Source organism: Ursus arctos, unplaced genomic scaffold, assembly GCF_023065955.2.
Source record: "Ursus arctos isolate Adak ecotype North America unplaced genomic scaffold, UrsArc2.0 scaffold_36, whole genome shotgun sequence".
Taxonomy (NCBI): Eukaryota; Metazoa; Chordata; class Mammalia; order Carnivora; family Ursidae; genus Ursus; species Ursus arctos.
Genome location: NW_026623050.1, coordinates 9,871,474 through 10,095,518, shown reverse-complemented (window position 1 = coordinate 10,095,518; position 224,045 = coordinate 9,871,474). Strand labels below are relative to the sequence as shown.

General features: G+C 37.0%; 2 protein-coding genes and 1 pseudogene across 5 annotated transcripts; all 3 read right to left on the bottom strand.

The window, feature by feature from the left end:
• Window positions 1-8,907: 8,907 nt before the first annotated feature.
• On the bottom strand, window positions 8,908-89,762 carry CTDSPL2 (CTD small phosphatase like 2). 3 transcript variants are annotated; one of them, XM_026479835.4, is made up of 13 exons: window positions 89,188-89,762; window positions 63,663-63,872; window positions 43,141-43,279; window positions 41,252-41,398; window positions 36,545-36,760; window positions 32,598-32,676; window positions 32,184-32,295; window positions 29,810-29,896; window positions 19,456-19,518; window positions 19,272-19,351; window positions 16,137-16,263; window positions 14,501-14,596; window positions 8,908-13,867 (listed from the first exon to the last, which is right to left on the bottom strand). In XM_026479835.4, exons 2-13 carry the CDS (start codon window positions 63,846-63,848, stop codon window positions 13,802-13,804), a joined length of 1,398 nt encoding a protein of 465 aa, XP_026335620.1. In that variant the 5' UTR covers window positions 63,849-63,872; window positions 89,188-89,762; the 3' UTR covers window positions 8,908-13,801. The 3 variants fall into 3 exon arrangements, with proteins under 3 accessions (XP_026335620.1, XP_026335619.1, XP_044233464.1); XM_026479834.4 differs by having other exon boundaries at window positions 41,252-41,401; window positions 89,188-89,754; XM_044377529.3 differs by having other exon boundaries at window positions 41,252-41,401; window positions 89,193-89,754.
• A 7,444-nt stretch (window positions 89,763-97,206) lies between these two features.
• Window positions 97,207-205,512, bottom strand: GOLM2 (golgi membrane protein 2). 2 transcript variants are annotated; one of them, XM_026479836.4, is made up of 10 exons: window positions 204,859-205,512; window positions 171,037-171,091; window positions 165,501-165,603; window positions 163,679-163,769; window positions 159,747-159,891; window positions 159,139-159,219; window positions 142,993-143,091; window positions 141,741-141,911; window positions 106,148-106,315; window positions 97,207-99,272 (listed from the first exon to the last, which is right to left on the bottom strand). In XM_026479836.4, exons 1-10 carry the CDS (start codon window positions 205,183-205,185, stop codon window positions 99,202-99,204), a joined length of 1,311 nt encoding a protein of 436 aa, XP_026335621.1. In that variant the 5' UTR covers window positions 205,186-205,512; the 3' UTR covers window positions 97,207-99,201. The 2 variants fall into 2 exon arrangements, with proteins under 2 accessions (XP_026335621.1, XP_026335622.1); XM_026479837.4 differs by lacking the exon at window positions 106,148-106,315.
• Window positions 108,713-117,104, bottom strand: LOC130542520 (elongation factor 1-alpha 1-like; annotated as a pseudogene).
• Window positions 205,513-224,045: the final 18,533 nt, after the last annotated feature.

The following is a 224,045-nucleotide window of genomic DNA, read 5'->3' as shown; positions in this document are numbered from 1 at the left end:
CTGGCGGCGGGGAGCTCTCTCTGGAAGCCAGCGTGGGCCCGGCGCCCGAGAAGGAGCCAGTGGACAGGGCCGCATTCTTGGCCGCCTTCCCAGCCAGGGTGCTCAAATTCAGCTCTTGGCACGTTTGCCTCGAGTTAGTCACGAAGGGATCGAAGAGAGCCCCAAAACTCGAGGATTTTCCCTTCCTGTGGGCCCCTTGAGGCTAGTACATGCTTCCTTCTCAGAATAATTTCGGAACTCAGGCTGCGGTAGGCCTAATGTCTAGCCTTGTCCTCAAGGAGCGCACAATCAAGTAGCAAAGATAGACATGTAAACAAAATTTGGACAGTGTGATGACCCCAACAAAAAGAAGCATTATGAGGTTAAATGTAAAAAGGCAACTTTAACGGCAGGGGGAGTGGGAGGATGCATGAAAGGCTTCCTGGGGTAAGTGCTGCGGTATCTGGAGTTTGAAAGACCACGTGAAATTTGCTCAAGTGCATTTCCGGTGGAAGGGATGCTTGTGGTGCCAGACCTGACTGGCACAATTAGAGATGAGCTGAATAGGTAAATTGATCATAATAATGCGTTTAAGATGGGCTAAACTGCACTCTGCCCTTGGGGCACTGGGTTCCATTGCAGGGTATTAAGAGGGGAGCAGTTTCAGATATTTTTACTTTGCTTTTGTTGTTAATTTATTTTCGAATATGTACTACACGTACTTGGTATAAAATCCAAGTTTTAAAAGAGTATATACAATGATCAGCCAGTCGATTCTTTCTACGAGCAACGGTTCTGTTCTTGTGTATCCTTTCTGGGAGTCTACAAATACACATTTTTTTTTTTAAGTTTATATTTACTTAAGCAATCTCTGCACCCAGGGTGGGGCTCGAACTCAGGACCCCGAAACTAAGAGTCGCAGGCTCTTCTGACTGAGCCAGCCCGGTGTTCCTACAAAAACACCTTTTATAATCATGGTCTTACAAGAGATTTTCTATAGCCCGGTTACTCATAGTTTATTCTTGACCTACAGCAGTACTTGGGGAGCTTGTTGGCAATATGGATTCTCAGGCCCCATCCCAGAACTACTGAATCAGAATCTGCCTTTTAACAAGATTCTCAGGTGACTCTGCACTTCAAAGTGTGAGAGGCAATGATATACAGTCATCCATTATAAAGATAGATTAGAAGTAGGCAAGCAGAAGGCAGGGAAAGGCTGGAAGCAAGTTCCCTAGTACACAATCTTTTATTCACATTTTTTTATCTCTGGCATTTGGCACAGTATCTAATACCATAAAGCAAATATTTTATGAATTAATTAGAGGAGAACACAAGCCTAAAGTAAAGGAATGGTAACAGGAAAGAACTAATCTGAGAAATACTTAAGGGTCAAAACAATTCATTGACTGTGATGGTTAATTTTATGTGTCAACTTGGCTAGGCCATGATAACCAGTTTTTGGCCAAACGCTAGTTGTTGCTGTGAATATACTTGTTGTATGTGATCAACATTTAAATCAGTAAGCTCTGAGTAAAGCAGAGTAGTCTCCAAAATTTGGATGGGTCTTATCCAATCAGGTGAAGGCCTTAAGAAAACCACACTGAGGAAAAAGGAATTCTGCCTCCAGACTGCCTTTGAACTCTGCAGCAGCAGCAGCCCTTGCCTGGGTCTCCAGCCTGCTGGCCTGCTCTGCAGATTTCAGAATTGCCAGCTTCTACAATCTGTGAATTGATTCCTTAAAAGAAGTCTCTCTGTGTCTCTTTCTCTTTCTCCACACACACATGCTATTGGTTCTGTTTCTCTGGATAACCCCAACTAATAACAGTGACTGATTGGATGTGGAAGAGAAGGAGATGGCAGAAGCAGAGGGTAATGCTTTTGGAGATTGAATGAGTGGTGACACCAATATATGGGTGCTGAAATAAAAAATCTGAGAGCTATCCTTGCTTCCTCTCACCCCCTAAATTCAGTCACTAAGTTCTGTGATTTACTTTCACTATTAATCTTGAATCCATTTACCCGGTATCTCTTGTTACCACCTTCGTCCAAGCTTTCTCTAGGCTCTTCTATGATGACCTCCCGATTGGTTTTCCTTCTCCCCCACTTGCCCCACCACAATCCATTCACTACACACCAGGCAGTTTGCTTACATTTAAAAATGTAAATCAGAGGCCCCTGAATGGCTCAGTCGGTTGAGCGGTTGAGCATCTGCCTTTGGCTCAGGTTGTGATCCCATGGTCCTGGAATTGAGCCCAGGGAGCCCACTTCTTCCTCCCTCCTGCTCCTGCTCTCTTTCTCTCAAATAAAATCTTTAAAAAATAATAATAAATAAAAATGTAAATCAGATCGTGACACCCCTTTCTTCCAGTTGAAAACCATTTAGTGGCTTATTTTTAAATTCCAACTCCTTACTATGACGTACAAGGTCCTACATGGTCTGACTCCTACCTCCCATCAATCCCCTATGTCATTCTCGCTCATTAACTTCATTGCTACTAGCCCTCTAAGGCTACTAAGCCCTTTCCTATTTTTGGACTTTGTACTTGCTATTTTTTTGCCCACAATGTTCTTTCCACACCTCTTTCCATGGTTGTTTTTTCTTTCAAATCAAAGTTCAAATGTTACCTTTGCAGAAAGCTCTTCCCTGATCTACCTCCTACAAGAGGCCTCCCCCAGTTACTCTATCTCATCACTCTGTTTTTGTCATAACATTTTTCACAATCTTTAATGACCCTGTTTACATATTTATGTCTCTTTGGAGTACAGGGACTTTGTGTTCTTTACTACTGTACTCCCAGTGCCTGGCATATAGTAAATGGTCAATAAATGTTTTTGAAAATGACTGAATGGTGCCTCTCATCATAATAAGGAATAAGGATAAATTAACTTTTGGCCACACAGATCTTGACATTCTTGTGGGATATCCAAATAGAAATGTGTAGTACATATTTGGAACCAGAGAAGTCTGGGCTGTAGATAGAGGATTAGGAGTCATCTGATTACGGTGGTGGATGGAATCATGTGAAACTAGAGACTCTGATGATAGGACAGAAGGAGAAGAATCTTTGAAGCCATCAACATTTAAGGAGCATCCAGAGAAAAAAGGTATAGAAAGGATAGTAAGTTAAAAAAAAAAATCCTTCCAGTTCTATCAGGTTTTTTGTTCTTTCGTTTGTAAAAGATTTAATTTTAAATTTTTTTAAAGATTTTATTTTTATTTATTTGACAGAGAGAGAGACAGCCAGAGAGAGAGGGAGCACAAGCAGGGGGAGTAGGAGAGGAAGAAGCAGGCTCCCAGCGGAGGAGCCTGATGTGGGGCTCGATCCCATAACGCCGGGATCACGCCCTGAGCCGAAGGCAGACGCTTAACGACTGAGCCACCCAGGCGCCCTGTAAAAGATTTAATTTTAAAACACTGGAATATACTTGAAAATTCATTTTTGGAAGTCAGGAGACCTGGGTTTTAGTCATTCAGATACCAGATTATATTGAACTGAACACTGGACACTTCCAGTGAGGACTGGAAAAAGCTCACAATGATTCCTCCTTTTCTGGAAATTGTCCTAGTACACAGAGTAGGTAGGCTTCCAAAAGCTGTGTTTGCTTTCTTACCATAGCTGGTTTGGGAAGGTCAAAAGCAAATTAACTGTGAAGCTAATGAAGCTTTAGCTTCAGGGCCCCTAGTTGCATGGATGGACCCCGTCCACTCTTCAAAGAAAGCCCTCCAAATTGTATATGCTTCAAACTCTATAAATCTGGAACTACCTCTAGGTGGGATGTAAGTAACCCAGTGGAACTATCAATTCTCTTTGTAGCTAGTCTCCAAAGATGGCCCTTCAATGAATAGTATTCAAGCCCTTATGCAGTCTATTCCCCTTGAGTCTGGGCTAGCCCTATGGTTAATTTTTAACCAGTAGGATAGGGCAGATGTGACATGGAATGCTAGGCCATAACAAGCCTTGTAGCTTCCACCTGCGCCTTTCGGAATGCTCACTCTGGTGGAAGCCAGCAGCCACGTAAGAAGTCTTACTACTCTAAGATCTCCGTGCTGTTTCAAGCTAACTATATGGAGAGGCTGTTTAGGGAAAGAGCCAGACATGGGAGAGAAGCCATCTAGGACATCCAGCCTAGTTGAGCCTTCAGGCGATTCCATCCCAAACATTTGAATGCAGCTGCAGAAGACCGAAAGCAAGAGTTGCTCAACTGAGCCCCATCAACCCACAGATGAGTGAGGGAGAAGTTATCTTAAGCCTTTTAACTTTTGAGGTGAATTGTATGCAGTGATAACAGAAAGATTCTTTCTCAAGACTTTATAATTTGGTGACTGATGACAGCACCCTGAAAGGAAGACCACAAACTCCTGATGAAGTGATGATTTTCCAGGCCACCTTACTTCCTTCTGTTACCCTTGAGGTCCAGTTGTCCAGCTCTTCTTTAAATGTCATGAGGTACCCCAGCATCTTTCCAGTACATTTCATTCTTGGCCTCAGCAGAAAGTTTAACAAATACATCCTAGTAATCTAATTAGAGATAACAAATCTTTAGAGGCTAAGCTCTGCTATAAAATCTGTTTTTGGCACATAGTAGGCACTTAGTAACTGTTGAATGACTGCGTGAATAAATTTCTATGCAGAACTGGGTTTTCTTTTAAGATTTTATTTATTTGAGAGAGAGAACGAGCAGAGAGGAGGTGCAGAGGGTGGGGGAGAGAGAGAGACGCAGACTCCCTGCTGAGCAGGAAGCCCACCATGGGGCTCAGTCTCAGGACCTGGAGATCATGACCAGAGCTGAAAGCAGATGCTAAACCGGCTGAGCCACCCAGGGGCCGCCAGAACTGGGTTTTCTTTACCAAGAAAAACCTACCCATTAGGTCATTGTTTGTCCTCATGAAAGGTGGTCTGAAAATTAAATTGGGTCCTAAAGACACTTTTTTATTATATTACTAGTACACCCATTGCATTATAGCAGTAACCTGAACTAGGAAATAGTAAATAAGTGGTTAAGGAGGTGCCAGATCCAATCAACTACCCCAAGGTGGAGTTACAGGAAAGCAAGACTGTATATTTCTCTAATGATAGTTGTAATTAATCATCTGTCGTTAGTAATGTAGTCATCTGTATTAACTTGCCTGAAGATGTTCTAAGACAATGTATCTTAAGATGAACAAAAAAATGTTAACAGAAAGAAGGTGAAACATAGGGAAGGTAATACCAAAAAACAAGATTTTGAGTCTCTAGAGAAAAGGGTAAGCTGAGGGGCACCTGGGGTGGGCAGCGGCTCAGTCGGTTAAGCGTCTGCCTTTGGCTCAGGTCATGATCTCAGGGTCCTGGGACTGAGCACCACATCACATTGGGCTCCCTGCTCAGCGGGAAGTCTGCTTCCTTCTCTTCCCTCTGCAGCTCCCCCTGCCTGTGCTCACTCTCTCAAATAAATAACATCTTAAAAAAAAAAAAAAAAAAAAGGTAAGCTGACCTACAGACTTTTGATAGATGGATACCTAGTAGAGATGAGAGGTGTCCTGTTGAATTGATATTACCCATTATGATTCATTTTCAGATTTTCTCTCTTGTTCCACCCGTACCAAGCAGACATCTGATTGTTATTTAGCTTCATAGGGAGAAAACTTGCTGCCAGTGAATGAAGGAAACTGAAATCTGGCTTAAAAACTAGTGTGTTGTGAGTTTAATTGGTATGAAGCAATTCCCCTGAATCTCATCAACTGGGTTGAACTGAATAAATCAATTTTCTGGACATAAATAGAAGTCCAAACTATGAAGTGTGAGCTCATTCATTGATTTATTCAACAAATAATTATTGAGTGCCTACCTTGTACCAAGTACTGTTCTAGGTTCTGAGGATATTAACTTGAAGGTATTAATCTATATGCAACTGAAAATGGGTTTTGGGGGTTGGAGATGCTATGGAAAAATACATGGGCTATATGTATGTAGCACTGAATTTAAAAATTTTAAAAATTTTTAAGCAGAAATTGAGAATTTATTCACAGTGTTGTGCATGCTGCTTTTTGAAATGAGGAAGCAGGGAAATAATTGTCTAGAATTATGTGCTAGAAAATTCATTTAGTCCTTACAAATAATCTGTGATTCACGTTAGTCTCAAGGGGAGCCCTGTAATCACACATAACAGTATTATTTTACAGATGACTAGAGTAATTGATCAATGTTGGTTTAACAAATTAATATTAAAACCTCTGTAAGAACTTCATCATTAAAACCATAAGGTAGTAAATGACAGCAGAAATGAAGCAGAGCTGCCAATGGCTTCTTTTTAAGTGAAGTCCCTTAAGTACCAGACTCAAAATCTCAGAGATTAAATAAATTAAGACTGAAGAAGTTTTAATTGCAAATAGGACCAAGTTAAGACATTTATAAAGTACCAAAATCACTGAGTCAGTACATATTTAAAAAGATTGGATTTATATTTGATATAGAAACAACTAGGGGCGCCTGGGTGGCTCAGTCATTAAGCGTCTGCCTTCGGCTTGGGTCATGATCCCTGGGTCCTGGGATTGAGCCCCGCATTGGGCTCCCTGCCCAGCGGGAAGCCTGCTTCTCTCCCCCTATTTGTGCTCCCTCTCTTTCTGTGTCTCTGTCAAATAAATAAATAAATAAAATCTTAAAAAAACAAAACAAAGAAAACCCCAACTAATTGGTGGCACCTGGGTGGCTCAGTTGGTTAAGTGTCTGACTCTTGATCTCAGCTAAGGTCTTGATTTCAGGGTGGTGAGTTGAAGCCTCACACGGGGCTCCATGCTGGGCATGGAGCCTACATTAAAAACAACAACAAAAAAATGAACTAATTGAAAGACTTTTTCCTTTTAGCCTCCCACCCCTCCCAAAAAAGCCTACCCAAGAATTTTATAAGACATGAAATGACAGCATCTGTCTCTGTTCAACTATTATACATTTTCCCTTACTTACTTTTATATGGTACCATAAAATCCTGGAGTATCTTCCTGTCAGTAAACTGGACAAGCCATACTCTTCCTAGGACTTTACCAATCTCCTGGCCTCACATTGTCCATTACAAGTGTAGCACCCAATGCATTAACCATTTGTTGTCTTAGAGGAAGAGAATACACTGTGTGGTCAATTAGGTCAGCTTCTACGTAACTCTTAACTGGTTTTCCACCCACCCACCCACTCTATTCCCTATGTCAGCCAAAGTGATCTTTTCAAGACAAATCTGATCATATACTGCCTTGCTTGATTTTACGTCCCCTCCTCCCACAACCAAGCCTGGCTTTACATACATTCAATAAATGTTTTACACATCTCCACTTAATAAGCTTCTCAAAGCCATTCCATTGTCAGTCTTCCCTACTAGGCTGTAAGCTTGAGGGCAGTGTCAGGTTTGCTTTCTTCTGCCATTTGTAGAGCCTGAAATAGTGACTAACACATAGGCAGTGTTTTAAAATGACTTCCTGTCATTAGGAAGACTGCTTGTAATTACTTTCAACAAATATTACCTTATATTGAATATAACATTAAAGCTCATTATGTGGTAGCTACTAAAAGCTCTATCTAGTTTATTTGGTTCATCCACTAAGAAACTTCTAACTTGGCAAATCATTTATATCACCCCACTACCCCAACTACTTACCAGATCTCTCAAGCCATTCAGTACTGTTAACTCATCACCCACTTTTTCCTTAATACTCAGCATATTTCATCAAATGCGTTAACATAGGTGACCTCTCCATTATTCCTTCCAGTCTTCATTTGAACGTACCCTACTGCCCATGTTTTCCTTAGGGGGGAAAAAGAAAGACATGTGGTATTACAATACTGTGATTTTGCACTGCCCTTTCCTGCCGCTTCTAGCTTCAGACATCTCCCCAGTGTGCATATGTATGTCCTGCGTATCCTCGAGAAAATTAGCCACTTTAACATTTCCATTGTGGTAGTTATTTGTATATTGCCTTACAGTTTGTAACGTCTTGACATGTTTCATCTTTGTAATTATGAAAGGTAGATCTTGATGTACCTTTTGCACAGAGAACAGGCCAAGGCTCAGAAAACTTTGGTAAGTTAATGAGTACTTATGGACTTGGATTCAGGTCCTTTGACTCTGAATGACCCTTTCATTAACCAAACTCCCAAGTCAACTATTCACCTGAAGTCCAGTCATTTATTTCTAAAGGTGGTAGGGATACTGCAGTGACTCTCACACGTGTATGTGCATTAAACTCCATTGGAGGTTAGGGAAAATAGTTATCAAATATCCCATCACAGCCGGGGGCTGAGGAAAATGAAGAGATGCTGGTCAAAAGACATATATCCAGTTGTATGAGGATCTATGTTTTGGGGACCTGGTTTATAGCACAGTGACTGTAGTTAGCAGTGCGGTAAATGTGTACTTGAAAGTTGCTATCTGAGTAGACTTTAAATGTTCTCATCTCACCTTAACAAAAATGGTAATTAGGTGAAGGATGTGTCAACTAACTTTGTGGTAAACATCTCACAATGTATGTATCAAGTCATCACACTGTACACCTTAAACTTACACAATGTCCATTTTACTCAAGATGGAAAAAAAGTCTAACCACAGAGATTGGGGTGGAACCAGAGTGCTATTTTGTATTTATGTTGGTTCATGTTATTTTGCCCATTACATCAAGTATAAATTCCTCATCTTAGGCTCACCATAATCTGGTTCTTTGCCATTGTATCTCCTTTTCAGAATTCGCCCCTTTATTCAGATTTTATTCTACTTCCTCAAACAGTAGTTCCAGAAATTGTGATTCCTCCCATCTGAAACCTACTGTGTACCTTACCCATAAGTCCTGAAGATATTGAGGAAAGTAATGTGAAAAAAATCGTGTAATTGTTAACAAAAAAACCACTATACAGATATAAGCTGTTAGATACTGTTTCTAATGGCTGATAAAATATCATCAAAGAAAAGTGCTTCCATAAAAGTTTTATTTATCCCCACAACAACCCTGTGAGGTAGGGTGATCAGGGCATTTGAAGATGAGAAAACTAAGTCTACATTACTTGTTCACGGCTATACTGCATAGTAAATATGTAGAAATTAAACTGAGATTTTTAAATATCCATGACTTTTATATTGATTCACATGGAAAAAGGCAGAGAGAATATTAACTTCTCCCTACCTTAATGCCAAAAGGACACTGCCTTGAAAAATCCCATTTCAAAAGATGAAAGTAGTATTTCATTGCTTATTTCTACAAAGATTTATAAAATAAAAAAATAGTGAAATATTTTACAGTTAATATATATAATGGTCTCATTCAGGGATGTCCTTCAGCTGTATATATGATCAACTATTCCAAGTGCTAGAAATGCAAACTCTTAAAAAGTATGAGACAAGAATGATAATGAGCAGTAGCCTGAATCTTCTTTATTATTCCTCCATGTATCTTGAATAAGTTCTGTGAAATCTGGTCCCAGTTTAAAAAAACAAACAAACCCAACAAAAAACTACCACAGAGACATCTGGTAAACTTTTATTTAGTTGCCTACTCTCAAACCACTGTCACATTATTTAAAACAGTGACTTCCCAAAGCTTGCTATTAGAATCACTTGGAGAGCTTTTAGAAAATTACAGAACGCTCAGGCCCCACTCTAGATCCATTGAGTCAATTCTGTAGGGCCTAGGCCTTGGGAATCTATTTCATAAGCTCTTCAGAGTAATTCTAATGGTGAGGTTTGGGAACTGCTGATATATTTTAAAATACTAACTAATAGCAAGACCAAAAAGTAACTAAGTATAAACTTGCTGCTCTCTTATCCCCTTTCTAAAAATGTCTCAAAACACATTATATCCCCAGAACTCTTGCCTCTGGGCAAGTAATTTTAATTCAAGATAAAGAGAAACATTTTATAAAAATGTATCCTAGTTGAGTGAGACTTGGATTCCAATAAGAATTTAAGTGGCATTTAAATATAAGATACTGAGTTTTGTGGTTCTTAATCTGAAATTTTAAAATGTGTTTTATACAGGTTCCTAGCAGGCTTTCACCTTGGGAAGATATGAAAAGTAATGACATAATCAAGCATATCAGCACTGAAAAAATACTATACTCAAATATAGCTCATGAGAGGAATAAGAAAGTGAATGAATGACAACCTAAGGCCTTTTGGCCCATACATTTTTGTTCCCAGTCCACTCTTCCCCTATAAGGGGAAATAAAATAAACATTCTTTCCTAGTTGCTTGGCATAGTTATTCAGTGGGTAACTATTAACTAAGTTAATTTAGATACACAAGATTAAAAGAGATAACAAATAAATACCTAGGAAGACAAAGAGAAGTCAGTTCAGAAAACCTTAACTAGCTAAGGATGTGGTATATAACACCATCATGTTAGTACAATTAAATGAAGGCTTCAGTGTCCTTTACATTTCAGCTTTATGTGATTGACACAAGATGTGGAAGAGATCTGGTCCTTAATGAAGAATTCTGTGCTCGCTGTAACGATTTGTAGGAATAATGAAATGCTTTCTTCATTGATGAGATGAAATCTCTCTGTTTTTCAGGCAAGTTGACTGAACAAAACAATGAAAACGAACTTCTTTAGAAGGTTGAATGAAAGTAATATCTAGCTGAAAAAGTCATTGGCCAAAGATAACTTTTTTTAAACCATTCTATGTTTAACACTAAAAACAAAAACAAAAAAAACCAACAATAACAACAACCAAACAAACCAGAAAACCCAGAGAAATATAAAAAAACAATGTACACATCCATTTCACTGACAGGTACAAGAAAATAGCCATTTATAGAAGTTACAATGCTTTCAACAACCCCCCCTCCCAATTTTGGGAAACAAGATAAAGCCATCGGGTAAATAAATATACATACTAGCTAATATAAAACAATTATGGTTTCAAATCGTTATCAACTTTTAAGACTCAAAGAGAAATATGGTGATATAAATCTGATTAGGGCTACATATATTACACAGACTTAAAAAACACAACTGATTTAAACATCCTAACAATAATACAAATATTTAAAAGAATGTCTTAAAAGCCAGACATTTATCACTGGAAATATCACAATTATAATATGTACTTCAGATATGTAATGTGTATATAGGTCACTTTTGCTGTGTCTTATCAGGTATCCATCTCTCCTGCATTTCCTATAGTTAGTTTTTAAAGAGTTCATGTTTCCTGCGTGAACTAAAGCAGTTGGGCACATCTCAATTCACAAAATAGACACCTCCACTTAACTAAATGGAAGTGTTTAAGATAACATTTACCAACAGCTAAAGAAAAGAAGGGGTAATGAGAAGGTAAAACGTATTAAAGTGGAAGGAAACTGGCTAACTGTCTCTTCATACATTATTTTAAATTTTGTATTAACAACAAATTTGAAATGACTCAAATCAAGTAATGAAGAAAAATAAATTGGTCTCAAGAAATTTTCTCAGGCCATATAAAATTTCTCTTTATTTCTTTACAGATTCTTGTTATGCTAGATTCCTTTGTCAGCTGACTTAAAGAACTCTCTTAGCATGGGACTGAAAACAGCTTTACCATTAATAAAAGATGATTAAACGTTGTTTATTTTAAAGTGCCCACAGGCACAACAGTACAGGTGCTTACATTTCCCTTTCAGTTATGGGAAAGCCCTTTGAGACTGTGTTTACTTAATCAGAAAAGCTTTTAGCAATTATAATGCATGCTGAAAGCTCAGATCTTGTATAGGTTTTGGGTTTTACTGTTTGAGCATAAAAGGGGAGTAGGGAGAAATGTAACTAGGTTCAGAATTTTGAGCAAGAGCGTATGTAAAGGTAACGTATGTACATTTTATTTCAAGAAAGACAGAAGACAAACAGCGTAAAGATGCCCAGATGCCCTAAAGATAAATACATTTCAAAGATTCTCATTAAAATGAATCTGTGGAGTATTTTTTCCTGCAAGCAAAATACCTTTCTTTAAATTAAAACAAAAACAACCAAAACAAATAAAAAAAAAAAACCAGTATTCTGAATTGCAAATGCTTTTGCTTTTTTTTTTTTTTGCAGAAAATCTGCCATGATTATTTTTTTAATGAATAAGGATTTTCCACAAAACAGGCTTGCTCTACATGCTAGATTTTTTAAACAGTTCAGTGACACAATATGCTAACTACATACACAACAGATAATATAGTAAGAAAACACTCAACCTGATGAAAAGTTAAAATCTTCATTAATACACTGAAAATTGACATAACTCATGCCTTTAAAATCAAAAATACAAAAATTAAATGTTTTCCTAAAAAGATTTCCTTATTTTAAGGATTCATTTGAAAATGAAGCTGCATGTAATTTGTACAATAAGTTGTACAAGTAAACAGGTAATATACATAAAAAATTAAGTGACATACTCCTCAATTATCAGTTGTCCACCTTTAATTTCCAATACTGTACTTTCTTAACAAGCATACAAAATATCAAACTTCTCTTTAGAAAAAGTGCCGTTCTTTGACATCCTTTACACAAAAACAGTCTGAGCCTGTGGCATGTTAATGCAGTCGAGAGGCAAAGCATACTAACTTTTACAAATTCTACCTTCCATAAAAAGCCTCCCGAAAAGGAGATTACACGCCACTATAAAAATATCAACCTCTTGTGGTAGCTGCATTAGAGAACCAAGGCTTGAAGACTATTTTCATATAGCATAGAAAACCACTATGAGAGCATATTAACTGCATTGGTGGCTTGGGAGTTTACTGTGCCACAGGATTATGCATAGCTACTGTAAGGTACCAAGACTGTTACACAGAGTTTTAAATTGATTGTAACCAAGAGCATAACAGAGGTACTACCAGCCCATGCAAAATAACTAAAAATACTGAGTCACTGTGCTGAATACTTCATTCCTGGAGAAAACCAAAGGCAGCAGTAACCAAATCAAGCCCAACAGGTGACCAAACTCATTCTCCTCAAAGATTGGTGAGCACAGTGAAGTCTGAGGTATACCTTTATCCATTAAATCTGTGTGCCATTGCAAGATATTACCATCTGGGAACACATGCCATCACAATGGTTTAAATCTTTTGAATATTAGTCATTCATATATTCTTATCTACCCAGTCCTCTGATTTTTTTTTAAAGATTTCACCTACAGTAGAATATTACAGAAACAAAATATAAATGCATGTCTTTCTAAATGAAACTTACATGGACTAAAAGTAGAGAATATTTTTAAACAAATATACAATATGCAGGCAGACAAAGCAGGAAAACGGCCATTCAAATGTATAATAAAAAACTAAAAATTGACTATTTCCAGAAAACTATGAAGCGCCTCAACTAAAAGGAATGCATAATGAAAATCTAATCTAATACAGGTCAAAAATGTAAAAAGGTTATAAACCTTAACAGGAAAAATAAAACAACTTTTACTGGCCATTCCTGTTGAAATGAGAATCTTAAAGTAACAGAAAAGTGGCTACAAACCCACTTAGAGCACCGAACAGAGAGAAAATAAAAGTCCATTTTCATCTCTGTTATTATCATAAAATCCTGTGTGACTACAGGTCAAACTGCTGGTGGCAGAAACAGAATTCTTTATAAACTGCAGATGTCCTGTACATAAAAAAATTTCACTGGAGTTGCACTAGTTCTAAAGACTCTTCTGTTTTAGCCTACCTACTGTATGTATTCAATCTGAGATAAAGTCTCTTTCTGTAACCCTTGATTATTATTGGGCACCAAAGATAAGAAAAGCAAGACGGGGTACAAAAATGCAAAATTTCAACAGTAATGGCAATGTTTTTGTCTTAGTCCAAAAGGGTCCTGCATTCTCTCCCCCTTCAGTGATTTGACAAGTCTTTGAACTTAATCTGGGGGCAGCAAATCATGCAAGCGAAATCTGTCTCTGATGTGAGGTCGAACATCTTCATTCTGTGTGGAGAAAAAGACATTTTAAAAGCCATGTAATTTCAAAAATATGATGCTCATAGTATGTGAACATTTTTCCTTTGCAGTGAAAATATACCACATGTATTTTACAACTTATATTGTTTGCCGAATATAAAGAAAGATACTATGCAGAAGCAGTTAACTAAGAGATAAATTTAGATTAAAACAACAACCACCACCACCTGTCATTCAAGTTTTAATTCTGTAAAGAACCATTATGCACTAAGAGGCAAGACCAAAAAACAGGCAGAAGTGTTAAGCCACTGAACTCTACTTTATATATTAGGAAAAAATAACCCCAGAATAAAGTTTCAGTAGCATAAGCATGAATTCTAGACCTGAACTATGAAAGCAAAGTGAAATCAACTTACTACTACTAGTTAGTAACTTGCAAGAAGAATCCCAGTGAAATAAAAACACCCAACTACAAATTTTTAAATACTGATAAGCATGTTTTTAATATAAGAAGATGCCTGTAATCCTTTTCAACTATTGCCCTAATTTCACACCAAGTTGACTTCAAATGTTATACACATCAAGCATTTAAAAAGGTTTATTTCAATAGAGTTGAGGCAACAAAAGCAAAACAGAAAAAGAAAATTAAGATATACTTACCAGTTCTACAAGCTTCTCCAGAAATGGAATCAATTTTAGAAGTTCATTGTCATTTTTATCCATAAACCAGCTTTCTATAGGGATTCCATTAGATAGCTAAAATGATAAATAAGTAATTAAATCCTCTTTTTATTTACATTTTACCTACTTTGTAAAAGCTTGAAAGAGAAATAACAGATACTTAAGAAACACTGATCTATATAAGTTCCTCTGAAAAGGAATGCCATCAGTTTATGCTTGTCATATTCCAACAACTCAACAGTGCAAGAGACAGATGTTAAGGAATACATCAAAGCCTAATTGGTTTTCTGCATAATGTCTTCCTAGTGTATATGAAACTAAACAAGAAAGATCCATTGAAACAAGTTTTGCATTAACATAACTAAAAATATTACTTGACTGATTCAAGAAATAGCTACTATTAGTCAATGCAAGGTACTGTGAATGAAGGGATACTGCCAATGTAAACAGAACACTACCAGAAAGTCTAAACTTTTACACACGGACTGTGTCACATTCATTGTTTTATTCCCAACAAGTATCAGGATAACCTGAAATAGCAGGAATGTAACAAACATACGCAATGGTATTTCACTGAAAAGGAGTCTAGAAACAAGAATGCAAACCATATTTGTTTTATAGTAAATCATCTCTAGGTTGTCTTTAACATTTATGCAGAATACTGTGTTTAAGATGGAGGACAACTGAAATGATTTTATGCAGGAACCAGTAGGAAATTCTTAAAAACACATTTCAAAATGTGAGCAATGACCTAAATTGAACATATTTCAATACATATGCAGCTTTTCCCCTTTCTCCCTTTTCATCTTTTTACTTTTTTACTTGTTCTAGCTACACCCAACCCAATTTCCACCATCCCTATTCTGCACAGATTTATTGTGAAGGAAATCTCAGAACTATCACACGAACATATTCATAATGTAAAACATGATCTTGCAAGGATGCCTCATTTCTAGTCCAAATTCTATTTCTTTTAAAGGCCTTTTTATTTTTTTAAAGACTTTACTTTATTTGACAGAGAGAGAGAGAGAGAGACAGACAGCACAAGCAGGGGGAGCATCAGGCTGAGGGAGAGGGAGAAGCAGGCTCCCCGCAGAGCAGGGAGCTGGATGGATGCAGGGCTCAATCCCAGGACCCTGAGATCATGACCTAAGCTGAAGGCAGATGCTTAACTGACTGAGCCACCCAGGTGCCCCCAAGTTATATTTCAAAGAAACACTGACACAGGGTATAAATATACTGACAGAATAGTCTAAGAAATTATTTCAGAATGTCAAAGCAAACATACCAGAATATGGTTAAGCTATTTATAATTCTCAAACATGTTTACAATTATTTAACAACTGCTAAGAATACTATTAACTGATGTATACTTTATAGTCCCTTCTTATTTAGACTTATTACCCAGATTTTTATCTGTTGTACTTCATTTAAAAGAAAAATTTCCACAAGGAATACAGCAGTTTGGCATTTCTAATTCTAACAGATAACACCAAACAGGGAAATTGCACCAGTGAAAATTCTGTTCTCCCGTCATTTTCTGTTTGGCAGCATTTGTTCTCATTATATATATTTTTTCCCAATCTGAATTTGTTTAGCAACCCTCCCTTCCTACCTGATATGCAAAGGCTTGTGGTGAGTTGTCAATTATTATAGTCTTTGAAAGATCTCTTCCAAGGATATTTAAGTCCTTTATATAGTTTCCTTGTACACAAACACAATGTTCACGGAAAAGCCGATGCCTAAACATAAAAATAAAAACAAATTAACTAAAAAAAAAAACCAAAAAACAAAAAACACCTCTAAAAATTACAACATATACTGAAACACATACACATACCACAGGCTTTACAGTTTAAGCCTTATTATTTTCTCTCACAAAGGAAATTCAAATACAAATGTGAGCCTAAGCTTTGGGCTACAGTTTTACTTTTAAAAATGTTAGCAATTACTGAAACCTTACAACCAAATATTACCATGCCTTTAAGAACTTCGGCTTATCCCAAAATGTTATATTAAATTATAAAGAGGGATTAAAAACTCTGTAAATTGTTTTTGTAATTTATTTACCCAGGAAAGCTCAGTTCAGATGCAGCATCTCGTTGTCAGCGAGGTCCTGCTTTTTAACCAATTTTCCAGATGGTTGACTGAGGCACAAGGAGGTCAAGTGACTTGCCCAAGGTCACACAGTAAGTCAGTGGTTAGCCCCGCATTGGAACCCAGGATCCTCCTGGCTCCCAGTCCTTTGCTCTAACCAGAAGACCACACAGCCTCCCTATCCCTGTACATGCCAGAATAGAAAATATAAGAAGGAATGTTTCTGTGTTGGCATTTTAAAAAATGTTTTTAGTTTCCCTTATAGTTTTTGAGAAAAGGTGTGGAGGCCAAAACATTCCATCATTTCAACTTTTCCCAAACACCCATCTTTCTTTTAATTTAGTGTGAGTGTGTGTATGATCATTTGAAAAAACAAGGGTTGAATGAAATGATGAATTCAGAATTAAGTATTACAAATGTAAACTGATGTTTCACCAATGATACTTAACTGAACAATGCTGTTATCATTTTAAAAAGCTTTTTAAAGGCTTTATAATAATACTTATAAACTGTTATATCATCTCATTTAGCACTCAAAATGTTAGTCTCTGAATATTACTAATAATTAATACAAATCACCTTGAAATGCTCCATTTGCATACATTAATAATTTGGTAGTTTGGCTTCCTTGTGTCTTAATCCCACTAAACAATTTCTCAGCAGCTAGGGCCAACTCATACCTATATTTTTAATTATGGAATTTCAAGAAAGGGGCACTTTCTACCAACAAAATCTGCTACAGCTCTAACAACAAAAAAATTCAACCTTAAAAACACCAGTGCCAGTGATGAGTTTTCCAACCAGACAAAATGTAGTAAAAATAGTTCTCTTCCTCCCTTTTTATAAAGAATACTTTTAATTAAATGATCATCTACCTCATATGGTTTAAAGACCATCCTACTTTGAAAAGGTTAAGACCAGACAAAAGAATTTAAGTCCTGGTTGGGCCTATAAAAGATTCCATTTTTATCTGCATAAACATTTATGTTACGTATGAGGAAACTGGAGAGGCAGGTGCAGCACAAAATGCAAGTTACTACTACTGTTTCTTCCCCAATAGCAGCAAACTCATCCAAGACAGGAAACAAATGAATATGTATGTGGATACTAATGATTACTTCAATTAAATTACACTAAAACCCCTCAGGTTATTCAGGAGTCTGAGGGTCAGTTTTATTTGCAGTTTTAGAAAGAAACCACTTTTGCCAGTCATCAGATTTGCATTTGGACTCATGAGATTCAGAAATCATAGGAATTTCTGAGTCTACCTTGTCTTCCACATAATTCCCTTTAGCACTCTATAATGAATTCAATATACTGTTCAAAAAGTTCTTCCTGTTTTAAATTATTCAAATACCACTACATAAAACAAATTTAAACTCCCAAATGTGTAGATTGTATAAAACTGGTTTAAAAGAGGGGTGTTAATCTGTAACATCATAATTCTATGACTATGACTTGCCCCCCAGTAAAATGAAAGCTCTAAGAGGGAAAGGCTTGTATTGCTCACCACTGTTCCATGGAACACTGGAGGTGCTGAATAGAAATCTTCAGAATGAATGAAGTCATCAAAGCAAAATCATTTGTGTACTTTTGTTAAAGTTAGGTAAAATGAGCATGTATTATACTTTCATGAATAGAATACACACCATTTTCATTTTTGTGTCTGATGCTTATACGGAAGATAAAATGGAAAGTGAAAAGGACAAATTTTGACCCTTTAGATAAAAAAAAAATCACAGCTCTATTTACAAGAAAGAAAATCTAAGTGTGGACATCAGAAAATGTCTTTTAGCATAGCTGCACCACTCAATAACAAAGGTACTATTAACAGCAGAAATTAGGATTTTCCACTAAAAAAATATGGAAGAAAGTATTCAAGAAAATGAATTCCCAGATATTAAAGCTTTTATGAGCCTTTTCTGGCATCTTTCACAGCTCTCGGTCAAAAAAATCAAAGATTAACTCTGGCATCTTAAAGGATGCAGTAAGACTGCTGACAGTCTTAATATCTCACTTCAGTTGACAAAAATAATGGAACTGATTTTCAAACTATTTTAAAATTACCCAAAGCACTTCCACCTAACCAGGAACACACTGCATCTGCTGGCTCAGGACATACACAAGGAACTGAGTCCAGATCAGGATAACTTGAGTGACTAAACCAACTGCAATTTCCCATTAGAGTCATGTAATGTTTTCTTTCCATGGAGAACAAATTTGCTCTTGAAAAAAGCAAGAGAGTTTAATTTATCCTTTCTGTTAAAAATAACCTTTATTTTTCTATGCCATTAAAAAGATGACATAACATGCATTATCTCAGAGACATAAGGAAGTGAAAATATCATGCACACAGTGAAAAATTCCATATACCCCCAATCTCCCCCAGTCCCAAAAGAAGTGAGGATACAGATGGAACCGTGAATGAATAAACACATTTGATCTTTGTATCCTGTAAAGAACGTCTGTCTGGAGTTATATCATTAGGAACTCTTAAAGAGTTTGGGGGCTTAAAAAAATTCATTTCACCATTCAACACAACCAATCTCTATATATGCAGCCACCTGAAAATGGCCATCGAAATTAAATAGAATCATAGTAATTTCATAGATCAGTGTGACAGACATTTCCACTATTTCTTAATTAAATTTACCTGACCAGTTGCTTTTTAGGGTCTAGTATGTTCAGTAACTTGTCTGCATACACCTTCTTAGAAGCAGTAAAAAGAATGATCTACAAATTCAGGGGAAAAGAAGTAATCATTATACATGATCTAAATATGGGTACTATATTGAATAAAATAAAAATACTTATGTAATTAGCTTAAGCATGTTTACCTCATACATCTGAGACATTCGTTCCAGGAATTCCCTGAAGAACGGTCTTAATCTCACGTAAACCTGAAGAAATAACAAAGACAGGCTTTAGTAAATAAACATATAGAATAGAAACAACTTATTTATGAAATGTTGTGTTCTAACTTTGAATATATTATAATTAAGAAGTTCATATTTTAAAGTAATAGAGAAGTACACTAAGTACCACTCAACCAAATATATTTCATAAACCAAAAATCACTTAAAACAATCTTTTGGTAGGGTATTAATAATCATTGGTGATGTCACTTTTAATATTTAAATGGCAGCATACGATATAATAGAACTTTGTGGAATATATTTTAGTAAACATTTAAACTAAAAATGGGAAGTTTCCCTTTGAGATTTTGATCCACCAACCAGCTCCATCTTCCAGCCAGGTAGCATCCATCCAATTATTAGGCAGGCTGTGTGTCCACTTCTAGCTGGCCTGTCTCAATGACCTTCCTCTAGACTCAGAATTTCTTCTCAACAATCACCTGCTAAGAATACCTTTATTTTAAATCTCTATTAAGATAAATAATGTTCAAGAAAGATATGTCTGGATTGGTGGGTTTTAATAACTGGAATTTTTCAGAATTCAATACTGATTCAGACGTGGCATCTAAATTAGCACTACTGGGCTACTTGAGATTGAAAATGTAACAAATACCAGTTATGAAAACCTACTGGCAATATCAGGAAAAACTACAGTACTCAAAAAACTGCCTTATCTACATTGTTTCCTTATTTCTGTGTGTCTTCTTGTCTACTTTTAATGTAGCTCTTGTAATACACTCTAGAATTCAAAAAGCACAGAATTATAAGCCATGAGCAACCACTAAAATAGATTTCCGAAAGATTTTAAATTATATTCGTTTTGTGACACAATTTTATAAAAGGAAAACTTTATACTTTGCACTCAATGGTGATTATTAACTTCGAACACCATGAACAACAAATATTTATAGAAGACCTATGCACCAGATTCACTGGATGCAGATAAAAAAAAAAAAAAAAACCCTAATGACAACAAATTCAAAAATCTAGGCTTCATGAAATTCAATTCTGTCAGTAATACACATCCACACAAAAATGATAAAAATCCTGTTCTGGGAATGTTTTAGGGAAGAACAGGGAAATCATGCAAAGGATTCTAAGAAGTAGTGACCACTGTACTACCAATCTTTATAGTTTCCAGAGCCCTTTGGGCATAAGACAATGCCAAATATACAGTAAATACTTGATTTAAAAAAAAACAACTGTTGAGTAAATGAAATAGAATTACCCAAAGTTAAGCAATACAGACAAAACAGAGAAAGAGAAGCAAGCCTGTATGATTACACAAGGACAACTACTGAGTCTCCTTAAAAATGAATCATTTGTAGAAGACAAATTCTCAACAACTGTAAATACCCTAATAATATCACTATCCCTACCTCCAGGCTAGAATGATAAAGTATACTTGTTTTGAATCCTATTAGTCAGGCATTTTATTTCAATTTCTTGACTAATCAAAAACAAAGTAAAGCCCTAGAGCAAATAAAAATAACCAAATCCTCAGTATCCAATCACTATCATTTAGGATGAGGCACAAGAAATTTAACTAGAGCTGCTCTTCTAATTAATTTTAACATTTTTCATCCTAAAAACATTTGGTATACTTTGTGGCCAACCCAAGTAACTGACAGATTTCAGATATTTTACTGCCTTAACTGGAAATAACATTTTTTATTAACTATGGGTCTTTTCAAAAATAGATTTGTGATGATGAAGAAAAAAAAAACCCATCAATTTAGTCAATACTTTTTTCCAATGACCTCATCTCAAGGATGATAAATTATGAACCATCAGAACCTTTTGTTTGTTCCTAAGAAAGGTTACCATTTACATGCATTTAATAACCAAAATACTTTATCTTTGCATTTGTATAAATTCTTTCATTTGTTCTCAGTATCTCTGTTATCACTTGCTCCATACTATAAACTAAGCTAAGTAAGGTCTCTGTAATTTGGGATATGTTTCCTCTGAACCCTAACATACTTCCATTTTAGAAAATACTTCTATGTAAAAATGTTATCCAAGCATAGGAAGTGGAACGCCATACAAAGGTAACATTTCCAACTTCTTATACATGACTTCCAGATTAAGTCAAAACTATAACTCATTATACATTCTACTACTTTGACCATTCTTAATACAAAAATACATCTTAAAATTTGACATTACTTTCAAAATGTACTTGTTTAGAGGGGATGAAAGGTGGCACTAAAGATGGGGGAATAATATATTGCTAGACTGTTCCCTTACCATGAGAATAGAATTAATTGTTAGCTACAGAAGTTCCTATCCTCAAAACAGATTCACCATTTGAACAGGAAGGTGTTTCAGTATTAAAATATATACACAGGAACGACGGTGGTTAATGAAAAAAAAAAATATAGAAAGGTACAAGGTAACAGTGAGCAGGGGTGGAAGTTTTGCTATGTGCTGCAAAGGCAAAATCTCAGAAAGAAAAATAGAAATTGAGACACAAGGCCAGCAGGGTCTAAGTCATTTGGATGGATATATGAAAGCAGAAATATATAAATGTCAAACACTAAGTACTGTCTAGTAGAAAACAGAAAACAACTGTAAGATATGTATAATACAAAGAGACAACAATCACTTATTTTGTGAGGTCACAGAGATACAGAAATATACAAATGCACAGAGGCATTCCAGAATGCTTCCAAATCTATTCCACAGTGCTCTTAACTACATTTATCTTCTAACTTTCTCATCACAAAGATTCCTGTCCTGAGCTGCCTATTTCCTATATTCCACATTCTTTCTCCACTTGCTATTTCACTAACCATCCTTCTTCAAAACTTGTAACTCTTTACAAAGTTTTTATCTTCCATCACTGAACATACCTTTTGAAAAAGCCAAAAGTTTAAAAGTAATACAGAATGCTATAAAGAAACAATTATATAAAAATACCATACCCAAAGATATATCTTAAATAGGACTGAGTACTATGCAAAGATAGGGATTTATGAAAATGTTCAAAATACAAAACTTTAAAAATAAAATCTACTAGAATAATAACTGCAAAATAGTGATAATGGAACTAATCTTGTATAATCTGTAGTGGACTGATTTTACTAAAATTTAAATTTTATATAGAAAAGTAATGAATATATGTAACAAAACATTACATTAACAGTACATCAACATCCCTTCATATGAACAATACCTGACAGCCTGTACGGTGGTATTAAGACAATAAGAACATCCTATAATTGTGTATATATATAGTCCAACCAGGCCATAAATGGTAAACAAAACTAGATTTAATAAAAATAGTCACCAAAATAACAATCTAGTTATAAACTGATTATAAATATTTCATGATAGTCTAAGTTCAAATTCATGACTAAGTATGCAATGTCAATTTATATAAACTGAATAATTTCTATTAGTTTACCAAACCTTATCTAATTTCATAGATAACTTTAACACCATGACCAAAAAAAGAAGAAAAAGGAGGAGGAGGCGAGGGAGAAGAAGAAGAAAACACCCAAAGCGGCCATCACTCTGTGGGCAAGTGAAGAAGAAAAAAAATTTCTTACATGTAAATCTTTTAAGGGAAAATCTGTCTTACTAAAAAAAAAAATTTTTTAAATTTTATTTTAAAGAGAGAACTTGAGCAAGAGAAGGAGCAGAGAGAGAGAGAGGGAGAGAATCTCAAGCAGACTCTGTGCTCAGCATGGAGCCTGATGCGTGGCTCCATCCCAGGACCCTGAGATCATGACCTGAGCCGAAACCAAGAGTTGGATGCTTAAGCAGACAGTTAACAACTGAGCCACCCAGGTGCAGGTGCCCTAAGGGAAAATCTTTCTAAATGGTTTTAAGCACAGATAATATAACTGTAACATATTCAAAAAGAAATGTCTTATTAAAAGTTTTTCCATGATATCCTTTGAATTTATTGCTATACTAATAAAGTTTTTTAAATTGTTTTAATTTTTAATTTTTTTAAAGTAATCTCTATGCCGAACATGGGACTCAAATTCATGACCCCAAGATCAAGAGTGGCATGCTCCACCAACTGAGCCAGCCAGGTGCCCCACACTTAGGTTTAAAACAAAACAAAAAACCAGTCAATTCAGTGGGACTCACCTACTTAAGAATATGGCACCTTTAAATAAAAAGATGATTGGTAAATGCTATTTATTTAATCAGCAGAAAGACTTTAAAGCAGTAGAAAACCAACAAAGCTGGGGAATCTGAAGAATGAGATGCTACAAATAACTGAAAAATCTAACCATTAGTAGACACCATAGGTGTACAAGTGACTGCCAATTTGTTAACCCTTCTATATATCTCTGTCTCTTCGTTTATGTGTAAATAACAGTACCTACCTCATAGGGTTGTTGTGAGTATTAAATAAGTTAATACATGTAAAGCACCCTAGAAGAGTGCCTGGCACACTGAGACTGACAACAACTATTATTACTATCCACCTTATTATTTAAAAGTAATCAGTCTAAGGAGAACAGCTGGAATCAGTATGATTCTATGGGGCAGAACTGGGTAACCTCAACTCAAAGAGAAAGCTGTATAGAAGCAATCTATACTTTTAAATCATGACTTGCATCTGTTGACAGCTTAACTATTTAACTTAGTTAACATTTTCTTAGCATCAATACTAGAGCACAGAGATAGAATCTAAATCTTCTTCATAGAAGAGGGTTGCTCAGGTAGGCCCTGTAGAGACCTTAACTTCATAACCCACTGGGTGACATTATAGTCATCCTTTGCTTAACATAGTTCCAACAAGAAGTAGATGGCTGCTGGGGACAGTATTTGTAGGCAGATCAATCTGGAAATGAATAGGTAAACACCGAAACACCAAAATAAAAATAATAAAAACAAAAACCCCCAAACTAAAAGATTCTGCAAAACATTATACTAAATAGAAATAAATTCGAGGGGCGCCTGGGTGGCACAGTGGTTAAGCATCTGCCTTCGGCTCAGGGCGTGATCCCGGCGTTATGGGATCGAGCCCCACATCAGGCTCCTCCGCTAGGAGCCTGCTTCTTCCTCTCCCACTCCCCCTGCTTGTGTTCCCTCTCTCGCTGGCTGTCTCTATCTCTGTCAAATAAATAAATAAAATCTTTAAAAAAAAAAAAAAAAGAAATTTGAGAAGAGATTTATGGATAAGTTGGCAACGAAGCAAAGTTTTCAAGTAAAAACTGACCATTATATATATATTTATTTAAATATGTGTGCATATACACTTGTGTATATATAAATTACTGTCTATATTTACATAAAATTTAGTCATTTTAAAAGCAAAAAAAGGTCATTTTAGTAAAACAAAAAATGCTGCCTTTAAAAACAAATTCTAAACTGTCTAAACAATTTAATATGCTTAGTAATCAACTGTCACCTCTCCAAAATTTGCAGAACGTTTTTAGCTGCTGAACAAGAATTTTCCATGCATTTTTAAAATGAACTGCCTCTAATTTTAAGATACATTTACAAAGAATAGAAAGAATTCCTCATGAAATAAATTTTTTCATCTTTGAGAAGGAGGTAACTATAGGTTTCATCACTTTCTTTTTTTAACTTTAAAAATCAATAATGAATAATTACAATGAAAAAATTAGTACCAGTGACTGACTATACTTACTAATATGGATAGGAAAGTCCCTTTAAAATTACTTTTTAATATTAACCTAAAACTAATTATAAAAGTATTGTTCTCTACCAGTTAAAATGTTACTTTAATCCTCAAAACTAAGTGTCCACAATCCCAAATGTTTTATTTAAAGCACAATTATACATACTACTTTTGTACAACAAAAATTATGCTTTATGAGGTTCAAAACAAAATGCCTCTTGGTTAGTATCAATTTAAGTCAGAGCCTGAGAGAAGGAAAAACTTGATTAGATATTTACTATAAAACTCTTCCTTTACATGATTGCTTTTTCTTCATAAAGCAAAAATAATGCTGACTTTTCTAAGAACGCCTATAGAGAGGAGAAAGAAGCCACTGACCCTCTATTCCTCTTGTTCTGTAGTACAAAAAATTTGCAATCCTTGTGAAAATTATCCTAGGCTATAAGGTTCCCAGAAAACAAACAAACTATAGTAATGGGGAAGAGGTGGAGCTTTGCTAAACATGGGATTTCCCACCCACCTCTCCCCCCAGCTTTTCCCATAAAAGCAACCTCTACTAATAAAACAAAGCATCCTTTAGCAAGTAGCTCCCTACGGAACCTATCTCTCCTTGAGTGCTTACCACAATCTGATTTCTGGACAGCTGACCCAAAGTTTGATGATTTTACTGATCTTCAGAAAGCCACTGACTGGCTAAAGTCTTATTGGTGAACAGAGTCAAAAATCAGATGCCCCTGCCATACTTTACAGAATGAGGAGTTGGACAGCACAGTTACGTTTGGCTGTACTGTGGTGAAACATATGAGGCATCTTCTTTTTGTCTTCAATTAGCCACGTTTGGGCTGAGTAGCTCTATTACATCTTCAAAAAACTGAGCTCCAGTTCTTGATGGAGATAGAGGAAGGTCATTGAGGAGGTGGTTCAGCTCAAGAGCTAAGTGAAAAATCTGTCTTTTGATTCAGTCCTGCTTGTGGATAGAAGTCATCTTCTGGATGGAAGAGGGAGTGAGATGACCTAGAGTCTTGAATTGGTGGATCTGCAGGAACAGAAACTAAATACAGTGGAGACCTCTTAACTGAGAAACACCACGAGATGGATTTCCTGACAATGTGTCAATATAAGCTAAATATAAAGATCAAATATGTGCATTGGAACTGATCATGCACTTGTTTTTCCAGATATCAAACGCATTTGCACCATTCTATGCATAAATAAGTTTTCCCAATAACTAATTGTAAAATAATTTATGGAAAAATAACCAATTTAAAGGGGAAAAAAAGACCCATTCAAACAAAAATCCATATACTTTTGTCTTTGTGAGTGCATACCCTCACTTCAAAAACTCAGTTCTTTCGAATGACTTTTTCTCTCCATCTACACAAACTACAATCTCTCTATCCATATAATGTCAGTAGTAACATGTATCAAATTTTTAATTTGAGTTGTATCTTTTAGGATTTCTTATCCCCCAGAGAAATGGAATTCAAATACACTCAATGTACTAAACTAAGGCTTGAATAATCAACCTGCTCAAAAATTCTGAGACCTGCATTAAATAAGTTGAGTCCTACTTATCAATCAAAAGGAGAGTATATACCATTAAGTCAGGCAATCTTTAAATATGAGTAGTGGTCACCTTAAATTTTCCTTAAACTTTCATCTGAAAAAACTAAGAAAGCCCACAACCAGATTATAGTGGATCTAGTTTTAAATTTCTCTACATATTAGTAAGAATTTTGATGAACATTTGATTACTTACTTCCACTTACAATTTGACTATGTAAATTTACTGTATATACTCTCATAGTTATTAGACCAAGGGTCAGCAAACTATGGCTTGTGGGCCAAATACAAACCGTCACTTATTTTTGTAAATAAAGTTTTACTGGGACACAGCCACGCTTATTTGATTATGTACTTCCTGTCTATGACTACTTTCATGCTACAATGGCAGAAAAAGTATTTGGAACAGAGACTACAGAACCTAAAACACTAAAAACTGGCCCGTTTCAGGAAAAAGTTTGCCATCCTCTAACACAGATGATTATTAAAACATACGTAAAACAATTTACACTTTAAATTGTTTTGAAAGAAAGAAAAATAACAAGTAGAATTAAAATTAGATATAGGTCAACCATAACAAACTTACCACAAAAAGAAATCAAAAGTAAAATAAGTCCCAAGAGGACACTTTATTTGGTGTTGATTCAGATGAAGAATTTGATCCTACCTTAACATTACCAGTTTATTTTTAAGAGTATATACTTGCTATGTAAATGCTATGGAACTGACATATTCAAGAGTATATAGATAAATGCCATGGAACTGTTCACTTAAAAATGGTTTATTTTATGTTGTGAATTTCACCTCAATAAATTATTTTTTAAGAGTATATACAGTATTTTACAGGTTTCTACCTTTAAGTGGGCCACATTATATTGCAGTGGTTAAATATGTAAGTTACATCTTACCTAATAATGTGGTTTCTCCAAAATCTCTTAGATCATCTCAGACCCTTGTGTATATTTCTTCTTTGCCAGTAGATGGAGACAACACCACTGAAAGTTTAAAAGACATCATTCCCTGTTTAAAGGGAGCTTGCTGGTCTGAAAACTAGGGGAACCCTAACCCAAGATTTCTTCAAGGTTATTTTTAAAAAAGCAGACAGAATGGCTATGCTGAAACCAGAAATCCAAGGGATTATACCCAATATTAACTATGGACATCCTCAAAAATTTACTGAAGGGGGACTAAACTGTACATGATGTAGTAACTAATAAATCATAATAATAAAATGCAATCATCTCTGTAACTTATAAGATTCAAACTTCCTGCTCACTGCTCCTAATTTAGGCTAGATCATTTATTTTTCAGTTTCAGAAAGTATAACTCAGAATATATAAGAAAAAGAGTTGTTTGAATTTCACAGAGATAGATGCAGTACATATATGGTTTTTATAAGTATTAGTTGTATGCACCGCTAGAAGACTTTTATTCAAAATAAGACAACTATCCAGATCCACATAAAAATAATAAGAACTTTATTTAAAAAAAGAGAGAATTAAGGTAGAAATGGTGGAAGCAGCAAGAAAAAATTCAATTTTATGGTCACAATAAAAAGAAATACTTATGAAAGGGAAGAATCAAACTCATCTACTTTCCAAGTTTCTTTCTTCACTATTAAAAATTACATAAACAAACCAAAACTATCTGCAAGAAATAAATTTCAAATCTGAAAGCTTAAGAAGTCATCCCCAAATAATCATTTAATACTTTTCAAATCACGACTTTCCTTTCCAAATTCAAAGCCTGAATGCAATTTTGAACAAAAAACAAGGTTATCAAGCTAAAAAGAAAGAACTAAGATATTGCTATACTATTTATATTTGCCACAAGACTCCGGTCCTTATGTGAACTAAACAAGAACGACCCATTTGGCAGAAAATGTCCTATTAAGAAAAAAGATTACCTTAAGCCAAATAATATCCAGTAAAAAGAAATACAAAAATCTTAAAATCCTTTATTTTTATGTATATTTTGCTCATTCTCTAATCAAAAGCCAGAACTAAAATAAGCTTCCATAGAAGAGAAATGAATATAGTACTCAAATATTAACATGCCTACAACGCCTACCTAGGCTAAACCAGAACTGACAATAATTGCTAAAATAAATTCTCTTACGACTCATTACAAGATAGAGTAGGTAAAGCAGATCCTGAACCACAAACTTCTATTTAACTCTGAAGTTTTATGATCATATCCCAAGAAAACTATACCCATATTCTAACTGCCTATTAAGAGCACAAACTACCATGAACACCTTTCCATCATTCACATAGTAAATGTTCTGTGGCTTTATTTAATCCTTGGGTTGGCTTTCTCTTGACAAAGAACAAACTTTTTGACCCTTTCCCAACCCTCCAACAACAGGTATGTATGAAGATAATGCTAATTATGTAACAACCACCACCATAGAAAGGCACTTTGCAATTTTCAAAGTGTATTCATATGTATGAATTAACTGAAATTTTATGACAGGAAAATCTCAAACATAAAGAAAAAACTATGGCCAACACACAAAATTCACAGTGAAATGTAAATGATATTTGCATTTTGCATGGTTACCTGTCCATCAACACAGATGAGGGAGAAATGCTTTTACCCAGATTTTTAAAGCAGTAACTGGAAGAGTGTCCTGGAATTCTGTGGTTAATATAAAGTAGATATACCAAACTGCAATCTACAGACCATATTACTACAAAAGGAAATAAAAATGACCAACAAGGAATGAGTTTTCTTTATACTAACTGGATTTTTTTTGGGGAAAAAAAACACACAAAAACAAAACACCAGGTGTTAACCTGGCAAATTCTTCTTGGGGATCTATGATGTCAGTGCTCCTGCCTCCACCTGCTGGCAAACAGATTATGAAACTAGCAGAGATCACTGGGTTAAAAAAGTCGACATTTTTGGGTAACATTTAATGTTTTATGTAATTATTTAGCATGATGCTACTTTGTGTTAATAAATCAGTAATATATTGATGAAATCAATTAGAAAAAAATACATTAAACTTTACACACACAAATAAAATTACAAAAGATTTCTTGGTTCAGAACATTATCTAACAGGCCAAAAATCAAGTTAAAAATTGTTTTTAATTACCTGATAAATGACATCTTGGAAAAGGACTGGAAAAGTAAGTGCTGCATCTTCTAGCTCATTTAGACTACAGTGTACTAGTGTTTCATCCTTAAAATAAAAAGCACATACCGAATGAACCAAGATATTAAAAGAAATTTCAAATGATAATTTTATGTACCCATGACCACCAAAAACATTTATGAAAGCACTCATTCATATGTGGAATTTTATATTTATCATACATTCCTGTGTGTGGCATAGCAATTTGGGATAGAATTTTCTAAGACACTGGTTCTCGGTATGGTCCCTGGACCAGCAAGTAGTATCAGCATCATCTGGGTTAGAAATGCAAATAAGTAACTACTTAGAAATACAAAATTCTAACTAGTTAGAAATGCAAATTCTCCAGCTCCACTTGTGATAATTCAAAAACTCAGAAGGGGATAAAGAAAAGAGGGGCTCAGGAATTTGTATTTTAATAAGCCCTTTAGGTAATCCTGATGCATGCTCAAGTTTGAGAACCAGTGTTCTGAGTTCTGCAGTTGCCAAGTTTCTGGTAAGTAAAATAAATATATACTCCTTTTATTTAACAATTAGCAAATGGAAGTTTAGAATCTAACTATTTTTAAAAATACATGTATTCTATTTACACAGCTCCTTATCCTTTAACCTTTTATAAAGATTTTTATTTTATAAAATGGATGCCTTAGTATCTGTTGAATATGTTTCAGACATAAACATTATTTAACTAAATTAGCAGTCAATGAAGACTTGTCATTTTTGATTACCAAACCCTGTTTTCTATTAAAAGGATAAGAAGGTGAGCATCATTCCATCTAATATATGTGCAAATATTTATATTTCTTAAATACTGAATGATTAAAAAACAGTTCTATTTGTAGTGACAAAACACTTAAAAAAAAAAAAAAAAAGCTGCCAATGACTACCCCCCAATTTTTCCAATGTATTTACAATGAATTAAAATGAAACACAAATGTTCATACCTTGTGATTCCACATTTTATTAGCTGGAGTGTTTCTTTTAACCTAAAGTTAACTCTGGGGAGGCAAAGAGCAAAAAATACTCTAGATATGCCTCATTTTCTTTGAATAGCGTATCAGTCTACACATTTCAAGGTACTGTCTTAGCATCTTAAAAAAAGGTATCCTCTTTCCTTCAACTGAATCATAAGTAATTCAACTACTTCATCTATAGACTATCTAAATTTTGCTCATTCTTCATTTACTTCTATAAAATTACTCATTTATGCTCAGCCAAGACCTACCTTTTCTATCTGGATTAAAAATTATATGGTCAAGCTTGCTATCATGACCACATCAACTCCTAACACAAAAATCGAGAAAAATCTTTTTTCAGTTTCTCCACTAACTTGCACATCAAATCTACACTATTCATAATCATTTTCAAAATTTTTCTCTTGCTACTTATCCTCTAATAAATACCTAATACTTAGGACTTCTGGAGACCTCTCTTACATCTCTTTGGCTAGACAAAGGCTAAGGTGCTGAACTCTCAAAAAAGAACTATACTTGCTAGTTAAGATTTAAAATAATAAACTTTTCCTCAAGAAAAAAATTTTGAGAAATAAACCACATTTCCAATTATAGGCTAAAGAATAAAATCCTCCAACAAAGGCTAAATAATAGAATGCTTTCCAATATTATATAATAGGTAGGCGGTGTTGAGTTCTTAAAGCTCTTCTGGTACCCTAAAACATAAATTTTTAACACACCAAGAGAGCATATTGAAGGTTTTATTAGCATTAAGAGATCATGTTTTTGGGAGTCTATTAATAAAGTTATTGGTATCAGATACTGCACAAAAATAAGAAGAGGAAAAGGGTTATAATCTTGCATGAGGTTAATTCATTGGGACCCAGATAATATTTGGTTCTTCAAGGAAACATAATCCTGACACCCCACTCCCAAAAGGTGAAATCTAAGCATGAAATGAAACAGAATTTATTAGGAAATGAAAAAAAAAAAATCACAAGGATCTCAGAAACATTGGGGGAAGAACTAATTTAAAACAAAAATGAAAGCCTAATTTATTTTCAAAGAGTACCTGATACCAACCAAACTGAGGACTTTAGCATTAGACTCTGCTTCAAATAAAAACACATGAGAACATCCAAGACATGTTTAGTAAATATGTGTAAGACTATTCACATTCACTTTTATCCTTTTAGGTATTTTGGGCTAGTGTTTTAAAAAAGAAATTTAATTCCTTTATTTTCTCTTATATATATAATATAATATACATATAATATACTTACCAGGTCTAAAACCAGGCTAGTGTTTTAAAAAAGAAATTTAATTCCTTTATTTTCTCTTATATATATAATATACATATAATATACATATAATATACTTACCAGATCTAAAACTAGGGAGAATTCTGGTGTGCTTCTTGTTTTCAAAGGAAGAGCAGGTTTCCTATTTAGTTGTTCTTCTGTCAGTGGTGGAACATGTTTGATGAAATAATACCTGTAAACCGAATTTTAAGAAAATCTCAACATTTGTACATTTTATAAGTATAAAATATATTACTAAATTCAGCTCAAATTTAAATATTTAATTAAATAATACACCTTTAATCTAGTAAACCAAACCTATGAAATGTAAATAAAACCAAAAATATATTAGTATTTCAGTAACTCCAATAAGAGTATTAATACCTACAAGTTATATGTTCTTTGCAATATATATTCAGCCACCCCTTCACACATGTCTTTCATTCTGCTCCAAGAGAGAAAGGAAAACAAAAAACAAAAAACAAAAAAACTCACGGGTCAAATACTTCCCAGTCTTCTTCATAGGTGGCCTCTGCGTGAGTCGATGAATAACCACTATCTGGAGTTACTGGTGCTATTTAATAAAATGAAAAACAAAATGTTACTTTTACTCACTATGAAGTATACATTTTTACTGTTTTTATATAAGATTTTCCTGAAGCTCTGTGTATTTAAGGTTCAAGAAATGACAGAAATAACTTACGAACAGCATTGCAAAGCAAATTTATTAACACAAAGACCTAACTTCAGATCCAAAGGAAAAAATTGCCATTACAGATAAAATGGCAAGCTAGATCATGGCTAGTGGAATTAAAATACCTCAACAGCAAAGAGAAAATTTACTACTCATCACCAGAAAAATACACTCCATGAAATTTCAATTTCTAACTGTATGATGTTACAGGTATAGCCATAAAAATTTCACGGGGCTCTTATAAGCAGTGACACGCTTTGCAAAGTACCTTGTACATACACAAAAGCAGTCAATATATATTTGTGCTGACGTTAGACCCAGAGGTAGTTTTTAACATGAGATCTATGAACACTCTTTAAGAGGTTCATGAAACCCCTTGAAGACTTATGAGAAAATGTTGTATGTACATTTTTTTTTAAAGATTTTATTTATTTGAAAAAGAGAGCAAGAGCACAAGCAGGGAGTGGGGCAGAAGGAGGGAAAAGCGCTCCCCCACTGAGCATGTACATTTTTACAGGAATCTCAAGGCTGTCTAAAATCTTTTAAAAAGTTAAAAAATGCTGCTCTATATAGAAACCATTGCTTTAGAAGAAGCTTTATTTTACTTCTAATTTACAAGCAACCTAAAAATAATCATGAAGTAATTCTATATTCCATGACAAATGGTCCATTCTACATTTAAGCTAAAATTCTATCAAATGATAGAGCATTAGAAATTATATTGGGAGGGGAGCCTGACTGGCTCAGTCAGAAGAGCATGTGACTCTGGATCTCAGTGTCAGGAGTTCAAGCCTCACAGTGGGTGCAGAGATTACTTAAATAAACAAAAAACTTAAAAAAAATTATGCCGGGAATTTTCTAAGACAATATACCTTAAATTCAGGGAGAGGACAAAAGATAGATTTAAAGTTAGAGGTTATGTCTCAGAGATAAAAGTTCAAGATGGATGCTAGAGACTGAATGTTTGTGTCCCCACGAAATGGTATTTGGAGGTGGAGACTTTAGTATGTCATGAGGTCATTAGGTCATGAGGGCCCTTATAAAAGAGACTCCAGAGAGTTCACATAGCTTCTGCCATGTAAGGATGCATGAGACGACAACTGTTTATGAACCAGAAAGCAAGCCCTCACCAAGTAATGAATCTGCTTGGTGCTTTGATCTTGGATTACCCAGCCTCCTAAATTGTGAGGAATAAGTTTCTGCTGTGTTTACGCCACCCAGTCTGTGGTAATTTGTTATTGCAGTCCAAAAGGACTAAGACAGTGGAACTCAATAAAAACTGCTATAATCTGTCTACAGGACTGGAATATTGATGGATAATAGAAGGACAAAAACAAATCTTTTTTGCTATTACCATGGATTAATCTTTTTTAATGATTTTATTTCTTTGAGAAAAAGAGAGAGAGAGAGACTGCATGCACGAGTGGGGGGAGAGGTAGAGGGGGAGGGAGAAGAAAAGGGAGAGAATCTCAAGCAGACTCCTCGATGAGTGTAGAGCCTGACAAGGGGCTCCATCTCAAGACCCTGAGATCATGACCTGAGCTGAAACCAAGAGTGGGACACTTAACTGACTGAGCCACACATGCGCCCCATTATGTATTAATTATTTGTTTATGTATTACCTTGTAACACAGTATGTCTGTTCAGTGAATGACAACAGACATAAAGCATAATTTTGTCTATCTGTAACAACTTTATGCCAATTAACAGTTCATTAGCACAAGGGGTAATGGAAAAATATATCTTCTAACCACTTCTGTTTCAAATTCCTATTAACTTCAGAGAAAGGGGGAAAGGAAGCAATATTTGAGCACCTTCATGCTAAGCATTTTTCTTATTTCATCCCATTTAGCTTTCAAAACCCTGATGTACTTCCCTTTTAAAGGTCAGAAAACTATCTCAGAGAGCTTAAGTAAGTTGTCTAAAGTCACAAAGCTAAGTAAATGACAGAGCCAGCTTCCTTCCTTCTTATTCTCTTCGGCTAGGTTCTTGAAGTTAAGGAAAATAACCTTTGTCACTCATGCTCATCTTTTAAGATCAGCAAAAATTTTACTTCTATCCTGTCATGATCCAGAGTAAATGCAATGTGCCACGTCATCATTTTGTGCATTTATTTCTACTGGCACTCAGCACACTGTACAGTAATTTTTGTGATTACCTAGCTCATCAATTAGATTATGTACTCTTCAGAGTCAAGGAGCATTTATCTTATTCATCTTTATAAATAACGCCCATCACAGAAAATAGGTGTTCAATAAATGTTAGGGGAATAAATGAATGAATGAGATAACTGGAGTAAATTTTACTCCCTTTCCCCCTCCACCCCTGGAACCTCTAATGTTATAGAAATCCCTTCTCCATCTTCACAGTTGTCAGAAAAAAATAAATACACAGGATTATGCAGCAGCACAAAAATACACAACAATCGAACAAGGGGCCTAAATCCTTGGACTTAGTCTGTATTCAGTCTATACGCCCAAATACTGGCAAAGGAATGAGCATAAAATGACAGGTGAACAGTAGTACGTTCCTTTGTAAATCTTATCCACCCAAGAATGACCTATGTACATAATCCATATTGATTTGATAGATTCAGTATTATTCTTAAAATATAACATTATAGGGAGCCTGGGTGGCTCAGCCGGTTAAGCCTCTGCCTTTGGCTCAGGTCATGATCCCAGGGTCCTGGGACTGAGTCCCTGCTCAGCGTGGAATCTGCTTCTCCCTCTGCCTGCTGCTCCCCCTGCTTGTGCTCTATCAAATAAATAAATAAAATCTTAAAAAATATATATAACATTACAACATTAGAATTTATCATTATAGATAGTAACATTATAGGTATTACATTTAACATTACAGAAATTAATCTTTTATTTGACCAATTTGAAATAAATCTTTCCTGTTATGTCACTCTTCTCTTCATATTGGTATTACTGGGTTGTGCTATATAGACGTTTCATAATTGTATGCATTTTTTCTTTAAATGTTTTCTGCTGCTCCGATTACATTTTTTCAAGTTTCCCCTTTATATTCAAGGGAAGAACATCATTCTACTTCCTTACACCAAACTACATTTCTGAACGAATACATATGTGCTGGGGTCTCTCAAATGCCTGGCAGTATAGGAGATAAAAAGACAAATCTAAAAGAAAAGCCTGAGATCTTGTCCCTCTGGGAAAAGATGACCATCCTCAATTTTACTTCTGCTTTTAAGCATGAAGGAACAGTTTCATCTTTTAGCTTTATACGTCTGTATACCACAACCCTCAGAGGTAATAAATTCTGATCTCATATGTTCTACATTTCCATGACAACTGGCTCAGGGACCCAACAATTATGTTAGGCCTTTATAAGGATCCAGAATTAGGCTGCAAAGTTTGGATGTAGGGAAAGATCTAGGAAAAGAAGCTCTTTTGGAGGGATGTCATCTATATATGCAACAAATCTGAAGGTATAAGGCTGCCTTTAGGTGGGAGCTTCAGACGGAAGGGTCTTAGACTGGTGCAATTATAATAAGTGTCTTCATAAACATGAGTATATGTTTTGCTATTTGTGCTAAATTTCTCTAAGTAGTAAGATTAGTACAAATAAACTCTAAAATGACAGGGGAGAGAGTTTTATTTCCAATTTTAATTGTTTTATGTTCAAGAAAGAAAAACATATGCATTTGCCTATTAAGGAAAAAAAGGAATACTTCATTTTTATATATTATTCATGACGATGCATTAAGAAAAGGAATTTTCTTCACCTGTAAGGGGTGGGATATCACGATTAACTGTTTCTTCTGCTTCTTCTAAACCATTATTTATTGATGGCCTCACTTGAACTGCTTGATTTGAGTAAGCTGCTCCATTTGTTGACGTAGTAGTACTGGTAGTGATCTCATCCACCTGTTCCATATCAAGTTGTTTTACTATCTCTTCAGCTTCCACAGCCTGTCCTGGGGAATCGGATCCTGATGTTCCTATAATCAAGATTCAGTATGCTCACAACCATCATTTAAAAACTCAAAAGGGGGTGGGGGGGGGGAGAGGCATAGATGTTTTTAAGGATACAAACTTATAGCAAGCAAACATAAGCCCTAGAGACCTAATGCACCATAGAGTGAATATGACAAATATTGTATTATAATCACCAAATTTGCTAAGATACTAGAACTTAATTGTTCTAACCACTAAAAAGAAAATTATGTAATGCTAATTACTGTTATATGGCAATCATATTATAATATATAAATGTATCAAATCAACTTGTTTACCCTTAAATTTACATAATGTTATATGTGAAATATATTTTAATAAAAGTGAAATTCAATAATGAAAAATAAACTCATAAATATTTGGAAAAACTAAATGCAACAGAAATAGAGCTGAGGATACCACTGTTCAGTGAGTCTTTTCTAGACATTTCAAATAATCAGGAATAAAGACTATTATAAGCTAGAGTGATATTGGTGAACAAAATTTTCTTAAGAGTGTTGAAATAGTTTAGAAACACCTACTTATAGTCAAACCACAGTCATAATTTAGAACATTTAAAAATTTCTGAGCTATAACTGACAATATAACCTTGTGTAAGTTTCAGGTATATGTGTTGATTTAATACATTTATATATTGCATTATGATTACCAACCTAGCATTAGGCTAACATCCCTATCCTGCAACTCTGAAATATACAATACAGTACTACTGACTATAGAACTTCTTTTCAATAAAGCAAATATCATTTATTAAATGCCTACTATGAGCTAGGCATTATATATATATATTTTCCCATTATCATTTCCATTATTTATTTTCATTAAACAGCTCCTGATCCTTCTAGTACCAAACATCCTAGCCACTGTAGGCAGCTGTAAATTTTAAACCAGAGGTATTTATGCAAGAAGGAGCTAACTATTCCCCTAATCATCAGAACATTTTTATTCAGAGACACAAGAACAATTTCCTAACAGGATTCCATCTCAGAACAATTTCCTAACAGGATTCCATCTCAGTAACAAAGACTAGTTTCCTAATCATACTCAGCCACCACCTAGATGACCCTGTTGCCCAGTTCTTCCTCCACTATGAGATAAACCCAACTCTATTTCTTTACGGAATCCTCCAAATGTCACTTTCAACAACAAAATCAACCTCCCATACTCTCAACTTTATCACAGAATGTTCCTTCTCCATCACAGCTTTAAATGTAACCCCTTTGCAAAAAACCCTTTTACTGACATCTTTCCCATAAAGCTCTTTATTCTTCCATATTCAACATACTAACTGAATCAGAATTCATTTATCTCCATTGCTGCTACCAGATCAATGGTTTTCCACTGAATGTGCAAAAAATGCCTGTTCCTTTGAGACTGATATCACCTAGCTATATAATTCTTCTCTTGTCCCCACTGCTGACATCTACCAACTGCTGCCAGCATCCTCTCTCAATCAGAGGAATTTAACATCTCACTATCAGTTTAAAGCTGTATTAAACACCTCCTAGTTGTTATTATAGGTGACGTCAATGACTCATCGTAAGACTAATCCTCAAAGGTCTTGCCCTCTTTAGCTCCTTCTTCATTCACACTGCTTTTTTAAGCAACTACCATGACCATAACCTGGATACTCACACTAAGAAAAGGTTCATCTCTGAAAGCTAAAGCTCAAATATATCAATCCCCTATCAAAACCTCCTAATCTTTTAATTATCTATCTTATATTCCTATTACATGTGATCTTCATGTTTGATAAAAGCCAGTCTCTTTCATTCTAAACAATCCCTCAACAGCTCCTTCCCCACCCTTCTCACCTAGTTAGATTTCATGGTATATCACTTAAACCACTCTCAAACCAGCAGCTTCAGGGTCCTTGCTCCCTTGTCTTTCCACTGTCATACATCACAGAAATCCCTCTTGAATCAGTGTAACTTACAAGCTTACTAGTGTGTGTGTGTTTCTTTTAATTGTAAGAGCAAACATTCTAAACCTTCACTGTCATCTTCAATCCCCTGCCACCAGGAATCTCAGCAAATGGCACCATCGCCTCCTTCAAAGAAAAAGTTGTAACTATCAAACATCAACTTCTTCTGTCTATTCCCCCAAGATCTTAGTTCACTGAACCATATAGACCATTTACTCCACTAGTTTTAACTAATACCTATAAGCTAATACAATACACTAATGCTTAAACTCAGATTTCTAAGCTCCACACCACACCAGAAGGACAAATGGCTACCAGACATTTTATTTGGTTGTCTCATGGCATCTCAAAATCAGCATGGCCCAAGTTAAACTCAATTATCTATCTCCCGAAATGTAACTTCTTGCTCTTGAAAAAAAACCTTGTATCCTCTTAATCTCTTGTCTCTTTCATCTTCAATCTGTGCCCAAAATGTGTCCACACTGTATCTCTGATCCTTCTTTTCTCTATCATCACAATTAAGGTTGCATAAAGTTTCCCAAGGACTACATGTCTGTTTTCCTCACATCCAACCTTTTTAGAATGTAGCCAACACACTACTGCCAAAGAGCTTTTTAGAAAGCACAAATCTGTTCATATTACTCACCAGTTCAAAACCTTTCAATCATCCTCCACTAAGGATAACATTAAAATTCAAATATCTTACCATGTTAGCTTTAATTTGCCAACTTCATAACTCTATCTTAACCCATCCTATACACTCCTCAAATCCAATGCTCCATCTGTAACAAACTAATTTGTTTCTCAAACATTCTATGCCTTTGCTCATGCTGTTCATTCTACCTGGAATGCCCTTTATCATCTTTCAAGATTCAGCTTTTCTATAAAAACTATTGTTAGATGCCACCAAGAACACAGAATCATTCCATTCTTTGAATACCCCACTGCCCCATACCTCTATCAATGCACTTATAAAAATTTATTATACCTATTTATAGATCTCTCTCCCTCTTGTAAAAAAGCAAGCTCCTTGAGGGCAGGACCATGTGTTAATCATCCTTGAATCTCCAGGGACTAGTACAATGGCTGGGACATGGCAATTATTGAACTGAATGAACTGAAATCTTCAAATCACCCCTGTCCCATACATAAGTATAATTATTCTCTCTCACAAGTTAAGAGGCTCAATTTAAAGAACTAGACCAAGATAACACGGTTAAAGAGTGGCAGAGCTGGAATTTTAAAACAAGTTTCTCTAATTCCAATGCCCATTCTTTTTCCACCACACCAGCTATTTCCCAAGATGTTCTAAGGGGCACTAGTTTTACAAGATGTTAATAGATGTTTCATAAAAAAGGGTTCTTGGGGTCAAATATATCTAGGAAGTACAGGGTTAAACAAAGTTAAAGGTAGTTTTTTGTTTTATTTCTACTATAGGACTTCACAAGTCCTTTCATGTGCAATATGTATTATGTATATGTATATTTCCCCAAAGCATCTAGATTTTATAGTGCACCATTCTGTCTTTTAAAAATTGTATTATCATCCAGAAACATAATTCAAACTAGAATTTAAATAATCAGTCAACAAGCATTTAATGGCTATTTTCCATATGCAAGACATGATCTCTTGCCCTCACAAAATCTAGAGACTAAATTATCATTTATGAAGAATTAAACATCAAGAAAGATAAGACACTAGCTAAATCTTTAAAAAATATATATATGTTGGGTGGGACACCTGGGTAGCTTAGTCCATTAGGAATCCAACTCTTGCTTTTGGCTTGGGTCATGATCTCAGGGTTGTAGGACTGAGCCCCACACTGGGTTCCACGGTCTGCATGGAGTCTGCCTGGGATTCTCTCCCTTTCTCTTCCTCTCCTAGCACGCATGTGCGTACACGCTCTAATAAAAGGTCTTTAAAAAAAAATATGTTGGGAAACAATCCAAGTTTGATTCTTTCGCAAAGGCATGAAAACCTTCAATTCATTTACATTAGAGTAGTTTACTAATTATCCAAATTAAATATCCCTAGGGGGTCTTTGATGATAAATGATGAATGATAAATAAAAAGTATTACAAATGATATATAAAAATGTGTTACAAAAAATGACCTAGTTTCGACTCACTTATAATATTTAATAAGTTCTACCTTATTGATCTAGAATATTGAAAATGTTTCTGGATTCTCTCCTTGTACATACTAAGGATCACAGAAGTCATTCCAACATAAAAGAAATTACTTTCCCTCCTGCCCAAAGTTTATCATTTAGCTTTTCAGATAGTGAAAGTGGAGTTCATGTACTTCAACAGAATTAAACATGACCTAAATTTATTTCAGTCACCAAAAAAAAAAAAAAAAAAAAAAAAGTCTTTTAGGAGCTGTGTATTTTTTTTCTTTTTTTTCTTCAGGAACTGTGTGTTTTCAATGAGGTTGAAAACAAACATAAGATGCTGACAAATTATGCCAGTAAAATCAAACAGATCTTTTAAAAAACTAGGAAAACTATTAATTTTTTAAACCCAAATTATGGGTAATAGTTTATACTTACCATTTTTATTTGCTGGTGAAAAAAAGTTGAAGACAGGAGAAAATATGGTCCCCAACAACGTAGTCCTTGGAGGACTGCCAGAGGAAGGATTATCTTCTAATTTTCCATTTTGTTTTACATGTTGATTTGTCATTTCATAACTACCAGCTTCTAAGAAAGAAACAAGAAAAAAGTTGCAATCTAGAAAACATGACTTTAAGAAACGTTTTAAACAATTCACTATGAAAAAAATTTTTTGCCTCAAAATACTTCATAAAAACGGATTAACATTTAATGTTAAGAAAGCTGATTACTTAAAAATATCCTGAAGTAAATAAATTGTAAATCAAATGATTTTTATAACAAGTTTATTTAAATGTTTTATAATTATTACAAAGCACATTTACATCTAGAAGTATACAGACTGAAAGGCTTCAAAATCCACAGTGTAAAAGAAAATGAAACAAACTCTTCATAAGTAAAGCAAGTTACAACATCAAAAACATAAATGCAAGATCCTGTCCTTATTTACATTTTGGGAGGCTGTCTACTTCACAAAACCTACCCTCCAATCTATCAGTAATGAATAACAGCTAAATAAATAGAGGCAACATAGATCTACTGAAGCAGAAGACTGTGTACAGCAGTGTCGATTACTTATGTATGCCCAGGCATCATTTCAGAGTGGTTAAGAAGAACGAACAGGTTTTTTTGTCATTTGTTTTTTTAGTTTCTTATGAATAAAAAAATGGGTTTTTGGAAAATATACAATAAAAACAAATTCAAACAAATGTGTTTTGATTAATCATCCTTAACCTTCCACAACTTTACTTGGTATCTATCACATTCTTTCATTCTTTGCAATAGGTCTTTTGTTTCTTTTTCCCTAATAGTCAATTCTAACAATAGAGATACAGCAATGAATTGAGGGGAAGGGGGCAAGGAATTATTCTTGCTGTCGTGTTTAAAACAGCAACGGTTTAAAAGCAGTAATCCACACTCTAAAGTGTTGTTTTTTATAGCTTTCTCTGCTTGTCCTTCTTGTTCTTCTTTTTGACTTTGAGGAGCTTCCCACCAATATTATACTGACCTAGAACAAGGTTTATCAACAGCAGCACTATTGATTTGGGGGCTGGATAATTCTTTATTGAGGGAGGATATACTGTACATTGTAGGATGTTTAGCAGCAGCCCTAACCTCTACCGGTTAGATGCAAGTAGTAACCCCCCAACAGGCTGTGACCAAAAAAAAAAAGGTCTCCAGATATTAACAAATGTCCCCTGGGGACAAAACCGCCCCCTGGTTAAGAACCACTGTCCCATGGGGTGCCTGGGTGCCTCAGTTGTTAAGTGTCAGGCTTCAGCTCCGATCATAATCCCAGGGTCCTGGGATCAAGCCCCGCATTGGGCTCCCTGCTCAGCGGGAGGCCTCTTTCTTCCTCTCCCACTCCCCCTGCTTGTGTTCCCTCTCTCGCTGCCTCTCTCTCTGTCAAATAAATAAAATCTTTAAGGAAAAAAAAAAAAAAGAACCACTGTCCCAAGTGATACAAGTGCCCTCTGAGCTCTGAAATTCCATGATCCAAAAATGAATTCTTTGTACATATTTCAATAAATTAAGTCACTGCTATTACTGCCTTAAGAACTGAGTTTATTAGAGGTTGAAAATGTTCCATATACATTTTTATGATAAATAGTATAAAGCTAGTTGCTCTGCCTTTACTTATTTTAACTCATCAAAGTAGATTTATATTAGATAAATTCTTATTTTATTTCATGCTAATACTTAATACAAAGAAGATTACAAAAATAAGGGGAAAACTGCACAGAGTCAATTTTCAAAAACAGAAAATAAACATGACAAGTAAGATCTCTGTTTACACCTAATAGAACAATATCTAAATATTAACAAACCTCCATTTACTTGACTTTTCCGTCTTACTCGAGATATCTGTTTGTTAGGCTTTTCTCCTGCTCTTGGTGTTGATGTGATCAAATTATTATCTATATCACGTTCAATCCTACTCCGTTTCGAAGGATTTTCTCTCTCTTCCTTAAGATATGAGGAAAAAAACATGCATTGAGCGTAGGCATTCTGCCTTATAGATTACACTTACAAAATATAGTATGTACCCCCATGTTCACTGCAGCATTATTTATACAACAGCCAACAGAAACAAGTGTTCATCTGTTGATGAACTGATAAAGAATATATGGGGTATGTATACACACACAGACACACACACAATGGAGTATTATTCGGCCGTTAAAAAAGAATGAAATCTTGTCACTTGTGACAACATGGATGCACAACACGGATGTGCTAAGTAAAGATAGTGAAAATACCATATGACCTCACTTTTATGTGGAATCTAAATAAATGAAAGAAAGACTCCGCTTGTAGATACAGAGAACAGACTGGTGGTTGCCAGACGTGGGGGAGGAGGGCTGGCAAAATGGGTGAAGTCAAAAGGTACATATTCCAGTTCTAAGATAAATAAGTCATGGAAATGACTTGGCAACCACAGTTAATACAATACTGCATATCTGAAAGTTGCTAAGAGTAAATTAGTTCTCACCACAAAAAAGTTCTAACTATGGTGATGGATGTTAGCTAGGCTTATTGTGACGATCATTTTACAACACATATATATAGATACCAAATCATTATGTTTACACTGAAACTTATACAATGCTATGTTATCAATTATACCTCAATTTTTAAAAATAGAAACAGTATGTGTAATATATTTTCCATTTTTCACATCCGGGAGAAACAAAATAGAATAACATAATATCCAACACTGCTAAAAAACAAAGAAAAAAATCTGACAATGTTGTAAGAGGTTTATTATTAATGCACTTATAATACACAAATATAACTACAGCATTCTCACAATTCAGATCCTATCCCCAGGGTCCATTAAACTGTCTGTGCTGGGCGCCTGGGTGGCTCAGTGGGTTAAGCATCTGCCTTCGCCTCAGGTCATAATCCCAAAGTCCCAGGATCATGTCCCACATCAGGCTCCCTGCTCAGTGGGGAGTTTGCTTCTCCCTCTGACCCTCCCCCCACTTGTGCTCTCTCTCAAATAAAAAATAAAATCTTTTTTTAAAATTTTTTTAAAAATAAACTGTGCTATTGAAATATTCAATTGTACAATATCCTCTGAGTTTTCAGCAATTTTCCCCTATTCTTAGACTTGTCCAAAAGAACAGTGGTTGTTTCCTTGAGCACTCAGGGTATGAGACAGAACCCCATTGGAATTTGCTGGCGTATCACATATTACCAAAAATAACAGGGCCTGCCAATACCACACCCCAATGCCAATCTCAATTCTTTAAATGCCCAAATTAACATCAAGGAGTCTACTCCCTAATAAAGCTCTATATTCCTTTCCTTTTTATGGGGCAAATCCACATCACCAGATTATACTGTTTTTGTAGTATTGACTAAAAGACTACACGCCAAGTACACTCTTGGAGTATACTGACTTTTCTTCATTAGTACATCTATTTTTCTCATTTGTAAAATTTTTCTAGAGTCATCTACCACATGAATGATTTTCTTACATTACTGTAATACTGGCATATAATTCCTTGGTTTTTTTGTTTGTTTTTTTAGTAATCACTACACCCAACATGGGACCCTAACTCACAACCCCAACATCAAGAATTGCATGCTCTACCAACTGAGGAATCCCGGTGCCCCAACTCCTTGCTGTTTTAATGAGACTACCTGGTATCTCCTGGTAAGGATTAGATTTTTAAATCTATATTAAACATAATCTATATGTATAATCACCATTCTTATTCAACAGGAATAACTTCTTTATTTGTACTGAATATTTGTATCCAATGCTTTTATACCAGAGCAAATAAGATGCTGCTGTGCATTTTTTTTTTTTAAAGATTTTATTTATTTATTCGACAGAGATAGAGACAGCCAGCGAGAGAGGGAACACAAGCAGGGGGAGTGGGAGAGAAAGAAGCAGGCTCATAGCGGAAGAGCCTGATGTGGGGCTCGATCCCATAACGCCGGGATCACGCCCTGAGCCGAAGGCAGACGCTTAACCGCTGTGCCACCCAGGCGCCCCGTGCTGTGCATTTTCTAAAGGTTTAATACTATTTTGTTATTTCTAAAACAAACCTTGGTATTGTAAATGGCCACAATTACAATTCCCTATCTGGATCAATTCTACTCCTGAAACCAATACTACACTATATGTTAACTAACTTGAATTTAAATAAAGTCTTGGAAGAAAAAAAAAAGATATTTAAAGGTTATTAAGAAACTAAACTTTCCAGGGCGCCTGGGTGGCTTAGTCGTTAAGTGTCTGCCTTCGGCTCAGGGCGTGATCCTGGCATTATGGGATCGAGCCCCCCCACATCAGGCTCCTCTGCTGGGAGCCTGCTTCTTCCTCTCCCTCTCCCCCTGCTTGTGTTCCCTGTCTCTCTGGCTGTCTCTCTCTCTGTCAAATAAAAAAAAAAAAAAAAAGAAAGAAACTAAACTTTCCTAAAAAATAATTCCCTATTTGGATTAAAACAAAGATGGTATCAAAATACATCATTCCATATCATACCACACAGAATTTTACTTTTACTCAGTAGTTTCTCTAATTTTAAATACCTCTGTTAAAACAATGTCATTATACCACAAAACAACGCTTCAGTGATCCAGAACAAAATTCTTCAAATGGTTACTATTTATCATTCCCCTGCATTTTAAAATGAATAGTAAGCCTCATATCCCAAACACTGATCTCCACTGCCAGCAAACAGGACTCTCTTTATAAAGTCCTTCAAGAACAGAAATGCCACAAAGCCAACAACATTAAGCTCCAGCATCTTCTTGAAGAAATCTCTTAGTACATCTGCTATAACACAAATACTTACATTCCTAAAAATCCAGCATTCTGCAACACTAAAAATAAAAGGCTTAAGGAAAAAATAATTGGTCCAGGATGGTAGAGAGGGGTACACAAGGCAGATCAGTCAATGCCCCGTTAACTCTGTAACCATAGCACTAACAAAAACAATGATTGGGACACCTCCAGAGATAACTTGGACACCCCAGTGAGGCAGCTAACAGCAGCTGAAATGCTACCTCAGGGCTTAATAAAAGGTAATAAAAACGGAGAAAGAGAAACAAGGGCTTATGGGAACTGAGAAGTGGAGCTGTAAGACAGTAGAGCTAAAAGATGGACACAAAAGGAAATGCAGACTGCCACATGAGAAAAGTCTCTGCTAGACCAGAGTGTACTTCTCTAGGAGGGAAACCCTCCCTCCCTGCCACTGCTAATTATCACTTCTAATTAAAACCTGTGTGTGTGCGTGTGCGTGGGGGGGGGGGGGCTTTTGTTTCTGTAGCAGCTGAATTTAAAGTTTTTTACTTTCCTGATGAAATATAAAATTCAGCTCCCTGGGGCACCTGGATGACACAGTGGGTTAAATGTCTGATTCTTGGTTTCAGCTCAGATCGTGATCTCAGGGTCACTGAGACCGTGCTGAGCCCATTCAGCATGGAGTCTGCCTAAAAGACTCTCTCTCCCTCTGCACCCCCTTCCCTCTGTGCTTGTGCTATCTCTGCTCTCTCTCAAATAAATAAGTAAATCTTAAAAAAATAAATCAACTCCCTTTATTCAGGATCCCCTTGTTTAGTTTAGGAAAAAGTCATGTATAAAGCAATGCACTACTCATGTTATACTGACACTATTCCCCATTGCAGAAGTACCACATATTTATTGTAGCAGAACAGACTGTTCTGTGGTCAATTAAAAATATGTATAATATTTGGGGCGCCTGTGTGGCTCAGTCACTTAAGCCTTCAACTCTTGATTTCAGTTCAGGTCATGCATGATCTCAGGGTCCTAGGATTGAGCCCTGTGGTGTCAGGCTCCGCGCTCAGAGGGAGTCTGTTCGAGGAATCACTGTCTCTTTTCGTCTGCCCCTCCCCATGCTCATGCTCTCTTTTAAAAAATACATAGTATGTAAATACACACATAAAGTAAAAATATTTTAGCTTTCATCTCTAAGTAGGAAGAGGAAGCTATTAATATCAAGGTTAAAGGTCTGCAGTCATTGACAATAAAATCCTATTCTTCAGAATAATGTATTCAGATGTCTAATGATGCTCCAATTCTGAAAGACAATTCATCACCCAATCCTAGTCTTTCTTGAACATTCAACTATATAATTTGGAGACTTTATGAATGTGGCATGATTTTTAAAAGAACTAGGAAAAACAAGATTCCTATATTACTGTACAGGATGCTTTAATAAATTTATTAACCCTGCAATGTCTTCTCTGAAATTTATATTTTTCAAAATTGTCCCTAAAATAGGCCCTATGGGAAAATCTTGGGAAGGTAGTGTTCTTATGTCTCTGAATCCCAAGGAAAACACAGAGACCTAAAGAGGCAAAAAAAAAAGAAACAAAAACAAGAACAAAACAAAACAACCCAATGGCAAATTCGCAACAAAACCAGGAGACAAGGTTTTGTCTCCCCTAAATTCCAAGCAGATGAGGACAAACCAACAGCCACCACACCTGAGTGCTCACACGCAGAAGTGCAGAAGAAAGCAAAGGGATCAACAAGGTGTGTGATACACATGAGAACAAGAGAAGCCCGAAACAGCTTAAAAGGTAGGTACTCAACAGAAAGCATGGCGGACCAATTTTATGACAGGAGAGAAAGCTGCTGTCCAATGCAACAGCAAAGGGGTCCATGGTGAGAATGAAACAATAGCTCCTATGAACTTTTGAAAATGATCAACTATGGCTCTCTTTTAGAATAAGCCTACATACTAAGGGGAAACTGCTGGGAATGGAATCAAAACTGAGTAGCAAAGGCACAACAGAAAAGAAGGAAAGAGGGTGCCTAGGTAGCTCAGTTGGTTAAGCATCTGACTCTTAATTTTGGCTCAGTCTTGATCTCAAGGTGGTGAATTCAAGCCCCACACTGGACTCCACCACACTGGGTGTGGAGCTACTTAAAAATACAAAATGGGAAAAAAAAAAAGGAAAGGAAAGTGAAGTTTCAGATAAACATCAGGTAGTAATAGAGATAGGAAAAACTCAAGACGCAATGACTGTATTTCTTAACATTACACAAAAACAACAAAAACAGAAAAGATACCTTAAACCATACAACCTTCTAAAACTCAGAAAAACTAATCTCATACAAAAATGAGCAACAAGAAAGTATAGATGTTAAATCCACACAAAAATTATTTTAATAAAATATACAAGGAGTAAAATAACCTCTACAGATAAAGAATGCATGTTAGAAAAATATGCATATAGAATAGACAAAAATTATATTTCAAAACACAAAACTTAAGAAAATGATGAGACATACATCGAGTTAGAAAAATTCAAATCATAAAGACAGAACAAAATAATTAGAAATAACAAAAAAAGTCATATCAGAAATAAAGACTGAACAGAATGGACATAAAAGTGAGTAAACAATAGATTATGCCTTTTAAAAGAAATAGAAGATAAAACGGGGAAAATTTTTAAAAGACATCAAAATATTACAAATACTAAAGATACACAAAGATCCAACAGACAGAAAATAGTAGTCCCTGAAGAAGGAAACCAGATCAAAAGCATGGCAGAAAAATGAATATTAGAAAATTTTCCTCAAGGAAAGATTTTAGGGGCATCTGTGTGGCTTAATCAGTTGAGTGTTCAACTCTTGGTTTTGACTCAGGTCAGGATCTCATGGTTTTGAGACTAAGCCCTATATCAGGCTCTGTGCTCAGCATGGCGTCTGCTTCAGATTCTCTCTCCCTCTTCCCCCTGCTCACACTCTCTGTCTCTGTGCCTCTCTTTCAAATAAACAAATCTTTAAAAGATTTTAAATTACATATCGAAAGATATGTCTAACTAAAACTATCAACCCAGAAAACAAGATATATCCTAAACTTCATTGAATTTAAAGAAAAAAAATCCTTTGGAGATCAAGGAAAAATCATTTATATAAAGTAAAAAAACCCAACATTATCATCAAACTTCAACCACAATGCTTTTTATGTCAGAAGAAATGGAGTAATGGTTAAAAAAATCAAGAAGAGAAAAGCCCAGCCAAGTATTTTATAGGCAGCAAGACTGGATTTTCAACCTTAAAGAGCACTGTCATCAACGTGCAAGAATACTGTTCCCATGAGTGCTTTCTGTGGCATCTACTAGAAAATGAGTTTCAGACAACAAAAATGACTGCAGACAATGACATGAGGACTGAGGATAAACATTAAACACAATGAACACAGGTAGACCCTGTAAAACTAAGATAAATGAGGACTGATAGTGTCTAATGACTACAGGCTCAGTATGTATAGATATAAAACTGTAAGAAAATCATTAAGAGATATATCAAGTTTTTTTTTAATTGTTCACTTTATTTAATTTTTTTTAAAGATTTTATTTATTTATTTGACAGAGAGAGATAGCCAGTGAGAGAAAATACAAGCAGGAGGGGTGGGAGAGGAAGAAGCAGGCTCCCAGCAGAGGAGCCCGATGCGGGGCTCGATCCCAGAACGCCCGCATCACGCCCTGAGCCAAACGCAGACGCTTAACGACTGAGCCACCAAGGCACCCCTCACTGTTCACTTTAAAGTCATTCTGAGACAGAAAATTTAACAGAATTCATTCCCAGCTGATCTACACAAGAAATACTAAATGAAGTTCTTTAGGCATAGAATAAATAATACCAGATGGGATCCTAAACCTGCAGTAAGGAATGAACACCACTAAGGCAAATATGAGGAAATATAAAAGATCTTGGGGCGCCTGGGTGGCTCAGTCGTTAAGCGTCTGCCTTTGGCTCAGGGCGTGATCCCGGCGTTCTGGGATCGAGCCCCACATCAGGCGCCTCTGCTGGGAGCCTGCTTCTTCCTCTCCCACTCCCCCTGCTTGTGTTCCCTCTCTCACTGGCTGTCTCTATCTCTGTCAAATAAATAAATAAAATCTTAAAAAAAAAAAAGGAAATATAAAAGATCTTGGTGTTCAGTACTACTGTGCTCTTACCAGCTATCTCCAACAGTCATACTTGTTATAATCTCTGTAGCCTAATTATGATCCAGTAAATTATTATTTTGAAGTCTTAAAGTTGTTAATATATATATTTGTGGAAATATAAGAGTACTCTTAATGTTCTGCTTTGCAATAATATCAAATTCGGTTTTTAAAACTATGTCTCAACAGCTATTTTGAAATTCAGTACTATTTTAAGATAAAAGAAAATTTATAAGTTTATAATTAAGAATGGATCATTGGATTTAAAAAGGGAGATTAGGGATGCGTGGGTGGGTAGTCAGTTTAGTGTCCACCTTTGGCTCAGCTCATGATCCCAGGGTCCTGAGACAGAATTCCGCAACAGGTAGGGGGGAGGGTCCTTGCTCAGAGGGCAACCTGATTCTCCCTCTGCCTGCTGCTCCCCCTGCTTGTGCTCTTTCTCTGACAAATAAATAAAATCTTTTAAAAATAATAAAAATAAAATAAAAAAGGGAGATCAGACAATTTGTGGTTTCAATCCATTATCACACTGAAGAAGAAACTGACATACCCAAATTCTCTGACTCACAAAAGGGGGTAAACTACTCCAAAGAATCTGAATCAATCTGCAAATTACAAATGAGAAGATGATAAAGCTGTTTTCCCTTTAGGCTGCATAAATACCACTAAGTTGTCTTCTCATGCCTTATCTAATAGAACACATTCAAATAAAGTTATGGTGCCAATCCAGGTGCACTATCATTTGAGAACACTCATTCGGTATTTAAAAAAGTGGAAATTTAAATGCACTTTAAATGTACACATGATGAGCTCTTTAAAAGCCAAAAATCATTACAGCTTTTCAAATTAAAAATAAAAAAGCCAATGAAATATCTTAAAGAGTAAGTTATCATACTGCATTGGTTGAAGAAGTGTACATAATATCTGAAAGACTTATGAACTCTTGCACAATAGATATTGCTGGAAGCCTGCTGGGTAAAGTCAATAAAATTTAAAATTTAAAAAAAAATTTAAAAAATTTAAAAAAACCAGGCTCTTCCACTTCCCTAAGAAAATAACTCACTGAATTGAAGACTTATTTGCAAATACAGGAAATGAGTTAATATCTGGTCTATAGAATTGTACTTCTGCCTTACGGATATGGACAACTTTCTGTTTTGACCATATCTGATACTAGCATCAACTAATCATCAAAGATCTTCTTTACTGTGAATGGTAACAAACACAGGTGGTGAATAATTTTTTTGCATCTCAGTTTATCCTGAAATAACTTGTGCTGAATATTAGTGCTGACTATACAAAAGCATAGACAGATATAACTACTGTCACTTAGCACAAATTAAGGCAATGACACCCAATAGTCACTGTATTATTTACTGCCATGCCCTAGCAGGGAGGAAAAAGCCAGTTTGACTTAAGAATGTTCCTGATGAGGCTGTAAAATTAATTAAATCTCAACTCTTAAATATGTCTTAACATTCTGTATGATGGGATGGTTAGTATAATAAAACACTACTGCTGCAAACTTGTGCTTTCACAATTGTCTTGAGAAAAAGCATCTGAGTTGGAGCACCTGTGTGGCTCAGTCCATTAAGCATCCAACTCTTAACCACAGCTCAGGTCATGATCTCAGGATCATGAGATCAAGCCCCGCTCAGGGCTTGTGCTGGGCCCAGAGCCTGCTTAAGAGTCTCTCTCCCTCTCCCTCTGCCCCTCACTCCCTAAGGAAAAAAAAAAAAAAAGGAAAAATAAAATAAAATAAAAGAAAAGAAAAGAAAAAGAAAAAGCATCTGAGTGATTGAGTTATTATAAGCTGACTTAGACCACTTTTGCAATGGAAAACTATTTCTACTTGAAGTAGATGTTTTCTGAAAAGTGAACAAAGCAAGTTATCACTCCAAGAAAAACTTTCTGTTGCCAACAATAAAATGTCAGCGCTTTCAAGCAAAAATCGTAATTTTAGAAAAGTCAGACCCAGGAGCGCCTGGGTGGCTCAGTCGGTTGGGCGGCTGCCTTGGGCTCAGGTCATGATCTCTGGGTTCTGGGATTAAGCCCCGCATTGGGCTCCCTGCTCAGTGGGGAGTATGCATCTCCCTCCTCCTCTGCCACTCCCCTGCTTGTGCTCTCTCTGTCAAATAAACGAAATCAAAAAAAAAAAGAAAAAGAAAAGAAAAGTTGGACCCAGCACCATGAGCTTGACAGCTTCCCAGTACTTAAAAACTATCCTGTTGCAGGGCACCTGGGTGCGTGAGTCGGTTGAGAGCCAGACTCTTGGTTTCAGCTCAGGTCATGATCTCAGGGTTGTGACATCAAACTCCGCATTGGGCTCTGCACGCAGCAATGAGATTCTTTCCCCTCCCCCTCCCTTCCCCTGCTCAGCTCCCTCACACACTCTATCAAATAAATAAATAAATAAATAAATAAATAAATAAATACATACAAACTATCCTACTGAGATCAATGGGGATGTTCACAAATGTGATTTTTAAATACTAAATGACAAAATATATCAGTATGTCGAAGATCTACATAATTCAGTGAACCAGTATCTTCTAAATAACCAGTGCATAGTGTTAGAAAACCACACATACTGCAACATTTATTCCAGGTGCAAGACAAACTAACAAAAACATCACTGCAGCACTTTCAAATTCCACCTTGGAATAAGAACCTAAGAAACTACATTTGTCAAGTTTCAGTATAGCATCAATAGACTACCACAATTATTTGAAAAGGATATTAAAATAATCCTCCCTTTAACAAATACATGTGAGTATGGTTTTCTTTAAATGCTTTCGTAATAACAAACTATGTATGAAGCCATCATTAAAGACATCTGCAAAATTATAAATAATGTCATGCTTCCTACTAATTTTCTTTTTGTTTTTAGGAAATAGTTAAAATGTTATCTGTATTGACAAATGGATTAAGAAGACGTGGTCCATATATACAATAGAATATTACTCAGCCATCAGAAAGAACGATTACCCAACATTTCCAGCAACATGGACGGGACTGGAGGAGATTACGCTAAGTGAAATAAGTCAAGCAGAGAAAAACAATTATCATATGGTTTCACTCATTTATGGAACATAAGAAATAGCAGGGAGGGGGCGCCTGGGTGGCACAGCGGTTAAGCGTCTGCCTTCGGCTCAGGGCATGATCCCGGTGTTATGGGATCGAGCCCCACATCAGGCTCCTCCGCTATGAGCCTGCTTCTTCCTCTCCCACTCCCCCTGCCTGTGTTCCCTCTCTCGCTGGCTGTCTCTATCTCTGTCGAATAAATAAATAAAATCTTTAAAAAAAAAAAAAAGAAATAGCAGGGAGATCAGTAGGAGAAGGAAGGGAAGAATGAAGAGGGGGTAAACAGAAGCGGGAATGAACCACGAGAGACTATGGACTCTGGGAAACAAACAGGGCTTCAGAGGGAGGCAGGTGGGGGACTGGGATAGGCCGGTGATGTGTATTAAGGAGGGCACATATTGCATGGAGCACTGGGTGTTATATGCAAACAATGAGTCATGGAACACTACATCAAAAACTAAGGATGTACTGTATGGTGACTAACATAACATAATAAAAAATTATTATTAAAAAATAAAAAATAAATAAAAAAATAAAATGTTATCTGTATCAACATTCAGTGAGTTTATAATTACAATTATAAATATTTTCAAAATTCCTCCATTTTAATATCTAATGAGATATATTTTGATAGATATAACCCACATAAACAAATGTTCTTTAGGGTTTCCAATCATGTGTAAGAAGGTAAAGGAACCTGAAATCAAAAAGTTTAAGAATCACTTGTTCAAGAGGGATTACTAATGAAATCACAAGAAAAAAGTTAAGAAGTCACCCCCCACAAATGAGGAAAATATCTGAACTGTCAGTTCACAAAAGAAAATCCCTGTATGGTCAATAAGCACTTGAGAGGATATTCAACCTCATCAATCATCAGGGAAATGCAAAATAAAAACACAATGAGATAACCACCCCACCCCTGTAGAAAGACTAAAATTAAAAAGACTGACAATACCAAATATTGCTGGGGATGTGGGCAACTGAACTGCCACACATTGCTGGATAGAATGTACAATGGTACAAATATTCTGAAAAACAACTAGGCAGTTTCTTAAAAGTTAAACAGTCTTTCAACAAATGGTGCTAGGACCAAAAGATATTATTAATATGTAAAAAATACAGCTGGACGCTTACCTCACACCACCTACAAACAGTCTTTCAACAAATGATGCTAGGATCAAAAGATATTATTAATATGTAAAAAAATACAGTGAGACGCCTACCTCACACCACCTACAAAAATTATTTCAAAATGGATGAAAGAGCTGAACATAAGAACTAAAACTGTAAAACTTATAAGAAAAAAACTTAGAAGCTTATAAGAAAAAAGTTCTAGAGAAAACTCAGGGCTAAAACTTTATCAAACCTTGATTTTGGCAACAGCTTCTTGGATATGACACCAAAAATATAAGCAACAACAACCAAAAATAAGCAAACAGAACTTGGTCAAAATTTAAAACTTTTGTGCTTCAAACGGGTCTGAAAGAATGGGAGAGAATATCTACAAATCATATATCAAATAAAGGACTTGTGTCGAAAAGAGAAGTCTTAGAATTCAATTACAAAAAGCCAAAACCCAATTTAAAATGGGCAAAGGATTTAAAAGACATTTCTCTGAAGAAGTTATAATGACCAACAAGTTCATGAAAAGGTGCTCAGTGTCACTGGTCATTAGGAAAATGTATTATCAGAACCACAGTAAGATACCATTTCACACTCACCAAGATGGCTAAAACTAAAAAGACAATAAACAAGTATTGTTGAGGATGTGGAGAAACTGGAACCCTCAACTTTGTTGGTGGGACTGTAATGTGCAGCCATTTTGGAAAACAATCTATAATTCCTTAAAAAGCAAAACACAGAATTATCATATCATCCTGTAACTCTCCTCAGTATATGCTCAAGAGAAATGAAAATAGATTTCCACAAAAAACCTTGTATGTGAATTTTCACACCAGTCATTTTCACAAGAGCCAAAATGTGGAAACAACCTACATGTCCATCAACTGTTAACATGGAGTATATCCATGCAATGGAATATTACTTCACAATAAGAAGGAATGATGAAATGATATATGCTACAACACAAATGCACACTGAAAACATGCTAAATGAAAGAAGCTAGACATAAAAGACTATATGTTGTAGAATTCCATTTATATGAAATGTTCAGAATAGGCAAATCTATAGACAGAAAGTCAACTACTGGTTGCTCAGAGTGAGGGAGGAAGGGACAGTTGATGGGTGAAAGCCACTGAAGATGATTTAAGTGGTGTAAAACTCATTGTGGTAACGGCTGCAGAACTCTGTGCATATATGAAAAGCTACTGGATTTTATACCTTAAAGGGGTGAGTTTTATGGTATGCTAATTATGTCTCAATAAAGCTACCACAAAAAAATAAACATACATTATATGACCCAGCAATACCAATCTTAGTGATTTATCCGACTTTAACTTATATATATGTCCACACATGGACTCAACACAAATGTTCATAGCACCTTTATTCACGATAGCCAAAAAACATATACTATCCAAACGGATAGACAGATTATGTTATGCAGTATACTCATACAATAGAATTCTGGGCAGGGGGTGAATAAATAAATACATGCAGTAACACAAGTGATTTTAAAAGCTTTACGCTAAGTGAAAAATGCAAGAAATGCTGTATGACTACAATCATATGAAACTCTAATTTACGTGATCTATAACAATAGATTGATGGTTGTCTAGGATGATGCTGTGAAATTGTCTGCAAAGACTGAAAGGATACTTTTTGGGCATGAGTATACAAATGTGTTAAAATTCGTGACAATATACACCTTAAATAGGTGTGTTTTGTTGTGTATAATTATAACTCAAGAAGTTAATTTTTAAAGTCAATATAGGAGATAGAATGAAATTCTAAAAGGTAATTAGTTTGCCAAAAAGAAGGCAGGATAAGAAAAACCTAACTAAACATGTCAATTTAAATATAAATACACGGGGTATATTTATACATGGGAGGGAAAGAACTATGATCATGAAAATGCTAGGAAAGTTATGCAGCTATATTACTATTAAGCAAAGTAAACCTCAACGCAAATATTACGAGCGATAATGACAGACATTTCACAGTGTTAACAAGAACAATTTATACTCATCACAAATGTGTATACACCTAACAAGAGAACTTCAAAATAAAGGAAAAAACTGGCAGAACTAAAAGGCAAAGTCACAATAGTTGGAGATTTTAACATCCCTCTCTTAGTAACTGATAAACAAGTTTAAGAGATAGAAGACTGAAATCTTATCAACCAACTTGATCTAATTAATAGTTATAGAACACTGCACTAAATCTAGAATATGCACATTTTCTTCAAATACACATGGGACACTCACCAAGATACACTATATGCTAGAAAATATCAAAAAATACCAAAGAAATGAAATCATACAGAGTATATTCCTAGATCACAATGATATTAAATTATAAAACAATTTTAATATCTAAAAAATGCCCAAATATCTGGAAATTAAATAACACATTTCTAAATAATCCATGAGTCAGAGAATAAATCATACACACCCACAAAAAAGGCAATAAAAACATATTCAGATAAGCACCAGGTGATGTATGTATGGAATTGGTGAATCACTATATTGTACACTTGAAACTAATATAACAGTGTACGTTAACTAACTGAAATTAAAATAAAAACTTAAAAAATATATATCAGAATGTGTGGGAAAACAGTACTTTGAAATTCACAGCTTTAGAACTTATACTGGGGGAGGGGGAAGTGTAATATCAATGATCTAAGCAAGGGGCTGGCAAACTACAGTCCAGAAGCCAACTCCAGCGAGCTGTTTTTGTATATCCAGCAAGCTAGGAATGGGTTTTTTTTTGTTTTTGTTTTCAAAGATTTTCCTTTTTTTAAGTAAGCTCTACACCCAACACAGGGCTCAAACTCATGAACCCAGGACCAAGAGTCATGTGCTCTACTGACTACTGAGCCAGGCAGGAGCTCCAGGAATGGTTTTATATATTTGTAAACGGGGATGGAGGGGAAGGGAAGGAGGATCAAAAGAACAATGTAATTTGATGATATATGAAAACTGTATGAAATTCAAATCAGTGTCCAAAGTTATGCTCACTCATTTATGTATTATCTGAAGAGTTGAGTAGTAGCTATAACACAATATAGTCCACAAAGCCTAAAATGTTTCTTATCTGAAACAGTTACAGAAAAAGTTTACTAGGGGCGCCTGGGTGGCTCAGTCATTAAGAGTCTGCCTTTGGCTCAGGGTGTGATGGGATCGAACCCCACATCGGGCTCCCTTCTCCGCTGGGAGCCTGCTTCTTCCTTTCCCACTCCCCCTGCTTGTGTTCCCTCTCTCGCTGGCTGTCTCTCTGTCAAATAAATAAATAAGATCTTTAAAAAAAAAAAAAGGAAAAGAAAAACTTTACTAACCCCTGATCTAAGCTCTCCCTTCTAGAAACTAATAAAAAAAAAAATAAAGTATAAGAAAATATTAAAAATAACAAGTAAAAATCAAACAGAAAATGGAAAAAGAAAATTAAAGACAGATGTTGGTTCTTTGAAAGAGTAAAGAATTTGATGAAGCTCTAACAAGACAGATTAAAACAAAGATAAATCAAAAATATCCATATCAGAAATGAAAAGAGATACATCACTATAGATCCATTAGACATTGATATTTATGTAAATATCACAAGACTTTACACCAAATAATTGAACAATTTGGATGAATGGACCAATTCCTTGAAAAACACTATGACCAAAACTGAAATAAAAAATACAAAAGCAAAACAGCCCTGTATATATATATATTACAGAAATCAAATTTATAATAAAAGCTACCTCACAAAGACTTCTACTACTTATTTAAGGATAAAATAATACACCAATATAATAATAAGCCAATATAAGTTCTTTCAGAAGTAAGAAGCAGAGGGAACAATTCTTCACTTGCCTTATGATCCAAGCATAATCTTGGTCCCAAAATCTGAAAATATGACAAATCAAGGCAACTACAGACCAAAGCCCTCATGAACACAGATGTAAAAATCCCTTAAAAAAAAAAACACACAGTAAAGCAATTCCAGCAACACAAGTTTGGTTTTCCATTAAAAAATATTTCTGCACTACCCCACATTAAAAGAATAAAAGAAAATTTGAAGAACATCTCAAGGGATGGAGGAAAGTCTTTGACAAAACTCAACATGTTAAGAATTTTTGGCAAAAGTAGGACTAAAGGGGAACTTCCTCAAACAAGTAAAAGATAATTATGAAAAACATTTAGTTAACATCATATCTAATGGTAAACAAACTCTTTTCCTCTAAGATCAGCAACAAGAGAAGGTGTTTCCTCTCACCACTTCTATGGAACATTGTACTAGAGGCCCTAACTAATGCAGTAAGTAAAGAAAAATAAATAGAAGGCCTAGAGATCAGGAAAAAATAAGTAAATTGGCAGTTATCTGGTATACGTTATGATTATGTATGTACAACCATCCCATCTGAACTTCCAATTTTTTATGCCATAATAAATGATAAAGTACTTATTAATCTAATCGTTAAAGAACACATCTAGAGAGACTGACTTATACTAACTTTGGAATGAAGGAAGAAAATTCCCAATAAAACCATGAAGCCTGGTAGTAGTACAGAGGTTAGAGTTACAACAAAGTTTTCATCTAACCATGTTTTTCAAACCAAGGGGTACAACCCATCAGTCGATCGTGAGATTAATTAAAAGTATTAAAAATCACCTTTATCTTTTTTTAAAGATTTATTTATTTGAGAGAGAGAGTGAGCGAGCACACAGTGGGAGAGGAAGAAGCAAGCCCGACCCCGGGCTCAATCCCAGGACCCTGGGTTCATGACTTGAGCCAAAGGCAGACACTTAACCAACTGAGCCACCCAGGCACCCCTAAAATCACCTTTAAAAGGAGAATAAGAAACAACAGAAAAGAAAAATCAAACACATCAAATATATTAAGGGTGAGTTTTGTTTCACATGTATAAATATAGTAGAAGATATCTTTCTAAGGGTTATACTTAAAAGATCTTAAAACACTGATTTAATATAACAGGTACGGGGGCGCCTGGAGGGCTCAGCTGGTTAAGACTCTGCCTTTGCTCAGGTCATGATCTTAGGGTCCTAGGATCAAGCCCTGCATCCGGCTCCTCACTCAGTGGGGAGTTTGCTTCTCCCTCCACACCCCCATGCTCACTCCGCTCTCACTCACTCTCTCTCAAATAAATAACAGGTAGGATTTTATTATTTCATTAGAATTATAACCATATGTAAATTGACGACTCTCAACAACAAGAGCATAACAGTATTTAGAAAAGAACTAAGGAAAAGATCATTTTGTTATGGGAAAACTCTAGTAACCACCTATTTGGAAAGGTGTAGAGAGATTTTCTGATATAAAGCAAATATATTTTAACTGTGAGGCCTTCACTTCAAATATATATCAGAAATCTCATTATGCTAGGGCGCCTGGCTGGCATAGTCAGTTAAGTGTCTGCCTCTTGGTTTCACTCAGGTGGTGATCTCAGGGTCATGAGATCCAGCACTACCCCCCCAACCCCCGCTGGGCCCGGAGCTCAACAAAGAGTCTGCTCGAGTTTCTCTCTTCCTCTCCCTCTGTCCCACTCATTCTCTCTCTCTCAAATAAATAAATACATCTTTAAAAAAAAAACAACTCATTATGCTAAAAGCAGAAAGACTGTACGTCCACAATTCCTAAGTGCTCTTGCTGACAATTTCATAATTCTGAAATCAGAGAAGTGGTAAATGTTTGAATCATAAAATCTTGATTTAAAAGAGACCAGAGATTTTATTCACCCTGTTATGGGGTGAATTTGTGTCATAACCCCCCCATTCCCAAATTCTTACGTTGAAGCCCTAACCCACAGAATATAACCATATTTAGAATATGGTTTTTAAGCAGTAATTAAGTTCAAATGGGGTCATTAGGGTAGGCCTTAATCCAATTATGAGTGGTATCTTTTCAAGAAGAGATTACAACACAGACAACACAGAGGACTGACGGGCAACTACAGGAGGACACAGCAAGAAAGCAGCCATCCAAATCAAGGAGAGAGGCTTCAGAAAAAACCAACCTGCTGTCACCCTGATCTTGGACTTCTAGATTCTGTAAAAAAATTTGTTGTTTAAGCCACACAGTCTTTGGTATTTTCTTATGGCAGTCCTAGCAAACTAATACACATCCTTATATTCATAAATTAACAAACTATCTTTGGTTTACCTAAATACTTTCATGGCTAATTTATACAAAATTAAGACCAGAATACAGATTAAAACTTGTTAGCAGTATAAAAATATAAAAATGGGTCAGTGATGGTAAAATGGCAGGCACCAAGAGCCAATGATCCTAGAAATCATAACAGTAACAGAAGAGCAAAAAAGTAGGGTGATACGAGAAGAGCAAGTTTCAAAAGTCAGACTCCTGAAACAGGCATGAAAGCAATGTCAGATACCTTAGAAAGGACCATAGCTCAAAAGAGAGAGCAAGAAGGTTTGTCTAAAAAATTCAATTCTAGCCACATAACTTTAAAAGTCCAAAAGCAGACAAAAAGGAAGGGTACCAAAGAAACAAAAAAGGCAGCACAGGGAGTTGTCTAACTGACTTGGTTTTTAAAAGGACACTTGTAGAGATAAGAAATGTAGTTCATCATCCAGTCAGACTAAAGACGATGAAGATATATGCAAAAAGTACTAGGGGGGAAATCTTCCTATAAAAAGAATAAGCTTCAGGAAGTTTGGAAATGATGATAGAATATAAATATATGACAAAGTGGGAAGGCAGTATAAGAGATGCAACTCTTACTTGCTTTCATCAAGAAGAAATTTCAATCCTTACACGAGATAGGTGATGCTATTAAGACAGTATCTAGCTACTTTGAGACAAAATGGTATAGGAAAAAGAGCACAGGTATCAGAGTCAAATGTACCTGGGTTTAAATCTCAGCATTGTCACTTACTGTAGAGGCAAAAGTGCACAGTGGGTTAGAAGTGTAGGCTCTGAAGCCAGGGTATTTGGATTTCAATTGCAGCGCTGCCACTTAAAGCTAAGTAACCCTGCACAAGTTATTTAACCTTCCTGTGTCTTAGTTTCCTTATCTGTAATATAGAGATGACAGAACCAACCTCATATGGTTCGTACAGCTTAAAGAAGTTATTACACTTAAAGCACTGAGAACAGTGTAGGACACATACTAATTGCTCAATAATGGATAGTAATTACTGTTCAATTTGTTCTTTATTGTTTGTTTCTATCCTGGACATTTATTACAATTACTGTTGTTATTGACATGTGCAAGTTACCTAAATTCACTTAGCCTAAATTTTTCTCTTCTATTAACTATCAAAAGATAGTCATATGAATTAAGGAGATACAAAATACAAGGCACCTAATAAATATACTCAATAAACATTACCTGCCAACCCCTACCCAAATTTTGAAAAAGACAACACTGTACTTAAGATACTACACATAAGCAATCATTGTACAGATTCTCAATAAAACTTTAGAATATATTATCAAAGAGATGATTTAATGACAAAGAGATAAGAAAGAAATAACAACCAGAAGCCAGTATAAGCTTGTAGGAATAATACATGACAAGCTGATCATTTAATTTACTTCTAACATAGGGTTAGTATGGTGGGGTAAAAAACAGTATACCTTGATTTTAGCAAGACGTTACAATACTAATTTTCATAATAACCTTATAGAATACAATAAAAAAAATCTGGATGATTAATAATACAATTAAATGAATCTGAAGCTGCAGGAAAACTCTCGTCCCCCAAAATTAGTGAATAAGACGTTAGTTTGCAAACAGGTTTTTAGTAGCCCTATCTTATTTAACATATTTAAGTAGACATTAATGAAAAATGCAAGATTCTGGTTTAAAAAAAAATAAAAAGGGGGCGCCTGGATGGCTCAGTCGGTTAAGCATCTGCCTTCAGCTTGGGTCGTGATCCCGGGGTCCTGGGATGGAGCCCTGTATCGGGCTCCCTGCTCCCTCTGAGCCTACTTCTCCCTCTCCCTCTGCTTCTCCCCCTGCTTGTGCTCTGTCTCTCTCTCAAACGAATAAATAAAATCTTTAAAAATATAAATAAGTAAATAAAAAAATAAAAAGAAAATAAAAAGAAAGAAACTTGACAGACATTTCTATAGGAAAACCCTGAATGTGTAGCTGACATGGGCAAAAATCTGCTAACCAACAAAGATACATCTTACTACTAAAGGAGAAAAAAATCATGATATGCTATGCGATGGTGCCACATTAACAGAAGAATGCCCAGATCAAAAGAATATGAACAGAAGTCAGAAGACATAGGAAAAACCCATCTATTAAGTTTCTTTTTTTTTAACCAAAATCTTGTATTTTTCATTAATGTCTACATTAAATATATACACTAAATGACAATAACACTATTTATAGAGTTACATTAAAATTTCTCAAACTGCTTGTTCTGTTTGCCATCTAGTGTAAAAACAACTCTGAGACAGATAAACCAGTTAGAATTAGTCCCATTTTATTGTCTTCTTGAGGTTCAGAGGGGTAACTGAGCTTCCTGAGATCAAGCTGGTCCAAAGTATAATGTGGAGCATGTGACTCCTAGTCAGTGTCTATTTTTTCTTTAATAACTTTTTTCCCTTTTGAATAAAGTAATATATTGTCATTGTAAAGTGTTAGGATTCAGAGAGAGAAATCATCTCCCTAATCAGACACTGTATTAATAATATTAACAAGAAAATTTAACTTTTCTTTGAAATGAAAAAAAATGGAAGTGAGAGAAACAGCTCATGTAAAATAAGGAAAAATTTCTTTTACTTTTCATAATACTATGCTGAAAAAAAAGAAGGCTAAATGGATCAGTTAAAAGTAGAATGTTTTCTGGGGCGCCTGGGTGGCACAGCGGTTAAGCGTCTGCCTTCGGCTCAGGGCGTGATCCCGGCGTTACGGGATCGAGCCCCACATCAGGCTCCTCTGCTGTGAGTCTGCTTCTTCCTTTCCCACTCCCCTGCTGTGTTCCCTCTCTCGCTGGCTATCTCTGTCTCTGTCAAATAAATAAATAAAATCTTAAAAAAAAAAAAAAAGTAGAATGTTTTCTTGAATGGCCATTAAGTATTTTTCATGTTATTACTCTTAAAATAATACCAAAATGTAGACATTTCCTTAATATACTAGCAATATTAGATTTCTCATCTTTGCATGCTTAAAGAAAACAACCTAAACTTTAATTTCAATGATCTAAGTACAAGGTAAAACCATTACCTTGGGTGTGCTTCCTTTAATGAATTTTTTAATTGAAGACAATAAGCCGGTTTCATTTTTCGTTGTTTTTTCTCCCCCTGAAGGCAGGCTATCATCAACCTCTGAATATTTCCTCTTTGCTCTAGCAGTGCGTTGTGTTTGGATTTGATTTGATTGCTGAGAAGCTTTCCGTGTTCTCAGCCTCATCTTTTATGAGTGCCACATATAAAACTATGAGAGAAAAATAACAAGGGTTATTACAATTAAACCTAGCATACCAAAATGTGCCCAGCTTATACAAGAAAAATCTCTTGGTCCAAGTCTCTAGGGGATTAAAATAAGAAACCAACATTTTAAGCGAAAGGTTGCTTTGACTTTTACACATTATCCCAAGTAATCTTCCCACCAACTTCTAAAATATCATACCCTACGATCTAATAAAAATATAAGTAACACCAGGGTGCCCGGGGTGACTCAGTTTAAAGGTTAAGCGTCCAACTCTTGATTCTGGTTCAGGTCATGATCACAGGGTTGTGAGATTGAGTCCCGTGTCAGGCTCCGTGCTGGGTGTGGAGTCCGCTTAAGATTCTCTCTCTCCATATCCAAAAAAAAAAAAAATAGTAACACCAAGAGTGTGCATACTCTTTTCAAAACACTATGCTGCCTCCACCCATGCTGACATTATCATTCATTTAATCATTCATTCAACAAGTATTTATCGAGCACTTAACCACATTCAAGGCACTGGGCTAGGTTGAGCACCCAGTAAACACTAAACAACATATGGAAGGTTTTTGACTTCTGGAGCTCACAGTGTGGTGGAAAAACCCTCAATGAACGAATTAATTACATGAGCATGATTCTAATCATCGACAATCATACAAGTGTAAGAAGAGCAGTTGGATCATTCAGTTTAATTTATAAGATCATTCAATCTTACCACAGATAATGATACTTTAAAAACTGAATTCACATTAGAAAGAAAATATAAGGCAATCTACTTAGAACTCTCTCACTTTATGGATGAGAAAATTAATGGCTGGCGAGACTGTACCAAGACACAGAAGTGGTTAAGTACATACCATAAATTAGAATCTAAAGTAGAATATAAAAATTACCAAACTAAGAATTAAGAAATGTGAATTCTAATCCTATTTCAATCATAGCTAAACTATAGTCACTTGTTTTTTCACCTGTATAAAGAATACATTCATCTTACCATCCTGAGCCTCAAAATGAAAAAGGAATGAGAAAAGGCTATGAAGTGCAGGAACAATAACGCTACTCATAACAGTGAATGCATTCATAGAAAAGTTTAACTCCCTTTAAGCATTCCAAGCTCCTAAAGATGCAGAAATTCCTGGCAAAGGATAGGGTCTTCACTGACCAGTTAAGCTTAAGACACTGTGTCTTTACTAATTCAACGTTAACAGTCACAGAAAAAAAGTTAGAAACTTTTAGAAAGTATATATATATCTATATATAATATAGATATATAGAAAGTATATATCTATATTATATATATATACAATCTACTCCCAACAAAAAACCCCAAACTCAAAGGATTCACCAGAGGAGTCCCTAAATATCTTTACAACTATTTTTTTCCTAGCAGCAAATGGTGCTCAGTTTTAAGTTGCCATCCCAAAATAAAAAATACTGCCTTTCTCCTAAAGAGTCCATGTTAACTTCTAAAGTGATTTATCATTCAAGGCATGTATTATTTACTTTAAAACCCTATTTAGAGTGCATAAATGTTGCCTTAATTCCTTAGTTATTGAACAGCATACCTTAGAAAAGGAAAATTCCCATAGAGAAAATGCAAGGGGGAATTTCTCAGAACTATTTTTAATCACTTTCTGTAATTTTTAAAGTTTTTAAAAAAATACCCAAGAATGACTCTATCTTAAGCCCAGAATCATTAAATGGAAATTATAAAACCTTATGAAATAATACACTGATGTAAAGTGGGTCTTAAAAGACTAAAGGCATATAGGTAAATCCAGTCTTATTAAGTTTGGCTGATTAAAATTTAAATACTTATTGGTTACCTGCTACTGGAACGTTAAGGATGAAAACTAAAACCTCTGTCCATGAGAATCAAAAAGTCTGGCAGGTAAGTATACATATCATAATGTATATATAAAATGCTAGATCACTCCGCATGAAAAGAGTGAAGACGGTACTGGGAAAGCTTATGAGAAAGGTCCTATGAACTCAAAAATAACCAGGGGGCATTTACTGGAAAGAAAGACAAAAGCATTTAAAGAAGGAGCTGAAAAGTAGGTTTTTGTCCATTCCAATAATGAATTGTAAAAAGTGTACTTGATAGGTCCAAAATAGCTCCGGGAGGCAAAATGGCAGCAACAGGGACAGCCCCAGAGGTGACGCGATGCCAGAGGTGACGCGATGCCAGAGCATACGCCTTTCCCGAGGGCCTCGCGGGTGCGAACAAGTGAGTTCATAGCCCAATCCAACAAATGCGTGTTGGCTTTTCTCGCCATGGCCATGGGGACATAAGGCCTTTGCCCTGATAGGCAATTCCTGCATTCCACAGGCCTGACCTGGGGCTGCCAGAGGCACGAGGCCAGTCGCGCAGGTCCCTCGGTCCTGACCGGTGCAACACTGAGCACTCCATGCCTACAGGCGCAGCCTCCCAGGGCAGCCACCTCTGCTGGTTGCTCTGCGCTTTCACCTTGAAGGTCTGCCAAGCATAGGCCCTCGTGTGGCAGAGAAGCTGTCAGTGAGCACCGTGCTGACTGGTGGAAGAGTTTGTGGCGGCACAAGAAGTGCTCCGTGTTCTAATATCCAGGCTAAAACCACCCAAATGTGGTTCCACGGTATGTGAAGAAAATCGCATGCAGCTCATCTAAGAGGAATGAATTCAAAAGGGGCCGCTCAGCTCTGACGGAACACTTATTCTGGAACTCTGAAGAGGCTGTCATGGTGTGGCCTTGGTCTTTGCTTGCCTTGTTCATCAGCGACAGCTGGACAGAAAAGTTCTGGAAAAAGTCGGGGAGCAAAATCAGTCTATATAGCTACCTTCTACTCTTTGATAGTGCTCTTAGGGACTGTACCTCAGACAGAGACAGTAGAATGAATGGATTTGTGCCCCTCGTTCTTGGGCACTTGTAGTGGCATTTCCCCCTCCATCTCTTGTCTAGATCATTAACAAGCAAAATATAGAATAGTTCCCTTCGCTGCTATAATTTGGTTTACCACAGGAAGTCATGGTGGCAGAAACAGGATAGCAACTTTATGCTCCAGTTTACCAACTACCTATCTTCCCCTTCTTCTGCTACTTATTTAAAACTTTCAGGATGTAATTTCAGCAAAGAAGTTTATTTCTCAGCCAAAATCTGTTTCCCCTCAACCCTAATGCCAAAAAATAAAAAAAAAATTTTTAAATTTTTAAAAATTGCGGATGTATAAAGAAAAAGGACTATAAGGGCTAGGGCAGTCAAGGTCTCATGAACTTTCAAAACAGACTACTCACACAAGAGATGAAGAAAACATATACTTTTCAATTTCTCATGGAATACTTACCAAGTATGCAGAGATGTAAAACAAGTCTAAATAAATTTAAAGACTAAAATCTTACAAAGTATGTTCTCTGACCACAATTACAGATCAAAAACAAAAAATCTTAAAAAGTACCAAGTATTTGAAAAATTTAAAATATATTTATAAATAAATCATAAGTCAAAGGAAGGAAGGAAGGAAAGAAGGAAGGAAGGAAGGAAGGGGAAAAAGAAAGAAAAGAAAGAATGAACCACAAGGGAAATATAAAATATTTTGGACTAAAAAATAACAAAAACACAGCAGCACATCAAAGTATGTGAGATGTAATAAGCAACAGAGGGAAATTATAAACATATATGCACCTCATACCAGAGTCTCAAAATATATGAAGTAAAAACTGTCGAACAAAAGTGAAAAACAGACAATTCAACAATAATAGCTAGATATTTCAATACCCTATTTTCAATAATGAAAAAAGACAAAAGATCAATAAGGAAATCAAAGTCATGAACAATTCTCTTGACCTAAGAGACACATACGGAACATTCCACTCAACAACAGCAGAATATATAACAATGTCCAGGAAAGACTACATGTTAGGACACAAAACAAGCCTCAATAAACTTAAAAGGACTGAAATCATGTAAGTATATGGTCTCCAACCACACTGGAATGAAATTAGAAATCACAAGGAAATTAACAAATATGCAGAAATTAAACAACAAACTCTTAAAATATGTAAGCACTGTGTCAAAGAAGAAATCACAAGGGGAATTAGAAAATATTTCAGGATGAAATGAAACAAAATCACAACATACAAAAACTTATGAGATGCTCCCAAAACAGTGCTCAGAGGGCAATTTATGTAAATGCTTATATTAGAAAAAGACCTCAACTCCATAACAAAACTTTTCACCATAAGAAACTACTATAAAGAGAAAAACAAACTAAATCTAAAGAAAGCAGAAGGAAGGAAATAAAGGATAAAGCAGAAATAAGTCAAATAGATGATTTAAAATGCAAAGCAAAAAGAAATTAATGAGGCCAAAAATTTGTTCTTTGAAAAGATCAACAAATTGGTACACCTTAAATCAGACTAGCCAAGAAAAAAAAAGCCTCAACCTATCAAAGTCAGGAGTGAAAAATGGGTCATTAATACCAACACTACAAAAATAAAAACAATTTTAAGGGAATATTATGAACAACTGTACACCAACAAATTAGATAACCTAGATGAGATGGATAAATTTCTATAAAGACACAAGTAAAATGGGCTCAAGAAAAAAAAAATCCAAAAGCCTCATAATAAGTAGAGACTGAATAATAAGTAGAGACTGATAATGATTTCTTTAAAAACTTCCTGGGGGCGCCTGGCTGGCATGCAACTCTTTTTTTTTTTTTTTTTTTTTTAAATTTATTTATTTGACAGAGATAGAGACAGCCAGCGAGAGAGGGAACACAAGCAGGGGGAGTGGGAGAGGAAGAAGCAGGCTCATAGCAGAGGAGCCTGATGTGGGGCTCGATCCCAGAACGCCGGGATCACGCCCTGAGCCGAAGGCAGACGCTTAACCGCTGTGCCACCCAGGCGCCCCTGGCATGCAACTCTTAATCTCTGGGTTGTGAGTTCAAGCCCCACTTTGGGTACAGAAAATACTCAAAAATAAAATCTTGGGGTGGGGGGACTTCCCACAAAGAAAAATCCAGGACCTAATGGCTTAACTGATGAATTTTACCAGTGTTTAAAGAATTAACACCAATCCTTCTCAAACTCTTCCCCAAAACTGAGGAACACCTCCCAACTCAATCTATGAGGTCAGTATTACTCTGCTACTAAAGCCAAACACAGACACTACAAGAAAAGTAAAATTACTAATCAATATCCTTTAGACATATGGACGCAAATATCCTCAACAAAATACTAACAAACCAAATCCAGCAGCTTTATAAGAGGAATATACATCATGACCAAAGTGGGATTTATCCCAGAGATGCAAGGCTGGTTTAAGATATGAAAAAAAAAAATCAATCAATATAGTATACCCTATTAAAAAAATAAAGGAAAAATTCCATATGATCATCTCAAAAGACACGGGGGGGGGGGGAAGCATTTGACCAAACCCAACACCTTTTCACAATAAAAATACTAAACACACACACACACACACACACACACACACACACACAAATGACAATAGAACAGACCTTCTTAAATATAAGAAAAGGCATCTACAAAAACCCCACAGCTAACATCATACTGCATAATGAAAAACTACATGCTTTCCTCCTAAGGTCAAGAGTAAGACAAGTTTGTCTACTCTCACCACTTTTATTCAACATTTTACTGGAGGTTCATGCCATGGAATTAGAAAGACAAATAAAAAGAAATAAAAGAAATTCACATTAGGAAAAAGTAAAACTATAACCAGAGGAGAATATGATAGAGAATATGAAGAATAACCACAAAAGCAGAAACCATAAAAGCAAAAACTGGGTAACTAGACTTCATAAAAATTAAAAAGACCTGAGAAGACACTTCATAAAATGATTGGCCACATGCATATAAAATATAATTCAGCATCAGAAGTGCAAGTTAATCAAAATAGCATACTAATCCACATCTACCTGAAAGGCAAAAATTAAAAAGACTGACAATAATGTATAGTAGCAAAGATGTGAGCAATAAGCATTCTCATCTTCTGCTGGTGGGCATGTGAGGTTTTTGGTAAATTTTTTTTTTTAAAGATTTTATTTATTTATTTGACAGAGAGAGAGACAGCCAGTGAGAGAGAGAACACAAGCAGGGGGAGTGGGAGAGGAAGAAGCAGGCTCCCAGTGAAGCAGGGAGCCCGATGCGGGGCTCGATCCCAAGACCCTGGGATCACGCCCGGAGCTGAAGGCAGACGCTTAACGACTGAGCCACCCAGGCGCCCCATGGGACAGTGGTTCTTAAGCAGGGGGCGGTTTTGTCCCCAGGTATCTGGAGACCTTTTTTTTTGGTCACAACCTGGTGGCGGGATACTACTTGGTAAATTTCATTCAGCAGCACCTCATCCCTTGATCCAATAATTTTTTCACTTCTAAGTTTTTATCTAAGAGAGATATAAACATGTCCACAGCATACTTTTACAAAAATGTTCCTGGCAGGCTTTATTTACTGTAGCCCCAAACTGGAAACAGGGATAGAAAAATGAATACTGTGGTGTTTTCACACAGTGGAATAATAATCAAAACCAGAAAACAGGGGCGCCTGGGTGGCACAGCGGTTAAGCATCTGCCTTCGGCTCAGGGCGTGATCCCGGCGTTATGGGATCGAGCCCCACACGAGGCTCCTCCGCTATGAGCCTGCTTCTTCCTCTCCCACTCCCCCTGCTTGTGTTCCCTCTCTCGCTGGCTGTCTCTATCTCTGTCGAATAAATAAATAAAATCTTAAAAAAAAAAACAAAAAAAACCACCAGAAAACAATTATTATCATCAACAACATGAAAGAATCTCTGACATTATGCTGAGCAATGGCAGACACAAATGAATACATATTTGATGACATCATTAAAGAGAAATTCTATCAGAGGCAAAAATGATCTAAGGAGAAACAAATCAGAATAGAAGCTGTCTTGGAGAAAAGAAATGACATATATGTGATGGAGCGTGGATCTGTGAAAACTTATAGCTGAAGTCTATGTATTTCAAAGTATGTAAATTTTACCAAAATAAACACGTGCAAAAAGTTCTTATGAACAATACCAACCAGGTAGCAGGAAGTTGGAAGTGGGTGCGGATCTAGATCCAAAAGACAGACAAAATGTTAATAAGTACTCAAACCAAATGATGGTCATACGGGGCTTCATAATACCATTCTGTTTATTTTGTGCATATGTTTGATATTTTCCATTAAAAAACAGCAGCAACAACAAAAACCCTCACTACCAGAGCTACCAACAGGATTCAACACTGAGAAGAAACTGAATTAAGTCAAAACAGAGTAGGACAGGGGAGCCTGGGTGGCTCAGTCATTAAGTGTCTGCCTTCGGCTCAGGTCATGATCCCAGCATTCTGGGATAGAGCCGCATCAGGCTCCCTCCTCAGCGGGAAGCCTGCTTCTCCCTCTCCCACTCCCCCTGCTTGTGTTCCCTCTCTTGCTGCCTCTCTCTCTGTCAAATTAAATTTTTAAAAAATCTTAAAAAAAAAAAAAAAGAGTAGGACAGGATCAAATGAGAAAAGCAAAGAGAACATCTGGAATAAAGGGGGCAGAGGAAAATAAACTAAGCAATCTCAAGAGAGCAATCCTCCATATTTTGGAACACAGAAAGTAACAGAAAGCTGCATTTAAGTCAAAACCTCCTCCTAAAAGTTCAGGAAAACAAATTTCACATTAAAAAGTAACAGAAATTAGGGGCGCCTGGGTGGCACAGCGGTTAAGCACCTGCCTTCAGCTCAGGGCGTGATCCCAGCGTTATGGGATCGAGCCCCACATCAGGCTCCTCTGCTGGGAGCCTGCTCTTCCTCTCCCACTCCCCCTGCTTGTGTTCCCTCTCTCGCTGGCTGTCTCTATCTCTGTCAAATAAATAAATAAAATCTTAAAAAAAAAAAAAAAGTAACAGAAATTAGATCAGAGGGGCGCCTGGGTAGCGCAGTCGTTAAGCGTCTGCCTTTGGCTCAGGGCATGATCCCAGCGTTCTGGGATCAAGCCCCGTATCAGGCTCCTCCACTGGGAGCCTGCTTCTTCCTCTCCCACTCCCCCTGCTTGTGTTCCCTCTCTCACTGGCTGTGTCTCTGTCAAGTAAATAAATAAAATCCTAAAAAAAAAAAAAAAAAAAGAAATTAGATCAGAGCCCATACAGTCATAAGAAAAAAAAGAGAAGCAAAAAGGCGGGCGGGGGAGGGGGAGGGGGAGAGAGAGCGAGTGCGCACGCAGAATAAAACCCCTAACTTTTGGGGGTGCCTGGCTGGTTCAGTCAGTAGAGTATGTGACTCTTGATCCTGGGGTGATGAGTTCAAGCCCCACACTGGGTGTGGAGCCTACTTTAAAAAAATAAAACATTCAAAAAAATTTTTTTCAACCCCTAAGTTTCTACAGACAGTAAGACTACAAAAGACAAGTCCACAAAAACAGATCATAAGCTACACACTATTTCCAAGCAAGCTTAAAGACATTAATACTAAACGATTTAACCAGGATTTGAAGACAGGGAAATGAAGTGAAAGAACAAAGAAAAACATTAAAAAAAGAAAATCATTTCAGAAACAGACTAAAAAAGAAGGAACAAAGAATTAAATGAACAAAACAAAGAAGGAATATTTTCACACATTACAAAAGATTCAAGGGATGCCTGGCTGGCTCAGTCGGTGGAGCGTGCAACTCTTGATCTTAGGGTTGTGAGCTCAAACCCCATGTGGGTGAAGAGATTACTTAAAAATAAAAATCTTAAAAAAAAAAAATTCAAGAGAAACTGGTAAATACTGAAAATAGATCAGATACTCAAAAACAAGAGAACTTCCCAGAAATAGAAAAAGTTTGAAACCATGTATTGAAAGAAACAAGACCTGAGAATAGCAAATGTGAAGAAATAGTCATATGTGAATTACTAGAATTTTACTGAACTTTAAAGGGGGAAAAATCCTTTGGGCATCTAAGACAGATGTAGGCAGACTTTTTCTCATAAAACACAATAAATATTTTAGGCTTGCAGACCACAGGGTGAAAGTTAGATGAAATTCAAATATCAGTGTCTAGACCATGCTCATCGGTTTCAATACTGTCTATGGCACTGTATAGCAAAAGCATCCAAAAATACGTAAGTGAAGGAGCATGGCTGCGTACAATAAAACTGTATTTACAAACACAGGCAGTCAGCCCATGTGCAGCAGTCTGCAGAACCCTGATGCAGACGTGCATTAAATGACTTCATAATGGAAAAAACATTAAACTACTCTAAATTTTTCAATAGCAACACTTTATGTCAGACAAAAATTGGAGTAACATATTTAAAATAATCAAGAAAAGAACATGTAAACCAAGGGTTTTATATCCAACAAAGATAACAAGAATAATGGCCACAAACTATTATCAATGAGCAAAAACTCTAGGAATACTGTGCCTATGGAGCCCTGGCTAAAAAATCAGAGGACTTGAGAAAACCAAACTGACTACAGATACTGCACAAGAACTAATGGTGAGTATCAAACACACAACATTAGTTACTCCTACAGCAAAAATAAAATGAAGGTTGAAAGGGAGAGAGTATAGTATGTATATTCTCTGACAATGTAAATATACTTAACTATTTAAAAAAAGTGAGGGATGAATAGGAAGAACACAGCAAAAAGAGTGTATATATGGCCTCAATAATCATATATATGGTAACGGCACTGGCACTGCTATCATGAGACTGTTATGAAATAAATCTAATTAATATTTAGAATTCTAATTCTAGGTCTGTCATCTACTGGGTCCTCAGGAACCTAGACACAGTATGGAACAAGAAGACAGAGACACAGAATAAGTTAAAATAAAATCCCTGGAATTCTGACTATGGTCAATAAATCTCCCCAAAAAGCAACCACTCAGTTGGACAAAATAATAAAAACCACCATTTCAGTACTCTAGAAATCAACCAAAGGCATATAACAATCTGAGAATGCTTATAAAACTGCTCAGCTTTGAGTAAGAACATTAGGAGTCTGTGTCATTCTTATCTGGGGCTGCTCTACTCCCATATACTCCACCTGCAAGCTCAGATGGTTTGTCAGGCTGAGAGGACTGCCAACTTTGAGGTCACCATAAAAAGAGCCTCACATGATTTAAAGCAGTTGGGCAATGACCACACTCAGTGGTCATCACTGTAAGTGACAATTTTCGTATAAGTAATCATTTCTATGGCAGGCAAACTAGGAGGGCCAACAGCTCTAATAGCCTGAAGTTGCAGGGGTGTTGGGACAATCACACTCCTGGCTAAGGCAGTACACATGCACAGCAGAGCTATCCACATACTGAATCTTGCACATCAGAATTTCTTTTTAAGATGTTTGCTAATTGAAAGTAAAAAATGACATTAAATTATCATAATGAATGGTTAAGTGTTTTAACTATATTTATAGGCTACCTCTAGTTCCCATTTCGTTAAATGCCTATGTATGCCCTGTCCTCAATTTTTCCCTAAGGATCAAAATACTAAAGTTGAAAAAGACTTTAGTTCAACTTCCCCAACGAAAGCAGTAATCTTTCAGGCAGTCTTCCTGTCTAAATGTAACCTAGAATGTGCTCAAATGTTTAAGGAGACACGAAGTTTACTACTTCCCAATGCAAATATTTTAAAATGTTAAATAAGTTCTAAACAAAAACCTTTTAAAGTGAACTGAATAAAACCTGCAATATACCATTAGTTCCCTTATTTAATAAAGAAGAATTTCTAGGGGCGCCCGGATGGCTCAGTCAGTCAAGTGTCTGACTCTTGATCTCAGCTCAGGTCTTGATTTTAGGGTCATGAGTTCAAGCCCCACGTAGGGCTCCACACTGGGCACAGAGCCTACTTAAAAAACAAATAAATAAAATAAAGAAGAATTTCTAAGAAGAATTTAGCAACTTTGTCAAGCATAATTTTCCTTGTTTTAAACCCAACACTTGAAAACTTTTTTCACTTTAATACTTAAAAACAAATCTTGTATAACTTTTTTAGTCTGCCAATTATGTCTTAATTTAGAGGAAGATATTTGCATTATTTGCCCCAACTCCTCAAAATAATGGAACTATAACACTTTAAAAATACTTTGTGTATCCAAGGATCTCAATAAATATTTGCTAATTTAATCTCTTGGCATTTCTTGCAAATAACGAAAATCCTAAAATAAAGGCTCAAATATCCATGCTTACCTGAATACTGCAACATAATCTAGACAAGCACAATACCAAAGCACTGTAAAAAGTATTGTGTTTGTTTTCTAGTAGTTTCCTGTCCACTACAGAAAACCAGCCCTTAACTTACCCTTTTCAAAAATAAAGTACTTTACCTGAACATGGAAAAAGTTAAAGTGATATATTAACCAAGAGCTGTCCTTTATTAACTACTAGGTGCAAAGCACTGTCCTATTTCACTTACTCTTTCAACAATATAAAATAGCATCCATTATTCCCAAACTTATGACAGAGGAAAATGAGGTGGAAAAAATGGCAGAAGTGTTATTTTAAGTTACAATTTCCAGGTAATTTCAATAAAAATAACAGGCAATGTAAAAATGGTATATTTATTACTAATAAGAAACTAATTAAAAAGGTACCAATAATTCTAATTTCCCATTAGCCTCTAAAGTTTGTTTTTACCTCTACTCTTTTCTAAATACATAGTCATTCACAAGTGATTTTCCTGCTCTACCCCTGTCTATACAAAGCCTTAAAATAGGGTTAACTTACAAACAGCTGTGTTTACAAATTGGCAGTTGGGAGCTCAAAATAAAACTTCTCATAGAAATAGTGTTACAAATGGGGATTACAGTTCCAGGGGAGCTTCTACAGCATATTTTTACCCATAATGTAACTGAACAGAAAAACCTAGGAGTGCCTGGGTGGCTCAGTTGTTCTCTGATTCTTGGTTTTGGCTCAAGTCATAATCTCTGGGTCCTGGGATCCGGCCCCAAATAAGGATCCGTGCTCAGTGGGGAGTCTACTTGAGATTCTCTCTCCCTCTCTGTCTCTTTCTCTACTCCCCCATCTACCCCTCCCCTGCTCTCTCTAAAATAAATAAATCTTGAAAAAAAAATCTAGAATCTAAACCATTACATCAACAATGTGGAAAACTATATTCCATATTTCTACACCAAGCCTATTGATAGTAAAACTATCGATCTCTAGTGCTGAGAAAACGGAGTATCTAAATGCAAAAAATGAAACTGGATCCTTACCTTACATTGTATACAAAAATTAACTCAAAATGAATCAAAGACTTTAAGAGTTAAAACTATAAAACTCTTAGAAGACAACAGGGCACAAACTCATGACACTGAATTTGGCAATGATTTCTTAGATATGACACCAAAACACAGGAAAACAAAAGAAAAAAAAAAGATAAATTGGACTACATCAAAGTTAAAAACTTTCGTGCATCAAAGGACACTATCTATCCAGAATATATTTGAAAACTCCTACGACAACAACAAATCAAACAACCCAGTTCAAAAATGGGTAAAAGACTTGAACAGATATTTCTCCAAAGAAGATATACAAATAAGCACATCAAAAAATGCTCAACATCACTAATGATCGGGGAAATGCAAACCAAAACCACAATGAGATACCTCTTCACACCCACTAGGATGGCTACAATCAAAAAACAGAAAATAAGAGGTGTCCACAAGGATGTGGAGAGATTGGAACCCTTGTGCACTGCTGATAAGAATGCAAAATGGTTCAGTCACTGTGGAAAATACTATGGCAGTTCCTCAAAAAATTAAACATAGAATTACCATATGATCTAGCAATTCTACTTCTAGGTATATACTCTATAAAGAATTGAAAGTGAACGGATATTTGTATAGCCATATTCACAGCAGCATTATTCACAACAGCCCGAAGGTGGAAGCAAAAGTGTCTATCAACAGATAAGTGGAGGGGCACCTCGGTGGCTCAGTTGTTCGAGCCTCTGCCTTTGGTTTTGGTCATGATCCCAGGGTCCTGGGATCGAGTCCTGCATTTGGCTCCCTGCTCGGCGGGGAGCCTGTTTCTCCCTCTCCAGCTCCCCCTGCTTGTGCTCTATCTCTGTCAAATAAATAAATAAAATCTTTAAAAAACAGGTAAGTGGATAAACAAAACGTGATATGACTATACAATGGAGTATTATTCAGCCCTAAAGGGGAAGGAAATTCTGCAATATGCTACAACATGGATGAGACTTGATAACATTATGCTAAGGAAAATAAATCAGTCACAAAAGGACAATATTGTATGATTTCACTTACATGAGGTACCTATTCAAATTCAATAGAGATATAAAGTAAAATAGTGGTTGCCAGAGCCTGGAGGAAGGAAGGGAAAGAGGGCTATTATTTAATAGATACGGAGTTTCCCATTAGGAAGAAAGTTCTGGAGATGGATAGTGTAATGGCTGTAGAAGATGAATGTACTTAGTACCACTGAACTGTACATTTAAAAGTGGTTTAAAAGGTGATTTTTATTGTCTGTATATTTACAATTAAAAGGGGGGAAAAAACCTATGGATCTCCATCTAATCCCTTTTTATGAGTCATTAATGATAATGTAAGGTAAAGGTTTCCAAGAGGGTGAGAGATGGGGACTCTGTAATGGGAAAACAAAATCCCTTGTTTTTTAAAAATTTTAACAAACTACACTAAAAAGGGGAAGAACAGAAGTACAGAAAAGGGGGAAAAAGTACAGAAAGGGGACTAAGTAAAATCTGCCCTCGTATTCTGTTTATATATTTACTACTTTTAAGAACTGACAAAATAACCTGTAGACCAAAAAATGGTGGCCTGTCAGACATACAAAGTGCAGAAATACCTCATCTAAATTTGGGATCAAAAATTTTTAGTATTACATGGTTTTTCTGGGCCTTTCATAACAGGAAATGGAATGGAAGAATAAGTAGAGTTGGGAGAAAGACAGGTTTGGGGGATGGCTAACAAAAACTGTAAAGGAGGGCCGACCATAAGATAGTTTGGGGGTAACCACAATGTTTAGGGAAGAGGAAAAAATTTGCTCTTCCCGGCGTATGTACCATCCGGCACCTCCACCTTCCACCCTCGCTGGCTGTCGGTGTGATGGTCACAGTGTTCCACCATCAGGTGGTCTTTGCAGCACCTGACCCCAGTGTCAGGCCCCAACAGGGCCTTAACCATGGGAAGGGCAGAGGAAGTTTATCTCAAGCAACCTGAGCACACAGAATTCATGGAATTACAAACTACAGCTCTAGAACAGACAGGAAAGCTCCTCTAATTGTGCAGTTTTGCCTAAAGATCCATTTTTATACATTAATTGGGTTCTGCCTACACAATAGAAAGTTGGGGGGGGGAATGCTGCTACCAGCCTAACAACAATTAAAAAAAAAACTGGATAAACTACAAAATCAAACTTTTCTTGAACTTATCTGAGAACTGAGGACATAGAACAACCAAATAAATATTCAAGAAAAGACAAGCCCCTCCTAGGAAAGACAAGATGTGAGCACTGGCTGACCTGCAGCAGAGCAAAGGAAAAGACAGCGGTGACATAAAAGCAGGTAAAAAGAATTCATCTAAAATTGTTAATAAACTCCTTAAGGCAAAGTGGGCTGGCATAGAACATAGCACTCCTGGGAGCCCTAGACACAATGGGATACTATATTTGCAGTATCTTTGCCAGAGACCTCCACCAGGTGCTCACAATATGGAAACATGCGACTAGAAAGAATCTTCCTCTGTGGTGCAAGGCTTAAAAGAAGAGCAGCTTCTACCAGGGTAAAAGTACCAAAACCCTAACCAGGTCCTTCACCCCTAAGGAAAGAAAAATTTAAAGCTAGGGTAGGGGCAGCAAGTCCAGTCACCTTCAGGGCATAAGTGAAGACATCATTAAGGATGGAGGTAGAGTCAAAGAAAAACCCTTCTAGCATTACGAGGGGGGCAGGAAACAGTTTTGGGCCCAGGAGCTTAATACCACTGCCTTTAGAGAGCTCCTAACACTGAGGCAAGGCTTGGGAAATTCTTTTCTAAACAAGACCTGAAAAGATGCAAGGCCTAATTTTGCACAGAGGGGCAATCACTGACAGAGCCTCACCCCTGAGGTCCAGTATACACAGGGCCTACCCTATATTGAGATTGGACCAGGACAAGAGAGATATTCCTGACTCCACCACCAGGTGAACACGCACAGATTAACACAGCTGTAATCCACCACTGGAAGAGAATCAGTAGCATCTACAGTCCACATAGAGGCACAAGTGCATAAGGAAAGCCAAAAACTGAGAGTCAATCACGAAAACTGAGAAACACTTTCTCATGCCTTGATTTCTAGCTAAAGAACAAAGTAAAACTGGAGAGGTTTGAAATCAATGGTGCACTTAAAATATTCTTTGCAAAGAAAAAAAAATTACTTGCAACAACAAAACCAAAACTCAACTCATCCAGACCCCCTACACTATAAATCCCGGTATGTAATTTTCCAGGTATATATACTATCTACTCAGTCTCTACTGTCCTATTCATGATACCGAGCATTTGATAAAATATTGCAAGACACACAAAAAAGAAATATACAACCTACTGTCAAGAGACAAAGCATTCAACAGAACCAAAAATCAATGAGGACAAAAAAAGAAAACTCAATGAAACCAAAAGTTGATTTTTAGAAAAGATCAATGAACTGTTAACCTCTAGCAAGACTGAGGGGAAAAAAAAGACACAAATTACAAATACCAGGAATGGAAAGGTGAAAATCACTACACATCCCACAGACATTATAAGAACAAGAATGGAATAGTACAAATAACTTTATGCCCATATACTCAACAATACAGATGAAATGGTCAAATTCCTCAAAAAACATGAATCACCAAAGCTCACACAAGAATAGGTAACCTGATCAGCCCTATATCTATTTTTAAAAATTGGAATTATAGGAAAAGTGTCCAACACAGGGTGCAGATGACTTCACTGGAGAATCCTACCAAACATTTAAAACAAAAACAAAAACACCAAATCTACACAAACTCTTTTTTTAAAAGGAAGGGAACACTTCCCAACTCATTTTATGAGGTCAGCATTACCCTAATAACAAAATTAAATGATACATATTAATTGGGCCAAGTACCAGTCAGAAATTACCTACACAACATCTGCAATAAGCTAATATTATTATTTAAACTTAAAATACGAAGGGAAGTGTTTTGAACGTGCACATACTGCTTCATCTTGGTAATTCTATTTATGTTAGAATTTAACATATCCTCTAGGTTTTCTGGAGCTCTGTTTACTAGATAAGTTCTTTTCTATTATCAGTAATATAGACTAAAACAAGATTGGAAAATGAGTATACTAGGGAAATAAATCTACTACTAATGAATGAAAACGGTACAATTTAGGTAGATTACATCATAAAACAAACATAGCAATGGGGGCAATGACATGTTAAACCTAAGAACTCATGACATTGTGGGGGGGGTAGTATATAATGTAAAATGTTTCCACTTTTTCAACATTTAAACCAGATCTCATTACAGGAATAGAAAAAGTTGACTGCTCAACAATCTAAAACTGGGCAATGAAGTTTGCTTTCTATTTACCTTCAGGCCAACTAAAAGGCTTGGGAAAGGGGGGGGGCGGGGGGGAAGCCTCTTCCAAATGTTCACTATCAATTACAAAATTAATTCTGGTAGTTTTTCTATCCCCTCTAAATTTCAGACTCACATCCAACAGCCTTCTCAACACTTCTCAACACACTTAATACAGGGCAGCTCAAATTCAACTTACCCAAAACTGAACTCACTTTCCCACCCACATTCCCATCCCACTCCAAACCTGCTCTTCCTACTGTATATTTCCTACTATATTCCTTTTTTTTTTTAACCTTTATTCAAGCAATTTCTACACCCAATGTGGGACTCAAACTTATGACTCCAAGATCAAGAGCCACATGCTCTACCAACTGAGCCAGCGAGGAGCCCCTCCTATATTCTTGATCACAAGTAATGCTATCGCCATCTACCTAATCAACCAAACCAGAAATCATCCTAAACATCCTACTCATTCTTCCTCTCTCTTATACCCTATAGTCAATCACCACATTCTGATGATTTTACATCTAAAACATTTCTGTCTTGTCGCCTTTAAATCCATCCTGTACACTCCACAATCTGCCTGTTCCTTCTCATTAACTACCTTCTAAATAAAGACTAAACTCTTGGCATTATATATAAAACCCTACACAATCTACCTCTCCAAGTCTTTTATCACTGCTATTTGCTGCCCCAATCTATGTGCTCCAATAATAATAGTTTCCTGTCTACACTGTGCTGTATCCTGCTTCTGCTTTTTTCTACCTCAAATATTCTTTCAACTAATTCTTAGCTTCATCACTGAAAGCTCAGCTCAAGTAGCACTCCAGTAAGTTAAGTAACCACCTCCACATCACTAAGCCTATGGTAAACCTATGACTATCTCTACCTAAGCGCTTAACAAATCCTATGGAAATTAAATATCTTTAGCTCTACTAGACTGTAAGAGTCTTGAAGGCAAAAATCGTATCTGTTAACTCCAGTAACCTGGCACAAGAGAAAACTCAATCTCTGTTGAACTGAACCATAATTTTTCTCATTTTCCTCAGAGACCAGAGAATGGGGGAAAAAACTATGTCACTAAAACATAAACAATCCTCACTCCAGCAATCAATTCCTGCTCACAAAAAGAGGCCTATAAATAAAACTAAAAATGTTCCTTCCTCATAAGATTTCCTTCCTCTTCACAAAATCCCTGATTCCAAGCAATATTTGAAGCAAACAATTACAGTTACAAATTACTTGTGTTTAACAAGATTATAATAATGCTACAAGCATAAACTCGATTAATAATTTGCTATTGAGGTCGAGTGCACAAATTTCTATCAAAACAACAAAAGAGCACACTGCATATATAAAGGATTCTTAACAAATTATCTAGGACTAAACTGATGTACAGCCTTTAAACAAGTATTTGCTGAATAAAGCAGAGAAAAGGGAAATGAAAGTAGGTAATAAATCTAAAGAAAACTATAAAAAGATCAGAAATCAAACTTTAAAGTCTGGGTTTTCCCATTAAATTAAGGTATATATAAATTATAAGTTACCTATATAAAAAATATATGCATGTAAGGTTATGGAGTAGCCTCTTCAGGGAGATACTGAAGGGGTAACAGGTAGGAGGTACCAGTCCGGAATCCATCATTAGCTAGCTGTGACACTGATCAGATCAGGCAATGATTAAGTCATGCAATCATTCTAGCATTTCATTTCCTCAACAGCAAAAGTTATTACTGGACATCAGATCTGTGCATTTCACTACATGTAAATTAAAAAAAAAAACAAACCTGCCAAAATGCGAAATGAGTCATTAATTAATTTGAGCTGTTTTCATCGTTCTATTACATACAACTCATCCCACAGCACCCTAATTAAGACAAACATTTACTACATATTAAAAAAATCTTCAAAATGGTTCGTCATTAATAAAACAAAGGCTTTACTGGACTAGATGACCCCTTTGGTCTCCTCCAGCTCTAGATTTCCATGGATTTGTTCCATTTATACTATTACAAATGATATCACCACTAAATTTATATTAAAATTTATACTATGAAAGAAAAAGCTAAACATCACTGCCTTCATTGATACCAAATAACATTTTTAAAAGTGTCAGCATCTGTTTTCATGGTCTATATATCTAACCTAACTAAAATGAAATCAACAGCTTCAGGTATTGCAACTGTCCACTTTAATCTCCACTACTTCCCTAAACCTTCATTAAATGACTTCAGAGAAAGATTTCTCTGTCCCTCCCACTTATCACCTAATAAAAGTGAAAAGTCAGGGGCGCCTGGGTAGCGCAGTCGTTAAGCATCTGCCTTCGGCTCAGGGCATGATCCCGGCATTCCGGGATCGAGTCCCATATCAGGCTCCTCCCCTGGGAGCCTGCTTCTTCCTCTCCCACTCCCCCTGCTTGTGTTCCCTCTCTCGCTGGCTGTCTATCTCTGTCAAATAAATAAATAAAAATTCTTTAAAAAAAAAGTGAAGAGTCAACTAGAGCAGAAGGAGTAAGTAGAGAGGTATTATATAAGCATCAACTCCAATAGGAGAGTTTTCATCAAATCTTTCCCCAAAAAGTGTGTGATAAAGATAGGTGGGCTTTTTGGGTTATTACTATTTTTGATATATGACTTTGTCTTTTTTTATTAGCTAACATCATAGGATTCTCCAGAAACTACTAAATATAATAAACTTATAGTCAAAAGCATTTGTCAAAATACAGAGAATATACAAAAAATAAGAGCTGCTGAGTTAGGTCAATAAAATTATGAGGGTTTTTTTTCCTCTCGAAGTTTTCTTTGATGAACAACAACAACAAAGAATGCTTTTTTTAAATCCATGATCAATTATTTTTCACTGGAGAAACAAAATATCTGGATTGTTAAATTAGTGATGACTAAAACACTATGAGAATAGAGGGCATTATTCAGTTTGTTAATCACTGAAAATACTTATTAAGGCACAGTCTTTCAGATATATGTTTTAAAACACTACTAGCAGTACCCCAATGTAAAACTTGTATGTCCTCAGCAGAAATACCCTTAGGGCAAAATCAGTATGTTATGGACAGCAGGAGGTCCTGCTGGGGACATTTTTTATTTCTTTAATCTAATCTTTAATAGAACAGTAATTTGGAGATTGTTTTAATTTTAACTACCTCCAATAAATATAGTTTAAACATCTTGTAGAAAGCGCATTCAACTACATGGTATGAAAGAAATTCCTATCAATAACACTTTATAACACAAAGTGTTAGCAAAAATACAATTTTTGAATTCTTAAGAAATGAGTACCATAATATTCATGAGAACCTTTTCTTTTTCCTCAAAAACCAATAGGAATTTTGTCACTCCAATCTACTATTTTTCACCATATTACTATCCTTTCTAGAACACATATATATATCAACATTTTTGTTTTTTAATTTGCTGGGTCACCTGTTTACATACATATTATAATGTACTTATTAGATACATTAACAAAGAAAATTTGAAAATAAAAAAAGTGAATTTAATTTAAGCAGAATTTTCCTAAGAGTGGTTTTTATTTAAGTAGTTCTCACCTAAACTGGGCAAGAGGAGAAATACAGCTACTTATTTTTCTCTTTGATTAAAACTTCTATTTAAAGAAAATTAATTTAATATTAAACCTACTTTCTGGCTAGTAGAAATCTGAAAACTGCAAAAAACCTTAATTTATAAAGAACCAATAAGATGTTGACAAAAAAGAAAAATAGTTATTAACTAAAAACCTTTAAAATTATGTAGTAAAACACCAAGGCTTTTGCCCAAAATACATTTACAGTATCTGAAATAATCCCTACTATTGTTACACTACCTTCCACGTAAAAACTAGTCATTTTGATGGAGATAAACTGAAGACAAGAGCTATGAAAGGTGAACTTTTTTTTTTTAAGTAAACTCTACCCCCAAAATGGGAATTGAACTCACAATCCCAATATCAAGAGTCACATGGTCTATGGGCTGAGCTAGCCAGGTACCCAGAGTGAATTTCCATTTAAATCACTAGTAGGGGCACCTGGCTGGCAGTCAGTAGAGCCTGCAAGTCTTTATCTTGGGGCCATGAGTTTTGAGTCCCACGTTGGGGGCACAGATTACTTAAACATAAAATCTTTAAAAATAAATAAATAACTAGTCAAAGACAAGGTATAATCATAATTCTCTAACAGAAATACTTTTTGTTTGCTATGACCAAAAAAATAAAATAAAAAGGTATACTCCCAATAAAGAAAAAATGCATGATTGTTTGAAAGGTGACTGTGAATATTTTTCAAATAATTTTTATCAGTACCTCAGAAAATTAAAGGATTGTATAATTATCTTATTTAACAAAATATACTAAAGCAGGTACTCATAAGGTCAATGAGAGGTTAATCATTTTCAACGCAAAAGGATAATCATACATGTTTGGGGAATACCAGGAAGAAAGCAATTATCACTAAAACAAATAATCGTAGTTTTTTCTCAACTGAAAAGATACTTATGTGTTCTGGATATTTTTAACAGGTAATATACTCAGGGAACCTGGGTGGCTCAGTTGGTTAAGTGTCTGCCTTCGGCTCAGGTCACCGAGCCCCCATCTGCTTTTCCCTCTCCCTGTGCCCTCCCCCACACCCTGCTTATTCACACTCTCTCTCTCAAATAAATAAATAAAATCTTTTAAAAAAAAGTAATATACTCTTTTTTCAATAAGGCATAATTTAAATTCCTACTTAAAGATTACTTAAACTGGTCAACATGAGAAACTTAAGATATCAGGTTATGCTGCTAACAGGGTCTTAATCTTCCCCTTCTTATTTATTCTTAGCAACATCTCTGCTTTTTTAGTTCCCAAAGAATTTTTTTTTTTTAAGATTCTATTTATTTATTTGAGAGAGAGAGAGAGCATGAATAGAGGGAGGGGCAGAGGAGGAAACAGACTCCCTGCTGAGCAGGGAGCAAGGACCCTAGGATCCTGACCTGAGCCGAAGGCAGACGCTTATGAGCCACCCAGGCACCATCACCCCCCGCCAAAGAATTTCTTGATATGGAAGTATTTAGTCCAAAGAAAAGAACATTCTTCCTAAACTATATAAGCAACTATTACTAAATATTAATCTCAATTATTTCTAAAGTATTCAAGTGCCTTCTAATAGCACAGCTTTATGTTTCTCTAAAGCAGTAAACACATTTCCTTGTACTAAAACTATTATAGCTATTATGAAAACCTGATTGCTAGGACCTCAAGTCAAAGTACTGCTGATGATTCATGTTTAATCTAAACATACTTCCTTTCCTACAATCTCTCTAAATTAATACAGGAGAGTTTATGAATACCATAAAATAGGGGATCCAAAATATACTCAACTGGCCTACTGTGACCTTATAATAATGTTAAAAGACCCATTATGTAAGAATTTTACAACACTATTTTTTTCAGTGGCATATCAGTGTTTCCCTTCACTCTTCTAAAAATACCATACTAACTGGGGGACCTGCAGACGAAGGAAACAAACAAAAGGGCTGGCCAACCTATAAGCCATATCTGCCCTTACAGTTCTACCATTCTTCTTTAGACCACACTTAGTCTCACCCCTCATTACTGTCAGATTCACAAGATTTCTAAAGGACCCTAAGAAACCCAAGCTTCTCACTACAACTCAACCCCCACCATGCCTTTCTCTCTGCTAGACCGTGTTCCTATATGCCACACCTCTCCTGATCAGTGAGTGCATAAAAGCTTACTTCTACATTCCACTGCCTCTGAACCCTCACCTGTTTGTGGTATCAGCAAGTTTATTTGATAAACTAATATGGGATAATATTGCCAATAAAAGATAATAAAGTTTCTCTTCCAGAAAATTTGTGATTTTAAACAGATCATTTTAAAAAGAATTCCATAACACACAGGACAGACACAAAGCTTGGCACTGGCAATTCTCAAATTATACTACACAGTCAACCACATAATCTATCTGTAATCTGTACATCCAGTTACAATTTAATACAGTTTAAGCTAAAAATTAATGTAGTCATATACAACCATTACTGAATATATGTCTGGCTTAGATATATGCCTCATGGCAAATGTCAAATAAGTGACAACTAAAACTACAACTGTATGGTTTTATCGTGTATCTGTTAAATCTTCCCATTTTCAAAGTAGAGCAAATAACCCTCTGTAGTTAATCCAGTTAAAATAGGTAATTTTTTTTTAATTTTTAAAAAATTTTAAGTAATCTCTATATACCTCGAACGTGGGGCTTGAACTCACATCCCCAAGATCAAGAGTCGCACGCTCTACCAACTGGGTCAAGCAGGCGCCCCTAAAATGGTCAGGTAACTTTTAAACCTACCCAGAATAACTACCTTAGCACACAGCATCTGAGGCCTTCTCAGAACATTTGGTATTTATGACTTACAGTGTCTTTTCTTCTATATGCTTTTCACAACAACTTGGTAAATTACAAATATAATTACAGACTGTTTACTTCAAATTCTAACAAACCACTTTATTCTTTACTGCATTAATCCAAAGTACAGTCTCCTATCACTGAGATAATTTAATACCATTTCATTCAATCTGCAATTAATTCCATAGTTACAAGTCTAAAGCTTAGTACCTCTGCTGAACAACAGGTCCAAGTTATTTTTTTAAAACCACAACAGTATGGATTTTGTTCTATAATAATCTTGTGAAGAAACCTCTAGACCAGAAATCTCAAACATGAGAATAGCTAGATAAATTTGGGAGAGAAAAAACTTCCCCAATTCTTAATTTCTTAACAGTGGAAAAAGAATACCATTACTAGCTCAAATGAAATGCCCGAGACATTATGTAGAATACTATAAAACATACCAATCCTATTCAGTTTTTTATACAATCCTATTTGGAATTTCTATACAGTTACAAGTCCACAGAGATTAAGGACTATACCACTTAGAGCTCTTACATCTTTTCAACCCATACTGAGAAAAGTATGAAAAGAGCACAGGTACTGAATGAATGCAGAATTAAAACAATTTGGGAGAATTCTTGAAGACAAAATCTACATACAACGCTTACTCAGCTATCTGTAAACCAAATTTTATTAAAAACAATGTTTTATAAACTACCCAAAAAGGTCATTAAAATTGAGATAAAACCTACACGAGTCCAATAATTTATTTTACATTCCTTTAAGTCATATATTTAGCCCTGTTCTTTAAACAAATAGGCTCAGCAAGTATCCAATTCGCCCTCACCTCCACTTCCCACTCCCTATTCTTTTGGTCCTAGAAGACAAGTATGAGGTTCAATTCAATCCTAAAAGACTGCTTCACCAAAGAGCTACTTTTGCCTTGACTTTCTTTATGACCTTGGGGGGAATCTACCAAATAACAACTATAATGATGTTGGTGTGTTCTTGTTTATCACTTAAATTTAATCCTAATATGCTAACATAAGTGAAGTCTTCTAAACTGAACCTAGAGAACTGAAAACCTCTGAGTTATAAACATCAGCTGATGTGTAACATAAACCATATTTTAAAAAACTGAATTTTACTAAAGGGAAAAAAACTACCAAGGTCCCAAATTGAACAAGATGGAAAAAAATTCTGACAAACACCAACAGCCTCATTACTTCTCTTTATGGACAACTGGTCCCCAATGTTTAAAAAAAAAAAAGGGGGGCGGGGGAGTTAAACTAGCTTTAACTAGCTGTTTCCTTACTTTTATAAGGATTACAGTTGGACAACAAACGAAAATTTAAAACTTGGCAAAGAATGCGGAAACTGTATATAAAGAAATCTACAATCTGAAAATTACTAAGATAAATCTATCATTTAAGTCACTAATTTGTATACCCATATTGGGCAGTAATCATGGTACCGCTTTATTAGCACTAGAAAGAGAAATCCTTGCCTTGGAGGAACATTTACTAAGTACACTGCATTTCAGGATCTTAGGGCAGTTTACGAGCAGTATCTCTTTAGGCTTCCCTAAGGTACTCTAAAGTGCTTAACATCATTCACACATCCAGCCACCACTAGGGTGAGAAGTAAATAAACGCGATTTACTTATGCAATTATTTACCACAGAATTCTAGTCAAGAATGAAAAAGTAAACATCCATATACTCATTTAACACCCAAAGAAAGCGTCGAATACTATGGCCGATAAGATTCACCCTTAATTGACCACTACAGAAACCACAGGCCTTCCACATGGGCTGTCCTTTACTACCACTCTTGATTCGAAAAAGTAACAATGTCAACCCAACATTTTAACAGTATAGAAGATAAACAGAACTTGATGAAATCTCTTATTCCAGATCCTCAAAAGATGTTTATAAAAACTGAGAAAGAGCAACGCCCCCCTAAAAGCACCCTATTAGAAGGAATGAAATATCGAAAACATTAGGTGAGCCAAGGTTAGAAAAGCTGATCTAACCCAGTTACCCGGAGGGACCATAGGGTTTGGGACTGGGAACGTGAGATCGGGGTGGGGGTGGGTAGCAAAGTGAAATCTAACCCCAGAAATCACAACACAGGCCGCAGCCTGGGAGCTGAAGCTGGCGGGAAGTGAGCTCCCTTTCTGTTTCCAGGGGAAAGTCTAGAGAAGAGCGGCTCCACACGGCACACTTACAAGGCGCCAATAGTGCATGCCTACCAAGGCACCGGAGCCGCTGGAGAACCCGGTTAAGAAGGGGAGGAGACCCCGGCAGACGGCCCTGGAAGAGGAGGAGGACTAAGGTTGGAAGCAGCGGCAGTGTCTGGACGAGGGGGATTACCTAACTGTGACGACAGAGAAGTGTCCTCAGGCTCCGGCGATGGTCCCGACTGCGCAATGTGTGGTGTCTTTCCCGCTTAGCCCGCAGCAGCAACAGAACCAGCTCCTTCAGCCAGTCGCCATTTCCCGCCTACCGACCTGCTGCACCGCACGGACAGAGACCCGGATGGAAAGCGGCCTCTCCGCGCAGGCGCCTTGACTTCCTCCTACCCCTCCCGCCACAATTCCGCGAGGTGGGAGGGAAGGAATGCGGGAGGCCTCAGCGGCAAAAAACAAAAAAACAAAAAACAAAAAACAAACAACTTTCACTTCCGTAAAGAGTGTTGGAGTTCCTGCCGCCAGAAGAAGCTCACAAGCCCGATTCCTGACAAAAACTGAACGCAGGCCCTTAGGACCGAATGGAGGAACAAGGACAAAACCTATCAGGATACGCCAGGGCTTGGGTGATATTTGTACTTTAGGGGCCTCCGTAGCTGGCTGTGTAGTGATTGCAGGGGGAGTAGGGAGTCAAGCGTTGGGAGTGTAGAGGCGGGGACCCGAAGGACGGTTTTTCCTCCCGCTGCTAACGGAACTGCTTAGGCAGAGCTGGGAGGGGGAGCGCGCCCTCGCCCCGGAGGCGGGGCTTAGGAACGCTTCGCTCACCCTGGCGGCTAGGGTTTAGTAACCCGGGCGCGCCAGGTGGGTGGAGCCAAGTGGGACGGGGTGGGACTAACGCCTTGGCGCGCTGGAGGAGGTAGTGTGTAGAGAGCGCTGCCCGAGGCCGTGATGAGATGAATCCTTCCATCTTTCCAGGGATTCCGGTGGCTCTTGAAGGTCCTCTTTCCAGCTCTCTGCCTAGAGAGCATTGCAGTTGCTTGTGGATCTGTCATATAAACCCACGCCATTCGACTCCAGGTGATGTAGGCGTGGTTCTGCCGAGAAGTCAGATCATTCAGACAAATGGGTTCCTACCTGCATGCCTGGGTCTAAAGACGGTCAGCCTCACGGGGTGAAAATGTTTCAGTCCAAGCGTCCAGCCCTAGTGGAATATCAGAAAACCAAGCGTAGTGGTTGGAAGAGCATCATCTGTTTACTAAAACTCCGGGGCATTCACATTATTCAATCAAGAAATATTTATTGAAAAAACACAGCGTGTGAGGACCATACTAGATGCGAGGGATACAACAAGGCAGACACGGACCCTGCCTTCCCAGAGTTCACAGTCTATGGAAGAAGACAGACAAGTAAACAATTTAAATACAATGTGCTAGAACGACCACAAGAAGGAGTTCTTGACAGGCGTACAACTGGGTGTCTGGGAAGGCTTTCATGAGATGACATGAGGAGCTGATGTTACAAAGGAAGAGTGTCTAGGTAAGGGAAACAACAGATGGAAAAATCCAAAAATGAGATTGCATTGAGCAGTTAGGGAAGTAGTTCTGTGCACCAGGGATACAGGAGTTGAGGGGAAGATAGTGGAGAGAGATGAAACTGAGGTAAGCAGAGAACCCTTGTGAATGGGGCTGTTTGTTTCGAAGTGTGGAGCAGGTGGGTTGTCTCCTGAAAGCCTTATGTACTGCAGATCCTGTCAGAGCTCAGAGTTCATTTGCACCTGGTTATCTTCCTAATACAAGAATGCTCTGAATGAGACATTGATTGACAGCCCGTGGTGTAACAGCGTGCAGAACTGGTATTAGTCCAGTTATTAGTCCAAAATAATAGACGTGTAGTAGTAGTAACTTCCCAGCGTTCTCCTCTAAAACTTAAATATGCCATTTACGAAATGCTTTTATATGCATTTTAATTTTCCCAACAACCCTACAAAATAAGTGGAATAGGTGATATTAGTCCCCCAACTCTTCAGCTGAAGACACTGAAATTTTTTGAAGGTGGGGAGAGGGGAGAGTAAAAGGAAAAATAGATGCCTTATCCAAAGACAGTCAATCCGCTAGTAAGAAATACAATCAGGACTCAAGCTCTCCTTCTGCTCATTACACCACATCTACTGTCTCCTGTGACAACGTTATCGTTAGGTGTTAAGTTTAGAAAGGCTGCTGGTAGCAAGTCTAAATGCCTTTGCAATTTATTTAACATTTTAACACTATTTGTTCACAAGGGATAACTGTATTATGTTCTGATTTTCACCTTAATTTACATCTAATAGTCTCTACTAGACATTTTTCTGCAATATCTATCTAAGCGGATTGTTGTGAAGATCAAATGAGATTATTCATGGAAAACACTTAACAAGGTGTTTTCCTTGCTCCTTAAATGATGGTTGCTAATGTCATTAAGCTTCAGTAAAAATCCTGTCCAAGATTTTAGAATAAAATAAACGTTTAAAAATAAGAACTTAAAAAAAAATCTGAAGTATACTAAGATGCAAAGCAGTAGCCATAGGAAAAAAATTAATGCAAAAACCTAGTGACATCCATGCTTTCTAAACTATACATAACTATTGCTATATGAAAACATTAATGAAATAGGATGTTCACTAAGCAATGTGATAAAAGTATCTTGGAGAGTCACCAGAATCCTTCAAAAAGCCCCTTATTTCACAGTATATGAACTATATTTACCATTTATCTGATACATAAGGCATATGCACTTCACAATCCACTCCTATATTAATTCTCTATAAGATATATTTTTATCACTCTTACTACAAATCATTAAGGAAGTAATACTCATAACATTGAAATATCAGAACTGCCATTTTGCTCTAATATTGCAACAACTTGATGGCAATGAACACTGAAACATAACATGGTCAAAACTAAGCTCTTAATTTTCTTTCAAGCCTGCTTCTCTCTTAGTATTTTCCACCTTATAGAATACAGTTTCTGGGGCACCTGGGTGGCTCAGTCGTTAAGCATCTGCCTTCCGCTCAGGGCGTGATCCCAGCGTTCTGAGATCGAGCCCCACATCAGGCTCCTCTGCTGGAAGCCTGCTTCTTCCTCTCCCACTCCCCGTGCTTGTGTTCCCTCTCTCACTGGCTGTCTCTATCTCTGTCAAATAAATAAATAAATAATATCTTTAAAAAAAAAAAAAGAATACATTTTCTTCTACATATTTCATCCAATCCATTGTAAGTGCGATAAACTAAACCTTGAAAATATATCTTGAATCCAAACACTTATCAATCACCCCAGCTATCTTCCTAGTTCAAGTACCATCATCTCTGACCTGGAATACTGTAAGTCTTCCTTCACCATTCTTGAACCTCCTTCAATCTTTCTAACACACAGCCAAAGTGATCATTTTAAACCTCTTTATAAATTTTCCATCACCCTTAAAATCTAAAATCTTTACTATGACATACAAGGCCCTTCATTATCTCACTCTTGGCTACCTTACTGACTACATTTCCTACCTCTTGCTATTTGTATTCCCATCATACTGTCCAACTAACCATTCTTTGAAAAAGTATATTCCTGTATCAAGGACTTTGTATTTATTGTTTCTTTGCCTCTAATTCTCTTCCCCTAGAACTGTGCTATTCAACAGCCTCTAGCCACAAGCCATGTGTGCGTACTGAGTGCTTGAAAGTGGCAGTATGACTGTGGAAATCAATTTTTAATTTTATTTCATTTTAATTAGCTTAAACTTTAAAATTAATACCTGTGTGCTTAATAGAGCTTTCATTTGGGGTAATGAAACAGTTCTAGAACTAGTTAATGGTAATGGTTGCACAATATTGTTAATGTACTTAATGCCAATGAATTGTGTATTTTACATGTAAAATGTACAATGGTAACTTTTACATTATGTTTATTTTACTACAATAAAAAAATTGCTTGTTGGTATTTCCCCAAAGAAGTTGAACTTATGTCCACACAAAAATCTACACGTCTATAGCAACTTTATTCATAACTGCCAAAACTTGGAGCACCCAAGATGTCCTTCAATAGGTGAATGGGTAAACTGTGATATATCCATACAATGGAATATTAATCAGCTAAAAAGAAATGAGCTATCAAGTCATGAAAAGACATAGGGAAATCTTAAATGCATACTACTCAGTGAAAAAAGCCAATCTGAAAAGGCTATATACTGTATGATTATGATCATATGATATTCTGAAAAAGATAAAACTATGGAGACAGTAAAAAGGTCAGTGGCTGCCAGGGTAAGGGGTAAGGAAGGAGGAATAAGTGGAACCCATGGGATTTTTAGGGCAGTGAAACTATTCTGCATACTATAATAGTAGATAAATGTCATTATACATTTGTCCAAACCCACAGAGAATTTACAATACAAAATGTGAATCTTAATGTAAACTGACTTTGGTTGATAATGTGTACAGTATTGGTTTATCAATTGTAACAGATAATTTTACATTGGTGCAGGAAGCTGTGTGTGTGTGTGTATGCACGTGTGTGTGCGCACGCGCGTGTATAGGAATGGGGTATCTGGGGATTCTCTTCTTTGTACTTAATTTAGCTGTGAACCTGAAACTGCCCTAAAAAGTAAAGTCTACAGGAAAAAAATTAATACTTGGTTCAGTTATTGGAAAACTTTTAAGTATGCTTGGAACATAAGTATTTGAACATACTTACTCAAATATAAATTTTATGAATGCTAAATACCAATCAAATATTTCCAATGACAATTTAGTATCTAAATTGAGATGCACTGTAAATGTAAAATATACACTAGATTTCAGATTTAATACAAAAGAAAATACAAAATATCTCAGTAGTAGTATTGATTACCTATTAAAATGGTAATATTTTGGGTGTATTGGTTAAATATCAAAATTTCACCAGTTTTTTAAAATGTGGTTACTAGAAAACTTAAAATTACGTAGGTAGCTTGTATTATATTTCTATTGGATAGTGTGGCACAGGATATTCACATGGCTTGTTCTTTTAGCACCTCTTCAGAAAGGCCCTCCCTGATGATCCTAATCTAAACTAGCACTCCTCTAGGGGCACTTGAGTGGCTCAGTCGGTCAAGTGTCTGACTCTTGATTTCAGCTCAGGTCATGATCTCAGGGTTGTGGGATCAAGCCCCGCGTCAGGCTCTGCACTCAGCATGGCATCTGCTGGAGATTATCTCCCTCTGCTCCTCCCCCAGCTTGCGCTCCCTCTCCTTCTCTAAAATAAATAAAATCTTTTAAAATAGCACTCCTCCATCACTATTCCTTTATTCTGATTTATTTTTCTTATAGCATTTATCAATATGAATATAGAAAATAATGATCTGTCCCTCTGGCATATAAGTTCCGTGAAGGCATAGACTTTATCACTGTTGTATCCCCAGTACTCAAAACAATTCTCCATACATATTAGGTACTTGATAACTAATTGAAAGAATTATCATTGTTCTTTCATGACAGAATCTTAAGGCTTATGTGTTAGGGGGTGGGGTGGACAACATCTTGAACATTTCAAACATTGAATGAACCCCAAATCCACATTTCTGGGTCTCTCAACATTTCAACCCTCTATTTTCAAATACCTATGGTACAACTATGTTTGTATGTCTTCAAATTCATTCTACTACCATTGCAATTTGCAATTAAACCCATCCAGTGAATTTTTCATTTCAATTATTAAACTTTGCAATACTAGAATTTCCATTAGGTTTTTTTACAATTTTCATTTCTGTGCTGAGATCCTCTATATGTTCACTCATTTAAAACATTTTCATTTGATCTTTAAACATAACGTATAATACCTGCATTAACAAATAACAATGTAACAAATAACAATAGCCATCTAATTTTCTTAACTATGGATCACATGTCAAGTCTTTGTCTAGTAATTTTTTATTGAATACTGGACATTGTGTATATGTCATAGAGGTTCTGGATTCTGTTATTTTCTGAAAAGTGATGATTCTTGTTTTAGCAGATTCCTCAGTTACTGAGTGGTCACCTTAACCTATTATAGGCTTGGTTTTATACTTTGTTATTAGTTCATATCTATGAGAAGCCCAAGGAATTTCATTAAGTTCTAACTTGGCAGGACTCAATCTCCATACTCTATCTCCCCTTACAATCTTGTCAGAGCTTGCCTAGGCCTAGGGAGGTCTTACTTTAGGGCATGGTTTTTACTCCGAAGGTACAACCTTTCTAATGTTTCAGCTGGATGCCACAACTGTTAAAGATCTCCACATCAGAAGGCCCGGAAACTTGGTGCTCCCGACTACTGCTTTTAGGCCAACACTTCTTGACCTCTGGTATCTATACTCCATTCTCAACTCTAGCAAATGCTATCTGGTAAGCATCAGGTGATCTTATTCTGATTATGTACAGCCCACCCCTCTGCCGTGGACTTGTGGGCATCCCCAAGGACTTCTCAGGTTACCTCTCTGTATACTCCCTCTTGATGCTCACCTCATTGATTCCAACCGCTTCAGCTGCTCTGCACTATGATCTCTGTCTTCTCAGCTCAGCCTCTTTACACCACAAGAACCTGGGTGATTGTGGGGCTCGATTGCTTAAGTTTCCCTTATTTTAGAAGTTTCAGTTTTGTGCTATCCCAAAACAGTCACTTCATATATATTGTCCAGTTTCATAGTTGCTACTAATTCGGGAGGGCTAGTCAAATTACTCAGTTATAGCCAGAAACACAAGTCTCTCCTCCCTCAGATTTTTTGGAGTGGAATTAAGGAAAGAGGAACAGCTGCTCTCAGGTGACCAACTAAGAAAATATGACCTGCCGGAAGTCATGGTTAGAGGTTTGAGGGGAAAGCTGGTCTAAGTGAAAGAAAGTAGCAAGTAGAGAGAAGCAGAAATGGGAGTTGGCGAAACAAAGTGAGCAGAATTTAACTGTGCCAATTGTCCACAGGTCCAGGAGATTCCTGTCCTTAATGCAGTTTGCTTACATGGACCACTAAATTTCCCCCTTTCTCTGGGATAGTTGTTTGAATTTTCATTTGGAACCCTTAGTGAGGAGGATCTTAAAAGGAATTGGGTATGCCCAATTAGAAGTGAATGTTGATGTGAAGACTCAATAACCTAGACATTGGAAATATGTTAATGTCACACGGTTTGATTATCTTATTGAAACCAAAGGGTCAGACATGTACGTAAGGGAATAGAAGTTTCCAAGGCTAGCCATTATGGGAAGTAACTAGTCCCCTCATAACTATGCAGTTTTTGTTTTATTTTATTTTCTTGCAGATTCTCTTTCCTCATATGCTAGCAAAAATGCCTATGTTATAGGCATATACAGGACAAGTCAACAAGGCACACAATCAAGATTTTTTTAAAATAAAGGTACATATTTTAGAATGATTTTGAAGTCATATTCACATTTTCCCTGGAATCATCCCTCCGTGTATATTTTATTTTACATTTTCTGGGTCAGTAGCAAGTGACCTGAACTTACAACGTTCTCCCTACCCTACCCCATATCTCTTCAGCCTCATTTCTCTCCCCTTGCTCATTCTAGCCTCGCAATTATAATGTTTCAGTTAAGTGGAACCCTAATTATTTGGAAACTTAGAGGCCTTGAAACCTCAGAACTGTTTTATTTTTAATAGTTCTTATCATTATTTAAAATTAGCTGGTTCATGTGTTTACTTATATATCGTCTGACAGCTCCAACTTGAAAGCTCCATGAGAACAAAAACCTGGTCTATCTTATCCACTACAGTATTATTACATAAGACAATGCTGAGCACATAGGAAGCATTCAGTATTTGTTAAATAAACTAGCAGTACAATAAACAACCCTAACATAAATCTTCCTGCCATTCTAGTTTAGCTGAGCCTAAAATGTATTCTAAATTTGCTCAAATCTTAGTATTAAAATGTAGCTATTTGGGGCGCCTGGGTGGCACAGCGGTTAAGCGCCTGCCTTCGGCTCAGGGCGTGATCCCGGCGTTATGGGATCGAGCCCCACATCAGGCTCCTCTGCTGGGAGCCTGCTCTTCCTCTCCCACTCCCCCTGCTTGTGTTCCCTCTCTCGCTGGCTGTCTCTATCTCTGTCAAATAAATAAATAAAATCTTTTAAAAAAAAAAATGTAGCTATTTGCATCACATGAATGTGATATGTGTATATGTATCAGAATCAGCAAAATAGTAAAACAAGTTTAATTTTAATTTATTAGAACCCAGTAAATGATGATTTTAAAAGCAGAGTTTCCATCAAATTAACACTTAATTCCGGGCAAAAATACATGTAAAAAACCTAAATCTTAAGGCAGAAGTAAACTACTATAAAAACCAGCGTGTCTATTACAGACTGTAGAATGTCAGAATTTTAAGAGATTCACATAGTATTTTATAGCACTAAAATGTTAATACAGTCAGAAATATTATCAATTGGTCCAAGATTTTCAGTTTATAAAATGTCTAGACTAATTGAAGAAATTTTGCTATAGAAGTAAAAGCTACCATATAATTAAGTGATCGTTTTTATGACAAAGGCAGGAATTTCATGGTTTTCATTTGTAAAGATTTTACAGTATTAAATATAAAGTATTACTAGAAGTATGTTTTAGATTCATCTTCCCACCCTAATGCCCAAAAAGCATACATCAATTCCCTTTAACTCCACTTTTTAAAATTCTGTGAATTATCATACCTATTCATTATAGGCCTCACTATACTCAGCATAGGCATGAATTGCTTACTTTGATTTGGTAGAAACAACAATTTTAGTAACTCAGTATATCTTTTCCTGGTCGCTAAATAATTTCAAACTGAAGTCTAAGAATTTGTGCACCTCTAATAAGTGAACAGATTTTTTACCTCTTTAAGTTTGAATTTTTTACTAAAACCTGAGCACAATGGCGGGGGGGGGGAAGCATTTCATGTTTATGTGCAATTAACAGTAGTCCTTATGAAAAACAGAGTTAACAACCTTAAATTTCTCCTTATCATCAAAACCTTTTATTTTGGGGTGGGGGATAAAATTTAAAAGATTTAAATCCAAAAGCAGAGATTAACTATAACTAGCTTATGCATTCTATGGAACAGTGTCAAAAAAATGCATTTAAAATAATTTTGTAAGTCTACCAAATATGAGGTTTATGGGTTCTTAACAACATATTAATTACAAAGATTCTTCATCTTTATTACAAACTTTTAAGCTATTTTAATAAAACGGCTGTAGACCTCACTGTACTTCTACTTATCTGTGCATTAATAAAAATCTGTTAAAACTCCTTATTTAGTACTTCTGAAAAATTCTAGTCAAGTAAGATCACTATAACTACAAGAGAAGCTTTGAAATACTGATTGCAGATTCGTTTCAAAGTTGATTTAGCTTCTTTCAGAATCTGGCATTTAAACCATGAATATTTTCACCAACTTGGACTCTGAAAATATAAAAATTTTAGCCAATGATGGTTAAAGTTAAATAGTACTAGTATGATGTGAGAAAATAAAAATTGAAAATATATTGTCAATCATGCATTTCACAATTTCATGAACTAAGTAAGGTATAACTCATAAATATTGTTATGTCTTTGCAGGTTACCTCAACTTCCATCAGGCATCAGCTGAAAGCTATCTGCCAAAACACATCAGCACTCATGTAAAATAAAAGAAGTAGGGAAATGATTTTGTACACATGCTGCCCAGTGTTTGGCTTTCAGGATTCAACCCCTCTTTTATGTAAATATTCTAGGTATAACTCCATGAAGAGCATGAGATGAGGGCTAGCAAGAATATATTAGTGTATAAAAAGTTTTTCAGCTGAGTAACTATTCTCACTGGGGTTATGCTATGTGCAACATATAAACTGTACAACCAATTTTTCCTATTTGTCCATTTGTGGAAAGAATTAGGCTCAATAAAATGTAAAATATACATTAGTTCATTTTAAATGCAAAGATTACAGTTCTGCTTACTTTGTTTTTGGCTCGACTGTAATATAACTGAAAAAATCTCCGCTTTAATAATACAATATGAAAAAGTTCACCTATGTACAGGGGTACATTTCTTCATTAAAATTTTTCCTTAAATCTATCTCAATGTATCTTTACAACTGATCTTTACAACAAAAGTCAAAAACAATGAAGTAGAAATGATTCCATTTTACAGCACTTTCGGTTTTCTGAAGTTTTCCTTTAGGGCTTAAAGAACATCATTGAAACGTTGCTTTCCATAGTCCGCAGGATCCATCTGAAGTTCTCGTTCTTCATCATCTGTAAGGGAAATAGTTATGTATCAAGAACATTATTTTTTAAATCACTTGCAGAAAACCTATTAAATACCTCAGTTTTTTCCTCAGCCTTAAGGTAGTTTCTGCTTGTTATTTTACGCCTTCTAAAATAGTGTTCTATTTCTTAGTTGCTTGCCTAAACAGTGAAAACAGTATATTGGAAGATGACTTAATTTTAACAAATCTTTTGACAGTAGTTAGATAAGTAGATAGAAAGAAGTAGAGCTAGATATAATTAGCAAAACCTTAGGAACCCACAAACATTGAGGAGTTGATCCTTATATATAAAATACATTATTTCTACTAGATGAAGTAGTCCTTTAAAGTTTTGGTAGAAACCATTCTGTATACATTTTCATGCCCTTAAAAAAAAACAGCTTTTTTTCTAATTACAAAATGAATCCACACTCATCACATAAAAATTAGAAAATAAAAGATAGGAAAACAAAAATTACTCAGAATCCCAATATTTAACATTATAGTGGATTTCTTTGCTCCTCTGCAAATAGCTTACCAGCAACTTCTTAAATGAAATGTACTAACCAAACTTAACTTTTTCTTTACCAAGAAGAAAAAAATTATTACATAATATTGTTAGTAAAATCCTCAAAGTCACTTTGAGTAACTATATTAAAAAACTCCATATAATGCTTTGGAGTTTGACTTACTTAGCCACTGACAGGTTTTTCTGGGTCCTTCTTGGCTATCACCTGTCACTTCACATTACTGTTAGTTTATCTGCCAGTAGCAATCCTTTTCTAATTTTGTTATAAACTACAGGTTTTGAAATAAGACTGCTCAGAATACAAAAATTACGTTAGAACAAGAATGAAAAGTAATTTAATCAAAGCAGAGAGGCTTCTTTTTTAGCACATGGCTTTAATGACATCTTTTGGCTCCTCCACAGCCTTAAAACATGATTTTTCATACTTTCTGGTTCACAGTTACAACTACCCAACAGCTTAGTTTTTGACAGACTGAGGTGTTACTATCATAATTGTCTGGAGATACAATTTTATATAATTTAAAGAGTTATATGTTAGAATTCAAATTCATGTGTATACTATAACTTTCTGAAATCTGTTCTTTTAGATTTGATAGGTTTCTCACTCTCAGCTTCTCTAATATATCCTATCGTAAAATTTTGTTCAAGAAAGACACCATATGGTGTATGTAGTATGTATTAACTTTACATAATGATGTGTTATTTTTTCTTTATTCATAAAAAATGACAAATAAACCAACTTTCTTTTTTCCTTTCAATAACTTTCCTGTTAAACTTATAGAAATTCTCATTTAGAATTGCAGACAACCATTTTGCATCATAAGATAACAAAATGATGTCATATCTTCAATAGCATAATCCACTAGGTATGATAACCTCAAACCTGTTATAGGTAAAGGCTGAAATTGTATCCATAATCACACCCATATTTTGAAAATATGCTAATCAATGTCTTATCATAGAGCTCTTTATACTTTAAAAATTATCTTTGTTTTTTTTTTTTAAGATTTTATTTATTTGACACAGAGCACAAGCAGGGGGAGCAACAGGCAAAGGGAGAGGGAGAAGCAGGCCCCCGTGGAGCAAGGAGTCCAATGTGGGATGGGATCCCAGAACTTCAGGAATCATGACCTAAGCCCAAGCCAGAGGCTTAACTGAGTGAGCCACCGTGGCGCCCCAAAATTTTCTTTGGTTTTAAAAGGAAAATACGGACACCTAGGTGGCTCAGGTGGTTAAGCGCCTGCCTTCAGCTCAGGTCATGCTCCCAGGGTCCTGAGATCCAGTCCCAACTCCAGCGCCTTGCTCCACGGGGAGGCTGCTTCTCCCTCTGCCCACCGCTCCCACTGCTTGTACTCTCTCTTGACAAAAAAAATTAATAAAATCTTTTAATAAAATAAAAGGAAAGGAAAATAATCACTGGCACCTCTCCAGAAAGCTATCCTTAGGATCCATGTTACAGGATATCACCTTATGTCTATAAACACATCTTTCAGGACTTTAGTAATTATATGCAGAATTAATCACCATGGAGTAGTGGGAAAGGCAGCTATACAAAAGAAAATGCCTAGAAATTTAACAGGAAAGTTACTAAAAGGAAAAAGTAGATACATCAGAAGATTTTTAAGTGAGTAATTTTAAAGAGAAAATAAGAGCAAAGCTCTGAGAATAGAAAAACTGAATTCTAGTCCTGACCCAGGTACATAACAAACCTGAGCTAGTTTCTAACCTCTTTAGACCCCTAATTACCTTCTCAGTAGAGTACAGATAGCAGTAACTGTTTTTCCTACCTCAAAATAAAATAATGCATATGAAGGCAGTCTTTACTTCCAAAGTCTTCTATAAATATAAGGAGTTTAAAATCATAAAAATATGATTTTAATCAAATTTTAATATGGTGCCTTCACATTATTTTTCAGATTCCACAGGACTTTTGGAATATTGCATTTTTCTTACATTGAACTATTATTTATATTAACTAGAGTCCGTTTTCAGTGTAGCTATTCTAACTAGAATTGAAATTTCTACTGACAACCTTTTTGCATATATTTGTAAAGTATGTTGAAATTACCTAACCAAATCTGATACAGAACCGAGAACCACTAAATATAATTATATTTTATTTCATTTTACAAAGCAGCAAAATCTGTAAATACCTCATTAACATAAAATGACTTTTAAAGGCAACAGAAAAACATTCATAATTTATTAAATAATTTCTAGATTCCCTCTGAAGTCAAGAAAGGACCACCTTCATAAAGCAAGCTCTACCAAGCAAGAACATCTTGGGGTAATAAGGCAGTGAGGCTCCACTAAAATGTACAAATTAATCCACAGGCCAAATGCAGTTATCCTCTAAAGCAGGCAATCCAAAGAAAAAAATTCTATGTTTGCTTTTATTTCTTAAAAATTATTATTCAACAAACACTTATGTAGTGCTTGCAGTGCGGAAGACTTGTTCTAAGTGCTGAACAAATATCTGAATCATATAATCCACATAACAACAGGTGACTATATCCCTATTTTACAGATAAGGATATTGAGGTATAGAGGTTGGGTAATTCACAAAGTCATACAGCTGGTAAGTGGTGGAGCTAGGATTCAAATCCAGGCAATCTGGCTCCAGAATCCAGGCACTTAAGCATTATGTTAAGCTTCCTTCCATAAATACACCCAGTTACATGCAGGTCATATTCTATTAAGCAAACTTGGAACTTCTATGGGATTAAAGATAAGGGTAAAGAGAATGTGTAAACATCCATCTCCTTATTACAATAAAGAATGAATTAAAAGACATATCCATCAGATGTATAGTGTTTCCAGGGTTAATCTATTCATTGGGTCACTTAAAAGAATGCAGGAAAAAGAATTTTTTATACCAATGCAAATAAAATAATATTTCTTTTAGAATGCTTCAGGAAACCAGCAATTAAAAATAAAAATAAACCAGGATTGTAAACACAGGAAAAATAGGCTTCACTTAATTCTACAAGAGAACACTCTATAGGTAGTGCTGTCCCAAATGATCAATACGTATGAACAGGCATCAGAGATAAAGCTGGAATCCCTTAGCTCTCTAATAGCAGAGATGATGCCCAAATCTCCATTTCATAATCAAGAATTTGGAGCACCAAAGCCAGAATGTCCTTAACTGAATCCAGAACCTCGGTACTGCAACTGGGATCTCTAATCCTAGGGACCCAACAGATCGAGAAAAAAATACTCCTAAGCAGAGAAGAGCCCCTAATACTAGAACCTTAGTAGTATTTCTGAAGTACGTTTGTTTTTTAATTGAAGTATAGTTGATACAATGTTCCATTAGTTTTAGGTGTACAGCATAGTGATTCCACAAGTCTATTCATTATTCTATGTTCACCACAGAGTGTAGCAGCCATCTATTACCAGCATGTTTCAATTTGTGATCTCTCTCTAGATGCAGAGTCTCAACTGTGGTAGTGAAGTATCTACTTCCTTTCGTGGGTTTGGGGGAAGATGTGTTTCAGGCATGCTCAAATCTGAAACACATTTTCCCATAATACCTGTGTTAAATATAGTGCTTCCACTGTGAATGTGACCACAGAATTTTAGAACTGAGAAGGACCATCTATTGTAGTTCAAACTTACATTACAGATGAAGAATTGTGGCCCAGAGAGTTTAAGTGACTTGAAGAGCAATACACAGCTGATCTCCTAACTCAGACTGTTTTTTCCCACTCTATTCTATTGCCTGCTTTGGCTACAAGTGCAAGCTGTCCTGGAAACCCAACCATTATTTCTACATTGAAACTATGAAGAAATGTTTTTTGTTTTTTTTTTTTTAAGATTTTATTTATTTATCCGACAGAGATAGAGACAGCCAGTGAGAGAGGGAACACAAGCAGGGGGAGTGGGAGAGGAAGAAGCAGGCTCTCAGCAGAGGAGCCTGACGTGGGGCTCGATCCCAGAACGCCGGGATCACGCCCTGAGCCGAAGGCAGACGCTTAACCGCTGTGCCACCCAGGCGCCCCTATGAAGAAATGTTTTTAAATTCTAAATATTCTAACTTAATAATAAACATTTAGAATCCAAATTGTTGATAAACAACAGAACACCTAAAACGGGCCCCTTCCCACTTTTTGGACAGTTAATACTACACCTAAAGAATCCCTGAAAACACGTTTAAAATTATTTGGGTCTACAATATTCTTTTTGAGTCAGTTCACTCAAACTTATCCCTCTTCATTTACTGCAGCTGATGGTCTTGAATCTTTGTTCCCTATAATAAAGGAGTCCTCTTCGTAGCTATCCTACCTATCCTTCTGCTGCTGTCATCTAATGAACCCCAAAATGGGATTAAAAAAAAAGTTAAGTGGTAACCCCCAGATCAAGTAAGCTTCACTTGCAAATGAGGAAACTCCTAAATTTAACAATCCCCTCCCTACTTCTTTGAAGGTATCATCTTAGGTCATTTCCCCATATTGCTTAAAAGTGATACATTTATTTCCTTGTGGAAGGAAAGGCAGAGCAGCATGAGGGTACTGAAGACCTAAAGTGGCAATGAGAACTGGGGGTGAGAGAGGGAGAAGTGTACAGGAGAGACAGAGAGAGAGAGAGAGAGAGGGAAGACACTGAAGATAAATGTACTTACTATGGATAAAAGCCATACAAAATAACTGAAATTTTGTGATAAAAGTCATTAACTTTAAGATAGCCTAAAACATAAGAAACGCTTTTCAATTACAGTTAAAATTATTTGCTCTAATAAGAACCTCAAAATTAACCAATGACATGACAGATAGCAGCTCTTATGAAAGAAAACTAGGCAATGTTTAAAGTGTAAACTAAGTTTATAAGACCAGAAGGTAAAAGGTTATTATTCTAGTCACAGTGGTAAGAGTAAAAACTCAATGAGAAAGCATAAAATTATCAGTTAACAACATTTACCCAGGGCCCTATATATGCTAAGTACTATGGTGGGGTGAGGAGATGGGTGAAGATGAAGGCAGAAAAGGATACAAACAAAATATAAGGAAAAATAAATGAAAATTCATGCCCTCCAAGAGCTTACAATCTAATTGGTGATATGATATATATCCATGAAAAAGCCTGAAAACAAATGTTATATATAACTGCAAAAAAATATAATCCAAACAAATCACAAAGCAAAGAGAAAAAATGGTAAAATTTATGAAAAATGGATGAGATTATAGAAAAGGTGGATGTAATTTATTCAATAGCTCCAGTGTTTGAGAAGTTATTAATATATCCTTAAATAACTCCTAGAATTATTATTCTTTCTATTCCCAACAACCATTCTTCCAAAACTAGAATGTACTATTGAAACAATGTGTGGAAGTCAGAGTCTCTAGTTTCCCTTTTTCTATTAACTATGTAGTATTCTAGGACAACTGTATTTTCTTTTGAGTTTTATAAAAACAACCCTTGTCATGAACCTAAATAAAATATGATTACTTTAAAAAGAGTTAAGGACGAAATCAAGACAGTTTACACTGGAAAATATTTCATGCATCACATTATAAAATCTAATACATCACACATTATGTTCATAATCAACTTTTACAGAAAAGAGAAAAAGTTCCACAAATACCACAAAATGATATTAGCAGGCAAAAAAAACAAGCCTAAAAACTTGCAATAATGCAACATACTCTGATATGCATGCATGGATAGGGCTGCATGCACACAGGTAAATTCTGAACTTTTAATAACTTAAAAGCTCAGAAGTTACACAGTTAGCAAGGAAAATATGTTGAATCTGTGTATTAAACATAAAATGGACAAATCTTTGTAAACCATTAAATATAAATTTTCAACTTCTCAGAAAAAATTTCAGTATATGTGCTGCCGAAGCGAGCACGAGAAAAAATTTCAAAAACAGCCTTCCTATACTGAGTCAGTAGTGAAATAATCTTATCTTCTGTGTGGAGGAGACCATTCCTTTTGGGGCTTCCCTTATAAAAAAAAAGGCTGTCTGGTCAATATTTGTACCAAGAATAATGAAATGTTTTCAGACGAGAAATTGGAAAAGAATTATTTTCTGGGAGTATTTGCCTCAGGTAAACTCTAGAGCTATTTCGAGCAATTTAAATCTAAAATTTCTGAATATTCTTGAGTTTCAAATTATATCAGTAATACATGTAAGATAACAAAAAGGAAAATACTTAAAAAAATAATTAAGATCTACAAATATGACTACAATAAAATTGTTTTCAAAATAAAATTGAAAAACTACACAAGATCTCTTTGTATTAGGATTGTAATGCCACTAATAAGTGGGGGAAATTCTACACAAATTCAACCAAAAAATTTAGAGGTGGGTTTCATGGTCACAGCATGGAGGCCAGGCCCACGCTCACCTTGGACGTCTTCCTCTCCACCATCACCATCTTCTTCCTCATTGTAAGCCAGCTCAGCCTGCTTGTCTGCCTCGTACTCACCTACGTTACCATCATCCCCATTATAATCCGCCAGTTTAGAGCCATGCTGCGGATCAACAGGGGATTCATTCTCATCAAAGAATCGGCCTGTGAAGTAGGTAGAGGATTAATTCAAGAGTAAAGAGAGAAGAAAAGAAGGGGCCTACACTGGAGGCAGACCAGAAAGTAGACAAGTGAAACCTGGCAACTTTCAGGGTACTAGTTACAAAAAAGATACATTTTGTGAAGGTATACATTTTGTGAAGGTTATCCAAGACAAAAAAGAAATAAGAATGAAGATGGAAAACAACTTTTTAAAAAAGAATTTCTCTTTTGTGTTAATTTTAGTACTTGTTACTTAAGGTTTGAATATTTTCTTAAAGAAAAGGTTACCATTTTCAGGACCATTTTCCTAATAACCAACAGCTTCTCCAATATAAGTATTTGTCTAATTTACCACTTTAGGAGAACAACAAATAATTTTATTATTAGATACAATACATATGTGGAATCTGTAGTCATTTATTGCTTGTGAAATACCACTTTCTATAAATAATTTTGATAACTTTTTTTGTAAAAATCAACAAGTACTATGCAGGCTAGTTTCTTATTGGATGCTAAGACAAACTAACACAACTGAGAGCCATCTCATTCAGAGACAGTGACTCACGATAGCCTTGGATTTCCAAGGAGGGACGGCAGAAAGAATAAACCATCAGAATTCCTAGTGGTACATGTTTTGAAAAAACATCCCAAGTAATTCTGCTTTATTCTTTCCCATTTCCTAAGCAGGACTTTTAAAACTCAGTAGTAGAGGAAGCTTAAGAAAGTTGACCTACATGAGACTGTTACACTGCACACATTCATTAAAAAAAAAGAAATAAAAAAGAGCAATAGATATAGCATCTACTGTAGAAAGGTATTCAACAACTAAGTACCGAAAATAAAAATGTTAGGCACACTAAGATCTGACTCACAAACACAAGTTAAACTCTACTTTGACATTAAATTTAAGTAGCATAAAAGTAAATTTTATTCTAATCCCTAAAACATAAATAACAGTAACTTGCTGATGAAAGAATTTAAGACTTAAAAAAATTATAAAAACTTTCTATGATAAGTCTAAAATTTTTTGAATTTTATTTTTAAGAATGACATTGCAATGAGATATTCAGGAAAAAAATTAATGACTTCTTTGCTTGGAAAGGAAGGTTAAGTACAAATGGAAAGAATTATGGAGGTATTTGGTCAATTCTACAAATAGCTCACCACATCACTAGGCCAATATATTTTTTTTGCTGGGTAGAGTTAATCAAGAAAATAGTTAAAGAACAAATCACACTTACATAGGCTTTCAAGGATGGGGCATGTTTACAACAGGAGACTTAAGTAATTGGGGCCAATAAAAAGAGCATAAAGTCATCCTACATCTATTCCAGAATAAGGTTGGATATGTACACTTAACAAAAAAATGGAAAAGTTGATAAAATAGTTAAAGAAATGGATATAAAAGAGTTAAAGAGGAAAAAAACAGAAAGAAGAATATATAAGCTAATTTGAGAGAAAGACACCTTGTCTCCTAATGATAGTAATACAAAACAAAACCTCTTGGTGGCTTTTGTTATTATTTCTTTCTCTAACAATAAAATAGATGACACCATTTGTAAGCAGAAAAAGGGAGATTTATAGAGATCTACATTTTCTTTTTTAAAATGCAATATTTATTATGGTCTAAATACCTGGAGCAGTTAAATCATCCTTATGCAATAAAAAACTGTTGTTTTATATGCAAACATTTTAATATGGTAGTTATAGTTACCAGTGAATTCTCAAGGTATACCATTTTCTCTAAGAAAAATTTTTCTATTTTTTATCAGTTATGAAATATAGAAGACTAAAAAATTAGTCCAAAAAAGTTATTGTAAAATATAGTTATTATCATAAGACATGGTACATTAACCAAAAAAATTGTCCACCTATACCTATTATAATATTCCAACAGAACAATTTACAGTTTCTTTTATTTTTTTAAAGATTTTATCTACTCATTAGACAGAGAGAAAGAGAGATAGCACACAAGCAGGAGGAACAGCAGAGGGAGAGGGAGAAGTAGGCTCCCCACTGAGCAAGGAGCCCGATGCAGGGCTCGATCCCAGGACCCTGGGATCATGACCTGAGCCAAAGGCAGATGCTTAACTGACTGAGCCACCCACGCACCCCTATGGTTTCTTTCTTTTATAGGTGTTTGATGATCTGACTAGCCTGAATTCAGTCCTAAAATTATACTACTACAATTAGTGACGCTAGACAGAGATAACCAGAAAATCAATAACAAGAATGGTTGAAAAATCAACCACAGGGGCGCCTGGCTGCCTCAGTCAGTGGAGTGTGAGGCTCTTGTTCTTGAGGTTGTAAGTTCGGGTGTAGAGATTTCTTAAAAAAAAAAAAAAAAAAAAAAAGAATGGATGACCACACCCCTGTCCTTTGCTAAGTAAGTAATTTATGCTATCATATATACAGAATTGTCATCTTTGGAGAAAGAGCTAACCCTTCATATAGGGTTGTTAACACTATGCTAGCCAAAACAAGGGAGAAAAAAAGAACCAGATACACGTTGCCAGTCAAGTTGGGACATCAAAATTCAAATTAAACAGTGAATGAATACGACAGTAAAAAGAAAAACGCCTAGCAATAATAAATATAACATGCTGCTAAATTATATAATTTTCAGGCAACATATTCACAAAAAGAGTTATATAAGGGAGAAATCTGTGTGGGTTAGAGCTAGAAGGGAAGGTTTCAAAAAAGAGGCAAATACATTGAACCATGACAGAGAGAAGGAAAGAAACATTCGATGAATAGGTTAAGAAGGTACATGGAGTATTCAGGAGACAGTAGAGAGATTAATTTGACTGGATTTATATTAGACGAAAAAGAGGGAGTTTAGACAAGAAAATTAGGAATAATTATGGAAAATCTTTACAGTTAGAGACTTTAAAGGGCCTCTTATATCTACTTCACAAGGTCAGTGTTAGAATGAATGATAAAGTATATGAAATTATCTACATTGCTTTTTGATCCAACAAAGACTCATTAATGTATGTGAAAGGTATTGCACTGGGCACTGTGATGCAAAAATAAACTTACTATCTCTATTTCTGGTAACTCATTGTAGTAAAGGGAAACAAACATGTAAACAAATATTTAGAAAGTGATGCTGTATGTGCTATACCCCAATGACCTAGAAAGTGACATCTGAACATGGAGACTAGTGCTACCACTGGTTTCTATTTGATAGAGGAAGTCTGGACTTTACGTAGGAGGCAACAGGCAGTTGTCATGATTTCTTTCAAGCTGAGAACAGGAATCTATCTGGCTTATGTACCACAGCAACTCCACTGTCTATTCAAGTAAGGAGCTATGAGGACTTAGACTAGAAAGATATAATAGGAATTTAGTTAGGAACAGATGAATCAAATACATTTAAAAATGACAAATTGAATGCATGGCACAATGGAATGGAAAGACTCAAAGAATGATTTTATAATCCTAGCCTGGAAACTAAAAATAAAGATACTTGTACCCAAAATGGAACAACTGAGAAGGTATGGGAAAGCAAATGCTTTAGGTGTACTGAACTTAGGGTTATAGTAAGATATCCAAATGAAAATATTTTATAGATGCATGGAAATATGGAACTAGATTCTAGGTACAACGTGAGGGCTAGATGTATAGATTTAAGATTCATAAATATAAAGATGATAGGTTAAATTATGGGAAGATACTTTCTATGAGGAAATGAATATTTACAGAAAACAGCTATAAATCAAAGAAGTGATCTTAGGTAATAACTGTATTTGAGAAGGGGAAAAGGAAGTAATGAGGGTAAAGTTATCACATGATGGTGTAAAACTGTGATGGGTTTCAACAAGAATTAAGTATTGTACTTTATCTCTGAAGCTTTTTACCTATTTAAAGATTTTTGATTGTTATTTTTTATAATAATTTTTTATTATGTTAGTCACCATACAGTACATCCCTGGTTTCTGATGTAAAGTTCCTATTCATTACTTGCGTATAACACCCAGTGCACCATGCAATACGTGCCCTCCTTAATACCCATCACCAGCCTATCCCACTCCCCCACCCTCCTCCCCTCTGAAGCCCTCAGTTTGTTTCCCAGAGTCCATAGTCTCTTGGTTCATTCCCCCTTCTGTTTACCCCCCCTTTCTTCTTTCCTTTCTTCTCCTACCAATCTTCCTACTTCTTATGCTCCATAAATGAGTGAAACCATATGATAATTGTCTTTCTCTGCTTGACTTATTTCACTTAGCATTATCTCCTCCAGTCCCGTCCATGTTGCAGCAAATGTTGAGAAATTGTTCTTTTTGATGGCTGAGTAATATTCCATTGTATATATGGACCACATCTTCTTAATCCAGTCATCTGTTGCAGGGCATCTCGGCTCCTTTCACGATTTAGTTATTGTGGACAATGCTGCTATGAACATTGAGGAGCATATGGCCCTTCTCTTCACTACGTCTGTATCTTTGGGGTAAATACCCAGTAGTTCAATGGCTGGATCATAGGGTAGCTCAATTTTTAACTTTTTAAGGGACCTCCACACTGTTTTCCAAAGTGGCTGTACCAACTTGCATTCCCACCAACAATGGAAGAGGGATCCCCTTTCTCCACATCCTCTCCAACATATGTTGTTTCCTGCCTTGTCAATTTTTGCCATTCTAACTGGCGTAAGGTGGTATCTCAATGTGGTTTTGATTTGAATTTCCCTTATTTTTAAATCAGTTCTATCTCTCAGTAACTACAATGCTAAAACTGTGCCCAGCTAGGTGAGTAATATGGTAATTATATTCAGTTTGGATCTCCAAATTTCCTTACATTTTTCCAAAATTCAACTGTGTACTTGAATATCATTTTCATCCTGGTGGCTGCCTGAAGATGATTAACTAACTTACAGCCTATCAGTAACAAGATACCAGGTCCATCCCAACAGTTTAAACATGAGAATACGAAGAAAGAAGCAACATACACTCTAGCTACTGAAAGTCTTTGGATGGTATCAAGTTGTAAAAAAAAAATCCTAAGAGATTGTTGACACATGTTTCAGTTCACTTTAAACAATACAACAGAACTTCATACAGAATGATAGGTATTCTGTAAAACAGTTTAAACATCAGACTCCAAACTCTGAAAACCAGTAGAAAATGAAAAGATGACAACAAATAACTATAACATTTCTCAATCACAAAAAGGTATTTCAATCAAGAGAACTAGAATGTATGTTTTAAGCCCATACTGGAAATCAAACCAAGGTAAGTTACTTTTTTGCTTCATTAGCTCAAGTTTTGCTTATAGGTTTCAATTTCTCAACTATTGTACGAAAAACAGGTTTTATGTTTTTCTAGTCATTCTTTAAATATATTATCACTATTATAAAGAAAATGAATCGATCTGAGTTGGCCATAATAACTCCAGAGAGAAGAAAAGAGAGTAGCCTTCATCTTTTCCTGGTATCCACTCTGTACCATTCATTTGGAAATCAACATATTCAAATGACTCTTACATTATTCAATTTAACACCTACAGTTTTGACTACTTCAAGTATCCCTGAGGGTCCATGGCATGTGATAACTTATAATCTGTTGAGACATGAGTTAAAGAGTTTGAATGCTGGAAGGGTGAGGTGTGCAAATTGTGACGACAATGTTACTGCAGGCTTTCCCCGCCAAGCAATGTATAGGGAAAGCTACCGACTGGCTTTTGAACGGTTTACTTTGATTTTATTATGAAGCACATTATGGGGAAAAAAGACCATACTTATTTTACATCTCAAGGTACAGGACCTGAATGTAGTAGGCACAGGAAGGAATCTGTTAACTGACTGTGGACTTATGGAAGGTAAAGAGAACCGAGGGAAATGAAAGAAGCATGGTAGCTGGAAATTATGTCTAACAGCATCTGAACAACCTGACCATCATCATTCCCCAACCCACATTCCCAATGCAAAGAGGTTCAACTGCTCTTTCCCCTTCTTTACATTATCCACAGGCTACATTTTTGTTATTTTTTAAGACTAATTCTATGAGGGGGAGGGAGAAGAAGAGAACAGGAACACACAATTTGATTTCCATCAAGGTCAAATACTGTTCTCCTTTACCTTTTGTTTTTATCTTCCACCAAACCTACTGGACTAGTCTTAGAATCAGCATAAAATAAAGGGGCCTGAGGCAGGAAGTAATCTGCTAATTTTTGAGTAAGTAATACCGGGCACATATCACATATTTATGACAAGTACATCAATCTTATGTACATTAAATAGTTGGACACTCCATTTTCAACTTCAGTATTCAAATATTCTTAATAGTTTAAGATTTTAGTAATTTGAGACAGAAAGAAAGCACAAGCAGTGGGGAGGGGCAAAGGGAGAGGGAGCTCAGCAGCCTGATGTGGGACTCGATCCCAGGACTCTGGATCATGACCTGAGCCAAAGGCAGACGCTTATCCCACTGAGCCACCCAGGTACCTCGAAAAATTGTTTTTCTTTTTTTTTAAAGTAAGCTCTCCACCCAACATAGGGCTTGAACTCATGACTCAGAGATCAAGAGTCCCATGTTCTACCGACTAAGCCAGGCAGGCGCCCCTACAAAATTTTCTTTTTTTTGTTTTATTTTAAATTTTTCTTTATAAAATAGCACTATGATGCATACTTTACAAAAGTTTGACAGATTTTTCTATTTTTTTATTACTAAATATCTTCAGATATACAGAGAAGTGTGGAGAATATAACATCCATGTTTCCATCATCCAGAATTTCAAATTCTTTTGTCATGTTTGTTTTAGAACTTTTAATAAAGAAAACATTACAGATGCATAAAGTTCCCCAGGACCTCTCCCTAGCATTCTCATCCTACCCCAAAGATAACCTCTATCTTAAACTGGGTGTTAAACATCCCCATGAAACCTTATGTACTCATTAATAAATAGTATTGATTCACAAGCCTCTAAACTTTAAATACATGGCATCTGGGCAGGAAAGAGTTAACTTGGCATGCCTGGTTTGCTCAAACCTTGTACATTCCAAAGGAAGGTTTGTCTTCAGGACTGGTAGTTGGCTGGAAGGTGGAAGATAACTTCTGAGCCTAAGGAATGTTCTGCCTGATAAGTATTTTTGTATGCCTGAGGCTTTGGGCCATGCTATACCAGTATTATTAGATATGTTTACCCTAAAAAGCAATTTATGGTGTATATTTGTTTTTGCTAGGTGGAGGGTAGGAGGGCTAGAGTGTGAGGAACTGAGCTCAGTCATGAGGGCATCACATGACATGTGGGCACCACATGACTGACCCCCAAGGAACGAGTTTCCTGAGTTGGCAACACTTCACACATATTGTCACACATGTTCACTCGGAGGATTAAACAAATCTCCATGCAATTCCACTCAGAGGGGACACCCAGAGGCTTGCATCTGCTTTCTCCTGGATCTGGCCCCATGAGCCTTTTCCATTTGCTGGTTCTAATCTCTGTCCTTTCACTGTACTAAACCATAACTGTGAGTATAACTCTTCTGTGTCCTGTGAGCCCTTCTAGTGAATCATCAAACCTGAGGGTGATCTTGGGACTTCCAACATAGCATAATGTATCTGTTTTGCAACTTGCTTTATTCTCTCATTATGCTTTTGAGATTTATCCATGTTGATAAATGGGGCTTTGTTCATTCATATGAACTCCTATATATAATTCCATTTTATTTGTATGGCACATACACAATGATTTATCCATTCTCATACTGATGAACATTCATTTCCAATTTTCAATGTAATAAACAATGAATGCTCTTGTACAGGTCTTTTAATACATCTGAAAGTGTTTGTAAGTACATATTAGGTACTAAGTTGTAGGGTATGTGCATCTTTTCACTCTTAAGATTCACTTTCTGATTAACAAAATTTCTTAATTTTAATCAAGTCCAATGTATCATTTTTTAAATTCATGGTTAGCTTTTTTGGGGAGGAGAGATTAATCTGGTTTAAGAAATATTTGTCTACTCCATGTCATGAAGATACCATTTTGTTTTCTTCTAGAGGTTTTATTAGCTTTAAATTTTAAGTCTGGAATCTATCTTTTTTCTTTTTCTCATTAAACTTTTGTTTTAATGGGTCTCAAAATTCTATGACAGATTTTTGGTCAAGTTGTTTCCATTAAAAAGTACCGATTTTAAAAACTAATAACTTAAAACTGCCACACACACAAAAAAACAAATGGTCCACAAAGCATTCTCCTTTCCTTCTGAAGGTCTTACGATGCATTATCATTAGCCAGTCTTACTATTAAACTTAAATGGCCAATTGACACAAACCGTTCTGAGACCGTTCTTCCACCACTGATAAGACTGGGATGGCAGGTATTGGGGATAATATTCATTTAGCCTTCTGAGCTTTCTGGGCAGACTTGGTGACCTTGCCAGCTCCAGCTGCCTTCTTGTCCAGTGCTTTGATGACACCCACAGCAACCATCTGTCCCATGTCATGAACAGCAAAACGGCCCAGAGGAGGATAGTCAGAGCAGCTCTCAACACACATAGAATTGCCCGGAACCATATCAACAATGGCAGCATCACCAGATTTCAAGAACTTGCGACGATCTTCAGCTTTTTTTCCAGAATGAAGATCTATCTTCTCCTTCAGGTCAGCAAACTTGCAAGCAATGTGGAACTGTGTGACAATCCAGCACAGATGCATATCCAGCACTGATTTTGCCTGGATGGTTCAGGATAATCACCTGCGTTGTGAAGCCAGCTGATTCCACTGATGGGTCATTTTTGCTGTCACCAGCCACACTGCCATGACAAACATCTCTGACAGATAGGTTCTTGACATTGAAGTCCACACTGTCCCCAGGAAAAGCCTAACTGAAGGCTTCATGGTACATTTCAACAGACTTTACTTCAGTTGTAACACTGGCTGGAGCAAAGGTGACCACCATGCCAGGTTTAAGAACACCAGTCTTCACTCGGCCCACAGGCACAGTACCAATACCACCAATTTTGTAGACATCCTGGAGAGGCAGATGCAAGGGTTTGTCAGTTGGACGAGTTGGTGGCAGAATGCAATCCAGAGCTTCAAACAGTGTGGTTCCACTGGCGTTCCCATCTTTATGGGTGACTTCCCATCCCTTGAACCAAGGCATGTTAGCACTTGGCTCCAGCACGTCCAACCAGAAATTGGCACAAATGCTACTGTGTCAGGGTTGTAGCCAATTTTCTTAATGTAGGTGCTGACTTCCTTAACGAATTCCTCGTGTCTCTTCTGGCTGTAGGGTGGCTCAGTGGGATCCATTTTGTTAACACCAACAGTAAGTTGTTTTACACCCAGCGTGTAAGCCAGAAGGGCATGCTCACGGGTCTACCCATTCTTGGAGATAACCTGCTTCAGATTCACCAACACAGCAGCAACAATCAGGACAGCACAGTCAGCCTGAGATGTGCCTGTAATCATGTTTTTGATAAAGTCTCTGTTTCCTGGGGCATCGATGATGGTCACATAATACTTGCTGGTCTTGAATTTCCACAGGCAGATATCAATTGTGGTACCATGTTCACATTCAGCTTTCAGTTTATCCAAGACCCAGGCATACTTGAAGGAGCCCTTTCCTATCTCGGCAGCCTCCTTTACAAATTTTTTGATAGTTGTTTTGTCGATCCCACCACACTTGTAGATCAGATGACCAGTAGTGGTAGACTTGCCTGAATCTACATGTCCAATGATGGCGATGTTCATGTGAGTCTTTTCCTTTCCCATTTTGGTTTAGGTTTAGCAGTGGTTTTCACGACACCTGTGTTCTGGCGGCAAACCCGTTGCGAAAAAGCTCTGCAATCTATCTTGAATTTAATTCTGTATGTTGTGGAGGTAGGAGAGCCAAGGTTAATATTTTCCCATTTGGCTATCCAACTGACCCAGTACTATTTATTGAAAAGACTATCCTTTCCCCCATTGCATTATATTTTTTAAAACTTTTTAAAAAGATTTCATTTATTTATTTTGACAGAGAGAGAGCACAAGCAGGGGGAGGGACAGAGACAGAGGGAGAAGCAGGCTCCCTGCTGAGCAAGGAGCCTGATACAGGACTCGATCCCAGGACCCTGGGATCATGACCTGAGCCCAAGGCAGACGCTTAACTGACTGAGCCACTTGGGCGCCCCCCCCATTGCATTATATTATCAATGTTGTCATAAATCAAGTGACTATATACGTGTGGTTAATTTCTTCATTCTTCAATCTGTTCCACTGGCCCATCTGTCTATTCTTGTGCCAATACCATATTGTCTTAATTACCTCATCAATAATAGTTTTATAAATCTTGATGTCTGATCATAGAAGTCACTAAGTTTTATTCTTCCTATAGATTACCTTGGCTAGTCTTAGTCTTTTGCATTACCATACATATTTCAGAACCACTTTATTTCCATCACATTTCACCAAATTCCACCCAATTTCCACCAAAAAGAAAAAAAATGCTGCTGGAATAATGAAGGGGAATTCTAGATCTAGCACCGGAATTCTAGATCAATCACAGAAGAATTGACATCTTTAAAACACTGGGTCTTCCAATCTATCAACATGGATTTACTTATATATCATCTAATTTCCGTCGATAACGTTTTGTAGTTTATAGAAGTTCTTGTGAATATTTTGTTAGATTTTTTTTCAAGAATCTGATGTATTTTATGTGATTAAAAATAGTTTTTTGGGGGTGCCTGGCTGTGAAGCATGCAACTCTTGATCTTGGAGTTTGTGCGTTTGGACCGCATGTTGTGTATAGAGATTACCTAAAACAAAAATCTTTAAAAAAAAATAGTTTCTTTTTAAAAATTTCACTTTATATGTTTTTTGCTGACACATACAATTAATTTCTTATAATAGCCTTCTAATAACTTTGCAAATGCTTATTTAATACTTATTTACTTTAATAGTTTGTAGATTGCTTTGACTTTTTCACATATAAAATTATACCTGCAAATAATACCAATTTTATCAGTTTTATTTCTTCCTTTTCAATCTCTATACTGTTTATTTTTTTCGCACTTTATATCATTGACTAGTACCTACAGTGAAAAGTTGAAAAGAAGTGATGATAGAGGTTATCTTAGTCTTCATGATTTCAAAGGGAAAATTTTTGATAGTTCACCGTTAAGTGATGTTTGTTATAAGGTTTTTGTAGATACTCTTCATCAGATTAAGGAAATTACTAACTAGTCCTAGTTTGCTTAGAGTTTGTTGTTTATCATGAATGCATGTTGAATTTCTTCAAATGCTTTGCATGTATTGAGATGCACCTACTTGATTTGTCTCATGTATTTTGTTAATGTGGCAAATTACATAGACTGCTTTTCAAATATTAAATAGCCTTGCATTTTGAGAATAAACCCAGTATGGTCATCATGTATATCATTTTTATCTATCCCTGGATCCGATATGCTAATATTTTATTCAGTATTTTTAGATGTACTATGTTGGCAGGAATTGTCCTGTAATTTTCCTTTTTCATAAAATACTTAGTTCTGCCATCCAACTTATGCTGGGCTCATAAAATGAGTTGGGAGGTGTGATCTCATTTTCAATTCTCTGAAAAAGTTCGTGTTAGATTGGTTTTATTTCTCACTTTAAAGGTTTGGAAGAATTCACCAATGAAACCATTTGGGCATGAAAATTTCATTAAGGGATGGTTTTAAATTACAGATTCAGTATCTATTTTTTTTTTAAAGATTTTATTTATTTATTTTAGTGAGAGAGTGTGAGTGTGCAAGAACAGGGTGGGGGGGGGCAAAAGGGAGGGAGGAGAACAAGCAGATTCCCACTGAGCACAGAGCCCAATGCAGGGCGTAGAGCCCCAGGTGGATCTCACGACCCCGAGTTCATGACCTGAGCCTGAAATCAAGAGTTGGACACTTAACCAAATGAACCACCCAGGCACCCCTCAGATTCAATATCTTAAATAAACATGGAACTATTCAGATTTTCCATATCATCTTGTGTCAGTTTTATACACAGGTGTTTTTCTGGGCTACTATCCACTTCTACATTTTCCAATGTTTTGGTAGTAATTCATAATATCTCATTAATATCCTCTAATGTTATTCATACGGCTGATATGGATGCTCTTTTTCATTTCTGATATTGATAATTTGTGCCATCTCTTTCTGTCTTGATCTGTGCTAAAGGTCCTATTTTCACTAGTCTTTTCAAAGAACCAATTTTCAATTTTATTAATTTCATTATTGATTTCATATAGTGATCCTGAATTTAGTTATCTAGCTAAACTCTCTTTTTAGTTGTATTAGTGTCTCTTTTGGGGTGTGGTGAAACTTGATTACCTATTCAATTTACTTCATTGTTATTGGTTTATTCAGGTTTTCAAATTGTCTTGAGCCAATTTTGGTAACTAATTTTCAAGAATATTACCGATTTGATCTAAGTTTTCAAATTTATTGTCAAAGTTTTAAATAAAATTTTCTTGTGATTTGAAGATTTAATGTACACCCTCTGGGTTGGGTTGTTTTTTTTTTTTTTTTTTAAGATTTTAAGTAATTTCTACACCCAACATGGGGCTTGCACTCGCAACCCTGAGATCAAGTTGCACACTCCTCTGACCTAGCCAGCCAGGTGCCCCTACCTTCTGTTGTTCTGAATATTACTCATTTTATCTTTTCTATTTTTTTCATTGGTATTACTAGAGGTTTACCTCGTTTATTTTTGGTTTTGCTCCTAGTATTCTAGAATATTTTCCACGTCACTTATGATTCCTCTTACCTATTTTTTTCCCTCTCTTCTGTATTCTTTCCATTTTCTCTGCTGTTTTTTTTTCTCCTTTCTGTGAGGTCAGATTTTTGGGGTTCTAACCCTGACTTAGCTATTTACTGGCTAAGTAATCTTGAAAGCATTATGAAACTTCTTTTTGTCTGTTTCCAGTCTATAAAATGGGAATAATATCTACACACTGATTTGTTATGAGTTTATATATACAAATACCTCTAGAACAAAAACGGGCACATACTAACCACTCCAATGTTAGCTATTATTATATTAGTATCATCATCATTAGTAGTAGTTATAGTACAACTACTTCAAACACTACCACTACTATTACTATTTTGAATTCGACTCATTGAATTTTTTTAAAAGATTTTATTTATTTATTTGAGAGAGAGAGAGAGAGAGAAAGAGTGAGAGGGAGAAGAAGAGAGAATCTGAAGCAGACTGCACTGAGCATAGAGCCGGACTCAGGCCTTGATCCCACAACGGTGAGATCATGACCTGAGCAGAAACTAAGATTCAGAGGCTTAACCAACTGAGCCACCCAGGCACGCCTCAACTCATTTAATTTTTAGGGGCTTTTTTTTCCTACTGCTTTCAAGACCATAAATTTAGCTGTAAATATTACTTCAAATGTATTTCTCACATTTTGATATGCGTGGTACTATATTATTGTTCAGTTCTGTGAATTTTTAAATGCTGATTATTAATTCTCCCCTCAAAAAAAAGTTCTTGATGACTGACATTTTTAAGTTTATAATGTAGGGGTTTTAAGATACTATTCATGATATAAATTGCCTAAAATTTATCAAGACTCTTTGTGACCTAGGATCTAGTCAATTTCTGTAATCGTTCCACGTATATTTTAAAAAGTCTCACTACTAAACATAGGGGTCTGAGGCACCTGGGTGGCTCAGTGGATTAAGCCTCTGACTCTTGGTTTCCATTCAGATCATAATCTTGGGGTCTTGGGATCAAGCCCTGAGTAGGGAATCTGCACTCAGCGGGGAGCCTGCTTGTTCCTCTCCCTCTGCTCGACTCCCCCACTCCCTCTCTCTCTCTCTAAAATAAATAAAATCTTTTCTAAAACAGGGGTGCCTGGGTGGCTCAGTTGGTTAATCGTCCACCTTTGGCTTAGGTCATGATCCCAGGGTCCTGGGATCAAGCCCAGAGCTGGGCTCCCTGTTCAGCAAGGAGTCTGCTTCTCCCTCTCCCTTAGCTCCTCCCCTCTTCCCCATTGTTAGTGCTCTTTCTCTCTCTCAAAATAAATAAACAAATCTTTACAGTTGTTCCTCTTGTCATTATGGAGTAATCTTTCCTTTTTCCTTAAAATCTGTTTTGTCATTTGTTAATACTTTACATCAACTTTCTTTAGTTTTCACTAAGGAATATCTTTATTTAAATTATGGTAAAACATACATAAAACTTATCATCTTAACCATTTTTAAGTGTACAGCTCAATGGCATTAAATACATTAACATCGCTGTGCAAAAACCACTACCATCCATGTCCAGAACTTTTTTCATCTTCCCCAACTGAAAACTTCATATTCATTAAAGAGTTATATACCCTCCCCGACCCAGAGCCTAGCACCTACCACTCTTTCTGTTTCTATATATTTGATTACTCTAGGTACCTCAAATAAGTAGAATAGTAACAGTATTTGTCCTTTTGTAACTGTCTTATCTTACCTAACATAATGTCTTCAAGGTTCATCCATGTTGTAGCATGTGTCAGAATGTCCTTCCTTTCTTAGGTTGAGTAGTATTCCTTTGTACCTATACACCACATTTGGTTTATCCATTCATTTGGCAATGAACACTTGGGTTGCTTCACCTTTTGGCTATTGTGAATAATGCTGTTATGAATATGGGTGTACAAATATCTGCTCAAGTTCCCTTTTTTCAGTTCTTTGGGGTATATACCAAGAAGTGAGAAATATCTTTTACAGTCCTTTTCTTTTCATATTTTCTGTGTGTATGCGTTTAAGATTTAGCTGTAAACCTTTTACAGCTGGATTCTGCTTTTGTATCCTTTTATGATCTCTTTTGATAAATTTAATCTGTTTATATTTATCATGGTTTTTGTAATATTTGACCTTATTTCTTTGATTCTATTGTTTAGATTCTCTTCTCTAAATTTTCTTCTTTCTTTCAAAATTACCTCCTTTTCCTCTTCTATCCACTTAAGTTATATGGAAGTGGTACATTGTATTTCTATTTTTTAAGTGATTACCATTAATTTTTAAGTTTTTATATTTTTAGTTATTTTTTAGGTAGGCTCCATGCCCAACCTGGGGCTCGAACACATGACCCTGAGATCAAGAGTCACATGCTTTACCAACCACGCCAGCCAGGTACCCCAATCCTTACTTTTTAAACACATAATTTATACGTTTTTTAAACAAAATTACTAAGTATTCAGTATTTCTATCCTCTTTCTGAACAGCACATGGACCTTTTCACTTTACTCTTGAATACCTTCTCTTTTATTATTATTTGCTGTTTTCTTAATACAAAAATAGTTTAAGTCAATAAATTAATCAATAGGTTTGATCAATTTGAGTTCCCATTTTTTGTAGCTATTACTAGCCCTCTTCAATTTTCTTTTTACTGAAAAATAACCTTTATCCTTTACTGAGTGTGTTTATGAAATGTAAACTCAGTCTTGTGTAACTGAGTATGTCCTCATTTTATCCTCATTGTCCTCATTAGCTGGTATAACATTCTACATTGGTAGTTATTTTCCACTCATCACACTGAAGATATTATTCCATTATCTTTTGTCATTTGATTTGCTTTATGAAGTCTACTGTCAATATCATTGTCATTCCTTGGAAATAATCTATATCTTCTGGTATCATTTAAGATTTTTTCCTTGATTTTTAGATACTCTGAAGTTTTCCTACTATGCCTAAAAGCAAAGATTTTCTTCATTATCCTACTTGACACTCAGCAGGCACATTTGAGCTGAGAACCCATGCATGTCCTTATTCAACTGCAGAAAATTCTGAGCTCTTCAAATTCTTCAAAATTGTTTTCAAGTATTGATTATCTACCATTTCCTCCATTCTCTACCTAAAACTCTTATTAGACATACATGTATCTTCTGTCTTAACATCTCTGTCATATATACATATGATATATATTTGTCTCTATATCTCTTTGCCACTCTGTGTTACACTCCTAGTAAATATCTCTCGGTACAACAGCTTCCAAATCACTTACTTAAGTCAATTATTTTCATGGTCTAGATCTCATAGACTGATTTTTATTTCAGTGATTATACTTTTAACATGCACCCCAATGTTCATAGCAGCATTGTCCACAACAGCTAAATTGTGGAAGGAGCCGAGATGCCCTTCAACAGATGACTGGATTAAGAAGATGTGGTCCATGTATACAATGGAATATTACTCAGCCATCAGAAAGAACGATTACCCAACATTTGCAGCAACATGGACGGGACTGGAGGAGATTATGCTAAGAGAAATAAGTCAAGCAGAGAAAGACAATTATATGGTTTCACTCATTTATGGAACATAAGAAATAGCAGGAAGATCAGTAGGAGAAGGAAGGGAAGAATGAAGGGGGGGTAAACAGAAAGGGGAATGAACCATGAGAGACTATGAACTCTGGGAAACAAACTGAGGGCTTTAGAGGGGAGGGAGTGGGGGATTGGGATAGGCCGGTGATGGGTATTAAGGAGGGCACATATTCCATGGAGCAGTGGGTGCTATACACAAATAATGAATCATGGAACACTACATCAAAAACTAAGGATGTACTGTATGGTGACTAACATAATATAATAAAAAATTATTAAAAAAATTTTTTTAAAACTCATAAAATTGGTTTTTATATTTATCTGTTTTTGCTTTATCTCTGCCTGTTTCTTAATTTCTTCTTTTTTTTTGAGCAAGTTAACTCTTCATTTACCTCTTTCAGCATCCTTAAACGTATTTAGTTTTTAGCAGACTGTTACATAAACTTGTTCTCACATTTCAATTGTTGATATGTTGGCTATGTCCCTTAGCATTAATATTTTTCATTTTGGAGTTTTGGTTTGCTGACTGATTTTCCATGTAGGTGGGGTATTTGTTTACGTTTTCTCTCTTTTTCCCTCTCTATGTCAACCCATATTATCTAGTAATGTTAAAGATGTTTTCATCCAGTTCCCCAGCCTAGAATGAGATTTATAATCACATTTGAGTTTCTATTCCACGATGTTACTGGGGATAGCACAAATTCAGTATAAAATCAATGGCAGTGTGGTATCACCAATGCAGCATGATTATAAGATTGCATCCCCAAGTTCGTATCTCCATAAGCCTTCAGGTTGCTCAACATTGTGGTCCTTGATAGCAGCCAGCGATAGCTTTATTTTCTGCTTCCTTTGCCAAGTGAGATGGGGCAATAACCAGGTCTTGGCTTTAAGCAGTAAGTGTGGCTCCTATCTTATTCTTGTTGCTTTTAAGAGCCAAATTCCTGGAAACCTACATTTCCAGACCTGAGCATCATAGGTCCAATCATTCAGTTCCTTTCATCATCTAGTGTTTTTGTTTCTTGACCACAGAAATGTTAGCATTATTTTAGATTATCAGTAAGTTACTCATAGTTCTCTTTTTTATATTTTTGTCTATCACCATATGTGTGAGCAGAGTGGATATGTCAAAGGTGAACTCACTAAACCATTTTGATCAGAGGCTGAAAATTACTTTTAAAAATCTCTCTCGGGGCGCCTGGATAGCACAGTCGTTAAGCGTCTGCCTTCGGCTCCGGGCGTGATCCCGGTGCTCTGGGATCGAGCCCCACATCAGGCTCCTCCGCTGGGAGCCTGCTTCTTCCTCTCCCACTCCCCCTGCTTGTGTTCCCTCTCTTGCTGGCTGTCTCTCTCTGTCAAATAAATAAATAAAATCTTAAAAAAAAAAAAAGATAAAAAAATAAAAAAAATAAAAAAATAAAAATCTCTCTATATATATAAATCATATACTCTCTGGTACTCTAGCTTGTCTCTCCAGTGTTGCTCAGGAAAATCATTAACCTTGGTTAAATGAATGAACTCCTGCGGCTACCTACCCTGAAGCAAGCTATACAGAAAAAAACCCATAGAAGAGGCAGCTTGATCATTGCCTACTGTTTTGAGTAACTGTGTTTGTGACTTTCAGGATGCTGACATTTGAAAAGAATGGTTTTCTTTATTCAAGGCATCTAAATATACAGGGTATGTCCCGCCTACTGGCAAACAGGTAGGTCTTACATGAATTTTCAGTTTCAACTACTTTGGAGGATGTCTGATTCCCTCCTTGAAGTATGCCTCCAGGATACTTTGGAATATCCCCTAAACTACATTTTATCGCCTACATTCTACATTTTAAATTAAACCAACCCAAATAGATCTTCCAAATACAATAAAACAGGCCAACAAATTATCTAGCCACTTTCACATGACGTGGCAATACAAAATTAAATTTATAAAAATATAGCAATAAAAATATGACATGCTAACCTAAAAGACAAAAAAATACTAAATTTAAAACTGCCAAAAAATTTGTGGTGATTACTGTATAAAATCTAAGATTGTTCCTCCCATATCTAGTCAGGAAAAATTATAGCTATAAATGTATAAGGTTCTGCCTAACAGGCATTCAACAAAAGTTAGTTTAAATGAATATATTAGTAAGAAAAAGAAATGTAAAGATTTAAGTATCTAAAACTAAAAATTAAAAAGTCTGAAAACCTAAAAACTTAAAAAAAATAATAAAGTGGCAAGTCACAAGCAGCAAAGAATAAAATAAGTATAAGACAGATTAGAAATTAAACAGTGGCAGGGACACCTGGGTGGCTCAGTCGGTTGAGCATCTGACTCTTAGTTTTGGCTCAGGTCATGGTATCAGGGTCATGGGACTGAGCCCTGCTTCGGAGCCCTACCTCTGCACTCTGTGGGGAGTCTGCTTAAGAGTCTCTCTCTCCCTCTTCCTCTGCCCCTCACCCCGTGCTCTTGCTCTCTTTCTCTCTCTAAAATAAATAAACAAATCTTTTTAAAAAATTAAACGGTGGCAAAATTAGCAGTCGGGTTTTTGAAAAATAGAAAAACTTAAACAATTGATAAACTACAATTTAAAAAAGAGTGACTACAAAAGTTTCAGGAATAAGAATTTTAGAATAAAGAAATTACAAGTATTGGACATTCTCACAACTATATGTTGATATAATTTATGACCAGGTTTTCAATTTGATTGTGTCACTATCTACAGAAATAAAAAATTTCAAAACTGACACAGTATGTTTAACAAGTATTTAACAATTGCTTACTATGTACCTGAAGTCTGAGAAAATAAAAAAGAGTAAGACACAGTTCCTGCCCTCAAGAAGTTACACTTTAGTACAGAAGGTGGGTAAATGAACAGTTACAGAATTCAGGACGCACTATCCAACATTGCTGGTTTGTTTTTCAGATTTAAGGAAACGTTTTTCTCTTTTCTCTTAAGCAATCTATAACTTAAAGCAACTTGATAAAATATACCTTTGTGAATAAAGATGAAAGAATTTCTATTTCTCCCTACGTGATCCCTAGAGATTTCAGAAACTCTGAGTCACCTTATTTTCATGCAATATAGTTATTTGGGTAAGTTCAGTAAGAATCTGTTCTCCTGGTATTAGGACACATTTCGGAAACTTTAGTTATATTACCAAGGATCTGACTAAATGTCATACTTGAGAATGATGCATAAAATCCAGTATGACCAGCTTTACAAACCTAAGGTTGACTATAAGGAGTCAATATTTATTGGGTTTTCCCTGGCTTGGCTTCTAACCTCTAGAGGCCTTTAAAATTCGAATCTGAGATTCCTTATGAAAAGTTCCAGCAAACAAACTCAAAAGACCTATGTGGGCAATCACTATTCTTGCTGCACTTATATAATCAGACCAACTTTAATGAGACTAGCCTTATTCCGCAAACAAATTAGTCTTACTTTGATTATCTTTGATAGCAATAGTGGTAACTATAGAGAGAAAAATGATGCTTCAACAAAAAACTATAGCACACCCTCGTGGGTATTAAATTCTAGTCCTATTCATTGTCTTTAAGATTTTGTTACCTACTAGGGCACCTGGGTGGCTCAGTTGATTAAACGTCTGACTTTAGCTCCGGTAATGATCCCAGAGTCCTGGGATGGAGCCCTGCGATGGGTCCCCTGCTTGGCTGGGAATCCGCTTGTCCCTATCCCTCTGACCCACCCCCTGCTCGTGCTTGTTCACACTCTCTCTCTCAAATAAATAGAATCTTAAAAAAAAAAAAAAAAAAAAGGATTTTGTTACCTACTTGTTAACCAGACTGCCTCTTGAATCCTTCTAGTTTCCCCCATTGTCTAGCTACAACTCTTCAAATTAAAGTTTCCAATTTTTTCCCACCCTTTGACTTTGAATTACTAAAAATTAAAACTGTCCTTTTCCCAAAGCCCTGCAAACTGAAGCTGGACAATTTGATGCAAACTTCAGAGAAATCACCACAACAGCTCATGTATAGACAAATTTTGTGCCTTTCTATGTGAGTCACTGAGAAAACACCAGATCGGGACACCTGGGTGGCTCAGTCAGTTAAGTGTCTGCCTTCAGCTCAAGTAATGATCCTGGGGTCCTGAGATCGAGTCCCACATCAGGCTCCTTGCTAAGCTCTTTTCTCCCTCTGCCTGCTACTCTCCCTGCTTATGCGCTCTCTCTCTCTCTCTCTCACTAATAAAAATCTTTAAAAAGAAAAAAAAAATTCAGCAGCTCACCAATGACATTGCCAGAGACATTCGAAGTGTAAACCAGGAAAATCTGTCATAGTTCCAGCGCCTTGTCCTTATTTCATCTGAAGATGCTTCAAGTCCAACATCTAGACAATCTTACCTGACTGCCTTCTGGGCTAAAAACTGGTCCCAACCATTAACTGTTGTTTTTCTTTTGTTTCCCTAGAAATACTCAGGACAGAGACAGGTTCAATGGGTTATGGGACAGTCTACCAACTCAGTTTCTGGAATGATATTTCTTGAAGTTTCAGATGGGAGAATGACAGGGTTCGAGACATGTTACTCCCAAATACAATACCTTGGCATATTAAATATTTTAAGCTGAAGGAATCTGAGAAATGGTATGTGGAGGAAGGACTTTCTGACCTTCGCCTAAAACAGGTGATAAAACCCTCATGTGAAAGGTACCTCCTTGTACCTAGAGGGAAGGAACATCTTTATATCCAAGACAGACCAACAACATGAAGAATCTGAACATATAGCCCTTGCTACATTTCCCCCAGCTTACTACACTTACCTCATACCCTTTGTCTTATCACATCTTTCCACAACTTTCCACTTTTTATCTGACCTAGCATAAAAACACTCAGGTTTAATCATTTCTCAGGGCTTCATTTTCTTATGAAGTGTCCTGAATCATTGAAATTTACATTAAATAAATTTGTATGCTTTCCTCCTGTTAATCTGTCTTTGTCAGTTTAAGTTTTCAAACCTGGCCAGAGACCCTAAGGTCAAGGAAAACTTTTCCTCACCTACAACAGTTTACTACAGAATAGTGTGGCATATACACTAACAAAAGTATATTCAACAGATTGAAAAAGTATGAGAAAGGAGTAACTGATACGGTCAAGATTAGTAATGATATGAAGAAGGACTTTACCAAACAGGTGACAGCAGAGCATGGTTTTAAACTATGATTAGGAACTTCTTAGAAACAGAACGAAAGGGGCGCCTGGGTGGCTCAGTCGTTAAGTGTCTGCCTTCGGCTCAGGGCGTGATCCCAAGGTTCTGGGATTGAGCCCCGCATCAGGCTCCCTGCTCCACTGGGAGCCTACTTCTTCCTCTTCCACTCTCCCTGCTTGTGTTCCCTCTCTTGCTGGCTGTCTCTCTGCCAAATAAATAAATAAAATCTTAAAAAAAAAATAGAACGAGAAAAGAAAATATTAAATTCCAAAACTTCAGAAGTGGAGGAGGTGGTGTGATACAGTGGAAAAGCAGTGAACCTGAAGATAAGGGACCTAGATGATAGTCCTGGTTGTTCCCCTAGTTACCTTAAGCAAATTAAACTTTCTGGACCTAATTTTTCTTTTCTGTGAAGTGAGGGATTCACATTAGAGAAGAGTCTCAAACTTTAATGTAAATATAAATAAGGTCTAGGGTAGGGCCTGAAATCCTAACAATCACAGGTGATATGGATGCTGCTCGTCCACTGGCCTGTACTCTGTACAGTAGGGCACTAGGTCATCTCTACAGGTTCCTTGTATCTTAAAAGTTTATTTCAAATAATTCTTCTATTATTTTGAAACTTCTTAGGCAAATATGATTTTGAGAAGAATAAAATCAAACAAGAAAGTTATAAGGTTTAAAAAAAAAAAGAAGAAGAAGAAAGAAAGAAAATATAAGGCAAAACTACGCTTAAAAAATTACTTCCCTTTATGTTAAATAGTGTTTACTCTCTGAAAAAGAAATATTTAATAAAATCACTTTCACAATTAACATGATAATGTATCTTTCAAAATCCTTACAGGAAGAATTTATTGGACATATGAATGAGCAATTTAAAGGTACAAGAAATGAGAAATACCAAAAAGTAAATTATAACCTACATAATAGTGATGTACAACTTGAAAATACAATGAAAAACAGTCACATTTTTAAATAATGAGAAAAAAACAGTTAAATATTTGGATATCAATTTAACTTGGGAAGTCAGATGTTTATTCAAAGAAAAGCTTAAGATTACAATGAAGCATGAATAAATGGAGCCTTAGATGTAAAGACTAAAGATAGTAAATAATATAATACTACCCAACTTAATCTGTAGATTTAAGTCAATATAGACTATGGTTTCTTCTTTCTTTCTTTCTTTCTTTCTTTCTTTCTTTCTTTCTTTCTTTCTTTCTTTCTTTCTTTTCAGAGAGGGAGAGGGGTGGGAGAGGCAGAGGGAGAGGGAGAGAGAAAATCCCAAGCAGACTCCATGCCCAGCACGGAGCCCCTACCTGGGGGTAGATTTCACAACCCAGAGATCATGACCTGAGCCAAAATCAAGGGTCGGATGCTTAACTGACCAAGCCACCTGTGCACCCCTACGGTAAGGTTACTGAGGACTATGTAAAGAACTTGATAAACTAATAGTGGTATTATTCTGGAAGAACAGAGAAAATTAGATTTTTAAAAATTTCTAAGTTCAAATTAGTATAAAGCAGTTTTCAAACCCATATGTGATATTCTGATTTATGATAAAAAATATATATTTGGTCTTCATCCCTTTTCTGGCAGAGAGCTCCTAAAACATTTGGAATTTCCAAAGTGAGGAGAGCCAAACTCCACACTGTCTCCTCATACTTCCAATACATCTCTTCTGTCTGGCTACTCCAGAGTTCTATCCTTTCATAATAAGCCAGTAATCTAGAAAATAAAATATTTCTCTGAGTTCTGCGAGCCACTTTGGCAAATTAATCAAGTTCAAGGAAGGGGTCATTGGAACCTCAGATCTACCATCAGTTGGTCAGAAGCACAGACAACAATCTGGACTGAGAGAGCAAATTTATGCCCAGATAAAGAACAGATGATTAAAAGAAATGAAGGTTCTCATAAGAGTCAAGATGGATAGGAGTTAAGATGGCGGAGGAGTAGGAGACACCGTTTTCAGCCGGTCCCCTGAGTCGAGCTGGATGGGTACCAGACCAGCCTAAACAACCACGGAATCAGCCTGAGACACAAGAAGATACATCTGGATCTCTACAAATGAACATCTCCAGCACTGAGTATTGAGGTACGAAGCGGGGAGCCATGAAACCGCGCACAGATATCGGAAGATAAACGGAAGGGGTAGGGAGCCTCCGCGTTCGGGTGCCAGGAAGCGGTAGCCACTTGCACGGGGGAGCGGGCGGGCTCACGGTCAGCACCCGCAAAACAGCAGACTGAGACCGTGAGCGGGTGCGCGCACCACCAGGCATCTCGCGGAACACCGGAATCCCGGTGTGCTCACTGGATCCAGACTGAGACCGGGAGCTTCCGGAGCGCGCGCGGGGCAGCTGGCGGCGTTAGAAACACAAAGGACAGAGACGCGCCGGCCCTGGAAGTGAGGGCTGGGACGCCGGGTGTGGGGCGCACATCCCGGGACGCTGCAGGGTTGAGCAGCACCAACAGTAACAGAGTTAAAGTGGCCAGAACATTAGTAGAGAACGGGCCGCAATCCCTCTGTTCTGTGACAGAGGCTGAAATTTGGCCGCTGCTGCTCTGACTCTCAGAAGAGGCACAGCAAACCGCCAGGGAAAGCCGCCAGAGAACAAAAGCCTGGAAATACTGGCTCAGAGAGTGCCCATCCCCATCCCCCCTCGCAGGGGACACGGAGACTCTACCCAAACAGGGTTGCCTGAGTATCGGCGCAGCAGGCCCCTCCCCCAGAAGGCAGGCTGAAAAATCAAGAAGCCCACAACCCGGGCGCCTGGGTGGCGCAGTCATTGAGCACGTGTCTTCGGCTTAGGGTGTGATCCCGGCATTCCAGAAAGGAGTCCCTCATCGGGCTCCTCCGCTGGGAGCCAGCTTCTTCCTCCCCGACTCCCCTGCTTCTGTTCCCTCTCTCGCTGGTTGGCTGCCACATAAATAAATAAATAAAATCTTTAAAGAAGAAGCCCACATCCCTAATATCCCTATAAAACAAGGGGCACTGCCTAGGACCCAGTCAATAATTTGGGCTCTGGAAACCCCGCAACCTCTCCTCATCAGAATGACAAGAAGGAGAAGCTCCCCCCCAGCGAAGAAAAGACAGTGAGTCTGTGGCCTCTGCCACAGAACTAATGGATATGGATGTAACCAAATTATCAGAAATGGAATTCAGAGTAACGATGGTCAAAATGATGAGTAGAATTGAAAAAACTATTAACGAAAAGGTTACTGAGAATATAGAATCCCTAAGGACAGAAATGAGAGCGAATCTGACAGAAATTAAAAATTCTATGAGCCAAATGCAGGCAAAACTAGAGGCTCTGACGGCCAGGGTCGCAGAAGCAGAGGAACGGGTTAGTGAATTGGAGGATGGGTTAATAGAGGAAAAAATGAAAATAGAAGATGGTCTTAAAAAAATCCACGCCCACGAATGTAGGTTACGGGAGATTACTGCCTCAATGAAACGATCCAATGTTAGAATCATCGGCATCCCCGAGGGGGTGGAGAAAAACAGAGGTCTAGAAGAGATATTTGAACATATTGTAGCTGAAAACTTCCCTAATCTAGCAAGGGAAACAAACATTCGTGTCCAAGAGGCAGAGAGGACTTCCCAAGCTCAACCACGACAAACCTACGCCACGTCACGTCATAGTGCATTTCGCAAATATTAGATGCAAGGATACAGTATTGAAAGCGGCCAGGGCAAAGAAATTTCTCACATACCAAGGCAAAGGCATCAGAATTACGTCAGACCTGTCTACACAGACCTGGAATGAGAGAAAGGGTTGGGGGAGCATATTTAAAGCTCTTTCAGAGAAAAACATGCAGCCAAGGATCCTTTATCCAGCAAGGCTGTCATTCAGAATTGATGGAGAAATAAAGACATTTCAGAATCGACAGTCACTAACCAATTTTGTAACCACGAAACCAGCCCTACAGGAGATATTACGGGGGGTTCTATAAAAGTAAAAAGGCCCCAAGAGTGATACAGAACAGAAAGTCACAGCCAATACAAACAAAGACTTTACTGGCAACATGGCATTATTAAAATCATATCTCTCAGTAATCAGTCTTAATGTAAATGGTTTGAACCATCCCATAAACGCCACAGGGTTGCAGATTGGATAAAAAGAAATGACCCATCCATTTGCTGTCTACAAGAGACTCATTTCGAACCCAAAGATGCATTCAGACTGAGAGTAAGGGGATGGAGTACCACCTTTCACGCAAATGGACCTCAAAAGAGCTGGGGTAGCAATTCTCATATCAGATAAATTGGATTTTAAACTACAGACTATAGTTAGAGACGCAGAAGGGCACTATATTATTCTTAAGGGAAGTATTCAACAAGTGGATATGACAATTATAAATATATATGCCCCCAACAGGGGAGCAGCAAGATACACAAGCCAACTCTTAACCAGAATAAAGAGACATATAAATAAAAATACATTAATAGTAGGGGACCTCAACACTCCACTATCAGAAATAGACAGAACACCCTGGCAAAAACTAAGCAAAGAATCAAAGGCTTTGAATGTCATACTCGATGAGTTGGACCTCATAGATATATATAGAACACTACACCCCAGAACCAAAGAATACTCATTCTATTCTAATGCCCATGGAACATTCTCAAGAATAGACCATGTTCTGGGACACAAAACAGGTCTCAGCCGATACCAAAAGATTGAAATTATCCCCTGTATATTCTCAGACCACAACGCTCTGAAATTGGAACTCAACCACAAGGAAAAATTTGGAAGAAACTCAAACACTTGGAGACTAAGAACCATCCTGCTCAGGAATGACTCGATAAACCAGGAAATCAAAAATCAAATTAAACAATTTATGGAGACCAATGAGAATGAAAATACAACAGTCCAAAACCTATGGGATACTGCAAAGGCAGTCCTAAGGGGGAAATACATAGCCATCCAAGCCTCACTCAAAAGAATAGAAACATCTAAAATGCAGTTTTTATATTCTCACCTCAAGAAGCTGGAACAGCAACAGAGGGACAGGCCTAATCCACGCACGAGGAAGCAGTTGACCAAAATTAGAGCTGAAATCAATCAAGCAGAAACCAGAAGTACAGTAGAGCAGATCAACAGGACTAGAAGCTGGTTCTTGGAGAGAATCAATAAAATTGACAGACCACTGGCAAGACTTATCCAAAAGAAAAGAGAAAGGACCCAGATTATTAAAATTATGAATGAAAAAGGAGAGGTCACGACGAGCACCACTGAAATTGGAAGGATTGTTAGAAATTTTTATCAACAGCTATATGCCAATAAACTAAGCAATCTGGAAGAGATGGAATCCTTCCTGGAAACCTATAAACTACCAAGATTGAAACCGGAAGAAATTGATTCCTTAAACAGGCCAATTAATTATGAAGAAATTGAGTCAGTGATAAACAACCTTCCAAATAACAAAACTCCAGGCCCGGACGGTTTTCCTGGGGAATTCTACCAAACATTCAAAGAAGAAATAATACCTATTCTCCTAAAGCTATTTCAAAAAATAGAAACAGAAGGAAAGCTACCAAACTCATTCTATGAGGCCAATATTACCTTGATCCCCAAACCAGGCAAAGACCCCCTCAAAAAGGAGAATTACAGACCGATTTCCCTAATGAATATGGACGCCAAAATCCTCAACAAGATACTTGCTAATAGAATCCAACAGTACATTAAAAGGATTATCCATCACGATCAAGTGGGATTCATACCTGGGATGCAAGCGTGGTTCAATATTTGCAAATCAATCAGCGTGATACATCATATCAACAAGAAAAGACTCAGGAACCATATGATCCTCTCAATCGATGCCGAAAAAGCATTTGACAAAATACAGCATCCTTTCCTGATTAAAACCCTTCAGAGTGTAGGAATAGAAGGTACATTTCTCAATCTCATAAAAGCCATCTATGAAAAGCCTACTGCAAATATTATTCTCAATGGGGAAAAGCTGGAAGCCTTTCCCTTAAGATCAGGAACACGACAAGGATGCCCACTCTCGCCACTATTATTCAACATAGTACTAGAAGTCCTTGCAACAGCAATCAGACGACAAAAAGGGATCAAAGGTATTCAAATCGGCAAAGAAGAAGTCAAAATGTCTCTCTTTGCAGATGACATGATACTCTATATGGAAACCCCAAAAGAAGCCACTCCCAAACTATTAGAAGTTATAGAGCAATTCAGTAACGTGGCGGGATACAAAATCAATGCTCAGAAATCAGTTGCATTTCTGTACACGAATAACGAGACTGAAGAAAGAGAAATTAGGGAATCCATCCCATTTACAATAGCACCAAAACCATACGTTACCTTGGAATTAACTTAACCAGAGACGTAAAGGACCTATATTCTAGAAACTATAAATCACTCTTGAAAGACATTGAGGAAGACATAAAAAGATGGAAAGATATTCCATGCTCATGGATTGGAAGAATTAACATAGTTAAAATGTCCATGCTACCCAGAGCAATCTACACTTTCAATGCTATCCCGATCAAAATACCGAGGACATTTTTCAAAGAACTGGAACAAACAGTCCTTAAATTTGTATGGAAACAGAAAAGGCCCCGAATCTCCAAGGAACTGTTGAAAAGGAAAAACAAAGCTGGGGGCATCACAATGCCGGATTTCGAGCTGTACTACAAAGCTGTGATCACAAAGACAGCATGGTACTGGCACAAAAACAGACACATAGACCAATGGAACAGAACAGAGAGCCCAGAAATGGACCCTCGGCTCTTTGGGCAACTAATATTTGATAAAGCAGGAAAAAACATCCGGTGGGAAAAAGACAGTCTCTTCAATAAATGGTGCTGTGAAAACTGGACAGCTACATGCAAGAGAATGAAACTTGACCACTATCTCACACCATACACAAAAATAAACTCCAAATGGATGAAAGACCTCGATGTGAGACAGGAATCCATCAAAATTCTAGAGGAGAACATAGGCAACAACCTCTACGACATCGGCCAAAGCAACCTTTTTCATGACACATCCCCAAAGGCAAGAGAAACAAAAGATAAAATGAATTTATGGGACTTCATCAAGATTAAAAGTTTCTGCACAGCCAAGGAAACAGAAAAACTAAGAGGCAGCCCACGGAATGGGAGAATATATTTGCAAATGACACTACAGATAAAGGACTGGTATCCAAGATCTACAAAGAACTTCTCAAACTCAATACACGAGAAACAAATAAACAAATCAAAAAATGGGCAGATGATATGAACAGGCACTTTTCCAATGAAGACATACAAATGGCTAACAGACACTTGAAAAAATGTTCAAAATCATTAGCCATCAAGGAAATTCAAATCAAAACCACACTGAGATACCACCTTACGCCAGTTAGAATGGCAAAAATAGACAAGGCAAGAAACAACAATTGTTGGAGAGGATGTGGAGAAAGGGGATCCCTCCTACATTGTTGGTGGGAATGCAAGTTGGTACAGCCACTCCGGAAAACAGTGTGGAGGTCCCTTAAAAAGTTAAAAATTGAGCTACCCTATGATCCAGCCATTGCACTACTGGGTATTTACCCCAAAGATACAGACGTAGTGAAGAGAAGGGCCATATGCACCCCAATGTTCATAGCAGCAATGTCCACAATAGCTAAATCGTGGAAGGAGCCGAGATGCCCTGCAACAGATGACTGGATTAAGAAGTTGTGGTCCATATATACAATGGAATATTACTCAGCTATCAGAATGAACGAGTTCTCAACATTTGCTACAACATGGATGGCACTGGAGGAGATAATGCTAAGTGAAATAAGTCAAGCAGAGAAAGACAACTATCATATGATTTCTCTCATCTATGGAACATAAGAACTAGGATGATCGGTACGGGAAGAAAGGGATAAAGAAAGGGGGGGTAATCAGAAGGGGGAATGAAATATGAGAGACTATGGACTATGAGAAACAAACTGAGGACTTCAGAGGGGAGGGGGGTGGGGGAATGGGATAGGCCGGTGATGGGTAGTAAGGAGGGCACGTATTGTATGGTGCACTGGGTGTTATACACAACTAATGAATCATCGAGCCTTACATCGGAAACCGGGGATGTACTGTATGGTGACTAACATAATATAATAAAAAATCATTTAAAAAAAAAGAAAAAAAAAAAGAGTCAAGATGGATATACCTGAATATATACAAATAAAAACCTAATGGATCAAATTCAGCTAAGTTGCAGGATATAAAATCAACAAACAAAAATCAGCCATAACTGGAGAAATGTGGAGAAAGGGGAACCTTTGTGCACTGTTGGTAGAAATGTAAATTGGTACAGCCACCATGGAAAACAATATGAAAGTTCCTCAAAAAATTAAAACTAGAACTATCATACGATCCAGCAATTTCACTTTGGGTATTTATCTAACGAAAACAAAAACACTAATTTAAAAAGATATATGCACCCCCATGTTCACTACAGCATTATTTACAATACTCGAGATGGAGGGGTGCCTGGGTGGCTCAGTGCGTTAGTGTCCAACTCTTGATTTCAGCTCAGGTCATGATCTCAGGGTTGTGAGATTGAGCCCCATGTTGGGCTCCATGCTCAGTGCGGAATCTGCTTGTCCCTCTGCTCCTCCCCCACCACCCACTAACGCGCATGCACACCTTCTCTCTCAAATAAATAAAATCTTTTTTAGAAAGCGAGAGAGATGGAAACAATCTAAGTGCCCATCAATGGATAAATGGATAAATAAGTTGTGCAATGTATACATATCCTATGAATATTATTCAGCCATAAAAAAGAAGGAAAGCTTGCTATTTGGGATGATATGAATGGATCCTGAGGGCACTACATTAAGTGAAATAAGTCAGACAGAGAAAGACAAATACCATATGATTTCTCTCGTACATTTTTTAAAAAGAAAAAGCCCAAACTTATAGATACAGTGGGCATATTGGTAGTGGCCAGAGGTGGAGGTAGGGATGGGAAAAATGGGTAAAGGAGGTCAAAATGTTAAAAAAAAAAAATGCAGTTGATGTAAAATAGGCACAGAAATTTTGAATCATATTCAACGTATTGAATTTGTATACACACACACACACACACACGTTTATATATGCTGATGTATAAGACATAGATACATTACATATAATATGTATAAAAACACTGATCCATAGCTATTATTGCTACAATAATGAAAACATAACACATTCTAAATTTTTAAGATGAAACCAAATATTACATATTTTTAGATTTGCATAAAAACTAAAACCTCAAAAGCCAAGAAAAAAAGTCATATTTCTGTGCATTAGCAACAAACGATTTGAAAAAGGAAATTGAGAATTAAATTTACAATAACATCAAAAAGAATAAAAATACTTAAGAATAAATTTAACCAAGGAAGCACAAGACTTGTACACTGAAAACTATAAAAACATTGCTGAAAGTAATTAAAGACACTCTGAATAAATGGAAAGACACCCATTTTGATGTACTGGAAACTTACTATTGTTCAGATGACAATATTCCTCAATGTAATCCACAGATTTAACAACTGCCTTGGGGCACCTGGCTGGCTCAGTCAGTAGAGCATGTGACTCTTGATCTAGGGTCATGAGTTCAAGTCCCACATTGGGTAGAGAACTTAATTTAAAAAAAAATGCCAACTGCCTTTTTAGTAGTAGAGGAGCAGCTCCTGAGAGTCATATGGAATTGTGACAGATCCCAAATCATCAAAATAATTTTATAAAGAACAAAGTTGGAGGACTCATACTTCCTGATTTCAAAACCTACCACGAAGTTATAAAAGTGTGGTAGTGGCATCTGGGGAACAGAACCGAGAGTCCAGAATAAACTCATACAATTAATTTTCAACAAGGATGCTACAACTGTTCAATGGAGAAAGAAGAGTCTCTTCAGCAAATAGTAAGGGACAACTAATACCTGCATATAGAAGAATGAAGCTGGATTCTTACCTCATATCATATATAAAACTTAGATAAAAATAATATAAGAAATAGATCAAAACTTGCATATAAGGGGCAAAATTATAAAGCTTTGGAAGAAAACATGGGGAAATCTTCATAAGCTTTGATTAGGCAAAGGTTTCTTAGATATGACACCAAAAGCATGAATAACAAAACAAGGGATAAATTGGACTTCATCAAAATTAAAAACTTCGTGCATCAAAAGACACTATTAAAGAGTGAAAAGACCATCCATTGAATGGGCAAAAATAATTGTAAATCATATATTTGATGAGGGTCTAATACCCAGAATAGATAAAAGAATGCTCAAAACTCAACAACAAAGACAAACAAACCGAATTTAAAAATGGGCAAAGGACTTGAATAGACATTTCTCCAAAGAGAATTATACAAATGACCAATGAGTACATGAAAAGATGCTCAATGTCCTTAGTCATTAGGATATGCAAATGAAAGTCACAGTGGAGCCTCAGACTTTTGATCTCAGTGTTGTTAAGTTTGAGCCCCATGCTGGATGTAGAGATTACTTAAAAATAAAATCTTTTTTTTTTAAGATTTTATTTATTCATTTGACAGACAGAGAGACAGTGAGGAAGGGAACACAAGCAGAGGGAGTGGGAGAGGGAGAAGCAGGCTTCCTGCTGAGCAGGGAGCCCCATGCAGGGCTTGATCCCACGACCCTGGGATCATGACTTGAGCCGAAGGCAGACACTTAACAACTGAGCCACCCAGGTGCCCCAAAAATAAAATCTTTGAATGAATGAATGAATAAACGAAAATCACAACAAGATACCACTCCACACCCACTAGGATGGCAACAGTGAAAAATTAAACAAAAAACGCCAGAAAGTACTTAGTGTTGACAAGGATGTGGAGAAATAACTGTCATACACTGCTGGGAGGACTGTAAAATGGTACAACCACTGTGTAGTTTGGCAGTTCCTTTATAAAGCTAAAATTGGATTACCATATAGCCCAGCAATTCCATATCTAGGTATATACTTGAAAGAATCGAAAACAAGTGTTCAACAAAAACTTGCAAATGAATGTTCATACAGCACTATTCATAACAGCCAAAAAGTGGAAACAATTCAAATTCAGATAAATGGATAAACAAAACGTATTCATACAACTGAATATAACTTAGCCATAAAAAATAAAGTACTCATACATGCTGTAACAGGCTGAACCTCAAAAGCATCATGCTAAGTAAAAGTAGCCAGACACAGAAGGTCACATATTGTGATTCCATCAAGTCAAAAAGCAGATTACTCTTTGCCAGGAACTGTGGGTAGGAGAGAACTGGGAGTGACTGCTTAATGGATACAGGGTTTTCTTTTGGGGTGATGAAAATGTTCTGGAACTAGACAGTTGTGATGATTGCCCAACATCATGAATGTACTAAATTCCACAAATTGTACACTTAGGCGAATTTCATGTGCATTTTTGCCACAGTTTAAAAATTATTTTTAATTTTAAAAATTCTTAAGTCTCATATTAGGAAAGGCAATGAAGAGTAAAACTGTGGTAAAGGTAATTTATAAAAGGTTACTATCTGAATTATTTATAAAGATTTGACACAAAGATATAGGATCAATATCCAAAGTTATCAGGCTAAGTGGTCAAAACTGATGCACAGATTATATACCAAGAAATAATTACAGTAAAATTCCTCACATAAAAATGGAGAGGCTACCAGAAAGTAAAGGCTTATTAAAACATCTTTAAGGAATCATTACATTCTAAATGCCTTATAAAAGAGTTAAAGAGCAAATTGTGGCCAGGCCATAGGGAAATAAGTTTAAAATCTCCAGTGACATTGTGAAACTTTTCTAGAGAACAATCTGACAATATGCAACTGGAACTATAAAGCTTGTCAGGTACTTTGATCTAGAAATTTCAGTTTGGGGACGACTTTTAAAGGAACACACTCAAAGTAGGAGAAGCAGGAAATAATTTGAAAATAAGATATTCATAACCATGACAACTAACATAAGAAAATATGAAATAATTTAAATAATCAATAAAAGAGTTGAGCTAAATTAACTTTTATTATTGCTTAAGCACAATGGAATATATGCATGTGTCAATATATGTGTGTATATGTATATATCTATTTAATATAACAACTGTATAACTATTTGATAGGTTAAAATGTACGTAAAGATAATGCTAATGTAAATCGCAAAACAGTGCTCCCATTGATTTCAACTCTATATATACAGTGAAAAGAATTTGCAGTAAGAGTTTAAAACTCAACAGGCTCTTTTAAATAAGTTGTAGAGAATAATAATTTCCTGGCAATTATTTTCCAATCACATTCTTTACCCAAAGATCAGTAAAAAAAAAAAAAAAAAAAAAAAAAAATACAGATATGGCAACAATAAAAAGTTTTTCAGGATAAACTACAATTTTAGAAGAAAGTCTTAAATAAATTAAGATACTGAATTAAGATATTTTGTTTTGCCCTTACTACCTCTTTCTGTTGAGATAAAAGTTTTCAGGCCATTCCTCAACAAGACTTAGAGAAACATTTTTTCATTATATTTTTTTTAAAGATTTATTTATTTCAGAGGGAGAAGGTGAGAAGCAGACACCCGCTGGGCTGCCTCAATCCCATGACCCTGAAACCATGACCCGAGCGGAAATCAATACTCAGACACTTAACTGAGCCACCCAGGTGCCCCTCATTGTATTTAAACATTAGGGGCACCTGGCTGGCTCAGTCAGAAAAGCATGCAACTCTTGATTTTGGGGTTCTGAGTTTGAGCCCTACACTGGGTGTAGAGATCACTTACAAAAAAATTAGCCACATTTGTTTAATAAAAATGCTTTTCAGGGCGCCTGGGTGGCTCAGTCAGTTAAGCATCAGCCTTTGGCTCAGGTCATGATCCCAGGGTCTTGGGATGGAGTCCTGCATTGGGCTCCCTGCTCAGCAGGGATTCTGCTTCTTCCTCTGCCCCTCCCCCTGCACATTCTCTCTACCCGCCCCCGCCATGTGTGGAAAAATAATATAAATGAATAAATTTTTAAAAAAATGTTTTTCAGATGATACTTCAGTCAACATACATGAATACACTTTAAAATATCAAGGAAGGAAAGTTATTTAAATGTATGCAAAGTATACATTCATATAGATGAAGAAATATGAACTGTCAAAAGACCAATAAAAATACGCTGAATAGATTTAAAAACGTCACATTGTGCAGTCCTCACTGTACAAGGAACCTGTGCACCAAGAACTGCCTAAACACTGCTCTGAACAGCTGTTGCCATAGAAGCCATCATAAAAAGCAAACAAAGGCAAACTGCAGCTTTTAGACATTCTGTCTGTTCAGAAGTTGAAGGGAAAAAGCCTTGTAAAGCAGAAGTAGTGAAAAGTATCGTTTAAGGGAACTGACCTAAGAAATATGTCCTGTCCAAATTCTACTACCAGAATCTTTTCTTATACTTCCTAAGAACCTGCCAATTAAAGAGTTATGCAGATTAACAGTTATTGTCCACTTATCAAAATTGATACCTCTGAAACAATTAAGCAGTGATACTTTATTTGTTCAATTTCTTTCCCTTCTCCCCTAACACCTAAATGAAGCAAATTGCACCTGGAGGAAATAGAAAAGGAAGTAGCATTGAGCCTTCTACTATGGCAGTCTCTTCAAGTCTGTATATCAGCCAGAATCCATTTTTCAAAACTATTTATCTTCTCTTCCTAAGCAAAGTTTTCATTCATTAGCCTAACAAAACATACCTTTTCTCACTTCTCCAAAAAATTTATAGTTGTAAGAACTAACAGCATTTTTTAAAAAATCAACTCACCTGAAGTTTATTATTTAATAATGGAAAACATGAGCTTTTTAAAGTCTTCTTTAAAGTATCTCTATCCATTTAAAACTTGCTTTCCTTTTAATTTTACCACCATCATACTTTCTACATCATATAACTTCATATTCATTAGAGATTATGATAATGAAGACCTTAATTGAGCCTTGTAAACATATTATATTTAAATCTTTTCAGCATAACTATTCACAACTGATTCTTACTTTGCTTCAACTTATGGAAATCACCGACTCTATCCTTGGTGGCCTGCTTTAGTATATCTGCTTGAATTCTGGGCACATTCTCCAAGTTCGAGCCTGGAATTAAACGCTGAAGAGGATTGGAAGGGTTCTGTTTTGAAGTTCCAGGGTTTCCATTGTGATGTCCATGAGAATCTATAGCATAAAAACATCAAACTAAAGTCGTATTTCGCAGAGAAATTCCTAAGACCTGCTTTAGAAAAGGTAAGACACACTGTTGTTTGATATTGAGTAGTCAGATAGCTTTTTTTTTTTTTGGCTTTATTCTAATTTCTTTAATCAAATCTTATAGCCAATGTGATTTTAGCTCTGTAAAGTTTACTAATCCTTTCTAGGTAAGTATCTCTAGTACTGATTATAAACCTATCCAACAAAGAGATATATAGTAGAAACCCAAAGATTTAAATGGCATTAAGACCTGTATCTTTCTGTCCCTTCAAACTCTGTATTGCTCTCAGAAATCTCTAGTGTCGAAGTCATTTTTTTTAAAGCTTTTATTCATTGGGGGGGGGGGGGGGGCGAGCAGTGTGCACAAGCAGGGGGAGGGGGAGAAGCAGGTTCCCTGCTGAGCAAGGAGCCCAATGTGGGACTTTATCCCAGGATCCTGGGATCATGACTTGAGCTGAAGGCAGATGCTTAACCAACTGAGCCAGCCAGGCACCCCACATTAACTCTTGATTCTTTCTTACTGGTAACTCCTGGATATAACTTTTCTTTCCCCCACTCCCCTTTCTTCCTCATCAAAGCCTTGATTTAGATCCTTACTATAATTAATTTCAATCATATCAATTCCCATTTTAGGGGAACATTTCTATAAAATCAAATACATATTCAGTAGAAAACAAACAGATATATTTATAAGTATGGAGTAGGGAGTTGAATACAGATGGATATAGTAGTTAATAGAAGGACTCTGTGAGATAAATTTAAACACATTTTGAAAAGGGTAAATACATACAGACTGGCAGAGATGAAAGGGAATATAGTCCAGAGTGGCATAACAAATAATTCTTTTGCTCTTAATAACACTTTAGACAAAGTGCATTTTTAAATGATTATTTCTCCCTCACCTTTGATCAATCATTGGGAAACATATAACATTAACTAGAAGAATGAATGCTACTTCACCATGCTACTAAATGTTTTATTCACTATATAACAACACTTGACCAGTAAATTAGTTTTCAAATGGAATTTTAAGAATAAGACTTCATACCTGGAACCATATTTGGGGAGAGAGGTTGTCCAGTTGGAATATGGGAGATTGCTTGATGACTTTCATACTGAGAAACAGAAATAGAGGGTTTCCTTAGAGCTAAAAGAAAAAAGAGATCCATATTATTCCTGTCAATATTATGATTTCTAAAAACCAACCATTATGAATCTATTTGTACTGCACTAATCCTATGATGCTTATTTTAATTTTGTAAATTTTATAGCTGATATATTAATTAATTAACTTATGGTTACTAAGTGATACATACATTGTACTATCCATCAGAGATTTTGGTGACCAATAAATCTGATCAGGATATAAAACAGATGGAACTCCAGGTTTTATACACCACTATATCCCCAACACTTAGCATAAATGGCACATAACAAAAGCTGAGCTAAGATTTGATGAATGAATAAAGGAATCTCTTCGGATACAGCAAGATCTTTTTCTATTGATAGTATAAATAAAAACTGACAGTTACAGTTAGGTGAAACAATGAGAATATGCTACCCAAGTTGCTCAGATTTTAAAACTAAAGATGACTGATGAAACAAGTTGCATTTTAGTTTTGAAGAGGGAAAATTTATATTTTGTACAAAGAGCTTCATTAAGAAAGATGTACGCATTTCTAGTGGGGACTTTATTCTCCCTTAAGAAATGAAGGCAACACGGAAAGATCATTTTCCACTCACTACCACTAACTTTACTGTTTCCTTGGGCAGCTTAACAAGATGGAAAGGCAGAGAACAAAGAAGGAAACTGGAAAAAAGGGAAACAAGAAGAAAAAAATAGAGAGCCCATCTGTAAAACTTTGGTGGCAGAGACAATGTGTGTTCCTATTTCATCGGACTCTTCCTGGGCACAGAAGAAGATCAGCCTTCCTTACAGTTAGGGGCCATAAGACTAGGTTCTGACTCTGAGGACTTAAGTGAAACTGAATGTGCCACTTCCAGGTATGGCGATAAAATCTGTGCAAATCACCTACAATCTCTCTTCTGTCTCTGCCGCAACTTAGGATCCTACATGTGAAGACAAATGATATCAAATAACGAGAAAGACACTGCTTGGAGGAGAGCTACAAGAGAATCATCAACTGCATCAGACTGTAAAATGAACAATAAATAAATCTTTCCTGTTTTAAGCCACTGCAGTTGGGGGTGTCTGTTAATACAACACAACCAGATCAATTCTTTCTTTCTCTCTTTTTGAGGGAGGGGGAGGGACAGGGGGAGAGGGAGAGAAACACTCTTAAGCAGGCTCCATGCTCAGCAAGGAGCTGGACGAGGGGCTTGATCTCATGACCCTGAGATCATGACCTGAGCCAAAATCAAGAATCAGACGCTTAACAGACTGAGCCACCCAGGTGCCCCAAAGCCTAATAAATTCTAACTAATACACCTGGGTTATTTTTATAATCTTGAAAGTTTATTTCAATGACTGTATTTCATTTATTATTACATAGATTTCTAAACTTAAAGACCCAAGGAATTTAAAATTCATGCTAAGGAAGCAACCTACTCAAATTTACAGGAAGTTGAGGTCTTCTATATCTCACTATATTCCCATTATCCTGTTCCTATTTCTAGCTTCAATGTCCAACACCTACTTCTCCACACAAGATAGCTAAATAAAGATCAGCTAACATCTTAAAAGAGCAATAGTTTGCTGGGCTTAATTAATACAATTTTGATTTGCTAACAGACTCTGAGGACACCAAGCATCTGGTCGATATATTTGGAAAGAGAAGTCAGTCACAATCCACAAATGTGTTAATCACTCTTGGACCACAGCTAGCTCTGGCACTACTCAAACCAGAAGACACGAGAGAGCATCTCCACTGCTAAACAACAAGTAATGATAAATGTCCTTAGCTTCATAGAATAATGCCTCCTGCTCAAGAACAAGGTGACTATCTGGAGGCAAAGCTATGATTTAGATAGGTGAAAAAAAATGCTGGATTAAAAAGAGCCTCTGTAAAACACCCAGAGAGGTTTAGAACTGATACAGTATAAACAGAGTATTAATATGGAGCCCTTAAAATTTTGATATGAATAATACAGATTCCTAGAGAAAATTTAGAAAAAGCAAAAAGCATGAAGAAATTTAAAACTAAGTATAATTCCACCATGTACAGGTAACCACTGTTATCATTTCAAGACTATCTCTCTAATGTTTGGTGGAGGTTTTTTCCTGTACATTGTACTATACGCCTTAAACAAAAGTAGGATCCTATCATACATACTATCTTATAATCTGATTTTTATTTAATATTTTATACCTATTTTTCTTTGTCATCCCATTTTCTTCTACAACATTCCCAAATGGTAATGCAGAATCAAAACTTCCAATTTAATCTTAATTATATTTCAACTAAACAAATAATTAAAAAACACAAACAAAAAATTTCCAATTTAATAGGCTTGGCTACAAAGATCTGGGTAAAGAATTCCCACAGGAATCTTAAAGCCCCACAAACTGCATCACCTAAGGTAAACAGACTTCTACTACTTAGGAAAAAGAAATGTGTGTTCTGTAAACATTTTGGTTTCTATGCTTTTATGTTGACTTTTTGTTTACTTTCCTTTTTTGTTTCTTTGAAAAGTTCCTTTTTAAAAAACTCCAGCCTTGGGGCGCCTAGGTGGCTCAGTTGGTTAAGTATCTGCCTTCAGCTCAGGTCATGATCCCAGGGTCCTAGGATGGAGCCCTGCCTCGGGCTCCCTGCTCAACAGAGAGCCTGCTTCTCCCTCTCCCTCTGCCCACCAGCCGCCCCCCGCCAGCTTGTATTCTAATAAATAAATAAAGTCTTTAAAAAAAAAAAAAAGGCAAAAACTCCAGCCTTGTTTTTGTTGAACTAAGAGGAAAGATAATTTACCTATACCTGGGATAAGACAGAGGCTTCCCCAGGGGCCAAAATGAATAGTTACAGTTGGTGACACCAGAACAAACGAAGACCCAGAAAACTACTAGTGGGCTTGAAGATAAGTAAGAGTGCTAATCTCACTCTCCAACTTCAGACTTTTTTTCTTTTTCTTTTTTTTTTAAAGATTTTATTTATTTAGTTGACAGAGAGAGAGACAGCCAGCGGGAGACGGAACACAAGCAGAGGGAGTGGGAGAGGAAGAAGCAGGCTCATAGCCGAAGAGCCTGATGTGGGGCTCGATCCCATAACGCCGGGATCACGCCCTGAGCCGAAGGAAGACGCTTAACCGCTGTGCCACCCAGGCGCCCCAGACTTTTTTTGTATACACATATACACATGTAAGTATCTAATGTTTACTCCACAAAAGTGAGATATTATACTTGCTTTCTTATAACCTGACTTTTTCATTTAAAAAAATAAGTATATTTGTATGTTAATAAATACAGCTCAACATTATCATTTTGAACAACTACATATCACACTTTATGGATATAACAAATTTAAGGAATTAATCTTCTCCTTAACACTTATGTAACTTCCAGTTTGTCATTATAAACAATTTTGTGTTACACATTTTTACACCTACATGATAGAGTAAATTCTCAGGGAAGTACTAAGCAGTAGGGCAAGAGCCATATGTACTTCTTAAATTAAGAGAAACTAAATAATAAATGTGAGCTTGAAGTCAATAAAAGTGCAGGGGGAAAAAAATCAGACACTAAAGACTGCAAACAATAATTTATATTAAAGCATTTCTAACTTTCTATATATTTTAGCCTGGGCCTCTCTATTGAGAGCCATGGGAAAGTATACAAATCGACCAAGAACAGCATGCTGCTATCAGATAATATTAATAAGTAGGCTACTAAAATACATATCATTGATAAAGTCATCATTAAAGAAAAGTACCAAAGATAAAATGACAAAGCCTAGTTATGATAAAGACAAAACACAGGACACAAAATCACTTAGCTTTTATCCTATGACTCAGGTTCTGGGTTTTATATTTTTTATAATGGAGAGCTATCAGTATGGAAATTCAATCATTCAACAATATTTATCAATGTCTATTATATGCTAGGCACTGTTATAAAAAGCTGGAGATTCAACAGTGAACAAAACAAACCAAGTTATTGCCCCCATGAAGCTTACATTCTTGTTGGGTAGATAATAAGTAAATAAGAGTATGTACAAAATATAAATGTCAGAGTGAAAAGTGCTATGTATAAAGTAAAACAGGGAGATATGATACAGAGTGGTGGAAGATTCTACTTTAGTGTGGTCAGGAAAGTCATTTTCTTTTTTTTTTTTTTAATACAGATTTTATTTATTTATTTGACAGAGAGAGACAGCCAGCAAGAGAGGAAACACAAGCAGGGGGAGTGGGAGAGGAAGAAGCAGGCTCCCAGCGGAGGAGCCTGATGTGGGGCTCGATCCCAGGACTCCGGGATCACGCCCTGAGCCGAAGGCAGACGCTTAACGACTGAGCCCCCCAGGTGCCCCAGGAGAGTCATTTTCAAAGAAGAGCCATTTTGAGCAGAGTGAAAGAAACACAGAGGAAAAACATTCGGGCAAAGACCATCAAGTACACACAAAGACCTTGAGACAGGAGCATGCATAACATATCTGAGGAACTACACAGAAAGGAGTTAGGGGAAAGTGTTAGAAATGAGGTCAGAGAAGAAAGAAGGATCTATATTAGAGACACAACAGTTAAAACGTTAGGAATAATTGGTTAGGGGGCTGGGAGGCTGGGGGGCTGATGGCTGGGACTACATTTGACAATTCCAAAGGGGGCAATAATGTACTAATTATAGTAACAATAGCTCCCATTTTCTGATTGCTTAGTATAAACCAGGCACTAATCTCATGTCACCCTCAAATCTATGTGAGATAAATATGCCTTTCACAGATAAGGAACCTGAAACTCATGACAGAAGAGATGAGATATACAATTCACTTGACTTAAAAATTCAAAGTAGTCATTGCTGGAGAAACTGGCTGAGATGCTTATAAAAGGTGATAGAAGGTTTAGTGTTAATTCTCCTTCACTTCTCTATTAGCCCTCAGTTGCAGTCCCTACTCTGAGAGCCAAAAAAGAACTGTCTGCATTTCCTTTTTCCAAAGATAGGGCTACAACCTTAAAAACGTTCACACCTTACAGTTTCTATCTTACAGGGCATCACAATCCAGTGATTATGACTATGGAGAAGTAATATGGCACTAATAAGCAATGGTCCTCAACTCTAGGAGCACTGCATTATTCCAGATACCACCCTGGACATACTGAATAAGGAGGTGGTACCTATGCCGGGATCACGCCCTGAGCCGAAGGCAGATGCTTAACGACTGCGCCATGCAGGCGCACCCTAGGGATCTATATTTATTAAAAGCTCCAAGTGGTTCTGCTGCATAGCCAAAAGAATAAAAGACAGAATAAAAAACATGAGCTTTGGAGCCAGACAGACCAGGACTTACATCATGACTCTGTAACTTATTAACTGTATCATTTTGGGTTAGTGACTAATTTCTCAAAGCCCTAGTCTTCATCTGAAAAACAGGCATAATGCCATTTACCCTGCATGATCGATTTGGACGCTAGTGAGAATATTAGCAAATGAATTATGATAGAAGCCTAGAAAATAATAGGTGTTCAATATATACTGAAGTTGTCAAAGTTAAGTATTAATCCTTAGAATGAAAAAAGAATCCAAAATTCATGTTGAAAAAACAAAAACATTTAAATGTAAAACTACTGGCTCTAACCAATGTATTGAGCTTCCTGATTACCTAGTTTGCTCACACTCAAGAGGAGTCCTGATGAATGCTGACTTATAGTAATGTTTCGGGAAGTTATGAAACTCTAATTGGTAAGTGCTCATAAAAATATTAATCATCCTGGAGCATGACCATTACATACAAAACAATGATGTAACATTTTTATGTTACTTTGTTCTGCATATATGAACAAATATAACATGCTTGTAAATTGCTCAAATATGAGCTAGTGGAACCATCTCTGCCCTCTAAGCAATACAGGTACATGCCTAAAGAGACTATTAAAATGATGTTCTCATATGGCTTCTAAGACCTGGCCTGTGAACTTCAGCTCCTTCATATTTGGAGATCCATTTATATAATTTTAAAAGAACAACACAAATTTCCACTGCTAGCCATGACATAGAAACCAGCATTGGACTTACCCTCTCACACAACAAACTTCTTTTAATATAGACAAAACTATATAAGACAACTGTTTTCAGGCACTGGACAACCAGCAGCACAAGACTTACTCTTGAAAGAAGGGGTATACATGACATGGGCAATCTCAGTGAGCAGAGGAGGCAGAGATCATCAGAGTTTGGACTGCTCAGGTGGTTGGAATTTGTAAGACAGAATACTACAGAGAAAGAAGCTGTGTGGGGTGAAATGGAGGAGAGAGAGTGGCATGGATATTCCTCTTGGGTCTCTGGATGAGGCCTTAGCTATATATCCACAGGGTAAGACTCTAGGGGGGCTAACCGAAAGCACTTGCTCTTGCAGGGCTGAGAGCTGAACAAAAACAGGTCATATAGCACATGAAAACAATGCACCTTTGGCCCAGCCACAATAGAGAATCTTCACTGAGCATCCTGGGCATTCAGATGAGATGCTACAAGTCCTACTTTAAAAGTAGGGAATCACACCCTACAGTTAAGGATCATGCCTTCAGATGAAGAACAAAATCAAAACTGAGCCGTCCTGACAAAGCATAACATCAAGTCTGACAGAACCAGGAGCATTCACCAATAATTTAACTGTCTGCCAGAATAAAATTCAGCACCCTTCAAAAGACCACAAAACCCATACTTCTATTCTATAGCATTCATACAGCACACAGTAAAATTACTAGACATAAAAAGAAGCAGGAAATATGACCCATAATCAAGGAAAAAAGCAATCAACAGAAACAGACCCAAAGATGACTCACTTGCTGAAACTACAGACAAGGACCTGTAAAAACAATTGTTTTACACACACACACACACACACACACACACACACACAGAGATTTAAAGGAAAAGATGGAGACACCAAGTAGAGAAATGGAAACTAAAAAAAGAACCAAACAGAAATTCTAGAACTCAAAACACATCTGAAATGAAAAATAACACTGGATGGGCTTTGAACAGCAGACTAAACACCATAGAAAAAGGGGTCAATGAACTTGAAGACAGATCAAAGACATTAAACAAACTGACAGAGAAAAAATATTGCAAAAAAACTGAATAGAACTTCAGTGACCTCTGGGATAATACAAAGCAGTCTGAAATGCATGTATCTTGAGTTCCAGAAAGAGAAAAAAGAGAATAGAGAAAAGATATTTTGAATATCTGAATTTGAATGAAGGCTGAAAATTCCCCAAATTTGGTGAAGAACATCAACTCACATATTGAAGGACCTCAGGGAATCTCAAGCACGACAAATACAAAGAAAACCAGGAGACCATTTCAAGGTATATCTTAGTAAAACTCATGAAAATCAAAGCTATAGAGAAAATCTTAAAAGCAGTTACAAAAAAAAAAAAAAAAAAGAATACTACCAGTACCTGGCTGGCTCAGTTAGAAGACCACACAATGCTTGATCTCAGGGTGTGAGTTCAAGCTCCACAATGGGCATAGAGCTTAATTAAAAAAAAAACAAAACACACACTAATACAAGGGCACAACAAAAAGAATGACAGCTAGCTTAGAATCAATGGAGTCTATAAGACAGTGGAATTGCATTTTAAAGTGATAAAAAAATCAATCTGAATTTCTTTTTTTTTAAAGATTTTATTTATTTATTTGTCAGAGAGAGAGAGAGAGAAGCAAGGGGAGGTGCAGGCAGAAGGAGAAGCAGGCTCCCTGCTGAGATGTGGGACTTGATCCCAGGACTCTGGGATCATGACCTGAGCCGTTAACCAAATGAGCCACCCAGGTGTCCCTTGAATTTCTATAGTCGGTAAAAATATACCTCAAAAATGAATATGAAATAAAAATGTTTTCGGATAAACAAAAGTTGAAAAAAATGTGTTGTTAGAAGAACTGCATTTCAAGAAATGTTAAAGGAAGTTAAAGGAAGTTCCCCTGGCTGAAGGGAAAATAATAATCAACATAGAATCAGAGTCCAGGGGTGCCTCAGATTCTTTCCTTCTCCTTCTACCCCTCCCCCTGTTCTTTCTCTCTCTCTCTCTAAAATAAATAAGTAAATAAATCTTCAAAAAAAGATTCTCTCTCTCCCTTTCCCTCTGCCCCCCAACTCACACTCTCTCTAAAAAAAAAAAAGAAGAAGAAGAAGAAGGAGGAGGAGGAGGAGGAGGAGAAGAAGAGGAGGAGAAACTAGAATCTGCAGGAAGGAATGAAGAGAATTGGAAAAGGTAAATATATGGTAAATGCAAGAGACCATAATATTTTTTTTCTCTTATTTTCTTAAAAGGATTTTAAAAGTAAAATAATACTAAAAATATTAGGACTTATACAGAAGTAACATACACAATAAAGGATGAGGCAAGGCTCATGGCATCACATCTTTGTAAAGCTCTACATTTCACATGAAGGACTACGATATTATTTCTAAGTAGACCATGATACAGAAAGGATGCATATAGTAATCCCTGGAACAACCACTAAAACACAGTACTTGAGAAGTATAGTTTTTAAAAAGGGAGAGAAATAGGCACCAATTAAACCCTCAAACCCACTGGGTGCTAACTATCCTATTCTCCCTAGGTATTTTCTAATTCAAGACCCTATTTTGATTCTTTTTTTCTTAACTGCGGCAAATAAAAATTGTGGCCCCATAAATTATGACAATGAAAGAAATTATAAACCAATGTACCATTAGAAGCTTATGTAACTTTAGTAGCAATTTTCAGTAATACAATTTGATATTATGTTAATTTAAGTATTTTTTCCTACCCTCAAAAACCATGCCCAATTTTACATAATTTGTTTCTTTGAAAACTTTTTCTAAAAGGGTCAGTTAGTGAATATTTTAGGCTTGGAGGCCTTGCTCAACTCTGCTGTTCTGGCACAAAAGCAGTCACAGACAAAACATAAATAAATGAGCGAGTTAAGGTTTCAATAAACTGGTTTATTAAAACAGGCAACAAAGCTATAGTTTCCAATTACTGTCTTACAGGATGCCTAAGAGAAAAATTTAGTTAAGTACATCTACGCTGATTTAATTTGATAAAACTTTTAATGTATTTTTATAAATTTGGCTATTTCCTCTAAAAGCTCTAATCATTAGAGAATCTTAACCAAAATAATAATAACTACATTGCTTCTTTTTTTGTTTCTTTATTTTTATTTACTTATTTATTTTTAGAGAGGGAAGGGGGAGGGGCAGAGGGAGAGAGAATCTCAAGCAGGCTCCATGCTCAGTGCAGAGCCTGATGTGGGACTGGATCTCAAGACCCTGAGATCATGACCTGAGCCAAAATCAAGAGTTGGACACCTAACCAACTGAGTCACCCAGGCTCCGCTACATTGCTTCTTTAAACATTATCTTTTCTTGGGCGCCTGGGTGGCTCAGTCAGTTGGGCATCTACCTTCAGCTCAGGTCATGGTCCCAGGGTCCTGGGATTGAGCTCCACTCAGGCTCTTCACTTGGCAGGGAGCCTGTTTCTCCCTCTCCTTCTCCCTGCCACTCCCTCTGCTTGTGCTCTCTCTCTGTGTTAAATGAATAAATTAAATCTTCAAAAAATAAAATCACCTTTTCTTTTTTTCTCCTCTCAAACATCACTATAATTACCTCTCTTTAATTTTTAAAAAATTATTTATTTTTAATAATTTATGAAATTACCTTATGAAATTTTGAAACCAAAATCCAAAAAGTTCAAAAGATTGTATGATGAAAATAAGTCACCTTATCTCTGTCCTCAGTCTTCTTTCCCAAGGGTAATCACTATTACCATCTAGAGTAGCACTGTTCAACAGAATTTTCTGCAATGATGAAAATGTTCTATACTTGCGCTGTCCAGTGTAGTAGCCACTAGCCACAGGCAACCATTAAGCACTTGAAGTGTCTCTAGTTTGACTAAGGAACTGATTTTTTAGTTCTATTTAAGTTTAACGAAATTAAATAAATACATGTGACCAGTGGCTACTGTATTAGATAGCGTAGATCTAGAAAATTCCTCCAAGAGAAGTGGCTTTCAACCTTAGTTACATAATACAATCACTTAAGGTACACTTACACATTCAGCGCACAAGCTGCATCTCAGACCAAACATATCAAAATCTCTGAAGTGGGACCCAGGCATAATTTTATTTTAACTCCCCAGTGGTTCCAATATACAGCCAAGGTCAAAAGCCTCTATTCCAGGAAATTAATTATCTTATAAATAGAGTAGCTCTATCTAATATGCATTTATAAACCAAAAGAAGTAACTTTTTCTTTCTAAGTTATTAATTAGAAAAGAACTTCCAATTGTTCAGGTACATAAAAATCTTTGTATCAGGATTTTCCCCAAAGTAATTCATTAGAGGCAATTTTTACTATGAGATTAACTGGATCTTAAAACTAGAAAAAAGTTTCCAAGTAAGAAATAAGATTTTTCTCTCTGTTGATATGCATGACATGGAGAAGATATTTGTTTTACATACTCCTAAAGAACTCTTAAAGATCAATAAGGAAAATACCAGCAACAGAAAATTGGGCAAAAATGATTACAAAAAAAAAAAAAAAATCATAGAAGGTGGCAACCAAAATGGCTAATATACAAAGGGATGCATAATCCCACTAGTACCACAGCACATTCAAGTTGAAATAAGATAGCATTTCCTAACTGTCAAATTGGCAAAAAATTAAAGTACAGCAAACTCAAATGTTAGTGAAGATGTGGATAAACAGCAATGGTCATATAATACCAGCAGGAATGTAAACTGATACTACTGAAGTTGAAGACATTCTGTGATGCAGGAATAAGTTTATACCCTCGTACACAGTTTTGCAACCATTGTGCTGAGAATTGTTTATGGGTTACCAGTGTGCTGAGCTATTGATCCCCTCAACTCTCAGTGACTGAGGAGGGCCTGGGACAGGTAGATCCCTAGTTTTCTAGGCAGTAGCCGGCTCACCTTTGTAACTCAATGTACTACTCAAATATTAATATCTAGAGACTCTCATGTGCATAAGAAGACATAAACAAGAACATCCACTGTGGTATTGTTTGAAGTAACAAAAAACTAAAGGCAGTCTTAATGTTTATTATATGTGAATAATAAATCATGGTATATTTATACAATTATATAATTATAACTGTTAAAAAGCCACAGGTATGACATGGGTAAGTTGCAAAAGCGTAAAACTGAGGGGGAAAAAAACAAGCTATAGAATAATATACACAATAAGACACCATTTATTTAAAGTTTAAGGCAGCAAACAAAACAATACTTTATAGATTTATAGATGCTTACAAATGCAGTAAAAGTCTAAAAACATGTACAGAAACTGATATACACCAATCTCAGCATAGTAGTTACCTCTGGGGAAGAAGAGACAGGAATAGGATCTGGAGGGTACACAAGGAGGCTTCAACTTATCAGTAATGTTTTATTTCTTTAATAATAACATCAATAACAGAAATATCTGAAACAAATGTGGCAAAATGTTATGTTATTCTTGTGGTTTTCTTTTGGAGGGATGTAGGTACTTGGCTATTCGTTATATTATTCTCTGTTTTTCTGTTATGTTTGGAGTGTTTTTTTAATCTAAAAAATGTTTAAAAACTAGTGATATAAATATGTAACTGTCTAACATAACAGGTGCCTAAAACAGCACAAAGGTAAATATTCAGGTAAGGGTTTAGTAATGGGTTAAACTATAAGACTCCTATAAAATCTTGGTGAGTAACTCAAATCAACATTAGAAACAAACAAAACCCGCTGAGGTTTAGCTCTAAGGTTCAGGGAGCTCAGAAGCTGAAGCGTCATGTTAGTCATAGGCACATGCTATATACCCCTTGACTGTTTCAGAGCTACGTTTTAAGACAGTTCGGCCCTGCTCTGTTATAGCTTCTAGTATAGCCTTGGCTATCATAAATAAAACAGTCATTAACACATAAAAATCTATTTTAAAATGACAAGGATGTGTTCTTTTCTCTACTTCTTCTGTGGGGTTACTACCCCTACAGCCATTAGGGACTCCACATATACACCAGAACTTGCACAGGCATTAAGAATTTTGGCATAGACTGCTTCAGAGAGAAGAAGACAACACTGAGTAAAAGGAATGACAAGAAGATAACAAATATCTTTCTAATGATATGCAATAATAATAACAATAGTAACTAAGATTTATATAGCAGTGGCTATGAGCCAGGCCTTGTCCTACGTGCTTTACATTCAAATCTCACATTCATGCTATGAGGTTGGAACGGTAGTTACCCTATTTCACAGATAAGGATAAGAGCAAATAATGGTCATGACACACCTATTAAGAGATAGGAGCCAAGGATTTGAACCCTGGCACTTCGGTTCCAGATATCACTGCCCCACCACTAAGGATATTCTGGTAATTCAGGCATACACATTTAGTGGGACCCTGTGATGTGTAAGGCATCATGCTAGGAGCTCAAAGTACAGAAATATGACATGGCTTTCCTTTCTGTTTGCATCTGACTGACTACACAGCTCAAAGTTTCTTTTCATTAGTTACTATATCAAAATAATCTTTATACTCAAGATACATATCTAAATAATTAAGGGTAACTGTTATGAACAATGATTTTCAAAGCAAAGCACCAACAGTTTAATGAGGCTCAAAAATTAATCCAGAGGACTTCTGGTTTCTGGTTCCACATGTAAGGAGCTTAGGAATTGCCACACTATCCTAACAAGTAAAAAGCTAAACAGGCTGAAAAATCAACAACTCTTCTTAGATAATAGAGAAGAGGACACAGGGCAGACCACTATTCCTAAGAATGGAAAGATAGAAAGGTGAATACAGGAAGTCACAGCTTACAAAACAGACTCACGAGCAGAAATTGCCACAGGGACCAGTGCCAGGGTAGGAAAACCTGAACTGTAATTGATGTTCAGTGTGGACGACTCACTGGGGGCTCAGTGTGGATAACTCAAAGAGTTAAAAATTCCAGGGGGACCCAGTCATAGGGAGACTCCCCACAATATTGTGAGATTTACCTCCAGGAGCTCAACTACATTCCCATAGTAAAGAGTGGGGGGAATAATCCCCTCAGGCAGGAGGAAGGGAAAAGGAACCATTTTGAAATACACCAAAGCACTTTGTTCTTCTTAACAAGGCCTGCCCTCAGGAGAAACTAGGTAAACAGAGCCTAATTTGCTAGGGTATTATCAGAGCCTAAGTGACCCGAATTAGAAAAATACCCAACTTCAGCCCACTCTAGCCATCCTGTCCCACCTAAGGGGAAGGAAAAAAACTGAGAAAAACTTGTGAAGTTCACAGAGCAGAAACACAGACTCGCTCTGAAAGAACAGAAATCACAGCACTAAAGAACACTTCACAGTCTTCGCTACCTCACACCTCACTACCATGTTACTAAAGGCCTACTTACAGCAGTAACTATCACCTCATACATCACGTCTTACTATCAAGAAAAAATTACAAGTCCTATCAAAAGGCAAAAAAGCACAATTTGAAGAGACAGAGCTAGCATCAGAGAAGGAATTACATGAGACCAGGAATTTAAAACAACTATGGTTAATGTGCTAAAGACTCTAATGGATAAAATACACAGCATGCAAGAACAAATAGGCAATGTAAGCAGAGAGATGGAAATCCTAGAAAGAACCAAAAAGAAATGCTAGAGGTAAGAAAACACTGTAACAGCAAGGAAGAGTGCTCATTAGTACACTGGACACAGCTGAGGAAAGAAGCTCTGAGCTAAAGGATCACCAGAATCCTCAAAAACTGAAAAACAGAGAATAATGGGGAAAAAAATAACAATACCTAAGACAACTACAAAAAGTATAACATATGCATAATGGGAATACTAGAAGGAGAACAGAGAAAAGAACAGAAGAGAAATACTTGAAACAATAATGACGGAGAATTTCCCCAAATTAATGTCAGACACTAAACTGCAGGTCCAGGAAGCTCAGAGAACACCAAGCATAGTAAGTGCCCCCAAAAACAACATCAGAGCATATCGTTTTCAAATTATAGAAAATCAAATATAAAGAAAAATTAATCCAGAAGAAGGCCTCTAATAGGCCACAACAGTGTAGACAGCATCTACATATACAGATATTTTTGGCATTAATGCTAAATTTACACAAAACGTATACATTTTTTTGTGTGTTCTTCCCAGTTCTAAGCTATAGTGCTGCAACCATTATATGAACCAATATGGCAAATTCATACTGTAGAAATCAGACATGAATTTGTTGGCATCTCATCAAAAGGATCATTATTCATCCCTATTTATTCCAATGAAATGGTTGTGTGCTTTTTTTTTATCAAGCAGAAGCAGGAAGATAGGATTTTTGCCCTACTAAAGTGGTTCATGTATGAAAGACATCTGAAAACCATTGTCTGATAAGCACAATACACCTAAAAATGGTCAAGATAAGATCTTTAAGACCTCTTGCATTTCCATTTCATTTAACTCTAACTCTGGAATTCCTTGGTGGCCAGGTGATAAATTATGATAGTGGACGAATGAGAAAATAAATTGAGACATTATGCATTTAGAGTAGCAATGATAAAATTTTAACTTGAAAACTATGCACAAAAAAAAAACTATGCACAAAAGAGGTTAAAAATTATGAATTTCAATGCAAATATATTTATATATATATATGACATCAAAAATAAATGCATGCAAGCATGTAAACAACCCTATTCATATATCTGAATAGGGTGCTTCTAAATACTAAAAACCTGCAGTTTATCCTTGGCAAAACTTTAGGTGAAACTTAAAAAACAAACAAGGGCTATGTAAAAGAGATTAATCAAGGTAAAGCTCAGTAAGTCTACGACTGGAGTAAGTGCTGCAAAATTCAGAATAATACATGGTCCTTGCTCTCAACATTAAATTAGAGTTAGTGATTTTAAGACTTTAGCATAGATCAGATTCACCTGGAAAGCTTATTAAAACACAGATTACTGGGGTCCATCCCAAGAACTTCTCACTTAGTAACTCTGAAATGGAACCTAAGAATTTGCATTTCCAACAAGTTCCTAGGTTATGCTGATACTGTTGGTCCAAGGACCACACTTTAAGAATCACTGGATAACTTCACCGCTTCACAAACAAATCATGCTCATTCTAACTCTGTATTTTTAAATTCCTATTATTGCTCTTGTCCTTACCTTTATTTTAGGGGCATATACTGTGAATTGGAAATCCAAAAGAATAGACACAAAACAATCTGAGAAGATAACAAAACTATATATACAAATGAAAGGACTAACATTCATTCATTTGGACCTAGGACACTCAGCAATTTCAGCCACATACAATGAGTTATAACCACAGAAGTGATCCCTAAGATTGAAAAGGAATAAAAATAGCCAAGAAGAATCAAAGACATGCTGTTACTTCCATTTTTTCACCACAATAAATTGGGAGTCAGCAGGGAGGGGTACTTAAGACAACCAAGAAACATAGAAATGGCAAGAAAAACAAAGAGACATGGGGAAAAAAAAAACCCACTGAACAGGACTAGAATGCCAGCAGTGACTTCAAGTGGAAATGGTAAGAAGCAGACACATTAGTGAAGAAAGAAACAGACACTGAAGAGCAATGGCCATTCAAGAAGAAAAAGAAAAATAGGGAATAAACTATTTAAAGTGTGGGGTAATTAACTGAAAGGACAAGCCAAGTCTTAAAAACCTATATAAGGGTATTACCATGCCGTATTAAAGCACACCAACAACACAGCAATCTGGGACCATTTCGTCTCAAAGATATGAGCCATATATACTTTAAGTAAACACAAATGACTCTAACATAGTGTAACTGTCATGAGCAGTAACTCTGAGTCAAGAAAATGTTCAAATATAGTTGACTCTTACCAACACAGAAACAAGTACTTTAACAAAATTTTAGCAAATTTTTTCAAAACAACTGTATCCTAAACAAGTCCTGGCAATTAATGGGTAGTTAATAAACAGCAAATATAAATCTTCCAGAGATCTATGACTTTTCTCAAGTGACTACGACATTTACTCAAAAAGAGAGTAGGGTAAATACTCAGATAATTTTTACTTACCAGTAGGAAGATCTTCAACTTTTGCAAGGTCATTCTCTTCTATTCCAGGCATTCCTGCATCACCACCTCGTTTGATTTGTTCTGCCCAAGTAACAAATGATAAAATTCTTTTTTTAAAAAAGATTTACTTATTTTAGAGAGACAGAGAGAGAGAGAAGCCAGGAGAAGGGGCAGGGGAAGAGGGAGAGAATCTCAAGCAGACTCCATGCTGAGGGCAGAGCTCAAAAGGGGGCTTTGATCCCATGACCCTGAGATCATGACCTGAGCCAAAAACCAGAGTTGGCCACTTAATCAACTGAGCCACTGAGGCACCCCAATAATTCTTTTTTTTCCCTTACATAAATTGAAAGTGTTTTGAAGGAATGTAGGAATCAGTTACTAAAGCAATAGGCTACATTGCCTACATATCTCTGTATCTTGCTTTGGACATAGTTGTAACTCTAAAACAATTTACTCTTTTTTCTTCTCTATCAAAGGATCCAAATTTGAAACAACACTGCCACCTAACTGAACTAAAATCAAGCAATATTCTTTATGACTGAAAATGTTCACTTCAAAGTGAGTAGAGAAAGTCAATATCCTATTAACACAAAACAAAATAGCAATACCTTTCCCACGTGGAATATGATTGCTTGAGGGTTCTTCGTTCTTATCTGCAGCATTCTCAGCTACTTTGGGAATGTTTTTAGGTACTGCATGATTGTTTATACCCAATTCATTTTCATCTTTTGATTCAAACTTGTGTGACTCTTGCTGTTAAATAAAGATTTGGTAATAGTAAATATTTTTCAGTTCAAAAGATTAAACAAATGACACAACTACCAACTAAATGTTCTGAAACAGTTCACTTTTTAAAACATATATTATGGGTGCAAATTTTTAAAAACATATACTATGGGTGCAAATTCCAAACTCTTGGAGATGTGGTATATAATACTATTTTCTGTTCAGTTTTTAATATCTAATATGAAATAAAAGAATAACACTTTTTAAAGTCTCTAATTATAGTAAATGGTCTAAAATGTTAGGCAGAGGTGATTCTCTTTGGCTATGCTAAGGGAGTGATGCTGCAAGAAGATAGTCTTGCTGAGCACCGTAGGTTGCTACGGAGGCCTACAGTTGGGCATTGTCCTAGGTGCTACGGGCAGGGTGGGTTCTCTGTAGGCCAATGTAATCGAGCAGGATGGTGGACTACAGGAGACTGGCACATGGGTGCCCCCTCAAGTGTAATAGATGGCTAGTGGCATTGCCAGGCTTTTCCAGAAACAGCAAGGGTGGAAAACAGGCAAACTTCTTCCTAGGTGCATTGGCCACCCAAGCATAGGAAGTAATGGCAGAATGATACCCAGGTCAGTATTCCTTCCAACATGCTTCTAATCCAATCATCTCCTTGGAAACTTATCTTCATATACCTTGTTAGGCCTGACTCAATTCTATCGATGGGCCCGTTTTGTCTTTTATATTGGTTGAGTGGCTTCAGTGGAAAATTGAGAGAGGTAAGGAGTTAAATACACATACTTGTGTTGCCACATAGGTCCTTCTACTTAATATTTAATGCATATATAAAAGCTTTCTCAACTCTAAAGCACTATGCAGTGTAATCATTAGTAATGTTATACAAAACAATAGTACTAAAAATCTAAAGGAAATCTAGAAAAATGAGGCAAATTGTAGGAATTTGTCACAAAAAGAAGAAAAGGTGTCTTGACAATCAGGTAGAGGTATTCCAGTGTGCCTGGCAGATAAAATTAACAATAAAAGCATTTGCACTGTCCTTCATAGTTTACAAACTGCTTTCAAATCTATCCTCCAAGAGAATGAACAGTTTTGGGAATAATGAAGTCAAACTGAGGCTTAAAGAAGTTTAGTAGTTTATCCAAGATATCCAAGATACCTCTACCAAGATAGAGAATTGTGAAGGATTCAAACCACATTCATCTTCACTCCCACATTTCCTGGGAGCCAATTCTGAGCTTAAAATTTGATAAGTGAAATGATAACACTGAAATTTTTGAACATGTCAATAGGAAGGCCAAGGGTAAGAAAATCCATGAGGTACCACCTGAACAGCCAGCCTGCATCTCTGTGCATTTCACTATAATGCCTTATCATAAGGCTATTTCTATAGTACTCTTTGTAGATGTGGATAAAACAAGCAATATTAAACAAAACTTTAAGTCAACAAATTACTGTTCAAAAACACTTTTCCATTTAAAATAGTTAACAAAGATGTTGTCCCTTTGAGATGCATTATTAAAGACAGTACCTTTATGTGAATGGACAATAGCAAATATTCTTAATAAAATTAGATGGCTTTCTAAATGCAATGCTGGTGTTTTGGTAAGGGGGCCACCTAAATTTTTTTTTTTAATTTTTTTATTTTTTAAATTTATTTAACAGAGATAGAGACAGTCAGCGAGAGAGGAAACACAAGCAGGGGGAGTGGGAGAGGAAGAAGCAGACTCCCAGCGGAGGAGCCTGATGCGGGGCTTGATTCCAGAATGCCGGGATCACGCGCTGAGCCGAAGGCAGACGTTTAACGATGAGCCACCCAGGCGCCCCTAAATGTTTTTAAATAAAACTTTTTATTCTGAAATAATTTTAGACTTACAGAAAAGTCATTACCCCTCACCCAATTTCCCTTAATGTTAACATCTTACAGCATGGTCCATTTGCAAAACTATGAAACCAGCATTAGTACATTATTAACTGAACTCCAGACTCTATTCAGATTTTACTACTTTTTCCATTATGCCTTTTTCTGTTTCAGGATCCAATCCAGGATCCTATATTTCATTTAAGCTCTCAGGTCTCCCTAGTCTTCTCTGGTCTACAATTTCTCCTCCTTTGTAGCATGACAGCAGTGAACAAATCAGTATGGCTGTGCTCCAATAAAACGGTATTTACAGAAACTAAAATATGAATTTCTTATAATTTTCCAATGTCATAAAATATTGTTTTTTTTCAACCATTTTTAAATATAATAACCATATTTTGCTTATGGGTAGTATGGAAACAGGCAGCAGGTTGGATTTAGTTTGCTGACCTCTTCATCAGAGTAATTTCTAAGATAGGCATGTGCTTGGTTAAAAAAAAAATCCCTGGGGCGCCTGGGTGGTGCAGTTGTTAAGCGTCTGCCTTCGGCTCAGGGAGTGATCCCGGCGTTATGGGATCCAGCCCCACATCAGGCTCCTCCGCTGGGAGCCTGCTTCTTCCTCTCCCACTCCCCCTGCTTGTGTTCCCTCTCTTTCTGGCTGTCTCTCTCTCTGTCAAATAAATAAATAAAATCTTTAAAAAAAAAATCCCTGAATACAACTTATGCTTGTTTCATATAGCTTCCATTAGATTTGTTCCAATGAAAAAAACAACTCAAATTTCACAGAATCAACTTATTAAGGTAGTAGAATAGGGAATAGGATTAGGCAGCTGGCCTGAAGGGTAAGGGCTGGTGCGCTACCCTAAAAAGGAGAAGTTCTCTAAGCCTCTCCATTCCTCCCCACTTCCCACTTCATTCCGTTTAGGGCAAAGTAAGGGTAAAGATGAACTGGAGAGGTCATTAGTTAATTAATAATATAAAAATAGCCTAGTACACACTTGTCTGGAAAAAAGGAAAAGCTCTCACCTGTGCTTCTTGGGAGAACAGAAGAGAGTAAATTTACCCCCTTTTTTATATATTGGGCTTGTAATAATGCAATTACGACAGCAAACCTCTCTCTCTTCCTTTTGTGTTCTACTATGCTCTAGCTCACTCGGGCCTGTCATCTCCCAGCAGCCTACGCTCACACCTCTTCAAGGTAGACTGCAGATGGGCAGCAGCTATTCCACTTTGTAGATTAAAAAAACCAAACAGAGAAAGAACAACGCCCTTGGTATCATGCTATAAAATAGTGAGTTAGCTAAGAACAAAAATCTGGTTTCCTTAATTTCTAATCCTATAGGTAAGATGTTACCACTTTTTAAATCACAAGACTTTTCACAAACTGTGGTTAGATAAGATTACAAGGTGCAAAAAAATGAATGTCCTAATGACGAGTACTTTTCAAATTCCCTCCATTTCTGGCAGGGCCTTCATAATATATATCAAATGAAAATGGAAAAATTAGTAAAATAATTTGCCACCACCAAAAATATGGCTAGTGTCTCATTTCTGTGTTTTAAGAAAGGAATTCAGAGTAACAGAGATTGATACTTAAGGAAAATGTGTCTCAAGTTTTTTCTTCTCAAATGCATAAAATAAGAAGTAACTGATTTGTCAGTAAGGTTATCTCCACTTTACAATCTGAGAAATCTATTAATAGCAAAACTTACTTTAAAAATTCAGATAAAAAATATTTAACTCAAAATTAGTTTTAAGAGTTGAGGTTATATTTTTGCAAATGTTTTAACTTAGAAATAAAAACACTCAAGTCATTTTTAGAAACTGGCAAGCTAGAATACTTAAAAATATACAATGTTTTATGACAATAGTACATATTTTAATTTCTAAATTACAAGATTTATAACAAGAACATATTCTGACTTAAGTATTTTTTAAATTTACCTTTTGTTCCTGCAAAAACTGGTCAGCTAACTTTTTAATATTTTCTTCATGCTGCACTCTTAACTCCTTGATCTGTTGTCCACACTGAAAACTAAATTACAAAGTCATTCTTTTAGGCTATATTGTCTTGGATTGACTTCTGAAAGTTGTCTAGAAGTTGAAAACATACATTTATAAAGATAAAGCATTCAGTTAGCAAGAGAGTGGGCACAGAAGGACATAAAAATAGCTCACAGTCAAAATTCTGAGAATATATGAATCATTAATAGAGGATAGAGAATACTGATAAAGCTAATTAAAATAACAGAAATAAGATGGATGAAAATGATTTTTATAAATGGCATTTATAAAGAAACAATTATCACAGCCAACTTCAAACATAGAAGAGAAAAACATTATAGAAGAGAAAACCATGAGACCAATATATAGTAACAGATGAGAAAACCTAGAATTATGAGAGTTAATAAGGAGTGGCAGCAGATGATTCATCCAAGAGATAGCATTTGCAACACAACAGTAAGAGTCTAAACCATAAGAAGAACAAGAATGGAAGAAACCAATAAATAAGATAGAATGGAGCCATCGAGAAAAAGTGTGAAGGAACACAACAGATAAAGATTGGGAATTTCCACTGGACAAGAGGTCACAGAACACAAATACATCATTCATGCAAAAAGAAACAAATAGTTATAATATATACAGAAAAATGTTAATTTTTACCATAAAAATGCAATTAAACTTCCTATATGTATATATGGTAGTACTCTATTCTTAGACTAGCAAAATTAAGTCCAAATTATAAAAGCCAAGGTTGGTAGGGGTGTGGGAAAATATTTACATTATAAATTAGTACAACCATTTCAGAAAGCATTCTTTCATATATGTGATAAAAGCAACAAAACCAATTAAACACTCTGTCTCAGAAATACAACATTTGAGAATATACACCAGTGAAATAACATAAGAGGGAGAAATCCTTTCTGCATAAAGATTTTTATAGCTGGTATTCATAATAGTAAGATAAGGAAAACTCCAACAACAGTCCAGCAATTGGGATAGATTAAACAAAGTTTGATACATTAACACGCTGGAATAGTATATGACCTTTGAATACATTAACTCTATAATTCTACAGATATATTGAAAACTACTGAATACTATTAGGTTAAAAGACATATGTGTTAGTAGATGCATATTGATAACCTACAAGAGTAAGAAGTCAGAAATGGACACACGTGCTTTAAAATATGGTTCATCTTTCTAATTTTTGGTATGCAGACCTAAAAAATACCTTTTATTATAAAACTGATTAAAGATATAACAAAGGTTTTTAAAGAATGATTGCTAGAAAGAGGTTCCCTGACCTCCTCACCAACTGAGTGTAGAGGTGTATGCAAGAGGACTGAAATGCAGAGCAGAAGCAGCAGCTGGCACTCAGTCCCTCAGCTATTCTGGGGACACCTCCCAGTGTCGGCTTCGTCTTCTGGATGCCCCTCAAAGAGAACCACAGATTCTCCTGTCAGTCGTTGCACATCTAATGCAATGAGACTCAGGCCTTGCAAGATTTTCTGGCTCACAATGAACTCTTCTATATGGGCAGACTAAGCATATTTTGCAAAGGATATTTTCAAGGTGTTTAACATATCAAAATAAAAGAGTGTGGATTTCAAAGAGGCACAGAAAGACAACAGAAAAGGAATTTAAAAGACCTAAGGAAATGAAAAAAGAAAAGAAAAATGGAAACCAGAAAGTAAGAAATAAATTGTCCAAAGTTGGACAAATATTCCAGATTCATAACTATTTGTTGGACTTAGCATCTCACCTCTCATATTCTAACCTCTTCACAAGGTAAGTAGTGTTCTTCCTATAGTCCTGAAGCTGGTCTTCTTGTCGAAGAAACTCCTGACGAAGTTCAGCAAGTTGCTCTATCCACACAAGGTAAGAATCAAAGGAATAAAGTTTACTCGCTCTAATGCTTCTTATTAAGAAGTTATAGGATTTTTAAAATTTATGTACACTTCTCATTTCTTTACTCAAACTCTCAGGCAGTTAAATTATGTAATTAGTACCACATTTAATTGCCTTTTATAACACAAGCACAGGCAATAAAAAACTTTTTAAAAGATTTATTTATTTATTTGAGGTAGGGGAGAGAGAGTGAGCAGGGGGAGGGGTAGAGGGAGAAGGAGAGAATCTCAGGCAGACTCTGCACTGAGCAGGAGCCCAATGGGGGGCTCCATCTCCTGACCCTGATATCATGACCTGAGCCGAAACCAAGAGTTGGATGCTTAACAGACTGAGCCACCCAGGCATCCCAGCAATAAAATTTATTTTAAAAACATAGCTTTGGGGTGCCTGAGTGACTCAGTCTGTTGGGCTTCCAACTCTTGGTTTCAGCTCAGATCATGACCTCATGGGTTGTGGGATCAAGCCCCACATTGGGTTCGGCATTCAGCGGGAGTCTGCTTGGGATTCTTTCTCTCCCTCTGCCCCTCCCCCAGCTTGCATGCACATGTTTTCTCTCTCTCTCAAAAAAAAAAAAAAGATAGCCTCAGTGGCTTTCACATCAACCAGAAATATTTAAAAAGTATACATTTTTTTATATTATATAGATATATACTAACTGTGGAAACGGTACCAAAAAAGGACATAAGACAAAAACCAAAAAACCCTAACTCTTTAAACCTATCTGCTTTATAAAAGGGGTGTGGGGAATCATATTTTTTAGATGTATTAGCTATGGATACAGAATTCAAGGTTTCTTTTTCATTATGAATCACATTTGACTCCCAAGTTAAATGCCCATCACTTTGGATCTCATTTCTCGTTCTGCTACTAATGCTAGGTCCACATATACTGTAATTATATTTTCAAAGCTCATAATTTCTGGACAGGAGCTCAAAGTTTTAGTTGTAATGAATAACAAGAAATTCCAAGCTGAAGAGTAGACTAAAAGTAGGGCCAGGAGTGGGGAAGGGCAGAGGGAAAGGGAAAGAGAATCTTAAGTAGGCTCCAGGCCCAATGCAAAGAAGGAGCCAGTGTCGGGGCTTGATCTCAAGACGATAAGATCGTGACCCAAGCCAAAATCAAGAGTCGGAAGCTTAACCGACTGAGCCACACAGGCGCCCCAGATGCTCTTTTGTTTACATTTAATCCATGATTACCCGCCCCACATTTTCTAGATTGCTTCCTCTTCACGTGACCCTACAAATAAAAGAAATTCAGCCAGAGAAGAGAAATGTCAGTTTCTTAGAGGATTAAAAAAATTAGCTAGCAGCCTTAGCAGTAAGCAAAAGTAGTAGTTAAGAAAGTCTTAATTTTTATAAATGGCAACAGAAGTCTTTTCTGTATAAGTAACATCTCTTAAGACTAAATATATCTAACCATAATGTACCAATATTATAACATCTACTTTTCATGGAAGGCTTCTAAAATTAGTCTTATTACTTTAAAGGCACTCCAAAAATGCTTGGGATATAAGTTTTCAAAAAGCAGAGATAAAATATATTTATAATGTAATTATATACATGTAAAGAACTGGACTAGAATAAAAATATATCAAAGTGCTACCAGTGATTATGTTTAGCGGTGGGATTCTGAGCATATTTTTTTCACTACTTTATAAATTTTATTGTGGAATCATAACTGTGACAATGACAACAAATAAAAACTTTAAAGTCAGATGAACATTTGCTGAAGTATATAAATAAAACACCTAACAATATGCATATTAATAGTTATTGTATAGTATAATAATCAGGTGTGAAAAGTTAATGAATCACATAAAATGTTTGTAGTTAATAATTATGTTTATATATTCAAGCCACATTTTTTATTTAAAAAAATTTTTTGAGATAGAATATTGTATAAGTTTAAGATGTACAACATGTTGATTAAATTCACTTATGTACTGTGAATGATTACCACTGAAGCATTAGCTAACACCTCCATCATCTCACATAATCACCATTTCTTTTTGTGGTAAGAACATTTAAGATATACTCTCTTAGCAACTGTCAAGTACATAAAACAGTATTGCTAACTATAATCACCACGTTGTTTATTAAATCCCCAAAACTTATTCATCTTATAACTGAGAGATTGTACACTTTGACCAACATCTCCTCATTTTCCCCACTCCACCTCCAACCCCTGGCAACCACCATTCCATTCTGTTTCTGAAGTTTAGTCAAGCAACATTTAAAATTTTTTTACTCTATTAATTCTCTAATATGTAAACATGGTTGATCTCCACAGTTTTTCATCTATTACATCCAACTCAGATAAAAATAGCAAATCTGACACTAAGTATCCCTGAATAACACATTCTGCTTATTACTTGGATCCCTGGCCCCATCTCCTAAGATACAGAGGACTAGAGGTAGCAGAAACTCTGGCCTCAGCTATTCATGTTGATTCTACAGAGACAACGAGATCTCAGCAAGAGACAGCGACAAAAAGCCTTGTAGCTTACAGAGTTAACCAGTTCAGTGAGCCTGTATTCAGGCAGGAAAGGTTCTAGAACTGAAAGTCACCGCAATTTAAAGAAATGAGCACCACCAAGCAGCTACTAGAGAATGTACCTCAACTGGTGGTCTTTAGGCTTCTTTGTCACCCACAGTAAAATAACTGAAGTAGCTAAGTTTATCTTCAGAATGAACCTGAGGCTTAGGATGATTTCAGGATTTGGGATGGCTTCTCCTCCTCCCCACAAAGTTTTTCACTAACAACATTTGAAATTCCTTTATCCGGACGTAAAGTTTTATTTCTAAATGGAGATAAAAGGCTTAAAATACAATTGACAAAGAAAAATAAAACATCAGTATGAGTGAGTTCCAGTCCTTGTAAAATATCAGATTCTTTCCTGTTTGATTACAGGGAAAGGATTATAAAGCAGGGAGCTAATTGGTGCTTTGAGTGAGTCAACACGAAGACCTGAAAAGGGGAAAAGTAAATAGATCAGAGAGCAAAACTAAAGACAAAATTTTCCTATATCATAATTTTACTTTCAACTGATGGCCATGCCATTTTCTTTATTTCCTTTTTTAAATGTCTTTATTCTACCTTCTTTCTTGCAGTATATTTTATTTTACTTTTTAAACAGGCTCCACACCCAACATGGGGCTCAAGCTCATGACCCCAAGATCGAGAGTTGTGTGCTCTACCCAACTGAGCCAGCCAGGCAGCCCGTGTTTTCTTTATTTTAAACCCAAAGATACTCTGCGTCTACTGTGGCTGCTCCAGGTCACCACAGCAGGATTCTCAGAGTAACTTAACATGAGATCAGGTCCACAGCTGATTGTGCAGAATGTTCTACTTCTGACAGTAACACCAGGGTATATTACAGAAAGGCATGGCCATGCTCCTTCAATTTAACTTCAAAGGTTAGGGATGTAGTTAAGAAATGGGTTGCCTAGGAACAACACTTAAAGCAAAAAAAAAAAAAAAAAAAAAAAATTTTACTTCTAGAAAATTTTTATTTCAAATTTCCTTTCAGTAACTATAAGTATAAAAATAAGGTGAGCTATTCAAGATAAATTGGTGTAAACCATAATGTTACTTTGTTATCTCAGGGATTAAAAACCAACTCTCGTTCCTTTCATTTCCAAAAAAATGTTAACTACCGTACGGTTTTTTAAAGAGTCTTAGTGTGTATTAATTCCATTATATCCAGTATTAATTTCAATGAAAACAGTCCAATTTGGATTTTATAGTTGATTTGAAGTTTGTTTCAGTAGAAATAGTTCCTAAAGAGAAAAGTCCATTTAAAAGGATATTCAGGGGGCGCCTGGGTGGCACAGCGGTTAAGCGTCTGCCTTCAGCTCAGGGCGTGATCCCGGCGTTATGGGATTGAGCCCCACATCAGGCTCCTCCGCTATGAGCCTGCTTCTTCCTCTCCCACTCCCCCTGCTTGTGTTCCCTCTCTCGCTGGCTGTCTCTATCTCTGTCAGATAAATAAATAAAATCTTTAAAAAAAAAAAAAAAAGGATATTCAATCTTAAAAGTCCAACCTTCAGTAACTACACTAAAACCAAAATTTATTCAGTTATGAGTTCAAATCAAAGCCTTTTTTGCTGCTGAAGATTATCATAAAAAATTTCCAAACATCTCAAGATCTACTTCAATGCACACAACACAATAAAGATTTTTACTCAGTAACTAACATAGGCTGTCATTTTCTTTGGCACAGACCAGCAAAAGCCACTGGATTTCTTATTCAACTGATCTATGATTATTTAATAGAAGTATACTTTGATGACAAGCAGAATCATTCGTAAAAATAGCAAGCAGGAAACAGCACTGACAGAGTGGCATCTTCTGTGTCATCCTAATGTACTCCTGTGAGTCAAAAAGAGAACATGGACACAAAAGCATCAAAAACAGATGTGGCCACTCAGGAAGTAAATTTTTAAGAGAAAGTCAAAGCTATTCTAAATCATAGATAGTAAAAAATTAATAATTTCTATTGTCAAATTACAACACACACAAAAAAAATAATGGTTTTACTAGGTGAAGAGCAAAACTTTCAATAAATTACAAAGCCAGCTCAGGCTGGCTTCTTCAAGAGGATAATAAAAATGTATCATCTAATTCTACCTAAAGAAGGTTAAAATGGTTATGGAATAAAGATATATTTATGAAATTACAAAGCATTTATTACCCTCATATAAAAACTTAGAGTCACTGTTGCAAAGTTTTAAAATAATACAGTGTTGTAACTAAAGGGTAGGAGGGAGAAGGGGCGTGGCTCCTCAGACCCCAAATTCCAAAGGCCAGTGATTGTGTAAAGTAATGTAAGGAAAGTATAGAGTTTATTCTCCTTAACTATTATTATTTTTTATAAAAGCTTTAGTCATCTATTACCTCACCTAAGGGGGGGAATATCCAGGTTTCTTTCTGGCTTCTTTCCAAGTTTTCTTTCTGTTCTAGGTTTCTTTCTGTTTCCAGTGTATCTAAAACATTAAGCATGGAGGACCTGTCCAGAGTTTCCCTAGACCTGAATGGATTATTTTAGCAGTTAGACACAGTACAGAGGGATTATCCCTTACCTTTTCCCTAGAAATTTGATAGCTTCTGAAGCTACAGATCAATTTTCTTTGATGCTTCTTTTAACAACATTTCATTGCATGAAATCAGTCTACCACACAAGATTTAAATGCAAATTTTAACTTGCATTTATTATATATAAAGCAACATTACAATTTTTTATTCTATGTTAAGACAAAAGGATAAATGTCTTGCCATGAGAGGAGCTTTGTTCAAAAAATTTTATTTCATTTAGCTGTCTATTTAATTCTTGAGGATTTTAGACATTTAGTGACCTTTATTAATCTTAAATCTGTAATTAAGTTTCTTACCCTTTAAATGATGTATATCTGCCATCTGATATGATATGTTGCTCTGTAGTTTAACCTGAAAAAAAATTAAGTTTCATTTTACTACATATGCAGTTTTGCTCATATTTCCTCTTTTTTTGCTCACATTCACTTTTGAGCTTGATAATACATGCAAAAGAAAAATCCTTAACTTATACAAACCTGCCCCTTTCCAAAAAGAATTAGAGATTAATTCCGATTTTGTAATACTCATTTTAAATTTGCAAAAGAATATTCATTTTACTTAATATATACTCTAATAACTTTCAAACATTTAAAAGTTTGAGTTGAATATTGCTTAATGAGATCTTTTTTCAAAATCTTACCAGCAGAGACCTCTTACTAAATATATCTATATTAAGAAAAGAATTAATTGTTTGCATCAGCTAATGGCAAACCAAAAGTAACTGATACTTATTAAGCTCCCATAGGATGACAGATACTACACAGGACCTGTTGTTGTGTTCACTGCCCTTCAAGAGCCAGTATATAAGAACAACAGGAACTTAAAAGTATACCAAAATTGACTCAAATTAAGGCTTAGCACTTAATTTAAATCTTTTTTTAAAAGTAATCTCTACACCCTTATGGGGCTCCAACTCACAATTGTGAGATCAAGAGTCACAAACTCTACTGACTGAGCCAGCCAGGCACCCCAGGCTTACCACTTCATTTAAAAATTAAAACAAGGTCTCGGAGAGCTAGATTCATCCACAAAGAACTACTGTACCAGTTCTTGCTTAAAAAGGTTTCACCCAATTGTTAAATGCAACTAAAATATTGCTACAAACAGGTTCTATTGTCAACCTCAAGAGTAACTTTACTTTGAAAGCATAGACAGATTAATATTGATCAGAAGCAGCACCATGAGGAGGTATGCTAAATACCTCCTCAATCTCTGAAGAGAAAGTTCTAAAATTCTTAGTTTGAAATAATTATAGATTTATAAGAAATTGCAAAGCTAGCAGAGAAGTCCCATGTACCCTTCACACAATTCCCCACTGGGTACATTCTATATAACTATGGAATAATATCTAAACCAGGAATCTGACATTGGTATAATGTGTAAGTATTCTATGTCACTTTGTCATATGTACAGATTTATGTAACCACCACCAAAACCAAGATACAGAATACTCTATCATCACAAAGATGTCCCTCATACTGTCCTTTATAGTCAAATCTATCCTCCTTCCTCACACTATCTCTAATTCCTCATAACTACTAATTTGTCTTCCAGCTCTGCAACTTCAAGCATGTTATATAAACAGAATCATATAACATGTGACCTTTTAGGATTATTTTACTTAGCATAACACGTAGTTGTTACATATATCAATAGTTCATTCCTTTTTATAGCTGAGTAGCATTCCATGATATGAATGTACTACTGTTTGTTTAAAGCATCCAACTATTGCATAACATTTTTGTGGTTTCTACTCTTTAGCTTTTACAAATACAGGTGCTATGAAAAATCATGTACAGATTTTTACATGAACATTAGTTTTCATTTCTCTGAGATAAATGTCCAGGAATGAGGTTGCTCCTTTTCTAAAGTGGCCATGCAACTTTTATTTACATTTAAAAAAATTATGATGCCAAGGTACTGGATGGGAAAATATAAAACAACTGGAAAACACGAGAGCAGTCTCAAGGAATCAGCAGGCAAGGAAGCACCTAAAGCAGTATAATTACTGTAGAAATTCAGAGATGATTCTTAGCTGATGTGATCAGGGAAAACATCATGGAAGGGATTTTAACTGAATTAGGCATTGAAGGCTAGGTGAAATTATAAATTGGTAGAAAAGAACATTTTAGATAGAGGGGATGGTTTAAGAAAAGTTATAGAGGCAAGAAAGCATGAGGTACATATGAAGACATGATCAATATACCGTTTGGTTATAGCACATAATACAGGGGAAAAAACAGTGGGAAAGAAGGTTTGAGAAAAAGTCCATAGAGTGCCCTTCAGCCCTAAGAAGAGTCTACTCTTCAAACAGAGAGCCAGTGACTGTCACATTTCAAATGAAAGTTTATCTATAACAAATAACTAATGAAAGCATACCTGTTCTATTTGAAGCAATAGTGGGGATCTTGGGGTCCCTCCTACTTTTCCCCTAGAGTCCTGGTGGCTTTGAAGAATGAAGTTTAAAATATGATGTTGATACTCAGTCATAAAAGGAATGAAGTACTAGTACATGCTACAGTATGGATGAGCCTTGAAAAACATTATATATACTAAGTAACAGAAGCCAGTCACAAAAGGACATAGGGTTTCTTTTTGTAGTGACGAAAACGTTCTGGAATTAGTGGTGATGGCTGCATAGTACTGTGAATATACTAAAAACCAAACTGAACTGAAAAAAAAACTGAACTGTACACTTTAAAAGGTTAAGTTTTATGATTTATGAATTATATCTCAAAATTTTAATGAAAAAAAAAAAAAGAAATGAAAATGACAAGGGTATTACAGGGACCAGATATGAAATTGGGGATAAAATAATTGACAAACTCCAGGCACTCAAGGAGTTTATTATTTAGAAGAGGCAGTCAAGTAACTAACTAGTCAATTATAATACAGTAAAATAAATGCTATTATTAAGTCCTACAGACATGACAGGAGAACTTAATAGAAGCACTTAAATCCTTAGAGGATGAAATGCCTTAGGGGAGGGGAGGCTTCTGGAGATGATAGCTAGAATACGTCCAGTAGGAAGAGTAGTGTTTGACAGGTGGAAGTAGGCAGAGGGTAAGGAGGAAAGATATTCAAGGTATGTGTCAAAACTTAGAAGTGAAAACTACTACACATTACAAAAATTTCAAGCAGTTCTAAGCAGCAACAAATATGGCTAGAAAGGTAAGCAACGTCCACATTATGAAGGGTCTTGCCAAAAAAATGTGGATACATTCCAATGTCTATGGTCAAATTTTACAGGACTTCAAGCAAGGTAAAGAGTTCCAATTTGCAACCTGGCTTCAATCTGATGAGTGGACCAGAGGGACAAGAAGAGAGAGAGGGTGACCGAGTAGGAGAGTAGGAGACTGAGGTTGCGTTTCAGGTGAGAAAATGATGGTCTAAGCCAGGGGTGGGCACACTATGGTCTGTGAGCCAAATCTGGCCTGCTTCCTGTTTTGGTAGGGATGACAAGTTAAGGATGTTTTGTACATTTTTAAATGGTTGGGAAATCAAAAGAATAATAATACTTTGTGAATTAAATGAAATGCACAGGGGCGCCTGGGTGGCACAGCGGTTAAGTGCCTGCCTTCGGCTCAGGGCGTGATCCCGGCGTTATGGGATCGAGCCCCACATCAGGCTCCTCCGCTATGAGCCTGCTTCTTCCTCTCCCACTCCCCCTGCTTGTGTTCCTTCTCTCGCTGGCTGTCTCTATCTCTGTCAAATAAATAAATAAAATCTTAAAAAAATAAATAAATAAAATAAATGAAATGCACATTTCAGTGTCTATAAATAAAGTTTTATGGGAAACAGCCACACCCATTCATTTACATATTGTCTCTGGCTGTTCTGGAGCTGCAGTACTTGGGACAAAGACCATACGGCCTGCGAAGCCTAATGTATTTACAATATGGCCCTTTATAGAAAAAGTTTGCCAACCTCTAGTCTAAACTAACAGAATGAGACAGAGAAAAATACATGTGGGAAATATGAAAGAGAAAGAATGAATAATCTTGCTGACTGATTAGACACAGGGGTAAAAGAAGAAACATCAGGGATGATGTTTAGATTTCTAAAGTAGGAAACTAGATGAGTAAGGTTGCAGTCCTCCCCAATAGGGAAGCAGGAAAAATAGACTTGGGGTGGGAGGGAGAAGTAGGGGGATGACTTTTTCAGATTTGAACCTGTTGAACATGAGGCACTTGTGACACACCCGAGAAGAGATCTGGAAAAGGTCTGGAGCTTGGGCACTAATGAATTGATATTCATTAGCATATGAATGGCTATTAAAGCCAAGGGAATGAGATCACTGATGGAAAGTTGCAGAGGCAGCAGGAGAAACTGACACCAACTGCTCTGAGATCAGTTGATCACTCAGAACTGCTCTCCATTTATTAGCCTATGTTTATTCTTTCCCACTTCCTTTATTTTCATGATCCAATTTTTCTTTTGCATTTTTTGCCCCTCCAAAGAACATAACCATCTTTTTTTCTTGTTTTCAACAAGTTAGCATTACTTTTTTACCCATTTTTATGATGTTATTCCAACTTCTCTACAGTCTATTTTAAACTTGCTTTTTAAATTGCTAGAGAGATGCTGTTCTCGAATGCTAGGCTAGGAGTGGCTTCAGCTTCCCTGAACTGTCTCTTTATATCCTTATATTCTTAAAAAAATTTTTAATGGAGGAAGGGAAATTTAATCTACAGACCACAAAAATAGTACAGGATTATATGAGCAGTACTGCTTTATTCTTATCACTTTAATTTTCTCTTCAATCTTCTTTATTAAGAATGGAGATGCTGATCCCAATGGCTCATATATAAAGTCCTCACATTTCAAAAGCTGCTCTGGAACAATATATTTTACATGATATTAAAGAGAAAAATCGGGGCGCCTGGGTGGCGCAGTCGTTAAGCATCCGCCTTCGGCTCAGGGCGTGATCCCGGAATCCCGGGATCGAGCCCCACGTCAGGCTCCTCTCCTGGGAGCCTGCTTCTTCCTCTCCCACTCCCCCTGCTTGTGTTCCCTCTCTCGCTGGCTGTCTCTCTCTGTCAAATAAATAAATAAAATCTTTAAAAAAAAAAAAAAGAAAAATCATAGCTTGTCTAAATAAAAGCCTTTTCTTAATCCAAGCATACTGGATTTATTTCCCACCCCATTCCTTTGCCATGTAAGAATTTTTCAGTTAGCTTCTCAGACCTCCCACCCCCATGGCATATTGTTCCCTTGGTATCTCGTGTTCTCTATTATTCTTGTCAATCCTTCCAGCAGGAGTCTCACAATAATCGTACATTTAGAGTTTGGTATTACCAGAAGTACCAGTTCCCGATTTCTCTCACTTCCTATTAATACTGGTTTCATTGTGCAAGTTATCTCACCTTCCATATGCCTTTGAACAGAGGTGCCAAGGATTTGCTCAAAGATCTCACAGAGCCCAGCTGGTAGATCATTAAACCCAGAAGTTCTCTTCCCTCTACAGAAATTTTACTATATTGCTCAACTTCAGAATCTAGACGTCTGCTACTAAATTATCTGTTCATCTTTTTGACATTGCAATATCACAGGCATCTGATCTCTCATCCCTCCATATATACACCTTACACCCCTGCTCCAATTCTTATCTAGCTCCTAAAATGGTTTCATAAAGAATCCTTCTAACATTCAATGTTATCCTTTCAAGGAAATCTGAATGTGTTTTTAGCTACCATGACACCCCTTTGTACTCTTGCAAAATCTAAGAATATAAAGCAATAACTTGATTTTGGCTTTAATCTTATGTTTTCTACCATCTTGAGTCTGTTTGTGAAGACTTTTCCCATTTGGTTTCTGATTTTTTTTATTTGCACTAATTTCTTTACTTCGTTTTCCTTTCCTTTTAAGCTTTTCATTAATCATTTCTGCAAAAAGACAGGTCTCTTCAGTTCTTAAACTCTTTTGGCTTTAACCCTTCCTGTGAGAGCCTTCGCTTTTTTTTTTTTTAATACTTCCACCATCTCATCACCTTCAAAAAGAAGATTGGCTTCCCTTCTGATTATTCCTCCTCACAGTTTTAATTTTCTTGTGTTCTAACATGAATTTGCTTATCTTCTAAATGACTCCACCAAAACTTCCCAGTTATTTAGAAACTAATTTCAGTTCTCACTATTACATGACTGGAAAAAAGGTATTTCATTTTACCACAAAAACTGTCTTGGAACTGGCAATGCTATAGGAATACTTCCTCTTTTTTTTTTTCCTAAATATATTCCAGACAGGTAATAGTACCTAAACTCTAAGAAGTATTATTTAATCCTTATTTTATGAAAGGATTCTCATTGTTTGGCTTTACAGGGCCCTTTTGGTTACTTTCAGACTTTTGCCAAAATACCTTTTTTACAGTATGCAAGAAAGATATCAAATACTTTCTCTTCCAAATTTCTTTGGGGATGAGAGGTATATGTTAGACAGATAGACATGCACACACAGAGACGCACATCTGCACAAAAACACAGCCCCATCCCCTTGCCTCATTTTTATCCATGGTCAGAAAGATTCCAACCCGGATTCCAACATATCCTTCAAAAACCCACAAGCTCAAAATGCCTTGCCTAACTCAAGACTACTTGAGGGAAGAGCCTCATATTCAATCCTGTCAAAAACAAAACATTCTTTTATCACACACAGTCCTATTTCCAGCAAGAACGTCACCTTGTTTCTCTTCTACTCCCAAGGTTTACCAGAAATGAAAATTCCACGAGAACAGGCACTGTGTCTCTCACTCATCCCTGTGTATCCACCTCAGTAAATGCTTGCTGAATGACTCCCTAGATTTTCATGCTCCATACTCTTTGTACTACATATTTTTCTACCTTAAATTGCATTTTATTCATATATGTATAATTCTAATTATCCTTCAAGACTTCTTCATTTATTTCCCCATTATTATCAACTTCATTGCCTTAGGCTTTACTTTCCCTCTCCCCTTCTGCAATGCTTGTTTCTCTGGGATTTGGAGTCCATCTATAATTGGCTGATTATTCATGCTGTCTTTAGCCTTTTCCAAGTTAATCTCTTAAAATGTGTTTACTATAATTCCTGAGACCTTTTTTCTCTCTTCCAAGACATACGTTCTTTATCTCTTTCTTCAGTAACAAATATCTTCTCCTGATATTTTGCTAAAGCGCTTCTCGCTCATCCCCAGCTATTTCATCTATTTTCCTCTAATCTTTCTTCCTCCAATATCTAGAACTTAATCTTTATATTTTTACCACCTCTTTCTGAAGCTCTTTTAATGGTTTCCCCATCCCACATGGCTACTTTGAATTAATTTTGGCAGCTGTTACCGGCTCAGTTGCTCTGCTTCTCTTTTCACTCTGGGACCTTGAAAATGGCTCAGCTGTGCATGCTTCACTTTCATTAGGACCTGTTCTTGGGCATCAGCACAACTTTGACCATTGATCCCAAAGGTTATATATAATTGGCTTTTTACAGATGTCATTTCTGGCCCCTTCTTCTCCACACCAGAAACATTTTTCCTCATTATAGCTCATACTCAGATGATTTCCAGAGACAATTCTATCTTTTGTAACATAACTGCTAAACCTCGATCATGCTCAGAATCACCTAGGGAGCTGTAAGAAATACATATTCTTGCCTCCTCCGCCCCACTCCAGGGTGATTTAGTAGGCTGGGGATGGACCCAGAAATCCTTTTTTAAAAGCTCAAGTGATTCTGATAAGCAGCCAGGTTTAGTGATTACTCATCTATAGTATATCTTTGGCTGGCACCTATACTAGCTGTACCAAGACGGGATTTTTTTTTTTTTTATGTTTAATTCAAGGTCTTATTTATCTTTTTTTAATTATAATAATATTTTTTATTATATTATGTTGGTCACCATACAGTACATCCCTGGTTTTTGATGTAAAGTTCGATGATTCATTAGTTGAGTATAACACCCAGTGCACCATGCAATACGTGCCCTCCTTACTACCCATCACCAGCCTATCCCATTCCCCCACCCCCCTCCCCTCACGATGGGATATTAATACTAACTGATGGGTATTAAATTTTTTTAATGTTTCTTTTGTGTTAGGTCTTGTGCTAAGTGTTTTACAAGTATCACTGCATTTAATTCTCACAACCATCTTATGAGGTGGGCTTTACATTTTACAGATGAGGAAACTGTACCCTACTTCATATGCCTACAGTAGATTCTGGATATTCTCCCAAGCAGTCCCACACAAGAGTCTGTGCTCATGACACTGTGCATATACGAGGTCAGGTAGGTAATTAAACTTCAGGGGCACCTGGGTGGCTTAGTCAGTTAAGCATCTGCCTTAGGTTCAAGTCATGATTCCAGGGTCCCGGGATCAAGCCCCACATCAGGCTCCTTGTTCAGCAAGGGAGACTGCTTCTCCGTCTTCCTCTGGCCCTGCTCATGTGCTCTGTCTCTCTCAAATAGATAAAATCTTTAAAAAAAAAAAAAAAAAGGAAACTATGAACTATAATGCTTAATGATGAATAGAGGCAAAGCCAGCAAAGATGACTAAGAAGAACTGAGAGAAGAAAAACAAAGAGAGTCTGGTGTCATGGAAGCCAAGAGCACAGACAGCTAGGTGAAAAGATGCTGAGACATCAGGAGTAGGACGAGAAAATCCAAATGTGAACAAAGACAATTCTCTTTTCAAGAAATGTAACTGGGAAATCAAGAAAAGATGCAAGCATTTTTTAAGTGCTGAGGAGCAAGTAGAGACAGAGAGGTTGAATATAAGAGAGAAACTGGATTAATAATAGTATAAGGTCTTGGAAGAGGGAGAGGAAATTAGATCCAGAAAACAGGTACAGAGGCTGGTCCTCGAGCCAGCCAGGTGCCCTAAGTCAGTGATAAATTTTAAGCCACATAAGAGGGTACAGATGGAGGACTATGAAAGAGGAGAGCATGGGAGGTCAGTAGGGAAAGAAAGGCAGACTTCGAAAATATGAGCGTAAGAGTCTCCTCCCCCATATGCCATTTCCAGTTCATAAAGCATTTCCACTTACACATCTCACTAATCCTCAAAACTTGAAATGTAAAAAATCAAAAGTTTCTCCACAAATTAGCAGCCCTTCTCAGCTTCCCCACTACCTTCATTCCTTTGGTTCTCCTGCCTCTTCCCTCTCTTCATCTTATTAACCAGCCCATTAGTGCCTAGAACTGCATGCATTCGCACTCCACACAAGCTTTCACCAAGTCCAGCCAATTCTTTCGCAATTTCTCTCAGATCTGACCCTTAACTCTGTGTTCATGGCAACCACCTTGATCTACAGCTGCACTAGAATAGAAGCTCTGTAAAAGCAGAGATCTTATTCATATGGTCACCCCTCATCCCTTTGCACAATGCAGGCACTCAACATTATGACTGAATAAGTAAATGAAGAAATCTAATCTATCACTAGTCTTTTCACACTTTTATCTATTTCCAAATGGTAGTGACAAACATCTTGGCAAAAACTTGTTTCCCATAAAAATCTTTCTTCTAGTCAAAATCCAATAATAGAATACTATTATACATAGTGTGGAATCTAAAACTCTTCTACCAAGCATTTAATGCCTTCCATAACATGGGAACCACTTTATTCAGTTATCAGAAATGGTCTCCTTGACATAGTCAGGCTAGTTTTAACCATCTCTAATTTAAACTACTTTTTCCTATGTCCATGGCTCATCAGAATGTCCTTTCCTTTCCTTTTTACTACTATAAAATAAAAACCTTTAAAATAAAAACCAAGACTTAAGTTGACTCTACGATATTATGACATTAATTTGTATAGCTAAAAATTTCATTGTATTCACTATCCCTCATCCTTCCAACACATACCCAATTTTTTATGCTATTAGGTCCTAGTCACATCTTCCACTTCTAGGTCCCCTCTAATTTAGTCATGTCCAAGCCACCTCCTACCAAAACTACCCAGCACTGTTGTCAATTCCCTTTTTAAGTCTTAAGCATGCATTTAATTTCTTCCTATGTTAATTTAGTCAGCATATATTTGAGTAGCTATTTCATGAAAGTCACTGTTCTAAGCACTGGGGATATAGCAAATGACAAAAACAGACAAAAATCCCTGCTCTTTCTAGGGGATTACAATATTTAATACATAATATTTGTTACAATAAACAAAAACAGTCATATAATAGGATAGAAAGAGGTAAATGCTGTGCAGAAAATACATCAGAGATGGAAGAGGGGAAGACCTTAACAAAAAGGTGTCATTTAAACAAAAACTTTTGAGTGAGAGTTACCATGCAGCTATCTGGGGAAAGCAGGTCCTAGGCAGAGGGTATAGCCAGTGTAAAAGCATCATCACAGGAGAATGACTGATACCTCAAGGAACTGATGGAAACACCCAGTGTGGTGTGAATGAAGTGAGCAAAAAGAGGGGTAATAAGAGATGAGATAGAGAACTGTGAGGGAAGCAGATGGTCTGGGGCCTATGGACCACTGGAAAGACTTGGACTTTTTCTGCAATTGAGATGGAAGCCATTGGAACATCTTAGGCAAATAAGGAATATAACCTAATTGACATTTTAACATAGTGCTGTGTTGAAAACAGAATGAAGCAGGAGCAAGGACAGAAGAAAGGAATCTAGTCAAGCTATCACCGATAATTTAGGCAAGAGATGATGATAATTTAGACCAGAGTGGTAGTAAAGGAGGTAGAGAGAAGTGTCTCCATCCTGGATTTATTTGAAGCTAAGCCAACAAGATTTGCTGATAAATTGGATGTGGGGCTGAGAAAGAAAGTGTCAAGAATGACTCCAAAGCTTCTGGCCTGAGAAGTTGCCATTAACTGAGCTAGGAAAGACTGTGAATAGAAGTTTTGGGGTAGAATACCTGGGTAGCTCAGTTGGTTAAGTGTCTGCCTTCAGTTCAGGTTACGGTCCCAGAGTCCAGGGATCGAGTCCCACATCGGGCTCCCAGCTCAGTGAGGAGTCTGCTTCTCCCTCTGCCCTTCACCTCACCTGTGTGTGCACGCTCTCTCTCAAATAAATATATAAAATCTTAAAAAAAAAAAAAGTTTTGGGGTAAAGGAAAGATCAGGGATTTGGCTCTGGACTGGTTAAGTCCAAAACCATATCTGCCATCCAAGAGGAGATGATGAGTAGAGTTAAATATCAAGGCTAGAATTTAAGAGAACAGTCTGGGTAAAGAGATAAATTTGGAAATCAAGATGGTATTTAAAGAGGTGGCAGGGTGAGCTCTCTAAGGGACTGCGTGTAGATAAAGAAGAGGTTCAAGGACTAAGCCTTAAGTATTCTATTTGAGGAGGAACCAGAAAAACAGAATGAGAAGGAATGACTAGTGAGGTGGAAAGAAACCAGTATTTCCTGTAAGTCAAAATGAAGAACACGTTTCAAGGAAGAAGAGGAAGTAATCGACTGTATCAAATGCTGCTAATAAGTGAAGTAAGATGATGACTAAGAATTGACAACTGGATTTTAGCCAACACTCAAATACTGAACAACAGTTGGTATGGTGAGGGCAAAAGCCTGATTAGAGTGAATTTAAGGGCATGTGTTTAAGCTGTTTTCAAAATAAGCTACTAGACTTACTTCCAACAATAATCCTTCTACCTAGCAAAAAGCCAGAACTGGGTTTCAGCCTCACTTTCTGTGAAAGTTATCTCAACAAATGATCATACTCATTACTTTCAAATAAAAAATTGATGGTAGAGTCAGCCCTTCGTTTTCTGATACTAATTCCCCAGAAGTAATTGTACTAGAAAGCTCACTTTTGTTCTCAGCACCTTGAGTGAGTATATGTTCTAGATTTAAAGGTTCCAATTTAATATAATTTTCTTCTGTTAATAAAGGGGATCCCTTACACATGCAAGTAAACATTTAATTTCATGCCACTATAATAGTTTTTATATTAATTTTTTTTCCTCAAATCAAGAAAATTCTCTTTCACCCAGGGACTGGGGAAGGGAAAAAGGAGAGCTTTGTTCACTGGGTATAGAGTTTCAATTTTGCAAGATGAAAAGGTTCTACAAATCTATTGCACAACAATATACATATAGCTAACATTACTGTACACTTAACAATCGTTAAGATGGTCAATTTTATGTTACATGGTTTTTCACCACAGTTTTTTAAAAAAATTCTTTTTCAGACATGATGTCCTGATTTTCAATTTGGACAATATGGACACTGTGCTTTTAATTCAAAACTCTAACTGAAGGCATTCCAGACACCGTTAACAACATTTGAGGAGTAAATGTTTGTTTTGGGAGAGAAGTACCATTTAAAGAAGTAAAACTTGTTAAGAAACTCTTCCTGTGGGATTCGTGGGTGGCTCAGTCGGTTAAGCATCTGCCTTTGGCTCAGGTCATGATCCCAGGGTCTTGGGATCAAGTCCCACATTGGGTTCCCTGCTCAGTGGGGAGCCTGCTTCTCCCTCTGCCTGCCACTCCCCCTGCTTGTGCTCTCTCTCTCTGACAAATAAAAAAATCTTAAAAAAAAAAGAAAGAAAGAAACTTTACCCACTAAGCTTTAAAATAGTTTCCTCCTTTCTTCCAGTTAAGGTTAAAGACACCATATGGCATTAGGCGAGCAGCATAAGCTATCAGAATAGATCATTAATAAGTAGAATGTGTAAAATAAGCACAAAACCACCTTGCAGAATTTGGTATGGAAAGTTTACATCCACATTTTTAGTCAGATGCTTTTTCAGGTCTTTTTAGATGGTTCTCTAGTAACTGCCCTTTCATTCCTTGATTTCAATTGTATCTTTATTAAACTTCCTCATGTAATCAATACTGAACAAAGTGTTGCACATAAGGAAAGACTTTGATTATGTAGAACCCAATAACATAGCGCTTAAAAGAACGGCACTAAGGTTAAGCCTGGATCCGAAGTCTGAATTCATAACTTATTATTACCTTGGCCATACTACCTGTGCTTCTGTTTGCTCATCTGTAAAATGAGAATATTATCTGCCTCACAGGGTTGAAATAAACAAATAATGTTTACAACACTGCCTAGCACATAGTAAGTGTATAATAAATGTTAGCTAGCAGAATATTTTCTTTACTGTTCCCAGTACCTAACATGGCGATCCCTCAAATTTAGCCTTTTTGGCCAAAATGATACACTGGGAATTTCACAGAATTTCCTAGCATACTACTTTATTCCTGATTCCTTTTTTGCTGGCTTGGAGATACTTACCCTACAAATAAGTACATTTTGGATTTTTTTTCCTCCTAAATGGTTCCACTGAGGCTTCAACTTTTTTCCCAACTCACAGTTAATGATCTTTCTGTTAATGACCCTTCCCCTTTAAGAGTGCCACCTGTACACTGTGAACTTTTTCTAAGTCTTTAAAAATGGTAAATATGACCAGTCCGAAAACTAATCTCATTTCCCACTGCTTATTATAATTCCCTCCATCTGAGAAAGTAACCATGGTACATTAAAAAAACTACTGCATTAGGAATCAGAAGGCCTAAGGTTTTAGATCCAACATCAGGTACTTGAGACCAGAGACAAGTAACTTTTAAAAACTTTGGTTTTTGGGCCGCCTGGGTGACCCAGTGGTTAAGCATCTGCCTTTGGCTCAGGTCATGATCCGAGGATCCTAGGGCTGAGCTCCGCATTGGGCTCCTTGCTCAGCAGGGAGTCTGCTTTTTCCTCTCTCTCTGCCCCTCCATCTACTCGTGTGAGTTCGCGCTCTCTCTCTCTCTCCAATAAATAAATAACATCTTTAAAAAAAAAGAGAGCTTTCGTTTTCTCATCTGTAAAATGGAATTATAAGTCCTACCTACTTTGGAGTCTAGCTATCAATATCAAATGTACCAGTCTTTCAACTCCATTATTCTCTATTCTTGCTGCCATTGCTTTAAATATAGACCCACAGTTCTTGCCTAAACTTCTGCAACAATGTTTTCCTAACTGATCCTGATTTCATTTTCTTTTCTCTACAATTATCCTCTATACTATACCCATAACTATCTTTTCAAAATACAAATTTGATTATATTGTTCTCTCTCTCCTAGAAGGTGAAATCAAAACTCCTTAGTATGGCATTCAAGACTTTTAAGAGTCTGGGCCCAGAGAGCCCAGAAATAAACCCCACATATATGTTAACTGATTTTTCAATAAGGATGCTAAGACCATTCAATGGGGAGAAAAAGAATCTCTTCAACAAATGGTGCTGGGACAATTAGATAACCACATGCAAAAGAATGAAGTTAGACTCTTAACTTGTGCTATACAGGAAAATTAACTCAAATGGATCAGAAACTTAAGAGCTAAAACTAGAAAACTCTTAGAAGAAAATATACGGGAAAATCTTCATGACCTTTGATTTGGGAATGGTTTCTTATCTATGACACCAAAAGCAAAGGCAAGGAAAGAAAAAATAGGTAAAACTGGATTCCATCAAAATTAAAAACTTTTGTGCATCAAACGATACTATCAACAGAGTGAAAAAACAACACATTGAATAGACAAGGCAAGAAACAACAATTGTTGGAGAGGATGTGGAGAAAGGGGATCCCTCCTACATTGTTGGTGGGAATGCAAGTTGGTACAGCCACTCTGGAAAACAGTGTGGAGGTCCCTTAAAAAGTTAAAAATTGAGGGGCGCCTGGGTGGCACAGCGGTTGATCGTCTGCCTTCGGCTCAGGGCGTGATCCCAGCATTACGGGATCGTGTCCCACATCAGGCTCTTCCGCTGTGAGCCTGCTTCTTCCTCTCCCACTCGCCCTGCTTGTGTTCCCTCTCTCGCTGGCTGTCTTTCTCTGTCGAATAAATAAATAAAACCTTTAAAAAAAAAAAAAAGTTAAAAATTGAGCTACCCTATGATCCAGCCATTGCACTACTGGGTATTTACCCCAAAGATACAGATGTAGTGAAGAGAAGGGCCATATGCACACCAATGTTCATAGCAGCATTGTCCACAATAGCTGAATCGTGGAAGGAGCCGAGATGCCCTTCAACAGATGACTGGATTAAGAAGTTGTGGTCCATATATACAATGGAATATTACTCAGCTATCAGAAAAAACGAATTCTCAACATTTGCTGCAACATGGACAGCACTGGAGGAGACAATGCTAAGTGAAATAAGTCAAGCAGAGAAAGACAATTATCATATGATTTCTCTCATCTATGGAACATAAGAACTAGGATGATCGGTAGGGGAAGAAAGGGATAAAGAAAGGGGGGTAATCAGAAGGGGGAATGAAACATGAGAGACTATGGACTATGAGAAACAAACTGAGGGCCTCAGAGGGGAGGGGGGTGGGGGAATGGGATAGACCGGTGATGGGTAGTAAGGAGGGCATGTATTGCATGGTGCACTGGTGTTATACGCAACTAATGAATCATCGAACTTTACATCGGAAACCAGGGATGTACTGTATGGTGACTAACATAATATAATAAAAAATCATTAAAAAAAAAAAACCAACACACTGAAGGGAGAAAATATCTGCAAATCATGTATTTGAAAGGGTTTTAAGATTTGATTTTATTTATTTGCCAGAGAGAGAGGGAGCACAGCAGGAGGAGCAGCAGGCAGAGGGAGAAGAAGGCTCCCTGCTGAGCAAGAAGCCTGATACGGGACTTGATCCCAGGACCCTGGGATCATGACCTGAGCTGAAGGCAGACGCTTTATCAACTGGGCCACCCAGGTGTCCCTGAAAAGGGTTTAATATCTAGAGTACATAAAGAACTCCTACAACTCAACAAAAAACAAACAGTCCAATTAAAAATGGGCCAAGGACTTGACAGATCTTTCTCCAAAGATAAAAATGACCAAGAAGCACATAAAAAAATATTCAACATCATTAGTCATTCATTAGACAAATGCAAATCAAAACCACAGTGGAGTATCACTTCATACCCAGTACGATGGCTATTATTAAAAACAAAACAAACAAACATGTTGATGAGGATAAAAAGAAACCAGAACCCTTGTGCATTGCTGTTAAGAATGCAGAATTGTGCAGCCATGCAAAAAGCACTTTGGTGCTTTCTCAAAACGTTAAACATAGAATTACCATATAATCCAGCAATTCCACTCCTAGGTAAACACCCAAAAGAACAAAAAACAGAGATTCAAACAGATACTTCTACATCAATGTTCAAAGTAGTAGTATTATTCACAATAGCCAAAAGGTGGAAACAACTCAAGTGTGCATCAACAGATAAATGTATAAACAGAATGATAGAGAGAGAGAGAGAAATAGTAATACTATTCAGCCATAAAGAGGAATGAAGTTCTGATACATGCTACAAGATGGATAAACCCTGAAAACATCATGCTAAGTGAAATAAGCCAGACAGAAATGGACAAATATGGTATGATTCCAGATGTAAGAAGAATCTGTAATAAACAAATTCATAGAAACAAAAAGTAGAGCAGAGGTTCCCAGGGGCTGATATATGGGAGCAGTTATTGCCTAATGGGTACAGAGTTTTTGTTTGGGATGGTAAAAAAAGTTCTAGAAATAGGTAGTGGTAATGGTTACACATCATCATTATGTACTTAATGCCATTAAATTGTAAACTTAAAACTAGTTAAAATAGCAAATTCTTTTTAAAGAGGGAGGAGGGGAGGGGCAGAGGGAGAGAGAGAATCTTAAGCAGGCTCCACACCCAGCATGAAGCCCAATGTGGGGCTCAAAGTCACAACCCTGAGATCATGACCTCAGCCAAAATCAAGAGCTGGATGCCTAGGGCACCTGAGTGGCCCAGCTGGTTAAGTGTCTGCCTTCAGCTCAGGTCATGAACCCAGGGTGCTGGGATTGAGCCCTTCGTCAGGTTCCCTGCAGAGACCTGCTTCTCCTTCTCCCTCTGCCTGCCACTCCCCCTGCTTGTTCTCTCTCTCTGTCAAATAAATAAAATAAAATCTAGAAAGAAAGAAAGAAAGAAAGAAAGAAAGAAAGAAAGAAAGAAAGAAAGAAAGAAAGAGAGTTGGGACGCTTAAACAACTGGGCCACTCAAACACCCCTAAAATAATAAATTTTATGTTAGTATATTTTACCACAACAATAAAAAAATAATGATAATAAAGAGTCTGACCCTAAATAGCTTTATCTCCAGCCACAAATTGCCTTCCTCTCACCACTTTACATGCTACTCTCCTATTGAACTGCCTGACCCGTGAGGGTACAACAAACTTTCAGTCTTTCCTGGTTTCATTTATGTTTCTTTGACTTTACCCCTTTGTAAGTTTGGTGAACTACTCTTCATCCATTAGGATCCACCCTCAGTGAATCCCTTCTTTCTTGACTTCCTGAAGCAGTTAATCAACTATTCCTTTGTACTCTCAAATCCCTTTGTAAATAGTTCTACTGTGCATTTAATCATGCATTACAGATTATTTCTCAATGTGTATCTCTTCCATTACACTGAGTTCCTTAAGAACAAGTACTGAATCTTACCATTTTTCTACGCCTAGCACCTAGCACATGGTAGATACTCAACTTTCCCAAATAAATAACTTAGGCATATAACATGCTTTGAAAAAAATCAGAAAGCACTGTCAGGAAAAGGACTTATTTCATTTTATTCTTTGTAAATTTATTTCAAGTTAGCTTCCAGTTTACAAAACAAGTCCGTGAAGATATGCAATATATAACAATTTTTTTCATTATACTCCCACTAAATTAATCCCAAGGTTTTCTTCTCTTCATTTAGATGCTAAAATTGAACCAGAAAAATATTTCTGGGTTTTTACATGAATAATATACTAATCTAAATGTAGTAGCATACATTTCAAAGAAAAGAGACATTCTATCTAGAAAGAAAATAAGTTAAGAGTGAGTAGTTTTACATCAGAATATTTTGATCATGCCTTCCAGAAAAGTTGTGTAATCAGGTATATGGATATCTATGGTAGCCCTAGCACATATTTATGCACACTTTGGTTAAAAGCCAGTGCAAACTACTGAATCAAATAACAAATATTTACTTATATAAGTATTATACACATAGGGTACAATACCAAATATGTACATGTTTACATGCTTTAGACTAGATTTTTATAGTCAAGAAATTCACAATATAAAGTAGGAAGACACCAAAAAAAGATGCAAAAACAGACATGCAATATAAACGTGCAGATATGGTCATTCATTTAACAATTATTTATTAACTGGGTACAAGCCAGATACTCTAAACATAGCAGATAAAGAGAAATGGACCCTGCCATCAAGAATCTTAAACATTTATTAAGTAATGTTATGCCAGGAACTGTGCAAATACAAAGATGAATAGAACATACAGCCACACCTGGCTTCCGATCTAGATATGAAGAGGCAATTATAAATAAATAAATATGGCAATTAACACTGACAACTTTTTCTCAAAACTCTTTTCCCTTGGCCTCCATGACCCCACAGTATCTGGGGCTTCTTCTTCCTTTCTGTCTGGCTACTCTTTCTCAATCACTTAAACCTGCTACTAAACCCCCATCTGCTGCAAAGCTCTGTACTACATATGCACGTCCCTCTACAACCTACCATTCCTATGACTTCAATAACCACAACAGATTTAAATCTGTCCCTTTCTACTGAGTTCCAGAAGTGTATTTCCAATACCTACTTGATATTTCATGGATTCCTCAAACTCAACTTACCTAAATTTGTACTTTCCTCGAACTAACTTCTAATCTAAGGTTCCTACCTCAGGTCATAGCACCACCATCAGCTGGGCTCCACAAACCAATATCAAGGGATTCATCTTTGAATCCCCATCACACATCAAATGTATTATAAAATCTCTGTTTCTGTGTCTATGCCTTAATGACCCAGTTGTTTCTCCATTAAGTTGCTACTGGCATTTGAAGCAGGACAGTTCCTCATTGTTGGGATTCTCTCCTGCAATACAGAATATCTACCATTCATTCATACCGCCATGTCATTAATGCTCTCGTCATTAATACTAACAAAAATGCTCCCTGAGGCTAGTATTGACCAGGTTAAGAACTGCACTATGCTTAGCTGAAGACTCTATTATCTCTTACCTGTACTACTAAAAAAAAAATTTAAATAAAAACCTTATAATTATTTTCCTTACATCTATTTTTTTCTTCCCTCCAATCAATTCTCTATTCTGCAGCCAGAATAAATGTTTTAAGCTTAATTTGATCAAATAATTCCTCTACTCAAAACCCTCAATGTTTCTGGTCTTAGGAGAAAGCATTTAATATTTTGCCATTAAATATGTTAACTGTTGGGCTTTGATAGGTATCCCTTATGAATTTGAGGAAGTTTCCTTCCATTCCTATTTTGCTTAGAGCTTCTATCATAAATGGGTATTAAATTTTGTCAAATGCATTTTCTCCCAGGATATCCAATCTCACCAATTCTAACACTGTAATGGAGGTCCTAGTCATTGCAATAAGGCAAGGAAATATAAAATAAAAAACAGGCAACTGGAAAGGGGGAGGGGCACCTGGGTGGCTCAGTTGGTTAAGCATCCATCTCTTGATTTAGGCTCAGGTCATGATCTCAGGGTTGTGAGATCAAGCCCCGTGTTGGGCTCCACACTAGGTGTGGAACCTGCTTAAGATTCTCTCTCTCTCTCCCTCTCCCTCTGTCCCTCCCCTTCCCCCTCTCTCTAAAAAAAAAAAAAAGAAAAGAAAAAAGAAAGAAAGGGGGGGAAAGCTGACTTTATTTGCAGATGACATGATCATGATCATACACATAAAGAATTCTAAGCAGTCTACAAAAAAACCTACTACTAATGAGTATTGTGGCTTTTTTTTTGGTAGATTCCTTAGAATTCCTTTGATTCCATTAATACTAGAACTAATGGGCTCTAGTGCAGGGAAATATTCAATATACATAAATTAATAAAATTTCTATGCAAAGAATAAGTAGAAAACTGAATAAAAGATATAATTTCATTTTTGATAGCATCAAGTACACAAAATAGTTAGAAATAAATATAGTAAAATATGAGGAGTCTAAATACTGAAAATTGTAAAATGTTGCTGCAAAAATTTAAAGATGGCTAAAAAATAGAGAAACACCACATACATGGATTGAAATATTCAATACTGTTAAGATTCAATTCATTCCAAATTGATTTCTAAATTTACTATACGTTGAATTGTGTCCTCAAAAAGATATGTTGAAGTCCTAACCCCCCAGTATCTATGAATGACCCTTACTTGGAAACAGAGTCGTTGCAGATGTAATCAAGTTAAAATGGAGTCATACTGGATTAGGGCAGGGTTTAATCCAATATGACCAGTATCTTTATAAGAAGAGAAAACAGAATTAGGGAAGAAAATACCATGTGAAGAAACAAAGACACATAGACATATTGGGAAGACAGCCATAGAAGATGGAGGCAGAGACCAGAGTTCTGCTGCCATAAGCCAAGGAACACCTAATGTTATCAGAAGAATCTTACCCCTAGAGGCTCCATTGGGAACATGACGCTGACACCACCTTAATTTTGGACTTCCATTCTCCAAAACTGTAAGATACAAGTTTTGGGAGGTTTTTTTGGGGTTTTTTTTTTTTCACGTTTCTGTTTTTTTACTTATTTTTTTAAACGATTTATTTATTTATTTTAGAGAGACAAAGAAAAAGAGAGAGACAGAGAGAGTGGGGTAGCGGCAGAGGGAGAGAATCTTCAAGCAGACTCCCCACTGAGCATAGAGTCCCATGTGGGGCTTGATCCCACGACCTATGAGATCATTAACTGAGTCCAAATTAAGAGTCAGAGGCTTAACTGACTGAGGCACCCAGGTGCCCCAAGTTTCTGTTGTTTCAGGCCATTCAGTTTGTGGTGCTTTGTTACAGCCCTAGGCAACTAATACACACAGGGAACACTCTAAAGTTATTTAATTTGTTGGTGGGATAACTGCTCTTATATAATATCACATAATTTATTTTATATGTATAATTTTATATATTTTTGTCTTTTTAAAAAAGATTTATCTATCTATTTATTTACTTATTTGGGGGGAGTGGGCATGCACACGAAAGAGAGAGGGCAGGGGCAGAGGAAGAGAATCTTTAAGCAGACTCCCCACTGAGCACAGAGCCCAATGAGGGATTCAATCTCATGACCCATGAGATCATGACCTGAGCCAAAACCAAGAGTCAGTGGCTTAACCAACAAGCCACCCAGGCGCCCCTAATTTTATATATTTTTAAACATATATATAAAATACTGTATGGCAACAGTTTGTTGCAGTCAAAGACCTGAGTTTAGAATTCTGCCTTACCTCTTAAGACTGTTTCTTTATTCATAAAATGAGAAGATTGATGAAATAAAATATGTAAACACCTGTCCAGTACATTGTTTGACATTATTATGATGTTAGTTCCCTTCTTTCCTGGGTATATTGGTATAGTTAGTCTTGATTGTTCTCTTTAAGCCTGAATATATTAATTAAACTGACAAAAATATATTGAGCACTCACTCTGTACTAAAAAGATCTCTGAAACCTGTCCCCACTTTTCTTTTTCATCTCCCTTTATTTTCATATTTCTCCACTGTCTTTTACTCCCATGTTAAGGGACAGAGTGATCCCAGGAGGTTCCATGGAGATCATAAAACAAATTGATCCTTGAAAAATGATGGCTACGTGGGGTGCCTGCATGGCCCAGTCAGTTAAGCCTCTGCCTTGGCTCAGGTCATGATCCCAGGCTCTCTGCTCAGTGGGGAGTCTGCTTTCTCCCTCTCCTTCTGCCCCTCCCCCTAAATTGTGCACACGTGCACACTCTCTCTCAAATAAATAAAATCTTAAAAAAAAAAAAGAAAAAAGAAAACTGATGGCTATGATTTAGTTATGCAGAGAAAAAGTAAAAGGACATTCAAGGAGCTTCCTTCTACCTGCTTGATAGAGGAAGAGAAACAGTCCTCTATAGTGCCGTATGTGGTATCTGTCCTCTGAATGGTAAGAAGAACTTTGTAAGCTGTGACTTCATTAGGCAAGCTAATTTTTTGTGGCTTACAACCTAAGGTTTTTCCATTTTAGGTTCTTCCTTGGAAGAAAATTAACATTTCCTTTTGACTGAAAGTCCAAGGTTCCCTCTAGGCACAGGCTAGGTATGCAGTAATTTCAGTTTCCCCCACTGCTTTAAGGTTCTCTTTCTGATTCCTAAATAACTTTATCTAACTTTCTTGCCCTATTTCTTCCTGGCTGGGTAGCTCCTCCTTTAACAGTGTTGCCTGTTACCTTCCACGTCTGATTATTTCTCTCTGGCAAACTAGGTCCTTTCCCTAAGGATGAATTCAAACCTTCTACAGGAAGGCTTTTCTATTTAACATAAAATGATATATTTGCACCTTATAATTTCAATCCTGTATATCTAATTTAAATTCACCTTGGGGCAAAATTTTTTTTCATTAGATAATTAACAAAGGCCTCATCAACTAACATTTTTCATTCTTAAATTTGACTCTCTTTAGCATTTTGTACTGATCTGATCTGTCCTTCCTTCTTGAAACTTTTATCCCTTGGCTTTAATAACACCTATCCCTCTCTCTCTCATCATACCCCTCTCCTATTCAATGTTTATTTATCCTGTGTTTCCATCTTCAATCCTAATTTCATTACTTAATTCATCAAATATGTTTGAGTTTCTATTTTGGGGCAGTACCTATGCTACATACTGTGGATGCCAGCAGTGAATGAGAGAATGAGAGCAGATACAGTGTACATGATTATAGAGCTTACAATTGAGCAGGGAATACGAGGGGAAGACCTAACCGAATTTAAGGGTTTTGGGGAAGACATTATTGAGAGAGAGAGAGCTTTAGCTGAGTCCTAAAAAAAGATGAGGCTTTAGTGAGGTAAAGAAAGAGAGAGAGGTCTGGAGGAATACGAAGCTTGGAAAAGATGAGAAGAGAGCTCCGAATAGAGGACACTGCATGTTTCAAAGCACAGAAGAGGAAAAACCATGGAGTGTTAGAGGATGTGAAAGCTCAGTATGCACAGAGGAAGGAAGAAAAGGGAGAATAATAGTATTTGATGCTGGACTGCAAGGCTGGAGTTGGACTGTGAAAAGATTTGTAAGCTGTGCTAAGGGCAATAGGAAGGCACTGCCTAGCTTCCTCATCTCCTTTCATGACAAGCTTAATTTTTATTTTTAAACAACTTCATTGATGTATACTTTACATACAACAGACTGCATCTATTTAAAGCATACAATTTGATGACTTTTGATCGCTTTATACATCTGTGTAACCACCACTACAATCAAGATAGAGAACATTTTTACCACCCCCTCAAAGTTTTCTTTCATCCCTTTGTCATCCCTTCCTCTACCTCTGGCCTCAGGTGACAATGATTCTGTTTTCTATTACTACAGATTAGTTTCCTCTTTCTAGAAAACTACATAAATGGAATCCTAACTAGGTACTGTTTTATGTTGGGCTTCTTTCACTCAGCACAATGGTCTGGGATTCATCTATGTTGCTGGGTATATCAGTAATTCATTCTTTTTTATTGTTGCATAATATGCTACTCTACAGATTTAGCACATTTTGTTATCCATCTGCCTGCTGACAGACATTTGGGTTTTTCCAGTTTGGGGCTTTTGTGAATATAGCTACTATGGATGTTTGTGTATAAATTTTTTGTTGTGTTCGTATGTTTTTATTTCTCTTGGGTAAAAACCTAGGAGTGGAACGGCTGGGTCAAATGGTAGATATATATTTAACTTTGTAAGAAACTGCTAAGCAGTTTTCCAAAATGGTTATACCACTTTATACTCCCACCAGTAGCACATGAGAACTGTAGTTGCTCTACATCCACACTTAGTATTATGTCTTTTTAATGATAGTAATTTTAATGGGTCTGCAGTAGTACCCCATTGTGGCTTTAATTTGCATTTTCTTGATGACTAAATGATATTGAGCATCTCCTCATGTGCTTATTTGCCATTTATCAGTCTTCTTTGATAAAGTGTCTTTTCAAGTCTTTTGCTCATTTTTAAAATATGATAGTCTTATTTATTTATTTTTCACTGAAGTATAGTTGACACACAATGTCACATTAGTTTCAGGTGTACAACATAATGATGGGACAACTCTATACGTTATGCTATGCTCATCACAGGTATAGCTACCATCTGTCACCAAACAATGCTGTGACTTATTCATTCCACAACTGGAAGCCTGTACCTCCTAATCCTCTTTATCCATTTTCCCCATGGAATTTATCTTATTATTGAGTTTTGGAAGCTCTTTATTCTGATACAATTTTTCTGTCAGTTAAATCTACCATGAATGTTTCTTCCAATCTGTGTCTTGCTTTTTCTTTTAAAAAGTAGTGCTTTTTGAGTTTTTCATTTTGAAAGTCCAATTTATCAATATTTTTCTTTATGATTCATGCTTTTTATGTCCTCAGAATTCCATTTCTATCCTAAGTTGCAAATATTTTCTCTTGTGCCATCTTCCAGAAGATTCAGTTTCACCTTTTACATTTAGGTTTGTGATTCATTTCAAGTTAATTTTGGGGTTTTTTTTGTTGTTTTTAAGATTTTATGTATTTATTTAACAGAAAGAGTGAGAGAGCACAAACAGGGGGAGCAGCAGAGACAGAGGGAGAAGCAGACCCCCAACTGAGCAGGGAGCCCGACAAGGGGCTTGATCCCAGGACCTGAGCTGAAGGCAGATGCTTAACTGACTGAGCCACCCAGGCGTCCCAAGTTAATTTTGTACATGCTGTAAGGTAGCAGTTCTTTTTTTTTTTTCTTTCTTTTTTCCCCCATAAAAATATCTAATTGTTTCAATATCTTTTGCTGAAAAGACTTTTTTCTTTCTTTTCCCCATTCCAACTTTGTTTTCTTTGTTTGTTTTTTTGTAAACTGCTTTGGCTATTCTGGGTTATTTGCATTTCCAGGTACATTTAGAATCAGCTTGTCTGTTTCAATAAAAACAAAAAAGTCTGCTGGAGTTTTTACTGAATCTTGTATTAGTTTTTTCCTAGGGCTGTTGTAACAAAGTGCCACAAACTCAGTGGCACCTAAAACTTAAATAAAATTTATTCTCTCACAATTCTGGAGGCTAGAAGTCTAAAATTAGGAGGGCCACACTCTCTCTTTGAAGGCTCTAGGGAAGGATCCTTCCTTGCTTCTTTCTTAGCTTTTAGTTGTTGCTAGCAATCCTTGTCATTACCTGGCTTAGAGATGCACTCCAGTCAAGGCCTCCATCGTCTCATGCTCTTCTTTCCTGTGTGTCTTTGTGTAACCATGTCCAAATGTCCTCTTATAAGGATACAAGACATTGGATCAGGGTCCACACTAATCCAGTAACCCATAACACTTTGTATCAGTACTAAGGGCTATCAAGAACTCACAGGAAAAAATTTTAAATATGGTCCTTCCTCAAGGAACTTAAGTTTTTATTGAGAAGACAACATTAACATATAAGAACTACTAAAAATGAAAAACGAAAAACAAAATAAATTAGTGTACCTCAAACAGTAAGTGTAAATAGTATATAAGGAAAGAAAAGCATGCTCTGGGACAGAATTTCCAGACATAGATTAAAAAAAAAAAAATGGGTAAAAGGGGCGGCTAGGTGACTCAGTCAGTTAAGCATCTGCCTTCGGCTCAGGTCATGATCCCAGGGTCCTGGGATCAAGCCCCACATGCAGGGCTCCCTGTTCTGTCAAATAAAATCTTAAAAAAAAAAAAAAAAAACAAAAAAAAGCCAGGTAAAAGATAGACTATATACACAGAAAAGAGGTAAAAGACTAAGAGTCAAACAACAGGAACAAAAGTACAAAAACAGGAATTAACATGACACAGAGTGGCAGGTGGGAAGGCAAAAGTAAACAAAATAACAAGTGTGGATCACAGTTTGAGTCAGGAGATAGTGGGAGCCAAAGGTACTTGAAGCCACTCCACTGAAGACCTTAAAGGTTAGACATCAGAATTAATGCAGTGACACAGCCACTCTGAAAGTAAGGTTTGAGGGAGATACAATTTGCTTGAGGAGGAGGAACTGACTGAAAGAAATAGAGACCTGGGCAAGGAGACTAGTTAGAAAGCTACTGCTGTTTCCTTTCCAACTAATTCTCTATTCTGCAACCAAAATGTGTTTTAACTCAATTTGATCAAGAAACTTCTCTGCATGTTGAATCACTGAATATCAGATGCTAGGAATCAAAGATGGTACCAAAATTTCTAACCTCAGTCTTAATAATAGTTGCATGGCCAAGAAAATATGAAAGCAATACAGTTTGGAGAGGAGGTATGAATTTTGTATGGTTTATGAACAATTTGAGGTAGCAATTAAATGACAGCTAGAACTTGGCCAGACTATGACTGATGAGGCAGAGGCAAAGGCAGGAATTACCATGTGCAGCATGTTAGAAGAACTGTTGAAGGCTGATCCTCAAATCAGAGGAACTGGCAGGTTCCAGGGAGTTAGCTAAGAAAATAATGGGAGGAGTCAACTAAGCCTAACTAAAAATGGACCAGGAAATGCGGGAGGAAAAAAGTCAAACAACCAGGGGCAAAGGGTGAGGCAGGTAGGCTGGAGGTAGGACCGGATCTAGGCAGAAGCTCTCCACATCCTGGAAAGAAGACAGGATGTAGCCGTGGAATAATAGCTAATACAACACTTACTGAACCAACTTTTCTTTTTTCTTCTTTTCCTTCTCTTCTCTTTTTTCTTTTCTTTCTTTCTTTTTTAGTATATGGTATGCATTATTAATAAATTTATTCATTTAAACTTTACAAGAATGAGAGGTAACTATTATTGAACTCATTTAAATGAGGAAAGTGAGGCACAGAGAAGTTAAGTCATTTGTCCGAGGCTACAAACATACTAAACAGGATTTGAGTCCACAGTAATAAATACCCACTATGTGCCAAAGTTCTACACACACACACACACACACACACACACACTCAGAGAATATTTTTTGGGGGAAAAAAGGTAATATGTTTCCCATCCTTCTTTCTGGCACATAATCTTTTCCCTATTTAACCAAAGGTATATACTGCTTCAGGGAAGATTGTGGTTGTTAAAAGCAAAAGAGATTATTTGTTGTTCGGCTCCAAACCCCAAAAAGGACTTTTTTTTTTCTTTTCTTTTCTTCTTCTTCTTCTTTTTTTTTTTTTTTTTTTGCATTTGTAATAATGCAAAAGTTTGGGGGGAGGACTGTTTCTACATTCTAACAGCTCCTTTTAATTATCAAGAACTTGACTTGGCTCATATGGATCACACAGCTTTAATATAAGATATACTAGGAAGAATTCAAGGTCAGATAAGAGAAATGCCCTACACACAAGAAACAGAAGGAAGGTCCCTTCTGATAGAAAGAGGAAAGAAAGGCATTGTGTGTATCATAGATTCCCCCTCCTTATGGGCTGAACTGTGTTCCCCAAAAATCCATATATTTAAGTCTCAAACCCCAGTACCTCAGAATGTAACCTATTTGGAAATAAGGTCTTTAAAGAGGTGATTAAATTAAAATGAAGTCATTAGGGTGGGGCCCTAATCCATTATGACTGGTGTCCTTATAAGAGGAGGAAGAGATGCTAAGGATTTGTGTGCAAAGCAGGTGGGGGGGAGGGAAGGAGGACAACCATGTGATAACAGTAGCAAGAGGGCAGCCATCTGCAAGCCAAAGAGAGAGGCTCCAGAAGAAACCAATCTGCTGCACTTCAACCTTGGATTTCCAGACTCCAGAACTCTGAGAACATAAATTTCTGTTGTTTTCAGCCATCCAGTCTGTAGTATTTTTCTATGGGAGTCCTAGCAAACTAATATAACACTCTGGGGGAACTCCTTTAGAAGGATGGAAAAAAATAAGATAAATATAGGGGAAACCGACAGAAGTGGGGCTTGCTTCTTACTTCCCCAGACAACGTAAGCTTCCTTATTTTTTTTTTTTTTTAAGATTTTATTTATTTATTCGACAGAGACACAGACAGCCAGCGAGAGAGGGAACACAAGCAGGGGGAGTGGGAGAGAAAGAAGCAGGCTCATAGCAGAAGAGCCTGATGTGGGGCTCGATCCCATAACGCCCAGGATCACGCCCCGAGCCAAAGGCAGACGCCCAACCGCTGTGCCACTCAGGCGCCCCAGCTTCCTTATTTCTGTGTTCTAACAGCCCAGGAAACAGAGGTAACGACTGAAAATGACAGGACAGTATAATAAATTGGAAGAAGTCCAGTATCACCTTTCTGACTGCTTTTGGAGCTGGGATTCCTAGACTTCCAAAGCTAGCCTGACAGTAGCACACCTAGTACCTAGACCTTAGTCTCTAACATCATTTTCCAATAAAAGGAACCAAGTCTTTTTGGAGAAATTGCTGATTCCAGGACTGGGGCAGGAAATACACAAGATAAGCATCTTGTGTTGCCAGAAAGTAAGGAAGGGCCATGTCACAGCAATGGGTGTTGTCAAAGGGATGCAGGAGGCAATCCAAAGAGCTCCCAATGGTCAAAGTTGGAACAATTTGAGCAAAAAAATAAAGTGACATTGGATTATAACGTGAAGTATAAAATAAATATCCATGAGTCCATACTAATATAAATAAAAGACTAAATAAATTAATGATGGTAAAACCATGCAGAAGAATTTCAAATAATTTATACAGATACTCTGACCTTAAGGAGTTAAGAGTATAACTCCCATTTATTAAGTGTGGACTGCATATAGTAACTTCCTTCCAAAGAGTACAGCATGGAAAAAGAGGAAATAAGAGTAACTTTATGGTAGAGAAACATGACAAACACTACCTCAAGCCAGGTGGTCAAGGTTAACATCAAGAGTGATAAGTCATTTTGAGAGATGTACCACTAACATGGTCTTCTTCCCAAAAACCGTAAGAACCACAATCCCAATCTAATCCTGAGAAGAGCATCAGACAAATCCCAATTGAGGGATATCTGATCAGTAATCCTCAAAATTGTCAAGGTCATCAAAAATAAAGCCTGAAAAACTATCATAACCAGAAGGAGCCTATGGAGACATGAGGCTAAATGTAATGTGGTACTCGGGATGGGATGCTGGAACAGAAAAAGGACATTAGGGAAAAAATGAGAAAACTGGAATAAAGTATGGACTTTAGTTGATAATAATGTATCAACAGGGGCTCATTAATTATGACAGATGTACCATACTAATGTAAGATGTTAATAACAGGAGAAATTAGGTGTGGGGTATACGGAAACTCTCCGTACTATCTTTGCAGTAATTTCATATATCTAAAATTGTTGTAAAATAAAAGTTTATTTAATTTTTTTAAAGATTTATTTATTCCAGAGAGAGAGACAGAGAGCCATGGCCGAGCAGGGAGAGGGGCAGAAGAAGAGGGGAAGAAGACTCCCCACTCAGCGTGAAGCCTGAGGAGGGGCTCCGTCCCAATACCCTGAGAGGCCCAGAGATCATGACCCCAGCTAAAACCAAGTAGTAGGCTGCTCAACCGACTGAACCACCCAGGTACCCCTAAAAGTTCATTTAAAAAAAGAAAAGAAAAAGACAGCCTGAGCAAGGACTGCCTTGCCAACACCTCTTACACACACATCCTAACTAAAAGAGCTCAGCAGGGCAAAAGGATTTTTGGTGTGAAACATCTATTGGAAGGAGGCTGGTATACAGGGGGTGATGCCTCCATAGGATCATGGTTTCCAAAAGGCTGTAAAAGAAGTACCTAGTCAGGCATCCAAACACCACTGTTGATGCTTAACATAAAGACTCTTGAAGACCCCCAAAATCACATGCAGAGCTGAGGTCACTGCCCACATTGTCTTGGGAACATATAAAATTTAACCTACACCTCAGACTACCATGACAATGAGAATGTTAATAGGACACCTTAGGATGCAGTTAAGGAAATCTCAATTTGACTGACTTAAACAATAAGGAAAATTTTTAGCTCACATAACAAGTGTCAATATTCTACTCTATAATCTTCAGTGCCTCAGCCATTCCTTAGCTAACTCTCCTGGCACTCTTGCACTCTCCATTTCAGGTATCACATGCAGAAGGAAAAACATCTGACAGAAGAGACATTATTCTTCTCAGAAGAATGAGATTCTTTCTTTTTTTTTCTTTTTTTTTTTTTTTTGTTTTTTGGCTTGTCTTTTTTTTTTTAAGATTTTATTTATTTATTTATTTATTTTAAAGAGAGAGAGAGAGCACAAGGGGGGTGAGGGGCAGAGGGAGAAGCAGGCTCCCCACTGAGCAGGGAGCCTGAAGCAGGGCTCCATCCCAGGACCCCAGGACCATGACCTAACCCGAAGGCAGATGCTCAACCTAGCCACCCAGGCACCCAAGTGAGACTCTTTTGAAGAGCACTTGTCAGGCGTTTTGCAGAATGTCACTCAGTATGAATTTGTCTGATGCTTTCTCATGATTAGACTGGGGATTTTTAGATTTGGGTAAGAATACTATAGAGATCCAAGTGCCATTCTTTTAAGGAACAAGGAAAACTTCCCCTCACAACTCACCAGTCACATCATAAGCCCCTTCCTAAATTAATCACCAGGAAGAAAAATGAAATTATCATAATCAGTTTAGACCAACCAGGACTTAGCCCTGAGCCACAAAGGGAAGGATATATACCAGACAAAATAGGGCTGGTCTACAAAAACGAACGGGGTATGAATGGACACTGAGCAAGCCACCACCAGTGTCTATGGTTAAAAACCCTAAAAGGCACGGCCTCTACTTAAGAGAATACATTAAAGGAACAAGTCTGTTTTAAAATGAACGAGACACTTTTCATTGTCTAATTTACTTCTCCTTCCTCCAACACTATCACCACCCAGAGGGATTTTTACACCAGTTATAGAAAATAATAAAGCCTTAGGCTTTGTTTTTTCTGCAATCTGATTTGTAATATGTCAAGTTTGACATTTCCATATATGTGATCTCAGATCTGAACAAAACCTTGGTAGGTACCATTTTACAGATGAGAAAATAAACGAAAAGTAGTTAAATAACTTGCCCAACATCACATAGCTAGAAACTGAGTTAGAATTCTAAGCTGTGGGGCGCCTGGGTGGCACAACGGTTGCGCGTCAGCCTTCGGCTCAGGGTGTGATCCCGGTGTTATGGGATCGAGCCCCACATCAGGCTCCTCCGCTATGAGCCTGCTTCTTCCTCTCCCACTCCCCCTGCTTGTGTTTCCTCTCTCGCTGGCTGTCTCTATCTCTGCCAAATAAATAAATAAAATTAAAAAAAAAAAAAAAGAATTCTAAGCTGTACTGCAGGCTTCGAAGCTTGAAATGTTTTTTAAGCCACCATATACTTTCCCAGATATCAAGGGAGTAGCAGCAATAAAGGAAACACCTCTAAAAGAGACCTTTCATCTATAGCTCCTCTACACCAAAACTACCCTTTCTATTAGCAGCTCAAAGCCCCCTCCTTAACCCCAAGAACAAACATGCACAAGCACTCCAACAAAGATGCTGTAGCTAGCTCAAAATATGGAACTGACATATAAGTAAGAGATTTAGATTTGTGAGCCAGTTGCATGAATTATCCAAACAAAAGTAGTTAAGACACCTACAGCAACATTTCCCAAACTAGTGTGCTTTGCTGGATTCTTCTACCATGATAACAAGTAGGCCATGAAAACAGTAATCTGTGATCAAATTAATTAAAATTAAACAGGTTTATTTATCAATAGAGCCTTTATATGCTAGCAGGCATTATGAACTCCAAGACGACTATATTCCACTTATAATGTTTAACATTTACCTCCAAAAAAAAAAAGGTTTTCCTTTTTAATCCTGACCACTTATAAACAATTCCTAAGAGAGTATTCTGTTTAACACCATTTTAAGAAATACTATTCTACAGGAGAAGCAAAGGCCCAAGGATAGAGTCCATTATTAGGGGGCTGGAGGCAAACAAATAAGTCCAATAAAGAGTATAGTAAAGAAGGTAGGAAGCAATCTGAAGAGTTCAACATTATAGAAGCAAGAAAGGAGATGGTTTCTAAAAAAGAGACAATCAAGGGGCGCCTGGGTGGCACAGCAGTTAAGCGTCTGCCTTTGGCTCAGGGCGTGATCCCGGCATTATGGGATCGAGCCCCACGTCAGGCTCCTCTGCTAGGAGCCTGCTTCTTCCTCTCCCACTCCCCCTGCTTGTGTTCCCTCTCTCGCTGGCTGTCTCTATCTCTGTCGAATAAATAAATAAAATCTTTAAAAAAAAAAAAAAAAAGAGACAATCAAGAGAACAAAACTATTGAGAGATTAAATAAATTCATAATAAAAAAAATTTTGGATTGGACTAGGAAAACTGTCACTTGTGACCTTTAAGAGAACAACTTCAGAAGAGGGCAGGGAAAGAAGGATGGAAAGCATAATAAAAAAAGATTAGGATGGAAATGATAAAAGAAGTGGATGAAACATTTCTAGACTACCCATAATTGTAGTTTAGCAGTGAAATTAAAAGAAAGAAATTGGTGGGGCGCCTGGGTAGCTCAGTCCATTAAGCGTCTTTCTTCGGCTCGGCTGTGATCCTGGGGTCCTGGGATTGAGCCCGGCGGAGGTGCAGGGAGCCTGCTTCTCCCTCTCCCTCTGCTGCTCCCCCTGCTTGTGCTCTCTCTCTGCGTCAAATGAATGTATAAAATCTTAAACAAACAAAAAAGACATCCTTAAGTGAAAATGACTCTTAAAAAAAAAAAAAAGAAAAGAAGAAAAGAAATTGGTTGGGAAAAGGCAGTATTTAGAGGAATGAAAAAAATTTAGAATGGGGGACACCTGTACCTGGTTGAATGAAGGTAAAAGTGAAAACATACTGAAAGAAACATAATTACAGACCAGCAGATGGAAGAAATGGAACCCAGAGTATAAATGACTAGAGAAAACTTATCTTTCCTCTTAGATTGGAGAGAATTTGAATAGCAATGCCTAGCCAAATCTAAAGACCTTATTTTAACACTCCAAAATTTCATACTACTCCACCCAAGAGAATTTTTCAGTCTTTCGAATTAATGTGTATAAATTTGCTGATGTGTTGCTCCTCTCAGAGGATGTCTATGTTTTGGGCGAAAGGAGAGGATTACAGAGCAACAATTACCTGAGGGCCCCAATCCACATGAAGTAAATCAGGTGGAGGAAGATGACAATAAGGAAGCTGGAGCTCATGGAGATTTTAATCTATAATGACTTAGTACAAATGATTTTGATATACAAAATAAAAACTTACAATTACAACAGGAACACACAAAAAGTGTGAAGACTACCATAGAAGGGTCCAGAAGAAAGGCATCTATTTAGCCCACCCAGAAATTTTCACAACTCTGCTATGCCACCAGAAGTTGCATAAGTCATAAATTAATAATGTAGTTCCAATATGCTGGTGAGTGAGAAAAAAAGACTATTCAGTAGTGGGTCTAGTTACAATCTAGCTTTCAACTTTTTAAATTTAAACTTTGTATGGCTTTCCATTTACATAAAACACCAACCCTGAGAGCTACTTGAGCATGAAAATTTTCATTTTTATTTCTCTCAAGAACAAGGACACTGACATGAAATTCTGTTGCTTAGAACATAATTATAGAGTCTATCTTTTTGGCTAACTTCATTAACAATTCCAATTGAGTACATAATTTTGTATTAACTATGTCCAAGTCACAAGCGTGGCTCATATATGGCTCCAGAGCCCATTTATCATCACATTTTGATCACAAAAAAGGTAGTAACATCTGATTCTTCAACTACTTAACATATCAACCTACAGAGTTTAAGAAAAGTCATACAGCTTAAAAAATACGTAAGTACGGGAGTTAGAGGTGGCCCCATTCTTTAATTAAAGAAATTAATATTGATCAGTAGGCACGGAATATGGATAAGGTAACAATACCAACACCAAATCTGGCAGTCTCCAGATTTGTGTATCTGTAAACCTAAGGCTGCCACATAGGCCAGATGACTACTACTGCCAGCTCAGCAGCTGAGCTTGGAGAAAAGGCGGCATCCCCACACAGGCCACTCTGCAGAACCAGAACTTACGGCCAGTTTCGTCTGGCAGGGACTGGAGAACGTGGCAGTGATAAACCGGGAAAAGTCTGACAGAAACAGGGTTGTTGGCGGTAACGGGAGCCTCCAGGGCTGCAATTCTGGAAGGCATAAAAGCAGCCGCGGAGGGCTAACCCCCCCCCCCACCCCGGGGTTGAAAGAAACTATGGGGGTTGAGAAGAGAGGGCTCGTCCTTACCTTGTCATCCTCGCATCTTTTCCCCAGGCCCTCCCTGGCCTGCAGCCGGCTACTGAGGCGGCCGTAGTCGGCCTCCTTCTGGTCGATCTGTTTCTTGTGCGAGTCCACCAAGAGCAGGAGGTCTGAATTGCGCTTCTCCAGGCGCCCGCGGGCCACCTCGGTGCGTTGGACCTGGCCCTGCAGCTCCGCCAGCTCCTCCTGAAGCAGGACGTGGCGGGAGGAGATACTCCAGTAGTTGAAAGCGAGGACCGCGATCACCACCAGTAGCACCACCAACACGAAGGAAGGCAGGCGGCCGGCCCGCCGGTTAGCTCCAAAACCCACCATGGGGTCGAAGTAGGTTGTGCCCTGGGGCCTCGTCGCCAGCACCTGCGGGCAGAAGCTCAGGCCTCAGAAGCTGAGTTGCCTGGGGGACGCGGCCCCAGGGCCGGCCGAAGGAGGAGGCGGGCCAATCTGCCTGCCGGCTAGCCGGAGAAGGGGGCGGGGCCGCAAGCCGCAGGCCCCTCCCCGCCCCCCCTCCTCAAATCCGGCCAAAGCGCGTTCCCAACGCTTTGAAAATGACCCTGCACCAGCCGGGTGGAACCAGGAGAACCCAGCTGCCCGCACCCCGGGCCCAACACCTCAGGGTTGGGGGGCGGGGAAAGGTGCCGGAAGGGGGCGGATTTAAATCTGGCCCCGCCCATTGGCTGGGTCCGGGTCGCTTAGGGGGCCATTGCCTAGTTTCCGCCGACGCCCCCTCTTCTCGCGAGAAAGTGAGTTCCTCTCGCCCTTTGCATTCTTATCTCGCGAGTGTTATCGCTGTTGGGCAGAGTGTTGTGTTAATTTTGGCGCTTTGTGTTAGCTCTGGTACCTGAGTTGCAGTCCCTTCAGTTTTCACCCTCTCGGTTCCCTGGACCCGGGGTTTAGGGAGTGCCCGTCCTAACCCAGTTCTCGTGAGAGTTTTTGTCTTTGAGGACATCTGCGGCTGTGGCCGTTTTCTAGGGAAAACAGTAGGTGAGCTGCGGGCAGAAGGGCGACTAGAAAGGTTTTGTACTTGATTCCGTAAAAAGATTTTCTCGTTTGTGCTAATGATATGGAGAGGAAACAAAAAAGACCATAATATAGCGGTGCCCCAAACATTACAGAGAAAAATCAAGAGAAACTAAGCTTTATGACTGAAGGGGGTGGTGCCAGCCTGGTTTCCAAGGTTACTGCTTTCACGAAAGAGAAGAACTTTGGAATGTGTGAGTTCTGTTCTTAAACTCACTGCTGCTTTTGCCTTGAGCCGGGCTTCCAAATAGAAAGAAAATCCAGAAGCTGCCCTCAGTGAATGGTAACTAATGCTGTTACTGACAGCTAGCACACTGGGTTAGAAATAACCTCTTTTACAAATTATTTTTGCATGCCTAATCTCATGTTATCCTCTCAACACAGTTTTACACATGAGGAACCCAAGACACAAAGGTGTTCCAGAAACTTTCTCAAAGTCCCATATCTTGTTTAAGACAGAGTTGGGCTTGGATCCAGATCACTGTTCTCTAACTTCATTCCTTTTTGCATTATACCAGGCTAACCACTGCTGTATGTTCAGCATTAATCACAATGATGCAGAAAAAGCTCCTACCTCTTTTGTTTTTTTCTGCAGATTTCCTTTGTCCTGACATAAAAATTTTTGGAAGTTACTGGCTCTGTCCTGTTTAAGGAGATGGAGTTGCTTTATTTTTCAAACTTCAGGTTCGAGAACTTCCATGAGCATAAAATCCCAAGAACAAAAAAGCTTTGGTATTTTCATTCAAATCAGAGTGGTATGGTTTTGAGGCAGGAAGACTTGTCATCTTTGAATAATTATTCTATGCTTCCTGTCCATTTCAAAAATGAAGTTATTTGTCCAATGGTCCCACAGTAGCCTGGAAGAATTATTGCACCTTCAAGAAGTGATGATTTCTCTCTCATAGATACAGAAAAACAAGTAACACCAAAATTACTCATCTTCAGTTCACATCAAACTTGAGCCTTTTGCTCTGGATTCATAATATCAAAGAAATTGGGGCACCTGGGTGGCTTAAGTCATGATTCCAGGGTCCTGGGATCAAGCCCCACATCACGCTCCCTGCTCAGCAGGGAGTCTTCTTCTCCCTCTGTCCCCCCCTCTGCTCATGCTGTTATGTGCTCTCTCTCTCAAATAAACAAATAAAATATTTTTTAAAAAAAATAATGAGATCAGGGGCGCCTGGGTGGCTCAGTCATTAAGCGTCTGCCTTCGGCTCCTAGGCTATGAGCCTGCTTCTTCCTCTCCCACTCCCCCTGCTTGTGTTCCCTCTCTCGCTGGCTGTCTCTATCTCTGTCAAATAAATAAATAAAATCTTAAAATAATAAATAAATAAATAAATAAATAAAATCTTAAAAAATAAAAAATAATGAGATCAAAGAAATCTCCTCCAGTCTCAAATGGCAAGCAGACTTTGGCAAGAGGGAACAAAGCAAAAATGGGAAATCGTTGACTATAATGAGCCTTCCCATGTATCCTCTCCTCAACTTCATTTTGGCCCTACTCTATGTAGCCAGCAGTTGAAAATTAACTATAGTGTTAACTGCTTAAGATGTCACTCTTTCAAAAATGTTTTCATTTTTATGTGGGACATGTAAAAATTTAATATTGTATAAAACACATTCACATACATTTTTTTCAGCAGGTGCTTAAAAGAACTATTTGGTACTTATTATTCCATTATTCCATTTTACAGATGCAGAAGTAACTTGCCCAAAGTTCCATGTCTAGCAGGTGGCAGGGCTGAATCTTGAAAGCCAATCCTCTTTCCACTCTTACCCAGGGAAAAAGTTTTTATTACATTTTGATGGTTACCTCTTCAAGCTATTCTCCCTACTAAAGGAGTCCAATCCACATATCATCAAGACACTGTATAAGTGCTCTCCTAAAGATGGTTAGGCATTAAACAAATGGAAGTAAAAGTCAATTCCTTAAGCCAGGTGCTCAACTTTAATAACAACATTGATAAATCATGTTATTAGTATATCCTTGATATGATGTGATGAGAGTAGCACTCTGTGGTTTTCCTCCCCAAAACTCATAAGTTTAGTCTAATTTGTGAGAAAATACATCACACAAATTCCAGTTGAGGCACATTCTACAAAATGCCTGACAAGTAATCCTACAAACTGTCAAGGTCATCAAAGGAAAGTCTGAGAAACTTTCACAGGCAAAAGAAACATAAGCAGCCATGACTACTAAATGTAATGTGGTATTCTGGATAGGATCCTAGAACACAAAAAAGAACATTAAGGGAAAAGGAAGGAAATCTGAATAAAATATGGACTTCAGTTAATAAAATATATTAACTGATTGTCACAAATGTACCATGCTCATATAGGGTATTGATAATGGAGAGATTGGATGTGGAGTATGTGGGAATTCTGTGCAATTTTCACTATTTTTCTGTATTTCTAAAACTGCTCTAAAATAAAAGTATTTTTAAATCATCAGTTTCTATCTTTTGGGGTATCTTTTAGGTTATGATGTATAGACATAAGTATGTTCACATAGCTGGAAAGGCAGTATAATCACAGAGAAATAATGTTTTAAGATTTATTTGAGGGGTAGCGGCGCCTGGGTAGGTCGGTCGTTTGGGCGTTGGACTCTTGGTTTTGGGTCAGGTCATGGTCTCAGGGTCATAGGATGGAGCCCCACCTTAGGTTCCACACTTAGTACGGAGTCTGCTTGAGAGAGTCTTTCCCTCCCTCTCCCTCCACCTCTGCTCCTTCCCCTGCACATGCGCACTCTTTCTCAAATAAACAAAATCTTTTAAATAGACAAAAAAGATTTATTTGAGGGGTAAGCATCTATTATAAAGGGGCAAGCAAGTTTGAATAACAGAATTTTGTGTTTAAATGGAGTTTTCTTTCATTTCTCTTGTGCAATCCAGACCCTTTTTTGAACTCAGAACACTATTTGGCATATGTCTTCAGTTTATGTTGACTCAAAAAATTTTATGTGCTGGGGTGCCTGGTCCGGGTTTTGGTTTCAGCTCAGGTCATGATCTCATGGGTTGTGGGATGGAGCCCCACAATGGGTTTTGCGCTCAGAGATAGCCTGCTTAAGGATTCTCTCCCTCTTCCCCTCCCCCCACTCACTCACTTTCTCTCAGGAGCACTCTCTAAATAAATAAATAAATAAATAAATCTTAAAAAAAAAAAAACTTTATGTGTTGCAGTTGAGCCGAGGAGTGGATTATTTTGTAGCTTATTCCTCAACATTTATTTTTTAAAAAGATTTTGTTTATTTATTTATTCGAGAGAGAAAGAGAAAAAACAGGGAGGGGCAGGAATGGGGCACAGGAGAGGTTGGGGAAAAAATCTTTGGCAGACCCTGTGCAGAGCACGGAGCCTGAGGTGGTGCTCAATTTCATAACCCTGAGATCACAACCCAAGCCAAAACCAAGAGTTAGACACTTAACCAACTGAGCTACCCAGATGTCCCAATATTTTTTTTAACAGTTTATTTTTAAGCAATCTCGATACCCAAGGTAGGGCTTGACCTCAAAACCCTGAGGTCAAGAGCTGCATACTCAACCGACTGAGCCAACCAGTTGCCCCATTATTCCTCAATATTAATGACATTGGGTAGGACTAGGTTAGATAGAGAAGGTGTCAGCTCATAGAAATACAAAATACACAAATGTGTAAGCAAGTTCTTTCCATCGCAAGTGGAAAAAAAAAACAGCCAAAACTGCATTAAGCAAAAAATTATATTTATCTTAGAAGCATGCTAAGATAGTTCACAGTAATATTGGAAAAGGAACAGAAACTGGGGTATCTACAGGGGACTCAATGCTTCCAGGATTCAGTCTTTCTATTTCTCCCCTCTGCTTGACTTTATTCCTTCTTTCTTCAGATGGTGCTTTTCTTTGCAGATAAGAAACATGACCCCAGCATTCCGAGGGTCACGTCCTGCTAGCTCCTTGATCTGAGAAGAAGGGAATTCTGGCTTTCAGTACAAAATTCACCAGGGAAAGATTCTGGTTGTCCAGCCTGATCATTGCACACCACTTATATCCATCACTGTGGCCAGGGAGGTAAGGTATTATGATTGGCACAGCATAAGACACTCCCCTATGGCCAGTGGTCAGTCTAATATCAAAAAACAGAAAGAATTTTGGGAAGACCAAAACAAATAATGTTAGCTACAACTGAGTTTTCTAATTCTTGGGAATGTATCTTCCTTCCAATTAAGAACAGTTAATAAGTGAATAAAGACATTGTATTGCAGGTTGTGTTCCCCAGGAAACAAGCTCTGAGATGGAGATTCATAATAAGAGGAAAACAGTAGTGGCAGAGGGAGAGTTGGAATGCTATGCAGTCTCAGCAAAAGCCTCAGCCAGTTCTACCTAGAGTCTGAAGCTGGGGAGGCCCTTCAGCATTGTCCTGAGTCAGAGGGGTCCAGGCATTTATATCCCCACATCAGGTTTTGGAGAGCTAAGGGAAAAGGGCTAGTACACTGTGTGTTAACTCCAGTCCATTAGTAACAATTCCTGAATTACTGTATTAAAAAAATGTGAGAAATTGTATCTGGGCTAAGTGAGGAAGAATGCTATGATCAATTAGTAATTTGTCCACAGGCACAGGAGGGGGTATGATGTCATGCATGGGAGGTGGATGCTATCATGCACAACCCAGATCCCCTTTCAGGCATAAAGGACTTATTCCCCAGCTGCTGGAGTGCTGCCAACAGAGAGCCTTCAATTATCAGCCCTCTTCAGAAATGCCTCAGTTGAAGAGGACTACCTTGTGAATGGAATGTCCTGTTCCTATGGCAACTGACAACTAGTACTAGTGAAGAGAACACACTTTTGTTATTTCCCTATGTCAAACCCATTTCCTATGGAATGTACTATAGAGGTAATCTGGGCTCTGGAGTAAGAAAGCGTGAGTTAAAATCTCTGCCTCTTATTACTTTCGTAACATAAGGCAAGATACTTAACTTCAGTATCCCAGGTGTCCCATTTCCAAAGTGGCATATCAATTAGGATTAAATTTGGCTCCATATCAGGTGGAAAAATAACTTGAACAAGATAGGCTTTTTTTTCTCTCTCACATAAAATATATCCAGACACAATCAATCCAGGACTGGTATGGCAGGCTCCTTCAAGCTCATTGTTGTCATCCCTACAGTATAAACCTCATCTTCACTTCCAGACTTGACTTTCTTGATCCAGGAAGCAGAAAAGAAGAAGGACACCAACCTACCTACCTTCAGCTTTTAAGAAGACTTCTCCAAACGTGTATTTCCACTTACTTCTCATTGATCTGAACATAGTCACATGGTCACCCCCAGAGACTAGGGAGGCAAGGAAATATAGTCTTACACCAACAATGTCTTCAGTTGAAAATTACAGTTTCTTAGTACAAAAAAGGAGGGGAAGGGGCTCCTGGGTGGCACAGCGGTTGATCGTCTGCCTTCGGCTCAGGGCGTGATCCCGGTGTTACGGGATCGAGTCCCACATCAGGCTCTTCCGCTATAAGCCTGCTTCTTCCTCTCCCACTCTCCCTGCTTGTGTTCCCTCTCTCACTGGCTGTCTCTCTCTGTCGAATAAATAAATAAAATCTTTAAAAAAAAAAAAAGGAGGGGAAAAGTATAGGGAAACAAGAACAAACTTTGTCACAAATGGGGATAATAATAATGCCTATCTTATAAAGCTGTTGTAGGAACTAAGCGAGTTAATATATGTACCATGCTGAGAAGAAGCTAAGATGGTGGAGTAGTACGAGGACCCTAGGCTTGCCTGGTCCCTCAAAATCAATCTGAGCACGGGCAGAACAAACTGCATAACTAGAGGGAGAGAAGAGGCCATATTGTGGAAAGTAGAAGATGTGGAGATGTGTCTTGGGGGAGAAGCTGATCATGGGTTCCATGGATGGGAGGAGCCCTGGTCTCAGAGGGAGGTCAGAAAGAGAGAGAGACAGACAGAGAGGAAAGCACAGGGGATTGCACATGGCAAAACACTTCCCCAAAGCCATTGACTGGAAAAATGAGAGGGGCTGATTTTTGTGAGTTCTTACAACCACAGGGCTCAAAGACTGGAGTTTTAGAGGTCCACAGTTTGGCAGGTGTAGAATCAGCAGGCAATGCAGTGCTCCTATGGAGAAGGAGGGCACATATCGTCTGGGCAGATCAGACGATCCTCTGGGATACACTGAGAGTGACTGTTTCCCTTTCTTAGAGCGAATCTGAAAGAGGTGGCATTGCTGTCCAGGTACAAAGGAGCCCATGGGCACCATTTCTCTCCCCAACCCCTCAGCATAAGCTAACATCATTAAGCAGCACAGTACCAACATTGGAGGCAAAAACCACTTAACACCAACCCCATCCCCCTGCACTCTGCAGATGCTGCTTTTCTCTAGCATGCTTGCCTGAGAACCAAAGCAGCAGGTCCCTCCCCCAGAATGCCAGCACAACATTCCCCCTCCCCCACCACACACACACACACACACCACATCTATTGACCTTAGAGTTCTGCAAATCTTCAGCTCTAGTGGAAATAGTATCAGGTCTCTTTTAACAAACAGACCAGAGCACACCTAGTTAAAACTCACTACATTCTGGACAAGGTCAAAACACTCCCTACTGAAGGCAAGGAGAAACTTTGCAGAAGACTTATCTGAGGGAAAGAGCAGCCAAAACACAGCAGCAGAGTGCATACAGCATACACCAGAGAACCTGCCTAAAGTGCCAGACCCTGGATTGTATATGACCTCTTCTTTATAAAGTCATTACTCTCAGGAGCAGGAAACATAACAGGCTTTCCTAACACAGAGAAGAAGACAGAAACCTAGACAAAAAGCCAAGATGGAGGAATTCAGCCCAAAAGAAAGAACAAGAAAAGGTCACAGCCAGGGACCTAACCACAGCAGTTATAAGTAATACACTTGACCCAGAGTTTAAAGTAACAATCATAAGGATACTAGCTAGGCTTGAGAAGGGCATAGGAGACACCAAGGAATTCCTTACCACAGAGATAAAAGACCTAAAAACTAATTCAGTCAAAATTAAAAGTGCTGTAACTGAGATATGAAACCAACTGGATGAAATGTCCACAGGATGGAAGAATCAGAGGAACAAATAAATGATACAAAAGATAAAATTATGGAAAAAAATGAAGTTGAAGAGAAGAGGGAAAGAAAAATATTGGATCATGATTGTAGACTTAAGGAACTCAGTGACTCCATAAAGCATAATAACATTCATATGATAGGAGTCCCAGAAGAAGAAGAGAGGGGAGAAAGGGGCAGAAGTCTTATTTGAGCAAATTACAGCTGAAAATTTCCCTAATCTGGGGAAGGAAACAGACATCCAAATACAGGAGGCACAGAGACCTTCCATCAAAATAAAAAAAAGCAGGCCAACACCAAGACATATGCTAGTTAAATTTGCAAAAAAATAGAAATAAAGAAAAAATACTAAAAGCAGCAAGACAAAAGAAATCCCTAACTTACAAGGGAAGACAAATAAAGTTAGCAGCAGATCTCTCCATAGAAAGTTGGCAGGCCAGAAGAGAGTGGCATGATATATTCAACATGCTGAATGGGAGAAATATGCAGCCAAGAATATTCTATCCAGCAAGGCTGTCATTCAGCATAGAAGGAGAGATAAAGAGTTTCCCAGGCAAACAAAAGCTAAAAGAGTTTGTGATCACTAAACCAGCTCTGCAAGAAATATTAAAAGGGACTCTTTGAGTGGGAGAGAATGACCAAAAGTGACAAAGTCTAGAAAGGAACAAAGAAAATTTCCAAAAACAATAACTTAGCAGGTAACACAATGATACTAAGCTCATCTCTCAATAATCATTCTGAATGTAATTGGATTCAATGCTGCAATCAAAGGCATAGGGTATCAGAATGGATAAAAAAACAAGACCCATCTATATGCTGTCTACAAAAGACTCATTTTAGATCTAAAGAAACCTGCAGATTGAATGTGAGGGGATAGAGAACCATTTATCTTGCTAATGGACATCAAGAGAAAGCCAGAGTAGCCATACCTACATTGGACAAACTAGATTTTATTTTATTTTTTTTTAAGATTTTATTTATTTATTTGAGAGAGGAGAGAGAGCACACAGTGGGGAGGGGCAGAGGGAGAGGGAGAGAGAGAATCTCAAGCAGACTCCCTGAGGAGCGCGGGGCCCACAGTGGGGCTCAATCTCACAACCTGAGCTGAAATCAAGAGTTGGGGACACTCAATCAACTGAGCCACCTAGGCAACCCCAGACAAACTAGATTCTATTTTTTTTAAGATTTTATTTATTTATTTATTTAAGAGAAAGAGAGAGGGGGGGTGCCTGGGTGGCACAGCGGTTAAGCCTCTGCCTTTGGCTCAGGGCGTGATCCCGGCGTTATGGGATCGAGCCCCACATCAGGCTCCTCCGCTATGAGCCTGCTTCTTCCTCTTCCACTCCCCCTGCTTGTGTTCCCTCTCTCGCTGGCTGTCTCTATCCTGTCAAATAAATAAATAAAATCTTTAAAAAAAAAGAGAGAGAAAGAGAGAGAGTGAGAGAGCAGAAGCAGGGAGAAGGGAAGAGGGGAAGGGAGAAGCAGGCTCCCCACTGATCAGGGAGCCCAATGTAAGGCTCAGTCTGAGGCCCTTGGGACCATAGATGTCTAACCAACTGAGCCACCCAGGTGCCCCAACAAACTAGATTTAAACCAAAGACTAACAAGAGGTGAAGAGGGATGTTATATCATAATAAAGGGATCTATCCAACAAGAAGATCAAATGATTATGAATATTTAGGCCAGCAACTTGGGAGCACCCAAATATATAAAACAATAACAAACATAAAGGAACTCATTGATAATAATATAATAAGAGTAGGGGACTTTAACACCCACTCACATCAATGGACAGATCGACTCAGCAGAAAATCAACAAGGAAACAATGGCTTGAATGACACACTGGACCAGATGGACTTAAAAGATATATTCAGAACATTTTATTCTAAAGCAGCAAAATACATATTATTTTCAAGCACATGTGGGACATTCTCCAGAATAGATCCCATACTGGGTCACAAATCGTGCCTCAACGAGTACAAAAAGATTGAGATCATAGCATGCATATTTTCCAACCACAACGCTGTGAAACTTGAAGTCAACCACAAGAAAAAATTTGGAAAGACTACAAATACATGGAGGTTAAAGAATATCCTACTAAATAGGGGCGCCTGGGTGGCACAGTGGTTAAGCGCCTGCCTTCAGCTCAGGGCGTGATCCCGGCGTTATGGGATCGAGCCCCACATCAGGCTCTTCCGCTATGAGCCTGCTTCTTCCTCTCCCGCTCCCTCTGCTTGTGTTCCCTCTCTCGCTGGCTGTCTCTATCTCTGTCAAATAAATAAATAAAATCTTTAAAAAAAAAAAAAAGAATATCCTACTAAAGAATGAATGGGTCAACCAGGAAATTAAAGAAGAAATTAAAAACCCAAGTATTTGGAAACAGATATGAAAAACAAAATAATGAAAACACAACAGTCTGAAACCTGTGGGATGCAGCTAAAGTGGTCATAAAATGGAGGTATATAGCAATACTGGCCTTTCTCAAGAAGCAAGAAATTTTCAAATACGCAACCTAACCTTACACCTGGAGGATCTAGAAAAAGAACAAATGAAGCCTAAAGCCAGCAGAAGAAGGGAAATAATAAAGATTAGATGAGAAATAAATTACATAGAAACAAAAACCAAACCAAAACAGTAGAACAGATAAATGAAACCAGGAGCCGGTTCTTTTAAAGAACTAATAAAATTGATAAGCCTCTAGCTAGACTTATCAAAAAAAAAAAATGAAAGGAACTAAATAAATAAAATTATGAATGAGAGAGGAGAGATCACAACCAACACTACAGAAATACAAACAATTATAAGAGAATATTATGAAAAATTATATGCCAAAAAATTGGGCAACCTGGAAGAAATGGATAAATTCCTAGAAACATATAAACTACCAAAACTGAAACAGGGAGAGATAGAAAACCTGAAAAGACTGATAACCAGCAAAGTAATTGAATCAGTAATCAAAAATCTCCCAAGAAAAGTCCAGGGCCAGATGGCTTTCCAGAGGAATTCTACCAAACATTCAAAGAAGAGTTTATACCTACTCTTCTCAAACTGTTCCAAAAAATAGAAATGGAAGGAAAACTTCCAAACTCCTTGTACTAGGCCAGCATTATCTTAATTCCAAAACCAGACAAAGACCTCAATAAAAGATATTACAGGCCGATATCCCTGATGAGCATAGATGCAGAAATTCTCAACAAAATACTAGCAAATCAAATCCAACAGTACATTAAAAGAATAATTCACAACAGTCAAGTGGGATTTATTCCTGGGCTGCAAGGGTAGTTTCATATTCACAAATCAATCAACATGATACGCCACATTGATAAAAGAAAGGATAAGAAACATATGATTCTCTCAATAGATGCAGAAAAAGTATAGCATCCATTCTTGATAAAAATCCTCAATTAAGTAGGGATAGCGGGGACATATCTCAACATTGTAAAGGCCATATATGGAAGACCCCATAGCTAATATATTCCCTAATGGGGAAAAACTGAGACTGCTTCCTCTACAGTCAGGAATAAGACAGGGATGTCCACTCTCACTGTTGTTTAACACATAGTACTAGAAGTCCTACCCTCAGCAATAAGACAACAAAAAGAAATAAAAGGCATTTTAATTGGCAAGGAAGAAGTCAAACTTTCACTCTTCTCAAACTACATGATACTCTGTGTAGAAAACTAGAAAGACTCCACCAAAATATTGCTAGAATTCATACATAAATTCAGTAAACTCGCAGGGTACAAAATCAACACACAGAAATCTGTGGCATTTCTATACACCAATAATAAAGCAGCAGAAAGAGAAATTGAAGAATTGATCCCATTTACCATTGCACCAAAATCCATAAGATATCAAAGAGGTAAAAGATCTGTACTCTGTAAAGTATAGAATGCTTATGAGAGAAATTGAAGATGACACAAAGAAATGGAAAAATATCCCGTGCTCATGGGTTGGAAGAACAAAATACTGTTAAAATATCTATACTACCTGAAGCAATCTACACATTTAATGCAATCCCTATTGAAATACCACCAGCATTTTTCACAGAACTAGAACTAACAATCCTAAAATTTGTGTGGAACCACAAAAGACCTTGAATAGCCAAAGCAATCTTGAAAAAGAAAAGCAAAGCTGGAGACATCACAATTCCGGACTTGAAGTTATATTACACAGCCATAGTAAACAAGATACTATGGTATTGGCACAAAAACAGACACATAGATCAATGGAACAGAATAGAAAACCCAGAAATGGACCCACAACTATATGGTCAACTAATCTTCAACAAAGCAGGAAAGAATATCCAATGGAAAAAAGATAATCATTTTAGCAAATGGGGTTGGGAAAACTGGAAGGCAACATCAGAAGAATGAAACTGGACCATTTTCTTTTTTTTTTTTTTTTAAATATTTTATTTATTCATTCGACAGAGATAGAGACAGCCAGAGAGAGAGGGAACACAAGCAGGGGGAGTGGGAGAGGAAGAAGCAGGCTCATAGTGGAGGAGCCTGATGTGGGGCTCGATCTCAGGACTCCGGGATCACGCCCTGAGCCGAAGGCAGACGCTTAACTGCTGTGCCACCCAGGCGCCCCGAAACTGGACCATTTTCTTACACCATACGCAAAAATAAATTCAAAATGTATGAAAGACCTAAATGTGAGACAGGAAAGCATCAAAATCCTGGAGGAGAACACAGGCAGCAACCTCTTCGCATTGGCTGAAGAAACTTCTTACTAGGTATGTCTTTGGAGGCAAGGGAAACAAAAGCAAAAATGAAATACTAGGACTACATCAACATAAAAAGTTTCTGCACAGTGAAGGAAACAATCAATGAAACTAAGAGGCACCCTATGGAATGGGAAAATATATTTGCAAATGACATATCAGATAAAGGGTTTGTATCCAAAATCTATAAAGAACTTACCAAATGCAACACCCAAAATCCAAATAATCCACTTAAAAATAGGCAGAAGACATGAATAGACATGTTTCTAAAGAAGACATACTGATAGCTAATAGGCACAGGGAAAGATGCTCAACATCACTCATCATCAGGGAACTACAAATGGAAACTACAATGAGATACCACCTCACACCTGTCAGAATGGCTAAAATTAACAGCACAGGAAACAAGTGTTGGCAAGGATGAGGAGAAAGGGGAACCCTCTTACACTGTTGGTGGGAATGCAAACTGGTGCAGCCACTCTGGAATATGGAGTGTCCTCAAAAAGTTAAAAATAGAGCTACCCTATGATCCAGCAATTGCACTACTAGGTATTTACCCAAATGTTACAAAAATACTAATTTGAAGGGACACATGCACCCTGATGTTTATAGCAGTGTTATCAACAATAGCCAAATTATAGAAAGAGCCCAAGTGTCCATCAACTGATGAATGGATAAAGAAGATGTGGTATATATACACAATGGGATATTACTCAACCATCAAAAAGAGTGAAATCTTGCTATTTGTAACAACATGGATGAAGCTAGAGTGTATTACGCTAAATGAAACAAGTCAGTCAGAGAAAGACAAAAACCATGTGATTTCACTCCTATGTGGAATTTAAGAAACGAACCAGATGAGGGGCGCGTGGGTGGCACAGTTAGTTAAGCGTCTGACTCTTGGTTTCAGCTCAGGTTCTGATGTCAGGGTTATGAGATTAAGCCCTGAGTAGGGCTCTATGCTCAGCATGCGGTCTGTTTAAGTTTCTCTCTCCCTCTGCCTCTGTCCCTCCCTCCCCACCATGTGCTTTCTCTCTCTCTCTCAAGTAAATAAATTAATTAATTTAAAAAAAAAAGAAATGAAACAGAAGAACATGGGGGAAAAAAGAGACAGGCAAACTATAAAATAGACTCCTAACTATAGAGAACAAGCAAAGTGTTGCTGGAGGGGAGGTGGACGAGGGTATTAAGGAGGGGACTTTCTTTGATGAGCACTGGGTGTTGTATGTAATTGATGAATCACAGACTTCTATACCTGAAACTAATATTACACTGTATGTTAACTAACTGGAATTTAAATAAAAACTTTAAAAAATGTATGTACCATGCTTAGAATAGGCACTTAGCAAGTATTCAATAGATGCTGCTACTATTACTATTAGTATCACTATAGCATGATTCTCAGTTTGTGGGGAGGGCATGAACAAACCTATATGTTCATTAACCTTTGTCTGTATATTGAATAAATAATTTTACAAAATCTCATTACTTTTTTAAAAGTTCTGAGATGTTATTGTGATGAATGAAATTAAAACTTATTTAAAATTACTAGTAATTTCATTATAAGCTTCATTATATATTTTCCTAATGGACACTGAAAGTATAATTACTGTCATATAGTCATCTGTACAGTTTATGACATTAAAAAAGAAGTTCTTACAGTCAAAAGATTGGTAATCTTGGGCCCAGACCCCCATATTTTTGGTAGACTGTAACCTAGCCTTTATCTGACTCTCCAGACTTATTTTTCCCTTCTATCCCCTATGCCCTAGCTCAAAGGATATCCTGCTTCCCAGGCTATATTACGTATCTGACACTTTTTTGGCTATTTCATATTGGAACACTTCCCCAAGTTCCTTCCTTTTTTCACTACCATTTATTCATGAATGTATTTATCATTAATAACAATCATTAATAACAACAATACAAATTTCTCAGGTACTCACATAATCGCAATTATATTGTTAACATAATTGTTAATTGAGAAAAGACTTAATTGAAAAGGTTATTATGAAGTGAATAATGCTTTTAAATGAAAATTTAAAAAACTCATCATGGCATTGAGCTTTGGAAACCTGCTTTATTCAAGCCTTTATATCATGAGTGTGCATTAATTAATTGACTAATTAATTAATCAAATATTCATTGAGTGTCTGCTATGTGCCAGATAGTGTAGGTAGGAGGAGGTGCAGAGCATACAGAAGAGGCAGAGAGTTCTTCTGAAGCTTCTAGTCTCTTCCTCCTTTACCAGTGCCCAACGAGGGAAATAGTCCACCCCCTTTAAAACTCTTTTGACACCTCCCACTCCCTGCTGCTCTCAAGTAGAACTGATCACTATTTTAGTGTGCTTCCATGATATTTTCTAGATTTCTATCATAACAGTTTATTTTGCTGTGACACATCAGCCTTTTACTAGACTTTTAATAGATGTCCTTCTGTAGAACTATGTCAACAGATAGTATGGAGTAGGCTGTGATTTTGTTTTGATCCCATACCATTAGGCTCTCCTCCCCTTCTCCGATGACTGCTCACTTCTTTCTTCCCAGTTTCTTTGGATTTGTCTGAAACACTTTCTGAATGCTCTCTTAAGCATTTCACCCTTATGCTTTTTTCTTATATTCTTGAATTGTGAAATTTTAGAACAGAAAGCAAATTTAGAGATTGCCTAATCTTAAACTTTGATTTTACAGATGAGAAATGAAAATGCATAGAAGTAATGTGACTTGCTCAAGATTATTCTGTTCTACCAGTTAATGGCAGACATGAGATCAGAATGCAAACTTTCTTCAAGATCCAGCATAAATCTGTCCTCTCTGAGACCTTCTTCCAAGTTCCCGGTCAGCTCATATTTTGCCCTTCTGAATCATGAACGTATTGTCTACAAACTGCACCATTTTGGCAATGGTCATAGAGCATAATACTGCTTCACATCATTACTCAATTCCTTCGCATTAGTATATCCTAACTGGCCAGTTAGTTGTAAACATCAGTAAACACAGATTTTGTCACTTTTTTTTTTTAAGATTTTATTTATTTATTTGACAGAGAGACAGACAGCCAGCGAGAGGGAACACAAAAAGGGGGAGTGGGAGAGGAAGAAGCAGGCTCCTAGCGGATGAGCCTGATGTGGGGCTCGATCCCAGAATGCTGGGATCACGCCCTGAGCCGAAGGCAGACGCTTAACCACTGCGCCACCCAGGAGCCCCAGATTTTGTCACTTTTATTTTCTCTTTTTAGCAGGTAGCACAGATGGGTATATCCATTATCTTACATAGTAGGGATTTAAAAAATATTTTTCACTGATTAACCACCACTTCTCACATATCCTCTTGAAATATAATTATTCTTGGGGCACCCAGGTGGCACAGTGAGTTAACCGTCCATCTTTTGGTTTTGGGTGTGCATGGAGCCCCACTTCCATGCTCAGTGCGAAGTCGGCTTAAGACGCTCTCTCCCATAATGCTAAGTGAAATAAGTCAAGCAGAGAAAGACAATTATCATATGATTTCTCTCATCTATGGAACATAAGAACTAGAATGATCGGTAAGGGGAAGAAAGGGATAAAGAAAACGGGGGTGGGGGCGCCTGGGTGGCACAGCGGTTAAGCGTCTGCCTTCGGCTCAGGGCGTGATCCCGGCATTATGGGATCGAGCCCCACATCAGGCTCCTCTGCTATGAGCCTGCTTCTTCCTCTCCCACTCCCCCTGCTTGTGTTCCCTCTCTCACTGGCTGTCTCTATCTCTGTTGAATAAATAAATAAAATCTTTAAAAATAAACAAATAAATAAATAATGATAATATGATACTATACACCAAAAAATGTTATAAAAATCCATGAGTCCACACTGATATAAATAGATGATTGAATAAGGAAACAAATGGAGAAGGGACCATTGTTTCTTACAGAAGAATTCCAATTAATGACATAGAAAAATAAAACAAATAAAATCTTAAAAAAAAAAAAGAAAAGGGGGGTGATCAGAAGGGGGAATGAAGCATGAGAGACTATGGACTGTGAGAAACAAACTGAGGGCCTCAGAGGGGAGGGGGGTGGGGGAATGGGATAGACCGGTGATGGGTAGTAAGAAGGGCACGTACTGCATGGTGCACTGGGTGTTGTACACAACTAATGAATCATCGAACTTTACATCGGAAACCAGGGATGTACTGTATGGTGACTAACATAATATAATAAAAAATCATTAAAAAAAAAAAAGACTCTCTCTCCCTCTTTCTCTGCCCCTCCCCCCACTAAAATAAGTAAATAAATCTTTTTAAAAATAAATAAAACATAATTGTTCTTGTTCCTTAATGTTTGGGTTGTAATTCCTTTTGTAATTTTTAAAAACCAGACTTAGATTCTTGGCAATCAATGAAAAGATGGTTATGCCTCTGCACAGTCTGCTGCAATGTATTTTTTTTTTTTGAGACTTGGCAGAAAACCCAAGGTTTCTGCCCTATTTTTTGTTTTCAGCACTGCAGTTCATCTCATCTTCTAGCTCTTGGTGCCTTTCTCTTCTACACATTGTTCTATAGAGTGACCCAATTAAACGTGGCCCCATTAAATGTAGTGGGATTTATGTGAGGCTGGTTTCAAATGATCATCCTGGAACTTTCCAAACCTTTATTTTGTTTATTTTGGTTCCCTGGTACAGTGGACTTGCTGCTGATGTTGGGGTGATACCACAGTAAATCCTCCCTTGCTGATGTTCAGGGGGAAGACACACTATGAGCAGAGCTCGTCATGTGTCATATATTTGCCCTTTAGGCAGTTCCTCGTTTATCCATTGTCTGAGCTTTAAGTAGAAGTTAAAAGCCTTTTTTTTAACCTACACAGTTTTTCACTAAATCTGTTAGTTTCAGCATGTTGTTTGTGTTGTTTTCAGCAGTGTGATCCCTGATCTATATCAAGTAAACATGATGATGGATTGAACTCACTTCACTGCTCCCACTCAGGTGCTCTGTTTTGATTTGTCAGTATCTTAGAGAAGCAGCACATTGCATGCCAAGACAGAACAGAAGCCAGGGTTTACAAAAGACCATATCTTCCCCCATGGAAGACCATTTTTTAAAATCAGGGTAGTGTAGTAAATTTGAAATATTAATATGTTTTGAAATATGTCTGTGACAACCTTATTACATTATTCTTACAATATTCTTTCTTTTGGCATCTGGGCATTGCTGGGATTATTTAAAATCCATATTAAAAATTATTGGGGGGCAGCTGGGTGGCTTAGTTGGTTAAGCACCTGACTTCAGCTCAGGTCATGATCTCAGGGTCCTGGGATTAAACCCTGCATGGGGGGGCGCCTGGGTGGCACAGCGGTTGGGCGTCTGCCTTCGGCTCAGGGCGTGATCCCGGCGTTGTGGGATCGAGCCCCACGTCAGGCTCCTCTGCTATGAGCCTGCTTCTTCCTCTCCCACTCCCCCTGCTTGTGTTCCCTCTCTCGCTGGCTGTCTCTATCTCTGTTAAATAAATAAATAAAATCTTTAAAAAATAAAAATAAAAATAAACCCTGCATGGGGCTCCCCACTCAGCAGGGAGCCTGCTTGTCCTTCTCCTTCTGCCCCTCCCCCTGCTTTTGCTCTCTCTCTCTCTCAAATGGATAAAATCTTAAAAAAATGATTGGGACTTTTGGGGTGCCTGGCTGGCTTTGTAGCTAGAGCATGTGACTGTTGGATCTTGGGGTGGTGAGTTCAAACTCCACATGTGGAATACAGTTTACTTAAAAAAATTATTGGAACTTTAAAGAAAATCTATTAATTTCTGAAGCCAAGTAACTTTTTTCAAGTGGCAACTAGGTCATGCTCTATACACACTGTGCTATTTCATGCCTCCTTGCCTTGGTACATTCTATTCCTCTTTCCTTGAATGCACTCCCTTCTTGTTCTCTAAGTCCTTTATGATCTTATTTGAATGTCTTTTCCCGAACTGTTTCCTCTTTGTGCCTCTACTACACCTAACTTACTTGTCTGATATTACACTTGTTATACGTATATTATAGCTATTAGTCTACATATTGATCACCCTATTGGACTGTGAAATCCTTAAGGATGAGAACTTTGTCCTATTTATCTTCTCATCATGTAATGCTGTGGCTGGTATATATTATGTTTGATGAATGAATGAAAAATATCTATTCCCTCTGGATGTAGTCAACTCATCCTTAGTCTCTCTACCACATATAAGAAAAATCCTAAAAGTCTGAATGTTTCCTTTTTTCTTTTTTCTAGAAATGAAAATAATTTAATAGTTTACTTTCAAGCTTATGAAAGTAATGCACGCTCAGAACAGCAACAACAAAGCAATCAGATAATCAAAAAGGAAAAAACAAAAGTGAAAATTGCTCATAAT

Excerpts from the sequence above, each read along its gene's own strand:
- CTDSPL2 (XM_026479834.4), bottom strand. The coding sequence starts at position 63,848 with ATGAGGCTGAGAACACGGAAAGCTTCTCAGCAATCAAATCAAATCCAA. Across the intron at positions 36,761-41,251 it reads TTCACCAGCAAATAAAAATG|GAACATCAGGATCCGATTCC; the intron begins GTAAGTATAAAC and ends TCTTGATTATAG. Across the intron at positions 13,868-14,500 it reads TGGAGAAGCTTGTAGAACTG|AATGAAGATGTTCGACCTCA; the intron begins GTAAGTATATCT and ends TTCTCCACACAG.
- GOLM2 (XM_026479836.4), bottom strand. The coding sequence starts at position 205,185 with ATGGTGGGTTTTGGAGCTAACCGGCGGGCCGGCCGCCTGCCTTCCTTC. Across the intron at positions 159,220-159,746 it reads TCATATTCCACGTGGGAAAG|AACAAATCAAACGAGGTGGT; the intron begins GTATTGCTATTT and ends TTACTTGGGCAG. Across the intron at positions 143,092-159,138 it reads AGTTGAAGATCTTCCTACTG|CTCTAAGGAAACCCTCTATT; the intron begins GTAAGTAAAAAT and ends TTTTTCTTTTAG.